The sequence below is a fragment of the Canis lupus genome, chromosome 8 (assembly GCF_011100685.1).
Source record: "Canis lupus familiaris isolate Mischka breed German Shepherd chromosome 8, alternate assembly UU_Cfam_GSD_1.0, whole genome shotgun sequence".
NCBI lineage: Eukaryota > Metazoa > Chordata > Mammalia > Carnivora > Canidae > Canis > Canis lupus.
In genome coordinates, this window is record NC_049229.1 from 38221430 (window position 1) to 38509787 (window position 288358).

Below are 288358 nucleotides of genomic sequence, written 5' to 3' on the forward strand. Positions count from 1 at the left end.
CAGTGTTTCTTCTCAGAAGTTGCCCTATACATTTTAGACATAGATTTATAATTGCTTCTGTATGTCTAAAATTTGGCTTTGTTCTTCTCAGTTTGGAATGATCAACATACAGAATTAATATCCAGGGTATCTGTGCAGTCCTCACCATGACTCAGAGGTTGGGAAAGGTGCAAAACAGGGTCCTCGTCTTTCTCATTTCAAATGACTGCATTTCATTGTAATGGGCAGAGATATTTCATAAACCTGTGCTTTTAATGTCTTCTATCTAAAAAGATGAATTAATGGCAAACAAAGTTTATACAATCAAAAACAAATGTAATAATGCACAGTAAAACTAATGGGCTCAAATCAAAAGGGCTAAAGGAGATGATTTGTTACAAATTTATTTTTTATCTTTAGTGTTTGAACTTGCACCTTTGCTCCAGCACTTTTAATTAAGTTGTTTCGTTTCGGCAGCCTCTGCCAGCTTTACATTGAATCCCCATTAATGTTTTTTTTTTTTAATCTCTTCATTCCATTAAACCATGTTGTGTTGGGTGTTGCATATGACTCTTTTACTGCTGTTTCTTTTTCAAAATTAACATAGCCAAGTTTTGTTTTTGTTTTACAGAGTTACTGAGATGACAATATCCATAATTAGTTGACTTTTATGCAAAAACTGTGACCTGATAATCCTGAAACACTTATAGGGGAGAAAGGTCAGCCTTTTTTTTTTTTTTCCTTTTTCTTAGAAATAATGAAACTGCATATTCTACTTTATATTTAAGTGGAAGGAAGAGAATATACAAGTCCATATTGATATTATATTTCTATTAAGAGCAACAACAGTTCAATATGTTCATGTTTGCTACTATCACAATTCCATACATGAACACAGAATCAGCTCTATGCCTTGAATACTGCTGGAGATGATGGTTTAGGATTATCAACTCACTGCTGCCACGTCCATAACAAGCAAAAGCATCCTGAAAATAAATTCCAAAACACATATCTTTCAGTACATAATAATGCAACCGCATCAGGTAAGTACATACTGGACACAAATTTCATCAGCATATATCTCCCCGAAATGTAAGATTCCTCTTTTAAATACAAAGCAGAGAGCCAATAAGATATATGTAATACAGCCCTAAATTTTGTTTTTTGTTTTTTTCTTAAACAATTTGGTCACAATGCACCTTTGATATAAAAGCATTTTTAAACTTTATTATTAATACTCAGGACATTAGGGATTTTCAGATTTTTTTCAGTAGCATTTGTAGAACCACTTTTGGTAACAAATACAGTAGTTAGGAATACGCATCCAATTCAGAATGCATAGTAATATTTATCCTGAATCCTTTCCGGCTAAAAACAGGGCTGGCGCTGTGATGAGATATAGAACGAGAATCTACAAAAAACACTGTAATATGTTTGTTTGTTTTCCCAGAGGCTACATCCTCTTTTGCTGGAATACTTTATAAATACATATTAAAAAGTAAGGCAACAACTCCAAACAGTCCAAGCTGTTTGCTCAACTCTCTTCCCAATTAGATTCACAATCCTGGCAATCAATTTCATGGTTGTACTGTTTAGTGTTTGTCTTTCTTATTACAAAATGGTCCAAAAGGATGTTTTCTGACATTTCTCAAACATCTCTGGTATGTATGTTCAGTGATGTATGCAACTAATACTGGTCGGGTACTGAAGCCTAGGATATCCCAGTGCCTGTTTTCAAAGGATTCAAGACATTGATTTGGATTCACCATAAACTGATGCATGAATCCAAAATTCCCTTCCCTACTATGTTTATCACCTCTTCTCTTTTACTCCTAATTTTAAAACTAAAGGAGTACCAGGACTACCTGGTTACTGGAAAGATGTTCACTCCAGTAAAACAAGACTTTTATCAGGGACCTTTACAATTCCTGGCCCCATTCCACATGGACATTCAATTCATGAAGATGTGCAAAAGGAAAAGATGTTAAATTACAGTCAAGTTATCCAGAGGAGGATGTTATACAAACTTATAAGGAAATGACAGTCTTTTTTTTTCTTCCATTACTATAAATACATTTAACAGCTTAGCAGAAAGACAAGCTAAATTTAAGATTGTTCACATTTGAAAATTGTTTCATACTCTCTGCTAAGGATAAATAAGGAACTCCTGATAATAGAATTTTAACATAGCAATTTCATCAACATATCTTTGAAGACTGCTTTTTGTTTTTTAAAGAGGGTTAGAACAATGATTATGTTTGCAAAGTTCTGAGAAGTCTATCTACTGTCCAAACTTTGGATTGAAGTCCTTATTTTTTTTCCTTTACTTAGAGACAGGTATATACAGTGCTGTTGTAATAATGAAACAAATGTGAAATCTACTGCAAAGTTGCACAATACAGAAAACTGTTGCTCCATCTTCTACTACATAAATGTGTGACTCCACAGGTTAGTGATGTTGCTGTCATTATTTCTGTTAGGTTGGAATTATGCCATCACGTCTAAGACCTCTCTTTAATTCCAGATCCTCCAGTTTTTTCCACAGTTCTTCACGCTCTTTTTCTTTCTTTTTCTCACTGGGGAGAAAACAGAATATAAGGTAAACAACCAGGAAAGTTTGAAGAGATTATCTAATAATAACTGCCCCTTTGATATATTTTTTCCTCATGTAGGTTTTACAAGTAGTCTTCAAAAAGTTTGGCATTAAGCTTATGGGTGTTTTCTCTTTTTGGTTCTTCTTATCTTTGATCAAGAGTTTTATGGCATTCATCAATACAATTTATCCTGTGGGGCTTTTCTTCCAGATGAACTTTATGCTGAATTATTGCACATCTTTTATACTGACAACTTTATCTTCAAAAATTCTAAATATTTCTGAAATAGTTACTGTCATCCCATTCTTTCCTACTTTTCTCTCTCCCTGTAGGTAGGAATTTCAAAGTTTAACCACACTGTCATGCAACAGATACTGTCAAATTCTCCCCCAATTTCATTTTCACACAGCACTAATGCTGGCATATGTATCTAACAGTGCTAGTTATTTATTCCACCCACCATTTTCAGATTTGTATTAAAATTTGATCTGAACTGAACCTTAAATTTGGTGCTATCCAGAAGTGAACCCCTTCATGCAGCTCTTCTCTAATAGCACCAAATAAATCGTTTTTCTCTTTGCCTAGTCCCACATCCAAGGAGAAGCCAATGTTTCCATCTAGTCAGTACAATCTTCTATCACTCATTTGACAAAATACTATCCTTCCTTTAAAAAAAATCCTGGTCTCATTAAGAAAGTCTGTTCATGGTAAGTCATTCTAATGCACCAGAATTAACTTTGCTGTGTCCATTCCTGGACCCCTTGGTCAATAGGTATCTTTTCCAAGAATTCGGTCTGTTTAGTTTATTTATTTATTTTTTTAAAAGATTTTATTTATTTATCCATGAAAGACACAGAGAGATGCAGAGGAAGAGAGGCAGAGACACAGGCAGAGGGAGAAGCAGGCTCCATGCAGGGAGCCCAATGTGGGACTCGATCCCGGGTCTTCAGGATCACGCCCTGGGCTGAGGGCGGCGCCAAACCGCTGAGCCACCCGGGATGCCCGGTCTGTTTAGTTTAAATGATAAATGATCAGAAAACAGTTTTACTACTAAAATTCATTAAATATGAATTAATTTAATTCAATTTGATAATTTTAGGAATAAGGTCTTTATTTCTCTTAATGGAATTCTACAGAGTTTTATTTAATCCTTATTGAACTGGGATAATAATTATGGGTTTTCAGTCGCTATTAACAAAAAGACATTATGTACAACACACTCTTTAATGGTATGCCACAATATGAGAATGTGCCCTTTATTTCCTCTACTTAGATAAAATTCTTAAAGACTTGAAGTTTGAGACAAGGAGGGTTATAAATGTAGTGATTTACAACAAATGTAAACAGTTAAAAGTTCTTTAAATTACAAGTATGGCACAACATACCCCATAACTGATTTTATTCTAGTATTATATAGAAATCACTGTGATAGTCCTTTGCCCCACCACCATACCTTTCCCCACACTGCTCTTTTTATCAGTAAAATGCAGGTAACACATGCAAAATCAGGGAAAGCAAAGCAGCGAAGGAACCACACATAGCTTTGTTCAGGAGGTTCGGCAAGGTCTTGGGCATGAACACTTGTACGCATTGCTGGGATCTTCTAAAGTCCATGGTTTTATAATAAATAAAGCTGACATTTGCTTCTGGATCAAAGCCAAATTAGAAGCCCACTACTAACAAGCTCTCTAGATTTTCCTCAAGTTCTCCAAGTATACCAATGCCACAGTCTAAGTATCTGTGTCCTGTCCTACCCCCAATTCCTCAGTTGAGATCCTCACCCTCAAAGGTGATGGGCTCAGTAGCTGGGCCTTTGGGAGATAATTAGGTCATAAGGTTGGAGCCCTCATGAATGGCATCAATGACCTTATAAGAGAGATCCCACAGAGATTCCTTGTCCTTTCTATCATGTGAGGACTTGGAAAGAAAGTGCTGGCCATGAATCAGAAAGAGGGCCCTTATCCAACCATGCTGGCACCACAATCTTAGCTTCCTGCCTCCAGAACTCGGAGAGATATAAATTTCTGCTGTTTAAAAGCTATGCGTTATTTGGTGTCACAGCATAAATGTCTGTTTGTTGTAGCAGCACAAATGGACCAAGACAATATCTTCTGGAATACAGTTGGACATGTTGAACGAGAAATAATAAAGTTGAAAACTAATGTATATGAAACCAAAAAAGGCTTTTCTAAGCCATAAGCATTTATGTAAAGAGGTCAACTGGTTTTTCTTCCTTTTTGGTCTCAAACATTTTAATATTTGTATAATACCAGACTCTTGACCTTCATGTTCTTTCCACTGTCCTTTAAATCCCAATAAATTTGTTGTGTGCAAGAGTAGTAAGTTAGTTCTGGGCTAAGGAGCTAAATAATTTTTTTTTCTTTTTTTTTTTTTTAGGAGCTAAATAAATTTGATGCCTCATCCTTCTTGGTGCTGGACTGAAGTACACAAGATCTGCCCAATTCTAGTTCAAGTAAGTTCAGGATGGGTGTGAACTCAGATGACAAACCACCTGATGGTCCCCTCAATGCGCTTGAAGTATCAGTTACATGCCAGGCCTTTAACCCTAAGGCAGAAGAGAAACATTACAGAAGGAAAGGAGGAAAAAAGCCTTTCTTAAAATGATACTTTGTTACTGAGTGGCACACTAATAAAGACACAGCTAATGAGCATGCAAAAATGAACATGTAAATAAATATAACTGTGCTAATGATTTAGGGTGCAATGAGGCAACTGCAGCAAAGAGCAAGGAAAGAACCCAACAGTTTTATGCACAGCTGACAAAAAAGCTTTAAAAAGTTACCGCTGACGATCTGACTTGTATGTGGCTGTCAGCTCATCAAACATGGTGCTGTTCATTTCCATAAATGCCTTCAACACATTGTACACTAGTGCCACAATAGCCCTGGGAAGCAAAGAGAAAAGAGAACATGTTGGTTAGTCTTATATAATGGGAGCTGCACAGAGAAAGTGAGAGCGCAATCTGTGTCTGAGTGAATTCCTTGTATTGTAGAATCTCTTCTTAGTTGAAACAACTAGAAAGGACCTATAGTTCATTTCCACATTGAGAGTTCCATTTGTTACTATTCCAGGCAAGATATCTGAGGGGTTGGCAGGATTAGAAGAAGAAAAATCTAATTTTGCCTTTCTAATTATTGGTACCCAGAATAGACTTGCCTGTGGGCACTTGTTAACTTCATTTAATAAAAAGACAAGTATAAAAATAAAGCCACTTCACCCTAAAAAGGAGCACCTGTGGTGGAACTAACCTTAGAGCCTTGAATTTGCACAGACTGTTCTATTTTATTTATTTTTTAAAAGAGAGGGAGAGGGGAAAGAGAGGGAGGGAGTTGGGGAAGGGCAAAGGGAGAGAATCTTAAGCAAGCTCTACAGCATGGAAGTTGACATGGGGCTCAATCTCACGACCCTGTGATGATGACCTGAGCCGAAATCAAGAGTTGGATGCTTAACTGACTGAGCCATCCAGGCACCCCCAGAATTTTATTTTTAAAATGATAATTATACATAATTCATCAAAATTGAAAGCTGTTCTCATGGAAACAAATAATATATATGTTATTCATATTCAAAGATATGATACCAAACCCCTCTAAGTTGGGTATTTTAATATGTTTTTTTAAAAAGATTTTATTTATTCATTCATGAGAGACAGAGGGAAAGAGAGGCAGAGGCAGAGGGAGAAGCCAGCTAGCTCTCTGCAGAGTACGGAGCCCAATGTGGAACTCGATCCCAAGACCACAGGACTACAGGATTACAACCTGAGCAGAAGGCAGATGCTTAGCCGCTTGGATACCAGCTGCCCGTTAGTTAAGTTTCTAGTTGTAACTTGTTTCAGTCCATTCACATCGGCTAAGTCTCTTTGCTGACCCAGGACATACTCTGGTCAGGTGACTGGCAAACTGGTGATGTGGAACAGCTAAATGGAAACAGCTAAATGGAAAAAATGGCAGTACACCTTTATCAAGAAGAAGAATAAGCTCTTGACAGCATGAGGACTATGCCCACGACAGACTTGATATCTTCAGACTCTAAATAGCATCATCCTTTGCAAAAAATGTACTTTACTACTATTTGGCAGCAAACCTGCTACCAATACTGCTGAAAAAAGCACTGGTATAAGTGAGACTATAGGTTAAATAAACCATGGATTTGACGTTTCCAAAACCTAAGTGTACTTGCTGTGTTGCCCCTGCTCTGAAACCATTAAAGGAAAACTTAAGCTCTCTTCTACTGAGGTAAAGGACCCTCTCATGTACAATGAGCAGTGATGGAGAAGGCCAACTACAGCACACTCGCCAGAGCCACTCTCTAGGTCCTCAAGGGACTGCCTATATAATGAGACTTCACTGTTTACCAGGTTCTTTATTTTTACAAGTTTTAGTAACAAAATTTGGCAAATTTGAAAAATGAGAAATGTGATTTTATACTTGTGTGCAAAACTTCAAAACACATACTATGAATATACTTAATTACATCTACTATTATCTAATACCACTCTGAATTTTCTTTCATTCCACAGAGAAACATGTAAAGTCATTCAAATATAGAATGCTTTGACTTTTATAGGACTAGATGTTAAACACTTCTTTCAAAATTATTATTTTTTTTTTAAGATTTATTTGACAGAGAAAGAGAGAATGAGCAGGAGGTGGGGGAGAGGAAGAGGGAGAAACAGACTCCTCACTGAGCAGGGAGCCCGACACCCTAAAAGGGGCTTGATCCCAGGACCCTGGGATCATGACCCAAGCTGAAGGCAGATGCTTAACCAACTAAACCACGCAGGCGGGGAATCCCTGGGTGGCTCATGGGGATCCCTGGGTGGCTCAGTGGTTTAGTGCCTGCCTTCAGCTCAGGGCGTGGTCCTGGAGTCCCGGGATAGAGTCCTGCATCGGGCTCCCTGCATGCAGCCTGTTTCTCCCTCTGCCTGTCTCTCTCTCCTCTCTCTCTCTCTCTCTCTCTCTCTCTCTCTCTCTCTCTCTCCTCTCTTAGTCTCTCATGAATAAATAAATAAATCCACCTGCTGCATTCCTGTAATACTCAGTTTGAGCATCACTGCCTCATTGATATCTGCAAACCCTTCCTCTCATCCCAGAACATCCCTCAAATAGCTCTGTTACATTCACAGACAAATCAGGAACTCAAGTAAGTAGATATTTTAACATAACAGTATTTTAAAAATATTGTTTTATAAAATATCTATTTACTAGTGAATCTCCCCTAACCCAGTCAGTGAATTTCTAAAATCAGGAATTTTCACACTATCTGTCTTCATCAACAGGCACAGCATCTGGCACATAGCAAGCATTCAAGACATTTTATTAAGCAAAAGAGAAGGAGGGAGGAAGAGAAGGAGGGAGGAAGATAAGGGGGGATTGAGGGAGAAAAAGAAGGGGGAGGTAGGGAAAGAGAGAAGAAGGGAGAGGGGAAAAACTGAAAACCTACGGATTCCAATGTTCTTTTGAAATCCTATAAAGACTGGAAAACATGATGGGAAGGATGACATTAGAGTTTTCTTCTATCAAACTCATGATGTATTCATTATTCCAATAATACAGTGCCCTTTCTGCCACCTTTGGAAAAAAAAGAAAAAGAAAATATTAAAAGAGAAAAAAAGACATAAAACTAAAATTTCTCCAAACAAAAATACTTTAAGACTATTTTTATATCTTTCAATCAAATGTGAAATTAAATATTAATCACACTTTACATTTTTGTGGACTTAAATTTCAGAAAGTTCCAAAGTGGTTCATCAATTTAGGAAAGGAAACAAAGGTTTTTTGCCTACTTCTTTTCTGCCTACTGCCTGTTTCATCTGATTCCACATTTTCCCCACCTGTCCCCCAAACTCCAAATACATTTCCTCTACTTCTAGATGCACACTGTTTTTCCCAGGTCATTAGCCCCCTTCTGGCTCGCTTCTTTCATCCCACACACTTCAAATCAATCTCAGGGCCCAGCACACAGCGGTATTCAGGCAACAGTTACTCAGAAAAACCTAGCTGCTCATCTCTACAAAGCAGTCACGTTTGCTGAGCAACTCCTCTGGCCAGCCACTGGGGCTGCAGTGCGGAAAAGGTCCCATCCTTCCCGCCACCCAGGACTAGGCACTGTTGTGTCCACTGGAGAGATGGACACTGATGCTCAGAGAGACTGAGGCCCTGGTAAGGTCACATTACTAGTAAATGGTGAAAGCTAAGACTCAAGTCTAGTGACCAGACTCTTTCCACAGTTTATCTCTGGTCCCTTCCTTTCAGGTGAGTAAGCAGGGAAGAAGTCATTCAGTTTCTGGGCATAGGGACACCTGCTTGCTATCTCTGATCACCAAGCTATCCAACGGACTATGAATTCAAAAGAAAGCCTCAAAAAAAAAAAAAGAAAAAAAAAACTAAACAATTTTAAAAGTAATCAAAAATAATAAACCAAAAATCTCAAAAAGGCTAGAATTTCTAAAAAGGGTACATTTTAGGAGAAAAAGAAGAGTGGCTTTCATTCATCCAGATTAAGAAATTACATTATAATTTAATAAATTAAATTTAAATTAGACTTAAACTTAACAATTTAATGAAATGGTACAAGATGTACCCACCAATAGACTCTGAGAAATTAAGCCTTTCCATTTACATTATTCAACTTGCTTCCAAAAAAATAAAAAATAAAAAATAAAAAAATCCTGGGATTCAGGAAGCACTAGACCCTGAGATCATTATTGAATGTTTACTCTAAGCCAGGCACTGTGCTATGTGTTCCACATACATATTATCTCATTTAATCCTCACAACCAACACACAGCGGAAGTGCCATGATTTCCATCTTGCAAATGAGGAAATAAGCCCAGAGTATATAAGCCATTGCCTTGAGGCCACATGGCTGGCAAGTGGCAGACTCCAAAGCCACTGCTTTTAACTTTACTCTGTTATCCCTTTGGAGCTCCTGTGCCAGTGGGGGGAAAGGGGTAAGGGGGCCTCTGTGAGCCTATCCAATATAAATTGTGATGCTATGACCAAGGCAAGATTCTGTGACCAAGATAGAAGAAACAAAGTGTCAGTAGAAAGAGTGGAATGAACAACCTGGATGACCTGGGGCAGAGGGCAGAGCTGCAAGAATGTAACATGGGAAGTAGCATCTAAGCTGGGCTTGGAAGGATGAAGTGAAGAAGGAGAAGGCATTCCAGGTGGAGGGAATTTCAGGAAAGGAGGGCAGAGGTGCCCACAGGGGCAATGTGTCTAGAAACCATGAAGCACATGGTGTGGCTCAGCCAAGAGCACAAGGAAAAAGAGGAACAAAAGGAGGAATGCGCATGAGGCTGAGGCTACTTGGGAACTTACAACCAAAAGGAAGAATTTTTAAAGAGACCACAGGAGGATGCTGGTAAAGAGGTAGAAACCTAGGGTTTTCCTATATCCAATTAGGAGTCTAATGTTTAGTTGCTACTTAATGCTCACAAGTATCTTAATCAATGTTATCTGTCTGTGGCTATGCAAAATCACTTATAAGTCCGTATCCAGCAAAGCCCCTTAAAGAGGAAAGGCATTGCTTATGCAAAGTAAAATTAGCATTTCTAACACTAGGACAGAAATCATTACTTTCCTGAGACCCACTATCCTCCTTGCACCTTGGCGCTGTCTCTGGTTGGAGCCCTCTGACCCCGAGGCCACACTGGGGGCAAAGTAGTAAACGGTGTGTGGCTACACTGAGTGGCACTCGAAAAATGTCTGCTGGATGCACCAATGGAATACTTAACAAATGAATAAAGAAGAATCTCTTTACTCTCCTTTCTTTTGTTCTAAATTTTACTTCTGTCAAATAATTTTAAATTCTGTTTTCTTTCTGTTACAGACTAAATTCATGTGTTGAAGCCCTAACCCTCCAATATGTGTATTTGGAGATAGGACTTTCAAGAGGTAACTAAGGTTAAATGAAGTCATAAGGGTGGGGTCCTAATCCAATAGGCCTGGTGGTCTTAAGAGGAGGAAGGGAGAGATCTCCTCCTTCCTCACACACTCACTTCAAGGAAGGGCCATGTGAGGACACAATGAGAAGGCAGCCAGCCATCTGCAAGCCAGAGAAGGAGCCCTCACCAGAAGCAGACCAGGCTGGCAGTCTGATCTCAGATTTACAACCTCCAGAATTGTGAGGAATAAATTTCTGTGGTTTAAGCCACATGGTCTGTGGTGTTTTGTTATAGAAGACTGTTGTGATCTGAATGCTGTGTGCCCACAAAATTCGTATGTTGAGATCCTAATTCCCAAAGATGATGGTATTAGTAAAGGGGCCTTTAGTCAGGTACTGAAGGTACTGAAGTCATAAGAGTGGAGCCTCATGAATGGGATTAGTGCTTATAAAATAGGCTCCAGGGAGATCATTATACCCCTTCTGCCAAGTGAGGATACACGAAATCCACAACTCAGAAGAGAGGCCTCACCCAACTGTGCTGGCATCCTGATACAACTTCCAGCCTCCAGAGACAAGAGAAATAAATTTCTGCTGTTTTTATAATCCACCCAATCTGGGCTATTTTTTTTTTTATAGCAACCTGAATGGACACAGCCATAGCTGACTAGACATGTTGCCTCCTTTCTAAGCTTCTGAGCATCATTTAAGCCTCCCTGGTGATCTTAAAAGAGATTTCTGAAGTAAAAGAGAGAGAGAGATTTCTGCTCCTTGCTTTCCAGAATGTCAGACCTCCTGATGAAAACTGAAAAACAAGGTAGACAATCCAGACACTCGAGCACTCAGGCCAGGTATAATAAACAAAACACCTACATGGTATCCTGTGATTGTTGTCTGTTTATCTAGACATATGCTGTATCATCTGCAGACAATGTAATGACTCATATAACGGTTTACACATTTTTGCAGGGGGTCGGGGTGGGGGAAGAGGGTTGTGGTACAATCACATGATTGTCTTAAGATCATTGCCTTGACATTCTAACATGTCTTTAAGTCAAAAATTAAAACTACAGCCAATGTCTCTATTCAGGATAATGACATCTCAGGGAAAAAAAGTCCACCGCTAAGTCTACCACATTGGCAGTGTGATTCTGTGCTACACTACAATCTCAACAATCTCTCTGAATCAACAAGCAGTATATAAAGAGTTAATCTTCAAGGTCTGCAATTTGGACCTTTGGTGAGAGACCCAAAGGATATAAAACCTAACATGTTTTCACTCCAGATCACCTTCTTCCCTCCTGTGGGTTCTGCAGCAACAGCCCCAGTTGAAAAAAAGGTTGCCAGGCTCACTTCCCTGTGATCCCCCAGAGCAGCCACAAGGAGGCAGCGTAGTGCCATGGGAAGGTCACCAGCTTTCACTAGAAGCTACACCTGACTCCACTCCTTATTAACTTGGGGCCATAAGCAAAATCATTTCATCTAGGAAACAGCACGGGGGGATGGAAGGGGGTGGAGGCGAGGAGGGAGAGCCTTATACGATAATTTGAGGTTTGCGAATAACGTATGTAAAGCATCTAGCACAGTTATGTATGTGTATTCTCTTTGCCTCTTAAGCTTTCACATTCTCTTTTACACTCTATAGGAACCCTACCAGTCCACCTCTTACTCAGCCACTTTACTTGAAACAAGTCATTTTACCACTTCGAACTTCAGTGTTCATATCTGTAAAAATCATAATGCCTTTCTTGTAGAGTGATCCTGAGAACTGAAGTTACTAGACAGAAAGTACCATCAAAGTAGCTGTCACACCACACATGTTCAAAGGTGGTTATTATGATCATTATTTTTGTATGAGAAAATAACAAATAAAAAAACAACAGGTAGCTAGTGCCCATTACATGTCTTTCAATACAAATAAAATTTAACCCGATAGTTGCATAGGCCACTCCAGCTCCTCCTCTCTTTATTACTAACCTGAAAATGGGGGCTAGATACACACTTGGCAATTTGTTTAAACAAAGGTTCTTGAATTTTAACAAATTGTGAGGGTTCAATCACATCCAATATTTCCTCCAGCTCCCCAAGGAACATGACCTGTAAGTACATACAAAAACACAAAATGCCAGGTACTTCATTTAAAAATCCAAATGAATGATGAGGATTAATGAGAGTTTATAAGAAAAGACTTTTAAGAAAAATTTATACATAAAACCAAACAGAACAAATTAGGCATTATCTTATGTTAGATGTTCATTTCACAAAGAATTCAGCAGAGGGTAATTGTTAAGAGCAAATGCCCTATAGCTTTGAAAGTATGGTTCCATTTACTTTGGAAAAAACTCTCTATGTGCTACATCTATAACACAGAACAAGGGGCACACATTGCAGGAGGCCCTTGGGGAACAGCAGTGTCTCCATGGGGCTCTCCTCTCTCTAGTGCTATCAACCTGGCATCTGCTCCCCCACTCTTATTTTTCAAACAAGGGGAGAGTAGCCCCCCTACATGGATGGACAAAAGTTCACAGTGGCACATGTGGATAATCTGCTAATGTTTACAGTTCCTGCTATGTGCTAAGCACTCCCCCCTAGGATACCCTGGTTAACAGAACACAGAAAGTCAGAGAGATAAAAATGAGCAGGTTCGCCTACACACAGGTACCACTTTAAACCCATTAGCACACACCCAACCCAGTTTGCACACATACGCACACGTGCACAACTGCTCACAATGAATCCTAACCTTAGCACTATGTGTCTCAAGAAACAGAGTTTTTAATTTTTTAAAGATTTATTTATTTTAGAGAGAGGGAGAGTGAGCATGAGCAGGGGAGGGGCAGAGAAAGAGGGAGATAAGCAGACTCCCTGCTGAGCAGGGAGGCCGACACTGCTGATCCCAGGACCCTGAGATCACGATCTGAGCCGAAATCAAGAGTAGGATACCTAACTAACTGAGCGACCCAGGCACCCAGAAACCAAGCTTGTAGATCACAAAAAAGAGCCAAATCAGTAGCACATTTGTTTAAAATATAATGGAAAAACTGACAGAGAAACAAAACCAGTTACCTATTTAGGCATAAAAAAATTTACCTTAAAAAATTAACTGTGCAATTAAAATATGAAAGATGACCATGTTTTCATATATCTGGGTAGCAATATATAGCTTAATTTTGTCAAACACGTATTAAAAAATTAGATGACTTTCTGAAGTTGTGTAAAGTAGGGTTTTGGAGAATTGAAACTGATTTGAGAAGGAGGAGCATACTGCTGTTAAAAATAACATATAGTAGGCAGTAGACTCTTTGCCATTTCTCAAGATACATAGAGAGGTTCTCCCAAAATTCTCCCAAAATGTCAAATTAACAGCTGACCTTTCTTGCTAGGCCACTTTCCACATGGTCTAACATAGAAGAGTTAGTGAAGATCTGGTCACCTCTAAGCTAAGAGACTTACTCCCCCACAACCTCACAGGGCACAGGTTTGATTAGGTCTTGGCAAAAGTACAAATGATTGTAGGTCAGAAATATACAGGACCACTTATGAGCAGCTGAAACAAAAGGTCTGTAATATGTTTTTTAATTGTACACAGTAAAGATCCCATCTATATCCTATTTTAAAGTGGGGTATTTGGGCAGGTAGCTCTAGCTATCAATCTACAATAACACCATAGCCTCCATATTATGAAGGTGGTCACTAGAAAGAAGGTTGTTTTTGATAAAGCTAGATAGTGGGACATGTAACCAAAGTCTGACTCGGGCTTCCCTGGACTGAGCAGAGCATGATAAAAGATCAGGGTTCAGGAATCAGGGTGAGATTCTGGCCTAATCACTTATACTTAGCATACTTGGGGAAGCTACTTAAGCTCTTTATGCTTCAATTTTAAGACCAGTAAAATGTGGGCAGCCCAGGGGGCTCAGTGGCTTAGTGCCACCTTCAGCCTAGGGTGTGATCCTGGGAACCCAGGATCGAGTCCCACGTCGGGCTCCCTGCATGGAGCCTGCTTCTCCCTCTGCCTGTGTCTCTGCTTCTCTCTCTCTGTCTCTCATGAATGAATGAATAAATAAAATCTTTATTTAAAAAAAAAAAAAAGACCAGTAAAATGTGAATATGGCAATCTTCCTTTACAGAGATAAAATGAAGATTGGATGAAGTAATATATTTTTGCACATACTAATTGCCTCAGAGCCTGACACTCTGCAGAGTATTTAGTAAGCTCTTAACACAACCAACATTAAGCACTTACCTCTTTTTGACTACATGTTTTAGGCCAAAATTTCATTAGCCCCCTAATAACCTAAAATGAAAAGGAGAAAAACAATGGCACTTAATTTTCTACATGTACTTCATGAAAAGTAGTCATTTTGAAGCTTTTTGAAATTACAGCAAAAATACTTACTGGTTCTGTGAGTGAAGGATCTTTCTCCAAAAACTGTACTATGCAATATGCCAGCTGGAGAAACAGAAAAATGAAAGACAAAATTGGAAATGCTATATACTCAAAAGGGCTCAAAAGACATATTAAAACTTCCTAAGAAGTTTTTAGACTCTGGTTTTAGTAACTTCATGTTCACTTCATTTTAAAAATAAAATATATATAAAGCGAAATAAAAAGCTACTTTTTCAAACTAAAGATTGACACTAATAACACCCCAGGGGAATTTTTTTTAAAAGAATACTGAGACATGAAGTATCCAGCTAATAAAAAGCAGAAATATCACATTCAATATATTCTGAAAGTGTCTCATCTACATACAGTCTAAGCTACATCTCATAAGCTTCCTTTCTCTCTTTGACAACCTCAACAGTACTGGATTTTACTGTGGTTCCAGAAGAGTCCCATACGAAATGTAGGCACTTAACTAAACACTCTGTTGATTGCCTAAAGTGGCCCATGCAAACTGAAGTGGTTTCATGAAGAGATAAAAGGTTGTGTACCTGCCACAGTGAGAAGAGTGAAACGTTTTACATCTGATGTTACCTCATCTAGGTAAGAATTCTTTTACGCGATCATGAAATGTGATATAGCCTATATTTCAAAAACTGGAGGCAAGATTTGTAAAAGGGCTCGTAAAGATTTTTGGACAAGAAATCCACCCTTGCAAAACATTTTAATGGTGTTCCAAATTAGAAACATATGGACTAATTTTTCCTCGAAACACAAAATTTCACATTTAAAGAGGAACATTGCTCAGAAAAATGTGTGACATTTTTATGCAAACTCAAAACATTCCCATTGGTTTGGAATACTAAAATTAAAATGCCACTATATCATTTATCTGTCCCCTGGTGACATGCTCACCACACAAGGCAGTATTAGCATGGAAACCAGACTTGGGACAAAACAGAGTATGCTTTTTAAAATAAGGGAGGCTAAAAATAAAAAGATGTGAAAATATTGATTGATTTATTTGTGAATATGTTTATTTGTGTGTAGAAAGTGAGAAGGAAATAGGGAATTAACTGGAAGAGGGGGCAAAGAGCAACTGATAGACTAATGCAACTGAGGATGAGATAAAACATTCCAGGATACTCCAAAATGATTACACATGTTCAAAGATCTAAATTTGGAAAACCCACATATATTTGATGCTGCGCAAGATGTTCAATATATTAATTTTGTGAACTAGGCAAGTCCTAAAGTTCTCTATAAAATGAGATGACTGAACAAATGCTCCTCCCACTTGAAAAATATTCCCATGATTCTCCTATACACAGAAAAACAGCACACATTTTAATTTTCCTCAGGGAGCATTTTATAGGATTTTTTTTTAATTAAGGAAATATCAATATCAAAGAAACACTGAGTTTGTAAACTTTTAATTTTGCTTCCAAAGGTAGTTGCATAAAATTCTACCTGGGCATGGAAGAGTGATAAGCTCCTGACAGTGTGTAAAGGAATCAGCACTTTCACCAGAAACTGTTTGTGTTCTGCCTTAAGAGGTAAAGCAAAGCCATTGATAATACTAGGAAAAAGAAGAAGAAACATGAATTAGCAGTGTGATCACAACCAGCTAAACTGAGACAACCTGCCCTTGGAAGACCAGGTTAAATCTGAATCGGTTTATGTTTGGTCCAAAACAACCCAAACCCCATCCAGTGACATTCAAAATTTCTGAGTTACTTAATAGAGTACATTTAAGTAGGAAAGAAATTTAAGAAAATTTGCTTATGATAGCCTAGCACAGGCTCTTATGCTCTTTAATCTAGCTGGATGATTCCCAAAAGCTTTTGTACCAAAAACTTTATTTTTCCCTCCCCCCTAAATCGTTTGCCCTCCTCACTTATGACCCTTTCCATTTGCAGACATCGTTCCTGAAATTTCTTCTCTGACCAAGAATACTATAGACAGAGAGCCCCTTCCTGGGGAAGTCACAGTGAAAACAATGTCACTCCATCTTCATTTTCTTCTCATATTAGGAGGAGAAACTAAGTAATCACATTGTCTGGTTACATTACCATCCCTGTGTATAAAAACCTACACAAACAGCTGTCTCTTTTCCAACTCATTCCACTTCTCCCAGCAGTAGCTGTTCAAGAACTACACCTGGGTACATGGTTCCTTTGAAAATGGCAAAGAAACTAACAAGAATAAGATGTTGCGGAGTGACTGGCTTGGCTGCAATTAGGTGTATTATTGTCTCTGTTGCAACGAACAAACTGTTAGTTCTTTCAGTCCTTCCTGCAGAATTAGCAATGCATAATTGAGGAGCAAGGAGGACAAGAAATCATGTCTTGTAGAGTCAGTTGGGAAACATGCTTAGAGTACCAAATGTATATACAGCAAGAGATCTAGGTCAGCATTTCCCTGTGCCACTTGAATCTCATTTTCAAAATGCTATTCACCTGAGATTATCAATTAGCTAAAAATGTGCTTACCTTCCTAATATTTCCAGCAGTTCAGCTACCCCATTGAAGTGTTCTGTTTCATAAACAAACCTTTTTTAAAAAAGAAAAGAAAGAATAAAGTCAGTACACTATGTTCAAATATTTGAAGTTTAACACTTTACCATAAAGCCACCAATTTTGCTTCTCCTTTTCCCCCCATCCTCCACTTACCTTAGAAAAATATTGTTAATCTGTTTTCGGATAAATGCTCTAAGACCAAGAAATTTGCCATAAATTCTGTGTAAGACTGTTTTTAAGTAGTCCCGTTCCCGAGGGTCTTCGCTGTCAAATAGCTCCAAAAGCTGTTGTAAATGAAAGACAGCATAGCTGTCAAAAGTGGTTTCAGGAAATGATTTAGAAATTCTGCCACTCATCATTTAAAATCCCTCCCTCCTTTACCTCCTCAAAAATTTATTAAAGTATCTATTATGTGCCAGGCACAGTGCTGGTTTTCGGAAATAGAATGATTTATAAGTCAAACAAGGGACTCACACTCTAATGAAGAGATAAGACACAATAACAATAATCATAATGACAACAATAAGAGGTAACACATACAGCACTTAGTATGATCATGCTATTTTCTAAGCAATCTACTTGTATTAATCCTCCCCATGAAGTAGTTTTTTTTGTTGTTGTTGTTTGTTTGTTTATTTAAGTAGGCTCCACTCTAATCCAGGGCTTGAACCTCATGACCCTGAGGCCAAGACCTAAGCTGAGATCAAGAGTTAGATGTTTGGGCAGCCGCGGTGGCTCAGCAGTTTAGCACCACCTTCAGCCCAGGGTGTGATCCTAGAGACCTAGGATCCAGTCCCAAGTCGGGCTCCCTGCATGGAGCCTGCTTCTCCCTCTGCCTGTGTCTCTGCCTCTCTCTCTCTCTCTCTCTCTCTCTCTGCCTCTCTCTCTGTGTTTCTCATGAATAAATGAATAAAATCTAAAAAAAAAGATGAACCTTCAGCTCTACTTGAGCATACGAATAAATGAATCAACCTAAACCAAAGCCAACATCTTAAAGTCCCCAGAGACAGCAGAAATGTTCTTTGTAGAGCTTAGTTGCTGTTACACAGTTGTGCTCACTTTATAAATATTCACGGAGGTGAGCATTTACAATTTCTGTATGTATGCTAACCATGAATAACATTTTTAAAGTTTCTACTCATTTGTAATCTAAAGTCAAAAACTAAATCCTGGTATCAATATGTCAACACAAAAACTTGCACATGAATGTTCACAGCAGCATGATTCATCATAGCCAAAAGTGGAAACAACCCTGATGTCCATCTTTTTCAACCATAAAAAGGAATGAATAATGATATATGCTACCACATGGAAAGAAGCCAGATGCAAAAGGCCAATTATTATATGATTCCATTTTTATGAAATACCTGGAATACACAAATCCATACAGACAGCAGAATGAAGAATGTCTGCTAAGGAATATGGTGTTTCTTTGGGGGATGATAAAAAGTATTCTGCAATTATATAGCAGTGATGATAGCACAAGCTGGTAAGTACATTAAAAAACACTGAATTATAAACTAAAAAACCCTGAATTTTATAATTTATAAAATTCACCATTTAAGGGTGAATTTTATGGTATGTGAATTATATCTCAATAAAGTATTTATTTATTTATTTATTTATTTATTTATTTATTTATTAAAATAACAGTGGGTAGGTTCACTAGCTGAAAACCCAAGTTGGAGACTGGTTTGAATTTTACTGTGTTCCTCATACATTATCATCACAATAAAGCAACACTTATTGTTTACACTAAAGTTGATTTGATAGTAAAACATTTCAAGAACATATAGACAATATACAAATGAACACAGACTACCCTAATTACCAAAAAAGCTATCAAGAAATACATAAGCATAATTCAGGTGATTAAGACATGTGGCTGAGAGCAGAAGAATAACTCAGTGGGCAGTAATCAAATAAATTATCCACTTTTGCTTGGTGTTTTTCTTTGAACAAAAGACAAAATTATAGACAAAGAATAGCCCTTCAAATAATGGCAGGAAGTACAAACTGAAGGGAAATCTTCAACACTGGGCAGTGAGAGAGCTGCAATTTTGGCTCTACAATGCCATCCATCCACTCATCCACCCACCCACCCACCCCAAAAATGAATACCTCAAATAAATATGTATGCCTATTAGAGCCAGCTATGGGGCAAGGAGACAGACACAATCAGCCTTCACAGAGCCTAGTGTAAATGAGGGAGACAGGTAAATAAACAGCATAAATGGTTTAGGATACTATATAAATACATAGCAGAAAAATCTACTTTACTTGGAAGAAATAAAGTGATAGGGAAGGCTTCTGGAGAAAGTGACATCCAGGCTGACCCACGAAGAAATCAGGAAGTTGAAGTGGAAGGAGAGTATTCATGGTAGGTACAACAGCACATACCTTCACCAGCAGCCAATCAGAATAGAAGATGCTGTTAAAACACCTGCCATCTCTGCCCATTTAACCATGCAATCAATTGACCAATCAATCTCCACATGTCAGGAACTGTTCTTGTTGCTGTGCACACACACACATTCATGAACAAACTTGGGAGCCCACAGGGAAAGCAATGAGCAAGTCAACTATATATTTCCACAGGAAACAGTTTAAGAAAGAAAGGTATGTGGTCCTTATAAGTAAAAGAGGCCCCATGGGCTCAGTATCTCTTATCGACTGCACACACACAAAATGACATAAGATCCCTAACCTACTCATCTTATTCCTCGTTAATGGAAATAATTAACCTTTTAAGTTCTATTTTTAAATTTGGTTTCTATTTTTAAGTGCTATAAAAGGATTTAATGAGTAATTTGCAACCAACAAAGTTTGAGGGGGTGTATTAGCAAAATCTGAATCAACTATGCTTATGTATGTACTGTTAATCTTAAGAGTTTAATGAAAATATAATAATTAAGCAAAAATCATTTAACTAATGTTTTCATTAGGCCCTCAAAAAACATGCATTACCCAGCATCTAACTAAAGTCATTTACACAAAGCCACAAATACATATAACATATATATATATATATATCATGTCCTATGAGAAAGAAAAATTACAGTATATAAATGACATTTCTGCTGTTCTATAGAACGTGTTTTTGATGATTTTATGGCATAAAAGACAAAATTAAAAGTATTAATAATGCACAGGCCCAAAAAATGGGGAGTAGGATGAGCTCTGATTTTCAAAATAAAATGTTTGTGCTTAGTCATATATACACTCCCCACAAAAAAGCAATGAGAAATATAATCCAGCATCTGTAAATGCCTAGTGGACTGTGCTCCCTACAATATAGCAGGCAACTTGTCAGAGAAAAGAAGCTGGATAGTTTCCAAGGTGATTACAGAGCAAAGATAGATCTGTCAACTTGCTGACTCCTAGTTTACAAAACCAGACTTTCCGAAGCTAACAAACAGGGATGAACCATGAAGTGATTTAGCCAAAGAGCTCTCCTTTGAACCTCATAATAATCTACATGAAATGAGAAGGGCAAAATGAAAAGAGGCAATCAGGGTCTCCAAATCAGACACGAAGACTAAAACTTTGTCTTCCTGAGCCCTCCCTGACATGAGAATAAAGGAAGAAAAAGGGAAGAAACCCACGGGGCAGATTAGAGTAGAGAGCCGATGAAACAAATCTGCACATTTTTCAAAGATGGAAAGTGGATGGCAGGGGCTATCTTAGGTTTCCTCTTTCTCCACTCTGCTAAGTGTTTTTCCATTCTGCCAGCAGGGAAGGAAGCCAACAAGAAGCAAGCCAGTTCACACCAGAGAACCCTTAAAAGGCTTAAGAATTGAACACGCCAGATATATTTGATGGCAAGGGTGTACGGAGCTAAAAACAGGAGGGCTGGTTGAAAGTTTGTCGAAAGAGTAACAAGTCCTCCCAGATCCATGTCCCAAGCAGTGGACTGAAGATTTATAATCAAAGTCTACAGAGCATAAACATGCAAGTCTCTAGTCTTCAAGACATTGTACACAGGAAAGTAAAAACTCTATTGCAAATAAAAGGATTAAATAAAACTCTGTATGCTGATGAATGAGATCTTTGCTGGCACCATTCTCTGACTAAGCCCTCAAAATTCTGGATTAGGTAGGTGATAGGAAGGTCCCTTTTGAGAGACCTCAGCTTCAGCCTCTTGACAGCTTCAAGAGGAAACATCTATTGACACACTGATATTTGAGGGTTTCTCAATGAAAGCTCAAGGTCTCTGCTCAATATTCTAAGTGTCTCCCACTTGTGTGCATGCATGTGCACACAAACACACACAGTTCTAAGAAGGCTTTTAGATGGCTCTAAGAAGCTTCTCTGATGACTAATACGTAATTATGAAGCCAAGGATCACCAGACATTCTAACATAAAAGACAGACCAAAACAAACAATCATAAAGAACTCAGAGGAAATAGCCACAATGCAAGTAAAAAACAAACAAACAAAACAAAACAAAACCTGCAGAAAAGAACTTATCCTCAGAAATAAATCTATTGGATCCCTGAAATAAAAGCAGTGCTACAGCAGATGAATATTCAGAGAATTAAAAAAAAAAGTTTGGAAATTCAAGATGTAAAAGAAATAAAAATTTCAGAAGAACTGGAACATTATGGGACACCTGGGTGGCTCAGCGGTTGAGCATCTGCTTTCAGCTCAGGATGTGATCCCAGGGTCTGGGATCAAGTCCCACATCGGGCTCCTTGCAGGGAGCCTGCTTCTCCCTCTGCCTAGGTCTCTGCCTCTCTCTTTCTCTCTCTCTCATATGAAACAGTAAGATCTTTAAAAAAAAAAAAAGGGGGAACTGGAACATTAAAATGAGCAAATCTATCCTGAAAGCAGAACCAAAAGAAGTGTATAGAAGAAAATAGATAACTAGAGGATCAATCCAGAAAGTCCAACACATTCCAAAAAGGCACAGAGAATAGGTACAGAAACATAAAAACAAAGAAAATGACATTACCTGAGAAAGAATTCAATGCAATTTTCAGGAAAAAAGGGCATGAATTTCAATATATATATGTGCCATCATGGACCATTATGTTCTCTGCACAATTAATTAACAAAGACCTGCACCAAAGCACTTCACTTTGAATGATCTGGACACTGAGGACAAAGAGTAGATCTCAAAAGCTGAGAGAAAATAGGTCACTATGAAAGATAAGGAGTTCAGCAGCCACAAGCCTCCTTAATACCACTAGAAGTAGCAGACAATTTAGAATTCTCTAAAACTTCTGAGGGAATATGGGTTCTAACCCATAAATCTAGCCAATATATCAGTCAAGTCTGTGGGCTGAATAAAAGACATGTTCAGAGAAGCAGGTTTTGAAAAATGTATATCCCATTCATACTTTCTTAGGAAGCATCTAGTGGATATATTCTGCCAAAATGAAAGAAAGGGGGAGATACAAGACACAGTGCAGAAGAGTGGCAAAAGAAAGTCCCAGGATGACCACTATGGGTACAGCCTAGAGGAAGCCATAGGTGCCAACCAGAGCAGGATGATGGGGCTTCAGCTTCAGGAAGGAGGCCTCCAAGGAAAACAATAGAAGACAGACTGGCTCATGTGTACACCAGACTGAGAAGAGCCACAGTGCTCTCAGAGAAGAACTAAGTGATGAACCAGTAACTCATTCATGGGAAAGCAAGCATGTGAAAAAATAAGGCAATTATTCATTCCAGGGGTTTAAAATAGAGCTCTATAAGAGAAGTAATGCAATTATAGCCTAATATATGCCTCAGCTGTGAACAACATGTACATAGTCCTAATGCAAACACAGAATTTCATTTCATTAAATTTTTTGACATAACTAATTATATATTGTTAAGATATAGAGGAGGGAGATGGAGAGGGAGACATAATGATTTATAGTAGGGAAAAGAATTTTGAATCAAGAAATAGTATAAGAATGCTATCTAGAGACATGGAGATACATACAGGAAACATCTAGAAGAATTGAATGTGATTACCCTCTAGGGAGTGAGACTCTGGGCTGGGGAAGGGTGAGGCAGGAGATTGCTATTTTTCTTTATAAACCATATAAATATATTTGAATTTTTTAATAGACATTACTTTATCAATTAAAACCATTTTTTCAAGATTTATTTGAGACAGAGAGAGAAAGCACGAGCAGGAGGGACGGGGTGGGGAGAGAATCTCAAGCAGAGTCCAATGAACGCAGAACCCAATGTGGTGCTCAATCTCATAACCTTGAGATCACAACTTGAGCCAAAACCAAGAGTCAGACGCCTAAACAACTGCACCACCCAGGCGCCCCAATTAAAACTATTTTTAACAATTAGGAGCGAAAGATTTGAAACAAAAGGCCCAACTGCCCTCTGCTACAATAAAGGCACAACTACCATGCCCTATTCCATGTAAAGAAAGATTTTTTTTTTCTTGAGATTTCTAAAATGTATTCATTTCAGAGACAGAGAGACAAAGACAGAGACAGAGAAAGTACAAACAGGAAGAGAGGCAGAGGGAGAAATAGACTCCCAAATGAGCTGGGAGTCCAACATGGGGCTTGATTCCAGGCCCTAGAGATCACAACCTGAGCTGAGCTGAAGGCTGACACTTAACCATCAGAGCCACCCAGGGTGTCTCATAAAGCAAGATTTTAAAGAACATCAGAAATGCTTAAGTAAACAATCAATGAAATTGGTATTCGACATGTTTTCATGTAAATATTGTTTTCATTTAAACATTTCTGGCTTTTTTAACTTCAGCTATTCTACTATCTGAAAAATGGTATCTTCCAAACACTTTTACCTCGAACAAGTAATGTACATGGAGAAAACAGCCTAGAACCAAGTAGCAAGAGCCTATTAATAGCATCCTGACTCCAATGAATCAGAGCAACTCAAGAAGACCAACACGTCAAATGAGTTGATCTATGGGCACCACTGAGAAGCACAGAGGAGACAAAGAATCAAAAAATGCTGTACATTATAACCTTTTAGCAATTCTGACTTCAAGACTCCTATGGAAACTCAGTATAAACATTTCAAAGGTGTAAGTCACCCAAATATGAACAAATCTGCTAAGTCACATGCTTTTATTTTCTTCCTAACTTCAGGCATTCTTCCCACAAACTAGAGAAATCCATTCTTTCCTCTCTCAAGCAATAATTTGGACTGACTGAACAAAAACTGGTGGTTTAAAATTTTAAGACAATCAATTTGATCAGCATTTCAAGAAAGAGCTTTTACTCTACATAATGGTGCACTTAGTGGGCTGCACGCAGGGACTATCTACATAATTTGTGGGGCCCAAGCAAAATGAAAATGCAGTGCCCCTTGTTAAAAAACTGAAGACTTTCAAGGCAGCAACAGCAAAGCATTAACCAAGAGCAGGGCCCTTCTCAGCAAGGGGCCCCGTGTCACAGCACAAGCCGTGTACCTGCTAAGCTGGCTCTGGATACGGGAACCAGAGCAGTAAAACCCTTTTCCAAGGTTTTTAAGTGATAGGTTGACTGAATGGGATGAGGTGAAGAGAGTGCTTGATTAATTAGTAAGGATTATCTGATAAAATTCCTGATCAAATAAATTCTCTTAAGTTTTATTTGCTATAGGCACAGAGAGAGAAATGTAATAAACATTTTGACACATTCAAGGAACTTGTTTGGACAACAGCTCTTTGTATTAGAGCTGAGATTCAAGGCCTCAAGAAATTGATTTCACTGTAGAACTTAAAATTTATTAACAAGTAGGTTTGTGTCGAGTCCAATTTGTCTTGAATTTTTAAAACACAATAACAAAAGGTCACTTTTAAGGACAGGGTAACCAATTTGCATAAGTTGCATGATAATCACAGCACCTTTCAGCTAAATATAACTGCAAATGTGAAATACAAATTGCTAAATCGCAATCTCCAGCAGTACATATGTTTATGGGGACACTTGAATAGTATGTCTCTTAGCAACCACTGACTGCTTCTCAGATTTGCAGAGTCGTTGAAAGCAGTCTTTAGAAATATGCTACTAAAAACTCTTGCCACAATAATACACACCCAATGAAATAATCCAAGGTTTGGCAACCCAGTGTGCTGAGGGGAGGGGATCATTAAAAAAAAAAAAAAAAAAAAAAAAAACATTTTCCCAACTGTCCTAACACAGATAAAAATTATCTTTATTGGGAAGAGACATGTTGTTCCATAAACCTAAGCAAGTCTGCACACTTAGAGCTATAGAAAGCAGTTACTATGACTAAAATCAACATTACCATAGACACGAGTGCACTATGTAATCAACTGACTATCCTTGATAAATCTGACAGCTTTCTTGTGTAAAGACTTAGATGTACATAAGAAATGCTAAAGGTTATATAAATCTAGATTTAATAAAAATTACAATGAAATTTAAGCAAGCCAATCAATCATACCATTCTTAAATAAAAACACCATAAACTCTTCAAAGGCAGAAGCCACAAAGAGTTTTGTCTGGCCCATACAAAAATCAGGATTTCCAGGTTCCCTTGACCAGCACTCCTTCCTGTCACACCTACACAACTTTGTTCGTACCACCTATCTGGCTTCTGTAAAGATTTGAACATATTATCCCTGCTTCTCACCTATTAAAAGGATATGCACCTGGCACTAATAAACATTTACTTGTAACACTGGAAGAAGTCAGTTGGTGATATGAATCCAAGGACAGGAGAGACCGCATTTAACATCTGAAAAAATCTCAAGAGCCAGAGAGGAGCCATATAAGTAGAGTCCAAAGAGTTTCTTTGATTTTTGAGAATGGTAAAAGTCGGATTTCAAAAAATTCATCACATGCTGGTTATGATGCCGACAGATCACCATATGACTTCACGGACTGAGGCTATTCTAGAAAATATGAAAAGAAGATTCTCAAAACAAGAACTGATCCTAAAAAAAAATTAGTAGTGACAGCAGCAGCATAACATTTACTGGCCACTGACTCTTGTCAGGAATTGTTCTAAGTGCTTACATACGTATTCACTTATTAAATCTCCGTAGCAACCTTTCACAACAAAATTATGATTATATTGTGGATATTCTGCAACTACCTGCCCAAGGTCATGCACTAAAAAATGCCAGCATCTGAATTCAAATCAGTGTATACACTTAAGTACCGATCTACACCACTTCCTGATGAGGACGAAAATGAGTAGTATTGAAAGGGCTTCTCAAGGTAACACTGAAAGCTTTCCACTGAACATCAGATTTTTGAAGGACATATACAAGGAACCAAAGGAAGGAAAACACAACAAATGTGAAGTATAAATGAATGGTGTAGTCTTATGGAAACAGTCTTAGGAAGGCTAATGAACAGAATCAGCTGAAGTTCATGAAAAATGCCAGGCAATAAAATGAGAACGTAGTCATAATCTATATTTACTATTCTTACTGATTATAACATACATGGTCATTATTTTTTAATGTAAAAAAATAGAAATATAAAAATTAGAAAGTGATGACCATCACACTTAATCACATTCTACCAGACAGCTGATGCCAATTTGGTGTATTGCCTTCTGAAATTTTTAGTGCATATACAAACATTCCTTTTCCCTAAAATAAGACTCAGATTCAAAAAAATCATACTGTTCCAGAAGATACATGTTTCACTTAAAAATAGATTATGCGTACCTCTCATTCTCTTTACAATCTGAACATTCCATAATGTGCATGTCCAGGATTTATTCAATTAACCCCCTACTAAGGAAGTTTTAAATTGTTTCCAGTTTTCTAATAATTATTAACAATGGTGCATTCAATATCACTGTATACATATCTTTGTGTACATATCTGACTACCTCTCACGGAATTGCTGAGTGGATAAAATTTAGGTTGACAAAAAAAAATTGTTTTTAAAGATTTTATTTATTCATGAGAGACAGAGAGAGAGAGGAAGAGAGAGAGGCAGAGACACAGGCAGAGGGAGAAGCAGGCTCCACGCAGGAAGTCCAATGTGGGACTCGATCCCGGGTCTCCAGGATCACGCCCTAGGCCGAAGGTGGCGCTAAACTGCTGAGCCACCTGGGCTGCCCTAGGTTGACAAAATTTAAGTTGATAGAATACTATCAGTTTTCCTCTTCAGAGGATTATACCAATTTAACATATATGTATGCACACGTACACATCTGTATGTATAGGTACAATTTTTTATGGGTTTTTGGCAGACTAAGAAAGACGTTTTCCACTCAAGCCTCTGCTACATTCTAGTCTCTTTCCTATACATATGCTACATTGGTTGTTTTTGAAGATTTTATTTATTTGCTTATTTATTTATAAAGCACAAATGAGGGAAGGTACAGAGGGAGGAGAGAGAGAATCTCAAGGAGACTCTGCTGAGTGCAGAGCCCAACACGGGCTCAATCTCACAACCCTAAGATCATGACTTGAGCCTAAATCTAGAGCTGGATGCTTAACCAAATGAGCCACCCAGGCGCCCCATGCCACACTGTTTTCATTCATGTACCTTTATAGTTTTAATATATTTATATGTTTTAATATCTAATAGGCAAGGTGTAGTATCAGTTTTCTTTTTCAAAATTTTCTTTTATGTCATGAACTTTGAAATTTTCAAATAAAGAAACTAATGAAATTTCATTTAGAATTACACTAAATGTATAAATTAACTTGGGAGATTCTTGGATATCCTTATAATAGCAAATTTTCCATCTAGGAATACACTGTTCAAGGCTTCTTTGCAAAATTTTCTTATTAAGTTTCATATAAACTTTTACATTTCATTTCAAAAGGCAGAGATTTTAAAATTAATATTGGAATCAAGAAAAATAAAATATCCTACTGTGGGTAGATAATACCAGCAGATGTTTTTACAAATCATTATCATTTTATCATAACAAGTTTACTTGTTCTAACTTGTAAGAGAGGTCACCAGCACAGTCATTTTACAGAAACACTGAGGCTCAGAATAGTCTAAAATCTTGTCTACAATTAAAGGCAGGGAGCCTGTCTTTGTATCCATAGTGTCAACTCAATGAAGCAGACTTAACAACTGTCCGTTTGGGGGTATGTCTTATTTTCCTGTTACCTCATGTTGCAAAATGAGGAGACTCAAGCTTGGACAGCCAACTGTATTAATTGGCTAAAAGCCACATTGCCAAGTAGGTGAAAAACCAGGATTTTAATGCAGTTCCTTCTTACCCACAGCACATATTCTTAGCTCCTATCAAACCCACAGTTTGCTAACTTTCTTTCTACTACATTATGTTAAAATAGCTCAATTCTTATTTTGCTTTTGTCTTTACTGATGTGAGAAGTGAGAATCAGAACTGTAAAGAATACCAGCTAACGCTATAGAAAATAAGGTTTAAATCTCGTGACTAGAATAAATTATGTCTAACTAAATAAAAAAGGTTTAAGGTGAGACCACCAAAATTCTTTTTGAGATCTTTTGAGAAACCACAGAGAATAAAAAATCTGCTCAAAGAAAAAGAATGCAATAAACGTCATCCCAATCTGCAAAAGCGGAAGGTATGACAGTTCCCATGTCATAAGAAAACCAGGCTTAGGTATGAAACACACCAGGACTAGGTGGCACCATGGGAAGCTGTGGGGAGAGAAACGGGGTGTGTAAATAATGAATGAGTTGACTACAGGGGACGCACACAAAGGAGCTGCCAACTCAAGGACAAGAAAGGCCTGGTGGCAGGAAAAGGAGGGTGGGGAGAGGGGGGACAGAATCTTGGCAATAATGCCTCAAGCTCCAAAAGGCCAAGCAGGTCCCAAGTTGGAAATAAATCTCCCAGGAAGGGAGCTCAGGCAAATTACATAGGGTACTGAAAACCCACTTCTAGAAGGGACTGGGATCCCACGTAAGTCATCAGTAGACTAACGGGTAGGAAAAGGGGCAGGAGGCCAACTTTGTAGGTTACCAACGTCAATGAATAGAGTATTCTGGAAAATGGCAGCTAATTGGCACCACCCTGAGCTTATCTCCAACATGATAGTTAATGCTCTCGTTAGTCATATGATTACATTCAAATACCACTAAGTGGTGTTATTGATTTTGCCAATACCCTGCCTGTCCCTTTCCTGACTGATGCAGGAACTGCTGTGCTGTGAGCCCTGATGTGAAGGTTGAGTTTATCAACAGATCCAGAAGAGAGAAGGTAAAGGAGGCAAAGGTTGTAAAAATGAGGAAAGGGCTGAAAACATAAAAGTAGATGGACTCACTATGTATACTTGATTTCTTATCTCCAGCAGAACTCAGAGACAGATAATCACATAGTTTGTAAGTACCTGGGGCAACATTAATAAATACCAATAAATAACAGTAAATAATAACCAATACCAATAAATACCAGTAGCCCCCAGAAGTTCACTAATGAAAGGCATTCCTTTTTATGGTAAAATCTCAAGGCCCCTAAATAGGGAGTGCTGTAAACACAAAGTCCTGGCTTCTCCCATAGCATCTGACAAAGTCTTTACACTCTCCTTATGAAGAAAAAAATATTTTAAGCATTTTTTTAAAGATTTATTTATTGGGGGGGGTGGGGAGCAGAGGGAGAAGAAGCGAGAGTTCTAAAGAGACTCTACGCTGAACACAGAGCCTGACATGAGGCTCAATCTCACAACCCTGAGATCACGACCTGAGCCGAAACCAGGAGTCAGATGCTCAACCAACTGTACCACTCAGGCACCTCAAACAAAGCTTTAAAAATATAAGGATGATACCATTCTAGAGTAAATTTCTAACAGGTTCAGGGATGAAATTCAAAGACTGCTGATCAATGAACATGTGCTAAAATAAAGAAAAGATGCTAAAGGCATGCCAAAGACCTCTTGTCACCAGTGCTGGTTATTCTAATAATGACCCGAGATGAAGCCAACAGCTACTAGCATAGTTAAGAAAGTCACAGATGTGATAAAGATGGAAGGTACAATGAATGGAGTGGAATGACAGACTCAAGATCCAAAAAGAGCTCAAAAGGCTGCGGAGAAATGATATTCTGCAGGAATATATGTCAGATTCTACATTTAGATTAAAAGGCAAACTGGACAATGAACAAGAACAAGGGAAAACATCGCTTTATAACATTATGCATAAAGCTAAATTAGAATTCAGAGACCACAAGCTTAACCTAAGTTAGCAGTGCCAGGGAACAGTAAGGGTAGCTAATGAGACCGCCCCTTTAGGAAATCTACACAAGGGAATGGAGAACCCAATTCTTAGCTGTGCTGGACTGACCAGGCTCAGGACACTATGTTCAGATATACATCGCATTTTTAAAGACAAAGAGGTACATATTGAAGATTTCCAAAACGGACAAATGAGAGCTGACAGAAGTAAGAATGAGTCTAGAACAGAGAATGCACACTGACAGCTGCTAGGCTAGATCCAGAAGGCAGATGGGTTTAGTTTATCAGAACATTTCACGTAAAAATCTGGATTTGTTTCTCTTGAGGGGGGAGAAAAAGTCCCACAATAATTGAAAGAAGGGGAACAGCCAACGCTCCCTTTAGTAGAAACCTGTCTACCTCCTATTATCTGACACCTGGTCACCACCTTGTTAGAAGCGAGCCTCTAGGCATTTCAGCTGCAACTCCTGTTCGCAGGAAAAAGAGCCAAGAGGTAAACACATGCACTGTATCCTAAGACCTGAAATGTTGCGTCCGAGCTAGTGAATACTGAAGAACTAGTCTGGGGAAATAAGGCCGAAGGGTACAAGGTATACAGAAGTTCAACCAAAAAAAGAACTTTCTAACAAAAACACAACAATCTGCCCAGGTATACGCTCCTTCTTCACTAAAATAGAGTAAATGGGAGTCACCCCTTCACAGCATCTCAAAAAGACTAACTCACTGGGTAAAGAACTACAACAGACAACCCAAAACATCCCTTTCAAGTCTGTTTTTTTCTGATGTTTTAATCTTATGAGCTTTATTATCTTCAGTACCCATCTACCACAAAGAACACACTGAGCTGGGCCCTGCATGCTTTTCTTGTAAGAAAAGCACTGGCTTCATCATAAGATCCTAGTTCTTACTGTTTCCATGTCAACTAAACACAGGCTTCACTATCTGATCCTCTCGGGTAATTTAATTTACCATAAATATCAGGGAACCTTAATATTTCATTAGTGTTGAGAAGTGAGGGCTACTCCTGCCTTGAAGTCATTCCAAGTTATGGTGAGGGGAATCACAAGGAGGCATCATGACATAATGGACAGAAAAACAGAATAGGAAATGTGCTTGGGAAACCTTGAGAAACTTTCTATGCCTCAGTTTATTCATCTATAAAATAGGCCTAAAATTTAGCTGTGTCTATTTTAGGTTACAGCACAAATTAAATAATGCACATAAAGATGCTCTGACAGTTATACAGTGCTATATAAATGTAAAGACTTTCCAATACAAAACATAGACCTATTACATGTTGCTTTTTTGTCTGAAATGCATTTTGCCTCCTTGGTATAAGAATCTGGATCAATCAACCTATTTACCCAATGCTCCATGCATCCACCTATTTACCTACCTCTCTTTTTCCAAAGCCTCTTTTCCAAAACCTCACTTTTCCAAAGCCTCTCAACCTAATATATCCAAAATTCTAAATTTATTAATTGACTTACGGAGGGGAAATGAGGTCATCATAAGGGTTATCAACATTTATCCAGGAAGGCCTAGAAGATCAACTTCCTGCCAAAATAATGTTTTAAATTTGAAGTCCTTTTTTTTTAAAAAAAAAGATTTTATTTATTTACTCATGAGAGACACAGTGAGAGAGAGGCAGAGACATAGACAGAGGGAGAAACAGGCTCCATGCGGGGAGCCCGATGTGGGACTCGATCCCAGGACTCATGGATCACACTCTGGGCCGAAGGCAGGTGCTCCACCACTGAGCCACCCAGGCATCCCTAAATTTGAAGTTCTGCTTTACTGGCTCACTAGGAGATAGATATTTATTCTTTTTGACATGAGATGCCCATTAATCACTTAGGAAGGAGCTACAAATAGTCCACACACCAGTTGGCTCAAGCACTCATTTTTATACTCAAGCACTCATTTTTATAGATGAATGTCAACAGGAGGAGCAAGATGCTACCTAAAAATTCAATGTCATGAACATTCCCAAGTCTGAGGTACAAAGGAAGATATGGCCTATAGTTATAAAATGCAAAATGGCAAATCAAAAATAACACACCCTGAGAATTTTCAAACAGGTGAAAGTTAATCCCTTTAGAGGAATTTTAAGGTGTTAAACGGTGCTATTTCCTAGCTGTGGAAGCTCACCAGTATTTGACTTTGATTGTTTGTTGAAGGTTATTTATGTTCTGGGCCATGCTTATTCACTTTTAACAGATCTATGCAATAGCTCCTTAAGAATCCTTATGCAAAGAGGAGTTTTCAAGATACACAAAGATTCATACAAACTAGAGGTCCTATAAATGAAATTCCTTTATAATTAAATTTTAAGAAAGAAAACTGCAGGGAGTTAGGCATTAGCACTCCTTATTGCTTAAAATGAAATTAATTTCTAGCGATAAATTAAACAATAAATTAAAGAGGTACCTATTACTTTTAACAGGCAATAAGGAAACTAACTTATACAGTATTTGTTTAAAAGGTGATATAACTATCATTGAAATATTTTTAAATAATCAAGAGAAAATTAAGATAAAGTGTTATCAACTGAAAAACAAATATACGCAACAATAAAACTTGGCTTACCTGTAATACAAATTTCTGATCTATGTATTTTTTGGCAATGCTGGGTTGGAATTCTTGGCTTTCCAAAAATCGTATGAAAAATTCATATACAAGCTGCAATAAACAGATTATAGTTAATTTCAAATTATACCTCACTGAGCATAGTAGTATCAAAAACCATAGAAAGCCAGTAACACTAAAATTGCTTAGAAAATTGAGTTTTAATATCAATTACAAGCTATGCTAGCCTTTCTTGTAGCTCACAGTTGCTATTATGTTTTTTAACTTTTTAAACTAAAAATCTGAAAATACAGCCAAACAGAGCAAGTAAAACTCACCCATAGCCTCACTATTTAGAGATAACCACTGTTAACAATTTAATGTATAAACCTCCTGATTTTTCTCTATACTTCTACAACATTATCAATGAACTAGAAACATATTTTTTTTCATAAACATATTTTTATATAGTTTTCAAACTACTTTTACCATCTAAACAATATATTGTATACAATTTATGTCAATAATATCTAAGTCGCCATTCTTAGTAGCTACAAGTAGTCCATTATACATAATTTATATAATGAATAATTCCATTATTTATAATTCATTTAACCAATCTCCTATGCTTGGACATTTAAATAGTTTCTGAATTACTTATCTATCAAATCATGCCACAATGTATATCATGTAATATATATCAGAGTACATTTGCTCACTTATTTCATGAGGAAATATTTCTAGAAGTGGAATTGTTAGAGCAAAAGATATCCAAACATTTGAGGATTTTCAACACTCATTTCTAAATTTCCCTTCAGAAAATTAGCAATTTACACTCCTCTAAGCAATATATGACACTTTAGCAGAATACTCTCAAGGAGTAAATGTTCTGCAAGGAATAAAAATATTCTCATCTGTGGAGTCGATCTCAAATAAACAGTACAGTCTACTGTTCTGATAACCAGTAGAAGGTCAATGTTTATGCTCTTTGCAAAATAAATCAATGTTAAAGTATACATTAGATCCTGGTATAATAAGCAACAGTATATAAAGAATAGAACTCTTAAGAAACAGACATTGGTTTAGAAGTCTAGCTCTGTCACTAACTGTGTAACCCTAGGCCAAGTTCATTTCTCTAAAAGTCTTGTTTCTTCAACTGAATAATGGGGATGAAAATCTCTAAGATTAAATGTGATAATATATATAAACCACTACACATAGTGTCTAACACATACCACCTAAAACAGCATTCTCAAACTTTTCAGTCTTGCTCCTTTACGTTTAAAAATGCTTGAAGACATCCGTTTATATGCTATATATGGAAATACATATATTTACATATATGTAAAATCAGAAATACAAACTGAGAGAATTTAAAATACATATTTGTTATTTCATTTTAAAGCAATAAAATACATTACACACTAACATAAGTAATTTATTTTTTTAAGTAATTTATTTCTGTGGGAAATTACTTTCCAAAAAGAATTACTGAGAAGCATTATTTTTTATTTTTGAAAAATCTTTTATTGAATATTAGAAAACAGATTATTATCTGCTTCTATATTCAATCCGTTATGATACACTGTTTTGGCTGGAGTATATAAAGAAATCAAGCTTCACACAGATATAATAGTATGAAAGAGGATGAGTATTTTCAGAGTTTTTTTCACATAATTGTGGAAATTCTTCTTTGATACTACACCAAAACTTGAGAATTTCTTAAATAGGAGTTGCAATGCAGAATCTGAAGCCAAAATCAATGAATTTTTCATACTGTCACACTAAATTCCAGTCTGTCTTGGACTTTGAATTGATTTTTTAGCAATGCATGGTTTCCTAACGTCATTCATTGGCCAACTGGAAAATACTGGTTCACCAAGTTATGTAGATTTTTCAAATGCTGACAAATTTTATTGTACAAATCAAAAAAGTCACATTCCTTAATATCTCCAATTTTATCAAAAAGTCTGTTTTGATAAGCTATAAAGTTCAAGGTGACAGGAGAAAGATTAAAGTTTTCCAAAGTTCTAAATTTTTCTTGAATGCTTTTTTAAAAAAATGTTTATTTATTTATTCATGAGAGACAGAGAGAGTGAGAGAGAGAGAGAGAGAGAGAGAGGCAGAGACACAGGCAGAGGGAGAAGCAGACTCCATGCAGGGAGCCCGACGTGGGACTCGAACCTCAGTCTCCAGGATCATGCCCCGGGCTGAAGGCAGGCGCTAAACCGCTGAGCCACCTGGGCTGCCCTGAGTGCTCTAATTTTATCAGTGGTAACAACTGTTTCACTTTGTCTATTTTCGAGAAAACATCCACCAAATACCCAAGATGAAACAACTAGAGTTTGCCAGACATTCCTTCAAGTAAAAATGGTATTTCATGAAAAAACAGCTAGGTTAAGCTTGTAGCTCAATCACATAAATGCCTTAACACAAGACAATTAGTATATATCATTATGCAGTCACTAAGCTTTGTGCATATTTCCCTTTTTGTCAGAAGAATTTTTTTAATGTGTACTCAAAGGTTAAGACTTAATATTTAATTTCATATTTTTTGCTGCTTTTCCAAGAATATTCTTAATTGAAACTGGCTTTTTTTTTTTTTTACTTGTCAGTGCGTGGCAGTGAAGAATATGATCACAAAGCCAATTTGTCACAACCATCTTGATTGTGCTAAGGCAGCAGCAATTTCAACCACCAATGCTTTTACAACTCTCCGTTCCAATGTCAACACAGTGAACATAGCAAATAGCATAGTATTATCATAAAACTAATTTTGCCTTTGTAGGCCTGAAAATCCAGTCTCCGCGTCCCCCAAGGGTCTGCTGATATCACTAACCTAAATGCATCATACCCTTTCAACTTCAGACTCTAACTTAGCACTTGAATTAGGTATTCACATTAGGATTTTACTTTAAAGTGAGAAACTCTTTTTCTCTTTGAAACTCTGAATTCGGAATAACTTCTCGCCCAATGATCTGAAACTTTCAAGCTGTACTTGTAGGCATACTAATATGACTGATCCCCCAACACCTTCTAGAAAAATTGTTTTTTTTCAATACACTAATTTTTCAAATCTTTCTTTTACAAATAGAATGTCAGCCTTATTCAAACAACATAAAAGGGGGTTTAATTCCCACAAAGTAGAAAGATTCTCATCTTGCAGGCCTGACTTGTAGGCTGGCAGGGCTTTCTAGCAGGATTGGCAAAGTGCTCTCTCCTCTCTGGTGTTCCTTGAAAGCAGTTATGGTTTAAAACTTTGTTGGAAACACTTTAGATACACTTATTAATAAGCATAAATATTCTCTATGCTTACAAGACAGATTTTTACCACAGAATCAAAAATCTCCCTTGAATTTCTAAAGGGAAAAGAAAGACTGATGACAAAGACTGAGGACTAAATTCACTTTTCAAGATCACATAAGTGAATTCTCTATAGAACATGAATTAAAAAACTTTAGCATCTCTATTCTTCAGTCTCGAGTGTAAAGCACTAAAAACAACCCCCCAATTGTATATGAAAGTCCTGTAAAATAAAAATATCCTGGAAATACAGACCCAAATACAGAAAATACACAAGGAATAACCATGGTAACTGTGGTATACCAGTTTAAAAGATATCAATACAAATAATAGGCAAGATCAAATAACACACATACAGTAGAATTTTTGATATATTTACACTAAAAATTTGTGGATTTAATTTTTTTTTCTATTTTTAAAAAAAGATTTATTTATCTGAGAGGGTAAGAGCAGGGGAGCGGCAGAGGGAGAAGGAGAGAATCTTTAGCCAATTCCCGCTGAGCACAGAGCTCAAGACACGGGCTCAATTTCAGGACCCCAAGACTATAACCTGAGCCGAAATCAAGAGTCAGATGTTTAACCAACTGAGCCACTTGGGTGCCCCCAACTTTTTTCTATTTTTAAGTATCTCCAAAGATCCATGATTTGTTAGTAGTTCTATATGGGCCACAAATTTAAGTCAGACAGAAGTGTGAAGAAACATTCAACTGGCTAGATTCACTACCTAGCCTGCCACCCAATAACCACATCTCAATGCAATTTTGTTGTTCTGTACTTTATCAGATATTTGATAATAAACACTGTGCTTCCTTATAAAAATATATTCCAGAAGAAGCAGTAAGCATACTGCTAATGCTGGAGTTAATAAAAAGTGAGAAGGTCTAAGAAAATGCTGTTTTGGTCAGAAAAATAGATTGTTGGGTCAATTAAAAAGTAAAATGTTAAATTTAGTGATAACTCACTATAATATGAATGATCTGCCATGAACAGAAAAGGAGATCTCTTGAATGTTCACTGAGTGCTCTTATCAGTACTAAAACCACCTATCGGTGGAAAATGGAAAGGTAACCAATTTATAGAGTCAGAATCCTAAGAGAAACAAAAGAATCTTGAGTACAAAGACTTTCATAAAGGAGTAGCTGGTGAAGGAAACGGTGCGCCTACTGACTTGACCTTTATTACAAATGAAGGTTAATTTGTGAATTTTGAGAGTAGGTTTCCTTTACCTGATCTTGTCTAAATCATATTTCCTTTCTAAATCATATTTCCCCCTAAGTTAAAGCAGGCTTGAGAGTATTAACACAGATGAAGGCAGCTCATTCTGAAATACAGTCTGTGGATTTACATCCATAAGGGTATAGGTCTCATCATCATTCCTCACAGTGGCTTTGGTTTTAGAGTTTCAAGTGAACTAATAGCTAATGCTCCTGTAGTAATGACACAGTGTAAGCTAAAGATTTCTGGTGGCAGAATTTAGTTTCATAGCTTTAGAAACTGATTTGGTCATTATACTTAGGAAGGATTAATTGAAATACTTAGTTAAACTTTACTGCGCTTTAGGGGAAATTTAGATCTCTGGTGATCATGACTTAGAGCATTAAAAAAGCTCTTGCAAATGGCAAGAGTAGTCTACTGTCTCTGAGATATAGAAAAGACAAGTTGAAGCTTTGAAGACAGTTTTCTTCCTGTCTTTTCCACCATGAGATGTGGGATTTTCCTGAGGAGATTATCTTGTTTGTTTTGTTTTTAAAATTTCTTCCAGACTACACCACGTTTTATGAACTGGTGCCAAACATTAGGCATAAGACACAACAAGAAGTCCACCTATTCAAAAGAATTATGTTTTTTATTTTGTCACAATCTGAGATGTAACATGAAAAGCACAAATAATTTCCCAAATTTCTTAGATTACAGATAGCATGTCTGACACCTTTAAAAAAAAAAAAAATCAAGTAGCTAAAATAGGAAATCAGCCATAGTGTTTTAACTAATTTACTCAATCTTGGCATTGGCAGCAGGAATACATATGTATAACATGCCTGGGTAAGAGCTGAGGAGACAGAGGCCCAGAAAGCTCTCTCTATAACTAGGAGAAACAGCATACATGTATATCTGTAGAAACCTTGAGTTGCCAAAGCAGGACAGGGAAAGTTGCAAATTGATGTCAAAAATTCTGACGTGGGGAAAATAACTTTTAGGCTATCTCTGGGCTTCATCTTACTGCAGCACAGTTTTCTGCTCTTTAGAAAGTCAACTAGTAGCCATAAACACACTTCAAAGATGCCTCAGGATGAAAATGTTCAAGGTTCTTGTCCCTTTCTACCACCTCTTCCCTCCTGGCTGGTTGTTATCCAGTCTCTGAGGACATTCTAACTCAATGGAAAGAGAGCTCTGAGGAGCATTACATACACATTTCCTTGTTCTGTTCCTTTGAGAAATGCTGGCCTGCAGCGCAAGCAGCCAGGAAGAAAAAATGGAAAATGACCAGTATGGATAAGTAAATACAGTACAGATGGGCCTAGTGCTGGCAAGGAGATGGCAGGGATGGCCCCGATTTGTTGGCACACGCATATGACCAGAAAACATGGCCTTCTCAGTGCAAGAGAGCAAAACTGGCCTTCACACAAGCTTTCTAACAGCTGTTGCTCTTCTTACAACACTCTGAAATAACTATTTCAATTTGTTTTTGCCTTTGCAGGCTACAGAAACACATTTGTGGTTGTCACCTTCGTGACATTCATGTCACCTTCATGACAGGCATTCAAGGTCCCCAGGGTACCTGCTGATGAAAATGAGATATAGACTCTGTGACCTAATCATATCTAACTAATATGAATGTGAAAATAGTTCAGTTCCTGCTGGAGGCTCCAGCAGACAGGATCACGTAGAAGCTCTAATAGAAGAGCAAAGAACTGCTGGCTGGACCCACAACCTGGGATGATTCATACTAAAGCATTACACTGTATTTATTCTTTTGGCATCCTAATTATCAAGAAAGAGAAACACAGAAAGCATTCTCTAGCTTTCCATTAATGTATTTTAATTTGATTTCTGGGTGAATAAAGGCCTTCAAGAAATTCCCATACTAATCAGCCAATGAGTCAATGGATCTTTCTTTTATAACAAATGGTAGATTAAATGGTACCTGTAAATGTGGCCACGATGCCTCAAGGGTTGGTTCATCTTCTTCTGGATCAAATTCATTGCTGTCACTAGGAGGGAGAGTTCTGAATATATTGCAAGATACCTAAAAATAAACAAGCAGCACAGTTAGCTGGAAGCACCTCTTGGGCAGCCTTACACAAGATTTGCAGCCAGCTGAAGGTAACCCAGATGACAAACAACAAGAACACCACCAAACTAGAATGGGCACCTCTTTCTACAGGCTCTGAGGCCAGGGCCACCTCTAGGCAAAGATAGAAAGCACCAGAGCTGTTCCTCCTGTCTTCTTGAACAGCAGTTCTCATCTTTATATGGCCATCCCCACCCTAGGTCCCTTTAATTTTAGACCTCCCATCAAAGCCTGTTCTTGGTTACTCACCCATCAAGCATGCTTCTAATTAACCAATTTACACTAAGATATAAATAACTGCTAATGAGTTTTACGCATTTCCCTTCTCAGGTTTATTCACAATTTGCAAATTTACAGTTGAACTGATGGTAAAATTTTAGGCATTGAGAGAAAGCAAATCAGAAAAGATATTTCTGAACCTAAAACGCTTGAAATTATACTTAATCTGTTCTTAGTTGGTTGACAAAATACTGGGGTGCCTGGCTGACTCAGCTGGAAGACCATGCAATTCTTGATCTGGGGGTCGTGAATTCAAGCCCCAGATTGGATGTAGAGATTACTTAAAAATAAATAAATAAAACTTAAAAAAAAAAGTAATGATGCCCAGGATAAGATGTATTGCGATACAAATCTCTATCAACTAATTAGGTATATTCCTTTACCATAGGCAATTTCCAGATTAAGTACTGGTTGCTCATAGAATGGCCAGGAGTTGATAACTGCTAAAATTGGGCAATGAAGAGATGAGGACTCATTATTCTATTCTACTATTTCTGCATATATTCCAAGATTTCTGCAGAAAATGTTCATTTTTAAAATGAGGTTGCTACTATTCTCAGGGTTCCCTTTCAATTTCTGTTTCTTGTCCTACTTAGTCATCTATCCTCTTCCAAGGACCCAAATATATCCTCAGATATGAAGAATAAAATGGGGGAGGAGTGAGTGGGGGCAGGAAACAGGGGGTAAATGTGTAGAAAGGACAAGGAAACTGAAACAGGACGCCTGGGTGGCTCAGCAGTTGAGCATCTGCCTTTGGCTCAGGGCAGGAACCTGGAGTCCCAGGATCGAGTCCCACATCGGGCTCCTGCATAGAGCCTGCTTCTCCCTCTGCCTATGTCTCTGCCTCTCTCTCTCTCTATATATATATGTATGTGTGTGTGTGTGTGTGTGTGTGTGTGTGTATCATGAATATATAAATAAAATCTTAAAAAAAAAAGAAAGAGATTGAACCAGAAACCTTGGCTGGACTTTCTACACAATGCAGAAAATACAAAGTATAATATATGCTGTTCTGAAAGAGGAAAAACTTTTGGGGTCCTATATACCCTGTGTTTATTCATTTAACAAATATTTATCAAATGTCCATTATATTCACATACTATTCCAGGCACTGGGAAACTAACAATGAACAGAGCAAAGAAAAGCCTGTGCCCTCCAGGAGCCAATATTTTAGTTAAATTCACAAGTATCTCATTTTTCTCACTATGGAAACTGAGCCCAGATATATAAACTATGGAAAGCAGATTTGATTTTATTTTAAGTGTAATGGGAAGCCATTAGTTGATCTTAAACAGAAATGTGACAGGATTTGATTTTTGCTTTATTTTTTTAAAAGATTTTATTTATTCATTCATGAGAGACACAGAGAGAGGCAGAGACATATGCAGAGGGAGAAGCAGACTCCCTGTGGGGAGCCCGATGCGGGACTCAATCCCAGGGCCCCAGGATCACGACCTGAGCTAAAGGCAGATGCTCAACCACTGAGCCATGTAGGTGCCCCTTGATTTTTGCTTTAAAAAAAAAAATCGTAAAAAAAAAAAAAAAATGTTAAAAAAAGTCCTTCTGGCAGCTCTCTGTATTGAACAGACAGAGAAGGGGCAGTTAGAAGCCTTTGAAGGTGGCAAGCAATGATGATGGCTTGGACTGGGATGGTGGCAGAAGAGACAGAAGTCGATTGATTCAAAATCCACTTTAGAGGTAGTATCTGCTGCTGGCCTGAATATATGGGGTGAAGACAAGTAAAAATCAAGGATGAGTCATAGATGTAAGGCCACTTACCCAAGATGGAGATGGCTGGGAAAGGGAAAGCACTGTTTACTTGTTTGGATGGGGAGGTCAAGATCCAGTCAGGAATGTGTTAGAGATACAGTATCTAGGAGGTAATCAGACATATGAATCGAGCCCTCAAGCTAGACAGGTCAGGACTAGAGACATATAAGGACTCCTTGGCATAGAGATGATTTTAAAGCCATGAGACTAATGGATCACCTTGGAAAGGAGTAAATAGACAGGAAAGGACCTACAGGCATCCAACATTCAGAAACCAGACACAAAAAGAACCATCAAGCAACACAAATGAAAAGGAGTAGGAGGTAGGAAAAGAAAAGAACTAGTTTGGGAACTCAGGAGCTAAGAGGGAAGAGTATGTGAAGAAAGACAAACAGGTCAAACTGCAGCAAATCCTACTCTGAGATTGACTAAGATACGCAAAGACCGGTATCTAACTGTTGGGATTCTACAGTCCTATGAAGTGGATATTATCATCATCTCCAATTTATCATTGAGGAAATGGAAATACAGGTGTTGTTAAGATCTAAGGTAACAGGGCACCTGGGTGGCTCAGTGGTTGAGTGTCTGCCTACGGGTCAGGTCATGATCCCAGGATCAAGTCCCACATCCGGCTCCCCACGGGGAGCCTGTTTCTCCCTCTATCTTTCTCTCTGACTCTGTGTGTCTCTCATGGATGGATGGATGGATGGATGGATGGATGGATGGATAAATAAATGAATAAATGAATGAATGAATGAATGAAATCTTAAAAAAAAAAAATCTAAGGTTATACTTGGTAACCAGCAGTTACAACTGAACCCAGGCTGTCAGGCTCTACCAAGTGTTCTAGAAAAGCAGGTAGACCACTTTTTTTTTTTTTAAAGATTTTATTTATTTATGAGAGAGAGAGAGAGAGGCAGAGACATAGGCAGAGGGAGAAGCAGGCTCCATGCAGGGAGCCTGATGTGGGACTCGATCCCGGGTCTCCAGGATCATGCCCTGGGCTGAAGGCGGTGCTAAACCACTGAGCCACCCGGGCTGCCCGGTAGACCACTTCTTTTGCTCTACTTTAACTTAGATGACTGGGAAAAAAAAAATCATTATATGAGAATGTTTTTGCCATGGCTAATGACATGTATGTTACTTTGTCCTTTCCCATGATTATTAGAAATTCCGTTTACAAAGAAACTAGTGACTTTTCAGAAAACCATCAACTAATGACTTCTCGTCAACCAGCCAGCCACACTGTAAGCAAAAGAACAAGTCTTTTAATTACTTGCTTTCGTTCATTCCAACTAAATTATCTGTATATACTGTTCTCTAACAATTTGTTTTCCTCTCCCAAGACATAAAAGTAAACCATTTAATAAAAAAGGAGAGGATACTCCTGTATAGTAATAAAAAAAAAAAAAATCTGCATACAAAAGACATGGAAACTTCTGCTCCCTTATCCTCTTGGTTGTATAAACTCTCTTTCAGTGCCAACAAGTGCTGCAGCAATTATTTGTTCACATATTTGTCTGTCTTTCCCCACTAATCAAGAATATGCAACATCACATTCACATTTGCTCCCCTAGTACCATATGAGACATCCAATAAACGTTCACAAAATTTAAATTTGGACACATTTACAAAACAGTATATTTTGGTTTTGCTTTTTAAAAATTTCAAGTTACAGTTTTCTGACTGATTTAAATAAATGTAGGTTATTTAACTAAGATGTTTAACTCTGTACAATATTCTAAACCTCTGATTTGGTCAAGGTTTCCTCTCAATTGCCACATCAAAAGAATGTCAAGCTGTGTAAATAATCCAAACAGCAAGTAGTTCTAAAGGCATGCACTTCTCACTTAGCCACATATTGCCATTTCTTCAGATATGCCTTCCTTATAATGCTTTACTTAGCTTACTTCTAAATATTCACCAGATGAGCAATGAGGAAGCACAAATCTATTGGGCTAGACAATGAAGAGCTGACTCAACTGGTTAAGTAGTTTTCTAGCAAATATGGAAAGACTGTCAAAGCATATCAAGTGTCATGGAAATGGCCAAGCTTTTTGATCCAGCCAGGTACATATTAGGTGCTTAATAAAAATGTCATGAGTGAATGAATCATTGCTCCATCCTTGAGAATCTATTCTAAAACACTAATCCAACACAAGTCTGAAAAACTACTTAAAGTAGTCATTTGCAACATTCTCCAAAAAGTGTAAAATTGGAAATAACCTTTAAATCCAACATTCAAGAAGTTCATCAACTTAGTATTGTGCAGCATTAAAGATGATGGCTATACAAAAGCACAAAGAAATGTTTATGAATAAAGACTTAGGGGGAAAGACAGCTGAAAATGATGTGACTGTAACTATAAGGGATGGAAATGGGTAACTAAAGAGAAATTTTTAAGAGCTGTAGTAAAGTAAAAGGAATATGGATGATAAACTAGTAGTTGCTGTTATTTCTCTTGAGGCTCACAAAGTTAAGTCCTAAATTTATAAAAAAGTGTAAGTTGTAAGTTAGAGACATACAGTATATAAGTTATGCATTTAATTTCAATATGAAAATGGGCTCTTGAATTTGTTTGAATAAGATTATTACTGTCAGGAGAGTCAAAAATCAGAGCTTCCTACAATGCCTAGAGCCTACCTCATGAATGGATAGATGAAAGAATGAATGGGTCAGTTTAACTACACAATTGAGCTCCAAAATCATGAATTTAAAATTCCGTTATCCATGGATTTGGGGGGTAGGGGGGTGGGAGCAGTCCTCCAAACCCTCTGACTTTGCTACAACATTTTTTATGTGTGTGTCCAATTTGGTAAAAGATTCAGTTGCGTTGAGATTTTCAAAAGATTCCCAAGATCTTAAAATGGCTAAAAATCACTATCCAAACTGGTAGATTTGCTTCCATTAAATCTTTATCACTGGCTACCACTTCTGATTTATAGTCCAGGTTTTTTTTTTTTTTTTTAAGCTTTTATTTATTTATTTGTGTGTGTGAGAGAGAGAGAGCACAAGAATGAGCAGGGGAGAGGGCAAGGGGCATAGGAGAAGCAGCCTCCCTGCTGGGCAGGGAACCTGACATGCAGGGCTCAATCCAGGACCCTGGGATCATGACCTGAACCAAAGGCAGATGCTCAACAAACTGAGGCACACAGGAACCCCTACAGCCCAGGTTTTAAAGGGATTATTAAATAGGTAGTATTACTAAATAGGTTAATAGCAGCTGTATGCTAATGCAAATATATCATAACTATAAGTAGCCACCAACATCAATCCCCACCACAAAGCATTTTGCAGTCTATGTGGCTAGATTAAAATGCACCAATGACTTTATTTCTAAAGTCACAAAAACTGTCTCTATATTTAAATAAATGAGGCTCTAGTCCTAAACAGATTATCCAAAATGAACAAAAGAATTTTTTTAAGTAGACTGCAGAGATTTATTTTTATATTTTTATTTTATTTATTTTTCAACTGTTTTATTTTAATCTACACTAGTGTCAATGCAAAGGCAAAGAAGTTTAATAAGTGTCTTTGAGGTAGTCTGATTCATTTTCATCCCAAAGGCATTACAACAAACACTGAATATTGGAATCAAACTAAAGGTTTGAAAGCACTGGGCTGGCCTCCAGAAAGTGGCTATAAGGACAGAAAGCAAGGCTGAGGGAACAGGAGGAACAGATGTTAAAATCTAAATAACCCCTCCTCAAAGATAGAAAATTTAGGATTAAGGATTCTACTGGGTGGCTTCTACAATCAGATCATATTAGAGAGACTCTCTTATCCAACTCTCTCTTCTTACAAATAAGGAAAGTCCAAAGAGTTCCTCAGTTTTTCAAGGTAATGAAGGACCATGATATGTATGCATGGAAGGTTCGTTCTCAGGATCCTTTCTCTGGCACACCACCGCCATGCCATCCATGAAGGCTATGCACGGACCTGACATTTTTGTCTTTCTCCTCTGATTCCCCTACCACATTTTTTTTATCAGTTTTTTAACTCTCTCTTTGTCTCATGTCTCCTTTCCCATCACCTTCCTTCTACATTACTGGCCAGTGGCCTTCAATGACACCCATGGACATTGTTTTCCTACCTGAGAGAATTCAGAACTATGATGAACCTGCTCAGCATCAGCAGAAAAAAAGAACAGTCTCTTCATCCCCACTCCATCCCCAGACCTCCACTTTCAAAACATCTTGATTACTGTCTAGGTTCCCCTCTGGTTCCTATTCCCCACATCCCTTCTGCTCCATCCCCCCCAATTAGATTTTGAGCCCCTCAACTACTCTTTACTAATTTCTGAATGCCTCACACCTTCATATTAAAAAAAAAAAAAAAAAAAAAAAAAAAACAAATAGCAAGAGTTGCCAGATTGCCAGATAAAATACAGGACACCGATTAAATCTGAATTGCACATCAACAAATAATTTTTAGTTCAAGTATGTCCCACATCTTGCATGGGATAGTTAGACTTTAAAAATTATTTATCTAAAATTCAAATTTAACTATGTACCCTGTATTTTTATTTGCTAAAACTGACAGCTCTACAATAACACTAATATTAAGAACCTCTTCTGGTTACAAGTCAGTTGTTACATGGAACCACAGCACCATCTCAGGCAAGGCCAGGAACCTAAGGGACCAGCTGCTCTCTTATTTTTTCACCTCTTTGGTTTACTGCTGATTACTGTGAATTATGGTGCAAAAAAAGAATAAATTTCAAGGCCTTGGCCAAGTGAGAAAGACAACTTAACCAGATCCCAAGTATAAGGCCCCATAAGTAAAGGGGAAGAAGTGTTTAGGCATATTTTAGTCAGGTTTTGATTAAACAAACAACTTACTATTATCCGACTTACAATATCAAAATACAACTATTAATGCATTTTTAAAAGATTTTGTTTATTTACTTGAGAGACCATGCCAGGGCACACACAGGCATAAGCAGGGGGAGGGGGAAGGGGAGAGGGAAAGGCAGACTCCCCACTGAGCAGGGAGCCCAACCTGGGGCTTGATCCAAGGACCCTGGGATCATGACCTGAGCCGAAGTGATACATTTAACTGACTGAGCCACCCAGGCACTCCACAACTATTAATATATTTTTAGGGCAGCCCAGGTGGCTCAGCGGTTTTGCGGCACCTTCAGTCCAGGGCCTGATCCCTGCAGACCCAGGATGGAGTCCCACATCAGGTTCCCTGCATGGAGCCTGCTTCTCTCTCTCTCTCTCTGTCTGTATCTCATGAATAAATAAATAAATAAATAATCTATAGAGTTATTTAAGTTACTCTTATTTAATCTAAGAGTTATTTAAGTGACTAAAACAAAAAAGCCCCTCCCTTTCCCCAATCTCTTTATCTCCATAGAAACTACTAATTTTACACTATGATTTTGGTTGGCATTTTGCTGCTGTTGTTTAAGGAAAATGACTAGCACATTACAAAGGAACAGAAGGTGGCTAGTGCCTAGTAGCTACTCACCAAATATCTGTAAAGATTAACAAAAAAACAAAACAAAGGTAAGAACAATATAATGAGTTATTAAAAACAACTAATGAATACTTTCAATTCCTCTTAGTTATATATGTTAGCACTGTTAGTATTTAAGGCGTGTGTAGTTCTCAGGGAACCACTTTTAACTATAGCATAACAAAGCATACTGTAAATAATAATCTTTTCAGTGATTTATAATACTATTTTCTAGATGAGTAAGTATCACTTTTCTTGGATAAAGTGTGCACTAGTTGACCTCAAGAACATTTCTCCCTCTGTTATCTGTGACACTATAATTTCATACATTAAGCAATACTGCAAGTATATTGTTTGTAAATATAAAATGCTGACATCATAGATATAAAATGAATTTCCTTGAGGTTACATCTACAAAGTAAATTTTCTAACAAAAAAGGGACAATATAAATGATGTTAAACAGAGAACATTCAAGCAAATTAAAAAGTACCATTATTCCTCTAGCACTATTTGTATTAAGATCTCAAGTAGCAATTTCAATGATATCCATCAGTTTTTCATCCAGTTCATTCATTCAGTCTCTCATTCTATAATCCATCATGTATTGAAAAGAAACAAAATTATTTAATCAAGCATTTAGAACCAAGAGTAGCCAGTAAATGCAATGTTGAAGCTGTCATCATGCGTTATTCTCATAGTGTTTTGTGTTAGCTCCCAAAAATGCATTTAAATATTATAAAACATATTAAAGTAAGCAAAAGTTACTTTAAATCTCTAAATCAGACATTTGAACAGAGAAGACTATTTCCAAACATATCAGAATTTGTATTAAATATTCAAATCTAAGAATCAGAACTAAAATTCTAACAGAATTTGCCTAAATATCTTGCTATACTATTTATGTTTAGAACATAAAAGTAATATACGATAAACATACACATAATGTCAAGTTACCTTTGGTAACACCAAATATAAGAATTCTTAATAATCCCAGTGATAATCTTTCAAACCTGACTCTCAATCCCTTTTAAAATAATTATAAATAATTATTGATATATAAAATCAAGGAGAAAAATCTCAAAGCATTTGTAATTATGTTCAAGAAACTTAGAATCAGAACAGATATGTATCTTCTAAGCTGGGACTTTGATTAGGAAACAAATGGCAAAATTTTCAAACTTTCAATTAGCACTTAATTTAATTAACTGGCAATTTGTTCAATCAGTTATTTGTTTCTAAAGCAAAACCGTATCTTTTAATTACCATAATTTACTGTAGTTTCAACTCCAGACTAGATACAAAGTCTCTTTTTAAACCTCCATCAATGTGAACGAACACAGCTGTTTAAAAGTTATCTGAACTTGTGAAACCATTAAAATAGCTTATTCTAACATAAAGACATGTCCTCAGCACTAAATCTAAAGAGAAAAAATTTAAACCAGTATGACAACTTCTTATGAGTCCCCCACTGCATGTCTACCTTTATTCTCTAACATATCAAATACATGACTGTCACTACTCTGTAATATCATCAATGTAATTAAAAATTCCATGCAAGGATTTCCATAAGTTATTATTACAAACACATTCACTTGAGATAAATACAATTCCTTGAGCCAAAATAATCTCTGCAGTGCTCTTGTTTGCCACAAGAAGAGAGGTCTCAGCAACACACGAGGGACAAACACTCCATGATACGTAGGTGTGGTCAAGCCACTCCACCAAGAGTGTGCACATTTTTATCATAAACCACCTTTGTGGACAAAGCTCTACACTTAAGAGAAAGTAGTCAGTGAACCAGAACCAAAGACAGCATACTCTGTTTACATGTGACTAAGAAACATGCCCTTGTGATGGCTGTTAGATTTGTTTTACAACACCCAGAAATCTAGAAGAGGATTTAAAAGATTTCTAAAGTCAATGATTTCAACCTTACTATTACACATTCATAGTCATACCTTTAATCTGTATTACCAGGGCTTTCTAGGACACAGTAACTATTCTATGTAACCTGATTTCTGAAATGAAGCAGAGGGAACATCTTAAAAATGATAAAAGAAGCTTAACAGTCAGTTGGAGAAAGGCACTATCAAACAAAAAGGAAGTTTAAAAACTTATATTGTCCAACTAGAATCTTCAAATATGAAGCCAAATTCAAAAGACAAGATTAAAGTAATAGAAATGGGGGGGGGGGGGGCATGTACTATTTTCCTAACTCACAAAGATGTCATTGTTACTTATGTTTCCGTTAGCAAGTATTTCTTTCAAAATCTACTAGGTATACACATCATTAGATTTATATAGACTAAAAAAATCTGTTTTCATTATTACTGCTGCTGCTGTTGGTTTAGCTGATAACTGTTATCATCAGTTGGTATAAATGTATTTAACAGACACTGTTTCTGAAAATAATTTGATCCCTTTAGACTTTCAGTTTCTTTTTTTTTTTTTTTTTAAGATTTTATTTATTTATTCATGAGAGATCAGAGAGAGAGAAAGAGGCAGAGATACAGGCAGAGGGAGAAGCAGGCTCCATACAGGGAGCCCAAGGTGGGACTTGATCCTGGGTCTCCAGGATCACAGCCTGGGCTGAAGGCAGCGCTAAACCTCTGAGCCACTCAGGCTGCCCCAGACTTTCAGTTTCTAGAAAGATTAGAACACACTGACAACTGTATGGAAGAAAGGAATCTGTCCATAAGAGATCAAGAACAAGAAGCAACAGAATTTGAATACAGATCAAAGTAAATACAAGTAGTTTTGTGGAATTCGTCAATTTAGTTATAAGGAGACAAAGGGGGTAAAAATTAAAGTACTCTGTCTTTTGTTGTACTGTTTTTTACCTACTGCATGCCCATCAGATGAGAGAGATGCCACAAGGGCAGGAAAAGAGATGGGAAGGGTTTAAAGATGCACAGGAAATAGGAAGACATCTGAGTTGAGTCCCCTCCATGTACATTTCATATAAAGTTCAAAATCATAAAAAACTAATTAACAGTATTAATGTTAGGATAGTGTCGGGAGATAGACTTCAAAGCAAGAAAATCTGTGCCATTATCACAGTCCCATATCGAGGCATATTTTAAATAGGAGCTCTGGATGAGAAGGTGGCACTGGAGTTACTGAGTAGTGGGGCTTGTCTGAGGTGAGCCTGGTTGGCCTATTTCCTTCCCACCAACCCTGAACCATTCTCCTTTAATTGGTGCCTTTAGGTCTTTCTTTCGGGCTTGTCTAATTCTCCAAAGAAGAATCAACTATCTCTCAAACCAAGGCATAAGGGATCTGAGCGCTGAGTGGCAGGCAAGAGGGTCGAGGATCTTCCCATTCAATGGGCTCCACTACATTTAGAAAAAGTACCCGCTGCTCTCAGCAGTACCTAATGTCCCCAATCCTGATTCCCTCCAGCGTAGCCTCTGCTGAGAGTAAACCTTCAGTCTTTTGTTGCCTGGTTTTGGGGGAGTGAGGTGAGATTGGAAGTTCTAGCTATTTCTTACACAGACTTTCCACCAAGTCTCCTCTTTTTGCCTCCATGCAGCTTTACTGTGAAAGGCATCTTTGAACCTTCCTGCAGTTAATGTGGTGTGAATTGGCTACTTCCGGATATTCCCTGCTGCTGCTTCCAGCTTTTTCTCATCTGCCAACATAATGACCACCAGTTCATTTGCTTTCTAGTTTCCAAAATGTTGATTCTGAGATCTCCTCTCCATTTTGCTTTGTTCTTCTGGGTTTTATTTATTTTCAGTAGTTTTTGTCTGATTTCAGGAGGCAAAGGAAGCAAATATATAAATGCATGTATTCCATTCCCCTTACTCACTCAAAAGTTAGCAATTATTTCCTATTAAATTATATTTTCCATTCTCCAGTTAATTTCTACTAACTCAAGTAATTTAATTTTCTTATGTGAACATGTCAATCCCTTTTAATGGGAAAGAATCCAGTAGAACTGCAAGAAAACCAAATGGCAGCTGCTCTAACCATAGGCAAGGTAAAGTGATACCACCACCAGTTTTCTTTCTCAGAATTAACACCAACCACATTAATAGGTCTTAGTGTGAAACAAAATAGAAAAGAAAGCATATTCTGGATCTTGAAATCATGAATATACAAGTCACACAAATGCCTGAAAGTCATCATTTCACCTAATGAACAACACAAATCCCCACCCAAAAAAAAGTCAGATTAGAATTCAAGGTAGCATAAAACTGAATCCATGGCACAATGTTCTTCTCTATAATCACTTTTCTGTCCTCACTTCTACTAGGACTTCTGTTTCCAGGGCACTAGGATGTCCTTAATTTCACTTTTTCCAGTTATAAACAGAGCAGTTCTGACATCTCCCTAGATCTCAAATTCAATCTAGTCAAAACCAATCTCATCCTCATTGACCTCCACTTCCCTTTAGAATTCTCTTCTCACCTTCATCATTCTAAAGCCTTTAGAACTTTAACTCTTCCTCTCCTGAATCTGCTTTAAGTCCTTTTATTTATGCCTTCACAATGTCTCTTTGGTGCTACTGGTGGTGCTATTTTTAATAGTGGAAATTTGGATACAGCTTAAATGTCCCAAAATAGTTAAGTAGACAATCATATATCCTCATAATGGAATATTAGATAGCCACTAGAATGTTTTTTAACTTCATTTAATTACATTGAAAGCACGTTTACATCACAATGCTAAAGAAAAAAATTTTAATTAAAATCATATAATTATATATACTATGTAATAAAGTAATATAGTAAGATAATACAATTTATATATATATGAGATATTTATCCCATATATAGTAAGATTTGAGAAAAAATATTTAACAAGAAGAAAAAGGAAAAGAGTACAAAGATTTTCCTGAATGATGGCAATGTTCTAAGTCTGGGGTTATGGCTATATGAGTACACAGAATTATTAAACTCACTGAATAGTCACTGCCTAAGACCTGCTCTTAAAAATCTATGTTGTGAGTTAAGTATATCTGAATTCTTGTTTAATTTAAGAGAAAGCCTCATTTAAAAAAAAAAACGGACTAGAAGAAAATTGGCTAAAATGTGAACAGTGACTGCATTTAAATAACGAAACTATAGATAATTTTTTGTCCTCTGGTTTCAAATTTTCTTTGAAAAGCACAGGGGAAAAATATAAGAATGGGGCATTCCTTTTTTTTTTTTTTTGTATTCCTTTATATATTCTCCATTTCCTCTTTCTTTGCCATCATCTGACTAGATTGGGACAAGAGCCCTCTGCCATCAGCCATCCTGGGTTAAATCTGCCAGCCTTAAACCTCCTTAAAGCTGCTGGCAGAAAGGTACAGACTTTCTAGGTGGGGGCTACAGAAAGAAAAATAAGTATCATTTACATTTCATCTCCTGTTCAAAAACCTTAAGTCTCCTCTGCTTCACTTGCCAAGACCTCAGTAATCTAGACCCATCACTGCCTCTCGCCTTATTGCTCACAAGTCTTAAACATGAACCTTCCACTATCATTAGGCTTCTATTGCAAGACTAAACTTTGGTCAAAAATAATAATAATAATAAAATAAAAAATAAAAATAAATAAAAAATAAACTTTGGTCAAAATAAGAAGAACTTAAAAAAAAATAAGAACTTTTTTACCTGCTGTAGTGGTGGCAATAACTGTTAAATTAATTCTCTCTAGAGTCTGATAGCCTCACACAAAATCATCACAGGGAAATGGTATTTCACACAGAGACAACTATATTACACTGTCTCCAAAATTGGAAATGTAACAGTGAATCCAAAAGTGAAGATTGTTGATATTAAAATCTTAGAATCCAAAAATAGAGGTGTAAACACTGCAGTAGTCATAGTGCTTACTGTGTAGAAATACAGAGTGGGCCCTCGAACTGGCTGGTGTTTGCAGTCAAGCCCGCATGCCCCAAAGAGAGGCTAGCCACGCAATACCAGGTTTTTTGCCACATTTCATTGTGCAGGGACTTTGGCTCCTCAATTCTAAAAAGGTACTATAACTGCTAAATTAAGTACTTTCTATAAGAACCAAAGTGCCCAAGTTGATAAAACAGTAACAACATGGGGCTTTTTTGAGGACTCATATATTTTAACATTTGCTAAATCAACTAACGTTAAAGAAAAATTAAACCTCTTAAATATTGAATTAAAAAACACACAAAGTACTCGAGGCTTCTGATGTACATTTCCGGCAATTGTGTTCTTATTTGAAATCACTATAAACAAACAGGAAAATGCCCAAACTGTCACTGTCCCTTATTCTCGATGTGTCTCTCTCTGTCTCTGTGACCCTTGATTAGTAAGACAGACCTTGGGCTAGCTGGTGAGTTATGAAAACAAAAACACACCTGAATTAAATATGACCACAGATTAACATCACTTTTTACCCATGCATCTTCATAACAATCTGTAAGATACACCACTCAAAGGGAGGGCAAGACAGACAACTCTCCCTCAGGGGCCTCACAGAGGCACAATGGCCTCATCTTGGAGGGGAGGCTGGAGTACAGGTCTAAGTGCCTCAGAAAGAAGCCAAGAAAGGCTCTGGGGACAGAAATGGCCCATTCTCCCTGTTAGCTGCCATTTTAAATATGGATTTAAAGATTGCTGCCTTCTGATTACTTACCCCTCAAATAACTACTCCTACTTTCCAGAACAGGGCACAACGTATTCCCCAGTTTGTACCTACTGGCAGCACACATAACAAACTCAACTTTCCAGCACCTTCTCTATTGTTGAAACTCAACGAATTTTTCTAACATCTCTAGAGAAAAGGTCAAAAGTCCCTCAAAAGGAAGAGGCTTGCATTATTCCAGAGTATTCTATCCTATTCTCATAAAGGCCTTAACTTCTTCAGGTAGGGAAAATCCACAGTATTTCAAAGCAGCTCATTTAGTAGCTAACACTATCTGCCCAGCCCCTCGCTCCCTGTTTGTTACCTACATTTCTGAAGAGCCAAAGAAACATTATATTCTCTAATGTAGCTTGCTTACCCACATTATGAAAAGATAAACTTGCTCTCCAACTTACCAAATAGTTATAAACAGTCCTATTTTTGTTCCAGAACGTCCTCCCCACTATGTGTCACCCCTTGCCCTCCTGGCAATGTTTCTCCTTGCCCAGGACCTGCAGCTGCCTTAGGCTCCGGTCTTTCTAGTTTTCCCTTCACTGCTCAGCCAACCCCCACTTTCCTCTATTCATCATTGTTAACTGCATTTTAATTCTAGAAGTCTCTTATCTTATCCTCACTTTCCAAAAGCAGCTTCCTCCGCAGAAGTCACTGGATAGCATATTCCTTCTGGTTTTCATCTACAGATCAAGTTTGGCTTTTTGGCTTTTAATATTGGTGAGAAGCCAACTACCTCCTGGAAATGACCTGCTTGTTGTCTTCTTGCCAAATTCCTGCCTCAGGCATTACTGTCTCTGAGAATTCTACATTGAGGACGCTCATTTTCTCGGTCTTTTCCTGCTCACATGCATCATAGTAGTATAACCAGCTTTCTCCTTAGAGAATCAAGTAAGAAATCCCTCCCTCCCTTACTTCTGTCCTTGGCAGAGAGACGGTTGAACTACATAAACGAACAGCAAGTGCTAGAATTATCCGAGACCCACTTCTATGTATAAACCATAGGCTGTATTATCCAATCACATACATTTTTCTTAGATTTTTCCAGAAGTATTCCTTACACCTCTAACCATATTTTCAGTTTCAAGGTCAAATAAAAAGGTAGGAGGAAAGAGAAACCAAAACTTGAATGCAGTACTGTAATTCATCTTGCAGAATTTTGCTGCCAGCTTCAGGGCAGAGGGAAAGAAAGAGGGGGAGCATTCTTAGAGTGAGATGATAGTACTGGATACATCAGTGCTAGACAAGTCACAGCTGTCAAACAATTTTAAGTATATTGAAAACTCTGAACAATCTGTAAGGCAGTTAAGCCAGAAGGACTACAGCTTGTAAATGAAGCAAATAGCAATCATGAGTAGCTCAGTTGCTTCCTGAGTAAAAACCCACTCCTTAGCACATTTAAATTAAACCTAAACACATTAAAATCCCTGTCAGATTCCTTAAGAGAGAATGTTTGCGGGAGAGAAATGGTAAATTATTAATATAGACATGAATATGCAAGTACATCAGGAAAATGTTTATTTAGGTAAACTAAGAGTGGTATATATACACATGTATATATAATTATACACACACAGCCCCATGTAGATTTACAGGGTCCTCCAAAAAAATTTTTTTAAAGGCTCGAAAATGAAATTTCCCACAGAGAATTAAAATTTTAAGTCAACAGAGAAAAGATATGGGAAGTTACTTTTAAGAGACCAAAACAACGACAACAACAACAAAAACTTTCAGGCTATCAAGACTTTCCTGTAACCAGAAAACCTGATTAATCCATCTAAAGAAAGAAAACAAGTCTAGCAAGGGTGGTAGAGGTAAGTACCATGACTAATGATAGCAATAACAACATCACAACCTTATAAAGTCACAGTGGGTTAACAAACTTAAAAAAGTGAAAACTCATCTAAGATCCCTGCTAAGAAAGTAGTAGGAGTGGGCCCAGGTCTGTCCATCTATACCACTTTCCCAGGAAGGACAACAAAAAGTACATACTTAGGTGCTTCCAAGGATTAGGGGCCATCACAGAGATGGAGGGATGTTCAAATCATCTAACTCCCTTGTTCCAAATTCAAGCTAAGCAAGCAACGTAAGAATGCCTTGGCTGCTGGTTGAGCTTGCCTGCTTCTAATGGTGAGACAGAGAAGTATATGGGGAGCACATGAACTTAGGAGATAGCATCATCTCAAGAACTGTAATTAGGGTGGAAGAGAGGAGAGTTTTGAACTACATGGCCTCCCCTTCTTCACTCTCCAAATACCATTCACTCTCACATACCAGGAGGGAGTGGTAGAGAAGGAAAAACGGGGTTAAGAAGCACTCTTAATTCAAGAATAACACAAAGGCAGGGTAGTGAGGTGGTGAGAGGAGAGAGTGAAAGGGAAGCTGTTTCTTCTTAAGTTCTTAAGTAAAATGAACATTTAATCCTGAAGCCTACTATTCTGGCCTTGTCAGAAGCAGCAAGAAATCCAGGGAAAAGCTAATCAAAAGCCTTATCACCTATTTATTTAGAAGTACTCCATGAAAAGATTACAGTACAGAGAAAGTAGTCCAATCTTTGGGTTTTAGTCCTCATTCCTATTGTAAAGAATGATTCTAGGAAAGTATTAGGCATAGCAGTTAAGAGTTTTGGCTCTGGAGCCAGACAGCTCAGATCAAATCAGCTCTGCCAATTACCCAGGTGAATAGCTCTGGGCAAGTTTCTTAACCTCCCTCTACTTCCTTTAAATCATCTGTAAAATAATCTATAATGCTACTATCTACCTCACAGGGTTGTTGTTGTGAAGACTGAATTAACGCATATGTTATAGTGGCTGCAGATAATTATGCTGCTAACCACGGAAATTGTACAGGTGCTGGTGATCTTCTGTTAGTACACACCTTTGTGAAGAAATTCTAAGGATTAAGTATTTGTCTACTAACTCTAAATTGTGAAACTATTATAACAACCTACTAAAACTGACACAAGATAAAACAGAAAATCTAGAGTCACACATGTTTTTAAAAAATCGAACTCATTACCAGAAGAAACCTTCCAACAGAGAAAACCACAGGCCCAGATTGGTGAAATCATTCTAACAACTTCATTTTTTATCTTTAGTTACTGCCATAAATGGGAAGACCCTGCTCCTTTCCAATCTTATATATTCCAAGAGAGCAGCATCTAGCAGAGCACTGCAATGTGGTAAAATCAAGTTTAAACCATTCTAGAGATAGATATATCTTTGAATATTGACTCAAAAGCTATGGATCTTCTACCACAAAAATACACACAAGACATTCAAAATTCTGCAGTCAACATCAGAAGATCCATGCACTCTATGAGTCTCTATAGACACCCTAAGATGCTAAACGAATATTAGTAAGTGAGCATTAACCAAAGAAGGAAAATACTATTGTTTAAGATTTATGGTCATTAAGGAAAGGGACAAAATGCCTGCTAGTTTCTCTACCCTCTGATAAATTACAAATGGTAACAATCTGCTCCTAACCTTGAGCAGAGAACACTTTCTGATCTCATTCTAAAAATGTCTTTTGATAAGCTTCATTATCATAACTTTAAACTCTTTTCTAAGTACTAAGGAATTCTTTACTTTCTAATTTAATTCTCAAGTCCTATCTCTTAGACTTATCCTATTTTCAAATTTTGCCAATAATTTAGTTCCAATAATTTAATAATTTAGGCATTTAGTTCCCAGATGCCTTTTCCAGATATCACTCAATTCTCTCCCATTATTTATATTTTCAATAGAGCAAAACAGCCCATCTCCACCACCATCACCCCCACATGGGTCAGATCTTATCTCCTTTGAGTCTGAAGAGTCACCTCCAAGGCAAATTCTGGACAGGACGTATGGTTACATTCTTTATCAGATACCAGAAGATAAAAAATGGAAATTTCATATTCCCCCCTGGTAGTTATCATTCCCAAGGCTACTTTAGATAGTTATTTTATAAAAAAAACTCTCCGTCCTTCAGCCAATAAAGTATGTATGTAGTGAAGTTAACAAAGCACTCCTAAAAGTCTGTACAGGCAGACTCTGAGACCTTTAATTGTAACTTTATAATTTTCTACAAAACCAGATTTTTCTATTAAGTGGCAAACCAGAGCTGTGACTTCCAGTTCAATCAAAAGATATATCAAAGATAAAACACTTACTTAAATAACCAAATGATAGGGTATAATTTGAGAGTAGGAAAAGCAAAGCTAATGGTGGCCAAGAAACAATAATTAGGGCTCAAGGAAAGACTTCAAGAGAAAAGAAGAAAAAACTGTCCAAAATATTTTATCTTAAAACTATATTACCTCTGGGGAAAAAATCACATATTCTACATACTGAGGTATACAGAAATTTAACCACAGATTAGGAGTGGGGGCAGACTTTGAAACCAATAAAGCCAAGTCATAAGGACTAGCAAAATATGTTGCACAGTCAGTGCAACAAGGTACACTTTCTGCAGGAAAGAAACGATAGGATTGTATTCTAACGAAGATTCCACCACTGTATATGCAATCACTACCTTCAGTTATCATCTCAACTTCCTTCTACCTCATCTACCTCATGTGCTCCTCAACCCACTAGCTCCCACCTCCACCACCGCACAAAAGCACAATGATTTCCCAGTACCACCTAGAATTCCATCATTGTTCTTTTTCTCTCTTGCCCTCCTCCCATACTGATAATTACCAATCTTTCCACATCTAGGTCTCCCTTAACCTCCAAGTTAACACATCAAAAGTCAATTCCTCAGCTTCCATCCAAACCCTGCTCGTCCTCCTGCAGTACCTTTCTCAAACAACAGCACAACAAACCACCTAAATCGCCAAGCTATCCTACACCCCTTCCTCTCTCTCACACTCCAAACACTCACAAATGCCAAGTGACTTCAATTTTACCTGCTAAGTGAGGCTCAAATGCCATCCTTCATCTCCTTCTCTACTTCCACACCTATGCTTGCTATAGGCTCTCCACAACTTCTCTACAAGAACAGTTTCCGAATGATTCCTCTCTACCTTCAGTATCAGCCCCCACCAATCTCTCTGGCCCCCCTGCCATTGCAATACAAACCTCACCATGTCACTCAACTGCTTCAAACTTTTCAATGGTTATCCACTGTCTGTGAGGTTCTTTCAGGATCTGGCCCACATAAACAGCTTCCACTGTCACCATTCACCTCCTCCCACTCCCAACACACACACACATACACACACACACACACACACACACACACGTGTGCATGCACACAATGCTGTGACAACACAGCACTACTGTGTTTCTTGGAATATAGCACAGGATTTGGCAACTCCTTTGCACCACGTAATTCTCTTTTTCATTTCAACACTATTTCAGCCACTTGGAAAACACGCATTCACCTTTAACATTCTACTGAGGCTTTACTCACTTTGTAAATAGCTTTCCTTGACCATCTCTACTTACCTCTGAGTAACTGTCCCTCTCTCTAATCCTTCCTTACCTTGTACTTCCTCTATAAATGCACATATGACATTTTCTTATTATTTATTCACAAATATCCATTCTACCTGATTTTGAGTTTGTTGATAGAGCAGGGCCCTGCCTTTTGTTATCATCAAAATGTAAAAGAGCGGCTCTAAATCTTTCGGTAAACTTTATCTGGAATTAACTAAAATAATGTCTTCACCAATGAGATTTCATCTCACTCTCAAACTATAACCAGAAGAGCCATTTTTGAAAAGGAAAATGTATAGATATAAAGAATATAAAATACACAGAATTCAAGTTTGGGGGGGGGGGATGGATTAAGCACAATATTACTTGGAAAGCCAGAAATTCTAAGTCTCCAATGGATGCATGGCAACAAAACCAAAAAGAAAACATTAGCATAATGTGGTAAAAATACTCCCTCAAGGACAGAAGCCTGACACTTGAGATGATACAAAGCAGAATGTGCCAAAGCCTGAAGGAACTACAGGCCCTGATTCTCATTTTTCCATCAGATATGCTCTCATGAGAAATACATACCTAAGCAACTATTTTGGAAGCAGAATCCATTCTAACTTTCTTTGGCTGTGTTGACCAAAAGAGCTAAGTCTTCAGAGCTGGGACGCGAGGGCCACCATCATCAACCCGCTCCATTTACAACAGGAGAAAGTGGGGCTTGAGAGAAATTACTTGCCCAAAATCTCACCACCAGTCAAGTGAAAGATGAGAAATGAGGGTGACTTCCACAAATTCTGCCTGGGGTGCTCTCCACTACCCAGCACTATTCTTCTGCAGGTAAGCTGGGTGCTACATTGTTTTATTTTATTTACAACTTTAGAGCTGTACTACTTTCTTAATTCTAACAGCCTGGAGGCGGTATCCAGACTTCATTTAAATGCTAAAAATGGCTTCCACAACTCATAGATTACTTTTATCTGTCACTCTTTCCTTGCCAGAACGGGATTAGAACACTCCAAAGATAAGTCTCTTCAGGTTAAATCAAAGGCTTCTGGTAACAGTGCTGACACCAGAACATGTCATCATAAATTATGACTCATCCAAGTTTATAAAACCTAGCTATAATTTCATTGCTATTTCACTAAAGCACCCCCATTTCCTTCACTAGTCCTAGTGAAGCAGTTGCATTTTACAGTAACAAGATAGACTAGGTGGGGACAGTGACGTTTGTTCGACAGATCATCTTGGAATTACAGAATGTGAGAACCACTGAGGCAACGGACTACATACAAGACATCCAGTTGACAGCATCTTAAGTTCACAAGCAGGAACTCTGGGTCCCACCAATGATTGTAAAATCGAGTACCTCATAACAGAATAGTCAAAACATAATAATAATATTTCTGACTGAATGCTTGCCATGTTTTAAAGCTTTATACACATCATTACTGCCAATCCTCATGAAAAGCACCAAAAGGCAGGTATGATACAAAGTGAGCAGTGGCAGCACCAGGATTTCTATATACAAGGGGCCTAAGAGGTAGCAATATGGAAGGGAATAGAAGACACCAAGTGGGGACTTGGTTCCAACCCTTTTTACACAGAGCCATGAGCACCTTGCTTGCTAGACTGTATGTAAAGCTGAGGTGGTAAGAACCTTGATGTACAAACAAAGCACAATAATTTTGCTTAGGCAGAGTATTTACAGAGCAGTGTAGGAAGGACCGTGGCTACCCTTCCCCCGATCCCATGTATGTCTCAGTACCACACAAAAACCCAGGGTTCCAAAGATGGAGGGCACCATCCACAGTGATGGAGCAAGTTAAGTGTGGCCACAGCTGGCACGTGAACCCAGGTCTGTGTGGTTGCAAAGTCTTTTCTCTTTCTACTCTCCCACACTGGCTCTTGCTCTGTAAATGCCCCCACGTTGTCTAAGAACCCTGTAAAATTAACAGCTACAATTTCACAAATCTTGAGATATGAAAAATAAACTATACCTCTGAAAACCTTAAACTACCATCTAGAAAGTAAATTTTCTAATGTCCTAGAACAGCATGTGTGCCATAGATTTAACACCTCCTAAGGCAGGGCTCAAGTATATTTTTAAAATACATTCACACACAACTGATAGGAGACTTTAAAAAAAAAAATTGGGGGGTAGCGAGTTGGGGGAGGGTAGCAGAGAAGGGAAAAGAGTCTCCTTTAAAAAACCAAAGCTAGCGGTGCCTGGGTGGCTCAGTGGTTGAGCATCTGCCTTTGGCTAAAGTCGTGATCCCAGGGTCCTAGGATGGAGCCTACTTCTCCCTCTGCCTATATCTCTCATGAATAATAAATAAATAAAATCTTAAAAAGAAAAAAAAAAAGACCAAAGTTTGGTTTAAAACCAAGCTGGTTTCATAAGAATAAAAGAATTTTTGATTATGACAAATACTGGGTTTATTTATTTATTTTTTTAAAAGATTTTATTTACTTATTCATGAGAGACACAGAGAGAGAGGGGCAGAGACACAGGCAGAGAGAGGAAGAGACACAGGCAGAGAGAGAGAGGCAGAGACACAGGCAGAGAGACATGAAGCCTGCAGGAAGCCTGACATGGGACTCGATCCCCAGTCTCCAGGATTACGACCTGGACTGAAGGCAGTGCTAAACCGCTGAGCCACCCAGGCTGCCCCAAATACCGGGTTTATAAACTGAATATAATCCAATGACATTCAATAGCTTAATCATAATTCAAGAGCCTGAAATGCCTACATTTAGGAAAGAATTCATTCACTCACTCAACAAACTCCAGGTAGGCCTGTGCTAGGAGGTATTACAGAGGCCATGAGATGTGCAGGACACAGTTCCTGCCTAGAAGCATTATAGTCCAATTAGAAAATTTGGATAAACACATATGAAAAAATTAAAAAGCCGCAAATGAACAAATTCCCAAAGGCTGGATTGTCAAGAAGTGGAGGAACTGAAGGAAGGAGACAACTTGGGGCTTTTCGGTATCAGTAGTGGCACTTTAAGCCAAGTCTGGAAAGGAAGGGGAGAATCAGAACTAGAGGCAGGGTCAGGAAACACTTGAAGGTCCAGAAACAGGGGGTAAGAAAGGCTACTAAAAAAGACAACAAATCAGTAAATATACAGATGTTCTCACACAAGGGCAAACTGCCATATATATATGAATATTCGTAGGATAGTGGTTAAATAAATTATGGTGCATCCAACGGTGAAGTATTACACAGCTTTAAACCTAAATAAAACACTGATGTGCTTATTTGTACTGATATGTATTATATATTGATAAGTAAAAAAAGCAAGTACAGGTAAGTGTGTTTTGTATGCCACCACTTGTGTATTTATACCTATCTGCTCATATACGCTTATGTATTCATGGACTATCCATGGAATGATACAGAAGTAAGTTATAAAACAGTGGATACCTCTGTCGGCTGAGGACACAGGTAAGTTAAAACCAATAGGCCATGCTCTGTAGAAACTAGATAAACTAGAGAAAACCCTTAATATCAGGTTAAGAAGTTTAGAGAGCATGCAAACTCTAGAGCAGGGCTTCTCAACAATGGTACTACTGACATTTAAGGCCAGATAATTCGTTGTTGGGGGAACCATCCTGTGCAGCATAAGAGGTTTAGCTGCATTCCAGCCTCTCTCAACTGGATACTGGTAGCATGCCCCTGCAACCCCTGGTTGTGACTGCCAAAAATGTCTCTAGACATTACCAAAGTACCTTGGGAAGCAAAATCAGCCCTGGTTGAGAACCACTGCTCAAGAGCTACAATGTTAATAGTTAATCTACAAAATATTCTGCTACTATATTCTTGTAAATTAACAACAAATGCAATATACACTCAGATATAGACCTGAGAAATACATTGGACATTGTTTTGAAATGATCTTCATACATCAGTCATTGTTTCTCAAGTTATGATATTCACATCCCTTCCCAAATTTGAACTATTCATTTTTAAGCACATCTATTCCATCACAGACGTCTCTCTTCTGTATTTGTTGAATACAAAGGATAAAAGTTGAATTGAAAAGCTAGACAGATTTTCAGCAGTAGAGAGAGTGGGCCAGATTCTCCAAAAGGCTTCCCAGGGGTGCCCTGACCCTTTTGGATCTCTGTGGCATAATTTCACCAGTTGGAAGAAGAGCTCCACTTCCCCCAAAGAGCACATACTCTCTAGATGCAAGATCTTCTGGGATGCCAAGGAAGGCAATTTTCTCACAGAAATCTATCAGAAAACCATATTTTGGCTCAGCTTTTTAAAAACTAATATAATTACTGACCCAGTAAGAACATAATTACTTCCATTATGCTAATAATGTTTTTCCTCATAACTCCTAATGACCAAAGTGCAAGAAGATACTGTTCAAAAATAATGAAAGATATCACCCTTGATTTCAAGATTATAAAGACAATGATTAGTTTATAAAGCCAGGACAGGCTTTAACTAGATTCTACAAATCACAATTTTATTAAGGTTAAAGCTATTTCTAATTTACCACAATGAACAGAGAGAAAAAAAAAATCAAGACATCCAACGGGCTTGAATATCTTTCAAACACAGATCTAAAACTCGTGTTGATTTTCCTGTGTCTTGTTTTTTCTCATTGCCAGAAATCCAAGAATACCCTGGCAATCCTGGCTTCATATTTTGAAGTCATTGATTCCTCCGTACTGTTGTAGGTGAAAAATTCTGGATTTCATTCTCTAGAAATCATACTCTTCAAATTCTAGTATTATTCCAACTACTTTAGCTTAGCTCTCAGAAGGCTGGCTCTCATTTGTGGAGGTGACCTCCAGTGACCTGACTGTAATAAATACACCTGTGAGTCGCTATGGAAGGTGCTTAAAAGTGTCCGCGGCGAAAAAAAAGAAACTCACCATTCTAACTACTTCAGGGTAAGTCTGCTCTGTCAAACAGCCTCTGCTTATTGTAATGTAGTCCACCAGTTCATTAAGAGTGGAGCGCTTGTATTCTTTCATTTTAAGATCAGATAGCGTGTCCATGAAGTCAAAAATGACACAGCACTGCTGAAGTTTCTTTAGGAACAGTTCAGGCTGCTCTGAGGATGGAACGTCTAAGAAAAAAAAAGGAAATGGTGTAAGTCTGTCATCAATTTCTAGGTAACAGGAATTCTCTGTGAAAGTTACTTCAAAAGCAAGCTCAAAAAAATAAGAATTCACATGACAACAGTGTTCTTTTTAACAATTACACATGGGCAGGAGGGGATACCACAGCCACTACTTCAGAGATCTTGTCTTTGAAAACTACATGGTACCAATACCATGCACAGCATTTGCTATTCCACAACCAAAGATTGACCAAAATCCCAAGAGCCATTAGAAAGTTGAAGCAAATTTTAACCAAAAACACCCCCATGTCAAAACCCCTGAGCCAAAAACACTGAAAAAGGTCAAACTTCCCATTATAAGGTAAAGCCATAAGTTTTCACTGTTGGTTTAAATTAGTTTTACTAAAAAAATTTCAAAGCAGAAATGTCAGTAACTTCATTTTAATTTCACGCTGACATCCTTGGTATTTAAAGCAACTGTTGTATGTGTGTGTTTATATTTTTTGTTTTGTTTTGGCTTGACGTCTATGAAGTTTCTTTGTCAAGGAAACTTGAAAAAAACAACAAAATGAAGTAATATCAATTCTCTCAAAAAGAACACACCAGTAATGGGACAATAAGAGCAAACTCTACTTTTAAATCAATACTCTCTCTTTTGACCCATCTTATTCCCTTACAGTGGGAGAAAACCACTAGCATCTTCATTAATATGTTCTCAGAATAAACATCTGTTCTTTTTCCACAAACGGCACATCAGATATTTGGTTTGGTGTCATTTCTAGAAACTAGATAAAAATTTTACATTCAAATTCCCCAGTTAGAATGAAAACATGATCTACAGCTGGACTTGAAACACACCAAGTTGTAGATAATCCATTCCATTCCTGTTTTACTTTCACTACTTTATTCCCCAAACTGGAACTTCTCCTGCAAGGGCAATGAAATTATGACCAGAGCAGGCTCCTGCCTTCATCCAAGGTGATTAACTCATTAATCCTCAAGACACTCTTAGAAGTAAGCAGGTGGCATTATTATTCTCTATTTTTCCAAAAAGAAAATTAGACACAGTCACTGAGGTCCCACAATGAATGAATTATGAAGCTGGGCATAGTGCCCAGGTCTCTAGCCACATTTCCACATTCCCTCTGTACTACTCAAGGACTTTAAACAATGTTTGGCCAGTCACTTGCGGCTACTCTCAGTTACCAGCCTCCCGGTAAATGCTTTATAGCAGCCCTAAAGCATGGGTCACCTATGCTCTGGAGGTAAGTGCAACAATTAACAGGACTCACCTTACAACCACCAGTAGCCCCAGCAGAAGGAGTGAGACTTAGGCTCCTATTCAAAAGGTCCACATGACTCCTCTCCACAACTCCCTTCCCTTGTTCACATCCTACAACCCAAGTGCTAGCCCAAGTAACAAGGGCTTCATAGATAATTCTCCCAAAACACTGCCTACTAACATCAACATTAAGGTAAGCCTAGATGAGAGTGGACAGGACACCTGAAAACATAGGATTTCTCTACCAGATACGAGGGAACAAGAAGTAGTCAATATTTTCAAAGGTATTTAGGACATCACTGCTAGTCTTAGCAAAAACCAGATGTAAATTTAGAAATTATTCTTAAGCAGTACATTTCCCCTCCTACCACCACCCCCACAGGTCTCTAAAAGCTAATGTATCTTATAGTCAAAAAGACTCTGGGATTTGAGTTAAGCCGTAAGATGTCTTATTCCATGCCCCTACAACTGAACCACTTTCAAAAAAGAAAAAAAAAAAAATCTAGCTTTGGACTCTAAGAACTAAATTTAGTCAGATCAAGCTTTCTCTGTAATTGCTACCTGCTTCAAATGTTCAAAGTTTAACTAATTTTTTTAAAAATACTAAACAAGGCTGCTTACGAACATGGCTAAATATCCTTAAACAATGACTGGTTATATGCAAAAGACCATTATGGTTAACTACTGAAATCAGACCCCATACCTCAAAGTTGAATGGAAGTTTTGATGCTGCATAGGGAACAAAACGATCTTATTAATGTAACATTAAGGCAAAAATCTTTAGAAGAAAATTTAATTAATCCTATTTTTGCTACAGTAACTTTGATAAAGCTTTAAAAACAGACCATCTACATGGAGAACTGCATAACTCAACACACAGGAATTATGAAAGCATCTATAAATGATAGCCTTTCCTCCAAAAAGCAAACCATCATTAAAGTAGGGACAACAATGATTAATCTTTGTGGTCACTGCAATAATATTCAAGAGACTCATATATTAGGCTATTTTAAAAATTCAGGCAATTAACATTTAGTCTTTTTTTTTTCATGTTAGGCAGTTGAAATTTATGCTTTATCCAAATTGATGTAATGTCATAGGCAAATGTGAAGCAGGCTATCCATCTGCCTAATGCAATAATGACAATAGCTTACATTTACTAAGCACTACAGGCTACATTTATTATGTACTATGTACTATTCTAAGCATTTTCACATACTGTATCTCATTTAATCCCACCAACAATCCTATGCAGTAGGTACTATTTCCAATTTAGCAGATGAAGAAATCAAGATACAAAAAAAGTCAATGACTTGCCCAGAATCATATAGCTAACAAGCAGTGGAAACAGGATTCAAACCCAGACAGACTGACTCCAGAACCAGGACTCTTCACTACTATGCAACAAACTCAATATAAGGCATATCACATTTCATAAAACTGGGTATACAGAGATAAGAAGAGGAAGAACACAGAAAGAAATCAACAAATTAATCTCCAACATGTCCCATTTATAAAGAATCTATCTCCCCTCTAGCTCATTCCCAAGATTAACACATACAGCAATAGGCATTCTTTATCCTTTATCATAGACTAAATTATTCTAAGATGATCTCCTCTCCCTAAAGAACTGAAGTAATCAAGATTCACTGAAAGAAAAAGAGTGAGGAATGTTCCTCAAAGAGCCAATTCCATTATAACAATTAAATTTTTTTTTTTCATTCTCACTGAAGGAAGACCTAAATCATAAATCAGTCTGAGCAAAGGGCTCCTCTTATAATGTCTGGCCCCTGGATTGCCTCAAATAGCTATGTTGCTCCCAAACTCTTTGTCTCATCTCTTAATCCCAGTGAACTATATAAAGGTATGAAAATGTAGACCAGGCCAGGATCAGAGAAGAAACACTTAGAGTAATCCAAAAGATTTCAATGATATAAGTTTGATATAAGTTCTGTCTAGGGAACCAGTCCCAGAAGCAGAATAAATAACTTTATGAAGAAACATGTATAAAAAGTATTAGGTACTAGGGACATAAAGAAAACACCAAAAAAAAAAAAAAAAAAAAACTCCACCATAAATGATAAAAAGAAGACATTAGATAGGCAATACATTTTGACCATAATGCACTAACATTAGATTTTAACAATTCAAAATGACCCACCTCCCAAATCCAAGCTACCTGAAAATCTAAACACCTCTAAAGCAACTCAGATAGAAAGAGGGGGAAAAATTACAGACATTTAAAAATAAATGTAAATTAGAAAAATTAAAGGTCATCTTAAAATCCCAAAGGAGACCAGGCAGTATGCTTATGCCATCTCTTCCAATGGAAGCCTCTGGTCTACACAGGCCATCCCTCCCCCCAGGAGAAGAATTCTACAGGATCATAACCATAAATAATGAGGAATCAATAAGTGGTTATGTAATACCATGAAGGTCATTAGCACAACCACCCATCCATTAATGTCAGTATTTGTTTAAATGAGAAATAACTGCTCCAACTATCATAGCTTGATAAGATTTCTAAGGTCAGATTCTACTGCTCTGGAACAACTCTGAAAATTACATTGATTTGTAGAATATGTTTCTCACCCAAGAATATAAAAGTAACCAGCTAAGTGGTCAATCTACTTGGCAGTTACATTTCTCACCACACTGTCCCTCTTTTTCCTTTTTAGCATTACGTATTTTCTCCCATATGCCTTCCTCTCTCTCTCTCTCTCTCTCTCGTCCTCTCTCTCTCTCTCTCGTCCTCTCTCTCTCTCTCTCTCTCTCTTTTTGGAAAGACTTATTTACTTGAGAGAGAGAGAGAGAGAGCATAAAAGCAGGAGAAGGACAGAGGGAGAAGCAGACGACTCAGCCCGATGTGGGGCTGGATGCCTGGATCCTTGAGATCATAATCTGAGTTGAAGGCTGTCATTTAACTGACTGAGCCACCCAGGCGCCTCTCCCATATGCCTTTTCTATTACCATCCCCCAACATTCTCCTATCAATTTTCATCAATAAGCTGGGGGAAACGACTACTCCTAAGGTGTTCATACCCAAATAATTTTAAAATTTACAAGTACAAAAAGGGATGGGAACATGGACACAGAATTCAACAGGAGAGGGAAGATGCAAGTTCAAAGAGACAAGGGCAGCCCCGGTGGCGCGTGGTTTAGCGCCGCCTGCAGCCCGCCTATGTGGTCCTGGAGACCTGGGATCAAGTCTCACGTCAGGCTTCCTGCATGGAGCCTGCATCTCCCTCTGCCTGTGTCTCTGCCTCTCTCTCTCTCTCTCTCTGAATAGATAAATAAATCTTAAAAAAAAAAAAAAATTAAGAGACAAAGATTCTCAGGGCACCTGGGAGGCTCAGTTGGTCAAGTATCAGACTCTTGATTTCAGTTCAGGTCATGATCTCAGGATTGTGAGATCAAGCCCCGTGTCAGGCTTTGTGCTAGGTTAAGATTCTCTCTCTCTATCAACCACTCACTCCCTCTCAAGAGAGAGAGAGAGAGAGAGAGGGAGAGGGAGAGAGAGAGATGCTCCTTGTGTCCAAAGAACTATATACATTTTAGTCACAGCCCAACCCCCCGTAGGGGATTGCACACATTATATGCACACACATACACTTCCCCTCCCCCTCACTATGATTTCAAGGACTGGTTGTTTATTAGATGTTTGTCTGGAACTGGAAAAAGCAGCTCATTCCTCCTTAGCTTCCATCATTCCATCCCATCTGATGTTTGGGGCACAGGATCATGGATCCAGTATTAGCCCATCTTCCCTCAAAGCCTAACTCAGTCAGGATTTGCAAAGCAAAAAGTCGCAAAGGTAGAAGAATTAAAACAAAAGTAGGTATTCTTGGTTCTGGTGCCGTAAGACTGAAGCTGCTGAAAATCAGAACATTAAATTCACACTTGCAAATAGGCCAACCAAATAAATAAAGAAGGCCCACATCATTATAACACTTATTAGCTATGTCTTCATAGGAAAAAATGCAAACTGATTAAAAAAAAAAAAAAAGATGTGGGTTGGTAACCTGTTCACACATAGGCTATTAAAATAAATGTGGAAATATAGTGAATAAATATTTCTAAAAAATTATGCTTGCCCTGGAAGCTAAGCAGTAACATTATTTGACCTCCTAAAGAACAATATTTATAACGAATTATTTCAATTCAAAAGATCTGAAATAAAATCCTCTTAAATTAACAATGCTTTTCATCTGAAAATGTCCTAAGCTATTACTGGGCCCTTTTAAATGCAACTCTCACAAAAAAATAAAGGTACCAGCACATATGAGAATATAAACATGGTCTTTGATTCCCCACTCCCAACTCATCTCTTAGAACTTTCCCTAAGGTGTATAAATCCCCATCCATGTATGCTATCAGTCCCTCACACACAACCCTCTAAAACTTCAACAAAGTCAATGAGAAAAGCATATGAACCTATATTTACAGAAAACTAGTTTCACAGTAGTAATGAGAGCTTAGCACTAAAATACAACCTTGAAGACCTGAGGCATGGTCTGTTAGTACAAGTGATAAAATGCCTAACTAACTGCCTGACCTTATGCTCTGTCCAAATCCTTGCCACCAAGTTTACTTCTAAACACAGATACAAGAAGCATTCTCTTTAAATTAGAGAGGGTGACAAAACATGAGAGACTCCTAACTCTGGGAAACGAACAAGGGGAGGAAGGGGAGGAAGGGGAGGCGGGCGGGGGGATGGGGAGACTGGGTGACAGACACTGAGGAGGGCACCTGATGGGATGAGCACTGGGTGTCATACTATATGTTGGCAAACCGAACTTCAATTAAAAAAAAAAAAGCATTCTTTTTGTAGTGCATTATTTTGGGAAAACTGAATGGAATCCTATTTTTATTAGTGAACTATGCTTAAATTAGGAATTGTTTTTGACACTCAACAAATTACAAATACAACCAGCAATATATCATCAAAACAGGGAGACAAAACTATAAATCCTTCTAATGAATTAAGTAATATTAGGCTTCATGTCCTATGAACTAGATCTAAGTATAATATGTTGATTTCACAAGCTACTTCAATATAAATAAAGAAGAAACTACCCCAAAACTAACATGTTGGCTAAAATAAGACTTGACCATTCTAATGGTAATTCATATAAAGACTTGACCATTCTAATTACTTTATTATTGTATTTAAAGCAGTGAGTTAAAAAACATGTGTTGCTGTTGAGGACAGTGGTGGTGGTGCACTACTACATATTTTTTAAAAGCATCAAAGTGATTTCAATGTGAGGCCACGCTTGAAAAACCACTGTTTCTCAAGTAATAACTAATAACTATAAAATTCTTCTTCTTCGAAATTCTTTTTCTTTTAAATTTATTTAAAACTAACCATGAAAATGTTCCATTTCCATGCAAAGGAAGGTCCCTGGGAACACCTACAACAGTGAAACCATCCTTCTTCGCCTGGGCTGTACAGAAGCGAATGTACAGTTGGCTGCCTTTAGAACTCTTTCCAATCTATTAGGAAGATCAGAAACCACTTTGCTAATTATTAGTGTGCACTTTTTCCACATTTTCACAGGTTCAAAACGTGTCTTACAGAATGGCTACACAGATAAAATAGTATCCAGAAATACGAGACCAAGGTGTGAGTTGGAAACAAGTTTAAACAATAAACTGAAAGGCAGAAAAGGCTGATGCTGATACGTGAAAGTAAAAGAATGAAGACAATGATAATGAACACTGACTATTGCAAAGCACTGCACTAAGCTCCTTACGTCCATCAGCCCCCTTTAATCCTCAGAACACCTTATGAGTGGCCACTATTAATATCCCAGTTCTTTCAGAAGAAAGGACTGGGGCCCAGAACAGCTAAGTCACTTGCCCAACATCACTCCACTACTAAGGGCTGCAGCCCTTAGTAGTGGGTATTTGAACAGCTGGTATTTGCAGCTGGTATTTGAACCCAAGTAATCTTATCCCAGAGCCCACACCAGTACCGACAATGATAATGATGGTGACAGTGACAGTGATAAATCACAGCAACAACTAGTGCCACCATCACTGGATCTATGGATAGATAAATTGTCATGGTTAGTTATTTGGTTAAGAAAAGTTGTAATCTAAAAGCAAAGGAAAATCTGATTGACTTTTCTACAGACATTTACATATTTAAAAACTTAAACAGCATAAAATCAGCCCCAAACTAGTGAACAATGGTAGAGAGGTAACTTAAAGTTTTGGGGGGTTTTTTGTTTTTTAAGATTTTATTTATTTATTCATGAGAGACAGAGAGAGAGAGAGGCAAAGACACAGGCAAAGGGAGAAGCAGGCTCCATACAGGGAGCCTGACGTGGGACTGATCCCAAGTCTCCAGGACCATGCCCTGGGCTGAAGGCGGTGCTAAACCTCTGAGCCACCTAGGCTGCCCTCAAGTTTTCTTAAATAACAATATATTAATTATTCCACCCACCTTGAACAATTAACACCTATTTGTTATTATTCTTTCGTGAATTTCTCTAGTTTTCCTTTCCAAAAAGCTACAAATACATGCTTTCCACTTTGTAAGCAAAACCCAAAAAGTCACCACTATTGCAAACTAGTGACTGCAGCAGCAAAATTACAGGATTCAAGGCTTTCACATTATTTTGACACTATGTTTCAATCAGAATAGAGAAAAACATACACACAAGCATACATGTGCACACTGCACATACACACAACTTTTAATAAATACTTCTGTATTTCCAGCCCTTCATATTAGCTATCCCCCATGCTTTATCTTCTAATGCCAAGGCAGTCAATGAAACTTGTCAGGACAAACTTGTCAGGACAAGAAATAAAACATTTTAAAATTGATCAATTCCTAATTATAGGTGTAGATTACTTTTCCTGCCACCAAACTCAACCACAGGACATAAGCCACCAAAGCCTCAGCTGACAGAGTCAATCTCTCTATTATTTATTCATCACCCAAGGGCTTATTTCTAGAGATGGAATCAGGCCTTTGAACACAAGAAATTTCTGAAGCATGCTGGGCTATATCCTCCCAACAGAAGACTGCAAGAATTACATAGTATTCTAAAATATCTCTGTCAGTGATTCCCCTTTTTGAGGATTTTACATATCAATGAAATTACAAAAAAGACCAGGTTGACTTTTTTTCCCAGATACAATCATTAAGATAGTAGGTAGCCACATTTATTTTCACTATAACTTCATAAAAAGAAAGGCTTTTTGAATAACAAAAGAAGAGAAAGGGCAGGGGGTACTGGTGTGGGCAATGGTGTGGGGTACTGGTGTGGGCTCTGGGATCCAGGTGGCTCAGTCGATTAAGGGTCTGCCTTCAGCTCTGATCATGATCTCAGGGTCCTGGAATCCAGACCCAGGTTGGGATCCCTGCTCAGCAGGGAATAAGCTTCCCCCTCTGCCTCTGCTCCTCCCCTCTCCTGCTCTGTCTCAAATAAATGAATAATATCTTTAAAAGAGAGAGAGAGAGAGAGAGAGAGAGAAGAGAAAGGGCAATTTCAGAATAAAAAACAATCTTCCTAAGAAGGAGGATGGCACATGTGCCTGCAGTGCACACACAAGCGTATACACATACTCCATCATGTGTTCTCCACACTCCCCCCATGACTTTCCTTCCCTTCTACTTAGTGTTCACTTTGCTCAGCACCAGGAACAACTTCTCCAAAGGCCTGTATCTGGGAATTTGGGGTCATATCACTCCTTTGTTCCACCATTTGTCTAGTAGCATGGATAACTGAATTCTAGCTGTAGTGACATACCAATTCCATTTGTGTTTAGATGACCATAAAAGCGAAGAAGATAATCATATACCCTACAACAGTATAGGAGCTTCTCACTTTACAGCAGCCACTTAGTCCTTAGAAACTGTGTAACAAAAAATTTGCACAAAACTTTACACATACCTCCATTGAAGCACTTGCCTCATTATATTGGCTTTTTTCCCCTATTATTTGAGAGAGAGAGAGAGAGAGAGAAAGAGAGAGAGAGAAAGCACAAGCAGGGGGAGGAGCAGAAGGAGAAGGAGAAGCAGACCCCCCGCTGATCAGGCAGCCTGCCATGTGGTTGGATCTCAAGACCCTGAAATCATGACCAGGCTGAAGGCAGACACTTAACTCACTGAGCCACCCAGATACCTATATTGAGATTTTTTTTTTTTTTTTACATTGAGATTTTTTTTAACCAGTGAATCAAACACATGTTTTGTTCATCTTTTAATACCCAGCCCCCAGGAGAAGTTTCTAGAATGTGTAAGTACGCAGTAGATACAGGTTCAGTCAGTAAATTCTACATATTGAATATTCTTTCTCCATGTTTCCAATTCTAAATTAGAACTTTATTCTTCTGGAAATAAAATTATACTGAAAAATAGAGGGAAAGGTTTAATATTAGTATTAAATTAAATTAATATTAGTATTAGATTAAATTAATTATTTCCTAATATTTTAATAATACTAAGCCACAAAATGCAAATTAAAAAATAAGAATGGGGGCAGCCTGGGTGACTCAGCAGTTTAGCACCGCCTTCAGTCCAGGGCGTGATCCTGGAGACCCAGGATGAGCCCCAAGTTGGGCTCCCTGCATGGAGCCTGCTTCTCCTTCTCCCTCTGCCTCTCTCTCTGTCTCTGTGCCTCTCATGAATAGATAAATAAATTTAAAAAGAAAAAAAAAAAGAATGGCTAAGCAAAATAAGTCAGACATAAAAAGACAGATACTATATGCTTTCACTTATATGTGAAATCTAAAAAAGCCAAACTCACAGAAACAGAGATTAGAATAAAATGATGGCTACCAATGGAGAGATGTTGGTCAGAAAGTACAAACTTCCAAATATAAAATAAGATATAAAACGAGTAAGTTTCAGGAATCTAATGTACAGCATGGTGATTACAGTTAATAATACAGACTTGAAAGCTACTTAGAAAGTAGATCTTAAATGTTCTCACCACAAAAAAGAAATGGTAATTACGTGACCAGATGGGAGTTGTTAGCAACATGCTGTATATCTTGTACAGTGTTATATGTCAGTTATATTTCAAAAAAGGTGGAAGGGAGAGAGGAAGGAAAGAAGGAATGAAGGAAATAAGGGAGGGAGGAAGGAAGGGAGGGAAGAGGGGAGGGAGAGAAGGAGAGGAGGAGGAAGGGAGAGAGGGAGCGAAAGAGGGAGAGAGGGAAGGGAGGAAAGAAAGGAAAGGAAAAATAGACAAGGATGGTTTTTAATGAGAACAATACTGATGAATGTAAAAAGGCCAGCTTACATGACAAAAACCTAACTAAAAAATGCAATTCCTTAGTTTCTTGAAGTATCACCTCCCCTTACTAATATCTAATAAAATGTCTTATTTTCTAACACTTCATTGAAAAAAAATCTAGTTGATTTTTCAAATAAACAAAATAGTTTATATTCAAGGATGACAGAAACCTAGTCCAAATGAAAATGAATGTACAACATGAAGTAGTATAATTTGAAATGCCCTCCATAGCTAAAATAACCTGGCAATTTTACCAAGTATACCATTAATATGTAAGTGAAAAGTTGGAAGGTTTGGTGCAAACAGCATAGGCTTCACACTCAATTATTCAGTCAGCCATTCATTAGCCAAATATTCACTGAACTTCCATGGAGGGCCAAGCACTGCTGGGATACCACAACAAGGAAGAGATGAAATACTTTCCCTCACAGAGCTTTACATTCTATCACAAGGAGACAAATCATTGCAACTAAAATAATAAATACATTATATGGTATATGCTGTAGGAGAAAATAGTATGCTGGAGTTGGAGGGTATGATTTTATATACAGTGCATTCACCTGGAAGACAGTATTTGAGCAAACACTTGAAGGAAGTGAGATGGCATCTGGAGGGAAGGTGGCCCAAGCACAGGGATAGTAAGTGCAAAGGTACCTGCAGCAGGGAGTGTGCTGGTGAGGCAAAGGTGGCCAGAGCCTGAGTGGAAAGTGGGGGAGATGGATCAGAGGAGTAAGGTAGGAAGAGCTGTTGGAGATCATCCTGGGCCTTATGAAACACTTTTACACTCGATCTTAGCCAAAAGGCCAAGAAGTGATGTGAAACACTTATAGACTTTGGCCTTGACTCCAGTTCTGAACTGGAATCACACCTGACTGTTTACTACAAGACACTAGACAAGCCACTTACTTCTCTGAGCATTAGTCTCCTCATCTATAAAACTGAGAAAATGTACTTCACAGGACTAGGTAAGGATTCAGTGAAAAAGCCGTCTGTAAGATGGAAAATGCTTCTCACAGAGTTATCATTCATTTTACAAACATCTATCAGATATCTGTAGCATCCAACATGGATTCAATTCTATATTTTATAGCACTCATTAAAACTATTTTCTGTTTAGAAATATATTTACTATTTTTAGCATAACTTCAAAATTATTTTTAAACTATTTATTTTGAGAAGGGGGACAGGGTAGAGGACAAGGGATGGGGAGTCCCAAGAAGTCTCCACACCCAGCATGGAGCAAGAGGCAGGGCTCAATCCCACAACCCTTGGTATCACAATCCAGGCTGAAATCGAGAGTCCGACACTCAATTGACCAAGCCACTCAGGCGCCCCTTTAAAACCATTTAAAAAATAAATTCTGAAGCATTCCTAGAAATACTAAATTTTTGTTGAAATTTATTCTAATAATATCAAAGTCTATCTATAGTACTTAAAACCCTCAAAAACCATAATTTCTCTTCTCTTCTGCATTGCCTTTTAAGACAAGGAGCAAGTCACAAAATCATAATCTGATAAAAAGGAATTAATAGAACAAACTTCCAAGACGTGTCTGAGAGTCAACATTGTTGAAGCCCAATTTTTAGCCGGTTTCAAAAGTATGAGCAACAAAAATCTTCAAAAAAGACTTTTCACTTATGTCGTGGTTAGAAGGTAAAGAAATAAATTAATGGTATTACAAATTTTCTGCAAGTACTTACCTTTCATTTGACCCTCCAGCCAAAAACAAACAAAAAAATCCGCCAAAAAAGATCACATTACTTTCAAGTATTTCAGTTAATTGAGAGTTTCCCCTCCCCCAGAGATTACTTCTACAAAGGATAAAAAATAGCCTATCTACTTTCCATTTGTTTTGAGGATTAACATCGATGTGAATCAGTTCAGGATGGGATGAAGCTGCAGCTATTTTAACAGTACACTATAAGGTTTAAAAACAAATTAGACAGCTACATACATACATAGATATCACATTAGTATCAATTAAGCCCATTGTTATTTCACAACTTACAGTTGATACCAAAGAGATCTTTTAAACTTCTTTTTAAAAAAATTTAAAGCATAAAAAAAGACGCAATCCAATGTTGCAATGCCAGCTTAGAGATGCTATTTCTGAACCTAAGTTGGGAATTTTAAATATGAGACCTTAAGCTTCTAAGAGTGACAGGACTGAGTGAATACAGTGGTAGAATGGCCTCTAATCCCAAGAGTAATTAAAGAGTGTACATTTATAATTAAAGTCATCATCTGGGTAGCAAAATCCAGTGATAGCATATAGTACATCCCATTTATTGCAGTACTCACATATGCTTCATACAAGGCATATTATTTAATATAAACATAAATGTAAGCCCATATATAATTGTTTAAGAAATCCAAAATCATATTTGAAATATCATACTAAGAAAAATTAAATCCATTTTAAACCCTTATTTTCTAGGCCATATGAAAACAGTGCTGTCAAGCATAGAACAATAGAAATGTACAAGTATATATTTATGGATGTATATATACAGGTATGCATAACTGCGAGTGCATGACTCCAAAATTAAAATTTCAAGAACAGTAATACAAAGATTTTATAAAACACAAAGAATATGTCTGGAAAGCTGAACACTTTCAGAGCAAAGCAGCATTTTAAAACACTGAATGAGGGGTGGCCTGGGTGGCTCAGTCAGTTGAGCATCTGCCTTCAGCTCAGGTCATGATCCCAGGGTTCTGGGATCGAGCCCCGCATCTGGCTCCCAGTTCAGCAAAGAGCCTGCTTCTCCCTCTCCCTCTGCCCAAGGCTCCCCCTGCTTGTGCTTGCACTCTGTCAAATAAATAAATAAATAAATAAATAAATAAATAAATAAATAAATAAATAAAATCTTTTAGAAAAATAAAAAATAGAAAACAAAACACTGAGTTGTAAGATAGGATATCGGTTTAAGCCAGGATATTTAACTTAATCCCTTCTTTGCTACTGACTTCCTGGCCACAAACAGCTTTCAGTAAGGGTAGAAAAAGTCAATGAAAGTATTATGCTGAGTGAAATAAGACAATTGGAGAAGGACAATCATCATATGATTTCACTCCTATGTGGAATATAAGAAATAGTGAAAGGGATTGTAAGGGAAAGGAGGGGAACTGAGTGGGGAAAAATTAGAGAGGGAGACAAACCACAAGAGACTCCTAACTCTGGGAAACAAAGGGTTGCTGAAGGGGAGGTGGGTGGGGAGATGGGATAACTGGGTGACAGGCACTAAGGAGGGCACTTGATGGGATGAGCACTGGTGTTGCAACTATATGTTGGCAAACTGAATTTAAATTAAAAAATTAAAAAAAAAGAAAAAGTCACTGAAACCTAAAGATATGCATGCTGATGACACAATTCTAAGCATAGGCCTTTTTTCTGAATCATGATATACTTCAGCATTCTATGCCCAATATGGCTCCCTAGGGCTTAGCTAAACATGCCATCAGGTAGTATAAACATTTTTCTCTTCAGTTATACTATAATGACTTTCCCTTTCAGAAAACATATTCTATAACTATATCTTCCATTTAAGAAGCAAGGCAAAATATAAGAAATAGGATCTGGCATTATTAAGAGTAATAAAATTAAAACTAAGCTGGGGAACTAAGTCCACTATCTCAAAAGTCTGTCAGTTGTTATTCTGGAGAAAGATCTTGGAAATATTTACAAATTAAGTCAATTTCTTTTGGCACGGTTGGAAACCTGAAAAAAAAAAAAAAAGAGTAAACCCATTCTTCATTTTTCCAGATGGCTGAGGCTGTTCTCTGGGCCACACACAACCACACTTTGAAGTCAGGGAGCCTATGCTCTAATCACTCTCTACTGCATAACAGCTAGGGAATTTGGGGTGTGTGTGTGGCGGTTAAGACAATGGGTGACAGGGATCCCTGGGTGGCGCAGTGGTTTGGCGCCTGCCTTTGGCCCAGGGCGTGATCCTGGAGACCCGGGATCGAGTCCCACGTCGGGCTCCCGGTGCATGGAGCCTGCTTCTCCCCCTGCCTGTGTCTCTGCCTCTCTCTCTCTGTGACTATCATAAATAAATAAAAACTAAAAAAAATTTAAAAAAAAAAAAAAAAAGACAATGGGTGACAAAATCAGACTGCCTAGATTCTAAGTCTGGCTTTGCCACTTCCTAGCTGGGAAACCATAGGTAAGTGTCTGTGCCTCAGTTTCCTCATATATTAAATGAGAGCATAATAATAATACCTGCATCATATGGCTGACTTAAGGGTTACGTGAGTGAATAAAAATAAAAACACACAGAATATCCAGAACACATTGAGTGCTCAATAAACTTCAGCTGCTAATTACTGTTAAAAAGCACGGCTGGGCCTTTTTGTCCTTTGCAAAATGAGTCTAAGAATAGTAGCTCTGTCTCAGTGATAGCTTAAGAACGTCATAAGAGAATACATAAAATGTTTCACACAGAGCCTGGTAAGTGAAAAACATTCAATAAATGTCAGCTTAAAAAAAGCACTTATCAAATGAACAACATAAATTGCTGACACATATAGGGTGGCTTCTTCCTTTCTTTTGTTGTGCAACAGTATGGAGCTCTATCTACTAATACCCAGTGAGATTACTTCCAAGTAAAATTGTAATCTGATTAGAGAAAAGGTGAAGAAGCTGAGTCAATTTATGTGTGAAATGATTCAGCAAGGTGCCCAAATCCTGGAGAAGGAAGGGAGCTGGCATTTGAATGAATGAATGAATGAATGACACATTAACAGAGCCTTTGAGATAGAAAAGCCAAGAATTTATGAAGAATTCAACAATCTGGAGAAGCACTGCCAAGACCAGGACACACCCCGTTCTCAGACACCCGCAAAGCTCCCTTCAGATATAATCAGGCTTATGCAAAGTTTGCAAAGGAAAGAAAACAGTGTTTGACAGCTTTGTCTTTCCAATCTAAATTTTAATATTAGTATTCACAGATGGTAATACTTATAAATATTAGCTAAAAGTAATAATAGTAATTTACACTAAAAGAGTTCTTCATAATAACATATTCCTAACAAACATTACTGACCTCCCACTAAAATAACATTAAGTACTCAACCACTTCAAGTATTTTGTAAACCTTTTCTCTTTTCCACACACCCTGTTATTTAAAGATCTAAGGCACTAGCTAAAATTCTGCAAACTTTTTATAGCCCCCTACAAGGCTTCAGGCTATGTCTGTAAGGAATATGATAGGTAGTTTCCACCTTCCCAGAACAAGTATTTGCTTAGAATCTAAAATGTTTTAACTTAATAATCATTCATCCATTCATGGATTTCACAAATATTTACAAAACACTTCTTGCATGCCAGGCACTAGTCTAGGCCTTAAATTTACATTTCTCAGCAAAATCAAATAAAGTCCTAACCTTCATGAAGCTTACAGACCAAAAGGGAAGAAAACCTAATTAAATGATCATATAAATGAATGTAAAACAGGTTGCATTATGAAGAAATAAGATACTGCAATGCAGAGAATGAATAAAAAATGGTACTTATCCACAAAAAAAAATTTACAGTATGTTGGAAAGTAGGAGTAACATATATAAATAAGAGCAAGCAAACGCTAGTAAGTAAATTTCATGGGCAAAGTTAAGAGGAAAGAAAAAAGCACTTGGCAAAGACCTACAATATTCTAGGTAGGGTCTTTCCCTGTGTTCTCCCACTGAAGCCTTATAAAAATCCTACAAAGTAGACGTTCACAGATGGTTTTCTTATCCATTTCACAGATAAGAAAATCAAGGCTGTACGACATTCAGTTTTACTAGCAATGGTGTAGAAACAGCTTCATTACCTAGAACCAGTAAGTATGATCAATTTAATATCAATAAAATAATTCTTTGACATTAATTTGGACAGATAATAGATGGCAACAGGAATGTGGACATCAGAGCAATGAATTTGTCCTCCTCATCTTCTACCTCCCTTTTTACAGCCCACTTCCAACATCCCACTCCTACCCACCACGGCACACAGTATTTTCACCACAATCACACCCTGTGCTCACGACCTTTCCACAACTACAAAAATCTGCCCTTTGTCCTCTGAAAATATGGTGGTTGACTATCCTGGCTGCTAAATAACCCTGCAAAGAAACAATAACAAACTATCTTCATCCAATGGCCAAATTTGAACAACGGGAATTTCAGACAAAAAATAGGCAAATTATTTAGAGCTCAAGTCACAATTATTCTATGTTTACAGAATCATAAGGCAACTTTTATCAACAGATATTGGGCAGAGGGGTGGGGGGAAACACACATCTTGACAAAAAGAAAAAAAATCTTATTCTGAAGTTTTAACAATTTGCACTGCTCACCTGACCATTAGTGTACCCTGATATCACAAAGTTGACCGACCAGTAGCTTCTGAGTCACTTCTCACCATTCCCTTAAGTCAGAAGACTTGAGAGTTCCTGAATATCGCACAGGAATGACAATGTCTCTTTGAAAAGGGCCAAGTGCAGCAAGCTCAGCAGAAACTGTTTTGAATGACATTCATCTAGATATTGGAAATGCTCATATTACATAAATCTGGGAAAATATGCACCAGGTTCTCTGTGGAAATGGAGGACACATACAAAAATGTGTATGTTTCAAATTTCTGATGAAATCAGATGCTTCATCTACACATTGTTCGGCAATTCAGATGGATCACGAGACATTCATTCATGCAATCCTCACTGGAATCTTTCACAGAACCTATTGAAAATATCATGATCTCCTACAATCTGCCCTTTTAAGGATCTGCAAGATTATAAACAATGTTAAGAGATATTTGTTAATGAATGAACCAAAATAATCAAGGGTCACCAAGGACATATCAGGCATAAAAAAACGATACACATTCTGCAGAGCCATTTCCTGTTTCACAATAAATCGTTCTTTCTGAAAATCTGGAATGAGTCATCTTTTCCCAGTCATATCATGTATACATAATAATAGTAAAAACTTAGTAAAGCACATACTCTGAGACAGTCCTTGTTCTAAGCAGTTTATGTATATTAACTCATTTATTCCTCTCCACAATGCCATGAAGTGGATATTATCATCCTTATTTTACATATAAATTGAGTCCCAGGAGTATTTAGTGATTTTCACATAGCTAGAGAGGGGCCCTGAACTTCAGACCCAGGCAGTCTGGAACCTGTACAATATACCACTTCTGCTAAAGAGTAACATGGGTTTGCTTATCACTAACCACTGCTATTTTTTCATTTAATGCCTACAACATACACTAGGAGGGACCACCTGGAAGGGCTAATCTTCCTAATGGATTATTTAAACAAACAGATATGAGTCCAGTCATCTCCCCACGTTGTACCAAGTAAAATGCAAGTATCAGGAGTTATACAGGTTGTCTGGCTGGCTTGCTATTTCTGCTAATATTTAAAGGGATCCTTTTTCATGGTGATAAGTCTCTCAAAAGATGATTTCAAATCTTCTATGACCTTCTAACATTTTCCTTTGCACCTACACTGCCTTACCTTAAAGACTTCAACATGCTTTCTGCTTGGATTCAATTTAAGGAAATGTAATGACACAAAGGTTTAGCTGCTTAATTGTTTTTGGAACACTTGACACTTGTTGATCCTTGCTACATTTTGATAACATGAATCAAATTGAGTATTCAACCCAATATTACCACTGACACAGCTTACAGTCAAGAAGACATACCATTTGTAGATTGAACTGCTCCCAGATGGCAATGGGAATGAACTGAACCATGAAGAGGACACCAGAAAAACACAGGATAGGTAAGAAGACATCTTAGGAAGAGCTTGGAGGTTAAGAATGAGCACGTTATATGAAGATATGTACAACTAGGCAGAGGAGACAGTGGACTGGGAGGAAAAGAAGACAAGAGCAAACAATAGGAACAAACCTGGTCATAAGGACCTGAAAAAAATGCAGGACAATCTGGGTGTCACATATTACCACAGATATATGCTGGGCTAGAGTAAACGTAATAAGTGCTTTAGAGAGGTTCAGAGGGAGGCAGTCAAAATAGCCCAAATACTGCCACCAAAACTAAGCAGGAAGAGTTAAAAGGGCCTATCCTAAGCTGATGGCACTGGAAGAACAGAAGAAAAGGCAGTTTAAGATACATTCAAAAGATGAAAACAAAAGGGTTTTTTGTCTTATCAGATGCAATGAAAAGGAAAGACAGTAAAAAATTACTAATGTTTCCAGGTTTGGAGAATGATGATACTGCTGGTAAAAATGGAATCATGAAATAGGAAACTTAGGTTATCCAGGAAGTTCATGCAGGTTAGTGTTGGGGATAATGGAGCGTGAGGTATAACTCCCAGGCATCCAAGGGAGGAGAGATTCAAGACGGTTTTGGAAACATGGGGTTACCCCAGAGTGGAGATTTCAGAGTTCTCCCATAAGGATGAAAATCAGAGTAGGAGATGAGTTCAATAACAGAGCAAACGTAGAACAATGAACATAGGCTAAAAATGGAACCATAGGGCAGCTAGAAACAGGATAAAGAAAACTTGACAATGAGGCAGAAAGCTCAGTGTGGGATGGAACAGAGAACCGAGAAGATGAAGTGTCACCAAAAACAAGAAGTAAAGTTCCAAGCCTCTTCCAATGACAACAGTGTATGACAGAGTAGCAGAAAAACTTCTCCTTCTCAAGTAGCCTCATCAAATCAAAGACCGGGAGGACTGACACAGGGTTAGCTGGGATTTAAACCTGGTGAGATTTTTATTAAATCAGGAGAAACAATAAGAGGAAAGGAAGATGGGGCACCTGGGTGGCTCAGTGGTTGAGTGTCTGCCTTCGGTTCAGGGCATGATCCTGGAGTCCTAGGATCAAGTCCTGCATTGCGTCTCACATAGGGTTTCCTACAGGGGGCCTGCTTCTCCTCCTGCCTATATGTCTCTGCCTCGCTCTGTGGTCTCTCATGAATAAATAAATAAAATCTTAAAAAAAAACTAATAAAAATAAAAAATAATGAGAAAAAAGGAGATAAGTGGGACAAGATAAAAGGGGGGTGGCGGGCAGCCCGGGTGGCTCAGCAGTTTAGTGCCACCTTCAGCCCAGGGCATGATCCTGGAGACCTGGGATCGAGTCCCATGTTGGGCTCCCTACATGGAGCCTGTTTCTCCCTCTGCCTGTGTCTCTGCCTCTCTCTGTCTCTCATGAATAAATAAATAAAATCTTTAAAAAAAAAAAAAAAGGTGGAGATGGGAATCAAGTCCATTCAAGTTTTGAGAAACTCAGAAGTTTTAATCCACATGCATTTGATTTTAATATTAAATTTTAATTAGCAATGTCAGGAAAATTGTGTGAAAAAAGTCAAAAGTTAAAGGGTATCAAAAGGTAAAGGTAAGGGTGCCTGGGTGGCTCAGTCGGTGAAGTGTCTGCCTTCGGTCAGGTCATGATCCTGGGGGCATGGGATTGAGTCCCAAGTCAGGCTCCCTGCTCAGGGGAGTATCTGCTTCTCCTTCCTCTTCCTCTGCTTGTGCTCTCTCTCACTCGCTCTCTCAAATGAATAAATAAAATCTTAAAAAAAAAAAAAAAGGCAATGGTAAGGAGTTTCACTTTAATTCCAGATGCAGTGAAAAATCATTGCAATGCTAAAGCCTGAAGGAGAGACACAGCATATGATTTGGTTTTTAAAAAGATCACTCTGCTCAGTATGAATTAAACAAATGGAAAAGAGGCAAGAGTAGAAGTAGGGACATCAGATAGGGGACTATTGCTAGAGTCACGATATTGACAAAGTAGACAAATTAGAGATAAATACTGGAGGCAGAAGCAACAGTACTTGCTGATAGGAACTATTCTGAGGAGAGAATATGAAGGTGAATAGAAGACGAGAAACTGAGAGGAATCAAAGACGTCTATAAGTTGTCTGTTTTGAACAGCTGGGTGAATAGATAAGTTATTAAGTAAAAGAAAGAATAAATAGTTTTGTGCGGAAATCAAGTGTTCCACTGAGAATGTGTTAAGTTGGAAATGTTTAGGAAATGTACCTGGAGATATCCAGTCAGCAACTGCATATACAAGACCAAAGTTGGAAGTAAGGTCAAAGCCAGAGACAAAAACATAAGAACCAACAGGATATAAACGGTCTTCAAGCCAATGGGATAAATGAGATCACCTACGGTGTGAGTGCAGAAAGTGAAGCTCAAGGAGCCCCCAAAAAATCCAACACATACAAGTTGAGTAGAAGAGGAAGACCCAGCAAACAGAATGAGAAGGAACAGCCAGACATAAAAAGAAAACCTGAATAATGTCACAGAAGCCAGAGTATGTTTCCACAAAGAGAATGTAGACAAATATCAAATGCTGCTGACAGACTTGAGTCCATCAGATCTGAAGGTGACCCTGATTAGAGCAACTTCAGTAAAGCAGTGATAAAGGCAAAAACACATCAAGGGTTCTGGAATCCTATGTTATGGCCCCACCATTAACACACTTCTTTTTCTGGTGTCTTCAGTTTCTATTCCTGCATTCAACTGCTCCATGCCAAGTTCAAACTTAAAGGTTCTGATTGGTATACTAAGTCAACCTCATCTCTGCTGAGTAGAACCTCTGAGCCAGGTAACTGCCTAGACCAAAGGCCTGCCTACTGATTGGATGGTCTTGGGTCAAGTGGCCACTCCATCCAGTCATTTGAGACCAGAGCACAAAAGACCAGTCATCCATTAGATGGGGGTAAACATAAGGGGGTAATCTAAATCTCGGCCTGTCTTTAAAAATTTAAAACAAAGACCAATGAATATATTTACTAATGAAGGTCTAAAGATTAAGCTTATAAATTATAAGCAATTAATTTTTTCTTAACTTGGAATAGGTATCCAGATGTTCAGTCAAGATATTATTGTTCTTTGTATCTTCTAATAGCTTATAAAATAATTTACATTCCTTGAACTTGGATAAATACATTGAAGACTAATCATTTTCAGAGAAAAAAAAACTATAACAGCAAAGAAAAACTTTATGAGTATGGAGTCACATCTAACACATTTTTTTAATCATTAAGGAAAGAAAAATACATGTAAGTTTTTAAAACTTCTATGATAAAATTTTATAAAACCCAAGAAAACACACACTGTTTTTAACAGCATGCATTCATTCCCTATTAAAAAAAGAAAAAGACGTTTCCATCCAAAACCATCCAGGCCCTATAATTTTATCCCACAGGAAAGCCAAGCTAAAACAAAAAAACATCCAAAAGGAAGTTTACAATGGAAACTCTAACAAATGCTTGACCATAGCGTCACGAACAGCACTGCTATCATATGCATATGTCTATACAGCTAGACATAAATCCATACATTATTCATTTCAGTTAGTGGTCAAAAACACTGAGGGATAAAAAAAACAAAACACTGAGGATTATGATTCTTAAAGCTGTACTTACCACTGATGAACCTAAACAAAAAAACTAAACCCATAACACAAGCTGGAGCCAGAACAATCTGCAAACAATGCCCCTTATGTTTGAAAGTAGAATTGATGATAATTTACATTCATAGAGTACTCAAAAGTTTTTCAAGGCATTCTCAAAGGTATTATCTCACTCAATAATCCTAACAAACCTATAAGCGAGGATAGCTAGGTTTGATATTCATTTTGCAACTGATGCATGATTTCCTCAAAATCATACATTTAGTAACAGAAATTACATTCAAATCTATGTCTTGTAAACTATAAGAAGCCTGCTGCTCTCCTTCCACTAACATTTTGTATTAACCCAGCCTTTAATAAGAGGGCTTCAAATCTCTGCTGGAGTTGGTTCAAATATCACAAACCATATTTAGACTTCTGAAACAGCCTCAACTATTCACTCAATAGATCATACTATGGTTATCAGTTCTAAGGCATTTGATGCCCTACTATACAGACGTATTACTAGAAAACCATTTTGACTGTCCATTCATTATGTCACTGTATTACACATCTTCCTTAATGAGTACACAGAACTTGTTATAAGGCTGCTCGGGTCACTGTGTTTCCATCCTTTCTCAGAAATTCCACTGATGTCAAACCTAGCAACAATTAATTAGTAGCCATAAAGCAATCCATAAGTTACTTATTCATGACATACATAAATAAGATCATGTATTTAACATTTACCTGAGTAAAAAGGAACTTTATTATACCTGACCATTTTCCACTAAAAAGTAAAGAACAAGGTAAATGGATTTAGACTACAAAGTATTAAAGTCCGTTTACACCAAAAATGACTCCAATACAGCTCCCTTTTAAAATGCTTATTTAGGGGTGCTTGGCTGGCTCAGATGGTAAAACATGTGACTCTTGATCTCAGGGTTGTAAGTTCAAGCCCCACATTTGGTGTAGAGATTACTTAAAAATAAATATTTTAAAAATAAAGAAATAAAATCCTTACTTACAAGCACCAAATCTCCCCATTCCCCACGTAATTCGATAGGCTATTCTCAGAGTATCCTTTATAAGTCCACAATATCTACTAAATATTTGAATCACATCTATGAAATATCAGCACCATATCACTTCATAAAAAAGAAAAGCATCATCATTAGAAATTAAGACAGCCTATGAGATTATTACCACTTCACATCTGCCTCAGACAAACTCAAGGTACCACCTAAAAGCAAATATGCAACGCAGTATTATTAAGTAACATGAATAGTGGCCACTTACTGAGCACTTAATACAGTCCAGGAACTGCCAATCCACTTCAATAGTAACAACAAAAAACACAGTGTCCTCTAACATTTATGGAGCCTGTATGGTGGAGCCAGGCAATGTTTTATGTGGTTTACAAAAGTTATCTCTTCACACCACACTTTAAAGTGAAGGAACCAAGATACACAGAGACTAAGTATTCTGCCCAAAGTCAAGGTGGCAGTTAGGAAGAAAGCCAGTACCATGCTTTCTTCAAGGTCTGCAGATGGAATGGGCTAATTTAAGTAAAGCGCTCAGGACAATGGCTGGCACATGATAAACACTCCATTAATACTAGAAATGATTACCAGTATTATTCAATCTTTACAACAATCCAGTAAAAGGAAAACAGTGTAAAACAGAATGAGGAAAGCAAAAGTAAACTGGGAAGAGAGCAGGAAACAGATTAATGGACAATACTTCACAAAGAAAAAGCCGAAGCTTTCAGAAAGAATGAGCAACTTAAATGAGGTCTGCCCAAAGGTGTGTTTTAGTCTTTGCGTTGTCTTTTTCTATCATTTTACTGATTTGTTTATGTTTAAAATTAAAAAATGGAATGACAGGAAAAGGAGATGGGAAAGGTAAAGAATAAGGGAAGAAAAGGAAAGAGAAGTTAACACATTCTCTGTAAAAAAAAAAAAAAAAAATCAACTGCCATATAAACGCAAATCCTCACTTCCAACGGCAGGCCCTTCCAAAGAAAAATATAAATGCAAGACAGCCCTAGGTTAGGAGTCTAACCTATCCACTACTGGATCCTTCTTAAAAAGTGCTTCATAAACACATACATTACAGTTATAAACCTAAATATCTGTATAAGAGAAACAGTGAATTCCAATTAATACTGCTTTTGAGCAAAACAAGGGCAAACAAATCAATATGATTTAGCTGTAGGATCCTTCAAATATTCGTTTTAGGCTGTTTTCCTCCCTCAAATGAGGAAATAGTGACTAAAAAAAGACAAAACTCAGTTTCATTTAATACTTGGTTCATTTAATACTATTTGGTCATCTGTTGAAATTACCAATAAGGAAACCAAAGAAGGGCAAACTGAATTTTTTTTATAATGTAGATACCTACCCTGTAGTGCTGAACACTGAGACTACTATTTTCAAACAACTTGTTAAACATCAAATGACAACTTCTGGTCCTTGGCAACCTAATATCTAACACCCAATCTTTCTTTTTTTAAGCTTGAGAAAAGTGAAACCCAGAGAGGTTAAGTTCAACAGGGAAGCAGAACAGCCCAGTGGCCCAGTGAAAAGTGAATGCATACTGGAATCAGGCATACTTGGAGCAGAATCTTGGTTCCCTCACTGACTAAATGTTGCCTCCGTTTCCCCGCCAATGAGAGAATTACACCAATCTCCCAGCAAGCTGCGGTAAGAAATAAAACAATGTACAGGGGTAGCCCAGTCAGTTAAGCATCTGACTCTTGATCTCAGGATTGAGATGGTGGCTTATTAAAGAAACAAAAAAACAACAACCAAACCCAGAATGAACAACACTTACAAAGTAACAGGCACTTAGGAAGTGGTAGCTATTGGTGTTAATGTTACTATAATTTCCTTGTGGTTGGCTCAGTAGATGGCAGTTACCATTGTTATTATGAATACAACCTTATAGGGGGCAGGGACTGTATCTGCCTTCTGCAGTGAGTAGAGAGCATGGCACAGAGTAGCCTTGGCATAAGGGAGGTAGGGAAGAACAAAATAAAGATTGCACAAGAAATCAGCAAAAGAACTGATATTCAACAAAGTTCTCCAAAATTCCTTTTAGAAGGCACTTATGCCATATGTACAGTAACAATGTGTTCTATTTCATTGTTTTTTCAAACTCAATTTAGGGAGCTGTAACACCCTATTGTTTTTTTTTAATGAAGTAGGATAGAATACAACATAATAGAAACAAGTGAGTTTAGCGCCGCCTTCAGCCCAAGGTGTGATCCTGGAGACCTGGGATGGAGTCGGGCTCCCTGCAAGGAGCCTGCTTCTTCTCCCTCTGCCTGTGTCTCTGCCCCTCTCTCTCTGTGTCTCTCATGAATAAATAAACAAAATCTTAAAAAAAAAAAAAAAAAGAAAGAAACAAGTGATTCTATCCTAAGTGTAAGTTCTACTTCATTTAACTTTAATACTGGTTACATGTACACTCTTCTTTTTTAAAAGATTGACTGACTGATTTGAAAGAGCGAACATATGCGTGGGGGGAACAGAGAGAGAGAGAAAAAACTGTTTTGTTTTTTTTTTTAAGATTTATTTATTGGGGGGAAGGGCAGAGGAAGAAGGAGAATCCTGAAGCAGACTCCCTGCTAAGCATGGAGCCCAACTTGGGCCTGGATCCCAGGGCCCCAAGATCATGACCTGGGCCAAAATCAAGAGTGGGATGCTTAACCAATTGTGTTATCCAAGTGTCCCACATGTACACACTCTTGAATTAATGTGTGTGTGTGTGCTCCTGTGTGCACGTGTGTACTGGGGTCAGGATGTAAACTGAATTCTTTACTGCAGGTAGCACCAAAATCAGAAAAATACCATCCTAGATTATCCAGGACAACTCTACTTTTATGCGATCTTGCATTTTTTTGGCAAATGTGAAATAAAGTATATTAACTAAATAGGATATGAGATTTACATATATATATGTCACCTGAATATATAATATATATATTTATAAATATATATAAAATATATTTTATATATATAAGTGTGTGTGTGTGTGTGTGTATATATATATATATATATATACACACACACATATAAAAACCATGGGAAAAAAATCTTTGCTCAACCCTAAACTGCATCTATTGGTATGGTACCTATATGAAACCCATAGCTTGAGACATACATCCAGAACTTCACCAAGAAAGGCATCCTACCAAACTCAGGTGAAACTAATACCACATAGCTTAGTAGTTATAAACCACAGCAGCTTTTTTTCCACATTCAAAACATAAAAATTACTATGAATTCAAGGTCATTTCCAAGGATCATAATTCTGCGAGTTACCACAAAATAATCATATGACATATATGAGACTCTCTATAGTGAAGCTGAAGTAGCAGAGCAAATTGTACCCTGGGCAAAGCTCTTTACTGACCTCTCCAAAAAGAAAATGCAGAGGTTAGATTTAACACAAACTCAGAGTTTTGTTGTAATTTATGGCATGTGAAGCCTAACTCGGCAAAAGGTACATTAAAGGCTTAATATCCTCTGCTAAATTAAAAAATATAAAAGTAACACATGTAACTAGCAGGACAGGAAACTCTGGGTGACAACAGCCAAGCTAGCCAGGGCAGCACATTTTGAGACCAGATAGTCTAGGGTATGTGGCATGCAATGAGAATCCATGAGAACTTGACCCTACACTGACTTACCACAATAGCAGATTAAATCACTTAACTTCTCTAGATCCCAATCTCCTGCTAAAGAAAACATTAAGAACAGTATCTGTCTCCAGTCTGTTATTCCCATACTTCACAACAAAGACAAAACACACAAAGATGCACACTGAACTCTTCAGAAGATTTCTCTCTAAAGTCAACTTGTCAGGTACTATTCAGGTGACAGCTTCATCTGTCTGGCCCAAACATTCTCCTCTATTCATTCAACACCTCACTAAATTAACTGACCAGTCTGTTTGCCCACACTTAAGAATAAAGAACCGAACAAACCAAAACTTAAGTCTTTGGTACCATAAAGGAAAAAGTGGCTGCATATTGAATTCAGTCTAAATAGCACCTGACACTGTACTGACAGCAAATGAAAATTCTTTTTGACAAATCTTAACTAAAAAAAGATAGTGTTGGAAGATTAAAGAGCCTGAAAAAAATTCTCCTTGAGCCATCAAGCTCTGTTCCACTTAATGAAATGAAACTGATGTGGAGGGGAAACCAATATATCCAATCAAATATTGTTAGGTTGAATCATATAAAAATGTCATTGTTACAGGTCAAAGATGGTCAAATATTGGCAATATTGTACCAAAAATTGGTACAACATAAGAGATTGCCTTATTTTGCTAATAGCACTAAGACTAATGGTATTAGTAGCATCAAAGGACAGTGGTCTCAAACCAGAATACACACATGGGAACACTTTACACAAAGAATTTTTGCTTTGTCTTGTGTTACTTTGTTATGTAAATATTAAAATACACTCAAAAGTAGAAAGAACAGGATAATGAGCCCCCACGTACCCATCACCCAGCTTCTGACATTCTCTAAATGTCAATATCTACACTACCCTGGAAGTTACATGCTGTGTAATTAATTATCTAAACATACAAGAAAATCTTCCTTCAATCAGTGCAAAAATTCATGGTCTTACAAAGTTCTTCCAAGCTCAGATGACCAAAAATGTTTGAAAACTGCTGTCTTGGGGCATGAATAATTTTAAACACTATATGGATGGTATTCTGAAAGCTTGAACTTTGGCAAAATATTTTCTTAGTTATTCAGTTGTTGAGCGTTGGCTTATCTAAGAAAGGGGAGTGATATAAGTGGACACAAAACACATCTAGTTGACAAGGACATCTGAAACTAATAAATAGAGTAAATCAACCTTTTACAAAAGGATGAATTTATGTGAACACATGAAAATCCTAAAAAGTATTTAATTAAATTTACTTCTAAGTACCAAAGGCACAGGCACACACCACCTAGAAAGCCTAAGAGAATAAACTGCTCAATAGTTTAATTTATCCAATGCCTACCATGAGCTGGACCCTGACATACAAGCACACATTCCTTCAACAAACATTTCTCAGTATTTTCAATGTATCTGACACTGTTCTAGGCAGTGATAGTACAGAGGTGAACAAGAGAGACAACACCCCTGCTCTGGTGGAGTTTACATTGCAGCATGGGGGCACAGTTAATATTATAAATAAGAACATATATAGCAGGTTAAAAGGGGATAAGTAGCAATAGGAAAAAGAAAAAGTATGGGAAGAGAAACAGGGAGGGAGCAGAAGGTAGCCATATACCTGACTATAACATCAAGGTGATAAGTACTACATGAGATTTGATCAAGGCTAGTGAGAATGTGGAAAAGGAGCCACTTAGTTCTGCTTCCTGAAGTTAGTGATATCTGAGCCAACAGCTAAGAGCAAAAGAAGCTGTCCAGAAGCGTAAGAGAACTAAGGGCTCTCCATGTCTAGAGAACAGCCCGTGTGAGGGCAGAGAGAGGAACAAGAGCCCAGAGCATTGAAAACAGGGAGCCCCACAGGGCTGGAAGGTAGATATGTGAGGGGGAGGTGGTGGCCAGGAGAAAGGCAGGCAGGGGTCAGATCTGAAGGTTTCCATTTTCTATGAGGGGTGAGGGGAGCTAATGGAGCTTTCTACAACAGAGCTGTGAAACAGAAAGCTCATCCAGGCAGCTTTGAAATCAACATATTTTATTTCTTACACAGGCAAAAAATAAAAGAGCAGAGCAGTCAGTGATGGGGAAAAGAGAAGGTGGGACAGACTCAAAAAGCCATCGTGAAGCTGGAGGTAGAAAGACTAGGAGCTCCAACAGGCAGGGCCCCAAACGAGATGATGGTGCCACTCACTCAAATGGGGAAACTCAAAAAGAAGAGATCCTAGAGATTTGAAGCATGCTGAATTTGAAGTGCCTGTGAGAGCCATCAAGGAGTAGCAAGAAATGCAGGTGTGGATTGGAGAAACTTCTACCCTGGAAATACAGACTGAAAGGAATGGCAGAAGGCATCAGAATGGATAAGATCTCTGTCTCTCTCAGACACACATATACACACACAGGAGAGTATCAAATATAAAGAAGAGCACCAAGGATGTCTAATCATTCCCCTTTTCAGAAAGAACTAGCCTGGGGATCCCTGGGTGGCTCGGCGGTTTAGCGCCTGCCTTTGGCCCCGGGCGCGATCCTGGAGTCCTGGGATCGGGTTCCGCGTCGGGCTCCCGGCGTGGAGCCTGCTTCTCCCTCTGCCTGTGCTCTGCCTCTCTCTCTGTGTCTATCATGAATAAATAAATAAAATCTTAAAAAAAAAAAAAAAAAAAAAAAGAAAGAAAAAAAGAACGAACTAGCCTGAATCAACACTAACACTAATATTTTTCGTATGTCCCAAGCACACACTACACCAAATACCCACAATTACCCAAAAGCAAAAAGCAGCTTCTTAAGAGCGAGGCAAGGACAAGAATGAGACTATTACAAATAGTTTTCAGAGCCATGAGAAACAATGTTATAATTCAAACCTAAGAGAAGTATTCAGAACCTACTCAAAAGATCAGGAAGGCCAGACACAACAAGGTTCTAAACCCAGGCCAAGTATACTTGCTAAGTCCCTCACAGTTTTCTCAGGGTAGTAAAAGATACAAGAAGTTTCAAAACACCACCAGGCCACCACAAAGTTCCATTTTTACAGCCTCATATTTCAATAATTCACAATGAAAACACAGAGCCAATAACTCCTTTTAAATTTGCAGAAGACCAAGGCAGCAAAGAAAAGCTGTTCATGGCCAACTAAGCAAGTCTGCTCATCTCTCCTTGCAGGGTGCACTTGACAATATTCGCAACATGAAGGAACAATGCTTCTTATTTATTTTTAAATAAATAACTTTTTAGCACTTTAAGGAAAGGAAAAAGAAAAACTTTCTCCTGAAGCAATTATTGTATCTTAACAGTTCATTTCTTTAAATAGCCTTCTCACTTGCTTTGTTTTTACAAAAGTAAATGTTCTATCCAAATGAAGCATCAATTCCTTTTGTAGATTTCTGGCCTGATACTGCTCTGATTCACAGGAGAGCTGGTACTGCTCTGGTATTCAAATAAAAACATACTGGCAACAAGATGAACTATGAAATATGTATGTACTCTTCCATGTTTTTCTTCCTTTTTTTAATGTAGGGAAAAGAGATGTAAAAATCTACAGGCATTTTCATTTTTAGTAAAATATAACTTGGAATTAATCTTTGCAGTCTGAGTGGTTGTATGTTTGCTGATAAACATTTGTGATGGAGAATCCCCCCAAAGGTATTTTCTCTTAACCATGAGCCCTACCTATTTAATACAGTTGTAGCTCTCTGTTCTCCCCACTTCTCCCCACTGCTTCTCACTTTTCTCCTCTCCTCCCATCTATTTCCGTTTCATACACACGTACACGCACATACACACATACACAGATCCTTCCACCAGGAAGCAATTTTTTTCCAAGATGCTCATAAGTAGAAACATTTGCTCAAATGATAGGTTCCCTACAAATCCAAAAAGAAACATTCTTTTCCAGAGTAAGTTACACACACACACGCACTCATATCATAAAGATGTATTATGCACATATGCCAATATTCTTATGTTGAGATGTATACTAAATTGTACACTGCAGGTTCTCATCACTGAGTCTTTACCAACACCACTGCCTGGGTTATATCAGAATATAAAACTGCAAAAACCATGAGACCCACAGAACTCCACCATTTCCCTCCCTGCCCATTTTCTTTCCTAGACTATTCCTGCTTTCCTGCCTCGTCCTTCCCCACCATCTCATGAAGACTTGAAGCCCCACCCAAACTGGTACCATGGTTCAGCTAAAAGATCTATGCAAAGGGGTGCCTTGATAGCTCAGTCAGTTAAGCCTCCAACTCTTGATTTCAGCTCAGGTCATGATCTTGGGGTTGTGAGATGGAGCACCACATCCGGCTCCATGCTGGGTGTGGAGCCAGCTTGAGATTCTCACTCCCTCTCCTTCTGACCCTCCTCCTCCCCTGTGTGCACATGCACTCACACGCTCTTTCTCTCTCAAAACAAACCAAAGATCTATGTAAGCCTTCACTCTCCCCATTCTGACAACCTCAAATGCCCCTTCTCCCTTCAGCCTCTATCTCTATCCATCCTTAGAGTTCCCTCTCAAATGGCAATTCTTCCATGAAGCCTTTCCCAGTGATTCTCTCAGCCTGATGTGATCTCTATCTCTGGGCTGCAAGGGTCCCTTGCTTATACCTCTCTTACTGCTCTTAACTAAATTACATTACCCAATAACATCTGCCCTCTTGGAATTATATTTAATTATATTTATGCCCCTGCAGCACCTAAGAGACCAGCACGTAACATCAATAGAGCTGAGCTGTCTCAAGCCCACATTTCTCTAACAAATAATTTAATAAGAATAGATACAGCTGCCCATAAAGCCCCACCTGTATGCAGGCCTTTTAACAAGCAACAGTTTTTACTTTAGAAAGAATCAGAGTAAGTTATTCGTCCAGAAAGGGAATACAAAACCAGTCTCCTAGTATTCTAACACATTGCCTGGGTTTCCATAATGCCACCAACTAAACAAATTACTTGAAAGTGAAATCAAATATTAGCTCAAGTTGTTAAGATATTTTAAAACAACAGAAAAGTGGTATATAGTCCACTAGGAAATCAGATTTAAAAATTAAAAGAATTAAACAATTACAATAATTTGTCCTGTCTCTTAAATTCTTCTGTTTGGTCTTTCTCCAGAGCCAACAGATGTTTTTCTTCTTCAGCTTAGTCACTTGGAGAAGAAAAGGAGCTTGAAAATTGTTCAAAAGCAGGAGGGAAGGACGGGAGTAAGTATGGAGAAAGAGAGGGTCCAGGCCAATGATGTGAGCATTTGGAAGTCAATCTGATGGTTTCTGAAAAACATTTCAGAGACTATTATATAAACCTACAAGGAATAGCTATGTTTTGGGATCCCTGGGTGGCGCAGCGGTTTAGCGCCTGCCTTTGGCCCAGGGCGCGATCTTGGAGACCCGGGATCGAATCCCACGTCAGGCTCCCGGTGCATGGAGCCTGCTTCTCCCTCTGCCTGTGTCTCTGCCTCTCTCTCTCTCTCTCTGTATGACTATCATAAATAAATAAAAATTAAAAAAAAAAAAAAAAGGAATAGCTATGTTTTGAGGGTCTTCACAAAGTTATCTTTTCTACATCACAGACTGGTCACTCTGCTTTCAAAATGGCTTTAAACCCAGCAATAAATTCAATTGTATACCCTCTATATATTTACTATGTCAAAGAATCCTTCCTGTTGTTTCTATCTAACATTCAAGTTTAATTTCAGGGTTCCATACTCACACAGACATCTCAACACAATCACATTTTCCTAATTATGCTCTCAGACGTAGTCCAAACATCCTTTTCTCAGATTATTCTAAACACTGCTTTATCATAGTACTCTCAAGGTTTTGTTAACTCCCTCTTCTTTATTTATCTTTCACATTATCCCAATTACTTCCTTCTATAGTCCCCCATATCTCCAAAATATTAAATGATGTTAAATGAGACACTAAACAGAAAAGCACCTTTTAAATTGTATAGTACTATGTATAGACTCACTTTAATGTATTATACATTCTCATCTTTTTGCCTCATTACTTTCCTCTATCAACATTTCAAACTCCATACCTTTTTGGGAAAATTTCTTCCAAATTCTTTAGAGCTAGTGACCGACCATTGCTTGACACTCAGCAGGCATCTAATAAATATTCATTCAGTGTGTGATTTCAGGAGAAGCTCCTAGACTCTCTGCAAACTATATATTCCTTCTAAAAACTTTTCCAAAAGTCTTATGTGAAAACTGTCATGGGACTGTATTACCACACGATGAAAGGACCTAAAGAGCCTAATCTTTGGTACTACAGATAAAGAAATGGGTACCCAGACTTGCCCAAAATCATGTTAACTGACATGCCCAATATCATATAGATAGTTAATGACAGACCAGGATTAGAGTCCAGGTCTTTGTGTACTACTGGTGAGTTTGCTTGTTGGCTTTGTGCTTTTTCCTTTTAGTTTTTTTCCTTTAATTTTTTTTTTTTGGGAGGGGGGGATTTCTGATTACAAAAATAGTATACAGGCTCATTGCAGAATTTTTGGAAAGTAAAAAGCAGGCAAAAAATATTGCTGATTCATTTCGTTTTTTTGTTTTTGTTTTTTTTTTAAAGAAATAGCAGTGTCTTTCTGGCTTTTTTAAGATTTTATTTTTAAGTGATCTCTATACCCAACGCAGTACTCAAATTCACAACCCCAAGAGCAAGAGTCACAAGCTCTATTAACAGAGCCAGCCACCTGCTGATTACTTTTAAAGTGTCACGTCTCTTGCATACCCTCAACCCAATACAAATATTTGTCTCAAAACTCAGGAGTTTTGCAGTCTGGGTGGCTCAGTGGCTTAGCACCACCTTTAGCCCAGGATGTGATCCTGGAGACCAGGGATCAAGTCCCACGTTGGGTTCCCTGGATGGAGCCTGCTTCTCCCTCTGCCTGTGTCTCTGCCCCTCTCTCTCTGTGTCTCTCATGAATAAATATGTAAAATAAATAAATAAATAAAATAAAACAAAACAAAACAAAACAAAACAAAACAAAACTGTATTTGGGCAGCCCCAGTGGCCCAGCGGTTTAGCACCACCTTCTGCCCAGGGTGTGATCCTGGAGACCCGGGATTGAGTTGCACATTGGGCTCCCTGCATAGATCTGCTTCTCCCTCTGCCTGTGTCTCTGCCTCCCTCTGTGTCTCTCATGAATAAATAAATAAAATCTTAAAAAAAAAAAAAAAAACTCAGGAGTTTCATTTACTGAAGTTTAAGTTAAATCCCATTTAGTCCTCCTCAATTTGTAAAGTTTAATGAAGATAGAGCCCATTTTCTTCTTCATGGATTTATATACAGCACCACACTCCATGTTGGTCACCAAATACCAAAATTCTTAACTTCAATTATCAGTAAGCTTCCTGATGCCACACAGGTTTAGAATATTTCTATCAGAATATATTACAATTTAATTGTAATTTTTCTTTTTCCTTGGATGATGCTTCGCTCAGCTATATGCCTGTTTTTAAAGAATACATGTCACTGGAAAACTGACATATGCACAGCCCCAAACACAATGAAGTTAGGGCCAACCTATGCTGTCAATTGCAACGCTGAAATATGACACATTTTTATTCTAAGCAAGAGTGGTTTAAGTTATCAACTACAAAAGTTTTCTTAAATTATGTATGTTAGTATATGAACATCTTTACCTGACTATTCTGTAATAAACAATAAAAAAATATTGCAGAATTGAAACAAACCAACTAAGATTGTACTATCCAGAGGCATGGGGTAAAAGGGAGTAAATTTTCAGCTATAAAATGAGTAAGCTCTGAAGACCTGATCTGGAGTACTGTGACTATAGTGAAAAAATAATGTACTACAGGGGCACCTGGGTGGTACAGCTGGTTGAGCACCCAACTCTCGGTTTTTGGCTCAGGTCTCAGGATCATGAGAGTGAGTCCCATGTTGGACTCCCTTGCTCAGCGTGGAGTCTGCTTGAGTTTCTCTTTCCCTCTGCCTCCGCCTCTCCTTCCCTTACCACACACCCTCCCACACACACTCTCTAATAAACAAATCTTTAAAAAAGATTTATTTAAAAAAAAAAAAAGATTTCATATTTGAAATTTGCCAAGAAAGTCTCAAGTGTTCTCATCTCACACACACACACACACACACACACACACGCAAAATAGTAACAATGTGATATGATGGATACATTAATTAGCTTGATTGGTAATTTCACAATGTAGACATAATTAGCTTGATTGGTAATTTCACAATGCAGATATCATGTTGTAAACTTCAAATATACACAATTTTTACTTATCAATAGTACTTCAATAAAGCTGGGGGAAAAAAGACTGTGCTGTCCAATAGGGCAGCCACTAGCACACGTAACTATTGAGCACTTGAAATATAACTAGTCTTAACTGAGATTTGCTATAAATATAAAATACACATAAGATTTCAAGACTTAGTACAAAAAACAGAATATAAAATAATTCATTTTTATATTGGCTACATACTGAAATTATAATATTTTAGATATACTGAGTTAAGGAAAACATTAAAGTTATTTCATCTGTTTCTTCTTACTTTTGTAAAAATCTGGCTACTGGAAAACTTTATTTAGAAAACTTTCAATTACATATGTGGCTTACACTGTGGTTTGCATCATATTTTGGGGGATGAGAACTAAACTAAGACAAAAATAGAAGCAAAGGAGACAACATAAAAGAAGGAAGACAACAAAAACGAAGGGGAAACATCCTGATCCCTCAGACCTGGAATAGCTCAGAACCATTCCACTCTGCAGTCACAAAAGAAACCTAATCATTCTCTACTTGTCAATAATCTGACTTATAACTTACTACCTCTGAACAACAATTACAGGTGTATCTTAAGTAAACAGCACACTGAATTTTTACACCTTAATATACAATTCATATGCTTAGCCAAAACCTAAATTGTCAAGAAAAAAGGAAGACAAATATTCCAATAGGTGAGATTCCTTCTAATTCAAAAGGAAACTTACTACATGAAACCCTCTGCCCCAAGCAGCTTTCTTTCCTGTTAAGGACCCAAAAATGTCTGTTTTTTTCTTACATGATAGTTGATGATAAGAACTATGGCCAAATATAAAGGTGCCCTTTAGAAAGACTTCCACTAAACAAGCAGTATTTCATGTCATTATGGCTCTCCAGGCCTCTTGTGAAGATTTTTAAAGGGTTACAACAGGTTTAAATTAACCCCATGGAAAGAATCTGGCATTTTTAAAGGATTTGATGACTCAAAACATTCTTTTGGACTCTCCCAGCCTCTTCACTGGAAATGCACTCAGGACAGTCATACCAGTAAGTTCTCTTTTATGCTAGCCCAGGTCAAGTACAAACTTGAAACGTGGAATAAGGCAAATTACTTTAGGTTCTTTCTGTTCACCAGGTGTTCTGTTTTTGTTTGTTGGGAGTTTTTTTGTTTGGGTGGGTGGGTGAGTGGGTGTCTGTTTTAGAGGAAAGAAGGTTAAGTGTCTGTTTTACTTCTCCATTTGAGTGGAAAGGTACTTACTAGCAAAATAATGATAGCTACTTCTTTTGGTCTGAAATTACCAGAAACCTTACCAGATCTCAGAAGTTGAGTCTTTGTAACAGGCTTTCCTTGCCAGACTCTGCCTGTCTCTACCTCTGAGCAAAATGTGAGGAAAGCTAAAAATACTAACAACAAAGTCCCCTAAAGGTAACCAAGGGTGGCCATAGTCACCTGCCAATCACTCTAGGTAAGGAATCCTGATATACTAAAGATAAGCTGGACATGTAGCTCCAAGAAATGGGGAAAACTAAGTTTAAGTAAACGAATCAGAGAGTTGTAGGCTGAATACCCTAATTTTCTTTATATAGAACTGGGTTTCTCTGGGCAGCCCGGGTGGCTCAGCGGTTTAGCGCCGCCTTTGGCCCAGGGCCTAATCCTGGACACCCGGGATCGAGTCCCACATCGGGCTCCCTGCGAGGAGCCTGCTTCTCCCTCTGCCTGTGTCTCTGCCTCTCTCTCTCTCTCTATGTCTCTCATGAATGAATAGATAAAATCTTAAAAAAAAAAAAAAAAAAGAACTGGGCTTCTCATCCTCAGCAATACTGATATTTTAGCACAGATAATTCTTTATTGCAGGTGGACATTCTGTGAACTATAGGATACTTAGCAGCATCCTCAGCCTCTCTACCAACTAGATGCTAGTAGTAACACCTTCCCTTCCTGCCCCCCCACTCCCACCCCCAGAGTTCTCACAACCGGAGAAGTCTCTAGACATTGCCAAATGCTGCTTGGAGGGGGCAAAAGTGCTCCAGATTGAGAATCAGAACAAAAGCACCTGAAAAAAGTTGCAGCAACAGCCAAGTCAAAGACACTCTGTATCCAGGGTAGTAAGTTGTGTTCAAGCAGTTGGCCTCACACACCTAGTAAGAAATACTTCTCACAAAGTTTCTGATATTATCAAACAACAGAGGTAAAAAATAATAAAGTACTCTAGGGGTACTGAACCAGCTAAACTTCTTAGGACCCAAGGTTCTTCAACTATAGTTGAAGCAAGGCTTCCTGGCTTGGTACTAATTCAATTTAGCTTTTTTGTTTTGTTTTGTTTTGTTTTGTTTTTCAGCAGATTAACCAATAATGATGGCCAACTGCTCAGAAGACAGGAGGTTACAACTCCTAAACTCAGATTGTTATTTTTAAGAAATAGAGTTTTAAAGTAAAAATAAGACACTACTTTCTGACCTATATCATTAGCAAAACTTAACAGGACTGAGAACTTTCAGGGACTGGAAGAAAACATGTATTCTCAGATACCCTTGCTAGGAATGTAAACTGTTAATTGGAAAGCAATTTGGTAGCATCTACCAAACTTTTAATTTTTTTACTCAGAATTCCACTTGTAGGAATCTATTCTACAGATATACTCACCTATGTACAAGGAATGATATGTATTAAAAAGTTCCCACAGCACATTTATAACAGGAACAAACTGGAAATACCTCAAATGTTATTAATAAGGAAATGGTTTTAAATAATTACTGTACATTCACACTGTACATTAAGTGTGAATGACTTAATGTACAGTGTGTACATTAAGTCAGTGTGTACATTAAGACTATACAGTCATTAAAAAAGCAACAGTACACCAAAAAAAAGTAAGAAATAAATGTTCAAAAGATATATAGTGAGAAAGAGTATGGTCCCATTTTGTAAAAAAAAAATATATATATATGTTTAACATGAAAAAAATCTAAGGGAACATACATTGATTTCTTTTCATTCTTTTGACAAGTATGTGGCTTTTTTTTTTTTTTTTTTTTTTTTTTTTTAAGCAATTAACAGTATTTTTCTGGGGCACCTGGGTAGCTCAGTCAGCTAGCCATCTGCTTCGGCTCAGGTCATGATCCCTGGGTCCTGGGATTGAGCCCGACATGAGGTTCCCTTGCTCCCCAAGGAGCTGCTTCTCCCTCTCCCTCCGTCTGCCACTCCCTCTGCTTGTGTTCTCTCTGTGTATCAAATATATAAAAACAATCTTTAAAAAAAAATTTCAAGACAGGGATTTAAAATTAGACTTAGGCTATCTTCATTTCTCAAATTTAAGGCTTAAAAGCTTTCTTTTGTAAATGTCACTTCTATAAACCCAGGTTTGTGGATATTTCTATACCACACAATGGGATGTACTGATGTTTACCACTTGTCCACCAACATTACACTGACATTGGTGAGCCTTCAAATGAGTTACATAAAAAGGCTTAATTAAATTTGTCAAAAAACTTTAAAGAGGTAGGAAACCTTACTCAGCTGGCCTCTGGAGCCATAACCAATCAACTTCAAAGAACATATCCATAGAGAAGTAGTTTAAGTTCGTAGAATGTTTATTTTCAATAAATATTTAATATGTGATTATTTAATTAAGCAGACTCTGATCATATGTAGTCAATTTTAAACAATTCTAACTTTCCTTTTCAATTTAATGATCTAAATGATCAAAACTTATTGATGTGGCTCTTCCTCTTCTACTTAAATCTTGCAGGAGTAACAAAAGAAGTCAAACATTGGAAGACTGACAGACCTGACAAATAAAAATTAAAATCTCAATTCTAGATTTGGAATAACGATTTTATCTGGGTGCACAATGAAAAAGGCAATTTTCCAAGAAATTTTTCTGGTTCTAAAATAAATGAGCACACATACTTCAAAACAAAATGTCAGACACCATAATAGCTATGGCCTTTAAACCACCCTACCACCCCTTCCCCTCCCCACAGCTCTAGCTTGTTGAACTGCTTTTAAACAAAACACTCTAAATTAATAAAAATAAACCATATCTACCTCCTCCTGCTTCAGTTTCCCCATTTTTCCATGACATTTTAACCTTTATACAGGCAGTTATCACAAATACACAATATCCATATGATACCATTTCTGAACATTTTATATAGGGATGCATACATGTGAATGTGATAGTATTTCCTTTCCTTTGAAGAAAACAATACAACAAAAGAACCTTGAAGGTCTTTATTCAATTAGAACCCTGGATCTGAAGTCTGGTTCCATAGGATTTCACAAAAAAAAAATTTTTTTAAGATTTATTTATTTATTTATAATAGACAGGAGAGAGAGAGAGAGAGAGAGAGAGAGAGGCAGAGACACAGGAGGGAGAAGCAGGCTCCATGCCAGGAGCCCAACGTGGGACTCAATCCCGGGACTCCAGGATCGCGCCCTGGGCCAAAGGCAGGCACCAAACCGCTGAGCCACCCAGGGATCCCCGAATTTCACAAAATTTGACTCCACATCAAAAGGCCACAATCCGGGATCCCTGGGTGGCTCAGCGGTTTAGCGCCTGCCTTTGGCCCAGGGCGCGATCCTGGAGTCCCGGGATCGAGTCCCACGTTGGGCTCCTGGCATGGGGCCTGCTTCTCCCTCCTCCTGTGTCTCTGCCTCTCTCTCTCTCTCTCTCTCTCTCTGTCTATCATAAATAAATAAATCTTTAAAAAAAAAAAAAAAGGCCACAATCCCTCACTTGACAAGCACCATCTTTGAATAAACCACGCCCCTTGCCTTTCCAAACTGCCCAACAGTATACAGAGGAAGGAACTGGGTATAAACACATGTATAAACACATGAGTGTGGCCAGGAAACTAAGTTTACCTGGAAACCTCAAAGGTGAATCAATGGCAGCTGCAAGCTGTCACAGAATCTACTCCTTTCCTGGCCACAAGAACACTCATGCTAGTGACACCACTTGGTATCACACTTCTATTGTTCAGTATTTCGTTTGTCACAAATATCAATAAGGTCATTTTTTTTATTCACAGGAGAAGATAATATATTAGGTGAACTTTTGGCAATAACTGAATTCAGTTTCTGTAGCTTAGGTCTTATTTTAAGCATGATGACAAAAAAAAAAGCATGATGACAAGTTAGTCAACAAAATTAATTATCAGAAATAAAGTTAATATCATTTCCTTCTAAGTTCAATTGCTTAAGTTAGGATCAACCAAATCTTGAGAGTCTGATTCTTCTTTTTTTGATTGTTTACCATTTTGCTTTGAGACCCAATATCCTAAATTCATTAAAAAGGCAAATAATGTGGTTTTTATTAAGTGAAAAGGCAAAGATTGCTTAAATGCCTTACATTTTACTCAAAACAAAGTACTTAATGCATACACACTTCTAAACAAAAGTATAATCTCAGGTAGCCCCTATGATCTTCACTACCTTCTTGACATGGTTGTAGAAAAGAATGTTTCTAAGTTTCATATATATGAACCTTTGGAAGGTTTTTAAGTTTTCTTGGATTACATGTTAGTAACTGTTATCACTAATATCATCAAAGAAAACACAATGACAAAAGATTTTTATGAATTTAGTAAATGCATTTAAATGAATCTATGCTTTATTAACCACAAGAATCTATGTATATTTGAAAATACTAGTATATTTATGTCCAAGGTCTATGATTTATCTAGTCTGCAGCTCAGCAGTTCACACAGATGACTAAACACCTTACGATAACTTAATATACCTCCAAATTTCAGAGCCCACAGTTGTAAACCACTGGCAAGGAATATGATACATAAAACTGCCCAGTTAACAAACAGAATGGCTCTTTAAAGTATATATTTGGAACCTTAAGTGAAAATTTACTGTGTCAGGTGCCAATATGTTTTCCCCTATAAACTACAATACCAAATTTAAAATCAAAATAAGTCATCAAAATCATTTATATATAAACACTTCTGAGGCAATTTTTAAGAGATGCCAATTCCTCATAAAAAGGTCTCAAGACACAGAACACAGGACATGCCAGCTCCCATCTCCACCACCACAGAGGGAAGGCTGATTTTAGTCTTGAGTTCAGCCAGAGCATCTGTAACTAAAATCTTAGTTAGATTTTGAAGGTCTCCCAGGTCAGAACAGCCTGCAAGAGATGAATACACATGGCAGAAATGCAAAAATACAAATAATAAAATGGCCACCTCACTGTGAAACTAGAAGGGCCATGGTAGTAAAGAAAGAATAGGAAAAAGAGCAGCAAAAAGACAAATTTTGATTTTTCTCTTCCATATCCTTCCCTTACTAACGCACAGAGAATCGACTGATGTGGGCATCTTGTTTGTTGTTACGAGAAATAAAGCAAACAATTTTTACTATGGAAAAGACCCAGTGTTTAGTCACCTGTGTGTCCATTCTAGTTCCACTGTCTCATTTTACAGGTGAGGAGACTGTAGCCCAAAGAATTTGAGTGGCGTGCTGCTGGTCATTCAGGAGAAAGTCCAGGGTCTGAATTCTCAGTTCCCAGCCCAGCATCTCCACCATGTTACCTGGTATTTCACAATGCCTCTCATTTGTTCTCATCTGGATATAATTTGCATTTCTGTTGAAAATTACTTTGATAGTGATAACTATTTTAAACATTTCTCCCGCTTCATTTTACTATCCTGCAGATCACTTAAATAGATCCTCAGAATTTTCCCATCTACGGAGGCGGCGGTGTGGTGGTGGATATATTTTGGGTACTATGAATTTTTCTTTAAGGATGTATCTCCTCTTTGATCTTAGAAGTCTGTGAGAAATAAATGTGTTTTAAAAAATCAGTTTCAGGGGCACCTGGGTGGCTCAGTGGTTGAGCTTTTCCCTCTGCCTATGTCTCTGCCTTTCCCTGTTTATCTCATGAATGAATAAATAAAATGTTTTAAAAAATCAGTTTCAAATGCAACTTTTCAAGAAACAAACTTACTTTAATGAAAGTACAACTCGATTTCCAAAGCCAATGCCCTAGATTCACTTTTACTTTAAATCAGATGGGTGCATCATCTCTCATTCAAATATACATAGCTAGGTGCCAAATGAGATGCACAAATACACTGCCAAATGCTGCAGTTTTTTTCACCAACTAAGTCTTTATGGCAGGAAAAAGTTTATAATGACTAAATTCTAAACTCAGGATTTAGAACACAATACTAAAATTGATCTAAATAATTTTCATATACGTATAACGTTAGCTGTTAACAATGCAGAAACAATAAATACCAATATGGAAAACTACAAAATGAATTAATTTGAAAAATGATCCTGGCATAATAACAGCTAAAATTTATAGAGTACTTATTGGGGGAAGATACAGCTTTAAATGCTTTCCACATGAAAATTTATTTAATTCTTACAACCCCCTATACACAGATACTATTATTATCCCTCATTTTACAAACTAGGAAATCAAGAAAGAGACAAATTAAATGACAAAGGCACCGTCAGAGAGTCAGGATTTAAACCCAGACAGTGGAGTCCAGTGTCCACATAGAAAATGCAAACAAGATACAGATATGGTGGAAATTTTACATGAATGTCCAGAATAAAACATTCAAACCCAGAGAGTCAGGAAGTAGATAAGTGGTTGCCTGAGGCGGGGATGGGGGCAGAGAGAGAAATGGGCAGCGACTATTAATAAAATGGGGTTTCTTTTTGAGATGATAAAAATGTTCTAAAATTAGACTATAGTGATGGTTACAGAAATGTGTGAATATGTACTAAAAACTAATGAATTGTATACTTTAAATGGGTAAACTGCATGATATATGAATTCTATCTCAAGCTATTTAAAAAAAAGACGGTGGTGAGATATATTCAAAACTGAATCACACTCAACAAAAAAATGGAGATGACAGTTATGTAACTTGCTAGTATTAGTATTAGTTTAGTATTTAAACCACTATTAGGGGAAGTGGTTTAAATTTCCTATTTTTGCAACTTTAAATCTAAAATTAATTTTTTTTTTAACTTTCAGGGTTTTTTTAAAACCATCAACACAGCAAGAAGTAGAGGGCACCAACTGTATTTAGAGGCAGGAAGTACTGGCCCTACTGCCCATAACTTCCCTTCTATAATTATGTAAATAATGAGGTTGATAATACTCATCCTCCTCACTCCCTCACTTGCCAAGAGGACCAAATGAAACATGATGTAATGAAAATGCTTCTCAAATAAATTATATACCATCTCTAAGAAGGATACATGTTACCATGTTGAGATTTTATAAAAATCAAAATTACAGAAGATTATCAGAAAATTGTCCAAACACATGAAAGCTCAAGAAATGCAGTAATAGTAGTTAGTAATAATAAATAGTTAATTCTTAGCGAGCACTCATGACACAATGTTAAAGCACTACTCATCTGTTAGGTCACTTAATTTTCATAACAAGCCTATAAGATAAACACTATCATTATTAAGCCCAATTGAGAGAAGCAGTTACTGAGGCACTTGCCAAAGGGCACACATTTATCAAGTGGCTAAGCCGCAGTATGAACTTAAGCACATTGGCCCAGAGTCCATGATCTAATCCCGTATGGACACTGTTCCCAAAACGAAAATGATTAACACTTTTTGAGAGCTATTCATTCACCACCTACACATTCATTTGACCCCTACACCATATAAATAAGATCTAGTTGGGACCTTCAAGGCACTTAACCCTGCAGTGAGGAAACCAAACACACCCCAAATGCCAAGTGCTCTAAGAATGTTGGGGACACTGTGAAAGTACAGAGTGGGAGCACCTCCCTGAGGGCAGGAAGTCACAGGCTTCAGGAGATATCTGAGCTACAGCTTGTCGGATCCAGAAGAATCCAAGAAAAAAAGGAGCAGGAAGAAGAGAGCCAAGATAACAAGAAGGAATGGCCAATGGAGCAAGGCCTAGAAGAGGGGAGAAAAAATCCAAGGCACAGATGGAAAAATGAATTTATGGAATAGCAGGAAGAACACCTTCTCCACTGAAATAAGATAGAAAACATGTGGATGCATACAAGATGAAAGGGCAGAAAGTTCAGGAAGTTCAGCTAAATTCACATCTGTTGGTCTTCGCAAGTGAAGTTCATGGTGGGGTATGGAGAAGAAGAGGGTAATGGAACAGGATAATACTAGAGACTTAAGAAGAAAGTGGTTATCTCATTTATCCACCAAATTAATCTTTTGAGTTTCGGTTTATTCTCATTTTACAGATGAGCTAACTGTGACTCAAAGTGGTTAATAATTGCTAAAGATCACACACAGGTAGAAAATAGCAAATCTCAAAAGCTTTTTCTCTTCCACTACACCATACTTCTATGAACACAAGAAATCTTTTTATTGGCACGAACCAGCAGTAATTTGGATTCCTTCTGCTTGGAAGCTGGAAAGGGTAAGAAAGGAACTGGAGAAACACACACATGTGTCATAAATCATCATTCTTCAAAATACAGAGAAGCTGAACATGAACTCTCCCTCCTCAAACTATAAGCAAATATGTTCTGGCTCAGTTTTTACCACCAAAAGAAAATTTTTTTTAATTTAAAAATCAGTGGTTCCCCAAATCAATAGGTACACAGTATATGCAGATGCATATACTACCTAATAATACTCTTGTAGCACTGTTCTGTATTTTTTATATTTCAGTCTTGTGGTTCAACAAGTGCTGATCTGAGCAGGAAATGTACTACCAATTGGATAAGCAATTATTCAATCTGACTTGATAAAAACGCAAATTAATATAAATTATTCATAGTGATGACTTATTAAACTTTTACCAGGTTAGTTATAATATTCAGGTAGGAAAGAACTAAGCCCTTCCAAAAAAAAATTCTTTGGACTATTTACAAATAAACTTAGAATTATTTTCAAAACTAAGAGCCCATACAAATACAGCCACTGCCATGACAACCCCTACTCCCCTAAAAAAAAAAAAAAAAAAGCTTAAGTAATACACATCAAAATGTTTGAAATGGTAATCATCCCTGAAGCTGAGAGTAGGTATGATTTTTATATATTTTTAATAACGTTCATTCATAATTTCTACGATAATACATGTGTGACTTTTGTTAACTCTGAAAAAGTTTCCTTTTCTCTTTTATAGAAAAAGACCAAAAAGCAACTCTAACTATTCATATATGAATAGTTGTGCTCTTTGTGTTTTTTGTTTTTTGCAAGATTCAGAAAAAAATAGGTCAAGGCTTCTAGCTAGAATCTTTTTTTTTCTAGCTAGAATCTTTATATCAAAACCTCCTTTAGCAACTGTATATTCCATAAGACAATAATCTATCAATAGCACTTTAATTTTACCGGTTATATTTAAACATTACTTATGGGATGCCTGGGTGGCTCAGTTAATTAAGTGTTTACCTCTGGCTCAGGTCATGAACTGGGATGGAGCCCCAAGTTAGGCTTCCCACTCAGCAGGGAGTCTAATTCTTCTTCTCACTCTGCCCCTCCCCTCTGGCTCATGCGTGCTCTCTTTATCTCTCTCAAATAAATAAATAATATTTTTTTAAAAAAGCATTACTGGGACACCTGGGTGGCTCAGCGGTTGAGCGCCTGTCTTCGGCTCAGGGCGTGATCCCAGTGATCCCGGAGGCCTGGGATCAAGTCCCACAACCTGTATAGAGCCTGTATAGAGCCTGCTTCTCCCCCTGCCTATGTCTCTGCCTGCCTCTCTCTCTCTCTCTCTCTCTCATGAATAAATAAAACCTTTAAAAACAAAAAAAGCATTACTTATCACAAACTTAATAAATTATAAAGTAAAGCACTGGTGGAAAAAGAATTCTAAAAATTAAAAAAGAATATTCATTAAATTTAAGACTGTAGCTAATCTTAAATCATTTGTTAGTACAGTTCCTTTCTAAATAAAAGACAAACTAGTACCACCATATTTTTCTATTATATGAAACTGATACAAAAATTTTAGAAGAAATAAGTTAAATATATTTACTGTGTGCTATGGAGAATATGAAAACCTAAGATTATTCCTATTTTGAGGCATTTAAAATTTTATTGAGAGAAATGACGATTATACATTAAAAGACAGAAGTCCAGCACATAATATTATGCAATACACAACCTGTGAAGCTGTAGATGGGAGCCCTGAAAGATATACGTTAGACAGGCAAATATCCAAGAATGGTACAATGAGCAATACAGACCATAAATCAAGAATTACACTCAGTGTTCACAAAAGCCAAATAAGGAAGGATTATGAGTAAAATCAGCTTGATGAAAATAAGGTAGCAGCACAAATTTGAAGATAAATAACAAATGACCCTTGTCCAGAATTAAGGAGGAAACAGTAATAAGTGAGACTTGCAAATTGTAAAGTAACAAATACTGCAGATCAGCTCCAACTAGTAGTTATGATGGGAGTTAAAAATCCAGATTTCCGGGCAGCCTGGGGGGTTTAGCGGTTTAATGCCGCCTTCGGCTCGGGGTGTGATCCTGGAAACCCGGGATCGGGTCCCATATCGGGCTCCCTGCATGGAGCCTGCCTCTCCCTCTGCCTGTGTCTCTGACTCTGTGTGTGTGTGTGTGTGTGTGTGTGTGTGTGTGTGTGTGATGAATAAATAAAATCTTAAAAAAAAAAATCCAGATTTCCATAAGTAGCGCCTGATGCCTAAATGTTGACAATTTAAATTTTATTTATTGTATGTATGTAGTATTTTTTAGAGAGGGAGAATGGCAGGGAAGGGGCAGAGGGAGAATCTTTTTTTTTTTTTTTTTTTTTTAAGATCTTACTCATTTATTTGAAAACGACAGAGAAAGAGAATGCAAGTAGAGGGAGGGCAGGGGGAGAAGGAAAAGCAGACTCTCCAGTAAACACAGAGTCCAATAGGACTTGATCCCAGGACCCTGAGATCATGACCAGAGCCGAAGTCAGATGCTTAACTGACTGGGCCACCTAGGCACCCAGAGAGATGGAATCTTAAGCAGACTCCACACCCAACATGGAGCCCACCCCCAGAACTCAATCTCACGACCTCAAGATCAGGACCTGAGCTGAAATTGTAAGTTGGATGCTTAACCAACTAAGCCACTCAGGTGCCCCTAAATGTTGGCAATTTTTTTTAAAGCTACCATATTTATGGAGGAGTTTGAAGGAAGGCACCATCAGGGTGGGCTAGAGTAGAAAAGACAGCTTTTCGGGAAGCCCATCTCTTGAGTTGAACTCTAAAAGATAGGAAGGGGCATACAACTCTTGATCTCAAGGTTGTAAGTAAGTTGAGCCCCATCTTGGGTAGAGATTACTTGAAATAAAATCTTTAAAAAAAAAAAAAAAAAAAGAGGAGCACCTGGGGGGCTCAGTCAGTTAAGCAGCCCACTCTGGATTTCAGCTCAGGTCATGATCTCTGAGCCAGATGGCGTCTGAGCCATCTGGCCTGCAGGTAGCAGACAAAATCACTGGAGAGACATGGGGAGAAATGACAACACCAACCAGAACCAACTCCTCAGGTGATTTTTATGCACACTGAAGTTTGAAAACAACTGTTCCCCGGCAAGGAAGTGACATAATAAAAACAGCAAGTGCAAAAATCCATACATGTAAGTCACATATAAATGTTGCAAGGAAGACAGTTGTCTCAAAAGATGTTGTTTTAATATTCCCTACTACTCTCCTTCCTCCAAATCATGCTAATGTATTATGTATTTTAATGAGCTTCACATCTAAACATCATAGTCTGACTCCTTTTAGGTAATATGAAACTATGAGAATTATATGAGGGCTCTGAATGCCTTTATTAAAAAGGTTCAGAGGCAGAATGTGAAGAAAACCACTTGGAAAAAACTCCTATCAACTCAAACAAAATTCTGCTTTACTAGGAAGGGCATAGCCCTGGTTTCAAAAGCAAAGCAAAACAAAATAGAAAAACTCTTTGAAGCTCTGATTAAGCATGTAGTACCACAATCACATGCTAGTGTCCTGTGTCCAAAATTGGAAAACGTTAAGTTCGTTATTCAGAAATGAAATATGTAGTATCAGAAGTTCTAAATAATTCTCCCAGCTATTTCCAAATAAAATATCAGCCACACTACCGCTTTCCTTGAGTAACCACTTGTGAGACCTATACACACTCTAAAGATTATAAACTTCAGGGGATCCCTGGGTGGCTCAGCGGTTTACAGCCGGCTTTGGCCCAGGGCCTGATCCTCAAGTCCCGGGATGGAGTCCCACATCGGGTTCCCTGCATGGAGCCTGCCTCTCCCTCTGCCTGTGTCTCTGCCTCTCTCTCTCCCTCTCTCTCTGTCTCTCATGAATAAATATTTTTTTAAAAAAAGATTATAAACTTCAAAGTTCTGATTTCACCAAATAGGCCTCATGTTTTCTTGACAACAGAGGTTTTTCTTGGCAATCAAAAAAACCACATCCAAGAAGTCAATCAAGTATTATTAAGAACTCATTAGGTAGCATTTTAAGATGATCAGAGGAATGAGACATAAAAACATAGCTTATGTCTAACTGGGAACAGAAAACCAACACCTACGATTAGCAACAACCTTTAAAATGGAAGAGCCTTGCCTAAAGTCTTCCTCACACTTTAACCCCCAAGGCAGAACATAACGTATGTGTTCGTTAAACTTACATAAATACTGTTATAATCACCTTTGTCACTCCAGTATTCACAGGTTACCAGTACAATGTTTGTCGAATGAATGAATGAAATGGTGTAGTACACAATATGTCTTGCATGACTTCAATTAAGAAAACAGAAATCATTGAGGACTAAAGTAATCAAAGAAGTATTTCATGGGGAAGACAAAGTCTTGAACCATGAAATCTTAGAGCTGAAAGAAATCAGATAGCATCAATAGGATCAAGTAATCGGTAACTCCAAAGGACGTTTCCAAAGATGCCAAAAGCAGCTTTGCACCTCTAAGGTTAAGAAGATAATTAAACTTGGTAGTAACCACTTTAAAACTGAGGAAATCCACATGGACAGTGGGCGTTATGAAACAGTAATAACAAACTTGCTCATGCACTCAACCCTTTACCACGCATTTCTGTCCCCTCAGTCAAAAAACATCAGGAAGGGAGGCAGTGTTCATGGAACCAGCCTATCTCTAGTTTCTGTCAGAGTTTGAACTGCAAGCTGTAAAATATATTTTTCTGAGGATTTAACTCCCCACATTCTTCTGCATATACTCTACAATCTTATCTAAACTGGCTCATGAAAGCTGAGAACCCACCATCTAGGCCACATGCATCCCCTCTTTCACTTTAAAGAGCTCTCCAAAGAAACTTATCCATTTACAGGCAACTTTTTCTGACTTCCTTACATTATCCTTATACTATCCCAGGACACTTGCCAGGAGCTCAACTTGGAACATAATGGATATAGATATAGCACCTGCCTCCCAAGGTATCATTGGATGGGGGAAAAGATATTACAAATAAATTACACAACAGGGCAGGAGTATTCTAACAGGTATGAGAAAGCATACACTGTAGAAATTCAAGAGAGGAAATGACAACTTTACATAAAAAGCCCAGCAAGGCTATCAAGAAAAGGTAGGGTTTCTTTCAATCACTTAGCAAATATTTACTAAGCATGTACTATCTGCCAAACACTGTATGGACACAACAATGCATATTTGCCCTAGATTCTGAAAGACTAAGTGAGGAGCTTACTAAGTAAAGAAGACTAAGGGGTGGGGAAGGCATTCTTAGTCAAGAAAAGCACATGCAGAGCTATGAACTAAGAAAGGAGTAGAGAGATTTATATGTATGTGAGATTTCATCATGTCTTGAGTAGAACACAGAGAGGATATGCTATAGAAACAGAGCAGGCCAGCTTGTGGGAGAGCTTTAAATGCCAAACATAAGTGTTTAGATTTTATCAGTTATGGACGACAGGAAACCAAAGAACATTTAGGAAGAGGGAAGAGATATAATCAGCTTGGATTTTTTAGGAAAAGGTCGCTTTTGTGGAGGACAGACTGGTGTAAGGAGGGTAGTTACTTGCTCACTGTCGGCCAGCTCATTTTAGTAGCAAAATGGACTAAAACCTAGGTGTCCTGGTTCCTAGCCCAACATTCTGCAGAATAGGAAGGGATTAAAAAGCAGTAATAAAAGCACAAGCAATAAAAGAAAAAATAAACAGGACTTCATCAAGCTCAAAAACATTTCTGCTTCTAAGGACATCATCTAGAAAGTGAAAAGAGAAAGCACTGAATGAATGGAAGAAAATATTTATAAATCACACATCTGATAAGGGACTTATATGTAGGATATAAAACAGAATTCTTACAACTTGATAACAAAAAAAAAAAAAAAACAAAGTGGGCAAATGATTTGAACATACTTTTCTCCAAAGAATATACACAAATGGCCAATAAACACAAGAAAAGATGCTCAGCACCATGAGCTGCAGGGGAAATGCAAATCACACCCAACAGGATGGCTATAATCAAAAAGATAAAAAACAACAAGTGTTGGCAATGATGTAGAGAAACTGGATCCCTTATATTGCTAGTAGGAATGCAAAATGCTGTAGCCACTTGGGAAAAAAAGTTAGGCAGTTCCTCAAAAAGTTAAACATATAGTTACCATATGACCTAGCAAAGCATTACCCAAAATACCTGAGAACACATCCACACAAAAACAAAGTAGCATTATTCATAATAGCCAAAAAGTAGAAATAACCTGAATGTTCATCAACTGATGAATGAATAAACAAAATATGGTATGACGCAATAATATTCAACCATGAAAAGGAATGAAATACTGACATATGCTACACCACTGATGAACCTGGAAAACAATATGCTAAGTGAAAGAAGTCAGTCGCAAAGGGTCACTGATTATATGATTCCACTTATATGAAATGTTCAGCCCAAATCTATACACAGAAAGTAGATTACGGCTGCCTAAGGCTATGAGGGACAGGGGTGGAGGTAGAGAATGAAAAATCACCAATAATGGGTAGAGTTTCTTTTAGGAGGAACAAAAATGTTCTAGAATTAGACAGCAGTAATGGTTGCAAAGCCCTGTGAATGTACTGAACAGATTAAATGGGAGAATGGTACGGTATGTAAATTTTATCTCAAGCAGTAAGAAAGAAGTTGGGCATTTCAGGCCATGGGAAGAGAAAACATAAAATGGGGAAGCTGTGAGTACTAAAGGACTTATTGGGGCTCTCACAAACTCCCAAGATGCCTTGTGAAAAGAAAGGATCTGGGATTAACAAGACCTGGGAGAAGAGGAATGAGGGGCACCTTCTGCCCATCTGCCGGCTGTGAGTAGGAAGCACCTTCTAAAGCCCTTTAGTTCTGGCAGTCCAAATACCCCTCTTACTAATAACCTTGCTCCTGGATTAATCAGAGGACAGCAGTGCAAGTACCTTCCAGAAGCCAGAGGATAAAATGGAGCTATTAAGAAGTTACTAAAAACACTCAATTTTTAGAATGAAAAGAAGCTAATAAATTATGAAATGCAAAAATCTCTGAATTTTAAAGTAAAAAAAAAAAAACAAGCCTCAAAGAAATTGCAGGATTTGGGCAATTCTCTTATTCCTAGGGACACCTGAGTGGATAAATTTGAGCCTCATCTTAAGGATCTGTCAAGCACCAATAGGAAGAACCCTACCCTTCCAGAGCCTTGGTTGTTATCATTTGCCTTTGCAGAGGCTTGGCTTAAATGGCTACTAACTGCTTTTGGAATCAAATATAATTGCCAGATTGAAGCCTGCAAGCCTTCACTCTACCCTCTCACCCCTGTCCCTGTTCCCAACACACTCCTATACACACCAGTGTCCTCTTCCTGCTCCGGTGGCTCTCTGCCCTTACTACCAGGTGTGTGCTTTTCCCTCCTCACACACCTCACACTTCTCTCTCTGGAGCCACTGTGCACATGTGAAAGGCCCTGCCCATTCCTCACCAAACCACCCCACTCATTACCCACCCCAGCTACAGTCCTTATGAATGCTATGGCAATCCCTTCCCTCTCTGCCTGTCATCCTTCATCCTGTGCCTCTCACAAACTGCGTGTATTCAAGATTTTCATAGGGGCCAAAACATACAAGACTATGCCTTGGCACCAATTTAAGCCCTTCTGGAATCCACATTTTTCCAGATTCTTGAAAAGGTATATGCTTTCTCCTACATATTAGCTAACATTCCCTGAGTGTATACTATGTGCCTTTACTAGTACTAAGTCTCTGATATTCATAACTTTATTTCTTACAACAAATCTAAGATACAGGCTCTATCAGCAACCCCTTACTTTTTTTTTTTTAAGTAAGCTCCACACCCAACATGGGACTTGAACTCACAACCCTGAGATCAAGAGTTCCATGCTCCACCAACTGAGCCAGCCAAGCACCCCCGCCCCCAGCATTCCCTTATTTATCACAAAGGAAGCTGAGATGCTATATAACTTATTTAAGATCACTCATTTAGTCAATGGCAAAAACTAGACTAAAACCCTACCCTGATTACATCCGAAGTACATGTTCTTAACCCTGGCCCTTCGTGTCATATGAAGCCAGAATCCAAAATGGTCCCACAGTCCCTGCTGTCACTTATTAGCATTCTCTTTCCACTAAATTATTTGAAACTCCATCATTTTGTCTCCCAGCTTTCTAACGCAACCAGCATTAGGGCAACAAAAATGGATACATACCCACCCATTTTCTAGGATGGGAGAAGATGTTTAAAATGATATGAATGTCTAAAATGAAATGTCTAAAATGATAACCTGGACAGCCAGAGAATGAAAGCAGAGGCAATGAAACCTCAGGTCTCAGCTCCTCTTCCATATTTCTATTTTAAACTTGAAGAATTTAATTCTAATCAAGCACAAGTCAGTCTGCACCTGTACATTTTTAGGTCCTTACCAAGTGGGAAAATGTAATATAAAAATCAGTAACTTTTTCAAATCAAAGGTCTCAAGAAATTAAGGATTCCTTGTATTCTGTGGATTAGCCCTCAAATTCTGAATCAAATAACCCTTACCTAACCTAGACGTTGCTGCTTAAAATTCTTAGCTTATTCTGTAGGCCTGTTGTGAATTGCAAATATTTCCATTACTCCTGTTTCCATGGCTCATTATGTCCCAGTTATATATTAGTCTATCATGGGCACTATAATTTAAAAATCATATAATTGTCTTTATTTTTAAATATTCTGTGATTCAAAGGTTTCACTAAGCTAGACTGCCCTTCCTCCTACTCATTTCCGTCCCATCTCATTATTTCAAATTAGAGGTCTATCTGTTACAAACACATATCTGCAAACGATAAACTCCTGTGGATGAACTGAACTCAGAGTCAAAGCCTGAGAAGCAGCTACAGAAAAGCCATCTCTGAGACAAATGACACTTGAAGGATAGCAACTCTCGGCCTGGGTTAGCTAAAGCTCAGAGGAAGTCTGGCCCAGCAGGGCCTGAGATTTTGATATACAGGTCTGAGTAAAAGAGGTTTGGGGGGGATCCCTGGGTAGCTCAGCAGTTTGGCGCCTGCCTTCGGCCCAGGGCGCGATCCTGGAGTCGCGGGATGGAGTCCCACGTCAGGCTCCCTGCATGGAGCCTGCTTCTCCCTCTGCCTGTGTCTCCACTTCACTCTGTGTCTATCATGAATAAATAAATAAATCTTTAAAAAAAAAAAAAAAGAGGTTTGGGGGACTGAAGGAATTTCCAGAGTACTCGAAGATGGTATTAAAACCACAACTACTTGAGTCTCCATGCCTCGCCTGAAGGGTTTGCTGCATGCCACCCCCTGCAAAAACATGCATATGTTTTTTTTGTTTTTTTTTTTTAAAAACATGCATATGTTTATCTGTGCATTTACATAAACCATCAGCACATAATAGATTGACTATATTTCTAAACCCATGAAGATAGGTATTTATAAAGGAAAATGATCCCAATATCATCAAATTAAAATTGCCTGAAATTTTTTGAAGGGGAATAGGATGAGCACTTCATTAATTATCATCACACCAGTCCAGCAGAGTATCAGGCAAGGGGAAAACAAGTTGCTTCTGGCCCTGCAACACAGGCCACACCAGCTCTAGAGAAGAGCCACCACTAAGACCAGGTGATAAATTTTACTTTACAACCACTCTACCAAGACTCAGAAAGCATAAACCTTGCACCAGGTCCTTTTGTAGACACCAGGGATAACACTCAAAGTCCATGAGACCATGGAAGAAACAGAAAACAAACAAATGTCAGATGGTGGTTAAGTGTCACAGAGCACAATAAAGTAAGCCAGAAATTAGCAGGAAACAATGTTATTTTATGTAAGGATACCAATGAAGGCCTTTCTGAGAAAGCGACTTATAAAGAGACCCAAAGAAGTAAAGTAAGCAGCCACTAAACATCTGGCAGAGGAAACCACAAATGCAAAGCCCTGAGGCAGGAGCAAGTTCAGTGTGTGGGACTTACAGCATGGAAGGCCACATAGCTGGGATAAGATGAGTGAGGAGGATGAGTGAAAGGAGGTCAGAGAAAGGGCCACATCAGGCAAGGTCTTGCAGTCCCAGTAGGGAATTTAAATTTTAATTCTGAATGAAATGGGAAACCAATGGAAGGTTTTGAACATGCTCTGACTTCTATTTTGAAAAGTTTGCTCTGACTGCTGTGTAGAGCACAGGGAAGAGTGTGGAAGCAGGAAACCTCTTAGGAGGCAAACACTGAGTGGTTTGGACTTAGAGGCAGCATAGGAGGTAGTGAGTAGTTAGAAATCTAGATGTATTTCAAAATAGAGACAATCTCCACTGAACCAAGGTTCAAAGTCCTCAGAATATCTGCAGAAGGTTGCAAAACAGGCCACAATTTCTTCCTTCTTTTTTTTTTTTTTTTAAGATTTTATTTATTTATTCATGAGAGTCACAGAGACAGAGAGAGCCAAAGACACAGGCAGAGGGAGAAGCAGGCTCCATGCAAGGAGCCCCAACACAGGACTCGATCCCAGGTCCCCAGGATCACGCCCTGGGCTGAAGGCAGCGCTAAACTGCTGAGCCACCCGGGCCACTCTCTTCCCCTTCTTATCTTCACAATATGGCAGTATAATTTTGGAGCTCCACCTACAAAGAGATGGAGTCTTTCTCCATCCTTAGGATTTCAGTGGGCTTGTTACTTGCTTTGGCCAATAGAATAACTGCAAACACAATCCAAGGAGAGAACTGAAAAGTACTTAAGCATTTGTGCTCGTCCTTTCTTACTGCTCTAGAGAATCCCACAACCCACTATGTAAAGAAGTGCAGGCTAAGAGGCTGGATGATGAGATACACAAGCCAAACACCCCTGTAGCCACAACCAACCAACAGTCAGCCAACCATTAGATATGTGAATGAGACCATCAGCTGCCAGCTGACTGCAGGTGCATGAGTGAATCCAGCAGAGACCAGGACAATCACAGAGCTGAACCCAATCCAAACTGCAAAACCACAGGATGATGAGCTAAATAAATGGCTGTTGTTTTAAGCCACCAAGTTTTGGAGTGGTTAAGCAACAAATGCCAATTCAATATCTTTTTATCCCCCAAATCAAACGCAAGCCACTAAGCTCTCTTGGTTTCTTTTATGGCATTAGCAGAAAAAAAAAAATCTAAAGTAAATTGATGCAGATGGTAATGATGATGAGTTGATTAGAATAGGAGAGGGCATAAGTCACAAATTACTGTGTAGTGCTACCTCATTAAAGTGTGGTGTATGACAAGCCAAGAAGCTGAGTTCTTTGTGCAGTAAAATCACCAAGATAAGTATTTCAGTAAACAGTGAGGATAAAAGATTTCACCCCCCCAAAAAAAAAAAGATTTTCACCCCAACAGTATTTATCTTTTCAATGCCCCACACACCATTTCTGAAAATTACAAAGTACTTTTACCCTCCTGCTAAACATAAAAAATAATGCTTTTCAAGTTTATCCAAATAGATGAGCAATTAGTTTTTTCCTTATAAAAAGAAACCAATAATATTAAAGAAATGACAAGCTGAACTTCTCTTGACTATTACAAACAAATGGGTAAATGGATGATGGGTGGATGGAAGAAGAATAGAAGAACACACACATACATCAAATAATACTCTGATTAATTACTTTGAGTATAAGCATTTATGCTATATGAAAAGAATTCTGTATATATTTCTTCATGTTACAAATGATTACATAAAGGCTTAATCTAATGATCACCAATGGTCTATGGTCATTTTATTTCCAGTAGTTTGCTTTACTTTCATTAGCTTGGGAAAAAGACACATGACTACCCTTCTGTTTTTTAATTAAATTTCTTTAATGTCAAGGTAGAAAGTGAAACCCTCTATTTCTGTTCCCCAAAGATAACCACTGTTAACAATTTCTTTGCAACTCTCTCTGGAGTCTTTTAAAGTCATATGTCTGGCACTGCAACTTTTAAAACCAAAACATTTATAATTCTTTCAAGCCACCCCTATAAACCAAGGAGACTCCTACCCAGATGTGTTTTCTATCAGAGCTTTTCAAACCCCATAAAAATCTAACATTGGTATTTATTATATATGCTGAATGGACTGATTTCTGAAACACTCCATCTATTAACACCAAAGAGAACTCAGCAGCAGTGAATAACTCCTCTCTTCCTCAAAAAAAAAAAAAAAAGTACCAAAAGTACCTAAGTATTTAATAGGCAGAGGGGAGGTGGATTATCTTTTTTGGAATTGAAACAGAAACTAATTGGATGGTTAATGAAAGCACTCACCAGAGTCTATGAGCCTATGTGATATGTGACATGCAGGAATGAGGTAAGAAAGAAAATTCCTGGAGACAGATCTTGATTGCCTTGATTGGTGAGATATGCTCACCAAAAAAAGGCCTCCCAGGGTCATGACTGGCCTATGCATTATATACACTGCATATCCTTCAAGTACCAAGGACAAGGGCAGATAGATAGATGGAGTCTTACTGAATTATGCAGCAAAAGGAAGAGCCCAGAAAATGAGGTTTCTAGAAAATCTTCCCCAAATACTGTACAAAGATTTTCAAAAATATGATCCACTACGTGTGCTAGTGTTCCCTAAAACTTTAGCAAACCACATCAAATCCTTTCACCTCTTAATTATACTACTACCTAATGAAGGGATAGAAATGTGGATAACCTAAAATTCACTTCTTCCTGAGTATTAAAAAAATGTACCAATCGTGGGGGGGCGGAAGGGAACAGACTTCCTGCAACAGCAAACAGAAACTTTTCCTTTTTAATTACGTTTGCTGAAGGCTAGAATTAAAATAAGCTTTTTAAATTTCCTGAATACACATCAAACAAAAAAGTAAAGACAGGGTGAAAAGTCCATCTAAGAAGAAAGAGAAACTACACAGAGGACCAGCGTAGTAACCTTTATAGCACTTATCTTTCACTAATCATGATGAGCCAAAACCAGTGCCTCAGAGCTGACCTAAAATCTCTACAAGGCAAGGGGGGGGAGGTCCACAGTGAAAGGACTAGACTAGTAACTCGCTCTTCTGCAGCTTACTCTTCTACTTCTACATCGCTCCTCCCCCCCACGCACAGACATACCCCTCAGAGGAGACTTAAACAAAGTTAATGCTGATTTTCAAGTCCTGGGTTCCAGCTCAGTGAAAAGTTTTCTAGAATGTATTTCAAGGAGAGCAGCAAAGTGCCTGGTTAATGGCAGCAGCAATTCTTGTGAACGGTCAAGTCTCTGGTCTAAACCCAAGATGTGACAGGAAACCAACTTGCTTTTATTGTCAAGTCTGCACTAAAATTCACTTAATGTTTCTGTTCTCTGAAGCTGATCAAATAAATACTACCCAATGGGGCTCCTGGGGCTCAGGTGGCTAAGCATCTGCCTTCGGCTCAGGTCATGATCTTGAGGTCCTGGAATCGAGCCCCACATCAGGCTCTCTGCTCAATGGGGAGCCTGCTTCTCCCCCACCTTGTGTAAGCACTCCCTCACTCTCTGACACACTCTCTCTCCCTCAAATCAATAAATAAAATCTTACTTAAAAAAAAATAAATACTACACAATAAAGACCTCACTAAATTTTGGTATCTGAATAATCACAATATTAATTAATTCATTCAATAAACATTCATTCTGAGGCTAAAATTGGAAACAAGGGATGCCTGAGTGGCTCAGCAGGTTGGGCATTTGCCTTTTTTGCTCAAGGCAAGATCCTGGTCCCAAGATTGAGTCCCATAATGGGCTCCTTGCAAGGAGCCTGCTTCTCCCTCTGCCTGTGCCTCTGTGTGTCCCTCATGAATAAATAAAATCTATAAATAAATAAATAAATAAATAGGAAACAAAAACACGCTCAGAGCCTTTCAGAGTACTTGGCAACCTTTGCTAATCATGGGCCTTTCAGAGACTGTGCTCTGTCCAAAGCAGCACCTTTTCAGCCATGCACTGCAGCCCATAATCATAAACCTTTGTCTTTAAAGCTATGTTCAATTTATTACACAAAACTCTCTTCACTTAAAAAAATATATTCTCTAAAAGAATATTTAAGACCCAAATGAGAAAAGAGAATGGAATGAGGAAGAAGTGATACTATGAGTCAGGTTGGCTTTATAGACATGAAGAATTTCCTTCCTACCTGAAAGGATGGTTGCACTCAGCAGGTACCCACTGAGCAGCAAAGATGTGAATACAGCTATGAATGGACATGGTCTCTGACTTCAAAGACAGAAATATTAATGATAATCAATTTCCCAGTGTCTCCCATGTCAGTACTGGTCTAGGCACTTCACACAGATTGCCCCTAAACAAATCCTGCAAGCCAGATGATATTATCACCACTTTACTGATGAGCAAACTGAGGCTCTAAGAAGATCATCTGTCCAAAGTCACCCAGCTTGCAAGGAAAACTGACTGGATTCTAAGACTGGCTGGTTGGCTGACAAACCCATCTTCTTTCCGTTACTTTACCCTGCAGGACAGGCAAAATCTTTAAGTCATAATCATCAGTCTCCCTAGCTTCCCATACTACCTCTGTATTTCTGACCTTCCCACAGCTCTACTTGGCCCTAAAGCAAACCCACCCTGCAAAACAACTAAGGGAGGGGAAAATATAGTGGTCTCCACTTATCCATGGTCTCCCTTTCCACAGTTACCCATAGTCAACCATGGTCCAGAAGCAGATGATGATCCTCCTTCTGACTTATCAGGATATCAACAGTAGCCTAACTCTAGGTCACAAGGCCTATGTCATTCACCTCACTTCATCTCATTACCCAGGCATTTTATCATCTTACATCATCACAGGAAGGGAGAGTACAGAATAAAGATATTTTGAGGGATGCCTGAGTGGCTCAGTGGTTGAGCATCTATCTGCCTCTGGCTCAGGGCTTAAACTTAGAGTCCTGGGATCAAGGTCCACATCGGGCTTCCCTCGTGGAGCCTGCTTTTCCCTCTACCTATGTCTCTGCCTCTCTCATCTCTGTGTCTCTCATAAATAAATAAATAAAATCTTTAAAAAGAAAAAAGATACTTTGAGAGACTACAGTCACCGAACTTTCATTATAATATATTGTAACTGCCATTGTTGTTAATCTCTCACTGTGCCTAATTTATGAATTCAAACTTTTACCACAGGTTTGTAGTTAAAGGAAAAAATCACAGTATATGCAGAGTTAGGTACTAACTGCATTTCAGGCACCCATTGAGGGTCTTGGAACATAACCCCCACAGATAAGGGAGCTACTATGCAGACAGAAGAAAAAACAAATGTCAAAAATTTATTTTTTAAAAAATGTTAAATGGATGGGAGGGGAGGAGCACTCAGGTGGCTCAGTTGGTTGAGCATCTGACTCTTGGTTTCACCTCAGGTTATGATTTCAGAGTCCTGAGATCAAGCCCTACATCCAGCTCCATACTCAGCGGGGAGTCTTGCTGGAGATTCTCTCCCTCTACCTCTCTTCACGCATGTGCACTGAAGTGTCCTGCCTTGACTGAAGCTTTCACTGTTCAGTCTTTGAGCCTTTACTTAAAATCTTTAGGATAAAAAAAAAAAAAAAAATCTTTAGGATAAAAAGTAAGAACTCAAGGTAGAGCAGAAACATGAGCAGTTACCAGCTCAAAAAAATATCTTGGAAGAAAGAATTCTGATTGACATTCCAATTCAACTACACTTACCAATTACAACTTACACTTACCTCATTATGTATTTACTTCAAATACACGTATACCTTGCTTTTGTGAACATAATCACTCACAGTCAGTTACTTTATTTGAATTCATCATGAAAGACAAAAATGCACAAGGGCTGAATAAATTTTCTTGTCTTGATAAAAACTGAAGACATGTCAAAGACAACACTTATTATCTTGAGATAAGTATGAGAAATGAGTGGCTTGGACACTTTGAGAACCATAACTTCCCATGAGAGAGAAAAACCTTTCTAGGTCTGAATAAAGACTAAATACAGGTTTCACTGCTCGTCAAAATAACATGTATACAACAAATCCATAATTTCAGTTCATAAAAAAGTTTTAGGTAAAAAACTCACAAATGAAGAAAAAATTTCTAACACACATGAAATTCATATTGTAAGCCACCTGCACCAAAGATGCTTTTGCAAACTTCTAACAACCTCTTTTAAAAAAATTTTTTCTAAAGATTTTTCAATGCTCCCACTTAATCAAAGATGCTAAGTTAATGACTATGCCCTATCTGTCCAGGTAGAATCTACCAACCTCTTAATTACATTTAGCAACCACCAACAGTCCTCTCCCCAATGTTTCACAGTGCCAATGTTCACTGTCATCACACACAACCAACTCAATTCCCCAACGCACCACACACCCCAGCTGGGAAAGACAGGTGAATGCAATGCTTTACCATCTGTCATAAAGCAACGCAGCTCACACTTGCCTAGACGCATCCTTGGGTTCAATAATGTACTGACTAAAAAAAATAAAATAAATAATGTACTGACTTTGACATTTTCCAAACGGTACTTCACTAAAAAATTCTTTCTAAATGCTTTTTAAAGTTCATTAGCAAATGTGATAGATAGTGATAAATTCTTCTACTTAAAAGATTTAGTTTATGGATAAGCTTAATGGATTTTAAAAAACAAATACCCACTCTCCTAAACACAGTACACAAAAATAGATCATCTTTACAGGATCCACTTGAAATCCAAGTCATAAAATACAGATTAATATTTATAAATAATAATAATAGCAATAAGAATGACAAATTGACTAACATTTATATAATATTTACCATAAACTAGGTCCCACTCTAAGCATTAAATATATCAACTCACTCAGTCCTCAAAACCACTCTATGGAGAGGTTCTTAGTCTTTCATCTCCTTGGAGTCAAGCAAAAACTTCATGACTATCTCGCCAACAAAGAGGCAAATAACTGCTCAATTATTCTGGTATTTGTGGAGAGAAAAGAATATCAATCATGAACTAGGACATCCTAATGTGAAGAAATTATTCTCTTAACAGACAGTACAATATTATAAGCAGCCTTGCTCCAAAAAAGGAAAAGAGAATGTCTTTCTAGCCAAGAAATGTAGGTATAGTGCCCTATCTACATTAACACACAAAAGAAAATATTCCATTAAATAAAACTGTAAAGGAAAAAAAACTGTAAAGAAACATAATTTCACCAAGATTTTGTTAATATTAAATACAGATTTGCACTTACAGGAATGTACATTGTTGACTAACCATGAAATGATTCTATAATCATTTTGAAATTCATTAACCATTGAGGTATAAGAGTGATCTTTTAAGTACTATCAAAAACTCCACGGGATGCCTGGGTGTCCATAGGATGGCGGTTGAGCATCTGCCTTCAGTTCCAGGCGTGATCCCGGGTCTGGGGATGGAGTTCTACATCTGGCTCCCTGCATGGAGCCTGCCTCTCCCTCTACCTATGTGTCTGCCTCTCTCTCTGTGTCTCTCATGAACAAATAAAAAAGAAAGAAAGAAAGAAAGAAAGAAAGAAAGAAAGAAAGAAAGAAAGAAAGAAAGAAAGAAAGAAAGAAAGAAAGAAAGAAAAGAAAGAAAAGAAAGAAAGAAAGAAAAAAAGAAAGACACTCCAAACTCTATAGTTCTTTTATTTATTTTGTTAGACTCTCCCACAGGTAAGAGTCTGAGATAATCCTAGATGATGCTTTCCACCTTATGTAAACCATCACAAATCCAGTTCTGCTTCCAGCACTGGTTCTAAAGCACATACTCTACCCAATTTTTACCACCCAGAGAATGCAGCACAGATAACAATCAATAATTTAAATCATAATAGCTTGGGAAAACTTAAAATTAGCTAGTGATAAGGAGGTAGATTCACTTTTTTAACTTCATTCATTTTGCCAAATTTAAAATACTTGCAATTATTTATTTTTCCAATCTTCACAGAAACCATAGCACCACCAATGTTAACTGCTTTGCCTAACTGTGGTTTTACTGTTGCCTGCATTCTCCTTTAATGAACATCAATTGGTGTTGACAGTAATTCCAGCTCTAATCTTCTAAACTTTTATTTTCTTAATGAATTAAATCTATTGTATTATGTCCCCCACTATTCCAGGCAGCAGTTCATGAAACAGTGAATTAAAACACATGAGAACTTAAGATCATGTACTTTAATAATACAGTGCCATCTATAGAGCATATGGGTAGACCCACAGATGGATTTTACTTAGTTTTAAAGGGACTTGGTATGTTTTTAACATTTTGTACATTTCAGGTCTATAGCCAGGAAGTAACCTGGTATTGCTTTTTTAAGCAAGCAATGATTAAGTTGTTTTCAAAGAAACCTCAGTATTATAAAATAACAAGCCCAATGATATCATAAGAGAACTTTTTAAAATTCCAACTCCAAAAATAAGACTATCTCAAAGTAATTATAACACTATTAAGTATCCTACAGAACAAAAACAATTTTAAGATTAACACGACATATAAACATGAGGGGAAAATATATTATTCCCCCTGACTGGGTAGGGGATTTAATGGGTGATTTATATATTCAACGATCATATATTTATAGATACATACAAATGCTCCTAGAATCAGGACAAACTAACCCAGCCAGAATGATTTGGCTCCAACAACCTAAGTAGCTTCATCAATCTCTGACCTCCAGCTACAATGGCCTTTTTAGAGGAAACACATCAACCTTCTTTTGCTCACCACTGTGTTGCCAGCACAGTGCCTGGTGCCTCACACTGCTCAGTAGAAATCTGATGAGTGAATGAAGTGAGTCATACCTTCCACTGAACAATTACAAAAATGAGACTATAAGGCCCTTGGAGGAGACTATTTAGCCAGACCACATACAGACTCTTTCTAAAGCTATTTGCTTCATACGCACTTTGAAAAACATTTGCACACAATTCATTTCATTTAAACCTCACCATAATTCGAGAGTATGAGTACAGGGTCCACCACTCCTAAGCCCAAAGGTATCTAAAGTATATGCCATTTCTAGAACAGCCCACTGAACCAGAAAAGCCTAAATAAGTTCCACCATTAGTTGAAATGCCTTTTACAATGTTAAGATATAAATCTAAATACAACAAAATATAGCCCTATCCAACATCTCTGAGGAATAACTAAATCTAGGTAGTAAAGCACAAAGTTTCCTCAGTAGCCAAAGGTTATGTCAAAGTTACTTTTACCTGAAATCTTACAGACAGATCTCCCCCTAGATCCAGCCACATGCCAGATAAATTTTAGAACTACTGAATTTCAGAACTTCAACTCAACTGGGTTTTTTTTGTTTTAAAGATTTTATTTATTTATTTATTTATGAGAGAGACAGACAGAGGCAGAGACACGGGCAGAGGGAGAAGCAGGCGCCCCATGGGGAGCCTGATGTGGGACTCGATCCCAGGACCCCAGGATCCCGTCCTAGCTGAAGGCAGACACTCAACCACGGAGCCACCCAGGCGTCCCAGCTCAACTGTTTTTTATTAAAATGATGTGTTCAAGTTTTCTTAAAGTGAAATGAATATTATTTCTAAATTATTTCTAGATGACTGGTTACCATCAAGGATTCTTGTTAGTTATAGTAGTTGTAAATGAAGAAGTAAAGATAGAAGGATGCATGGAAGACAGCGCAGTACAGAGTACTGAAACTTCCTTTTATTTTTAAAAAGCTCTTTGTAAGGGCAGCCCCGGTGGCTCAGTGGTTTAGTGCCGCCTTCAGCCCGGGGCCTGATCCTGGAGACCCAAGATCAAGTCCCACGTCAGGCTCCCTGCATGGAGCCTGCTTCTCCCTCTGCCTGTGTCTCTGCCTCTCCCTCTCTCTCTGTGTCTCAAATAAATAAAATCTTTTTTAAAAAAAAGAAAGAAAAAAAAGTTCTTTGTATAAATCTGCTTTCGTTTTGACTTTTGCTCACAAATTGGGTAAAAACACCAGTCCTTTGGATACATCACTATCTTTCAGAAAAATTAACTTGATGCGACAAAGTAGGCTTCTGACTCTCAAAAGGAACTTCCTTTTTGCTACAAATGTCCTTGATTTAAAAATATTCATTCAAAAAGAAAAATGTTTGCTATGATTTCCAAACTGCTAGTAGAAGATAGCTAGCTCCTCAGAAGCCTGAACCCATTCTGAATTCCTTATAACATATGGAAAGGAGGTACCTCCTTCCATTTCCAGATATTGTCTTCTGGAGGCACTCCGGTAAAAGGCTAATTCCAAAGCCTGTATCCTCCTTAGCAGAAGATAGTACTTTTCCTGAAATGCTGCCAAGTCCCAATTTTATCCATGTTTTTTAATGTTTTAACATTTTACTTTGAACAGTGTTCCAGCACCAGCAACCATGAACTAATTCAATTAAAATGTTATATCACCATAAGGTCAAAGTCTTTCATGATGCCTACATGAATGGATGAACTTTTACCAGACCTCTTCCCGCTCAAGATCTGAAACAAGATCTAGTCCTTAGGAGTGACTCAAAGAAAGATCAATGACAAACAGAAAGATAAGGGAAGCAATATGCCAACCATACATTAGGCAACCTACTCACATTATCTCACTCCTCAGAACCACCTTGGGAACTGTGAGTCCCATTTTACAAAAATAGAGGTTAAAGCTCCAAAAACATTAAATACCTGATTTCAAGTCACAAAGCCAGGATTATCACCTTGACTTGAACTCACACCCTTTCCTAGTTAAGCTAGTTCCCAAAGATGCAAAGATAAACGATGAATGGTAAAGAACACCACTGCCACACTGCTACCGGTTTGCCAACCCAAACCACTCAACAATTGACATGACTTTATCACGACAGCACATGAGTTCCACAGGATCCAGAGTGGCATCTTCCTCCTCTCCTCCACACCTCCCCCACCCTCGCCATCATGATGCCTGGCTACCCTTCCTTCTTGCCTCTTGGCAGCACTGCCCGGCCTTTCTAAAGAGCCGACTTTGAGGCCTGCTGCTCTTCCATGACTCTTTCCACCACCACCCACCACTCACAGGGTTGCCACTGGCCTGGGGATGCCAACCCCTTCTCTTCACTTCTCATCACTTCAGTCTCCTCACAATTTTCAAGGTTCTTGCAAGAGGTAGTAAAATGGTTCCCTTGGTAAATCTTCCTAGTACAGCATGAGCAAGATGGTGGTTATCTCTAGTGCTCACCTATGTTCATGCATATAAATAGAGAAGGTACTGGCTCTGCAACTAGACAGGCCAGGCTCTCTCTGAAAGGGTGGGCAAATTACACAGCCCTCAGTTAACAACAAACGTGCCTTGTTCTTGGTTTTGTTGTGAAGCTTCAATGCGACACCATGTAGTACATCACCTGCTACACAGTGGAACCTATAGATACTGCTTTCCTTCTCCCACTCCTTCCCAACCTCCTTTGCTGGTTGCTAAACTACTTCTTCACCAGCAAAGGTAACCTGAGTTTCTTCTCCTGGCTTCTTCCAGATCCACAGCTCTAGTATAAATGCTTTTTTACAGGTACATTCTGGTTTACCATTGGTAGTATTTATTCAGCTTAATTTTCAAATGATACTGATCAAAAAGTTCCAAACAACCAAGCTAGAGTCATGTGACCACCTTTCAAATACCTTTAAAAATTCTAATTGGTATCAAAAGAACTTAAAGTCAAGAGAGACGTGCAGAAGTTTTTTCTCAAGAGATCTCCCTTCTACAGAGAGGGACTATACAACAAATTCTCTCCTCAAGTGAAGAAACTAGATACCCACCACAAAGCAGTAGCTCCTAGCTTTCAGGGAAGCTCCTTTGAGAATCTGATGAGAGCTGTGAACCCTTTGTCCAGAAAAATGACCCTCTGCCCAGGGACACTAAATACTGCCTGAATTTCAAAAGAGTTGAGGGCCTCTAAAACCCACCCGTCAACAGCAAGACAAGCGCCCTCAAGAAAGAACCATCTATGATAATTCTCAAACTGGCAAAATCTTCAATTCAGATTTTGTTTCTTTAAGGTGCAATAAATTCATAACCTGGACAAAAACCTCAAGAACATAAAAAAAGAAGTTTTCTCATTCCACTCTTCACATCTCTCAGGCTTAAAACAAAATGCTAAAAAACAAGGCTCTAAACTGAAGAGTTCCTCTCTTCCAAACAAAATCTGAATATAAAGATGTGCTCAGAGCCAGTACCTGTGCTGGAGGGAATGGGTAAAGGAAAAGGAAGCACCAAAATTAAATATTAGATCGTCTATACACTTTATATTGCAGTATCATCTTTTTTTAACTTTCTATATTTGTGTATTTTCTTAACGTGCATTGTATATATGTAAAATAGCACCTGTATACAATGTATAAACACATATATACATTATTGTTACTGATATGAATAAGCAATGAGAAAAAAAGATTAGAGATCCTGTCCTAGTGGATTACTTCCAAAATAAATTTATCAAACAATAATTTTACCTGGTAATCCTCCATGAGAGGAATTTCCCTTGGAAATAATTACATTAGCCACTTTATGTTCTTATTCCTGAAATGAGAAGCCAGTCTGAAACTGACGTTAACTAAATAGTAATGCTGAGACTATTCATTCCATAAAAGCTAGTTCTCCTTTTCACTTTAAAAGTCTGATTCCCACAGCTCTACATACTCCATATTTTTCTTCCTTAAATGGAAACAATCCATGTAAAGTATTAAGAGAATCAAAAATCAACTGACAAAGAGAAGCGTTTTCCTATTCCACAGTTTTTTCCTGCAATTATAACAATTAATATTCTTCAACCCCTACTATGTATCCAACACTGAAATAAGTGCTTTATCTACTTTATGGCACTTAGTCTGACTATATGATGTGGGTTCTAATACTCTCCCAATTGCGAGATAGAAGAAAACACTCAGCTGGGCAGCCCGGGTGGCTCAGCGGTATAGCGCCGCCTTCAGCCCAGGGCCTAATCCTGGAAATCCGGGATCCAGTCCCACATCGGGCTCCCTGCATGCAGCCTGCTTCTTCTCTCTGCCTGTGTCTCTGCCTGTCTCTCTCTCTCTCTGTGTCTCTCGTGAATGAATAAATAAAATCAAAAGAAAAGAAAAGAAAAGAAAAGAAAAGAAAAGAAAAGAAAAGAAAAGAAAAGAAAAGAAAAGAGAAAAGAAAGAAAGAAAGAAAGAAAGAAAGAAAGAAAGAAAGAAAGAAAGAAAAGAAAGAAAGAAAGAAAAAGAAAGAAAGAAAGAAAGAAAGAAAGAAAGAAAGAAAGAAAGAAAGAAAGAAAGAAAGAAAGAAGGAAGGAAAGAAAGAAAAAGGAGAAGCGAAGCGAAGCAAAGAGAAAAAGAGAAAGAAAGAAAATCACGCAGCTGTGAACAGACTCAAAATTCAAACCTAGGGGTGTGTGGCCCTGGGGCCTCCTTTCTTACCTTAGGGAGGCCACCTGCCTTACTTAGATAACATGCTTATATATAGGGGCACTTGGAGGCTCCATTGGTTAAACCTTTGCTTTTGGCTCAGGGCATGATCCAGGGTTCTGGGACCAAGCCTCACATTGGGCTATCTGCTCAGCAGAGAGTCTGCTTCTCCCTCTACCCCTCCCTCCTGCTTATGATCTCTCTCACATGCTTTCTGCTCTCTCACGCAAATAAATAAAATCTTTTTAAAAAAAGTTTTAAAACATGTTGTATATATTACATATATATTGTTCTAGGTTAAGCAAAAATATAACATAATATCATATCATCCAATCAATATATTCATCATATGCTTAATTCTACTGCAACGTAAAAATAAGATCCCATATTTGTTTTCAGAAAATTTTCAAAAAAGAGTAGAAAAGTACTTTTAAGTAGTAAAAAAGGATGTCATGTCATCATTTGCAAACAAACCAAAGAACTATCTTACCCAGCATTTTAGAAATATCTAGAAACGTTACTGTTCTTTTGCAAGCACTACAAAATCTAATTAATATTAAGAGCTAACATCATTATAAAGTAAGCTTTAAAGATGAGAAAATTTAACCATAAAACCTTGCTCTGAAAGCCCATTATAATTAATATTCAGCTATGGTATTCCCTCTTAAACTATGTAAAGAAAGTCTGGTGATTTGATTAGCCCACAGTTCAGTCCTCAAACATCAGCAGAAAAACAGTGTTCCACTATATTTAACATCTGCTGCAAAACACCAAGTGATGAATCCCCTAAGTAAAAGGAATCACTTAGTATGTCACACAAAATCCATTCCATCCTCTCTCCACAAGATACTTCTGTTCTTAACCTAAAACAAGCAGAATTACCAAAGCATAAAGCCTCACTCAGGATTTTAAGTGAGCACTCAAGAATTTGATCCTCTAAAAATAAAGTCTTCATTAAACAAATCTGTAACTTTGTGTAAATTATAAGTTAAAATAAAACTTGCATGACCTGGATTTTGGGGAAAAAAACTTTAATACTAAGGAAAATAAATGTCTACACTATTACTAATAATTTAGATGTCAACTAACAATAGTAATTAATTGGCTAACAAATATTTACTGAACACCAATGATGTTCTAAGCCGATCTAAGCCCTGGACGTAAAAGAAACAAGGTTTCTACACTGAAGATTATATTCTAATGGGGGAGGAGAACAGATAACACATAAGTGAACCAACAAAGAAAAATAATTTTAGATTATAAATATAAGGGCAGCCCTGGTGGCGCAGCGGTTTGGTGCCCGCCACCTGCAGCCTGGGGTGTGATCCTGGAGACCCGGGATCAAGTCCCACATCGGGCTCCCTGCATGGAGCCTGCTTCTCCCTCTTCCTGTGTCTCTGCCTCTCTCTCTGTGTCTAAATAAAATCTTAAAAAAAAAAAAAGATTATAATGTAAGATACAATAGACTGTTAGGAACTTCAAAGACTATTTTTAAAAGTCAAGAGGGACACTTACTAAGTCCCATGGTGAGATAAAACTTGAAGAATGATATGAAGTCAGGGAAAGAAAGTTCTAGGTAGAAAAGGACACCTTACCTTATGAGAAGACTCATTTGGCACCTCAATATTTTATGCCTGGGCTGAGTCATATCCTGGAGAGACCCACATTACGATGAATTCTGTTTATAGTTTAACATGTTTACTGTTAAGTGTCAAATGCATCTGTGTCTAAATACAGTTAACATGATACTCAGAAAATAAGAATACAATTCCCAATCTTTTGGTCTAACTCAAAGCTCTTAACTATGGGGAAAGAACAAGAAGGGAAGAGCTAAATCTTCCAGAATCTGAGGAAAGCAGTGAACTCTGCTCAGCAAAAAGAATGCACATCGACAGATACTTTATATATAATTTTAGGAGGGTCTTAGAACCTGAAAGCCCACCCACAAAGCCCATATCCTATCCTCAACCAGACACCCACGAACCCAAGGTTAAGAACTAAGTAGTAATTATCATACTCAGATGGAATGGGATATGAATGCAAGTTGCTATCCTACTTTTAAATGATTAATCAGGTATGCTTACTCTCAGTATCTTCTGGCCCACAAACAACTCTGTATGGAAATTTTCTCTATGCTATAAACTATTAGGATATATCAAGAAATAATATTTCTCCCTAAAAGTAAATGAAATACCTCCTCACTACAACTAAGTATAATCTTTCACACATGAAAACAGTGCAATTGATACTTCTTCGTTTTGTGAAAAATCTTATAATTTCTTCCAAAAAGAAAAATATTGCTACATTGTCTCAAAGGCTGCAAAGTTGAAAGTTAACACCTCTGACCTCATAGATATTCTTCTAGTTCAGAAGGAAAACTTACAATTATTTTTTAAAACCAGACACAAATATTCACATGCCAATTTCATTGTCAAAAGAACATGCATCATTAATTTAAGGTACAAACTAGATCAGTGGTTCTTAACCCTTTTTGAACACCGCTTTAAGAATCCGAAAAATAGCTGAGTGAAGTAAGTCAGTCGGAGAAGGACAAACATTATATGTTCTCATTCATTTGGGGAATATAAATAATAGTGAAAGGGAATATAAGGGAAGGGAGAAGAAATGTGTGGGAAATATCAGAAAGGGAGACAGAACGTAAAGACTGCTAACTCTGGGAAACGAACTAGGGGTGGTAGAAGGGGAGGAGGGCGGGGGGTGGGAGTGAATGGGTGACGGGCACTGGAGGTTATTCTGTATGTTGGTAAATTGAACACCAATAAAAATAAATCAAATAGAAAAAAAAAAAGAATCCGAAAAATACTATGTAATGCTCCCATTTAAAAACGGGACATACATATACAAAATATGCACATAATTTCGGGCTGCAAAACACATTTCAAAATCAATGAAGGGTTTAAGAATGTCTTTATCTTCTATAGAAGAATATCATGACTGGTTGCTTCTGCAAAGGGCAAGCAGGAGAACCATGTCAGGAAGAAGATTTTTCAGGACGCCTGGGTGGCTCAGTGGTTGAGCATCTGCTTTGGCTCAGGGCCTGATCCCGGATTCCCAGGATCGAGTCCCACATCAAGGTCCTTGCATGGAGCCTGCTTCTCCTCCCTCTGCCTGTGTCTCTGCCTCTCTTTCTGTGTCTCTCATGAATAAGTAAAATCTTTAAAAAAAAAAAAAAAGGAGTACTTTGTACTTTTTGAGATCTGAACCATATAACTACATTATCTATTCAAAAAATGAATAAATTAAAAAAAAACGAATACACTAAAAAATGTAGCAGGATACCAATGTATTCAGTGAAAATCTCCAAAAAAGGTGTTTAAAATAACTAGTCTACAAAGTGCAATACATTTGTAAACTGTTTCTTCAAATATTTTGGTTGAAAAAGATTCACCCCTACAAAACTATGGTCGTGTTTCATAGTTTTCTGAGAGATTTCCAATTTCAACTTTTTGCTGAAAAAATATAAAAAGTGAAATAATTCCACATTATTCATATTTTAACTTCTAAGAGCCCAGTTAAATAACAGTAGCTAGGATTTATTGAACGTGGCACTGTCACATCTATTGACTGTTATAACCATCCCCATTTGGTAGACAAGAAAACCAAGGCTCTCAGGAGTTAACATACTTGTCCCAGAAAACACAACTAGTGAGTGAATGAGGACTCTTGCAAGCAACAAGGCCCATGTACTTTCCCTCATGTGACACTGCACAGTACAAGGAAGATGGTAAACACTAAAACAAAGGACATTATTCCTTAAGAAACTATTCTTATTATAAATACACTTCAGAGCACTAACCAATTAAAAAAACTGGGAATTACTTCTGCATATTCCTTGTTTACACTATATGAAACAGATATGGATGAAAAAAAAATTATCCCACCCAAAAGCTAGAAAAGCTTAAACACTAGTTTGTTTGTTTTTTTAAGATTTTATTTATTCATGAGGAACACAGAGAGAGAGGCAGAGACACAGGCAGAGGGAGAAACAGGCTCCATGCAGGGAGCCTGATGCAGAACTTGATCCCAGAGCCCCGGGGCCATGACCTGAGCCAAAGGCAGATGCTCAACCACTGAGCCATTCACAGGTGCCCCTAAACACTAGTTTTAAATTGGGATTTTTAAAATCATCACAAACTGTCACCCTAAAAAACATGTAAGCTGAATCACAAGCCTAGAGATTAAAAAAAAAAAAGTTTTCATTAAAGAAATTTATAGGAACACAGTATTACGTATCTAAAAGTTTTAACACCCAGAGGCAGAGTTTCTGAAGAGTACCTCCAGTTATCACAGTTTTTGGAAAGTTTAATACTGAATGTCCAAACTATTAGCAAAATGTCTCAAAAACATAAGGGGAGTTATGAGGCTAAAAATAATGACACCACTCTCACATAATCCCATCTTCAAAGAGGTGGTACTTTTCAAAAACATTTCAAACCTAAACCTGTATAAGCTTTTAAAGTCAAAGTAAGAAGGAAACGGCATGGAAGGATGGAGTGGGGAGAGAACAAATCACCTAATCTGGCAGTACTACTACTGCTCCTACTACTTACTATTACTATTATTATTATTATAAATGTATATGTCTATTCCCTAAGTGTTTAGTGTACTTGTCCTTATTAAAATAAATAACTATCAGAGCTTGCTTCATGTCATGCTATGTAGGAACAAGGAAAGTACCCAAGTCTCTACATAAAGCACTCAAACCTTCACTAAATTTCTCTTGAGTAAAAGTCCTTCAAGCTCAAAACCTTTAGGACTCTCTGAAAATATTTTCAAAAGTACATAAAGGTGGAGAAAGTTCAAAAGTCTCTACCTCATTATAAGTAGCTGAGGAAAAGCCAGCTATGTACACAAAACAACCTGCTGGCATTGCTCTCTATAGAGAAAACATTGTTGATAGAAATTTCAAAACCCTCCCCATTAGAAAAGACACAAAAAAGACAAATCTTTCCTTTTACTTGGTTAAGTTCTGCAAGTGAAGAGACTTTTAAAATGCTAATGGTTGGGGATCCCTGGGTGGCTCAGCGGTTTAGCGCCTGCCTTAGGCCCAGGGTGTGATCCTGGGGTTCCAGAATCCAGTCCCATGTCGGGCTCCTTGCATGGAGCCTGCTTCTCCCTCTGCCTATGTCTCTGTCTCTCTCTGTCTCTCTCATGAATAAATAAATAAAATCTTAAAATAAATAAATAAATAAAATACTAATGGTCGTATTACTTATAAGTCAGTCAAATATTATGATGCATATGATAAACATTCTGATAATGGATACACACAAAACAAGTGATCATTAATGAACCTAATGTTTGAGTTTTCAAAAATTATGTATTAAAAAGACGAGTTATAAAACAACACAATTTCCATTTTCAAACTCCTCTAAAATTAAAGATCTTGAGGCCATGAATTTTACTTTCTTCTTTAATGCAACCCACAAAATTCAACTGCCATTTATATTATACTGCAAAATAAAATTAACTCAAATCTTCCAATTTGGTCAAAGTAGTACTACAGAAAATTAAATCAATAACTATCCTTTGGCATGCGCACATAATTTATTCTGATCTCTTCTAAGGAAATGGTAGAAAAATAAAGAAATTCCTCCTATATTTTCTTTATATGCCATAAATTACTTCCTAAAGTTATTGAGAAGATAACACACAAATAAAACTCAATCCATTCTAAGAAAAACAAATGTCATTTAACAAACTTTTATATTCTCTAAAAAGAGCAAATAAACATTTCTGAAACCTACATCAGACTTTGTTATTCTATAGACAGAGAAATCTAATTTGTGGAGTGCTTTCCAGAATATTTTCCCAGAATATGCTTGCTATACAAGCATCACTTTCAGTCTGTCTGGAATTAAGCTGTGCATATATCTAGTACGATATGGTCCTGTTACTCTCCAATTCTCCCATGCTGGCAAAATACATAAGGTCACAAAAATCATATTCCTGGAAAGCAAAGTTCTTGGAAATTTTTCAATATTATCAGACTTCACTTAAAAATGAGAAAAGGAAAAAAATAAAAAATAAAAAAAATGAGAAAAGGATATACAAATGGCCAATAAGCACATGAAAAGATGCTCAACATCATTCATTAGCCAGAAATGAAGTGCAAATCAAAACCACAATGAAATACCACTTCACACACATTATGGTGGCTATTATCAAAAACACAGAAAATAACAAGTATTGGTGAGGATGTGGAGAAATTGGAACCTTTGTGCACTGATGGTAAGAAGGTAAAATGGTACAGCTGCTATGGAAAACAGTCTGGCAATTCCTCAAAAAACTAAATATATGATCCAGCAATTGCACTTCTGGGCATGTCCCCAAAAGAAATGAAAGCAGGGGCTCAGACACACTTGTACACCCATGTCCATAGCAGCATTCACAATAACCAAAAGGTGAAAATGACCCAAGTGTCCACTGACAGATGGATAAATAATATATGGTGTATACACTCAGGGGACTATTAGTTAGGCTTCAATGGAAGGAAATTCTAACATATACTGCAACATGGATGAACCCTGAAGACATGTTGCTGAGTGAAATAATCCAGCCACCAAAAGACTTAGGGTAATCAAATTCATAAAGGTAGAAAACTGAATGGTGGTTACTTACCAAGGGGCTAAGGCTAAGCGAGGGTGGAGTGGGAGGTTAGTGTTTAATGGATACAGTTGCAGTTGCAGGGAAATAGAGAAGTTCTGGAGATAGTTGGTGGAGATGGATTCACAGCAGTGTAAATGTACCTAATGTCACACTTAGTGCATGCTTAAAAATAGTTAAACTGGTCAATTTGTTGTTAGGTATATTTTACCATGATAAAAAAATGAGACAAGGAACAACAAAATCTTAAAATATGCCAAATTCTTCCCAGGCATGCCTTTTCACTACCCGCAAAACCAATGAGTAGTCAGTTCAAATTTAAATGTTTACCATGAGCCCCAAGAAATGAATGTAACAATAAAGTTTAAAATTCTTTCTAAACCTCAAAAAGCTTAATCTGCTTTCTCAAAATAAAGTCCTTGGCCAGATAACCATGCTAATAGCTATTATATGTCTAGTTCCGATTAAATAAGTTACTAAAGAATCCATATGCCTCTCAACTTTGTATTTCAAACATGATTAGTTTTATCTCTAGAGTTTTTCCCTCATTTTTCTTCTAAAGCCTCACAAAGACTTTTTCATTTTTACCAGCAAAACCTTTACCTAAATTTTCCTCCCCTACAAACTCATAAGAGCTCATCTTTTTGCTGACTAGTAGATATATCTTTATTATAATCAGAATTCATTTAGTTTCCACTAATACCAAGTATAAACCTCAGAATCTCATTTATGACTCTTCCTCCCTTAAAAAAAAAAAAAAAAAAAGTCCATATGTGGAAAAATAGAAGCCTGAAATACCCTTCTCTAAATTTTGAGGATCTTTTCTGCTCAAACTTCAGTATTTCTCATAATGCCTTCTAATTTCACAAACTGTTACAGAAGTAAATGTTCACTAACGAACCAGCAAACCAGGTTTTCTGATTTCCTCTGAGCTATGGAAGTACACTGGTTTTGTTCATGTTCCCTTTCTCCTCACTTTTCTAAGTGTTCAGGAGATAAAAATCTACTTTCAAAGGCAGATTCTGATAGTTCCCAAGCTGTAAATACATGCTATATTCTGATGTATTTCAAACATGCCTGTTCATAAACATAAAACAAACAGATGAAAATTAAAAAGAACAGGAAACATCCACATATAAACAAACAAAAATTTAAAGGTCTAATTTAAAAAAGGCAATTTTCGGGATCCCTGGGTGGCGCAGCGGTTTGGCGCCTGCCTTTGGCCCAGGGCGCGATCCTGGAGACCCGGGATCGAATCCCACGTCGGGCTCCCGGTGCATGGAGCCTGCTTCTCCCTCTGCCTTTGTCTCTGCTCGCCTCTCTCTCTCTCTCTCTCTCTCTCTGTGACTATCATAAATTAAAAAAAAATAAAAAAATAAAAAAATAAAACTACAAAAGTCATCTAAGCTCTTTAATATTTAAAAAAAAAAAAGGCAATTTTCATATTAAAAACTTGTCCTTTTAATTTATCCCAAAGGAAAGAGAAAAGTAGTTTTTATGTTTATGTTTATCAGGTTTTCTAAATGTATTATCTGGAGATGCAATTACTACCTGACCACTTTTTCTTGATTTTTAAAAATGAATTCTTTCAAACATGATTTTCTATGTTACAATACCATCTCCTAAGTTAATGGTACCATCTCCTCTAGTAGGTCTACTTCCTGTGACTAAAACTGTACAATTTGTAGCTGTTATCACATACTATACATATATATACATATAAATGTCAACAGAAAAAAAATGTAAAACACAGACCTAGGCATCTTACAGTTTCTCTGGCATTCAGTTTCCCTCTTTATCAATGTGAGAGATCTTCCTGAAAATAGATTTCATTTGTCCACAGCTATTTATATTAAATTGAGCCCTTTAAACTGGAAAGTGGGTGTATCTGCCCATATAGCAGTAACTTCAACATGTCTGAAATCTCCCATCCCTTCAATTTGCAACACAGACCTTTAACAAATATGAAATTCTACAAAAAGGAAATTATATGTAGATACAAAATGATCAACTAGAAAGGAATCCATCACCTGGCCATGAGCCTTACCTTTTAGCAGCGGCAGAGGTGTTAACTCAATAGGTTTGCCTTGAGACCTAAACTGTGAGGAACTTTGCGACCTCTTCTGTCTGGCTTTTCTGACGGACTTCCGAGAAAATCCGTCTACTTTATCCACTGATGGAGGAGTAGTTGGTGCTGAGGACATATCCCTACTGAAGAGAAAGAGGTATCATAAACATATTCCCAAGGCGGAAGCATACATGTGAATTACAAATTCTAAAATTTCCATATACAATATGCATGAAAATTGGAATATGTGATGAAGAAAGCAAATAAAATCAATTAAGAAAAGTTGCATGTTCAATGGGGAAACATGAAAATTTGATGAAAAACAAAGTATTTTAAGTACCATATAAGCAGTACTGTAGTTCTAATGCATGTGCCGCTCCCACTCTGATAAGCATTAAAGATGCTCATTGACACTAAAGAACTCTTCTACGTCATCTACTCATTTTCTAACTGCATGGCTCTTCTCATCTTGAGATTCCTGAACTAATTTTGGAACTATTCTACCACTGGAAAACTTCCATCAATACATTTTCCCAAGATATTTAATATTACAAATGGGCTCTGGAGTTAAAACTCTTATTGTACTTTTAGAATCTACACCAATCTACCACAGCAAGGTGAAATTTACAACTACTAAAACTACCCAGGCATGACTTTTAATGCAATGTGCTGTGTTAGCTATGATAAACTATACCACACCACCAATGAGGACAGGTTAGATTACTTTAAACAGAACACATAAAAGGCATAATTAAGAGCATTTCAAAGAAGTCTTCTTTTTGAATGAAGCCATCTTAAGTCATTAATTATGATGAAATCTTGCACCAAAGTTGAAATGAAAACACAAATTCACAAACTAGTTAGACAGCCAAGTTGAGTTCAAGTTCATAGTCAAATATTAATTTTCATTCCCTCAAACTGATAGAACAGTTCTTTCAGATTTTGTTATCCCTCTCAAATTATTAAAATGAAGGCTAGTTCCTAAAAAGTAACAAGTCTTGAGCTCAATTTCAATTTAAACAGATGCCATCATTTCCATGGCACGGAGGCTCCAAGCAAGATTAATGGCAGACCTGAATAAAAATAATGCATATGGGGGAAATACTGAAATGCAATTACTCACCTGTCATTCCAATACATAAGGGCTGTTTAACCTCTAAATTAAAAGGTAAGTGAGTTTCTTCTTGAACATGCAAGAATAAAACATTATCTGGATTATCCAGATTCCGACACAGTAAAAAACAGAAAAAGATAAACTAAAAAAATCAAAACCCAGAATCTTGACATTTGGAATTTTGAAGTTTTGTTTGGTTCTCCTTAAAAAAAAAAAAAAAAAAAAAAAAAAAAAAAAAAAATTTAGGTTTTTAAAAATCTACCTAATTTAGCCTTAAAAAAAATATGACAGACTCAAAATGGAATTGCAAACTATGAATGACTATAGAAGAAGTAAGATCAGTTAAAATTTTTCACAATGACTGCATCAGCAAGAAGCTCCACATCACATTTGTATGTTGTAAATTTAGAGGCAGCTTTTCCAATGTGGTATGTGAATTATTTCGATTTCATTTAACCCTAACAACGCAAGATTTCGGTAAATCCTGTTCTTCCATCACTCTTTTTGTCTCTTCTTTATTCCTCATCTCCCATTTCTAAAGATGATTTATTGCTAGCATTTTTCTTTTTTTTTTTTTTTTTAACATCATTTGCCCCTTCTGCCCGCGGCCCAGAATAAACGTCAAGCATCTCAACCCTAAAGCGCTGCAGAACTGAACTTGCAGTAGCAGTGGGTCCGTGCAAAGCCCGGGGAAACAGGTTTCGCCCTGGACCGGGACGCCCGAAGCTTTATCATCGTCTAAGCAGCGGGCACGGGGTATTTCCAAGGTTCGGGGTAATCCAAGGGGGTTACTGGGGTGGAGGAGAGAGACAGGGAATGGGTTGGTCTGTAGGGATGCTGACATACTCCCTTTGCTCCCACCCCACCCCACCCCACCCCCCAAAGCCCTGGAGAAGATAAGCTGTTACAGAATCCTGCTCACTACACCAACCCCCCCCCACCGGCTTCCTCCCCCCCCCACCCCCCACCCCCGTCCCCGTCAGTGGATAAAGGGGGACAAGAATCTGCCTCCGATGCCGGAAGATGGGGGGGGGGGGGAGGAGACGGGCAGAGTGAAAGAGAGGCATCGTCAGAAGCATTTGCAGGTAAATCAGACAAGTGGGACGGGCTCTTCCTCTCCCACACCCACCCCACCGCACCCCTCGCGTGCCCCGGCCAGGCCTTCCCGAGGCCGGTGTCCTGCAGCCTCCTCGGGAGGACGGGGAAGAGCAAGGGGAGCGGGCAAGCCGAGATGCTGGAGGGACGAAGTTACCTTGAAGCTTCTGGGGAAGAATCCGAAGATGATCTGTGGTTTCGAGGGGCGGGAGAACGGCGTGAGGGCCGCGGCGGGGACAGGTGGCGGGGCCGCGACGTGCGGGGGGCGGTCCGGACAGCGGCAGGGAGCCCGGGGCGACGGCTGTCCGGCGCGGCGTCCCTCCGGTTCCGCGGCGGCGGCGGCGGCGGCGGCGCCTCTAGGCCTCACGGCCGGACCTGAAGCTCAGCGCTCCGGCGGCGGCGACGGCGGCGGCGGCGGCCTCACGACCCTCCCCCGCGGGCCCGTCCCATCAAATCGGCACCGACCCCGTTGCGGCTCCGCCGGTGGCTCCTCGCTCACATTCCCGGCGGGCGGCGCCTCTGCTCGTTGCCCCGGACCCGGCGGCGGCGGCGGCGGCGGCGGCGGCGACGTGGGGCGGGGGGGAAGGGAGGGAGGAAGACCGGATCCGCAGCGGCAGCGGGAGAAGGAAGGAGAAGGAGGAGGAGCCGCTGGAGCTGGAGCCGCCGCTGCCAGAGCCGCCCTTTGGTACCCGCGGTGGGTCCCCGTCAATGCCCCTTTCTCTCTCCTATTGTCAATATCACCGGGCGGCTGAGTCCATGGCACACGCGCAACCGAACCTTCTGGCCAGCAGCGCCCGCCTCCGGCGCCCACTCATTGGAGGCTTCAAACGGGAAGCGAGGCCTCATTGGCCCCCGTCCGCCTTCACTCCCCTGCCAGCAGGTTCGACTGAGAGCCGATCAGGGATTGGCGGCGGGGGGGCGGAGAAACCGGAGGGTGGGAAGAGACGAGGCCGAGGATTGGGCTGAGGCGAGAAGGACCCGGATGCAGCCGCGCTCGCCGGCCGCGCCGCCGCAGCTTCCGCCCGGCGGCTGGGTCGGCTGAAGAGGGGCGCGCCGCGGCCGCTAGGCCTCTGAGGAGCTCCTGCGAGAGCCGCGGGGCGTGCGAGCGACGCATCCACGGGATGGCCGGGCTTCCGCGCAGTGCGGCTCCGCTGGGCAGCGGCCGTCTTCCGCCCGAGGATTCCGGGGGCGAGGGTCGGCTAGAGGTGGGGGAGCCCCCGGGGCCTTGGGTTCGCCCCCTTCCGGGGCGAGGCTGCCCTCCTGGGCTTGAGGAGTCCGCCTCAGGACGTACCGGCGCTGAAAGGAGCGCCGCGAGGGAGACGACCTCCCGCCCGCGCGCCCCTGTTTGTGTACAGCGGCCCCTTGCAGCTCGCTGTGGAACCCCCGGCAGCCCCGCTGGGCCGCTGGGCCGCTGGGCCGCTGGGCCTCTGGGCCCGGGCCGAGGGCTGCGTATCGCCCGGGATGCTGTCTCGCCTCGTCTCCTGTTACCTAAACCTCTGCTTTGAGTATCAGCTCCCTGAACCTCCTTGCAAGCCTTGCTAGGGGCCAGACCAGCGTAGCTCACGCAGGTGGGAACCCTGTCCCCCGCGCTCTGCGATCATGTCTCCGGATCACACGCGCGGGCCCTCGGCTGCACAAGAGCTCAGGCTGCAGGACCGTGTGAGGTTTTAGTGGGCAGGTTGGGTCCGAAGCAGTTTTTGGAGAAGACTGGACTCAACTCTAGCTAGATCAAGTAATGAACTATCTGAGATGTGTTTAACGTCCTTGGTGAGCCCAAATCCATATGATGCAATTTCCAGAGGATGTTATTGGGACTGTCATTCTATCTGAATGTACGCTAGGCACGTCTCTTTGGGGGACCGGGGTTGGGGGGTGGGGTGGGGAGGGGGCTCGGGAGAGGGAGAAAGAAATTCTTAATGTTAACCACAAACGTCAGGTCTCCAGTTGTTAAAAACTTGGAAGACGAAAAAAAAAAATTAGAATCCATCAATTCAGAGATAACCGCTATTAGTTAGCATTTTGGTGTACTTCCGTCCAGTATTCTTTTCCCTTTAATATCGTGTGTGTTCTGTAGCCTAGTTTACCTCCCTCACCATTATATCATGTTTTCTATACCGTTAGGAAATAAAACTATGTACCATACATAGAGGTAACCCCCAAAAATGCATTTCTTCTTTGTGTTAACACTCAGGTGTTGCATATTTTTATCCACACTCCCATAAGTGGATCTTGAGAGGGGGAAAAAAAAAATTCTGTGCCATGAAAGATTTTTTTAAAAATCCATTTGGAACTAATGAAAGGGGTGGGTACCTGGGTGGCTCAGTGATGAAGTGGCTGCCTTTGGCTCAGGTCATGATCCCAGGATCCAGGGATGGAGTCCCACATCAGGACCCCACAGGGAGCCTGCTTCTCCCTCTGCCTATGTCCCTGCCTCTCTCTGTGTCTCTCATGAATAAATAAATAAAATCTTTTTTAAAAAGGGGGGGGGTGGGGGACAAGAAAAGATGGCTTTCTTAGGTGGAAGCAGTCTCCCCCAGCATTGACTCCAAATGATTGGCCATTGTATAGATAGCGCCCATTTTTGCTTTGCAAAGTTCATCACTAGGCTTTATTAAAAGAATGGCTAGGATACCATCCTTCCTACCTTCAAGAAACTACATTTTTTTAATCTCGATTTCATATGCCAGTCTTCATGAAAAGTTCAGTGTCCCAGCCATGCAGAACTTTTTTGCTCAATCTCTGATTGAGGGAAATGCAGAATTAAAACCAAGGAAAATTTTAAAGCCAGCTCCATTTCCCTTGGCAACAGTTGGACCGTCAAAGAGTACTGCACGTTTGAAATGCTCACAGCTGTTGCTTAGAACATTTCACATTTTGCAGAGTGGGGATTTTGCTTGAAAATTATGGATCTCTATAAAGAATTCATTTCAAGACTTTCATTTTCTATAAAATGGCTGAGTAACTGAAATGAGCAGATCTTTTAAAATGGGAACATCCTTGCCTATGTGAGAAATTGTTCCTTGGACAATATTTTCTAAAGGAAGTCCACACACGCCAGGGTTGTATACGTTCCAGGAATAGTACAGGGCAATCCATTTGGAATGCAGAAGAATAAAATATGAGGACATCTGCTTATGCTTCATTCTAATTGAAAAATAGTCATTAAGATCAATTAATATTTTAGATGCAGAATAGGTGACCCACACTCAGTTCATGGACTCCTCTCTTGGCCTACAACAGCATAGGAGATGTCCTCAAGGAGAAGTGGAAGTTACCCATTTCCAGGGGGTGGGCAGTGGCAGTCCTACTCAGTCAGTCCCTGTCAACAGTGAATCTGATGGGTTCAACTAAGTAGATTTACTGATGGTATTATCTAGGTTTAATTAAACTAACCTGTAGAAAATAGACAACTTTACCAAGGTCCTTTGCAAAAAAAAACCACAGGAAAACAAACACCAAAACAAAGCAGAATTGACACTTCTAGTACTAGATCTTTGACAGTTTTAGTACTAGATCTTCGACAGCCACATTTCAAAGTTTAAATAACAATCCAAGAAGTCTAACCAAATTTCGGCTTAAAGAAGGTCAAATTAGGGGCACCTGGGTGGCTTAGTGGTTGAGCATCCCCGGGTCCTAGGATCTGGTCCCCCATCGGGCTCCCTGCAGGGAGCCTGTTTCTCCCTCTGCCTGTGTGTCTCTGCCTCTCTCTATCTCTCATGAATAAATAAATTAAATCTTTGAAAAAAAAGTCAAATTCATCAAGATTATTTGAATGAGGATTTATATCCACTGTCATTAATAATGAATTTCACCCTAAGCATACATTGTGACTGAGTCATAAATGCAGGCACATGTTTGTGCTTTATAATATTTGGTTAAGAATTGCTTCCAAAAAACAGACTAATAGGAATGAATGATCAAAAAAGTTTGGAGACTTGATACTCTAATACAAAAGTAAATACATTATAATCACCTAGGAAGCCATTATCAAGTGACAAAACCCTGGTCGTTGCTATCAGATGAAAGCATTCACTTCCCAGATATCAAGGCTGAGCTTCTCATGAATCTACTGGCGAGCTAGTCACATGATGAGACCAGAAGGCAGAGACTGTCAAATGGTGGCTGACTGGTGAACTAGAAAAGGGTCAGATGGTAATAAACAGAAACATCACCGGGATCCCTGGGTGGCGCAGCGGTTTGGCGTCTGCCTTTGGCCCAGGGCGCGGTCCTGGAGACCCGGGATCGAGTCCCACGTCGGGCTCCCGGTGCATGGAGCCTGCTTCTCCCTCTGCCTGTATCTCTGCCTCTCTCTCTCTCTCTCTCTCTCTCTCTGTGATTATCATAAACAAATAAAAATTAAAAAGATAAAAAACAGAAACATCACCAAACCAATTATCAACCAATAGAGGAGGAAAAGACCTATAGTGATACAACATCATCATAGAGGTTAACTAGCCCAACGTGTGTGTGGTTGAGGAAGTGGGGTTTGGGCTGGGAGGGAAGAAAGGTGAAAAGGACTGAGGCAAGAGCTACTCTCCAGAAAAACAAGAATATTACACAGCTAGTGTCAACAGGCGACTCTGCTGTTATATTTCTTTGAGCTACATTTATCTACACTGGCAACACCCTCAGCAGTGACATTTTCTTGGGTCATGATTTAGAGACTTTTTTTTTTTTTTAGAGAGCAGGAGAGGGAGAGGGAGAAATTTTCAAGCAGACTCCGAGATGAGCATAGAACCTGATGCAGGACTCGATCCCACAAGCCCAAGATCATGACCTAAGCTGAAACCAAGTGTGACACTTAACCAACTGTGCCACCCAGACATCCCACTCAGGTCACAATGTAAATAGTACAGTTGCATTTTCAGATGTGCTGGGTTATAGGTTATTCATGACTTTCCATGTGATTAACGTATATAATTATTGCTTAAGATTTAAAATGTTTAAAAAAAAAAAAAAAGATTTAAAATGTTTAGGTATTCTCGTTTCCTACCTAGCAATGAGACATCCTAGGTCACTGATGGATCAAGATAGGAAAAGGGGCCCTGTGTCACATGGGAAAAGAGGAAGCAAGTTTCAAGTGCCCTGTGTTTCACACAGGTTAAAATAATGTACCACAAGTAACAATTTGGCTTTTAAAATAGTTAAATTACACAAATAAACTAAAGCTATAACTAAATATAAGCACAATGCTGTTAACACAGACTCTGGAATCACATGTACCTGACATGGAATCCCAGCTCAGATAGTCAGGAGCTAGGGCAAATTATTCACTTGTCATAGCCTTGGTTTCCGGGTCTGTGACAGACTAACTCTTCCTAAGTCATGGGGTAGTCGTCAGATTTACATGAGGTTATGTCATCAGATTTACATGAGGTTATGCATTTACTACATTACATGTGTCTGGCACATGTTCACTGCTCAAGAAACATTAGTCATGACCATAATCATCCACTTTCTTTGTATTTTAAGAGTTTTTATCCATCTAGAAACTTCAGGAAAGACTTTTTCCCTCAAAATTTTATTCCGGTATGCCCCATTGTGACAGGAAGAAAATGAGAAGCAAGGAAACAAGGCATGCCTTTCAATCCACTTCCATGCTAAATTATAGACTGCATGTGAGAACATTCATTAGCAATAAAAAGAATTTGCATCTTAAAACATCCATATACTTCTAAACATGAAAAAATGATCATTTGACTTAACATCATTTCAGACCTTAATCTTCATTTCTGATGACATTACTTTAAAAGAGGCCCAAACTATTTTTGCTCTAAACTTACCTATATCTCTTCCTCTCTGTAACCTCCAGAATTGCACTAGGGGCAAGGTCCTGTTTTCTGTCCTAGGCCTGCCCTTAGTAATGGCCTAGACCTCATCTGGTAGATATCTGCTTCCTGCTCTCCCCCACTTTTCCTTGGAGGACCCCGCCCCTCACTTCAGGTGATTCTGGTGGACTGGTAAGCATGCTGCTTCTCTTTCCTCCCTTCAGAGAGATAGGTACATGTCCTTAGGAGATCAGTTGGATCTTCCCCAAGATTTGCTCTGTGAAGGCTGGGAAAGAAATGCCAAGTTTTAACCACACAATTGTAGCTGCTGGATTTAGCTCTTTTTGAAGGTAGTTTCAATTACATGAGCCAATAAATTCTCTTTTTGTTTTAGCTACTTTGGAGTTGAATTTCTATAACTTACACCTAAAAGAATCCTGACTTATAACGCACAGCAAGTCACATAACCTCATTAAGCCTCAATTTACTCTTAGACTCTGGATCTGGGGTTTTCTAGGACTTGCACTAAATGAAATCTTCAGACAAAATCGAATCTTAAGCATGAAAGGCAATCATTTAAAGTGACCTTGCCAGGAATTCTTCCCTAATGTAATTCATCAAGTTGAATTTATTTGTTGGCTTTTATTTTTAAGACTCAAAGCAGATATTCTTAAGAACTATACTTTTAGAATTAAGTGCCTCTAGAATACATCTACATGAGGAAAGAATGTGCAGTGATCTACCAAAGATGAAGATAAGCTTTATTCTTAGCAAACTGCTGCTTTTCAATAGGCTGTTTTTATTGTGTCTCTTAAAGCACCATGGCCAGATTTCAGGAAATGCAGCCAATGGTTGGATGTTGCATCCAGGGTTCTCATCTCTCCATCACAGAGAGAGAGAGAGACATGGTTCTTAAGGTACCAATAGAGTAAAATCTATGAACACAAGGGTAAATTACTGCTAAAATGTTCTAAAAGACAAGACAACCAAAAGAGGGTGAAACTTAATCTGAGCACACTATTATAAAAATAAAATAAACCAATAACGGCAACATATAGAATCTTGTGCAGTCCTGGCAATACTGTCTACAAACATGAATAGCAATTTAGTTCACTTTCATATGCACTATATAATTTGAATCTTAATTCAGTAGATACATAGAATTTTTTTAAGATTTATTTATTTATTTGAGAGAGAGAACATGACAGCAAGCAGGGGGAGGGGCAGAGGGAAGAGAAAAAATTCTCCACACTGATCAGGGAGCCTAGCTTGGAGCTCAGTCTCATGACTCAGAGCTCGAGATCGTGACCTGAGCTGAAATCAAACAAAAAAACAAACAAGTAGGACACTTAGCCAACTGAGCCACCCAGGTGCCCCCATAGATACATAGTATTTCAAATTTATAAATAAAAAACACAAGGATCAGAGAAGTTATCCAGGGTCACACAGCTAATAACTAGTAGAACCACAATTTAAACCCAGTTCTTCCAAGGGCCAGACCTCTTAATACTGTACCAAGTTGCCTCTGTCTTTAAATCCTTGTTTGCTAACAATATGTCCAAGTAATAAAATACAAAGCTACTATTTTCTCCATCTCATAGAAGAAGAGACTAATAAGATACAAAAGTTAAATGTCTTATACAAAGTCATAAAGAAAAGAAAGAAAAAATGGGCCAAGTCTTCCATCATCATCGATATGGTCTCCCATTCATTGAATAGTATGAGCCAGAAATTATGGCAGACATCCTATACCTATTATCCTCATAATAACCCATAGGTGTAGGAGCTTTTATCCCATTTTACAGATGCAAGCACTAAGACACAGAAAGTTTAGTTTCTTTTCCAACATTATACATCTAGCAAGTGGCAGAACCAGAGCAGGAGTTAAGACTAGAAGGCACTGAAATCCTAAGGCTATTTTACTGCCTGTCCCACTGGAAATCTTCTATACAGTCAGTTTTGTATATAGTGCTGTGTAGAATACATGAAGTCTTTTCACTCATTTCCCTTGATATTTATCTCTCTCCAAAATAACAAAGAGCCCCCATTCTGTCTTAGTGACAAATCCCTCAGTGTCTTACTGGTACAGTTAGGTTGTAGTATGGATCCAAATCAGCCTTCTTTTTCATAAGAGAATTGTTTTGTTTTGTTTTTTTTTTTTTGAGAAGTTAGGTTTAAAGAGCTTTGAAAACAAGGATAATGGCCATAGTCACCTCAAGCGTTTGAAACTATTTTGTCTGATGGTTCTTCTAAGTCAAGAAAGCTTCTAGTCTCAGATTTGGAAGGCTAGTGACCCAGTTAACAAACCAGTTGGCAACTGGAACAAAGTACTTATGAAAAAGCATTTTTGAAAAACAAGCATTGAAAGAGACTCATTCAAAGTATAGAATTCTAGCTGTCTTGACCTTTTGAGGGAAAAAAATTTTTTTTAAGATTTCATTTATTTATTCATGAGAAACACAGAGACATATGCAGAGAGAGAAGCAGGCCCCATGCAGGGAGCCCGATGTGGAACTCAATGCTGGGACTCCAGGATCCTGCCCTGGGCCGAAGGCAGATGCTCAACTGCTGAGCCACCCAGGAATCCCTTGAGGAAAACATTTTATAATTAACTGAAAGTCACTGTTTTCATAGCCTGACTGTGGCAAGTGCTCCACATCAAGAGAAAGTCTCATCATGATGGTCAGTACATTTCAATAAGCCTTTCAAACACTTAATATAGGAGAACTTTCTTAACCAAATTTTCATTATTTTATTTAATTTTTCCCTCGTGCATTCATTTCAAACATTTGAGTACCTCCCCTGTGCCCTGGGGAAATTCAAATCTGAGTAAGACAGTAAGTTCTATCTCTCTGGTGTATTTATATAAGAAAGTATGATCTAGGGCTAGTTATTATGAAAGCCCAGAGCCTAGTGTAAAATCTTGTGACCAGGAGGGGAAAATGGAGCAAAATAAGGGAAAAAGAGGATATGATATATTTTTTAAAGATTTTTATTTATTTATTTATTCATTCATTCATTCATAGAGACAGAGAGAGAGAGAGAGAGAGAGAGAGAGAGAGAGGCAGAGACACAAGCAGGCTCCATGCAGAGAGCACGACGTGGGACTCAATCCCGAGTCTCCAGGATCATGCCCCGGGCTGCAGGGGGTGCTAAACTGCTGCGCCACAGGGGCTGCCCGAGGATATGATATTTAAGCTGAACCCGGTGACACTCAGAACTCTCATCCACTCCTGGCTTGGCACCCTATTTATTTTTGTTTATCTGTTTGTTTGTTTAAGGTATTCTTTACCATGGCCCAGGAACTATCCAAAGTGATTCACATAGATTATTTTTTTTTAATATTTTTTTCTTTATTTATTTATGATAGTCACACAGAGAGAGAGAGAGAGGCAGAGAGAGAGGCAGAGACACAGGCAGAGGGAAAAGCAGGCTCCATGCAGGGAGCCCAACGTGGGATTCGATCCCGGGTCTCCAGGATCGCGCCCTGGGCCAAAGGCAGGCGCCAAACCACTGCGCCACCCAGGGATCCCCGATTCACATAGATTATTTTCATTTAATTAATAAGTGCTCAACCAGTGTTAAATTCTTCCTTCCATCCCTTCTTGTCTTCCCTGGTATACCTTCAGAGTCAGAGTCAGAAATTAGGATATTCCTCTCCTTCTCTGTGTGCTGAGATATTGAGAAAACGGAGCTGAATCCATGGTCCTCTCTCTTGATTCAGAGCAGCAGAAGTCTTACCAGGGACTTATGGGAACTGGTGTAAGCAAAGTGGGGGAATTGTGAGGATTCTGGGCAGGGATGCACTTAGCCTTAGTAAGCAAGAACTTGCAACAGGCCAGGAAAACTCTGTGATCTTTTTTTGTTTCTGTCCCTTGCTGTGATTGTGCTCCATTTTTTTTTTTTTTTTGTTACATGAATGAGGGGCTTTCTCTGAGGGCCAGACCAAATGGTACAAAATGGCAGATAAAGCCCTCACATGTACATTGTCTTCATTCCAGAGAGCAGCCAGGAGTTCAAATGCAATCCCTGGAAGGGAGCCCTGGCTCAGCTTAGGTCAAGTACTTATGCCTAGTCCAGTCAGCTGTGGTCAAGATATCAGTCATGTTGCACAAAATGAATGTTGGGGAATCTCTGCTGTTTCCATGTATGTAGGGGAAGACAAAGAAGAGAAGAAGCCATTGCCCCAAAATAACACACAATGATTGTCTACTTACAACACCTTAATTTTTCAAATTAAATTTATAATAGTAGAATTAATGAATTAAGAATATTAACATTTTAAGTTATTTTTTAATATTTTGAGAGGAGAGAGAGCACATGCACACATGTGTGCAGGGAGGGGCAGAGAGAGAAAATCTCAAGCAGACTCCACATGGGGCTCGATCCCACAACCCCGAGTTCATGACCTGAGCTGAAACTGAGAGTGGGACACTTGACTGACTGAATCACCCAGATGTCCCAAACATTTTTAAGTTCTTGATTAAGTTCAGCCATTTTTCCAACACTATTGCTTCCATTCTCATCCCATCTAAATTTTCAGGCCAAAAATTTGAAACTGATTATCACTTTCATCTTTTCAATCATAGAGCTAGAATACTTAAAATATTTTCCACATATTTGGTAGTCATTACCTATTGGTGCTCTTTGCTTCTATTGTATTGCTCAGCAGGGAGCTTGCTTCTTCCTCTCCTTCTGCCTGCTGTTCCGCCTGCTTGTGCTCTCTCTCTCTGTGTCAAATAAATAAATAAAATCTTTTTTAAAAAAATAATTAAATAAATTATTTATTTAGATATTGTTTTAATTTTTAAGAAGATTTTGCTTATTAATTTGAGAGAGAAGGAGAGAGCATGAGTGGGAGGAGGGGCAGAGGGAGAAGCTGACTCCCCACTGAGCAGATAGCCCACCACGAGGCTCAACCGCAGGATCATGACCAGAGCAGAAGGCAGATGCTTAACTGACCGAGCCACCCATATGCCCCTATTTAAATTTTTTTTTAAGATTTATTTATTTATTTTTAGGGCAAGAGAGCACAAGTGGGAAGGGCACAAGAAGGAGAATCTCAAGCAGGTGCCACACTCAGCGTGGAACCTGAAGGGGGCGCTCAACCTCACAACCCTGAGATATCATGACCTAAGCTGAATGAAACCAAGAGTCAGGCACTTAATTCACTCAGGTACACCTTGTTTTTTTGTTTTGTTTTTTAAACATTTAATTTATTTATTCATGAGAGAGAGAGAGGCAGAGACATAGGCAGAGCGAAAAGTAGGCTCCATGCAAGGAGCCCGATGTGGGACTTGATCCCTGGACTCTGGGATCACACCCTGAGCCAAAGGCAGATGCTCAACCGCTGAGCCACCCTGGCATCCCAGGAATACCTTTTTAAAAATTTTTTTATAAGGAATATGTATTACTGGGCATCTGGGTGGCTCAGTCCATTAAGCCTTCTGTGATCAAGCCCCACATTGGGCTCTCTGCTCAGTGGAAATCTGCTTCTCCCTCTCTATCTTTGTCCCTCCCTACCACTTGTGCACTCTCTCTCTCAAATAAATAAATAAATAAATAAATAAATAAATAAATAAATAAATATTTAAAAGGAATATACATTACATTTAAACTTTCTTTCACAGGGCACCTGAGTGGCTCAGTCAGTTAAGCATCTGACTTCAGCTCAGTTGATGTCCTGAGATCAAGCCCTGTGTTGGGCTCCCTGCTCAGCAGGAAGTCTGCTTGCCTCTCCCTCTCCCCTTTCCCCGCCTCCTCAAGTAAATTAATTAATTAATTTTTTTAAAAAAACTTAATTTCAAAAAACATCTTTGACTTACAAATCACCAGAATGAATAATATAGCATAACCATGTACCTACCACACAGCTCTAGAAATAAATACCAGCACGGTGGAAGCTTCTTGTGTAACCTTTTCCATCATATCCCTCTTTCTCAGAAGTTTCCATGCCCGTAAGTCTGGTTTTTCTTTTTTTTTTCCTATAATGTCATACTTCTACTAAATGTGTACATATTCCTAAACAGCATGCAGTACTTTTCTCCTATTTTAGGATTATAGATAATTGGTATTCTGTAAATAATTGGTATTAACGTATATAATTGGTATGTTATCTTGTATAACTTATTTTTTCACCCAAATGATGTGCTTTTAATTTAACCATGTTAATACAGATACTTTAGATCATTCCCTTTCACTGCTACATAGTATTCCACTTACAAATGTTCAGCAGTTTGTTCATGTTCCTTTGTGGAGGTTGGTTTCCAGCATTTTACTATTTTGAACAGTAGTGCTATGAACATTCCTAGGCCCATTTCCATGTGTATGGTTTCTCAAGTTCGTGTGTATATCTAGCAGTAGAATCAGGACATAGGGTGTGTGTTTCTTCAACTTCCCAAAGTAGGGATAAATTGCTTTCCTAAATGATTGTACCAATTTATAGTCAGAGATTCTGTTGTTCTAAAACTCCTTACCCACTCAGAGAGCAGACATTTATCTGTATATATTTTTTCCTTTATTTGTCTTACACTACACTCCTTAATTGAGCTGGAATTAATTTTTCTATAAGGTGTGAAATGGGAACCTAAATTGACTTTTTAAAATTTAATTGATTAATTAACTAATTAATTTTATTTATTCATGAGAAACACAAAGAGATAGGCAGAGACATAGGCAGAGGGAGAAGCAGGCTTCCTGTGGGAAACCCAATGCGGGATTTGATCCTGGGATCCTGGGATCATGAGCAGAAGGCAGACACTCAACCACTGAGCCACCCAGACATCCCTGACTTTTTTTTAAAAAAACAAATAACCAATTGTCCCACCATCATTCATTGACCAAACAAGTCCTTTTTCATTATACTTCAATCTTTTTCTTACTCTCATCTTTTTTTTTAAATTTATTTTTTATTGGTGTTCAATTTACTAACATACAGAATAACCCCCAGTGCCCGTCACCCATTCACTCCCACCCCCCGCCCTCCTCCCCTTCTACCACCCCTAGTTCGTTTCCCAGAGTTAGCAGTCTTTACGTTCTGTCTCCCTTTCTGATATTTCCCACACATTTCTTCTCCCTTCCCTTATATTCCCTTTCACTATTATTTATATTCCCCAAATGAATGAGAACATATAATGTTTGTCCTTCTCCGACTGACTTACTTCACTCAGCATAATACCCTCCAGTCTTACTCTCATCTGATGGCTTGTCTGGTTGAATTTCAGTATCATTTTGTAGAGTATCCTAAATAACCTATTGAGATTTTTTTTTAAAGATTTTATTTATTTATTCATGAGAGACACACAGAGAGAGGCAGAGACACAGGCAGAGGGAGAAAAGCAGGCTCCATGCGTGGGACTCGATCCTGTGTCTCCAGGATCAGGCCCTGGGCTTAAGGCGGCGCTAAACCACTGAGCCATCCAGGCGTCCCAGCTATTGAGATTTTATTGTAATTGTCTTAGGCCCATGAATTATTTGGGTCTAAAACTCACATTCAACAGCTCATTCTCCTACTCTCAAACTGAAATAACTAAACTCCTCACTGCATAAAATCAAGTGCCTTCAGCCTGCTACTGAAGTGTTCTATTATTTGTACTTGTTCTCATCTTTCAAGCTCATCTCTTCCAACAGTCCAGTGTCTCCTTATCCACTAAGCTTTCCTTATTTATTTTTTTCCTACAAACTTTGCTCGTGAAATTCCCTCCAACCAAGAATGCCAACCCTTTCCTCCATTCCCTTTGTTTATTTAAACCTTTTCCTTCCTTCAAGGGCCATTTGGGGTCCTAGCTACTCTAAGGGTCCTAGTCAGGAGTTAGCCCACTATCTTGCATTGCTATTCAATCTTCTGATATATCTGTGTTTAATCTCTCCAATTCTATGATTGAGTTAACTAAAATAAGACAATGGGAGACAATTGGAACTTACCTGGAGTGAGGTCAAGAAGAACAGTTGCTGGTAAGAGAATCAGCAACCACGTTAGGCATTTCACTTCTAACATTTGTAACCTTGAAGAGAAGAAAATAGCAGGATAGATGAAAGACAGAAGCTGGAGCTGGTGCCTCCACATCTCATCCCGCCCTCATATGGCCAGAAAACAGTGAAGACAGATAATAGAGAAATTCAACATCTGCACCATCAAAATGCCTTACATTTGAATAGTGCTTTAGGGTTTGCTAATTTGCACACACCATCTCATTTAACCCATGCAAATCTTTGAAGTAGGTGAGATATCTCCATTTTTACCAGTGAGGACACAGGATTAGAGGTTAAAGGTCACACACCTAGGAATTGGTGGTGCCAGCTCTGCAACCCCAACCTTCTAAATGACCTTAGTTCATCACTCACATTCATAGTTGCTTCCATGTTAACTTCAAAATTTTTTAAATTTTATTTTTAGTTGTGGCTCCCAAATCTCACATAATATGAAATTTCCTTCAACCATTTTTAAGGTACAGTCAATAATGTTAACTATATTGACATCATTCTATAATGAGATCTCTAGAATTTTTTCATTTTTGTAAAACTGCAACTCTATGGTCATTGAACAACAGTTCCCCATTTCTCATTCCCCCAGTCCCTGGCAACCACCCCATGCTACTTTCTGTTTCCATGATTTTGGTTACTCTAGATATCTCATACAAGTGGAATCATACAGTATTTGTCCTTCTGTGATTGGCTTATTTCACTTAGGTTCATCCATGTTGCAGCATGTGTCAGAATTTCTTCTGTTAAAGGCAGAATAATATTCCCATATATATACAGTTTCCTTATCTGCTCATTTGCTAGTGGACAGTTAGGCTGCTGCTACCTCTTGGCAGTTGTGTATTGTTGCAATGGATATAGATGTATGGATGTGCAAATATCTCTTTGAGATCCTGTTTTCAATTCTTTTGGATATATACCCAGAATGGGATTGATAGATCATAAGATAATTCTGCATTTAATTTTTTGAGGAACCATGTTTACTTTTAAGCAAATAGCCTTATTCACATAGTCTCTACTGCATTATGTTAAGAGGCAGCATATCGCCTTTCCTCTAATTAGATTGAATATAGCAATCATGCTCTTATATGACCATTAAAATATGTTTAAAGTTCTTACTTAAAAGGGGCATCAATCACAACTTTGGCAACTGTAGATGTTTCCATTTCCTCCGTCTCAGTTAACAAGTTCTTCTTCACTTTTACCACCACCACACCCCCCACCCCCATACAGGGGCACTAGATGAGAAGATTCATGATGGAAGGACCTATCTGTTTTGTTCTGATTCTGTGCTTCAAGTAACTAGCACAGTGGCTGGCATATAATAAGCATCAAAGAATATGGTTAAATGAATTAGTGAGTGCATGAATGCAAGGCTACATTGATGGGTATAGTCAAAAAAATTGAATTATCCCCAGAAGTGGATGTTATCATTGATAAGAGAGAATAGTTTAGCACTTCTTGTTCTAGCAAGCAGGAAGTAGAACACACATGGCAAAGAGACATTCGATGACATGAATTTTACCAGAATGATGATACCACGTATAGGATAAATTCAGACTAAAGCTCTGATGGTGATACAGGATTGTACCAACTGTGAGGATTTGGAGAGCTTGGGAAACCTTTGGAATTCTGAGAAGGTGGGACGCCTGGGTTGCTCAGCAGTTAAGCATCTGCCTTTAGCCCAGGGGGTGATCCTGGAGTCTCAGGATCAAGTCCCACATCGGGCTTCCTGCATGGAGCCTGCTTCTCTCTCTGCCTATGTCTCTGCCTCTTTCTCTCTCTCTCTGTCTCTCATGAATAAATAAATAAAGTCTTAAAAAAAAAAAAAAGGAATTCTGAGAAGGTCCTGCTGGATTAGTGGGACAGAGCTCTAGGTAGAAAAAGCCAAGAGATGGTGCTAATGGCACAGGACTGTATTTCTCTTCCCTCCTGTCAGACATCATGGATCCTGGTTAGAGAGCATTGGCAGCAAAAGCATTGTCACACCAAGTGGAAGATGTCCTGCTGGCCAGCTTGCTGTATGTTAGGCTGACTGATGCCCTCTAATGAGGACAGGGGTGTGGGAGCAAAGAGAGGATTAAACAAATGGAGGGCAGTTATTATCTCATGAAGAAAGCAAGCGCTCCTGCTTAAAGGCTGCTATCCATAAATATATTTTTTATTTTTTATATGTTTTTAAAATATTTTATTTATTTATTCATGAGAGACACAGAGAGAAAGGCAGAGACATAGGCTGAGCGAGAAGCAGGATCCCTCCAGGGAGCCAGATGATGCATGATCCCAGGCCTCTGGGATCACAACCTGAACCATAAGCAGACACTCAACCACTGAGCCACCGAGGCGCCTCTGTCCATACATCTTTAGACTTGATATACAACCTTATGAAAGAAACTGGAGGAAATGGGATTACAGTATATCAGCAAAACTGAAATCTAGATTTAACGAAAATTGCATGAATTTTTAAAGGATAGACGCCCTAGAACAAATTGTTCAGTGGAAATTATGCTCTGCACATATCTGAAGATGAATGAATTGTAGCTCTCTTCCATTCAAATGAGGAGATGGATTTCAAGCAAAAAGTATCTTCTAACAGGCATGTCCTACCAAAGAGATAAAAGACAAGGTTAGGTTGCTTGGTGATTATGTGAAATCTTTTCCCATTCTCTTAGTCATGAATTTTTTTTTAAGATTGTATTTATTTATTTAAGAGAGAGAAAAAAGACAGAGAGAGCACAAGCAGGGGAAGGGGCAGAGGGAAAGGGAGAAGCAGGCTCCCAACTGAGCAGGGAGCCCAATGTGGGGCTTGATCCCAGGACCTCAGGATCATCACCTAAGCCAAAGGCAGAGGTTTAACCAACTGAGCCATCCAGGCACCTCCCTCCATCATGGATTTAAATTCATATTAGTAGAACAATAGTAAATAGTGGGGCCTTTTTAAATATATTGCTTTTTAGAGGAGTCAGCATGGTTTAACGGAAAATGCTAAATACAGTTCAAAAGACTTGAGTTCTGACACTAGTATTGCGTGGACCACAGTGGCTTTCAGAAAATTATCAGTTTTCATTGCCTACACTACCAAGAGAATGAAACAAAGCTTATCATGTTACTCCACAACATAAAATTCTTCATGGGCACCCACCACCTGCAGGCAAATTCTGAACACCTCTGCCCAATAAATTCATTATCTGACTCCAACTTACCAAATAACTTCTATCATTTGCCCCTCAACCCAGGGTCAAGCAGTACCGAATGATATGTAAGTTCCTCAAATAAACCACACTCATTTGTGCTTTCTCTGCTTAAATACCCTTCTCCCTTCTTTTATTTGGCTTCTACTCAACATGCCTTAAGCACCACTACTCTGAATTTCCTCTTGGAACTCCTATGTGTCCACTGACCCTTGTCTATACTGCCATAATGACAACTGTATTATAATTGGTGATTGGCATGCCTGCCTTCTCATTAGACTCTTCCCCTTACCACCATAAAGGTAATATCTTTTTATCATATAAATTCAAACAAAGTATAAAAGTAAAATGTCCCCCGGAAAACCCACTCCTAAAGACAGTTCTTGTTAACACAGAGCAGGAATTACAAGTTTCATTTGAATTTTCAGAACATAGCAGTGCCGGGGTGCCTGGCTCAGTCAATTAAGTGTCTGTCTTCTGCCTGGGATCAAGCCCTGTATCGGCTCTGTGGGGAACCTGCTTCCCCCTCTACTTCTGCCTGCTGCTCCCTGTGCTTGTGCTCTCTCTGTTACACAAATAAATAAAATCTTAAAAAAAAAAAATAAGAACATAGCACTGCTTGGTATATAAGGGTCCTCAACAAACAGAGCTAAACTGGGGCACCTGGTTGGCTCAGTCAGTTAACCGTCCAACTCTTGGGCTCATTCAGTTCAGGTCATGGTCTCAGGGTTGTGGGATGGAACCCTGTGTTGGAGCTTCATGCTCTATGGGGAATCTTCTTAAGATTCTCTCTCCCTCTTCTTCTCTCCCTCCTCCCCTTGCCCTCTTTCCAGAATAGATAAATAAATCTTTAAAAAATAAAATAAATCTTTTAAAATTTTATTTATTTATTTATTTATTTATTTATTTATTTATTTATTTATTTACAAGACAGGCAGAGACATAGGTAGAGGGAGAAGCAGGCTCCCAGCAGGGAGCTTGATGTGGGACTGGATTCCAGGACCCCGGGTTGAGGCAGACACTCAACCACTGAGCCACCCAGGCATCCCAGAATAAAATAACTCTTTTAAAAACTAAATAAACAGAGCTAAAGAAATGAATCTATAAAATGAGGATGGCATAACTGGCTGTACCAGCCAACAGTATGTTGTGGTGATGGAATCATGCAGGATAATGACTATGAAAGTTCTTTGAACACTGGTAAGCATAATGCAAGCACAAAATTGTGTGACAAGTGACTAATGACCCTGGACTTTATTTTATCTTGCTTCTTGGTTTCAATGATGCAGATGCTGATGATAAAAAATAATAATAGCTAACACTTACCGAGCACTTTTCATGTCAGAAGCACTTTCCTAAGTGCTTTACCTGTATTAACTCACTTAATTACTATAAGAACCTAAAAGGTAAAAACTATTAATTTCCCCATTTTTTTCAGATGAGGAAGCCAAGGTACAGAAGGCCATGTAACTTGCCCTCTAAAACCCAGAGGTGATGAGTAACACAGTCAGGGTTTAACCCAGAGAAGCTTGTGTCTGGATCCATACTCAACCCTTTCACTTGGCTGCCTCCTGATACAACCTTGAGGTCATAACAGGAGCCAGTTACTTCCCATTGCTTCTTGAATGAGTTTTAGTTCCATTCTTAGATTGCTTCTTCAATGAGTTTTAGAGTCAGAAGTACCTTTGCCTCTCTTATCCTTTGCTTCCTCATATATAAAATGGGTATATCAATGGCCCCTATCTCACAAGGTTGTTTGTGAAGATTTTCTCACCTCTGCCTCAGTAGCTAAGCCAGGAAGGGATCAGACCTAAATTGCACATCTAAAGTCTGGAGCCAGTGACGGATCACGTTGCAACAGAGCAGCAGTGAAGGAAAACAAAAAGACCACACTGTGCAGCTAACGGTATTCGTAATGTAGGAGGAGCTCGGCGTCTATTGACAAGTGTATTTACTGGCAGTTTAATGCTGAGAACTAGCACTCTAACTCAGGCCTTTTCATTCAAAGATTCGGTGGCCAAGTAAGCAGGCTCCCATGAAGAGAAAGCATTCCCAAGACGGGACCCTCACTTCTTATTAATTTGGTTCTGTGGCTTTGGTTAATACTAATGCCAATAATAGTTGATGGCGACCTATACCTGATAGAAAAGGCAGAAATGGAAACGAAACTTTGCAGCATGTCATGCAGAAAACGGCAGAAGTACGTTTATTAAGTACTGTGGAAGCAGAGAGCAAACTACACTGGCAGGTGCTTGGATCTGGAACAGCGTTCAAAGCTTGTAGAAAATTCAATCCAACTTTCCAAGGAATTGCCAGGCAGATGCTATAGCTCTATCCAGCCAAGCGATGGTACAGTCACACCAGGTTCAGGACCCCGTGGGAGTCATAGCTACTGAGGATCTCCAGGGAGAGAGTACTTGGTTAAACCCCCTGTTGGGATCTCATTCAACTCCTGGGCTACATTATTTGTAAAGCTCCTAAGGAAATACGGAGCCTTTATCTGTGCTAGAGAAGAGAAATGAAGGCACAGATGGCAACTTCATACATACAGTCTAGTTTAATCAACGAGGAAGTTACTGGAACCAAAAAAAAAAAAAAAAAAAGACTCAAATTAATGCAGCATTGCCCCTAGGCTAGGTACTAAAGACAGAAGGTAGAAAACTGACAAATCTGCTGTTAACTGGAAATGAATAGCTAAAAACTAACCAGGAAGTTTTTCCAAGGCAGTCTTGCAAATGCTCTGAATGTCAGAGAAAAGAATGAGCCTTTAGAAGGAAGAGCTCCTGAGCATACACACAGGGTGAGTCAATGGTGAGACCTTCAGGTTGCATTGGGGAACATTTGTTTAGAGCAGTAATATTAACAAATTTGGCCATACCTAGTGATATCGAGTCTAGAAAACAGCTCAGGGAAACATTGTCCTCAGAATTAAAACAGTGAGAAATCAAGGCATAATAGATGCAGTGAGCCATCTGCAGAGGTAAATCACCCTAAGAAATGTTTCATGAATGTGTTTGCAGAGAAACTTGGGAAGACCTGAGTCCAATGCTCATGACTAAAATTAACCACATATTTTATGCCTCTGCGCCTTTGCACATGTTGTTCCTTCTGTCCATTTTATCTTCTGTTGCTCTTTTCTCCCCTTTCTACAGCCTATTGGGTAAACTATTTTTCTTTTAAAATACATTCCAGGAAAAAATAAAATAAAATAAATAAAATAAAATAAAATAAAATAAAATAAAATAAAATAAAATAAATAAAAAAATAAAATAAAATAAAATAAAATAAAATAAATAAAATACATTCCAGGGCAGCCCAGGTGGCTCAGCGGTTTAGCGCTGCCTTCAGCCCAGGGCCTGATCCTGGAGACCTGGGATCGAGTCCCACGTCAGGCTCCCTGCATGGAGCCTGCTTCTCCCTCTGCCTGTGTCTCCGCCTCTCTCTCTCTGTGTCTCTCATGAATAAATAAATAAATAAATAAATAAATAAATAAATAAATAAATAAAATCTAAAAAAATTTTTTAAAAGTACATTCCAAAAAAAAAAAAAAGTACATTTCAGGCATGATCTTCTCTTCACCTATGCCTGATAACAGAATGAATTGTTTCCTCCTTCCTCCTACTTTTGTACTCTGTACATCTTCTCCTTATTGTTATTTGAGACCTTGTCACAAATAACCCTAGCACACTGCAGGCTTTCTGAGGGCAGAGACCAAACCTCTTCCTCCAGCATCTTCCACTACAGTGCCCAGCCTAACAGATATTTATCTGGGCCAGAAGAGGGGAGGAAGGCTATGTCTCCTCTAGAAATGGTGTAGCGGGATCTTTGGGGTGGGGTTGAGAGGTGTGGTGCTTTGCCAGATTGGCATATTGAATATTGTCATAGGTTTAGGAGCAGTGTCAGAATCTATATGAACCATGAAATTTTTATGTTTATTGAAGGAGAACTCTAGAGGCACTGGCTGGCTCAGTCAGTGGAGCCCTTGGCCTTGATCTTAATCTCAGAATTCTAAGTTTGAGCCCCACATTGGTTGTAGGAATTACTTAAAAGTAAAATCTTAGGAAAAAAAAGAGGGAACTCTAGCTTTTTTCTTTTTAATGAGAAAGAGTGGTTTAGTAGGGAGACACATGTATAAACAAAAATATCCAAGTTGTTATAAAAGTACACACAAGATTAAGACCTAGTATAAAGCAAAGGGAAAATTAACTCCCTAGATGAAGATCAAAAAAAAGTTGTTTTTTTTTTTTTAAAGATTTTATTTATTCATGAGAGACACTGAGAGAGAGAGAGAGAGGCAGAGACACAGGCAGAGGGAGAAACAGGCTCCATGCAGGGAGCCCGACCTGGGACCCAATCCCGGGTCTCCAGGATCACACCCTAGGCTGAAGGCGGCGCTAAACCGCTGAGCCACCCAGGCTGCCCCAGAAAAAATTTTGCAGTGGAGGAAACGATTGTGCTAATAGGAGTTTGTTGAGCAAACCACCTCAACAAAGGCAGAGGGAACAACCTTACCAAAGCATGAAAATAGTGTAACGTTATAAATATTACTTTGTGCTTACTCTACTCCAGACACTGTTCTTTTTTCCCCTAAGATTTTATTTATTTATTTATTTATTTATTTATTTATTTATTTATTTATTTATTTATGAAAGAGAGAGAACGAGTGAGGGGAGAAGCCCAGGGAAAAGCAGACCACCCCACTGAGCAGGGAGCCTGATACAGAGTTCAATCTGAAAATATCGAGATCGTGACCTAAGCTGACGGCAGATGCCCAACCAACTGAGCCATCCAGGCACGCCAACTCCCAGACATTCTTCTAAGAGCTTTTACATGGATCAGTTCCTGTAATATTGCCAACAATCTTAAACAGTTTATACAATGTTATCAATTAGATTCCACTGCTTGTAACAGAGGCTGTAACAACAGTAGTGAAACAATAGAGCAGTGTCTTTCTTTCTCCACAAAACATCAGGTTCCTAGACTCCTTTTGGCCAACTAGTCTAGAAGCTAGTCGTGGCCTTTATCCTCACAGTCCAGGATGTTGGCTAGAACTCCAGCCATCACATCCACATTCCAGACAGCAGGACAGGAGGCACAGGGAACTCAACAGCTGGCATTTTATGCAGATTCTTAGAACTTTCCACAGATACCCCATTGCCCCAACACAGTCTTATAACTACAAACAGTTGTGAAATATTCTGGGAAATAGGCTTTATTTTGTATATTACATCCCCACCTATGATTTGGAGTTTGATGACTATGGAAAGGGAGAACAGATAATGGGTGACAGGAGTTTCTGCACCTCTTATTTCCATTTTTCAGATAGTAACTCCAGTGCAAAGTGCGGCTGCATTATTTCCATGTTGAATTAAAAGATTTCAAGTAGGTTTATTTTGTTTTGGTGTGTGTGTGTGTATGTGTGTGTGTGTGTGTGTTGGTTAAGCATACAGTGAAAAATGGGAAGAATGAAGGATGGTTGGGCTGCAAAGTTAGATGGTTTTAATTCTGACACTTTACATGATCAAAAAGATAATGGGCAGTGTAGTGTACAAAACTCAGGCGCACTAAAGTGCAAAAGACATAATGTATGAGTAATCTCAAAGCTAGGTAATCGAGTTGGTTTGTAGATCTGAGAGATGGATTAGTAAAATGGGTCAGTAATTAAATAGTAAATTGATCCAATATGACATTGCTGACTGCAGTGGCAGATGATTATGTAAAATTTGCCAAAAGCACGACAAATATCATCTGACACATTTTTCAATTTCTCTTTTTAATCTTTTTAAAATGTCTACCTCTCCTCTAAATAATTGTCCAATAAAGGTAGAATAGTTTGCATGTAATGCATATCGATAAAAGAAAAGTAAAGCAGTACAGGCTAATTATTGCCTCACAAATATCTTACATTTATTTGATTCCATGTTCAAATGAAAAATATTTTGAAGAAATATATTCACATGACTAAAGTCAAGTAATACCTATAAGAGACACTGTTGGTCACCTTCTCAACAACTATTCATTAGCCTCAACCTACTTTTTGTAACCTTCCCTGGATTCATGTGCTTCAAAGGAGCATATGTTATCCCCAGCCCCATAGGCAGTGAATCATGATTGGGCCAATTGGTGATGATAACATTTCTTCTGCTAACAACTATTTTAGGCATGGGCACATAATGAAATTCCGGCCAATGACACTTGCTGTGAGGCTTCTCAGAAAGTGTGTGTGTGTGTGTGTGTCTCTGTGTGTGTGTGTGTGTGTGTGATCATTAATAAAAAGGATCATAGACAAACAATCTCTTTTCCATTGGACATAGTTGAGTGTGGATGTGATCATTTACTGATTTATAGTTATCTTGTGAACTTGAGGCTGACAAGATGAAGATTGGCAGAGCAGAAAAATGGAAAGAATTTGCATTCTTGCTACCAACCAACCTTGGAAATGTTCCACTTCTGAACTTATGTGAGGTATTATGTTCCTAATATGGCTCATTTGAATTGAGCTGTTATTTGCAGACAGAAGTATCCTGATACTCTACCACAAGGTATGTTTATAACGAATATCAAAGAACAAAAACAGCAGTCCCCAATCCAATCTCCGCAGCCTAGCTCTTCTCTCTAGAGGGAATCCCTTACAACTTGTTTAGCTTTTTTGGCAGGCAATTTACTTACATGCTTCTAAATAATGTGCTTATAGGGCTATTTTCTTGATTCATCCCTACAAAGAATGTTGCTTTTGTATTATGGGAGACGAACACCAACATGTGTACACCTTTCACTTCTTTTCCATGGTCCCAATAGTTTTACAACTTTTGAGTAAATCAATATTGTGCTTACATCATTATGATTACATAAATATTATTCACCCGTGAAGGATTAAGTAGTATACTGATTGCATTTCTTTTCTGATGCATTTTTTTACCCTTTGGAGTTAAAGATTCTCTCCCACCAACTTGTATACATGGCTTGTATACATGGCTTGCTTTTCTTTCTTTGTCATTGCGGGCTGTCTTTCTTGCTTCTTCTTTTCTTTCTTTCTTGTGGCTGTCTCTTTCTCTTCGTTCTTTCTTTCTCTTGGTCGTTCTTTTCTTTCTTCTTTCTTCTTTCTTTTTTCGTTTCTTGTCTGCTCTTTCTTTTTTCTTTCTTCTTCTTTCTTTCTGTTTCTTTATTCTTCTTTTTTTCGTTCTTTCTTCTTTCTTTCTTTCTCTTCTTTCTCCTTCCTCCTTCCTTCCTTCCTTCTTCCTCCTTCCTTCCTTCCTTCCCTTTCTTTCTTTCTTAAAAAGATTTTATTTAAAGATTTATTTATTCGTTAGACACAGAGAAAGAGGCAGAGACATAGGCAGAGGGAGAAACAGGACTCCAGGGATTACACCCTGAGCTGAAGGCAGATGCTCAACTGCTGAGTCCCCCAGGTGTCCCAGTATAGGTGGCTTTCTGAGTGCCTGTTATTAGTTCTTTTTTTTTTTTTTTTTTTTTTTTAAGATTTTATTCACAAGAGACCAGAGAAAGAGGCAGAGACATAGGTGGAGGGAGGAAAAGAAGGCTCCATGCAGGGAACCTATTGTGGGACTCTATCCCAGGACTCCAGGATCATGCCCTGAGCCGAAGGCAGGTGCTCAACCGTTGAGCCACCCAGGCATCCCCTTTTATTGGTTCTTAGGCTAAACAGATTTCTAATATCCTTTGAAAGTGATTTTTTTTCTTTCCCATTAAAATTTCTTTTCTACTCTTTCTCTCCTTCCTCCTTCTCTCATTCTGCCTTTGCTATTTTATTTCCAAATTTACTTCCTTTCCTGATTCCCCTACACCACGCTAGGCAACCACTCTACGGTCACTAATATGTATTAGTATGTTCTTGCAAAGTGCGAAGTTCTTTATGTATTTTAAATTTATATAAATGGCTTTCCTTACACATGCATTGCTTCCTACGGTTTTCACTGGGTACTAGATTTTTATGATCAAGCCATATGGCCAAGTGTACATCTAGTCTATGGCTTATAAATACCACAGAATACATCATTGTGTTAATCCAACACATTTTTACCTATCCTGTCTCTCAGGGATGGATGTCCAGGTTGTCTCCAACTCCATGACATCACAAATAATGCCCAATTGGACTTGCTGAAAATATCTTTGAGATGTTACACCAAGCAATACAATAACTAGGGCACAGTATGTCAACATAGATGTGTCTGCTCTCCAGAATAGCTGCACCAATGCCTACACTCCTATCACCATTGCACAATGGTTCCTATATGCCCACATGCCTCCAACACTTTAATTTTCTAATTCTCGTAATTCTGAAAGGTATAAAGGGATTAAGTCTTCATTTCTCTAGTTACTAAGGATTTTGGCCATCTTTTTAAGTTCTTCTGAAATTTGCCTTTTCATAGTCTTTGCTCATTTTCCCATTGGCAGTTTTCCATGATGGATTTGCAGTTCCTTCTATAATCTAATTTAACTACTTATTGATTTCAAATATATTTCCCTTTTTTTTTCTTAAAGATTTTATCTATTCATGAGAGACACACACAGAGAGAAGCAGAGACATAGGCAGAGGGAGAAGCAGGCTCCCTGTGAGGAGCCTGATGCAGGACTTGATCCCAGGATCAGGCCCTGAGCCAAAGGCAGATGCTCAACCACTGAGCCACCCAAGTGTCCCTCAAATATATTTTCTTGCATTCTGTTGTTTATGTATAGATTCTTGGAGACCAGATATGCTTAATTTTTATATAAAATTTTTTTATACTTCATTCTTTTGAAGTTTAAGAAGTCATTTGCCACTTGTAGGTAACAGAGGGATTTTCCCATATTTCCTTGTAATAAATTTATAGTTTTCATCTTTTATCATTTAAGTCTACCATTTAAGAAATCTAGTTTCATTTTTCTCCCTCTAGTGAGCCAGTATTCTCAATGCCATCTAATTAAAACCTCTCCCTCGGGCAGCCCAGGTGGCTCAGCGGTTTGGCACCGCCTTCAGCCCGGGGCGTGATCCTGGAGACCCCGGATGGAGTCCCATGTCGGGCTCCCTGCATGGAGCCTGCTTCTCCCTCTGCCTGTGTCTCTGCCTCTCTCTCTGTCTGTGTCTCTCATTAATAAATAAATAAAACCTTAAGAAAAATAATGTAAAACCTCTCCCTCTTACATTTGTCACCTTTGTAAGATATTAAGTTGCTATATACGCATGCTCTCTGACCTTCATTCATTGACATTGTTCTAAGGCCACAATACAGTTTTTATTATGATTTTGTGTAATCCGATAGTCTTAATGTCTGGTAGAGAAAATTCCTCTTTTCTAAGTTTATTGTTATTTGTGGACCTTATTCTTTCATACATTTTTTTTTTTTTTTTTAAAGTAGGCTCTACACCCAGCATGGAGCCCAACTCAGGTCCGGAACTCCCAACACGGAGATTAAGCCCTGAACTAAGACCAAGAGTCTGATGCTGAATCGGCTGAGCCACATAGGTGCCCCATCCATACAAATTTTAAAGTAAGTTTGGGTTCTTCAAAAAGTCCAACTGGAATTTAGTTGGGATTACATTGATTTTTCAGATTAAGTTCAGAATGGTCACTTTTATAATACTGCCATCTCACTGGAAGCAAGATTTCTTTGAACATCTTCTATGTCTTTTCTTTTAAGATTGTATGTATTTACTTTAGGGATATATAGAGCAGGGGAGGAGCAGAGGGAGAGGGACAAACTGACTCCGTGCTGAGTGCTAAGCCCAATGTGCAGCTCAATCCTACAACCATGAGTCATGACCTAAGCTGAAATCAAGAGTTGGACACATAACCAACTGAGCCACCCAGGCGCCCCTCATCTTCCATGTCTTTATCAGAATTCTAATGTTTCTCCAAATAGATCTTGAGTATTCTTGTTAATTCCTTGATACTTTTCTAAACTTCCTGCTATTGTTAAGATATTTTTTAGATTTTCGTAGGCTGACCTTGTTCTGGCAGCTTTGCTGAATCTCTTAATAGTTCAAAGAGAATTGAAAACGTAAGTCTAGGTATATAGGTATATATCATTTTCATATTGGATTTTCTATATATATATCATTTGCAAAAGTTTTTTTCCTCCTCTCTTCCAATCTTTACACATTATCATACTTTTTATTTTTTTTATGTATTAGCCAGAATTCAAACTATTGTGATAAGCTTCCTCATTGAATCTTGGTCTTAAAGGCAATGTATTTAACCTAACATTTCTCCAAAAAGAGTATCTCTACTCTAGATTTTATTAACTTTAACCAAGTTGAAAAATTATTCTATCGATAGCATGTTTATATTTTTCATAAATAAAAACCATAAAATAAAAACCATAGTTTTTCTTTAACAATTAAGGAAATCACAATTTTCCCCCTTTGTCCATTACTATGATGGATTTTTTAAAATAAAGATTTTATTTATTTATTCATGAGAGACACAGAAAGAGAGAGGCAGAGACACAGGCAGAGGGAGAAGCAGGTTTCATGCAGGGCGCCTGACGTGGGACTTAATCCTGGGTCTCCAGGATCACGCCCCGGGCCGAAGGCGGCGCTAAACCGCTGAGCCAAGTGGGCTGCCCACTATGATGAATCTTTTAAAAATATTTTACTTATTTATTTGAGAGAGAGAGAGAGAGAGAGAGAGAGACAGGGAGGAAGGGAGAGAGCACAAGATCACTACCAGGGGAAAGGAGCAGAGGTAGAGGGAAAAGCCTGAGCCCTTCCTAGGACCCCAAAATCATGACCTGAGTTGAAGGCAGACAAGTTAAATGACTGAGCCACCCTGGTGCCCCTGTGATAGATTTTCTGATGCTGAGTCATCCTGAGAAAAAACTTAGTTATAGTCATATTAAAAAAAATACACTATTGGATTTGGTTAGCTAATATTTTTAACAGTGAATATATATTCATAAACAAAATGGACTTCATTTTTTTCTCCATTTTCATCTGGTTTTGGAATTAAGGTTCTATTAGCCTTAAATTCTATTTTATCAACTATTAAGATAACCACCCTGGTTTTTTGGTTCAAATTTGTTACATATATTTTTTGGTAATAACTTCATTTAGGTAAAATTCACAAGCAATTCATTTATTTAAAGCATACAAGTCACTAGCTTTTATTATATTTAGGGTTGTGGAACTATAATCATCATCAATTTGCATCACCTCAGTCATCCACCAACCCTCTCATTTCCCCCCTCCACCTTCCAGCCCTAGGTAACCACTAATATGTGCTCTTTGCTATTTTTTTAAAGATTTTATTTATTTATTCATGAGAGACAGAGAGAGAGAGAGAGAGACAGAGAGAGAGAGACAGAGGCAGAGACACAGGCAGAGGGAGAAGCAGGCTCCATGCAGGGAGCCTGACATGGAACTTGATCCCGGAACTCCAGGATCATGCCCTGGGCTGAAAGCAGGCACTTAACCGCTGAGCCACCCAGGCATCCCGTTGTTCTTTCTTTATAGACTTGTCTATTCTGGACTTTTGCTGTACATGGGATCATACAATGTGATCCTTTGTGTCTAATTTTACTTAGCATGTTTTCAAGATTCATCTTAATTGTAATATGTATTAGCCCTTCCTTTCTTTTTATAGCTGAATGATATTCTATTATATGGATATACCATAATTTATCCATCAGTTGATGGTTATTTGGATTGTTTCCACCTTTTGGCTATTATGCATAATGCTATTATGAACATTCATGTACAAGTTTTTACGTGGACTTCTATTTTCAATTTTCTTCAACATATTCTTTTAGTTCTCAGCAGTTCTCTTAGTTTGGAACTGCTGCTGGGTCAAATAGCAACACTTGAGGAATTGCCAGACTGTAGCTGTATCTTCCATTCCTAACAGCAGTGTATGAAGCTTTCAATTTCTCCATAACCTCACCAACATTGTTTTGATTATAGCCATCCCAGTGGGTGTGAAGTGGTATCTCATTGTGGTTTTGGTTTGCATTTTCCTGATGACTCATAGCTTTAGGCATCTTTTTGTGTGTTTACTAAACCATTTCTGTATCTTCTTTGGAGAAACGTCTATTTAGATCTTTGACCATTTCAAAAATTGTTTTCTCTTATTATTGAGTGGTAACATTTAAAAAATATGGTTGGAAAACAAGTTCTTATCTATTATTTGAGAATATTTTCTAACATTCTGTGGTTCATATACCTTTCCTCATCCTTTAATTTTTTTAACCTATGTCTTTAAGTGAATTTATTTCTTAATCTTTTAAAAACTTTTATTTTTAAATGATTTTCAACGTGAGTCTCTTTTAATTGGTGAATTTAAAAATTGGTGAATTTAAGGCACTTATTCCATTTTCCACATGGTCAAATAAATTGGGAAACCTCCCTGGACATCTCTCTCCTGAGAACTCATGTCCTCTTGTTCCAACCTGGACTTAATACTGTGGGCTTGGTGCAAAGCGGTTATCTTGTCACTATGTTGGGTTGGTGCCCTGGTTCCTAGTATCTCGTCTTCCTTGATTTACTCCTTTAATTTTTGTGGAGTACATCCTCCACAAAACTGCACAGAAAGTAAAGTTTGAAATCTTTATGTTTGGAAGTGTCTTAAACCTCACGTGAGGGCATTCTGACCTATAGAATTATAGGTTGAAAAAGCAAGTATCTCCTAAAATCCAAATTTTTAAATTCCTTAGTGGCCAATCAGTTTGGTTAGCGATGGATACTCTGTTAGCTAAATACATTTGGTTCCTAAGTTTCAGAGAGCAAGTAAAAAATGTTCACTTAGCAAGGGATGTCCCAAAATAATTTATTACCATCTTTTGCCTCATGAGTTGGGAAAGCATAAGTTCAGAGAGCAGGAAACTGTCCTCAGAACTTTGAACTTTGATTCACCATTTTGTGTCATCTGGGTTTGCTAATGAAGAGTCTAATTCACATGTTTTCCTTGTACCTGATTGCTTTTTTCCTCCTATCTTTGGAAACTTTTAAAATTTTCTCTTTATTCTTGGAGTTCTGAAACTTCACAGTGCTATGCTTTGGTGTGGGTCTTTTTCATTCATTATACTTGACACTCTGTTGGGCCTTTCAATCTGAAGACTGAAGTTTTGGGGATAGCCTCTAAATGTTATTTCATTTTAATAATCCCTCCAACCTCCTTTACCTTTTTTTCACATTGTAAAAACTGATAGTCTGATATTAGACCCCTATATTTATCTTTGTGGCTTTAATCTTTTCTCTCACTTTCTCTCTTTGAGGTCTACTTTCAAAGATATTTTCTCACCTGTATCTTCCAAATCTATTAATTACTTTTTTTTTTTTTTTTTTTTTTTGAGAGGGAGGGAAGGGGAGAGAGTTGAGGGGAAAGGGTAGAGGGCAAGAGAGAGGGAGAATGCTCAGCACAGAGCCCAACTCAGGGCTTAATCTCACAACCCTGAGTTCAATGACCTTAGCTGAAATCAAGAGTCTGACACCCAACTTACTGAGCCACCCAGGCACCCTCTATTAATTGCTTTTAAATTTTATTTATTTAAAATATTTTGCTTTTATTTATTTGACAGAGAAAACAAGCATAAGCAGGGGGACCAGCAGGTAGAAAGAGGGAGAAACAGACTCATTAAGTAGAGAGCCCGACACATGGCTCCCAGGACCCTAGGATTATGACCTGAGCTGAAGGCAGAGGCTTAACCAACTGAACCACTCAGGTGCCCCATTCAGTTTTAAATATTTTTTAAAGTTTTAGTGTTTTGGTAACTGTTTCATTTCCTGTTGTTTTATAAATGTAATGTCGCCAAGCATTCTTATACAACTTTTCTACTTACATAGTCAGCATTGTCTCATATCTTAAGTATCTTAAAAACATGATTTTTCATTTTTACATAGTGCTCCATCAAAAGATAAAAATGTACCAAAGACTATAAGCACCATGAGGCATTATCAAATCTGTGTTTTCTATGTTCAGCCTAGAAATAGTAGGAAGAATGAACTGGAGCAGATTAGAGACAGAGTCTGTAATCTAGGAGAGGATGAAACTTGTATCTAAGGCAGTAGCGTGGGGTCAGGGCAAAAGAACAGCAGACAGATTTTAGGAGGTGGAGTGGCACAGGACTTGGTGACTGACTGGATAGGAAAAAAAGAACAAAGTCCAGAATTAACCTCAGGCTTATGTTTTTTTTTTTTTTTTTTTTTTTTTTTTTAAGATTTTATCTATTTATTCATGAGAGACAGAGAAAGAGAGAGAGAGAGAGAGAGAGAGAGAGGCAGAGACACAGGCAGAGGGAGAAGCAGGCTCCATGCGGGGAGCCCAGCGTGGGACTCAATCCCGGGTCTCCAGGATCAGGCCCTGGGCTGAAGGCGGCGCTAAACCGCTGAGCCACCCGGGCTGCCCTCAGGCTTATGATTTGAACAGCAAGAACACGTGAATTTTTTCAAATAAGGATTATGTACTTTGACGGGTGCCTTGGTACTCAGTTGGTTAAGCCTCTAACTCTAAATTTGGGCTCAGGTCAGGATCTCAGAGGTATGAGATCTCAGTTATAAGCCCTGCCTTGGGCTCACAGTGCAGCATTGAGTCTGCTCAAGATTCTCTCTCTCAAATATATAAATAAATCTTCATAAAAAAGAATCATGTATTTTGAAGGTGTTTAACAGTGACTTCACTACTGTTCTGTCTGAACTTAGCAAAGCTAGATCATACCTCCATGTAAGTTGCATTGTGCTATGGAATACAATTTTCCCCCAGTGCTATGGTCTCAGAGATAAGTCATTAAAATTTAAAGAGAAATGTAAAAGCTTCATAAAAGGTCCCTACTGAGCAGGGAGCCTTACTCAGGTTCAATCCCAGGACCCTGGGATCATTACCTGAGCCGAAGGCAGACACAACTGACTGAGCGACCCAGACACCCTGAGAAATGTAAAAGGTTCTAAAGTATTATTTGTATTTTTCATGACAATATTTTTAGTTCAAAAGATAAAAATGTTTTAAAATATCTTTATAAATATTCTTATCTATAAAGATATTTTTACTTGTAATTAAAAACAAAAAACATGCCAAATCTTTAGAGTGACCAACTTTTAAAAAAAGATTTTTATTTACTTACAGAGAGAGACTGCTTGAGTGGGGGGAGGAACAGAGGAAGAGGGACAAGCAGCCTCCACTCTGAGCACAGAGCAACATGGGGCTTGATCTCACAGCTCTGAGAGCACAACTTGAGACAAAATCAGGAGTCAGATGCCTAACTGACCGGGCCACCAGGTACCCCAAGAGTGACCAAGTTTTTAATTAAGATTCTTTGGGAAAATATTTAAAAGTAAGGATGAGGGGTGCCTGGATGTCTCAGTCGGTTGGGTGTCTGCCTTTGGCTTGGGTCATGATCCCAGGGTCCTGGGATCCAGCCCTGACTCAAACAAGGATTATGTACCTTGAGCCAAGCAGGAAGCCTGCTTCTCCTTCTCTCTCTGCCTCTCTCCCCCTACTCAGGTTCTCACTTGCTCTGCTCTCTCTCTCTTTCTCAAATAAATAAGTAAATAATCTAAATTTTTAAAAAAGATGAAAAAATAGCAGTAAACAAAAATTCAAGCTTAAAATTATGGTGTTCTCCTTTCCCCAGCAGCACCTCCTGCATTGCCTCCACTCCCCATGGGCACTTAAGTTTAAGATTATGGATGAAACACTATGAAAGAAAATTTTATCACAAAATAGTAGAATATTTTGAAATAAAAAGTCATTCTATTATAAATAATTCCATTTTTGTATATTCCCTTTGAGTCTCAAAATGAATTTTGTAAGATAATTTCTTTTTCATCAATGAAACACCTGCTTGCTATGTAACTGTTTAAAAATACTGATGCAAATAGGGATGCCTGGGTGGCTTTATTTGTTAAGCATCTGACTCTTGATCTCAGCTTAGGTCATGATCTCAGGGTTGTGACTTCAAGCCCCACCATGGGCTCCATGCTGAGCTTAGCATGGAGCCTACCTAAAAGAAAAAAAAAATCTAACCATTGATAGATAGATGCAAATATATACTAAATATATCCTTCTTAAATAGATGCAAATCACTTTATTTCTAAAAAATTTTAATTCTATTTAGAATCATTAGCATATTTACATTTAAATACTCCAACATAATCTATGTGTATTAAGCAAGTGGGAGCTCCTACAGAAAACAGTCTGATTTGGTTTTATAAATAATGAAGATGATTTAAAATGTAAAAAAAAAACTAAACTTAAAAAACATAGCTCAAACCACCTGATTTTTTAAAGTCATACCAGCCATCTACTTTTAAAAAGTCCTTATCAAAGCTATTTCTTTAAACCCAACATTTACTAACTCAACAGATGGGTTTTAAAAATGAGGAATGTAATTTTACTTTCAACTCACTGATTATATACTCAACTGGCAGCTTTAAAAAAATAATTTTAGAATACATGAAGACCTGAATTAAACCATTTTCAACATTTTTCCAGGACTGTTTGCTAATTGGCTTGTTTTTACATATGAGCTTTAAACATATCTATCACAGGTAGTACACAAAAATAATGACTCGCAACTCTACATAAAAACCTCTCAAACTCCCAACAACATATCACTGCTTTTTCCTTCTCTTATAAGAATCATTACTGTGAACTCGAACTCGCTGGGACACAGAGGATGCTATTTTCATGCTATCTTTCTTCGTAAATGTCTTCTCTATTGCTCCAGGTTTCCAAAGTAACAACTGTGCATCTTCTCCTCCAGTTAGCAAAGAATCATCCTGCGTATTCCAAGAGAAAGAACGGACTGTAGCAGCATGCCCTCCGTGAAGGCTGGTCACATGGATCAATCCTGATGTAGTGCAGCTCATCAAGTGAATAGTTCCTGTGTTTGTTCCTCCAACAACAAACAATTTGTCCATTTTTTCATGATATAGGCCACCAATTAAATATTCTAAAGTACCTTCTTTCACATTAATTACTTCTCTGACATCCTGGATGTTCAAACATGTAATTGGTTCATCAGTATCCAGATGATTAAGATCCCACCAACAAAATCCTTCATCATGTGTCATGCAGTAAATCTGTTTATAATCCTTTCCAGACCAACCAATACAGCTTACCGATGAAACTGAGTTACAGGTAGTAACCAGTGCATCTTCTTCATTGTCAACACTAATATCAAATACATTTACTAGGCCATCAGTTGAACCTGAGACAACCATGTTGGGATTGTTGGGATGGAAGCATACTTGGGTGACATCATCACTATGTGTCTCTGAATATGTTCCAAGTGGGTCTTTAGTAGTAGACAAATCCTGAGAATTAATTCTTGCATCCCAAAATACCAACAATGCATCGTCATCAACTTTTTCTGTACCAGCACAAATAACATGATCATTACAGTTGATATCAAAACTAATAAAAATATTGGAAGGGTAACCCTTGAACAGCTGGATAGGTTTTTCACTGGCTAATCGAGCATCCCAACATTTTACGGTGCCATCAGTACATGATGAATATATACTGTCACAAGAATTTGCAAATTTGACTCCATTAAGAAGTCCAGGATATACACTAAATTCTCGTAGTATGTATAACCTTTCTTTGTCATATATTCTGATAGATCCATTAGAACATAAAACAGCAACCAAATTTTCTTTTTCTGCTTTTACAGTTTTTGATGTGTCTATGCCAAGCAGATAAGTAGGCTCTTTACTTCCTGTGGAACGTTTAACAATGTTCAGGTTAGCAAAACGTTCCTCAATCTTCTCCATGTCAGGAGGAGCATCCAAGCGTAGTAAAAATCTGTAATAAAAATACAAAAATTAAAATTAAATGCAGAGCTTCTCTAACATTACAATTAAGTCAAGTACATTCTCTGAGGACTGGCACAAAACAATAGAGATAAAATCTATTCTAATATTTTAATTTTTCCCTGCCATGATAAAACTAAAACTTAGTTGCCTCCTTCAAATTCAATCACTCTTGAATCCTGAATCTACTGTATATAACTTATGCCAGTAAGAGAATTTTATTTTTATTATTTTTATTTTTTAAAGGTTTTATTTATTCATGATAGACATAGAGGGAGAGAGGCAGAGACACAGGCAGAGGGAGAAGCAGGCTCCACGCCAGGAGCCCGACGCGGGACTCAATCCCGGGGTCTCTAGGATCACACCTCAGCCCACTGAGCCACCCAGGTGCCCCAAGAGAATTATAAAACACATATATAGACTGCTTAGTAGTTCCTTTTAGCTTAAACCCAATTATTGGTCCTATTCATAATTCTCAGCATTAGCCAGGATCTCCATGCAGTAAATATTTGGTGAGCTCATATGATAAAGCCAATCGTCTTCTGGCCCTAGCTGCCTGATGCAACTTTTAGAATTTAAACATAGATGTGAATGCAGAAAAAATGGTCTTCCAAAGATGTTTATGTCTTAATCTTTGGAACCTGTGAATGTTATGTTACATGACAAAGAGGAATTGAGGTAGCTAATCAGTTGATCTTTAAAAAATATTTTTTATTATTAAAATATAGTTGACACACAATGTTACATTAGTCTCAGGTATACGGCATAAGCGATTTGAGAAGTCTATGTGTATACTATCCACAAGTGTATCTACTGTCCCCATACAATACTATTACAATACCACTGACTATATGTTGTACTTTTTACTTCCATCACTTACTAATTCCGTAAGTGGAAGCTCTATCTCCTACTCCTTTCCATCCATTTTGCCCACTCCCCTATATCCCTCCCCTCTGACAACCAGAGGTTGTTCTGTGAATATACAGGTCTGTTTCTGCTTTTTGTTTTGTTTTTAAAATTCCACACATAAAGGAAATCATATGGTATTTACTTTCTGTCTGACCTATTTCACTTAGTATAATACCCTCTAGGTCCATGCATGTTGTCATTACTTACAAGATCTCCTTCTTGCTTTGTGGCTGAATAATATCCCATTGTGTGTATGTGTGTCACTTCTCTATCCATTTATTTATCAATGGACGCTTGGGTTGCGTTTACATCTTGGTTATTATAAATAATGCTGTAACAAACATAAGGGTGCATATATCTTTTTGAATTACTGTTTTGACTTTCTTTGGGTAAATACCCAGTAGTAGAATTATTGGATCACATGGTATTTCTATTCTACATTTTTTTTTTAAAGGAACCTCCATACTGTTTTCTATAGTATCTGTACCAATTTACATTCCCACTGATAGTGAATAAGGGTTCTTTTTTCTCCATATCCTCACCAACACTTGTTATTTCCTGTCTTTTTAACTCTAGCCATTCTGACAGGTATAAGGTGATACCTTATTGTGGTTTTGATTTGCATTTCCTTGATGATTAGGGATGCTGAGCATCTTTTCATGTGTCTGTTGGCCATCAGTATGTCTTCTTTGCAAAAATGCCTATTCAGGTCCTCTGCCCATTTTAATTGGATTATTTGGGTTTTGTGTTGTGTTTATCAGTTGATCTTAAAATAGGGATATTATTCTGGATTATCTACATGAGTGGGTCCAATGTAATTACCAGCGTTCTTAAAAGTAGGAGTAGGAGGCAGGACATGATGCGAGTCAGAAGGAGATTTTATTATGGAAGAAAGGTACAGAAAAATACATTGTTGGTTTGGGGGAAGAAGGTCAATAAGTGGGTGGCCTCTAGAAACTGGAAAAGGCAAAAAATCATGCCCATTTAGAGCCTCTACATGGAAATGCAGCCCTGCTAACACCTTGATTTTCACTCAGTGAGGCCTATTTTGGGCTTCTGACCCCCCAGAATTGCAATATAATAAATTTGTGTTGTTTCAAGCCATCAAGTTTGTAGTAATGTGTTACAGCAATAATAGGAAACAATAGGATTCCCAGTATGAAATTCTGGAGAGGTGCTTCTCAGGCAGCAGTAGTTTGTAAATGAAATGGAGCTGGAATGTGAACCTAGGCATTCTGGCTTCAAGGACTGTGCTCTTCACCACATTAGATTTCCTCTTTTTTTTCTTTTTAAAATATTTAATTTTTAAGGGGTACCTGGGAGGCTCAGTTGGTTGTGTCTGGCTTTGGCTCAGGTCATGGTTTTTTTGTTGTTGCTTTAGTGATAGCTTTTTAAGCATCTGTCTTTTCATCTTTAAAAGAAGAAATGAAGGGTGCCTGAGTGGTTAAGTCAGTTAAGCATCTGCTTTTGGCTCAGGTCATGATCCTGGGGTCCTGGAATCGAGCCTCTTGTCAGGTTCCCTGCTTAGCAGGGCATCTGCTTCTCCTTCCCCCTCTCCTCCCCATTTGTCCACTCTCTCTTGCTCTTTCTCTTTCTCAAAATAAATAAAATCTTAAAAAAAAAAAGCTTTGTCTCTTTCTCAAAATAAATAAAATCTTAAAAAAATAAGTAAGAGTACCAACTCAAGAGTTGTTAGAAGAATCAATTGAAATAATGTATTCAGCACAATGCCTGCCATATAAAATACACATTCAACAGATGTTATATAAAAATTATCAGTATCATCACTATCAATACCACTAACACCACAAGGGTGGGGGTGGATTTGGATCTAACAAAATGGCTTTAAACAGCACAATTAAATCAATGAGCAAAAATATTAAAGAGTTGGATTTGGGTTCAAAACAGAATAAGTAACCTCTTCAACTTATAATTCTGAATACTTAAAAGCCTGTAAGTTGAAAGAATAGTACAAACACACACACACGTAACCTTTTTTTTCTTTAAAGATTTATTCATTTATTCATGAGAGACATACAGAGGCAGAAATATAGGCAGAGGGAGAAGCACGCTCCCCGCAGAGCTCAAAGTGGGATTCGATCCCAGGAACCTGGGATCACATCCTGAGCAGAAGGCAGACACTCAACCACTGAGCCACCCAGCCATCCTCACACATAACCTTTTACCTGCTAGATTCCCCAACTATGATTTGCTTTCTATCTATATAAACATATATATATATGTAATTTTTATGAACTATTTGAAAGTTAATTGCAAACAAAAATATCACTTTATTTCTAAATACTTTGGCATAGGGCACCTTCCAATCTTTTGTTTTCATGACACTGAATCTTTGAAAAGTCCAGTCTAGTTGTCTCATAAACTGTCCACATTCTGGATTTTATTAATTGTTTCCTCATGATTAGATTCCAGTTTAAAAATTCTGGCCAGGGATACTGTGTAGATGATGCTGGGAACTTACTGCCTGGCATCAAGGAAACACATAATAACAAGTCTGTTCACTTGGTTAAGGCAATAACTGACATATCTCTCCATTTTAAAGGTATATTCCTTCTTGAGGCACCTGGGTGGCTCAGTGGTGAGAGGATCTACCTTTGGCTCAGGTCATGATCCTGGAGTCTGGGATGAAGTCCCACATCCGACTCCCTGCAGGGAGCCTGCTTCTCCCTATTGCCTATATCTCTTGTCTCTCTTTCTGTGTCTCTTATGAATAAATAATTAAAATCTTAAAAAAATAATAAAGGTATATTCCTCCTTTATAGTTAGTAAGTAATCATGAAACTGTATGAATATATCTTATCCTCTAACAATCTTTCATCCAAAAATTTTAGCATCCATGGATTATCTCTGCTTGAATCAATAATTACATTGGGATTTGCTAAACAGTCATTTTCTAATTCTATCATTCTTTCTACCTTATCTGGCATTCTTCTATAAAGAAGAACTTCTTCCTTTTTCTCTGAGTTTCACTAAGACATTATGATTTTTAAAGCCTGTATATTATATCCCCATCACTTCATAGTTCTTATTGGTGCTCAAACTGTCCCCAACCTGGCCACTGAGAAACCCTCCAAGCCAGCTTCTATGCCCTTTTAATATGACCCCATTAGTCTGTAAGCCATGCATCAAAAAAATAAAAACAAACAAACAAACAAAAACCTCTGTGTAAGAATATGATTAAGCCTGAAAGTGATGAGCCTCCTTCAACATAAGTATTCAGGGAGAAAATGACCATTTACCGTTTATGTTATGGTAGCATAATTCAACAGCACAGGCTAAAATGTCCTTTTTCCTTGAACATGTCATGCTTGCTTCTGCCTCAGGACTGTAGCAATAGCTGTTTCTCTGCCTAAATTACTTTCTCTTCATTTTTTTGTGAGTTAAAATTGCCTTTACCAATGAATAATCTAGCCTGCCTCAGAAATTCACATTTCCATTCTCAAGATAAAATGTTTTTTACCCCTGCTACTTTAGTGTTAGCTTTTTAAGTGTCTATCTTTTCATCTTTAAAAAAAGACATGGGGGGATCCCTGGGTGGTGCAGCGGTTTAGCGCCTGCCTTTGGCCCAGAGCATGATCCTGGAGACCCGGGATCGAATCCCACATCGGGCTCCCGGTGCATGGAGCCTGCTTCTCCCTCTGCCTATGTCTCTGCCTCTCTCTCTCTATCATAAATAAATTTTTAAAAAAGATAAAAAAAAAAAAAAAAAACATGGGGGCACCTGGGTGGCTGAGTTGGTTAAGCATCTGCTTTGGGCTCAGGTCATGATCATACCAAGGTCCTAAGATGGAGCAGGAAGCTTGCTCCTCCCTCTGCCCCTTCCTTTGTTCATGTGAGCACATGCTCTCTTTCTCTCCCATGCTCTCTCTCTCAAATAAATAAATAAATAAATAAATAAATAAATAAAATCTTTTTAAAAAATAAAAGAAGAAATGAGTACAACTCAAGAGCTGTTAGAAGGATGAACTGTGGGGGACCTGCGTGGCTCAGGCGGTTAAGCATCTGCCTTTGGCTCAGGTCATGATTTCAGGGTCCTGGGATCCATTCCTGCATCAGGCTCCCTGGGGTCAGCGGGCAGTCTACTTCTCCCTCTCACCCTGGGCTCCTTCTCTCTTGCAAACTCTCCCTCTCTCAAATAAATAAATAAAATCTTTAAAAAAAAAATCCTAAAAAAAAAAAAAAAGGATCAACTGAAATAATGTGTTCACCACAATACCTGTCATATAAAATACATATTCAACAGATATTATGTAAAAATTATCAGTATTACCACTGCTAATACTACTAATACCACGTGGGGAGGTGGGGTTTGGTTCTAGGTACTGTTATTCAGACCTCAGTGTCACCTACCTGGAAAGATCCTCTCTAGTCAACCAATCTAAAGTATCCCTGTCACTTCCTACCATATTGCTTGTTTTATCAATTTAAAAATTTTAAAAATGCTTAATTATAAAATATTTCAAATATACAAAGTTTAGAAAAAAGTATGACACCCAAATATAGACACTCAGATACTTAGATTTAACAGATGTTAACATTCTACCATAGTTGCTTGTTTTTTTATTTTAGAAACATTACAGACACAACTATGATTTTATAAAATGACATTGCATTTGTATGTATCTTCTTGGCATTTGCTCTTTTCACTCAATATTCTTGAAAAACTCTATTTTATTGTTAAACTTCTTCTTCTTGTTTATCTGTTATCAACAAATAGTTGTTGAATAAATGAATGAATAATTGATTCAAGTTTCTTGGATTAAGAGTTCAAGAATTCTAGGAGAAACAGAATAAACCTAAAAAGATATTGCATGTGTCATGTGTTTACATGGAGAGCTCTCCTCATGGAAATTAGTAAAATGATGGCATTCTTTAGCAATACTTTAAGGCATAAAAAGGAAATATAGAGGAAGATTTTATATTTGTAAAGAAAAATATTTAACATAATTTTTAACAACAAGGTATTCAAATATTCCTCAAATGTGTATTTACTTTTTTTTTTTCAAATGTGTATTTACTTAAGAGTATACTTCTTATACACTCCAAGGAAGAAATTGTTTTAAAGTCTCAGATAAAAACAATTATCCATTCTTGAAATATTCAAAGAGTTAACATGAGGTCATAAATAATTTTTCCTACTTCTTCATTTTGATTTTTGCATATGAAAGATCAGGTTGATGTGGCTTTCAAGCTAATAGTAATTTGTAGGACTATGTTCATATATTCAAGCAGGATAGTAGTACTCCTTCCCTCTACTATATTGCCCGGAGAGTCCGTTTCACATTGGAACAGTCCCCTGCATGCCTTTAATTCAAAGGATTTTAGAGATTGATGGGCCAGGCAGAGTGGGCCCCAGACTGAATGCTACTGCAAACTTAACACTTCAAGACCAATCACAGTGGTTATCCATTTGATATACTGTCCAAATGCAATACAGTTCTTCAAGAAAGAACTAAAGAATGGATAGATGGATGGATGGATGGAAGGAAAGAAAGAGAAAGAAAGAAAGAAAAAGAAAGAAAGAAGAAAGAAAGAAAAAAAGAAAGAAGAAAGAAAGAAAGAAAAGAAAAGAGAGAAAGAAAGAAAGAGAGAAAGAAGAAAGAAAAAAAATATTAGAGATAAGGTAGGTATATCTCACAATAATCTCAAATTAGAGTGTATATTCATCCAGAGATACAGTAAAATAATTTAATCTCTTATGGGGAAACATGAAAACCTCTAGTTTATGTTTGAACACATTAATATGCAAGTGAGTCATATTTGAAATATAAACTTCTGAGGCTATGTAGTTAAATCTTAATTTTACATACTAATGAATCATTCCAAGATGATAAATACTTTTTCTTCTATGTATAGTCCTTATCTCAGTTTTCTTTGCATGATCCACTTCCAATCCTGAAATGAAGCCACAGGTTCTCTTTTCTTCCCACACTATATACACTCTCAAAGGGTAACTTCACATTCATGTTTTTGAATACCACCTATATGGCAATGATCTCATCTATTTACAAATCTGTATTTCCAACTGTCTACTGGCCATTTCTCCTTGAATGTATCCCACTACACCCCAAAACAAAAGTGATTGTTTATGCTTCCCTCCTCTCCCACCAAGCAGTCCCCTTAAAAACAAAAACAATTGTGTATTTCACAATTTTTTCCATTTGGGTTAATCGTATTAGCACCATGACAGCACTGATCTACCTGGTGAAGCAAGAACCTCTGGGATATCTAATTCTCCTGCTCAGGGCTCTCATCCAATCAGTTTCCCAAATCTTACTTTTGGGTTGCAGGATGCTTAGGGAAGTATTAAATTAAATTTATTTCTGTTGACCAAAACAATATTGATGACTTCATATGATTCAACCTAACAAAAACATATGAAGAGAACAAATAAAGATTAACCATAATTTCCATCTTTTCTCTATTTGTTTCTGTTAGATGCATAGAAGGAAGCTTAGTTAGCATTCTAGATCTCAATAGGCTATGAGAGTTGAGGATTGTGGAGTGAACCTTCCTTATGTCAACATACATTCATACAAATACACAAATGAAAAAGAGGCTAACAGAAAAGAGGACTGAAGTAAAGAATATGGAGAGAAAAGAAATGAAAATAAGCCAAAAGAGAACAGCAGAGAAAAGAGAAGGGAATGTACAAAAAGAGGAGGGGGGAGTTATTGCCATTCCCTCTGGAGTCATACACAATTATGTTTCACATAATTCTTACTTTGCCCACACTGAGATGAGATAAAAAAAAAAAAAAAAAAAAAAAGAAGAAGAAAAAAACAGATAATGGAAGTTTAGTAAAGTCCAAGGCTTACGATAATTTGTGTGGCTAAAAAGAAATTTTCTTCATTTAAAAAAGATTGCTTGGGTGCCTGGGTGGCTCAGTCACTTAAGCACCTGCCTTCAGCTCAGGTTATGATTTCAGGGTACTGGGATCAAGTCTCACGCCTGGCTCCCTGCTCAATGAGGTAGTCTGCTTCTCCTTCTCCTTCTGCCCCTCCCCACCCCCTGCTCGTGCTTTTTCTCTCAAGTAAATAAATAAAATCTTAAAAAAAAAAAAAAAAAGATTGCTTGTTAGAGTTAGCTATCCATCATAAATTGCAATATGAGCCTAAGTGTTCTGAGAACAGCAGTAGAACAATTACTAATATCTCACCTTGATCCTGTTAGTACAGATCAGGAAACAGCAGAACCCCAGAGCTGCTGCTGTGGCTCTTACCACAGGATACAGGATTCTTATGTCTGAATATAATGCAGAGGATGGAAGATATTTAGAAAGACAACTCAAAACAAAGGGGTGGGAATATTAAATTTCTGATGAACCGGCATCTTGGAATACATTAGATGGGAAGTGATGACTAATCTCTTTTCTGAATAATTGTCCTTAGATAATTAGTTGTTTAGTTAATAACAAAATCTCTAAATGTAAGTATGAATTCCTTTGTGCATTTGCCTTCATAAGATTTAAGTTCTTTTATCAATTGAAATGCTATTTCTTTTTATTGCCTATTAAAATAAACCTGATAAAATGTTCTTTCTGTATATAAAGTACATCCCAAACATATCCGACTGCAACTAGGTATTGCTTTGATTATGAGGTGGCTAAGTTTAAATATGAAATTTGAAGGACAGACTAGCTTAAATATTTCCATAATGGAAGACAAAGTAGCTCCCCCCCCACCCCATTCAAACAAGAAACAAAGAAAACAACATACATTTCACACTAATTTAGACACTATTGATTACAAAAGGCACTATAGGGCAGCCCTGGTGGCGCAGCGGTTTAGCGCCACCTGCAGCCCAGGGCGTGATCCTGGAGACCCTGGATCAAGTCCCATGTAGGGCTCTCTGCATTGATGCCTGCTTCTCCCTCTGCCTGTGTCTCTGCCTTTCTCTCTCTGTGTCTCTATGAATAAATAAAAAAAAAAAAAACCTTTAAAAAATTATTTTAAAAAAAACAAAACAAAAAACAAAAGGTACTATACTGGGATGCCTGGGTGGCTCAGTGGTTGAGCATCTGCCTTCAGTTCAGGGGGTGGTCCTGGGGTCCTGGGGTGGAGTCCCACATCAGGCTCCCTGCAGGGAGCCTGCTTCTCCCTCTGCCTATGTCTCTGCCTCTCTCTGTGTCTCTCATGAATAAATAAGTAAATAAAATCTTTTTTTAAAAGGTATTATAATAAAAGGCTTCTGCATATTATTTTACATGAAATCAGAACTAGCAGTATCCTTAGAAAAAGATGTATTTCTATCTTTCAGGTATGAATGTTCATCACACATGAAAGATATGATAACAATCATTTCTACTATTGCATTTTTATTGAAGAGTAGCAATATTATGTGAAGTATATGTTGGGTATAGGATGAATTTTCTTTTGACACTATTTATCAGACTTAAGCCAGAAAAACCTAATTCCCCACAGCTAAAACTTAGTGCTGCCCATTTACTATAAGGAGTTAGCTCTGATGACTGTGGAATGCAGAGTTCGAGCAAATGTCCCAAATGTAGAGAAAAGTTTAATGAAAGAAGGCATTCAGGAATGGCCGTTAATAACTTTACAATCTACACTTGTAATTTAACTACAACAATACTGTACCCACATTTATCAGATTGGGCTAGGATAACTGAGCCTCACAGAGAAGAAAATAATCTTTCTTTAGGAGAAAATCATCTTAATTGGAGTTCAACAGATGCTAGCCTATGGGCAACTTATATCTATTTTTTTTAAATCATAATCATTTAATCCTGTAAGATAGATATTATTATCCCCATTTTATGGCAAAATTGAAGAACCTCAGAGGGACTAACTTGTCAATGCTCTCACAGTGACTAAGGGGAGGAAAAGGAGGGAGTGTGGTTTGAAACCCAAGCTGAAGCTTCAATATCAGTCACCTGTGTTTACTCTAATACTGTGCTATTACTCTAATACTGTGCTATTACTCTTATTAAGTACTGAAGCATTAATGTCAACTATAATTAAGGAATATGCTTATTAACCTTTGAGAGGGAGAATTACATGTTAATCCTACATATAAGCAGAGGAGAAAGAAAGAGCAGGATGATAGGAAAAAAACATAGACTGGCTTAGAAAAATGTTACTGTACGCAACAATCACTCTATTTTTTTTTCTGTTCCACTTCTCTCTTTCTTTTTAAACTTTTTATTATAGAATTTATAAGTAGTAGAGAATAGTAAAAGAAACCCCCATGTACCCAGCAGCCAGCATAAACAATTACATTCCTGGAAAGTTAATATTAAGGTGAGGGTGATCAATTATACATCATATATTATTTGAAGAGCAAATAAGATCTAGTGGACAATATGATGGAACCCCTCCAACTCATCCTCCTCCCTCTCCCTCCTCCATCTGGCATCAACATGGTTTCAAGATTTGACCCTCGCTCCAGGAGCAGATCCTGATTAGCCTAAACCAATCACAGCAATTCTATTCTTTTAAACCAGTAATTGGTTCAGAAACCTTATATTCTTGTGCCAATCCATGCATTCTCCTCCTAACTACAATTTGTCCAGATGTGGAACACTAATTCTAAAGTGGACCCAAACCAACTGATGGAAAGAACTTTTATTCCATGTTAACGAGATTCCACATTTTCTACTTAAGTCAGTTTGCAGCACAGTTTTTGTTAATGCATCCAGAACCACTCTAATTAAAGAAAATCAAATAAAGTTTTGGATATATCATCAAGTACTCATTTTATGTAAGAGGCTCATGCAAAGAAAGATTTAGGGAACATACTTTAAAAAGTCAAACTTCATTCATACTGAATAGAAGGATTTGATCTTTTATTCCCTTTAGAACATCTATCCTCTTCCCCCTCCCCACCTTTTATATTTTTTGTTCAAAAATAAAAGGGAAAAAATAAGGTTCACAAAGGAATTCCCCGAAGACTCTATAAAAATCTATTCTCAATAATAATGGTAGGATCCCTGATGCTAAGGACAGCAACAAAATAAAAAACCACTGAAACGATACAATATTTAAAAACCTAATGTTAAACTCCATCTTGTAAGTTTCTGCGTACTTCATATTGTAGGCTCCATGCCCAGTGACGAGCCTAATGAAATCAAGACCTGAGCTGAAATCAAGAGTCAGCTGCTTAGCTGACTGATCATGACCATGATCAGGTCATGATCTCAGGGTTGTGAGATCAAGCCTGGAGTGAGATCAAGCCTACAGTCGTGCTCTGTGCTCAGTGGTGAGTCTGCTTTCACTCTTCCCTTGCCCCTCCTCCTACTCTCTCAAAGAAATAAATAGTTAAAAAAGAAAAGAATGCAGTGAAGTATTTTCAGCTTATTAAAGAAATTGTCAGTGTGGCACAAAAGAAAAAGCAATAGGTTTAAGAATCAAACATCCTAATTTCAAGCTCTTTTTCTACCACAAACTAGCGAAGTCATCACTGTACAAATTACTGAAACTCTGTAAGCCTCAGTATCCCCATCTTTAAAGTGGGGATAAAGGGGTGCCTGGCTGGCTCTGTTGGAAAAGCATGCGGCTCTTGATCTCAGGGTCCTGAGCTCATGCCCCACATCGGGTATACAGATTACTTACAATATAGGATGATAAGTACAAGGACAGAGGTAATCATAGGATACAGGACACAGAGAAGTATACAGAGGGCACAATTCTTGGCATTAAGAAAATAAGCAACAAATATTGTTTCCTTTCTTCTAATTTTCTCATTTCACATTCACATTTAAAATTCTTATAACTTTTAGAACAGGTAAGCAGTCTCAGTTACTTTCATATTAGAACTTTTAATTTTAATTTTTTTAAAAAGGATTTTATTTTTTCATGAAAGACACACAGAGAGAGAGGCAGAGACATAGACAGAGGGAGAAGCAGGATCCCTGTGGGGAGGCCGATATGGGACTTGATCCCAGGATCCTGGGATCATGACCTGAGCCAAGGGCAGATGCTCAACTACTGAGCCACCCAGGTGCCCCATATTAAAACTTAAAAAAAAAAAAAAATTGAGTCAACACACAAAATTTCATGAACACAGCATCAAACAATTCTCAAATCTGAATAAACTATTAACATATCAAATTGAATCAGTGCTTTTTAAGATCTTTTCATCTTATAATGAAAAATACACTTCTAAAGAACAAATAAACTTCAACATATTTTAGAAGATGGTAAGGTTTCACTGCTCTAAGTTTCAGTGAACTTCTCTAACATTCTTATCTTTTAGTTAGGTACTAATCAGAAAAGCTTAAGACCTAACCTATTTAAAATACCCTTTGAGCTCCTTGGACAAATAGCTGATCCTAGGTCTGGGACAGGGAAAGTAGAGATGAGCCAAGAGCATCAGATAGTGCCAGAAAGTAAAGTAATGCTAAAAAAAAAGAAAGAAAGGAAAGAAAGGAAAGAAAGGAAAGAAAAGGAAAGGAAAGGAAAGGAAAGGAAAGAAAAGAAAAGAAAAGAAAAGAAAAGAAAAGAAAAGAAAAGAAAAGAAAAGAAAAGAAAAGAAAAGAAAAGACAAGACAAGACACAAGTAGGAGGCAGCCCTGGTGGCGCAGCGGTTTAGCGCCGCCTGCAGCCCAGGGTGTGATCCTGGAGATCCAGAATCGAGTCCCACATCGGGCTCCTTGCATGAAGCCTGCTTCTCCCTCTGCCTGTGTCTCTGCCTCTCTGTGTGTCTCTCATGAATAAATAAATAAAATCTTAAAAAAAAAAAGACACAAGTACCAAAGAATAAAATAAATAGCCATGAATCCATACTGATAAAAATAAATGTTTATATAATTAAATAAATGAGTAAAGAATTCCAAATAATTTAAGTAGATATACCTCCTCCAGGAGGTGGAGCTTAATTCTCTTCCCCTCCAGTACAGACTGAACTTAATTACCTGCCTCAAAGAATAGAGTATGGAAAGAGTAAAACATAATAATAACTTCATCAGCCATAAGTTATGTTGATGTCACTTGCCCCATGGTGTGACATGATGAGGAAAATATTTCACTTCTCTGCTACTCTTTCCCCAAATTCATCAGCCTCGTGTAAGAGAAAATATCAGATAAACCCACATTCAGGAACATCCTTAAATATCTGGTTAGTACTCTTCAAATGTTCCAAGGTCATGAAAAATAAAGTCTGAGAGACTATACCATGTTGGAGGAGATGAAGGAGGTTTGATGACTAAATGCAGCATGGTATCCTAGACTGGACTGACCAGAAAAAGGATATTAGTGGAAAGCTGGTGAAATCCAAATAAACTTTATAGTTAACAGTATTGTACCAGTGTTAATTTCTTAGTTTTGGTAAATGTAATATTGCTACACTAATATTAGAGAAACTGAGTAAAGGGTATAAAACCGTAGTATCTTTTCAACTTTTCTATAAACTAGTATTATTCAAAACGGCACTTTTTAAAAATACCCTTGATAAATATTGTGGGTGTTTGGCGGTTCTAGATAGGAAAGGATTTCAGGTACATACACATGAGGAATGTTCCTATGCTGAAAGGCTCCTACGTCAATTTCAATTCTAGATCTGCGATGACTCAGGCTAATCATGAATGCCACCACCAACCTCTGCCCAATCACCTATTTCATTATAAAAACATAAAAAAAAATAGTATGTATGAATACACCCAAATTTGGAAAGAAGCCAACTGAGGAAGAAGGTAGGCAACCTCAGAGAAACTCAGAAATAAACACTTTACTTACTAATGCAGGAGCTCAGCAAAGAGGGCTTCTAGGGCTTATTACATTTCTAAGGTCTCCAGGCTAATCTGGGGGATGAGAAGCAGCTGAAAGGAGTGTAATACACCTAGGATTTGGTATAGAACATTTCATGGGGCCTCGAAGAGAAAACAGAGACGAGGTCCCCCATCAAGATTTGCCTCAGTCTCAGTGAGTGATTTTTGCAAGTAGAAGTGAATCATGTCATGCTTGGGGCAGGTGATCAAGAGGTGGTGTGTCTTCACGTTCTCTTCACCCATCTGCTGGCTGGATGCAGCGCATTTCAAAGCCCTACAGGATGGTTGAGCCATAAAATGAAAGAAGTCTGAGTCCCCCAGTCATCACATGAAAGGCTATTTGGTCACCAGAAAAACCTACATCCTACATCCTACTTTACTAAGGAGTTGTGTAGACACCTGCAACATGTAGTTTTAAAAAGTGCAAAACAAAATGACCTGAACCTCTTAGTATCATTCACCTTTTCTTTAGGTTATATTCAAAGAGAATTAATACGTTACATGAAAAAAATAAAAAAAGAAGAAGAAGAAAGAAAGAAAGAAAGAAACAAACAAACAAACAAACACCGGAATTTCAGCAATTACTTTCATTTTATTTATTTTTTGTTTGTTAAATCCAAGTTAAACTAAATATAATATTTAGAGAAAATGTATAATATATCATCCTGCTTTCATAAAATTATTCCTATTCACGTTTTTGCTCACTCTATCTGTATATATGCACAGAAAAGTCTCTAGAATAATGTTCATTAGATGTATTTCAAATATCTGGAGTAAGTGTGTGTGTGTGTTGCCTTCCTGGTATTTTTCTATGTTGCTAAAATTTTTACCAATGATGATATAACCTTATAATAACCCCATAAGTACTGCTATGTTCACTGAACTGATGAGAAAAGCACAGCTAGGGGATCCCTGAGTGGCTCAGCAGTTTAGCGCCTGCTTTTGGCCCAGGGCATGATCCTGGAGGCCCGGGATGGAGTCTCATGTCGGGCTCCCTGCATGGAGCCTGCTTCTCCCTCTGCCTGTGTCTCTGCCTCTCTCTCTCCTTGTGTCTCTCATAAATAAAATCTTAAAAAATAAAAATAAAAAATAGGGATAGCCTATGTTACCTGTATAATAAGCATATATCATACTTATTTTTTAAAAGGGTGTAGGCTGGGACACCTGGTGGCTCAGCGATAGAGCATCTACCTTTGGCTCAGGGCGTGATCCTGGGGTCCCGGGATGGAGTCCCATATCAGGCTCCCTGCAGGGAGCCTGCTTCTCCCTCTGCCTCTCTCTGCCTCTCTCTCTCTCTCTCTCATGAATAAATAAATTCTTTTAAAAAAATAAAAAATAAATAAAAGGGGGGTAGGCTATATCAGGAGAGCACCTGGAAGAAGTAGCTACTAATGTCTAATGACATGTGCCAGTGGCGAACATGAAAAATCTCATGGTAGCCACAAAATCTCTATGCTGGGCATTTAAAGAGGCTTATTATTTATCAAGCATATCTAATGTCAGCCTATCTGAAGCAAAATTGCACAAGCAAATCTTAGGAATTTGGTTATTAATGTTCATTTCAGAAAACCTGGAAGATTGAAATAGTCATAGTCACTCCATTATCAGTATGTCTCAGAAGAGACAATACCTTGGGATAAAATGCATGCACTGGCTTAACTTCAGCAGAACGTCTCTCAGAAAGCATTTATATCAGAAATTTAGAGAAATTTGTGTGTATATTTTAAACTAACACAGAATTGGCTTTGAAACAATTTGCCAAAGAGCCATTTGTTTTAAACTGGGAAGAAGTGCTGAATATTTAGTGGAAAGTATGCTAAACTGACATCTGCTACAACTTCATGTCATTTTAAATATCATATTCATTAATGACTAAGACTTAATGTCTTTGTAAATTAATCCTGCTTAGTGAGTCGGAATATGCTATTCTTATTCCCATGAATGTTCAAGATATTGGTTGCAGCAACATATGGCATCTCATACACTAAAATTCTTCGGGAAAGCACAGTTTTTAAAGTGCAGGAATCTGTTACCAAGGAAAAGGGGGAGGGGGAGGAGGGAATGACACACATACTTTCTCAAGCTGTAGAAGATATAACATTGAAGTATCTTTTTAAAAACAAAGGCATTTTCCTCAATAACATCCTGAGATGTCAAATTTCTCAAGTAAATCTTCCACCCAAAGTCATCCTTTGAAGGAAATCAATGAATGCTCTTCTTCTTTCAACAAGAACAATCAACTGTTTTTGCCTTTCCAGAACAACCAGCTGGTTAACCAAATACAGAGAAAAATCAAACTTCCCCAGTCACCAGATGTCTTAATTTGGAACAGTTAGTAGCAATGTGGAATAATCCAAAATTTTGAGTTGGTACTATATGTTTACTATTTCTTTTTCTAATTCTGAATAGACGCTTTTAAAAATTAAGCAAATGTGTTCCCTTAATAGCTGCAAAAAAAAAAAAAAAAAAGGTAGGGGGATAAAAAGAACCATTGTCTATAGCCTATAACAAATTGATGTTAACATCAAAGAATCAGCCACTTGAATATTCTGTGTTATAGTTAGAAATTGATACATCATTAACTCAAAAGTCCTAAAGAATTACCCTATTCAATAATTCAAAAACAATTCCTGAAGGACTGACATGTCAGGCCTAGAAAAACACACTGGATACAGTAAAGAACATAAGTAAAGTCCCTGCCTTCATAGAAGGCAGTGGGGTAACAGATAGCCATACAGACAAATAACTAAATGTAATAATGAAAACAGTTGAAGTGTTATGAAAAATAATATTGCTTAAGGCAAGAAAAATGAGGCAGGAAATGCCTTTTGGATATAGCCATTAAAGGAAAGCCTCTCCCATGAGGTGACATTTCAGCTAAGACAAGAAAGAAATGAGGAAGCAAGGTGTTGGACTGTGTAGGCTTAAGAGCCTCCTGGGCGGAGAGTCGGGAGTGATAAGTGCAAGTGGTCCACAGCAGCTGAAGCTGAGTAAAAAAAGTGGTATAGGAAATAAAGTCAAAGAAATAGCTGGAAATAGATAAATAAATGTATCTTAAAAAAAAACAAAACCCAAAAACCAAAAAAACATGATCTCAGATCATGGGATCAAGCCCCAGTATCTGGCTTTATGCTCAGTGGGGAGTCTGCTTGGGATTCTCTCTCTCCCTCTGCCCCTCCCCCAACTCATAAGTGTGCTCTCTTTCTCAATATAAATAAATAAATCTAAAACAAACAAACGGTAGCTGGAACCAGATAAGAGCTTTGCAAGGTCAAAACTTTAGATTTTATTTTCAAGTGAAAAAGAAGGCTGGTTGAGAGCAAATGAGAGACGTTTGTGGAGGGATTCCTCTGGTTGCTGCCTGGAGAACGAACGGACCTTAGGGCAGGAATGGAAGTAGTGAAAAGGCTTGTGCAAAATTCTGGGCAAGGGATATAAAAGTGGAGAGAAGTGGCTGGATACAGGCCATAATTATGAAAGAAGAATAAACAGAATTTCCTGAGACTACAAATGGGGTATGAAAAGAGATGACAAAGACGAATGAGGCTTCAATTTCTGGCCTGAGCAACAAAGCCAATGTTGGCATGTTGCTTTTAAGAAAATTAGAAGATGATTAATTAGACAATTAGACAAGTATCCAATTGTTTAAACAGTCTTTACTGATCAACTGCGCTATATTATTAGTACACTGGAATTCTAAATGGCAATAAAAAACCATATTCTACCAGTCAATGCAACAATATAGAAGAATCTCAGAATTGTTTAGTGACAGAAGTCTGACACAGAGGAATACTATTGTGATTTCATTTACACAAAATATAAGAACAGACAAAATAAGTCTATAATGGTAGAAATCAGAATACTGGTTATCTTTTGAGGGGGATATGGACTGGGAATGAGAAAGAGAGAATTCTGTGGGTGGTGATTACGCACAGGTATATTCATTTGAAAAACAAATGAACAAACCATTATGGAGGAAAATGACCCCCTACCTCCACCATGATACTCATATTGACTGAAAAGCATCAACAGTTGGTGAAGGAAGAAGACAGTGTTGAGAAATCCTTTATTTGGCATAGGAAGCAGGGTCTGCTAAAAGTTAAGAAGGAACAATAAGGAAAACTCTTCAGCATATCAAGCTGAACACTAAACACAAGATAATTAACAGCCCATAGCTGAAGAATTTCAAATCTGTGGTGGACTGAAGGTAACCATAGCAACAACAAAACCTAAACCAGGGCAGCCCTGGTGGCTCAGTGCTTTAGCGCCTGCTTTCAGCCCAGGGTGTGATCCTGGAGACCCGGGATCGAGTTCCACATCAGGCTTCCTGCATGGAGCCTGCTTCTCCCTCTGCCTGTGTCTCTGCCTCTCTCTCGCTCTCTCTGAATGAATAAATAAAATCTTAAAGAAAAAAAAAAAAAAGGAACACTATACTGCCATAAAAAGGTATGAAGTACTATTAAATGCTACAACATGGATAAGCCTTGAAAACACTATGCTAAGTGAAAGAAGTCACACACAAAAGACCACATATTGTATGAATCCATTTATACAAAATGTCTAGAAGAGGCAAACCTATAGATCAAAAAGATTAATGGTTGCCAGGGGTTGTGGGAGGGGCAAATTAGAAGTGACTGCTAATAGATACAGAAAAACTATGTAAGTCAGTGAACCAAGAATGACATTTTTAAAGTACTCAAAGGAAAGGAAAACTTGTCAATACAAAACTTTGTACCCAGCAAAAATATCTTTCAAAAAAGAGGATAAAAGAAAAACCATGAGACAAAAGCTAAGAAGAATCACTGCCAGCAGAGTGCAAAACAAGAAATGCTAAAGAAAGTTACTCAGCCACAGTAGTACTGGAAATCTAGATTGACATGAAGAAATAAAGAGAAGTGAAAATGGTAAACATGAGGATAAATTTAAGACTTTTTTCTTTTAAAGATTTTATGTATTTATTCATGAGAGACACGCAGAGAGAGAGGCAGAGACATAGGCAGAGGGAGAAGCAGACTCCATGCAGGGAGCCTGATATGGGACTCAATCCCAGGACTCTGGGATCACGCCCTGAGCTGAAGGTAGACACTCAACCACTAAGCCATTCAGGCGTCCTTTTTGTTTCTTTTAAAAAAAATTTTGGGTTGCTCAGTTGGTTAAGCATCTGACTCTTGAATTCCATTCAGATCAGGACCTCAGGATTGTGAGATTGAGCCCTGCATTGGGCTCAACATTTAGCATAGAGAGTCAGCTTGTGATTCTCTCTCCTCTCCTTCTGCCCCCCCCCACCCCCCACCCCTGACCCTGGTTGGGCACAAACTCGCTCTCTAAAATAAATTTTAGGGATCCCTGGGTGGCGCAGCGGTTTGGCGCCTGCCTTTGGCCCAGGGCACGATCCTGGAGACCCGGGATCGAATCCCACATCAGGCTCCCAGTGCATGGAGCCTGCTTCTCCCTCTGCCTATGTCTCTGCTTCTCTCTCTCTCTCTCTCTCTGTGTGACTATCATAAATAAATAAAAAATTAAAAAAAAAAATAAAATAAATAAAATAAAATAAATTTTAAAATGTTAAAAATTTTCTAAAAAGCAATTGACTTTTTTAAAAAAAGATTTTATTTATTTATTCATGAGAAACACACAGAGAGAGAGGCAGAGACAGAGGCAGAGGGAGAAGCAAGCTCCCTACGGGGAGCCTAATGTGGCAATCGCTCCCTACGGGGAGCCTAATGTGGCAATCGATCCTAGAACCCTGGGATCACAACCTGAACCATAGGCAGATGTTCAACCACTGAGCCCCAATTCCTAAAGCAAAAAATAGTAACAATATATTACAGTGTTATTAAAAGTCAAATATTTGACAGCACTAGTAAGAGGATGGGAGGGAAGAAATTGAAACATATAAAAGGTTGTTACAATATAATTAAGTATGATATTATTTTAAGGTAGACTTTATTACACAAGTTAAAGAAGTATATTGTAAACCCTAGAGCAACAACTAAGGGACAAAAGTGGCAAAATTAACAAACCAATAGCAGAGGTGCACATGGGTGGCTCAGTGGCTTAAGTGTCTGCCTTTGGCTTGGGTCATGATCCCAGGGTCCTGGGATCAAGCCCCACTTCAGGATACTTGTTCAGTGGGGAGTCTGCTTCTCCCTCTCCCTCTGGCCCTTGTTCATATTTGCTTGCTCACTATCTCTCAAATAAATGAACTAATAGCAGAAACAAAATGTAATGATAAAAATAAAATAAAAGGCAAAAGAAAAAAGGAACAAATAATTGAAGAGAAAAATAGAAAATCCAAAAATACTTAGCAAGATAGATGTATATCCAATCATATCAATGATTACATTAAATATAAATGATCTGAAAACCTCTTGAAAGGCAGAGATTCTCAGGTTTGTGAAGGGGAGAGGAGAGGCAAGACCCAACTATATGTTGCCTAAAATAAACCCATTTTAGATATAAAGTAGGTTAAAAGTAAATGGATAGAAAAAAATATGCCATGCAAACACTAATAAAAGAAAGCTGCCGTGGCATATTAATACTAGACAAAGTCAGAACAAAAAATTCACTCAAAATTGATCATAGACCTAGGTGCCTGGGTGGCTCAGTCAGTTGAATGTCGGCCTTTCGCTCAGGTCATGATGCCAGGGTCCTGGGATTGAGCCCCACATCAGGCTCCCTGCTCAGCAGGAAGCCTGTTTCTCTCTCTGCCCTTCCCTACCGTTTGTGATCTCTCTCTCTCACTCTCTCAAATAAATAATAAAACCTTAAAAAAAAAAAAATTGACCATAGACCAACATGTGAGAGCATGAAGTACAAAATTTCTGGGAAAAAATAGGGAACCTATGACTCTAAGTTAGGTGGATATTTCTTAGAATACAAAAAGTATGTACCAGGGCTGCCTGGCTGGCTCAGTCAGAAGAGCATGCAACTCTTGATCTCAGGGTCATGAGTTCAAGTCTCAAATGTGGTGTACAGATTACTAAAATAAATAACTTAAAAACAAAAACTACATACCAGAAAACAAAATTTTAAGTAATTAAAATTTAAAACTCCTGTTTTTTCAATAAGAGTGATATAAAAGATAGTTCATATGAGAATTTCATAGTTTAGACAGCTTGCTGAAAGGTGTTATGTGTGGTGTGAATGTGGGAGTGTCTTAACAGAAGTAAGCTCTTTCATAGCCATACTGAAGCGGCAGTAGCAGATACAGCTGTAAGGTATGGAGGGATATTTTCAGGCTCCTGGATCTAATTTTTGGTTGTAGTAACTTAGAAGTCAGTGATAGCCCTTATGTTTTTACTAAGTACCGTGAGGGCGTTCCCTTCCCTTTCCTACAAAAAGGAAAAGGGTAGCTGATAATTTAGGTGTTTCAGGTCAGGTTGATTTAGCTTTCCTTCAAGGTCTTAAAGACCAAACTATCTTGATTATCCCAAGGGTATATGTGGAATACAGGGGGCTGAACCATTAAGGAGAAATTTGGGATCCAATTACAAAACCAGCTAGCCCAAGAAAACTCTGGAAGTGACATTTGGTTTTAGGGTTTGGAAAGTTTAAAATGCCTCAAAGCTTAACAGGATCTAGTTATAGTCTTAAAAAACGAGATTAAATGCCCTAATGGGGGTGTCTGGGTAGCTCAGTTGGTTAAGCATTGGCCTTTGACTCAGGTCATGATCCCAGGGTCCTGGGATTGAGCCCCGAGTTGGGTTCTCTACTAAAGGGGAGCCTGCTTGTCCCTCTCCTCCCTGCTCATGCTTGGTCTCGCTACCTCTCTCTCATATAAATGAATTGACATATCCTAAGATAAGTAAATAAATAAATGTTCTAAATATTGAACCTCAGTTTGGGTAAATTGCCTTTTGAGACCTTATGTCCTTTAATGGCTTAGAGTTTCAAGAGGTAAACTCTCTTTCTGTGAGAAGTCTTGGGAGAGGAAGCAAATAAGAAAATCAGCCATATATTACAGTAATAGAGCCTCCAAAGAATTTGTCATTTAAGCCAGCCTTTAAAACTTTTGAGAAGACTCTCAATAAAGCCCTTGAGGTATGATTGTCCAGGTATGTTCTTGTCCTTCCCAGGTAAAGGCAAAAAAAACACTATCCCTATTAACAAGGACCTTAAAAAAATCCACTCCATAAGTCAACTAGAGTAAAAAAAATATGCTTCCAATAGGGACAGATACCAATAGCATGTGGGGATTAAGGATGACTGGATAATAGCAGGGATTTATGTTGTTATTTATTGCCCTAGATCTTAGACAAATCTCTATCCTCAGCCATTGGATTTTTTATGGGCAAAATAGGATATTACAAGAAACAGTTGCAAGGGATGATGAGTCTTTGAGCCTTATAGAGTCCTCTATTAATAAGTCTTATGCCCTGTAAGGTTTATTTACAGGGTATTGTTTTTTTCTTGGGAGAGTTTTCTGAGAGGTCAATCTGGGTCTTAGTGGGAGGGGCACTACCAATTCTATGTCTGTTGAGGATTCTTCTCAAAGTTCAGGTTATCAGGATTAATAGTGGGGATGAATCCAAATATACAAAGTTCAGACTTACTTGGTTTGCAGAATGTGAGTAAAGACAATGGGGGTTGAATTTTCCTGAGTGGTGGATTCAAACTCAAGGGTTATTTGCCTTTTTGAGAAAAAAAAAAAAAAAAAAAAAAAAAAAAGGCAGTATTAGTTTTCTCCAGGAAATCTCTTCCTAAATGTATGGGAATTAAATCACTGAGGAGAAATGGGTAATTCACTTGCAAAGGTTTGGTAAAAATACAGGGGCTGAGAAATAGGCACATATTGTGGTTTAAGACTCTGTACTCCCACTATTTGAATATATGTATTATTTAAAGGAAAAGACTCTTTAATTGTAGGGGAGTTGTGTACTGATAGTGTAGCTCCTATATCAATTTCTAGCAATCCATTTTCTAATGGCCAGGTGTTTTTGCAATAATGATATAGTCTGGTAAGATGGATTTGGAATTTCTATTTGTTAAAGGTAAAAACTCAAAATCTTAGTTGTCTTTTTTCTGCTGTCACGTTCTATGGTGCAAGCTAATTGATTATCCAGATTGACAGCCAGGAGTACACACTATCTCCCATTCTATGTGGGTTCTTTCGACCAACAGAGACAAGTCCCTGTTTACACCATTTATGAACATGGAATTAAAAGCCACCCAAGTGGGGGCACCTGGATGGCTGAGTCAGTTAAGCACCCAGCTTGGTTTCAGCTCAGGTCATGATCTCAGAGTCAGGAGATTGAGCCCCGAGTTAGGCCCCCCAGTCTGTGCTGAGTCTGCTTCAAATTCTGTCTCTCTCTCTGCCTCTCCTCCGTCTCACACATGTGAGGTGTACTCTTGGTCTCCTTCAAATAAATAAATCTTTAATAAATAAATAAAGCCACCTGAGTAGATTCAACACTATGGAAAGTCTAGGATTTTTAAAATTGATTTTTGGAGTCTGCTTTATTAGTCACAGATTTGGTAATAATTCTTTAAATTTCCACTGTTAACCAGTGTTATCCTGACACTGGGTATCTTGCAATCATGTCAACATATCTCACACAATCAGGCAATATTTTATAAATATTTATAATTGGATAAAGATACTTTCCTTTACATTCTGAAGTAGATTCACTATTTAATACTCTAAATTGGGTGAATGTCCAAAAGGGATCTGCTGAAATAGAAATCAAAATAATGGCAAAACCCCTAAGCATAAATATTTATAGCTTTATACTTGTGTAAACATACAGTAGGACAGATGAATTCTCTTTAACTACTTTGTGCCACATTGTAAGATCAGAATCTAGTTAAATTCTAAACTCATTTCCTCTCTTCTGAACAGAGTGAGATCCTGATATCAGAGAAATAACCAACAAAAGGCATAATTCTTGAACCGTCCTGCAAAAAGCCGGATATGAAGAGAAAAAAAATTTCACACTTACTTTATAGATCTGATGTGAAGGACAGAAAGGATTGGAAATAATATACTGTCAATTATAAGTTTATTAAACATATGAAAATGTTGAGCTTAGACTTAAGCTATCAAACTCTTTCAATACTTGCCTTCCTTGCCCTTGTAATTAACTACTACTGCCATCTAGCAAGAGATCCAAAAATTAAGAGAATGGGGGAAAAAAATCATTCAGGACTTAACTAGAAAGTCTGAACAAAAAGATGCTTTAACTTACTAGTAATTATTGAAATTTCTGTTAACCATGATGACAGAGATTGAATTTTTCCTAGTTGTTCTTTCTTCTCTTCCCCAGGCAAAATAAATTATCACCTCTTTGTGAAATTCTAGGTTTTTACCCTCAATTGTGATCGCTCTTCAAAATTTCAACCCCATATTCCTAATGTCTGCCTAGACCTCTACCCCTGAACATGCTGTCAAAACTTCAAATTAAATATACGCAAAATATAACTCAAATACCTGTATTCTTCATCTCTGTTAACTATACAATCTTCTCAGTCATCTAGGCTCAACATCTCAGAATAATCTTTGATTAAAGAAAGTCAATAGACAAGATGCAACTAGCCAATAAAGGCTACCTTGAAAATCACCCACATATCTATCTCATCACTGTCCACCCTGCTATTATCCTCCTCCAGTTGTTCATTACATCTCATCTCCACTGCAATGGTCTCTTGTATAGCCTTGACTTAAAACAGGACAGGAAATACTTGATATAACATCTAATTCCTGGAAAAAGATGGCAAGAACAGGACAAATTCTTACTTCCCACAAGAGAAAAATCATATAAAAAAGTTTTGTTCTTAGGAATTAATTTCACATTGTAAAAAGTACTGATATTCAGCATGACATGAAGTGGAAAATAAAAGCAAATGTGTGATTTCACGAACATTTCTTAAGGACATAAAACTAAATACTTTCATAAAGCATATACATTCTTTTGTTGTTTCTACATGGGCTGCAGTTGTTCGAGGATGTGAATCACACACTATATTTTATAGCAACCCTAGACATAGCAATATTTTAATGGGTAAAATATTTTCCCCACAATAAAACAGCAAAAAAGACTGCTACTCTCTCCAAGAATTCTACATTATCTTCTTGAGTTTCTAGATCCTACCCATGCTTCAAGATCTAGCTCAAATTCTACTAGTACTATAAAAATTTTCTTAACCCATCCTAAAGCAATTTCTACTTATTCTGAATGCCAAAATATTGTTATTTATATAGCAGTAATCACATACTAAATACATTGAAATATTTTTCTCTAGTTATATTTTACATATATTTCTTTCTACTATAGAGTATAAATTAAATTTCTTAAGGAAAACACCATGTTTTCCAATTCTCTAGTATCAATCTTCTACCAGCTTGAGGCTAACTTTATAGCCTATCTCACAAATCCTACTTCCTGGAGAGGTGTATAAAAAAAAAACACATAAAACACACTCCATAAAGGGGTCACCTGGGTGGCTCAGCAGTTGAGTGGGTGAGCATCTGCCTTGGGCTCAGGACATGATCCTGGAATTCCAGGATCAAGTCCCACATCGGGCTCCCTACATGGAGCCTGCTTCTCTCCCTCTGCCTATGCCTCTGCCTCTCTGTGTCTCTCATGAATAAACAAATTAAAACACACACACACTCCATAGAGGAAGACAAAGTGTCAAAGATAGAAACTACACAAATACATAAAGCAATGACAAAGACAGAAAACATACACACACACATACAAATCAAGCCAGAAAGACAGCCATCCACTTTTCTGGAGAAAGTAAAGAAATAAAGAAAAATAAATAAATAAATAAATCAAGCATTATCAATATTGATATCCATGACATCCATGTTTTGGGGTGATTCATATCAGTTTTGGGGTGATTCATATCAACCTCCATAGTCATAGAAAACACCATGAAGGCAGAACTGAGGAATCTAAGAGAAAGGTTTGGATTTGGGAGTATCAGTTTACCATCTTACACAGGACCCTCTAGGCAGAAAGCATTCAATAAAGACCTGCTGGTGTGAATGTGATTTAATAAGAGTTCTACACACCCAAATTCTGGAATTAAACAATTTGTTCAAATGCTGTTCTTTCATAAAATATGATCAAATTGGGATCCCTGGGTGGCACAGCGGTTTAGCGCCTGCCTTTGGCCCAGGGCGCGATCCTGGAGACCCAGGATCGAGTCCCACGTCAGGCTCCCGGTGCATGGAGCCTGCTTCTCCCTCTGCCTGTGTCTCTGCCTCTCTCTCTCTCTGTGTGTGTGACTATCATAAATAAATAAAAAAATTAAAAAATAAAAAATATGATCAAATTACCTCAAATTTCCAGAATAATGCAGTAAATATTATGTGCTCTGCTTATACAATATAAACATGGTTTTGATGCCAAAAAAGGATACATCCACATTGTAATCATTCAATAATTTCTAAAAACCTGATGATTCATAAATTGTATTCCTATTTTTTGAATGGCTCAGGGGACTTGTGTGATTCTCAAACTCCTTTCTCAATTCCTAAGAAAAAGTCCAATTTGATTTTACAATCTCAGGGAAAAGAGGGGAGAGTTTGGAGGAAATAAAGTAGCTTCATAAAAATAATTTGGTGCTACATTAAATACTAATTAATAATAGGCTAATGCTACATTAAATACAAATCAGTAATAGGCTAATCACTAGTTTAAAACAACTAGCCTTAAAAAAAAAATAAAAAAAATAAAAAATAAAAAATAAAACAACTAGCCTTTATGAAAATTTTAGCTTCAATATCTATTCTTTATTCCGTTATTGAAAAACAGATGCCTGTTACTCATGCTAACAAATTAAAAGCCCAAGTAATACAAGGCTGTAGAATTCATGAAGAAAGAGAAAGACTCTTATAGAGTAAGAACCAAGTTGAAAATACTCTGACAAGCAGCCAAGAACTAGAAACACAATGGGAAATAAAGGAACATGTCTTTGGGCTGGATTTGGTCAATATGAGTAAGCTAAAGGATTATGGGGAAAGATCTGCACTGAAAGTGAGAGGGATATTTTTGTTTTCCACATGACTTTCAGTAAATCACTGAATCTGATCTGAATCTTGGTTTCCTCATGTTTCCATTTGTTCTACTTACTGGCTCTCATGTATCCATCAACGATATTAATAGTAACTAAGATATATTGAACCCTAGCTGTATGCAAGGTAGTGTTCTAAATGCTTTATATGCATTTATCTCGTTTAATTCTCTGGATGGCCTTTACGGTACCTTATATATTGTTTTATGATTAGGAAAGTGAGGCTTAGAAAAGGCAGGTCATTTGCCAAAGATCACTTGGCTCACAGTGCATAGCAGGGACCAGAACAGAAATCTGATTTTAGAGCCCACACTCTTTAATTTTTTCTTATACTGACCCTCAAATGATATAAAAGACATATTTTACAAAGCATTTTTAAGTGGCCATTCAAATGTAAAGTTGTTATTAAAATTCTCATCTGCATTAAATGAATCAATGTCATTCACACAACCAAGCAACATACAGTTAAAATATTTAAAGCATATACACGTGGAAAGTCTTAATACCAGCAGAGATTTAAGATAAAAAGCAATATCAAATGATGTGAAGTCCAGCATAACTTTTAGTTGCCTGAACATGCAAACTTCTAAGCATTTACAAGGTTAAAAAAATGCAAAATATTATCCCCTATAAGACACTAAATTTAAAATAGAAGCCATAACCTAGGCTTTTCTGGTTCTATTATTTCACAGTCATACTCAATGGATGATATTGAATAAAATCAGAGACAGGAATTTTTTTTAAGATTTATTTATTTTAGGGAGAGAGAGAGCAGGAGCAAGCATGAGCAGGAGTGGGGGAGGGACAGAGAATCTCAAGCTGACTCCACAGTTAGTGAGGAGCCCAATGCAGGGCTCAATTTCCTGGGGCTCAAACTCAGGACTCTGAGATCGCCACCTGGGCTGAAACCAAGTAACCTATACTTGACTGTGCCACCCAGGTGCCCTAGAGAAAGGAATTTACTTAATAGGGTTTGTCAGGCACTGTTTGAAGCATTTCACGAATATGTACCCATTTAATTCTCATAATAGCCTATGAAGTACTTATAATTATCCCATTTCATAGAGGAGACAAGGGAAGCACAGAATGGTTACCTGTAAATAGCTCATGATTACAGAGCTAGTAATTGCAGCCAGTACTCCAGGCAGTTTGGTTTAAAAACTATTTCTGCTACAGTTCAAGGAATAGTGAAATTCTTAGTGGAAAAACTGGTGAATCCAAATAAAGTGTAGTTAATAGTATCATATCAATGTTAATTTTTCAGTGTTGACAAATGCACCATAGTTATGGGAGATAGTAATATTAGGGGAAGTTTTTTTTTTTTTTTTTTTTAATTTATTTATGATAGTCACAGAGAGAGAGAGAGGCAGAGACATAGGCAGAGGGAGAAGCAGGCTCCATGCACCGGGAGCCCAACGTGGGACTCGATCCAGGGTCTCCAGGATTGCGCCCTGGGCCAAAGGCAGGTGCTAAACCGCTGCGCCACCCAGGAATCCCAGGGGAAGTTTTGCAAAGTATTTATGGGAACTCCTCACAACTACTTTGTAGATATAAGATTATTTCAAAATAAAAGGTTTTAAGAAAAAAAAAAAAAAAAAACAAGGAATGGTGAAACTCCTTTTCAAAAAGCCAAAAAGTAATAATGATCATAATGAAGCCCACAAAGAGAACAGAGGCATCACTTATCAGTATACATACTAACACTAAAGAACATGTAAAAGGAATATTTTAACGGACATGATAAACAAGTAATCTACATTATCAGGAAAATAGTTTTAATTATAATGGCACACTAAGCTTATTAGTCTTTGGAAGAAGTTTCCTTTAATTTTCCTACAAAACTGTATTGTTATCAAAGCAATGACATTTGGAGATTAATATTAACATTAAATTAAAAGACTTGCTAGAAAGGATTATCATTTTTTTGGTCTAGTCAATTTATGAAGAGCCAAAAACTGGGTAGAGCTTTTAAAAAAAAAAAATCACATGAACTAACGGAGTTCACAACAGAATTAATGCTAAATTTGAACCTTTTAAAGGTACAAAGATAGGGGCCCCTAGGTAGCTCAGTCGGTCAAGTGACTGCCTTCAGTTCAAGTCATGATTCCAGAGTACTGCTCAGCAAGAAGCCTGCTTCTTTTCCCCGTCCCTCCCCGCCTCATACTCTCTTCACTCTCTCTCAAATAAATCAGTAAATCTTTAAGAAAAAAAAAAGGTACAATAGATCCTTAATATGACCTTAATAAAAGAATCACATTTTGCAAAGGACTATGGTATTTGTCATTTTATCAGATTTTCACAACTGTGAAAGGAGAAGTAGTAGTATTCTTATCTTACAAATAAGTAAACTAAAGCCCAGAAAGTTAAACATTTTATATGATTTAGATAGAAAAATCTGACTCCAAGTACTTCTTCTATCACATGGTGCTGCCAACAATTTTATGCTTTATACTTTTCAAGTTGTTTCATAACATTTAATGCTTAGCCAAGAAATCTGGAAAATAAAGAATACATAATTAAGGTTACGATCCTTAAAATGTTAAGAGTTTTGTTTAAAATCTTTTTGTAAAAAAATAAATTAAAAAATAAAATCCTTTTGTATGATGTACAATTTATCTAGCTAAAATGATGAATTCAAGAAAAAAAAATCAGTATTTAGAGCTAAGTTAATCCATACACTTATCATGATGAGCACTGAGGATAGAATTCAACAATTCTATATCACTATCACTATATTGTACACTTGAAACTATATGTTAACTATCCTGGAATTAAAATTAAAATCTTTTTTTTTTTAAGATTTTATTTATTTATTCATGAGAGAGAGAGAGAGAGAGAGAGAGAGAGAGGCAGAGACACAGGCAGAGGGAGAAGCAGGCTCCATGCAGGGAGCCCGACGCGGGACTCGATCTGGGACTCCAGGATCACACCCTGAGCCAAAGGCAGGCGCCAAACCGTGGAGTCACCCAGGCATCCCCAAAATTAAAATCTTGAGTAAAAAAAACTAGGTGAATACAATTTTATTTTTTAATACAATTTTAAATGCTTAAATGCGAAATAATGTGACCCTAAAACATATTTATTTTTCAAGAGTTAAAAACAAAAATCAAAGATGAAGATTTAAAAAAAAAATCAGTTACAAAAACCAATAAACAGTACTTTGTAGCCTATAAACTGCATACTATACTTTCATATCCCTTTATCACGTGGCAGATTGTCCACACTGGACTCACAAAGATGACCTAAAACTAGTTTTGCAACCATTAGTTTGACCTCCATTTTGAGGAAATAAAAGCACCAACATAAAGAAATTGAAATAAGATTTTCTTTGGAAGAAGATAATTTGTGAAAAAATATTGTAGAATTTTTCCTCATTCCCATTTTACCAAGCATGAATAGTTCAAACTCAGACCTTGATCTGGTCTCCTGGATACCATGAATATAAGGATCCATCCATGCCTGACAAAAGTCTAAGATGCTGCTGGCTAACTGCTCAAAGAAAACAAAGAAAAATGGCTGCATTACATTGTTATTGGCCTGTACAACCAGAATTGGTCAGGGCCAAGGATGTGAAACTTTTTCCTGTGGACCTGATGATAGCATTGGTTTGGAGCCAGCTAAAAAAAGGACTTTATTCAAGAAGGCTGTCTAGAGGTATTTGCATACCATGGAGAGTTCACAGGGCGAAGGCTGGAAATTAAGGGTAGAGAACAAATCTTAAGCAGCTGGTTAAGTACTGCCCATCGTAGCAGACACTAACTCATCAGCAGATCACCAGTGAGGCACACAACTAGACATTCGTTAGATGTGGCTCTGTGTCAGAGTTCTAGCCCAAGCAGCATGAGAAAAAGTAACGTAGGTCACTTCCAGGCCTGGCCCATATAAATGTCCCATATATACTTCTTCCAACTTCATACAAAAACCAGAGATCTTTACTGAATAGTTCTCACATACTGGATACCTACTCAGAGTTAGGCTCTTTTTCATAATCTTATTCCAACATATCCAAACCAAATGGTTAACAAACTCAATTCTTCAGATCCTGTCTCCTAATTATGATTTCCAGATAGACATAAGCACAACAGTTGGGTTATTTTCTGAAAATATAACAAAAACCTGATCAGAGATACTGTCTTGCTGGGGGAATTGGAGAGTATCAATGATGAGGGATTGTCAATCCAGTACTCCATGAAGCCTAGTGCATATTTTAGCCTTAGGAGCAAGGAGACCCAAAGTCTTTATCTGGTTACTTAAATGGCTTCCTTATAATGAAGCCCCATCATTTGAGGTCACACTTCTTAAACTAGGGCACACACTTATGACTATAGTAAACTGGCTATTATAAGAAGCCACAAACAGTCTAAATCCCTAGAACAGTAACGTTATAATGTGATAATTCAGAAGAGTATCAAATACGGGCATATTGTGAAGTTGAATACAAAAGTCACATGAATTTTTTTTTTTAAAGATTTTATTTATTTATTCATGAGAATACACAGAGAGGAGAGACTGAAGCAGAGACACAGGCAGAGGGAGAAGCAGGCTCCATGCAGGGAGCCTGATGTGGGACTCGATCCCAGGTCTCCAGGATCACACACTGGGCTGAAGGCGCCGCTAAACCGCTGAGCCACCAGGGCTGCCCAGTCACATGAATTTTTAAAGTAGATTAGAACTCAAAGAAATTTTGCTATTCTAAAATGTTAATGCACAGCTGATCACTTAATTTTTTTAAGATTTTATTTATTTATTCATGAGAGACACACAGAGAGAGAGGCAGAGACACAGGCAGAGGGAGAAGCAGGCTCCATGCAGGGAGTCCGACATGGGACTCCATCCCAAGTCTCCAGGATCACGCCCTGGGCTGAAGGCGGCGCTTAAACCGCTGAGCCACTGGGGCTGCCCCCTGATCAGACTTTAAACTGCACTGGAATAGGATCTACTTTACCCTTCTTTATACCCTTTGTAGTAAGCTACAAGATGGCCCCTGAAGATATCTCAATCCTAATTCCTATGAATGTTTCCCTACATGAAAAGGAGTTTTTGTAATTAACATCTTGAGATGGAGAGATTATTTTAGATTATCTAGGTGGAACCTAAATTGAAGCACAACTGCCCGCATAAGAGGAAGGCAGAGGCTGACTACAGAAAAGACAGTGTGATGATGGAAGCAGAGATAGGAGTGATATGCTTGGAAGATGAGGGCACCAGAAACCAAGGAATACATGCAGCCAGCAGAAGCTGAAAAAAGCAAGGAAATGAATCTTCTCTTCAGAGCTTCCAGTAGGAACCAGAACTCAGAAAAGTAGTTATGTGAGCTGGGCTACTTTTGCTTTATGCTATCTACATCAGTCTGTAATACAAATCATATGACTAACATTTCTGTTTACAGGAAACACTGTCCTGAACCCTTTATAAATAGATAAGGGGGCCATCTAGGCTTAAGAGTATTTTGGGAGCTTCCAAACTGGTCAACAAGTGCAGACTGAGGAGACAAGTGTGCCTAAAGAGGGCATGGAAGCTTATACCCTCTTAGCATACCTTGCTCTATGCATCTCTTCCATCTGGCTGTTGGGGCATATACTTTATCATGTCTTATCAATAAGATAATAAATATCTGTAAATCGGTCAAGTCACTGGTGGAAGCTCTTCAGGCAGGGGTTATAAAGTTGTAGAGCTGAAGTGATGCAACCAGAGCCCCTGCTAACATCATCGTTTGTGGATGTTGAAGAACATCACTGACACCTCATATTGGAAGTGTTATTTATCAAGCCAGATGATGGAAAATTTGGTTGAAAGCATCCTGGCTTCTCTCAATGGCCTTCCCATTCCTAATGAAATGCTACGTAAATGATTTATGTAGGCTGAAAACTCAGCAGGATGAAAACATGGCAGATTATATGGAAAAAAAAAACTCTTAAAAAAAAAAAAGGTAGTTCATATATGGTACTAGGCTGCATATTACCAGTTTTGTATAAATAGAATATATAAAACTACATATATAAAATTACCTATCTATGCTACCTATGCTATTTAACACTTGTCTGGCCTCAGGGGAAAGAGTTTGAAGAAGCAAGGACACCCAGGTAGTAAACATCAGTAATTTATACATTCTATCCACTCTCTCGTTTTGATCCTTACAACTCTAGGAAGTATTCATGTAGTCATGTCTGGTATTGATTTCAATTCTGCAGTTGAGGAAGCTGGGGCTCAGAGGCTGACTTGCCCAGGTAAAGGTTAGGAAGGAAATGGCTCCTGGTCCAAGGTCTCCTACTATGATGAATTTACGTCGATAATATCAATTCACTTATAAGTACGTTGTTTTAACCTCTAAAATAACGTCAAGTTAGGAAAGAAAACACGAAAGAAACTTGCAACATCTTGCAATTTAATAGCGTATTCCTTTAAAAGATGTTATTTATTCGAGGGCAGCCCGGGTGGCCCGGCGGTTTAGCGCCGCCTTCAGCCCAGGGCGTGACCCTGGAGACCCGGGGATCGGGATCGAGTCCCGCGTCGGGCTCCCCGCATGGAGCCTGCTCCTCCCTCTATGTCTCTGCCTCTCTCTCTGTCATGAATAAATAAATAATCTTAAAAAAAAAAAAAAGATTTTATTTATTCGAGAGCGAGCGAGCCAGAGAGAGAGAGCCAGGAAGGGGAGCAGCTGGGCCGAAGGCACTCTTAACTGACTGAGCCTCCCAGGCGCCCCTTTAATAGCATATTTTACTTTCAGGTCTTTGGAAACCAAATGCCACGCTCAAGTTTAAGGAGACAAGCTGAAGACAACATGTGGAGGAGTTACCAAGCAGTCTGTTTCTTCACGTGAAAACGAGGACGGTAATAGTCCCTACCCTTTAGGTTGCGGTGTGAGTACACGTCAGGTCCTTGGCACGGCTGATCTCACAGTATGCATCCTATTATTACAGGACGTCGCCTCCCAAATCAAAGTTTGCTTTCTGACCCCGAAAAGGAACAAACTCAAGACCTAAGAAAAATGCGAGCTGCGGGAGAGAAACAAGCCCAGGTCCTGGGTACTATACCCTTCCTCGAACTCTGGGCGGTGGGCGCTTCCCTCCCTTGTACAGAGACGTGACCAGGACGCAGAGTGGGGCCGGCGACAACGACACCACAACCCAGCCCGCGGGAGGGCCGCGGGGCAGAGCCTGCGCGGATGTGGCCCAGGGGCTCGCACCCCGGCCCCAGAAGCCCCAACACGTGGCCGCCTCCGCCCGGCCGCTCCCCACGTCCCTCACAGGTCCTCCCGCCAGAGGATCAGCGACGACGGCCTCCTAGGCTCAAGCCGCACCGTGGCCGTCCGCCCAGGGAACGACCCATCCCGACCACGAGCCCCACCCGACCCTGCGAGTTATACCTCAACCGCAAGCCCGCAACGCGCGCGGGAAGAAACGCGAGCTCAGCCTCGGTGCGCGGCGGACGCCCGGAACTCCACCCCTACCTCTCCGATAGGGCAAACGCGCAAAGGAAGATGCAGAGCATTGGCCGGCCGCAGAGAGGCGGCCCCCTCTGGGTGGAGACCGGTGCGAAAGGGAAGGGGGGGAGGAGCGACGCCCGGCCGGGAGCCAGCCTCGCTCCGGATTGGACGAGAGCAGGGCGTCTGCGCCTGCGTAACCCAGTGTACGTAAAGCGTCGCACAGGACCGACCCTTTCTACGTTTGGTTAACGGAGGTCTCCGCGACTCATTGGTTGTGACGGACGCTTGCGTCCCCTGGCTGCGTGGCCAATAAAGGGCGAGAATAAAGCGGGTTCCGCCTCTTCCTCGGCCGACTGAATCCTTCCGTTGACGTTAGGCAACGTGAGTTCATTTTTGCTCTTAGACGCGGTAAGCTTCCACTGAGAGCCAAATTCAGGTACAGAATTGTGGTGGCTAAGAAGCATCTACCGCGAGTAAGAAATACTTAATAGGATGTTTCAACGTCCACTTACTCTCAGAACTTCCAAATATGACTTCAGTGATGGAACGCTAGGAAAACAGTCCTTAATGCCCTTTTTTGTGTGTGGCTGTATGATTGGCTGAAAAAGCTATCAATTTGAAAGTAGCCCCGCCTGCGCCCCAGGGCACTCTGGGATTTGTAGTCCAGACGCTCAGGTCCTGTCACTTTAAATGAAATTGTCGCTACTGAGTTCTTGGTTATTGCTAACACCCGCTGACGTTTACTGTGGTTTTGAAGCGTTCGTTGCGCTTTTTTATCTTTTCGCTGATCAGCACCGATAAAGCCAAAGGACACTTTAGGGAAACCGAAAAGACTTCATTATGTGTTTATGAAGATAGTGTTTCAAGCATTTTATAACTTGTGTCGGACGCGTTGTGCTAGATATTCCGTAAATACGGTACTCAGCTGTAGTAAGATTCTTGGTTTGTAAAATTTTTGCTATTAACACAAAACGGTCTTTGATTTTCAAATTAGTGTACATTCGAGAATATTTGGAAAGTGCTCTAAATTTAGCAGTTGTGGGATCCCTGGGTGGCGCAGCGGTTTGGCGCCTGCCTTTGGCCCAGGGCGCGATCCTGGAGACCCGGGATCGAATCCCACGTCGGGCTCTCGGTGCATGGAGCCTGCTTCTCCCTCTGCCTGTGTCTCTGCCCCTCTCTCTCTCTCTCTCTCTCTCTCTCTCTCTCTCTGTGACTGTCATAAATAAATAAAAAATAATAATAAAAAAATAAAATAAATAAATTTAGCAGTTGTATATATACTATTTTGGCGTGGGTAGCAGCTGCTTACCTAGATCAGGGGTTGTTAGGACAAGGAGCAAAATTGGCCGCTGTCTTGACAGGAAGATAGTGCTGTAGTTAAAATGTCATGCGTGACCAATCTCAGGTTACACGCGTTGTGTATTATTCAAGATTGTATCATGAACTCCATTTTCAGCCTTTCTGGGAACATGTTTCTTTAAGGCCGGTTTCCCCACCTTCCTTGCATCGTGAACTTTTAGTTCTCTGAGCCCATTTAGTAATATTTTATCACTTATGTGTTTGGCAAAAGTAGAAATCAATTTGTATACACCAGAAGTTTTTCCTGAGTGGTCTTTTCCCTCTCGTCAATTTTTGCCTATTTAATATGTAATGCAAACTGTTTTATTAGTGTAGGAAAAAAATGACTTGTGATATATAATAGTTCTATGTTCTGGATATGAAATTAAGTAAATTTTATAGGATTAAAGCCAAGCAAAAACTGCTATTATGATTGATGCTTGGAATTACTGCATTTTTGATGAAAAAAAATCGAGTTATTTTTATGATTTTTGTGTCTTTCTAAATGACAAGAGAAGGTGTCAGGTTGTAAAGGAAACATAGAAGATACTATTTGTTTTTATTTTCAATAAATGAAGAGCCATACTAGGTGTAATCACCACTATCTCTCCTTTTAATATACTAATTGATGTATTAAGGAAATCTATGAATACAAAAGTCACCCCGAGGCAAAAATTTAGAATTATCAGTTTTAATGTCTCTCTCTGCCTGCTGCTCCCCCTGCTTGTGCTCCCTTCTGTCTCTGTCAAGTAAATAAATAAAATCTTAAAAGAATTTTAAAAAGCATTAAAAACTGCAGATGTCAAGATCACTACTGTGGTTAGCAGTGTTTAGCAGAATCATGAGCACATTTGACTAATCTGTGTTAATTGTCCTAAGTGCTCACTCTTTTGGAAGCTCCTAAAATGTTCCACTTAAAGAGAAAAACCTTAAATAGTTATTTGCTCAGAATTTAAAAATAGAAATTGAAAGGGATACCATGATGCCTTTTAAGATGTGAACCTTGGAATCACTTTTATATCTACTGGGAAATAGGTTAAGGTCTGAAAATTAGTTAACTGCAATGTGAGTCTTGAGATGCAGAAAGAGAATATTACAACTCCTGTTTGTATTTTTTATTTTTATTTTTTAAAGTTAACTTGTTTTAAAAGATTTATTTATTTATTTATTCATGATAGACATAGAGAAAGAGAGAGAGGCAGAGACACAGGCAGAGGGAGAAGCAGGCTCCATGCAGGGAGCCCAACGCGGAACTCGATCCCGGGACCCCAGGATTGCACCCTGGGCCAAAGGCAGGCGCCAAACCGCTGAGCCACCCAGGGATCCCCTGTATTTATTTTTTAATGGCAACATTTTTCTTTCCATTTTTGTGTTTTAAAAGATTGTGCACATGATATAACAGTATAAATTTCTTGAAATCTAGCTATCTAATTTAGAGTGAATGGTAAAACATTTGTGAGCAAAATAGTCTGGAAGTGTTAAAAAATTATTCATGGTACTTATTAAAGACAGACTTTATGCATGGGAGCTACTGTGGCAAATTTGATAATAGGGGAGAGAGATTGAACTCAACTCTGAATACACAAGTAGGAATTTATAGCCAATGAGCAGGGTGTGGGGGTCAGTGGATGGGAAGTTACTAAAAACAGGCTAGAGTAACCAATCACCTGGGGATAGTCAAGGATGAGGAACCCAATTAGATATGGTTAAACTAACTTAGCATTCTTACCAGAACTGCACAGTACAAGGGAGGACATGGGAGCCCAAGGTCAGGCCTACTCAAAAAGATAACAAGTATATATGTATACCTCCAGAGAGACTCTCCTATATACCCGCAAAAGTATTTGTATTTGCAATTAAAACACAAAATCCAAATTGTACATCATTCTTAGAAATACTCATGTTCAATCACTGTATTACGGCTCAATCAGAGAAACAGAACCAGTAGGAAATATATATTAAGAATTTTGGCGGAAAAAAAAAGAATTTTGGGGGGCACCTGGGTGGCTCAGTGGTTGAGCATCTACCTTTGGCTCAGGTCATGATCCCAGGGTCCTGGGATGGAGTCCCACATCGGGCTCCCTGAGGGGAGCCTGCTTCTCCCTCTGCCTATGTCTCTGCCTCTCTCTGTGTGTCTCTCATGAATAAATAAAATCTTAAAAAAAAAAAAAAAAGAATTTTTTGCAGGGCAATTGAGTGGCGCATTTGGTTGTCTGACTCTTGATTTTAGCTCAGGTCATGATCTCAGGGTCCTGGGATTGAGTCCCATGTTGGCTCTGTGCTGGGCATGGAGCCTGCTTAAGATTATCTCTTTCCCACAGCCACCCACCCCCCCCAAGCCTCCTCACTTGAGCTTGCTCTCCCTCGCTCCCTCTTAAAAAAAAAAAGAAATTTTTTTGTAAAGAACTGACTTGCACAATTTTGGGGGATGGCTAGGGGCAAGTCTGAAAATTGTAATGCTGGTTCTCAGGATGGGCAAGCTGGAACTCTCAGGCATAAGCTGAAGTTGTAGTCCACAGGCAGAATTTCTTCTGGAAAACTTCAGTTTAGCTCTTAAGGCCTTTCAACCAATTGAATCAGGCCCACCCAGGTTGAATCAAGCTGGAACTCAGGCATAAGCTGAAGTTGTAGTCCACAGGCAGAATTTCTTCTGGAAAACTTCAGTTTAGCTCTTAAGGCCTTTCAACCAATTGAATCAGGCCCACCCAGGTTAATTTTTTTTTTTTTTGCCAGGATAATTTTTATTTAAAGTTTAGTGATTATGAATGTTAATTACATTTACAAAATGCCTTCACAGCAACACGTAGATGAAGAACTTCAAATCATTCATTTGAGAGTAGAGGGCCGGGGAGGGGGGGAGGTGTCAGGCTTGGAAGTCATTCCAGAGAACCGTATTTGACATCGTGTCTTCTATTTGTGGGGATGGATTAGTATAAGCATATACAATGCACAAACCAATCCCATTTACTACTTCCTGTAAAATACATCTAAAAAGAACAGCCCTACTTTAAAACTTCATTCCAGCCTGCTTCTATAACTCCCTGCCTCATTTGCCTGTCTAGTCCTTGAGACCTTGGCCTAAGAGCTTGCATTTGAAGCCTCTGGCTTCATTCCGAAGTACCATATTCCTTTGTCCAACTCTCGAATCCCAGAGCTTGGGAACTTGAAGGTTTCCCAATAATACATAAGACCTATGCCTAGGCAAGCATGCTTTTCCATGTAAGAAGTACTTCCTGGAAAGCTCTGGAGGTTTTGAAAATGTCAAGACTGCCAATGAAGCCATAGGGTGGGTGGTAGTGAGGGCATTCTGTGACAGGTGCCAGCTACTTTATGCCAGTTTATACCTGACAAACTTTTTTCACTGGTGGTATTTTACTTCAGTTTTAAGATGGACTTTACTATTACTCTTTTTAGTTTAGACTGACAAAAGTTGGAAAAGAGGCAGACCAGTGTCGGAACACATAATTAAGTTCATCAAAAACAGCACCTCCTGCCTGAAAACCTCTTGACAGGGTTGCTTAAAGTGAATTGACTAGTTTAAGCCCTTTCTCTTCCTGCCACTTTAAAGTTAAAAAGAATGAACAGGGATCCCTGGGTGGCGCAGCGGTTTGGCGCCTGCCTTTGGCCCAGGGCGGGATCCTGGAGACCTGGGATTGAATCCCACGTCGGGCTCCCGGTGCATGGAGCCTGCTTCTCTCTCTGCCTCTCTCTCTGTGATGATCATAAATAATAAATAAAAATTAAAAAAAAAAAAAGAATGAACAAATAGTAAAATAGCATACTAAGTGGATGAAGAGGAGAAGAGAAAAATGCCAGAGTATTTGACAAACTAGTCTTTTGGTCTTTTATTTAAGAATTAGGATTATAAAAAAAAAAAAAAAGAATTAGGATTATAGTTTATTTTATCCAGAGAAGTAAAGAAGTAAGGACTGAAACAAACAGCTTGTTGTCTTAATTGCTATAAAACAAATTCACTTTTTTCTTTAATAAGATATGAAAGTGCATATTTGCCCATGCATGCAAAGTGCTTTGGAGCTTATGGCAAGATTAGCTCTAAATGGGCATAGCAAGAGTTCGTTATTAAATTGCTAAGGTGAATGCCACTACATATTTACATCCTCTTTTTCTGCCTCCTTGCATCCAATTTATACTAATTCTGCTTTTCAAGTTACTTACTTTTAAAAACTGTTCAGTTTGGGAAAGTTCCATCATACTAAAAAGTAGAAAAAGTGGTATTACAAACCCTTAGGTATATGACCCTATTGCCCAACTTTAACTGATGGCTAAACTTATTTATATCTATGCTTGGGCCCACATTCCTGTCACATACTCTATCCCCGACATCATTTTGTGTATCTTTTTGTATCTCTAAATGATAAGTGTTTTTTTTTCTCCAAACATAACCTCAATAGGCAGATATTTTATTTTGTTTATTTTTTAAGATTTTTATTTATTTATGAGAGACACGGAGAGAGGAAGAGACATAGGCAGAGGGAGAAGCAGGCTTCCTGCGGGGAGTCCAATGCAGGACTTGATCCAGGGCTCCAGGATCACAACCTGAGCTGAAGGCAGATGCTCAACCACTGAGCTCCCCAGGTGCCCCTTAATCTTAGGATTTTTATGTGATTTCCAACTGATGTATGTGATGGTATAATACAAAATCTAGGGCAGCCTGAGTGGCTCAGTGGTTTAGTGCCACCTTTGGCCCAGGGCCTGATCCTGGAGACCTGGGATCGAGTCCTGTGTGAGGCTCCCTGCATGGAGCCTGCTTCTCCATCTGCCTGTGTCTCTGCCTCTCTCTTGCTTTCTCTCTCTCTGTGTGTCTCTCATGAATAAATAAATAAAATCTTTAAAAAAATACAAAATCTATTTGAGCCGTAAAAGAAATGTGAAAGCCTTCTGTTTTCTTTTGTAGAGTTTCTGGAACTTTTAGCCCCTCATAGTCAAATAGCAATGGTGTTTGTACTTATTGTCTACATCTTTTTGGATTTACTTATTGGATTTGCCTATTTACTCTCTCTCCACTTCTATCTAGAAATTATTTAGGTAAAGGTTGGATTTCATTTTCTAAGCATTATATTAAATTTCCCTGCTAGATAATACAATATCCTAAGTTGTGCCGAACATTATAAAGATAGATCTGTTTGTGATTGCCAGCAGTCTTAATATCTAAGCAATAATAATATCATATTGCAACAAAGTCGTGTTTTCTTCATTTTAAAAAATATGTGGTAATGATGAAGGAGATAAAGTTCACAGTGAGAGTCAGCAGCTTGAATAAGTTTGTAATTAGATGATTACAGATGATTACAGATGATTACTCTCAGGCTGATGAAGTGAAATGTTAGAAGAGAAAAGGAACAGTAAGTAGATTAAGTCTCAGTCATGAATATATTAATGTAGTTAATTAGCATTTTCTCACCTTTGAATTCAAATCTTGAATATAGGTACTTGATAGTTGTTGGTTTTTACTACAAAAGTAATTACTTTTTTTTTAAGTGACTTTCTGATAATCATTTCCCACAGAAACTTGTGGCATATAATAATTTTTCCCATAAATTTTACACGTTAAAAAAACTACATTTCAAAAAACTTATTTGACTACTACTTAGAGCAGCTTGATCAATGAAAAGAAAACTGTCTCTTTCAAAAAGCAAAAATCATAATTATGCTAAGCAAAATAAGTCAGAGAAAGACAAATGCCATATGATTTCACTCATATGTGGAATTTAAGGAACAAAACAAACAAATGAAGGGTTTGGAGAGACAGGCAAACCAAGAAACAGGCTCTTAACTCTGGAGAACAAACTGATGGTTACCAGAAGGGAGGTGTGTGGGGGAGGGAGGAAATAGGGGGTGTTGATTAAGGAATGCACTCGTGATGAGCACCAGGTGTTATATTGGAAGTGTTGAATCACTGAATTCTGCACCTGAAACTACTATTACACTGTATGTTACCTAACTGGAATTTAAATAAAAACTTAAAAAAAAAAAAAAAGGAAAAATATCATAAATACAAATGTAAGTGGGATAAATAATAACCTTTGCTCTCCACCCCTGGGAGAAAGTTCTGGGCAGAAGAAAACAGATCTCTGTCCCTTGCCGTATAGATGCCTTGCCTGCCTATTTGATGAGCTAAGATAAGGAAAAGCAAAGATTTCAAAGTTTTACTATGTTTTCGAGTAGACAGATGGCAGACTTAAAGGTAGATAGATGACTCTAACATGAAATGGTCCCCACTGTGGTCATTTCTTATGAACTAGGAGGCCTCTGGGCATGATTAGGAAACTGGAGGGTAGGGCAGCCTGGGTGGCTCAGCAGTTTAGCACCGCCTTCGGCCCAGGGCCTGATCTTGGAGACCCGGAGTCCAGTTCCACATGGGGCTTCCTGTGTGGAGCCTGCTTCTCCCTCTGCCTGTGTCTCTACCCCTCTCTCTCTCTGTTTCTCATGAATAAATAAATAAAATCTTAAAAAAAAAAAAAAAAAAGGAAACTGGAGGGTATAAAATGAGGAACAGAAACCACTCTGCAAAAATAATATAAAAAGCTACATCTGTTATGGCTAGGAACTTACATAAAATGTGTTTATTTAGAAAATGTTTCTCTCTCTTTTTTTTTTTTTTTTTTAAGATTTTATTTATTTATTCATGAGAGACACAGAGAGGCAGAGACATAGGCAGAGGGAGAAGCAGGCTCCCCTCAGGGAGCCCGATGTGGGACTAGATCCTGGGACTCTGGGATCATGCCCTGAGGCAAAGGCAGACAGACACTCAACCTCTAAGCCACCCAGGTGTCCCAAAAATGTTTCTCCTTAATATGAAATGATTCATTCATTGAACAAATATCATTGCTCACTACTGTATGCCCGGTATATTTTAGGTCCTGAAGATATAATATTAAAAAGAAGTCCTTGCCTTCATACAACTTATTTTCTAGTTAGCAGACAAATATCTATAATTTATATTAAAAAGTATATAATGTAATTTCAGCTAAATATAAGTACTATGCAGGGTAGAATAGTCAAATATTTAATACGGGTATGGTGAATATTCAAATATTTAACTCTGGTATGGTCAGCCTGTGATACTTGGTATGGTTTCACATCCCCTTGTATTTTCTCTCTTCCTTCCCTGCCTTCCCTTTCCTGCTCACTCCAGCTTCTTCGACATTGAACTTCCCAATAAAGTATTAGTGTAGAAGCTTTCCCTCCCTACTCCCACCTACCCTAAGTTTGAACATGGACCAGCCTTAGCCTCATTGGGGCTGGTGTTAGGCCTTTCGTTGCTGAATCATGGGAAGGTCTGGGAGATGCTAGGATAGCAAAAGGAGGGGATGCATCAGGATCTGGGGCAGCAGTTACTTCTTTGCTAACAAAGATGTAGAATATTTCAGTATTATAGCAATTGATGTAGCCATGCTATTGTAAATCCACTGGAAGTCAGCCATGGTCTTTGAAGAAAAATAGGGCAAGCTGAGAGGATAGAGAGTGATAGAATAGCGCTGTATTAACTCTTGTTTAGAGTATATAGAGTATATACTTCTGAGTATAGAGTCCTTGGGAGGTGTCTGTGCACACATACACGTGGTTATTTTATACAACAATTGTCTGGTGGATGACCAGAGAACATGGGAGATACCTCTTTACCCCATACTGATGGAGAGACTTCAATGAGGACAGGAACTAGGAATGCCAAAGCCAACCTTGCACTCTTCTGATGAAGCCTCCTTCGTGTTGTTCTGGACTGAATAATTCATATTTTGGGATATTTGTTACAAAGAGTTATTGTTTCCTGTAGGTCAAACTGGTGGAAAAGGGAAAAAGAAAGAGACAAGTCCCAGTGCAAGACAAAAAAAAAAAAAAAAACTCCTTATGTGGCAGGTTGTTTTCTATGTGTGTTTTAAGGGGAGCAGAGGTTGCTAGAAGGAGATTCTGGGAGGCTCAGGAGTACCCTTCTTTCTGAGGTTGATCTCTGCCCATGCACATGTCCTCTGAAGCCTTGAATCAATTATATCCTTAGTTTATTTTGTGTCTCTTCCATTCTATAAAACACTTTTCCAGTAACTCTGACTACCCATTGATTTACTCCATTTTGTTCATTTCTTTTTTTTAAGTAATCTTTTCACCTAACTTGGGTTTTTTTTTTTTTTTTAAGATTTTATTTATTTATTCATGAGAGACACAGAGAGGCAGAGACATAGGCAGAGGGAGAAGCAGGCTCCACGCAGGGAGCCCAGTGTGGGACTTGATCCCGAGACTTTAGGATTATGCCCTGAGCCAAAGGCAGATGCTTAACCACTGAGCCACCCAGGCATCCCGAAAAGAGATTTTAATAAATTTATAGAAGATGGAAATTGAATGGAAGAGTGATACTTGATTTAGCACAATGAAGGAACTCAGAGTTGAAGGAACAAAAATCAGAAATGTTAATGAAAAACAAAATAGTTAACTCTAAAAAATCCCTCAGAGAGTCAATACTTATAGGTACCAAGTCCACAAGATGGCATTAGACCTAGTACCAAAAGTCTGTCATTGGAATCCCAGCTCTCCTTTCCCATCCCATAGATCCTCAACCCTAAAAATGAACAGACCACCAGATTCCAGACATTGGGGGAAAACTTCCAACAAAAACTAAACAGGGCCTGGAGAAAATAGGGTCAATGTAGGGAAAACTTTAAAATAATTTTTTTTTTTAAGATTGATTGGTTTATTAGAGCACGTGCATGCATGAGCAGGGGGAGGGGCAAAGGGAGAGGGGGAATCTTGAGAGCGGACTCTTGCTGAGCACAGAGCCCACCGTGGTGGAGCTCCATTTCATGACCCTATTATCATGACCTGAGTCAAAATCAAGAGTCGGTCACTCAACTGACAGAACCACTTAGGTGCCCAAAATAATTATAAAGAGTGTATTCATAAAAGAGATAAAAGATACTTGTATATGTCAAGCCTATTAAGTGATAAATGTTATATGTAATTATATATGTAATTGTATATAATATAATATCTAATTACACATAGCAGTTACAAGAAACAGTTTGGTACACATTATATGTAGATATAATATTATGTGTGTGAAACGTATATACAACATATATATTAGATGTATATTTTATACGTACATAAAATGTAATGTTACTAGTTAACAAGAAAGAGTTCTTAAAAATGAAAAGATTCTCAGAATAAAAAGCAAAGAGATGGAAAATAGAAGAAAAAATATTTTTGTTGAGTTTTTTTAACTTTAATTCCAGCATAGTTAACAATGTTACATTAGTTTCAGGTATACCATATAGTGATTCATCACTTCCATACATCACCACAAGTGCTCTCCTTAATCTCCATCACCTGTTTCACCCATCCCTCCACCCACCTCCTGTCTGGTAACCATCAGTTTCTTCTCCGTAGTTGAGTCTGTTTTTTGGTTTCTTTTTTTTCCCCCTTGTTCTTTTGTTTCTTAAATGCCACATATGAATGAAATCATGGTTTTTGTCTTCAGAAGAAAACAAATTTTTCCTTTTTTTTTTTTTAAGATTTTATTTATTCATGAGAGAGAAAAAGAGAGAGAGGCAGAGACCTAGGCAGAAGGAGAAGCAGGCTCCATGGAAGGAGCCCAATGTGGGACTTGATCCGGGATCCTGGAATCACACCCTAAGCCAAAGGCAGACGCTTAATCGCTGAGCCACCCAGGTGTCCCCAGAAGAAAACAATTTTTAAAGAATTCACAAGGTTCAGTTAATATGAGGTACAGAAAAAAGAAGACAGGTATTTATCAAAGAAATAATACAAAACCATGCCCTAGTTCAGAAGGACATGTATCTTTATTATGCCTCCCAAAGAGTGAATGAGAACACATAACTAAAGTATATTATCGTAGGGGTGCCGGGGTGGCTTAGTTGGTTAAGCGTCCAACTTTTTTTTTTTAATATTTCATGTATTTATTTGAGAGAGAGCATGGGGGGTGGAGGCAGAGGCAGAGGGAGAGGGAGAAGCGGACTCTCCACTTAACAGGGAACCCTCATGTGGGGTTCCATCCCAGGACCCAGAGATCATGACTTGAGCTGAAGGCAGATACTTAACCGACTGAGCCACCCAGGCACCCCAAGTATCCAACTCTTCATCTCAGCTCAGTTCTTGATCTCATGGTTGGGAGTTCAAGCCCTGCGTTGGGCTCCATGCTGGGCTTGGAGCCTTCTTAAAAAAAATAAAAGGTAGAAAAAGTTATGTTATTGTGAAATGTCAGTATCCGAGGCCTATGGAGAATATCTAAAGAGTGTCCATGAAAATGAGGGCCTTAGCAGAATGAAGTCCTCCTCCACCATGGTGGGAAGTCAATATCTAAAATTAATTTAAAAATAACCCTTAAGAGCATTGTTTAGAAATATGGCTGCAGGGACGCCTGGGTGTCTCAGTCAGTCAAACGTCTGCCTTCAACTCAGGTCATGATCCCAGAGTCCTGAGATCGAGCCCCACATCGGGCTCTGTGTTCAGTGGAGAGCCTGCTTCTCCCTCTCTTCTGCTTGCTGCTCCCCCTGCTTGTGCTTTCTCGCTCGCTCTTGCTCTCTCTGTCAAATAAATAAAATCTTTTAAAAATATATATAGCTGTAAATTTGGGTAAATAGCTAAGAGTTTAGGATAGTTGCCTGGAAAAAAAAAAAAAAAAAGGATAGTTGCCTGGTAAAAGGGACTGGGAGTAGAACAGGGAACTACTGTTAGAATTGTGAGCCTTTTAGTATTATGTCATTTATTTATTTATTTATATTTTATTTATTTATTCATGAGAGACACAGAGAGAGGCGGAGACACAGGCAGAGGGAGGAGCAGGATCCATGCAGGGAACCTAATGTGGGACTGGATCCTGGGACTCCAGGATCATTCCCTGAGCTAAAGGCTGATGCTCAACCTCTGGGCCACCCAGGCATCCCATATTATGTCTTTTTTAAAACTATAGACTTAATTTTTTTTTGTAAGCTCTATGCCCAATATGGGGCTTTGAACTCATGACCCTGAGATCAAGAGCTGCATGCTCTACTGACTGAGTCAGCCAGGTACCTCTAAAACTGTAGACTTTCATTGCTTTGGAAAATAATAAGTAGTATTAACAAATACCTTTCTAGGTTCCTTGCTCTCTTTGCCTGCAAATAAGCTTTAAATCTGCATAGTCTGCTTTCTAAAATCAGGCCTCCTCCTGCCTTCTGATCTCATTTATCAGCCCTCTCTCCCCAGCCTCACACATCCTGCATGCCAATCACTCACTCCTTTCAAAAATTTTTTTTTAAATTTTATTTATGATAGTCACAGAGAGAGAGAGAGAGAGAGGCAGAGACACAGGCAGAAGGAGAAGCAGGCTCCATGCACCGGGAGCCCGACGTGGGATTCGATCCCGGGTCTCCAGGATCGCACCCTGGGCCAAAGGCAGGTGCCAAACCGCTGCGCCACCCAGGGATCCCACACTCACTCCTTTCAGAACATGGATTGAGCACCTACTATGAGCTAGTGGATGTAAAAAGATGAATAAGACACCTTCCCCATCCTCACTGAATGTTCTAATGGCAGAAACAGATGCATAAAAATATAAGCACTTCCACACATTTGATGATTAAATAAGAGTATGAACAATGGCCTATTGTATGGGAATCCAAAAGAAAGAGCAACACTTTGCTGAAGTTTGTCTCTTACTCAGAGCTCCATGCCCTTGATAATGGTGATTTGTGTGTTTGGATTTTTTTGTGGCCTTGCAAAAGGACAACATGAGACTTTCTCTTACTGGTCCTATCCTCTCCTTACTCCCAGAAACAAAGGCTTTTCTTTGTTGCTCATCAGTCACTTTGTCCATTGTGCTCTGATTCTTTTTTACTCAGCAAGCATTATAAGATAATTAAGAGCTCCAGCTGTGGAATGGAGAAGACTCTGGCCTTTCTAGATATGACAGGGCAGGCTACATATCTGCTTAGTGTCTAGTTACTTCATTTCTTAGATGGAAAGTAAGACCACTGATAAGATTGTATTATTTTTTTGTTGTTTTTAGGATTGTATTATATGAGAGAATTCATTTTAAATGCTTGAAACATAGTGTTTATTATGATCATGTCAGTCTCTCCTATTGGATACATTCTTGAGGAGGACAAGGATTGTGTTTCATTCAACTTTTTATCACTGATGTCTAGTTCAGAACTTGACCACTGCCAGGCATCTACTTGCTATGATGGTATAGGAAGAAAGAAAAGGGCAGTCTAAGAAGATTTAATAGAGACTATGGGAGCTGAACTAGTGTTAAAGTTTTGATAACATCTAGCCATTGGAAGTGGCCAATGCAAAAAGTCTGTAATTGGGAAATAGTATGTGGGAGCCAGTGAGGCAATCAGCTTGCTTACAGAGAGGATGTGTGGGGTTAGTGGGAGATAAGGTTGGTATATGGGATAAAGTTGTGAACATGAGCAGGGACAGAAGTATTTAGACCTGAGATGGTTAACAGGGATTCAGTAGGCACTTAAGCAAGAATAATGCAGCAATACCAATACTTAAGGAAGGTTAGAATGTAAGTCAGGAATGCAAGGCTCCTTCCCACCCTCTCCACACCTGATGAGTCACACAGTTGGTATGGAGCTAAGTGAAAAGCCTGCATCTGAGTTTAAGCAATGAAAACAAAAAACAAAAAAAACAGATGAGTCAGTGGCTACCTATAAGGACCAGCAGAGGCAAGCAAAGATAAATTTGAAAAGAGCAGATTTAGAAGAAAACTGGGAAAGCAACATGCATTTTTTTAATTCAACACTTACTGAAAAATTACTTACTGAGCTTCTGTTATGTGCAGAGCGTTGCTGAGTACTGTGATAAATACAAAGAGGCCTGTCTCTTCCAGTAGAGGCAATACACAGAGGTACACAGATCTCCATGTGCAGGAAGGAACATGCTAATGCCAGGAGAGAAAGAGAAGATGAATAAAGAAGAGAGCATTTTAGACCAGTAGTTCTCAAACTTTTTGTTTTTAAGACCCCTCTACACTCTGAAAAATTATTGAGGACCTCAAAGAACTTCTGTTTATGTGTCTGTAGATAGTTATATATTTGAAATTGAAATAAAAATGTTAAATATTTACTTAGGTAAATAGGTAAATATAAAACCCATTACATGTTAACATAAGTAACATTCTATGCAAAATATATTTAAAAATAGGTAGTAAAGGGACTCCTGACTGGCTCAGCGGTTGAGCATCTGCCTTCGGCTCAGGGCATGATCCTGGAGTTCAGGGATCGGGTCCCACGGTTGGGCTCCTTGCATGGAGCCTGCTTCTCCCTCCGCCTCTCTCGCTCTCTTTGTCTCATGAATGAATAAAATCTTTAAAAAACAATAGGTAGTAAGAAGAGTTGTTCTGTTTTGCATATTTGCAAATCTCCTTAATGTCTGGTGTATAGAAGACACCTGGATTGTAATAGATGCCTTGCTATTCGTTCAATTGTGATATGTTCTTTGGTTTGAGTATTTGAAGAAAATCCAGCCTAAAACAGATATGGAGTAGGAAAAGGGAGGAATTCTCCTTGAATGGGTCTTGAGAGATTCTCAGCAGTCTTCCTCAATCCATATTTCAGAATTCTTTTTGTAGACGGTTATCAGTTATTTAAACTTCCAGCTAGGATCCATTTTTAGGTGACTACCCTTATTTCCAAGATCAGTGGCGGCTAAGAGAAAGGAAGTGGAACCTGTTGGTTATTTTTTAAATGATATTCCTCCCCCCGCCCAAAATACGTATGAAAGGAAAGTTGCCCTTCAACTCCTATCCCTCAACCACTCAGATTACCATGCAGGAGGCAGTCAACATGCCAGTTTTTTGGTCTTTCCCACCAGAAATATTCTGTGTCCATATCAGCATATGGCATACAATAGCCAGTTAAAAATTTGTTCACATATGCATACAAAACATACATTATTTTATAATGCCACTTATTACAGATATGGAATAATTGCTTAATTTTCTTTTATTACAGACCATGCTGTAAATACCCTCGCTCATGCGGCTTTAGGTGCATACACAAGTATGTCTTTTGCATAAATTATTAGAAACAGAATTGTTAGGTTGAAGAGATATGCATTTTACATTTTGACAGCTACTGCCAAACTTGACCACCATAAAATAATTATTTCTCTGATCCTATACATCCCAGTGTATTATGAGATTATTTTAGCTTTATCAGCTAATAAATGAAAAAGTGCAATTGCATTATAGTTTTGTTTTTTTTTTATTCATTAGAGACACACAGAGAGAGAGGCAGAGACACAGGCAGGAGAAGCAGGCTCCATGCAGGGAGCCTGACGTGGGATTCGATCCCGGGTCTCCAGGATCACGCCCTGGGCTGAAGGTGGCACTAAACCGCAGGGCCACCTGGGCTGCCTGGGTTATGGTTTTGACTGGATTGCTACTAGGTATTTTTCATTTACGTGAGTTATCTATTTCTTGCTAATTTTTCTATTGGAACATTGGTGTTACTGATTTGTAGAAACTTTATATAAGAAGACAGTGCTGGAAATGGGGGATTCTGGCAAGTGTGAAGATACAAAGTAGAAGGCAGGGGCAAAGTGTCCATATAAGGAATACACTGAAAGGGGAGGTGAAAGGATGTAGAAGACCAACCTTTTCTATTTCACATATTCCATAGGCCTGTGCTTCATGGGCATTGCTGACTGGTGTGATCTCTAAGCTGGAGTTTGCAGGGTAACTGACTGAGGTTCAGGAATAAAATATTAGAACTTATATTTAAATTTATTTTTTACCTAAAAACAGGAAATTAATTTTTACTAATGTTTAATATATGGAATACCACTTGCATCTTTACTCAGTCCCAAGGTCAGAGGGTTACATAAGGTGGCAGGTATCCAGGAACAAGAGCAAGAATTTAGGTGTCACTCTTCTGTGTTTGCTCCTTTTTAGCACATTGTGACATATTGTACAATGATAAAGAAAAAGATATATCAATTATAATATCTAGTGTTAACTATGCTAACCTCACAAAAGGGGTATTGGTGCCCTGCCAAGACCCTCTTTCCTCATCATTGCACCCATTTCCCATATGCTGTCGATTCTTGGCTGCTAAGGGCTCATAGCTGTACCCTTCTGCCTGGGAGAATTGCCCTGAAATGAAGGGGGGGCTACCAAATCAGAGAGATTAGACACTACTGCCTCCCTCCCATCCACACCCCAGGCAGCCTGTAGCTGATGACTGAATGTAAGACTTGCTTTCTTTCCTCGAGGTGGGATGACTTCCTGGCAACATCCATACTCTTGGAATCAGACTGAGGATAAACTTCAGCTGGAACCCACATCTTTTCCTAGCCCTTTCTCCTGCCCTATTCTCTTTTCCTCACTGCCTTACAGGATTCATCTTAACATCATTTTCTCAAACAAAACAAAACAAAACAAAACAAAAACCACTGGAATCCTCATCTTGGATTCTGCTCTTGAAGGAACTGGCCTAAGACAATAAGCATATAATTTTAAAACAGTCACACAAAAAAGACAAGAATTGAAAAGGTCAATAAAAGAAAAAAAGCAACAACAACAAAAAGCAGAGCTAGATTTTTCTTCCAGTACAGACTCTTTTTAGCCAACATATTTTATAAAAATGGCAGTTTAATGGGATCTAACAAGTCAGCTAAAAGAATTAGCAACTATAAAGAAGACTATTTGAAATAGAGATTTCTATCTTCTCTAGGAAGTGAATCTTGCCGTTAGTAACTAGAATTTTTTGAGATAATTAGTTAATAACTAAAACACTGTTAGCAACGTATTTAAAAGTGCATGCATCCAGAATATGAAACCAAATCTCAGCCATCTTTTCAGTGATGTTTAAAATTATGTGACATACAGGGTGCCTGGGTGGCTCAGTTGATTAGGCATCTGACTCTTGATAATCAGCTCAGGTCCTGATCTCAGGGTCATGAGTTCAAGCCCCAAGCTGGGTTCCATGCTGGGCATGGAGCCTACTTAAAAAATAAAATAAAAAAATAAAATTATGTGACATGCAACACTTTATACAATTTCACATTAAATTAAGTGATAAATGTTTAGAATTCTAAGATTTATTCTGAGTTTTCTTAACAATGAAAGACAAAACAAAAATAGCAACAACTAAAAGAAACCAGTTTACTACAATGCTTTTTTTTTTTTTTTTTAATTTTTATTTATTCATGATAGGCACACAGTGAGAGAGACAGAGGCAGAGACACAGGCAGAGGGAGAAGCAGGCTCCATGCACCGGGAGCCTGACGTGGGATTCGATCCCGGATCTCCAGGATCGCGCCCTGGGCCAAAGGCAGGCACCAAACCGCTGCGCCACCCAGGGATCCCTACTACAATGCTTATATGTAATTCCTTCCTGCCACAGTTAAAATAGCTAAAATTATTTAAAGAATTTCTAAAGAGACAAACATTCTTCTAGGTACCATTTACCATACACTAAAAAGAATATGCCTAGAGAATATGATGGAAAGTTGAAGAAACAAGTGTTAGAAAAAATTACCTAGTGTGGGGAGGTTCCTATTTATTTAGATGAAAGTAAATGTCTAATAGGTCATAGCTTATGCTATTTGTTAAATTCTGAGTCAATAATGAAATATAGAAGAACCATTTTCTTAAGCCATTAAAAGAAAGATATCCTAGAAAGATTGTTTTTAATAATAAATGACTTCTTTTTTTTTAATTTTTATTTATTTATGATAGTCACACACACAGAGAAGCAGAGACATAGGCAGAAGGAGAAGCAGGCTCCATGCACCAGGAGCCCGATGTGGGATTCGATCCCGGGTCTCCAGGATCGCGCCCTGGGCCAAAGGCAGGTGCTAAACCGCTGCGCCACCCAGGGATCCCCCAATAAATGACTTCTTTAATAAAAATTTTTCATGGGAAAACAAAACTGATTTTTTTTTTTTTTTTTTTTTTTAGTGGAGCAACTGACTTCACTAGAATAAATGAATTTTCTGGAATGTGGTTACAGTGCTAATACATGTGAAATTAAATTACTGGATGCATCTTTAGGGAGATATAAAACAAGAAAGTTCGAACCAGACCATATAAACTTCTAGAGGATATCATCAATCTCGTTACTTTAATAAAAATAAGACTTTAAAATTTTAGTGTAAGCCTTCATAATACTTAATTATGTAGAGTGACTATAAAAATTTTCATACAAAATAGAGAGATTCAATGATTTTTCTGTGGCAAAATATTTAATAGAGTTGCCAGAGTAAAGAGAAATTACATGCTTTCTTTGTACCAAAAGGAAAGAGTTTCAAATTTCCTGCTTTTCTTGTGCTGACAAATGGCTTTCTGTGAAATGCAATGTTGGCAAATATTCAGCGGAACAGAGAAAAGGAGCACTTGATCTGATTATTTCAGGTAACAGTGATATTTTACCAATGAATGGAAAAGTAATTTTTTGTCAAAAGCATGTATAATTTGAAAACACATGCTTGGAAATGTTGCTGTTGTATGATTTTATTGCTGAAAATGACTTAAGTTTTTCACCTATAAAAATTTAAGTGCACTGAAGTTTAGACATTATTGTCAAACTTGTTTGAAAATGAAGAGTTACAGTAGATTTTTAATCTATTTGTTAGATATAAATATGCAACATCTTCTGATTGCTCTTATGGAAGATGGATAATTCTATTGGAATTTCACAGAAATCACCATAATTAAGATATAGAATAGGAAAAAGGAGTATCCTTATTTTGTACTAATTCCTTTTGAATCTTACTACCTTTTTGAGTTAAGTTTTTCATGTACAATAACATTAAAACCAAGAAGTGAAATAAATTTAATGTAAAATCACACTCACAAATATCTTCATATTGAAGATTTTAAACCAAGATTTTAAAAACTAATGAAATTATTATTAATATTTTTGTTGAGAGCAAAATATTTGAGAAACATTAATAAGTGAAAATTATTTTAAAGATCTCATTCTTTAAAACTCCTTATTCTGTGTGAATTTTATAATATAAAGAACATTATGGGGGATCCCTGGGTGGCTCAGCGGTTTAGCGCATGCCTTTGGCCCAGGGCGATCCTGGAGCCCCGGGATCGAGTCCTGCATCAGGCTCCCTGCGTGGAGCCTGCTTCTCCCTCTGCCTGTGTCTCTGCCTCTCTCTCTCTCTCTCTCTATGTCTATCATAGCTAGGTAAAATCTTTAAAAAAAATAAAATAAAATAAGGAACATTACTATCATGCATGTAATTTATTAAATACTGGGAATGGACACTTAATCATTTTTTATGACAGATGTACAGTCCACAAAATTTGGTGAATAGTAAGTACTACATTGACAGAATGCTTTTTATTCTTTAATCAAACTCTCCATGCTGATACAATTAAGTATTTTAATTGCATTCTAAAATAGGTGAAAATTAAAGATTTTATTGATTTGAGAGTGTCAGAGCACACAAGTTGGGGGGAGAGAAGCAGAGGGAGAGGGAGAAGCAGACTCTGCTGAGCAGGGAGACTGATGCAGGGCACGTTCCCAGGACCCTGAGATCATGACCAAAGGTAGATGCTTAACCAACTGAGCCACCCAGGTACCCCTAGAAGTGAAAATTAAAGATTTAAGAATAAAAATGTAATTTTCAAATTTTTTCCTGGCCAATCTGAAACTATACATGCAGTAATTAGTGTATGGAACTCAAACATCCTTTCTGTGATGGGAGAGGTTATTTATTTATTTGTTTTGGGGGGGAGCACCTGTGAGCCAGTGAGGGGAGGGGCAGAATGAGGAGAGAGAATCCTCAAGCAGATTCTCTGCTATGCAGGGAGCCTGATGTGGGGCTCCATCTCAGGACCTTGAGATCACAAGTTGAGCCAAAATCAAAGAGTTGGTCTGTTAATTGACTGAGCCACCCAGGCACCCCCGTAATGGGAGAGTTATATTAACAGAGCAAACATGTTGTCTCCTGCATGGTGGATTGGGAATTGTCAAAATCCAAAAGAGAGCCAAAAGAAATAGGCCGCATAGGAGCCATGGCCTTTTACACATTAATTCTACTCAATAGAGAAAGGTGATTCAATAGATGTCATAGTCTTAACAATTCACCAAATAGATAGATCACTCTTGCATTCACATGAATGGAGAGAAGACCGCAGCATTTCCCCTAAAACTTCCCAAAGAATAGAAGCTTTTGCAGACATTCTTTCTTACCTTATTGGCTGGGGCAAAAATGTATAAGAATGAAAGAATGAGTTCCCTGAAAAACAATCAAAATTCTAAAGGCAGCTGTTTACAAATTTAATACTCAGAGATCAGGGATCCCTGGGTGGCACAGCGGTTTAGCGCCTGCCTTTGGCCCAGGGTGCGATCCTGGAGACCCGGGATCGAATCCCACGTCGGGCTCCCGGTACATGGAGCCTGCTTCTCCCTCTGCCTATGTCTCTGCCTCTCTCTCTCTCTCTCTCTCTCTCTGTGACTGTCATAAATAAAAAAAAATTTAAAAAAATACTCAGAGATCAGGAGCTTTCCCAGTTAGAACATAAAATGAATAAAAGTTCTCATATATTTTTTTTTTTTTTTTTTAGTTCTCATATACTTTTTAAAAGATTATATACTCAGGGACAAACCTAAGAAATGTACCAGACCTGTGTGAAGCCAGCTGGAGGATATTGAAGATGATTTGAGTATGTTTTCAAGAGTAAGCTCAGTTGTCCTTCAGGAAGGATACCTAGATCCCCTGGATTATATCAAATCATTTAATGTAAATCCATCCTAGACTCATGTACCTATCCCTTAAAGCTTGGCAATTTTATGTTTATATGTGCAATTGTTCGCTTAATCTCTATTTCACTTTCTGGATTTCATAGTTTCTGTAAAAACAGATATATACTTTAGTTAATTTATATCTCCAGTATCACTCCTGGTATAATAGGCACTCAATAAGTATTTCTTGAATGAGTAATGAATGAATGACCAAGATGGTAAGACATATATTGTGCTTGGTTAGAAAGACTTAATATTATAAAAATATTCTATGTAAATTACATTGACTATAATAACAATCAGAATATTGGCAGCATTACTTTTTGGGAACCTAACAAAATGTTATTAGAGTTCATCTAGATTCTGGAGATGGGTGATGGTGATAGTTGCACAACAATGTGAGTGCCCAATGAAACTGTACACTTAAAAATGTTTAAAATGGTACATTTTATATTTTAGCAGAATAAAAAAAATCTGAGGATAGACAGAAAAAAATTTTTTTATTTATTTTTTAAAGACTTACTTAAAAAAAAAAAAGACTTATTTAGAGAGAGAGAAAAAGCTAATACAAGCAGAGTGAGGAGCAAAAAAAGAAGGGGAGAGAGACTCTCAAGCAGGCTCTATGTCCACCATGGAGCCAGAGGCAGAGCTCTCTCTCACAACCCTGAGTTCATGACCTGAGCCAAAACCAAGAGTCAGATACTCAACCAACTGAGCTACTACCCATGTGCCCTGGAAAAAAAGCTTAAAAAAAAATTAGTAGACGATTAATTAGTCTTCCCAGAAAATAAAATTTATTGTAAAGGTGCAGTACTTGAAGCACTTGCAACCAGATAAATCAATGAAGCTGAGTAAAGACTCTAGAAAAGAGTAATATTTATATGGGAATTTAGTACATAATAAAAATAACATTTCAGAATGAATACAAAGGTTTATTCAACATTAGTTTTGGAAAAATAGGATAACCAAGAAAGAAAAAGACTGAATTTAAATTATCTCACTTTAGAAAAATTATGAAATTTGAATAGGTGATTCACATTCATGTAAAACAAAAAAAAGAAAAAAACCTTGAAACAGTACAAAAATGTATACATGAAAGTGTGAATTACCCTCCCATTATCTCCCCATTTCTCTTTCCAAAGCCAATCCTGACAATTGGTTTCTTGGGTATCTTTCCAGAGATACCATATGCCATATATGTATATGTTACCTGTTTTTGGTAAATATACAGGAGCATACATTTCTTCCCTTCACTTTGCTTTTCTTTTTCTTTTTTTAAACTTAGAAGTAGGTTGTAGTTAATTCCACATTAGTATGTATAGAGTTGCCACCCTTTTTTTGTTTTTAGTTACATAAAATAGTCTTTTGAAATAATGTATATATATTCATTATGTAAAAATGACAGAGTTAATATGCAAAGAGCTCTCACAAATCAATAAGACAAAAGCCTGAATAAAAATTCATAAAGAATGTGAATATATAACAGGGAAAAAATAAACATTTGGAAAAATGCTTGCCCTTATAAATAAATAGGGACACCAGAGTGGCTCAGTGGTTGAGCATCTGCCTTTGGCTCAGGGCGTGATCCCAGAGTCCTGGGATCGAGTCCCACTGCAGGCTTCCTGCATGGAGCCTGCTTCTCCCTCTGGTTATATCTCTGCCTCTCTCTCTGTGTCTCTCATGAAGAAGTAAATAAAATCTTAAAAAAAAAAACCCTTATAAATAAGTAAATACAAAATAAAACAATAAAAATAATCTTAAGAATGAAGCATTTTTCACTCCATAAAATATGGAAAAGTTCAATAATATCCAGCCAGTATTGAGGATATGAATAGGGAAGCAGGTACTCTCATACCATTAGTGGCACTATAAATTAATATAACCTATCTGGAGGGCAGTTTGACATCTATCAACACAAAGAAATCCACAAAGGTTTACTCCTCAATTCCACTTCATATTAATGTATAAAATGTATATATGAGGATGGTCAGTGTATCACTAATTTTTAAAAATTTAGCAATAGGGCCACCTGGGTGGCTCAGTGGTTGAGCGGCTCAGGTTGTGATCCCACCTAGGGTCCTGGGATGGGGTCCTGCATCAGGTTCCTGCAGGGAGCCTGCATCTATTTCTGCCCGTTTCTCTGCCTCTCTCTGTGTTTCTCATGAATAAATAAATAAAACCTTAAAAAAACAACCTAGCAATATCTTAAATGTACAAATAGAATACTAGTTAAATTATGCAGAAAATACAATAATAGCCATTAAAATTAAGTAGATCCTTCATCATATACATTTTTAAATGAAGAAAACTGTACAGAACTCAATATATATAGCTCATTATTATTATTATTCTTTATTTATTTGAGAGAGAGAGCATGTGAGCACCAGAGGGGGAGGGGAAAAGGAGGGAAGGGGTTGGGGAGAAGCAGAACTCCTTGCTGAGCAGGGAGCCCAACTGTGGGCCTCAATCCCAGGACTCTGAGAGCATGACCTGAACCAAAGGCAGATGCTTAATTGACTGAGCCACCCAAGTGCCCCTTGCTCATTTTTATTTAAATTAACTTGTAAAAGGATATATATGCTAGTGTATACATTTTATTTTTTAAAATATTTGCATTTATTTGAGAGAGGGAGGGAGAGTACATGCACACAAGCAGGGAAAGAGGGAGAGGGACAGACTGACTCCCTGCTGAGCGCCGGGCCTGACACAGGGCTTGATGCCAGGACCCTGAGATCAATACCTGAGCTGAAATCAAGAGGGAAATGCTTAACTGACTCAGCCACCCGAGTGCCCCTAGTGGTCACATTTTAAAAAGTCCAGAGGTGCCTGAGTGGCTCAGTCAGTTAAGTGGCCTACTCTTGATTTCAGCTCAGGTCTTGATCACAGGGTTGTGAGATCAAACCCCATTTCGGGAGCTCATACCCTACTTAAGATTTTCTCTCTCTCTCTTATTCTGCCCCCTTCCTTGAGCTCATTTGGACTCTCTCTAAATGAATAAATATATTAATTTTAAAAATAAATAAAAATTAGGGCAGCCCTGGTGGCCCAGTGGTTTAGCACCGCCTTCAGCCCAGGATGTGATCCTGGAGACCCGGGATCGAGTCCCACATTGGGCTCCCTGCATGGAGCCTGCTTCTCCCTCTGCCTGTGTCTCTGCCTCTCTCTCTGTCTCTTATGGATAAATAAATAAAATCTTCAAAAAAAATAAAATAAAATAAAAATGAAAAGTCTACAGAAGGATTGGTCAATAGCAGTGGTTACCTCTGAACAGTGAGATTATTTCAGAGGGGGAGTTGTTTTTCCTTTTACATCTCAGTTATGTTTTGATTTTTTGTGTAACTATGAGCAAGTTTTTTATTCATTAATAAACTTATAACAATGTCAATGCAATGGAGTGACTGCATAAGATAGCTACATTAAAATGTCATGTACCCAAAAATCTTTGCTGTAGTTCCCTTTTAGAAAAGCAAAACCTCTAAGCTCTGAGAATAGTGTTTCTATACAGTGTACAGTAGCACATGAAAACTTGCTATTCCAGATATTGGATGTGAGGGGAGATTAGACCCCATTGTTAAAGGAAAATCAAAGTGTAATTATAAAGTATTGAAATATTTATTTGTAATTTTAAAAAGATTTTTATCAAAAAGTTGTTTTGTTTTGTTTTTTAACACTCAACTGATTTTATTTATTCATGACACAGAGAAGAGGCAGAGACATAGGCAGAGGGAGCCTGATGCAGACTACTATCCTAGAAATAGCATATACAGAAATAGAACAAATCTTTTTAAGAAATGCCAAACTGAAAAAAAAAAAAAAAAAAAGAAATGCCAAACTGTATCAGAATTTGTATTGAACACTTATTTGAAACATTTATATATTAAGAACCTTGAGAAAGCATATGTAAGTTAAGATTTCACCAATATTACTAATGATATATTTGCTAGGTATATAATGTAGGAAATTCCCATCACTGTATTATTCATGCTCTTTTTTTGAATATGGTAGAAAGGAAGATCTGTGTAAATCTGGCAATGGGAAAATTAATTTCCAGTCTGGTAATACATGGTAGCCTTTTATAGTTTGAACTAATAATTATTAACAATTTGGAAGTCTTCATCCTCATTGTTTTGTTTTAGACCTGGAAAAATGTTCCCTACCTCTGCTCAGTCCTTAATCAGATGAGATTTTTTTATTAGAGTCTTAAGCTCCAGTAGCATGAGAGATAATGCATTTCTTTCCAACTGTTTTATAGTTTTATAGTTATTAGGGTACTGATTTATGGGATTTTTTCCCCCCCTGCAATCAAAGTGACCTTAACGTGAAGTATTTTCAAGTTCAGGACTTGAAGGAAACTTGCATAGCAGAAAATAAAATGCTGATTTGAAAAATCTGGATAAATTTAGGTGGAAGTCAGAAATTTCAGTTTGTTCAATTTACTCTAGAAAAAAACTGAAGTTGTTAAGTACATGTTATTAAATGCATTAGAAGTAGGTTTCTATGCACTTTTGTAAACATCCTTTTTTCTTTCAAACCTAACTATGATATATAAGGATTATTATTTTTGAGGCAGGAGAAATTATTGTTTTGTATTTATGTCTTTCAGTAAAATGATGTCAATTTAAATGTTGATAAATGAAGGTTATTTGATACACAGTAGTTTATGCTATTGTACGATTATTAGTAAACATTAGTGATACATGATTTTCATTGTACTAATTGAAATGAAGTAAATTGTTATTGATTTGTCTTCAGTTCAGAAAGTTCAGAAAGAAAAAAAAAAGAAAAAAAAGAAAGTTCAGAAAGAAAGATGTCATTCTTAAGGTTGTTATAAATAGTACTTTGAAATTGATGGTGCTGTTATCTATTAAACCCATAGTATAATTTTTATTATAAATCTTCATCACTAACAATAATTTTTTTTTAAGATTTTAAAATTTTATTTTAGGGAGCATGGGTTGGGGGAGGGACAGAGGAAGGTGCCCCTTTCAGTGTTTTTTTTTTTTTTTAATAGAAAATTGAAAATGCCCATTAGTGGGGCACCTGAGTGTCTCAGTCAGTTGGGCATCTGACTCTTGGTTTCTGCTCAGATCATGATCTCAGGGTTTGAGATTGAGTCCTGAGTCCGGTTCCACCCTGGTCATGCAGTCTGTTTGGGATTCTCTTTCTGCCCTTTCTTTCTCTTTCTCTCTGTCTCCCTCTCCTCTGCTCCATCCCTCTCTGAAACAAAACAAAACACTGAAAAATAAATGTTCTTTACCAGTTTTACAAATATGAATCACACAATTATTGATCTAAATGGTGAGGTTCTGTTTTAGACCTTCCTTCCTGGCATAGGAAGCAGGAGAGGGGAGGAGAGGAGAGGGGAGGGGAGGGGAGTTCTAGCCTGTAGTATCTATAAGTTTCACAAAGCTATAAACCCCGGAAATGTATTCACTGCCTCATTTCCCAATTCTTTTTTTCCCTTTAAAATAATTAAATCATTTAATCATTTATTAAAACTTGACTATTGCCCCTACTACATACACTATTAAAATTTATTTCGTAAAGGTAAACAAGACACCCATGGCTTTTTTTTTTTTCTACCATCATCCTGAATCCTGCTCGTAGCATTAGACACTGTTGATCTCTTTGTTCTTCTAGGAACTCTCTCTTCCTTTTCAGTCTGGATTTTAGTATTTCTTGCTTTGACTTCCTGTCTTTACCTCCCCCTTCCTTTGCCCTTGGCAGGACGACAGTAATTGACTCTAGCATTCTGTTAAAGAAAACTGCCAGCCCAAAGTGGTGTCATTTAGACTAGGTTCTCAAACCTAGGCTTGATACCCAATCTAATTGCAGTTTGTTTGTTTGTTTTTTAATGATTTTATTTATGTATTAGAGACACACAGAGAGAGAGAGAGAGAGAGAGAGAGAGACAGAGACACAGGCAGAGGGAGAAGCAGGCTCCATGCAGGGAGCCCAACATGGGACTCGATCCTAGGTCTCCAGAATCACGCTCTGGGCCGAAGGCGGCGCTAAACCGCTAAGCCACTGGGGCTGCCCTCTAATTGCAGTTTGAATCTCCTCCAGAAATGTGGCTTTCACTGGTCAGTTGGGCAATTTTTCTTTTTATCAGCACCAATGAATCTGTCACGTGGGTCCTCTCTCTTCCCCCCAAAACTATGAGGTAATCTGCATAAGACACCTTGCTTTTGTACCCTAGCAAATAGTCTCAAACAATCCTTTTCTTTTGCTAATCACTTATTGCCCCTCCCCACCTTGGAGTGCCTCTCTACTTGCTAGGTGGGGTGCTGTCCAATTTATTAATTGTTTAATAAAGCCAATTAGATCTTCAAATTTGCTTGGTTGAATCTTGTTATTTATTAGCTCCTATTGAGAGAATTTAAATTCTTCACAACATAGCCCTTCAGCAAAATACTTAGTTGATTGGTGTTTGTCCTTGAGATGAAACATGTTATTAAGGTTGCTCCAAAAGCAATTATACCTCTTTCCATGACTTTAGATTTCATTGGATCAAATTTGGCCTGGAGCCTACCACTTCTAGACATTCAGTTAAATGAGATAATTACTTTTATTTTTAAAAATCACTTTGGGTGTGGTGCCTGAGTGGCTCAGTGAGTTAAGCGTCTGCCTTCTGCTCAGGTCTTTCCATGGTCTTGGGATCAGGGCTAGCATCAGGTTTCCTGCTCAGCAGGGAGCCTGCTTCTTGCTCTCCCTCTGCCTCTCCCCCTGCTTGTGCTCTCTCATTTTCTGTCAAATAAATAAAATCTTAAAATTAGAAGAATACATACATACATACCGTTTGGGGTTGCCTGGGTGGCTCAGTCATTCAGTTCTTGATTTTAGCTCAGATTATGATCTCAGGGTCCTGGGGTTGAGTGCCATATCAGACTCTGCACTCAGCAGGAAGTTTGCTTTTCTTCCTCTCCCTCTGCCCCTCCTGCGCATGCATGCTCAAGTGCCTGCTCTCTCTCTAAGATAAATAAATAAATATTTTTAAAAAACCATTTTGACTAAGGTTTCTGATACTTCTGTTTATTATGTACATCAGGCTCTATATTGTGCTCACACATTCCTTTGAATACATGTTTTATGTAGTGAATTAGTAAAAATCCAAAGATTACTGATATATCTGCCTAAAATATGTTAATTAGTCCTTATGCCTCCTTTACAGTTCGTTTTCAAGATGTTATTTTACAATGTATTATTGGGTTTGAACTGATAACACATTGATAATTGGTTGGAATTCATATTTGAGCATTAATGTTATTCAATTTTATCAATATTGTTATTTGGAATAAAAAGCTTGTAATAGCCCAAGGAACATAGTCTTCAATTGAATTATTGTGGTTAGGTACAGTATATACTCCTGACAAGGTTTATTTATTTATTTTATTTTTATTTTTTTTTTATTTATGATAGTCACAGAGAGAGAGAGAGAGAGAGAGGCAGAGACACAGACAGAGGGAGAAGCAGGCTCCATGCACTGGGAGCCTGATGTGGGATTCGATCCCGGGTCTCCAGGATCGCGCCCTGGGCCAAAGGCAGGCGCCAAACCGCTGCGCCACCCAGGGATCCCTGACAAGGTTTAAAATATTGTCTCATTTTAGCACAAAGCTTAGAGGAACAGTAGTAACAAAAGGAAAGAGGAAGAACTACAAGAAATTACTGACCATGAAGAACAATATTAGCAGATCTGTTGTCTTTCTTTTTAAGATTTTATTTATTTATTCATGAGAGATACAGAGAGGCAGAGACATAGGCAGAAGGAGGAGCAGACTCTCCACAGGGAGCCTGATGCAGGACTCAATCCCAGGACCCCGGGATCGTGACCTAAGCCTAAGGCAAGTGCACAACCACTGAGCCACCCAGTTGCCCCAGATCTATTGTCTCTTAATTCTTGCTATTAATTTTCTTAAAATAGATCATTTTTGTTTATTTCAATACAGCAACAGTTTTTAAATAATTAAATAGCAATAAACTCCATTTAAAATGTCACAAAATGTTCACTATAGAACTTTTTAACATTCTAGTGTAAGTTGCCAAAGATACATACAGGCAGGGAGCCAAAAGAGATAATTAAGACTATGAGATGATGAAAGATCAAACTTAAAATTATTTGTAGAGGTTAATTTTAAAAGTCTTGTTCTATCTTCTTACAATCCTATGGTGATAGGACAGAAAATATGTTCTTGATGTAAACACAACTTTCTCTTTGGATCTGAGCTATTACAAAACAAAACAAAACTTGTCCTGTTTTTAAAAATTATTTTGTGTGAGGGGTGCCTGGATAGCTCAGTTGGTTAAGCATCTAACCTTCTTTTTTTTAAGGTTTGATTTATTTAATTCATGAGAGACACAGAGAGAGAGGCAGAGACATAGGCAGAGGGAGAAGCAGGCTCCAGGCAGGGAACCCAGATGTGGGACTCAATCCCAGGACTCCGGGATCAAGCCCTGAGCCCAAGGCCACCCAGGGCATCCCTTCGAATCTAACTCTTGATCTCAGCTTAGGTCTTGATCTCAGGGTTGTGAGTTCAAGCCCTGTGTTTGGCTCCACGTTAGTCATGGAGCCTACTTAAAAAATAAAGAAATAAAATACATAAAAATTATTTGTATGTGAGAGTTCTTTAAATTTCTGTGAGAAAGGGAAACAAATGGTATTGGGGAAGAGGATAGGATATTGTCTTATTTACTCATTTTTTGTTGGCTGCCTGCCTCTATGTAGTCACATGTAATTACAAAAAGACAAGAAGGGGTGCCTGGGTAGCTCAGTCAGTTAAGCATTTGACTCTTGATTTTGGCTCAGGTCATGATCTCAGGGTCATAAAATCTCATGCCCTACTTTGGGCTCTGCACTGAGCAGAGAGTCTGCTTGAGATTCCTTCTCTCCCTCCTCCCCTTCCCCCTCTTGCACACATGTGTTCATGTGTTCTCTCTTTCAAATAAATAAATACAGTCTTTAAAAAAAGAAAAGACACAATTATCTTCAGAGTGGCATTGTTACAGCAAAAAAATAGCAATCTGAAAGCTCATTAATAGAGGAATGGTGGGGTGCCTGGGTGGCTCAGTCAGTTAAGCTGCCTTCAGCTCTGGTCATAATCTCAGGGTCCTAGGATCAAACCCCATGTCAGGCTCCTTGCTCAGCGGGGAGCCTGCTTCTCCCTCTCTCTCTGCCCCTCTCCCCACCATGCTTGCTCAGTGTCTCTCTCTGCTCTCTTTCTCTCTCAAATAAATAAATAAAATTAAAAAAAAATAGAGGAATGGTTACATAAACTCTGGTAGAATTATGTAATTAGACCATGCAACAATTTAAAATAATAAGGCAAATCCATTCAGTCATCCATAAACAAATTTGTGTTGAGTCCCTTTTAAATTTTAGTGCTGAGAATAAAGCATAGAGTATGATAGATATGGTCCCTTGCCCTCAGAGCTTCCATGCTAGTGGGGAAAGAAAACAGAAAGCAAACAAAACAAGATAATTTCAGTGCTATGAACAAAATACAACAAGGTAAGGTGATAAAAACACACAGGAAATGGGGGCTCCATTAGATAAGATGACCAGGGAGAGCTTCATTGAGAAGATGCTATTTAATTGAATGATGAGGGGAAGCCATCCATATGAAGAGGTACCCTACCTTATATGGGCTTTGAACACATTAGACTACAGTTAGGCAAAATCATCCAACATAAAACCTATTATAATAAAATGTTGAATATATCATGTGATATATTGAATACTGTATTGAAAGTGAAAGAATGGTCATATGTGCATTGAATGGTTGCAAGTGTATGGGTTGATTACCCATGTAATCACTTGGCTGACTGGGAGGTGCCCCTCACTGCTACTGCCCAGTATCACAGGAGTGTTGTACCCTATCACTCGGCCAGAAAAGATCAAAATTCAAAATCCCGTGAATGGTTTCTACTGAATATCACTTTTGCACTATCACAAAGTGGAGAGATCCTAAGTAGAACCATCATAAGAAAATTACTGAATGACATTCAAGAATAACCTCATCTTGGGCAGCCCCGGTGGCTCAGCGGTTTAGCGCCACCTTCAGCCCAGGGCATTATCCAGGAGAACCGGGATTGAGTCCCATGTCGGTTGGGCTCCTTGCATGGAGCCAGCTTCTCCCTCTGCCTGTGTCTCTGCCTGTGTGTGTGTGTGTGTGTGTGTGTGTGTGTGTGTGTGATGAATAAGTGAATAAAATCTTTAAAAAAATCTCGTTTTGTAATAAACTTGTATTTTTTAAAATGCCTTTTTGCAGTAAGCATTATTAAGCTTTAGAAATGTTCAAGTGAACAAAGGTAGGGATTTAATGTTTGGCTTTATTTTAAAAATATTTATAATTTGATACTATGCTCTGTAATTTTCAATCTTTTATATTACAAGGGTCTTATTTTTTAAAAATGCAGCATGAATCTTTAAGGTTCATATCAGGTTTATGCTTGTAGTAGTTTTACATTCCTTATCCAGCATTCTCTTCTGTTTTAGTTATGAATGAGATTCCCAAAAATTTTCCTTTTTTTCTTCTTCATTTGTATATCCATCCCCATAGCCAAACGGTTACTTTTTACTTTTTTATTAAAGATTTTTTTTTTTTATTCATTCATGAGAGAGACACACAGAGAGAGGCAGAGGGAGAAGCAGGCTCCATTCACGGAGCCCAATGTGGGACTCGATCCTTCATCTCCAGGGTCATGCCCTGAGCTGAAGGCGGCGCTAAACCACTGCGCCACCGCCACTGGGGCTGCCCTACTTTGCAGTTACTTTAAGCTTTGTCATTCAAACCAGTGTTATGACCCTTGTAAAACAATGAACTCATTGTTTCTTTTTGGAGATACTTGTAACTTTCTTAAAGGGATGTATGCAAACTTTTTGTGGACAGAACAAGATAGGCTTCCTTAACTTTATTTCCTTGTGGAAATGGATTTAAAAAAAATTTTTAGTAGCCTATTACAAACAATAGAGATATTCCCTTTGTTTTTTCTTGATCTAACATTTTTTATATTAAATTCTAATGTTGAAAGGGATCTTAGAGAACATCAACTTTAACCTCTTTATTTTATATGTGAGGAATTGTGTCTCATAGAAGACAGAGCTAGTGCCTATAGGTATAGCAAATTAGAATCAAAGTCCAAAATAAAGTCAAAACAAAACTTCTGGTCTTCTGACTTGATCTGTAATATCCTTGCCTGAGTATATTTCTTTTATTCAACCTACCTCTTTTGTCACTGTGTTTTGGAGAAAACAGACACAGAATGGGTACACGAAAGTCAATACCAGTTTGGCACTAGCAACTTTATACAGAGTGGAATTCATACACAAACATTTTCACAAGAATGGTTCTGTCAAGTGTTGGGGTCAGGAGTCGAGAAAATCTGCTTGCAAGTCTAAAATCTGGTCAGCCTTATAATAGACATTAATGTATCGTGACATGGTACATTATAGACTTCCCAAAACAGAAGTCTATAATCTTCCCTTTCTACTTATAAAACCGTCTTATGAAACAGTCAGCCAAGTTTCTTTGGAATGAGATTTCAGGTGAATGATGTATATAGAATGCCTATATTCACAGATCTGTAACAGCTAGTAACATGTTTGAGAGCTAACTGTAAGGTAAACATGGTCGTATGTCTTTTTAAAATAAGTCACACATTCCCTTAATGAAGTCAAGAGCCTTCTTGAACAATGTTGAATCAGGAAAATTAGGTGGGCATGGGTATATTGGGGATTACTTCATTTATGGAGAACATATTTGGTGTCTGTGATTCTGCTAGCAAATATCCTAACACTCCCTCACAATCTTTATGTCTCATGCAGTTGAAGTTAGTCATATGTGTGATAAGTTCTGACCTCGATCTCTAGAAGAAATGTTACTCAGTATGGTGGGATAATAAGTTGAAGGACACCAGTGTTATTTTCAAAGCATGGATGGAAGGCTCCTTATAGCTGGTCTGCAGCTTATCCTCATGACCTATTTCTTCATGGTTGGTTAGCAGGATTCTGGGTAAGTTATTAGTTTGTTTTACGTCCCTCTAGTGAGGCTTTGGAAAGCAAGGAGAGTATAGCTTCATATTCAGAGTTTTCTTAATTTCCTTGGGGCCCCTCCTTTCAAAAATTGCAACTACAGCATTCATGATCTCATGTCACCAAAATTCAAGGCCTTGAGCTTCTTTATATAAAATCCAAGATTGCAGGATGCCTGAGTGGCTCAAGTGTTGATCATCTGCCTCCACCTCAGGGCATGACCCCGGGATCTGGGATCAAGTCCCACATTGGGCTCCCTGCATGGAGCCTGCTTCTCTCTCTCTGTGTCTCATGAATAAATAAATAAAATCTTAAAAATAAATAAATAAAATCCAAGATTGATATATGAAATTGCCTTGTTTTTCCTCTTAATAAAAGACAAAGCAAAACACAGAAGTCTCTTTATCACAGATTTTAAAAAATAATAATAATTATCAAACAATAGTTCTGATTACCTTCAAGTTGGGTATAATTTCATCCCTGAGCCAAGTGAGTACTAAGTAGTGTAGCTCTTCTACTGGTAAAGAAAGGCAGCACTTCATTATTTATACTCATTGTTTATTAAACATTTTAACAGACTTTTCAACTGCTCCCTTCCAGGTACTTTCATGCTCCACAGATAGACAGCAATGCATTTGTTTGCTAAACATGTCTAACACTTTCCCATTTCTGTGCTTTGGTTCATCCTATTTCTTCTACCAAAAGTGTATCCTCTGCCCCACACTACACTGCTCTTAGCCCATTAAATTTTTTTTCACTCAGAACCGTTCAACAGTGCATCATAAAGTTATAGTTGCCTAACTGTAACTAATTAAGAAGATTGTGCATAATTACAGGCATACCTCATTCTATTGCTTTTCACAGACATTGTGTTTTTTTTTTTTTTTACAGATTATAGGTTTGTGGCAACCCTGTGTCAAGTGACTGCCATTTTTTCTAGCAGCATTTGTTCATTTTGTGTGTGTCACATTTTGATAATTCTTGAGGTATTTCAAACTTTTTCATCATTGTTATTGATGATGATCAGTGATTACAACTCACTGAAAGCTTAGATGATGGTTAGCATTTTTTTTTTAGCCATAAAGTATTTTTAAATTAAGATATGTACATTGTTTTCTAGAAGTTATGCTATCGAAAACTTACAAGACTACAGTATAGGGTAAACACAACTTTTATATGGCCTGGGAAACCAAAAAATTGATTTGATTCACTCTATTGTGATACTTACTTTATTGCATTGGTCTGTAACCAAACCCGCAATTTGTCTGAAGTGTGACTGTATCTGCCAATATTATAGATTTGAAAATTTGGTAAAAAGTTGCCATATATGATCTCTAAGATCCTATGTAGTCTGAAATATTTTATAATTCTATAATTCCCCTTAACATGTATAACAGTGGGAAATTATAGATTATTTTTAGGAAAGGTAGAAAACTACTTCAGATATAAATGTTGTATTTAGGTTTATAATTGATTAATGATACTTATAAATTAAGTTATATGTTAATTTAAAAATTTACAGCTTGAGTCCATAAATAATATTTTGGAAATATACTGCAAAGAGAAATATGTTTTTTAAAAATTTATTTATTCATAAAAGTAACAGAGGCAGAGACAGAGGCAGATGAAGAAACAGGCTCCCTGCAAAGAGCCCAATGTGGGACTTGATCTTGGAACTCCGGATTCATGCCCTGAGCTGAAGGCAGATGCTCAATGGCTGAGCCACCCAGGTATCCTGAGAAATATCTATTAATATTTTGTAATACTATCTGAAACATTTTGCAGAGTGGAAATGTTGAGGAAGGAGTATTCATTTTTTTTTTTACATTTACTATTTCAAGGTTATCAGTGTTTCAGTAAAAAATGAGCACAAGTAACATTGTCCATTAAAATTATTTGGTGAATTTTATCCCTAAATCAACACAGATGAAAAGGTTGGCAGAGGGGGGAGACCCTTTAAGTATTAGGGGAATTAAGAGTCTATTTTATTTGCCACTAGCCCCCAGCCAAGTCTCCTAAATCTGGATTTGGAGACCTTTGGAATCTAAGGGAACCTTTTCCCTGTGCTTAAGTAAAAGATTGATATTTAAGCCCTGAATATATCTCATCTATATTGAGATCACTAAATATAAGTGATATTTATAATCACTTTAGTTATAAAAATCACAGATTTTGAAGTAGTTGATTATGTGAAAAATTAAAGATCAGGGACGCCTGAGTGGCTCAGTGGTTGAGCGTCTTGCCTTCGGCTCAGGGCATGATCCCGGAGTCCCAGGATCGAGTCCCACATCAGGCTCCCTGCATAGAGCCTGCGTCTCCCTCCGCCTATGTCTCTGCCTCTCTCTCTCTATCTCTCTGTGTATGTGTCTCTTATGAATAAATAAATAAAATCTTAAAAAAAAATTAACGATCAACTGTACAAAGCAATATTCTCGAGGATACATTATATAGCTTATTACTAGAAACTAAAGTTTTATCCTCATATATACAGAATATTTTCTTTCAGATTTGCTTTTAAAGAAAATAATTTGGATACAAATCACATTCTATATAACAAGGTATTATAGTAATTACAGGCAAAACATTTCAAGAATCTAAGTTATCCTTAAATATTTGCATGAAAAAAAAATATTTGCATGAAAAGTGACAGTTCCTACCAGATAAATTGGAAGCATTTACTTACAACCTAAATTTTTATTTTTGTTTCTTTTTAAAGATTTTATGTATTTATTCATGAGAGACACAGAGAGGCAGAGACCTAGACAGAGGGATAAGCAGTTTCCCTGCATGGAGCCTGATGTGGGATTTGATCCCAGGACCCGGGGATCACGATCTAAGCCAAAGGCAGGCGCTCAACCGCTGAGCCATCCAAGTGTCCCTTTATTTTAATTTTTTTTTTAAGATTTTATTTATTTGAGTGAGCAAGAGAGAGCATAAGTGGGGGGGCGGGGAGGAGCAGAGGGAGAGGGAGAAGCAGACTCCCTGCTAAGCAGGGAACCCTACACAGAGCTCTATTGCAGGACCATGAGATCATGACCTGAGCCAAAGGCAGATCTTAACCAACTAAGCCACCCAGGCGCCCCCAACCTAAATTTTTAAAACAGCTAAAAGAAGTAAAAGGTAGGCTATTACATAATTTTAAACTTTTTTAGGTCATTGATCTGAGGATCTGATGGAAGTTGTAGAATTTTTCTCCCAGAAAAATGCATGTGCTGAAGCCTGTCTGTGGACAGGATCATGCTTCTAGCCAAAACCAAGAGTCAGATGCTTAACTGACTGAACCACCCAAGTGCCCCTAAAGTTGAATTTTAAAAATTGGTTCTTACTCATGTCCAGATTAAACAGGCTTTTAAATCTAGAGAAAACATTCTTTAACAAGAATGAAATTACTTTGCCAATGAAAAATCTTTGCTGTATAAAGTTGTATTATCATATACTCAAAAACATTCTAATATTTACTCATCCTTATGAAAAATTTCTTTAAAATTGTACTTGTGTCACTGAATTTTTATTTTTGTCTTTGAAAGAAACATTTAATAAAGATTACTAGAAAGATTCTAAATAAAAATACTAAATACTAAATAGTAGCATTCCTCTGTATTAGGTCTTAAAATGAGTTTTTGCCATACCTAGTTTTTGCAATTCACATAACATAGTTTTTTCTTTTTTTAAAAAATTAGGCTCCATACCCAATGTGGGGCTTGAACTCATGACCCTAAGAGTAAGAGTGCGCTACTTACTGAGACAGCCAGGCACCCCATCACAGCATTTTAAAATTACAAAATGAAATGTCTATATGTTTATTTAGCTTGAAAAGAGTACCTATTCCTAAAAAAAAGAAAAAAAAAGTACCTATTCCTAATATTATGTTTCATTCCTGAAACAGTGAATTAGTAGTCAACTATCTGCAATACTATTGGCCACAGATTTTGCTGAAAAACAGTTTATTCATAAGTTTCTTTTTAAAAAAAGATTTTAGGGGGCATCTTGGTAGCTTAGTCTGTTAAGTGTCTGTCTCCACCTCAGATCATGATCCCAGGGTCCTGGGATCAAGTCCCATATCAGACTCTTTGATCAAGTCCCATATCAGATTCTGCTCAGCAGGGAGTCTGCTTCTCCTTCTTCCTTTGTCCCTCCCATTCTACTCATGTTCTCTCTCATGGCACACTCTCTCTCAAATAAAATCTTAAAAAAAAAAAAAAAAAAAAGATTTTATTTATGGATTTGAGAGAGAGAGCAGCTCTCAGTCTTTACCTTTTTTTTTTTTTTAAGGTTTTATTTATTCATGAGAGACAGAGAGAGGCAGAAACACAGGTAGAGGGGAGATGCAGGCTCCATGCAGGGAGCCCGATGTGGGATTTGAGTGGGATTTGAGTGGGATTTGAGTGGGATTTGATCCGGGGACTCCAGGATCATGCCCTGGGCCAAAGGCAGCACTTAACTGTTGAGCCATCCAGGCATCCCTCAGTCTTTAACTTAAAAGGTTAATTCTTTATAGTTTCTTAATGATTTTACAGCACAGAAGCGGCACGAGCAAGAGGAGAGAGTGGGAGAGGGACAGAATCTCAAGCAGACTCCTTGCTGAGCACAGAGCCCAACAATGGGACTCCATCTCACGACCCTGAGATCAAAACCTGAGCCATTGGGACGCCTGGGTGGCTCGGTGGTTGAGCATCTGCTTTCAGCTCAGGGCGTGATCCCAGTTTGGGGATCGAGTTCTGCATCGGGCTCCCTGCAAGAAGCCTGCTTCTCCCTCTGACTCTGCCTCTGCGTGTCTCATAAATTTTTTTTTTTTAAGAGAGAGAGAGAGAGAGAGGCAGAGGCAGAGACATAGGCAGAGGGAGAAGCAGGCTCCATGCACCAGGAGCCCGACGTGGGATTCGATCCCGGGTCTCCAGGATCGCGCCCTGGGCCAAAGGCAGGCGCCAAACCGCTGCGCCACCCAGGGATCCCGCGTGTCTCATGAATTAAACGACCTGAGCCGAAACCAAGAGTCAGATGCTTAAATGACTGAGAGACTGTAGCACTCCTACTATTAAAGAAATATTATGAAACTTTTCTCTCTAAAAGTACATAATTGGAGCCCAAAGTCAGTTGGAACTCTAAAACAATTCTTTAGTGTCTTCTATACTGAAAACAGTACTCTGATTTTGAATAAAATGCTTCATAGGAAAATCCTACTAGAATGAAAATCCTAGACATATTTTTATAAATCTCTATCAGATAATACAAAGGTTAAATGCATAGAAGGCAAACAAAACAAAACACCCTTCAATTCTGAATTTGGCTTTTATTTTAAAATACACCTAGCATGGAACTATTATAGGACAGAAAATAATAAACCACAAAGAAATGGAATATTTTCAAATACCTTTTAAGTTAGATATAAAAATCAATAAGATAGCATAGACCCAGATTATGGGAAATAGTCCCTAAAATTCAATTCATTAGACACATTTTGAAAGAAAAGTTCTTTGCACATTTTCCAACGTACCGATATGTTCCTAAGTGCCTTGGTTTCCTACTAATAGGTAAAGGTCCCAAATTTAGTTGCTTTATTTAAAATTATCAGATTCAATGTTGGTAAAAATTACCATGTCCCTAAATTCTCAATCAGAATTATAAAAATATGAGCTCAAATAGTTATGCTGTCCAAAATAGAAACATCTTAAGTGATAATTCTGGATAATCAGACAGATATTGCACTAAAGTCAGTAATTCCATACCTGATGCTCATTTATATGGAAAGTTAATTCTCTTCTTTATGAAAAAACTTACTACAAATAAACTTAATGTTAACCTAGCTACAATTACACTTCAAAATATAAAGGCACAGACAGAAGAATAAAGAATAGTTTAATACAATACCCAAATTTTCCACTCTGAAAATAATAAAAATCGAAAAATAATAGGATCTGAAATACTGATACTTTTAGATTTTATAATTTACCTTAAGTAGCTAATAAATGGGTATTAAAAGTTAACACTGCTAAATCCAATCCTTTCCAAATAATTTAGAAAAACGATTTGTTTACAAATGAAGCCTGTGCATTGTCCCATCTATAAATTTCAGTTACATTTCCATTCACTGGAAATATCTACCTGCAGTATAAACAATCAAGACAATGTACAAAAAATATATCTTGTTCCTATAACTTACAATGCACAGAAAAATACCTACAAAAATGGAAATATTTATCCATTCAGCTTCCCAATAAATCAGAAAGTTTAGCCCATTCCACATTTCTTTCCAAATAAAGGCTAAAGAATTACGAGTGGGTTACTTCTAGCCCTGTTAATTTGACATGTATTTTTAAAATATTTGCCTGATTATATGTAACTTAAGATAAAGTTTAGTATCTTATTTTTATATCACAGTATACATGGCATTTCTTAATCCAGCAACAGAAAGGCACAATTAGCAAGCAATAAAATTCAGTACCTGAATTATTAAACTGATGTCCAGAACTGCAAATAAAGTACATTCAACAGTGTACAGAACTTAAAAAAAAAAAAAGAATAAAAAACCGAATTTTTCTGAAAATTTGGTCCATTAAAAATGCCTCCCATGTTCAATATCATGGGTAACATGAAAGATGATGGCAGTGTAAAAAGAGGCAGTAAATCATTATGTGGTGGTATATGAATTCTGGCCTAGTAATTATGCAATTAGGAAATGGCTCCCATAGTAAATAAATGTTAAATATATCTGTTAACAACGTGCCAGTATTAAGTCCAGATATACAGGCACATTGTTTGCATATTATTATTGATTTTATAATTCAGCCCCACAGTTTAAAATAACTTAGGTATATTATTTCATATATAACATATATTAGATACATATTTGCCCATTATGTATCTTAATATATATTATATATAACTCCAATTCATAACAGCATAAAACTCTCCAAACATTACATGAACATTCAAAATGGATACTTATCATTTTCTCCGTGTTTAAAATAGCTCAGGTCACCTAAAACAATATCTGGATGTGCAATGACAAAATGCACCAATTCTTATGAATTTACTTAAATAATTATTTAAGTTAAATTCCTGCAAAAGCCTAACTCTGATTTGGCTTTTAACTAGAATATATTTTTAGATATCAGTAACTGATACCCTCCTTTCTTATAAACACTATTTCTCCATCAAGAGATACCAATGAAGAAAAATATGTAAGGAACAAAAAATGTGATAGAGAAACCAACCATTCCATAGGTAATATACCGATAAGGAAGTTCAACTTCCATGTGTTGTCTTGCTTTTCGAACATCATCACATGGTATATTGAAGATTTTACAGGCTAAAGGAATGGTGATCTTTTTCATTATATCTCTGACTATTAGTACAAATACCATCCCAATTAGGATCCTCAATATGGCTTTTCCACACAGAGTCATAGTAATGGGGGGCCTAGCTAACGGTAGAATATCCAGAGAAGGATCTAATATTAGACCCATGTTATAGGTAACATGAGATCCACATGCAATTCCAGCACCACTTCCTAGAATCTCAGCTGTGTCTCCTCGGGATGTACTCCAGGTGTCAAGAGTGAAAGAAAAGATTCCCAAGGCTAAGTGAAGCCCGATGATGATTAATGGAGCATATTTGTGAGTTTGGTTGAAGTTGTCAATCAGGTCCACAAATGGATAGAAGATAATTAAGATTAAAATCGTATATAGGAATCCAGCAATAATATCCTGGGAAAAGAGAAGAGTTGTTTAGTATACTACGACTTTTGACATTTAAAAATGTATATTTCACATTTTAAATATTAATAAATATAAAATTTTAATGTCACATTTTCAAAGTAAAGCTTACTAACTGAACATATGATCAGTAATAAAACCTTTAGTGATAATAAAAAGATTTAACAATAATAATAAAAGTATTTTTTCATAATTCCCCCTTTTTATAAATTACATTCTATACTACACAAAGATTTATATTTAAGCCCCCAACAATAAACTATGCCTAAATTTTATAGTTTTTATTTCTGGGAAAAAAGACTATACAGCTGACCCTTAATATGAGGATTAGGGGAGCCAACCCCCACACACTGTGAAAATTGACATATAACTTTGACTCCCTCAAAACTTAACTGATAGCATACTGTTGACCCAAAGCCTTACTGATAACAACACATATTTTTAAAGGTTATATGTATTATATACTGTATTCTTACAATAAAGCCAGAGAAAAGAAAATGTTAAAATCATGAGACAATACATTCAGTCCTATAAAAAATTCTGCACATAAGGAGACCTGTAAAATTCAAACCCATGTTGTTAAAGGGTCAACAACAGCTTAATGTTTTTCTGTCTTAAAATTTTTATTATGCAATAATTGGTACACATAAAAAGATAGGTAGAGTGTATATGAAGTTATAAAATTAATATCTAGGAAATCATTGCCCCCAACAAGATCGTAATATTATATTGAATCTTTACAGAAGTTAACATTAAATCTTCAAGATTCATTCATTATATGTAGTTGTAGGTCATTCACTTCCACAACTGTGTAACACTTTGTTATGTGATTATACAGTTTATTTATCCGTTTTCCCACTGATGGTTACTTAACTTTTTTTTTTTAAGTTTTGGATTAGTTTATTGGTTATGGTTGAGCTCGAGTGCTTTCTCAATTGGTATCTATTCTTAAGCCAACCAGGAATATTAGAAACAGTGCTACTATGTTCTTTGTTTCTGTATTGCCTGGTATGGGTCTGCAAGCCTTTCCTAGGAACAGAATGGCAGAATCATAGGATATGTGCATGTTCTATTTTATAAGACAATAAAAAAAATTTCCAAAATGTTTACAAAAATTTACATCTCCTCAACTGTTGGCATTTCTTGATGTTTAACTTGGATTTTCCTGATTAGTAAGTATCTTTTCATAAATTTATGGGTTATTCCTTGTGTAATGTATATTTGTGTCTTTTTGCAACTGTTCTTTTAGATTTTTTTTCTTGCTGACTTACATGATTTTTTTCATATGATCTTTGTATAAATCCTTTTTCAACAAAATCTTTTATCAATAATATGTTCTGTAAACATCTTTTTTGGATTTTATGGCCTGCCTTTTCATTTTCTTTAGTCTTTTGATGAACGGAAGTTCTAAATTTTAAGGTAATCACATTTATTATTTACTGCTTAAGAAAGCCTTCCCTGCCACAAGATCGTAAAGATATGTTCTGAAATGTTTAAGTTTGCCTTTTACACTTAAGACTTCAGTATACTCCCAAATTCTTGGTATTGTCCTCACTTTTTATTGAACTGCTGCACAGTTTTTTATTGAACTGCTCCACCTTATTGTGGATCAGCAAAGTCAACAGTACAATGCATTGTTCTAAACAATATAAAACTCTAAATAAGAATACTATGAAATATAAGAATAGCTAAAGATATAGACAATTGCTAAAGAGAGAAAGAACTGAATGTGCAGCTAAAACTTTTATGGAAATTATCTTCTTTAACCATTGCCTTCCTAGGAAGCTTGGCACATTGTAGACACTCAAATATATATTGGATGAATGAACAAATGAATTCTTTATAGGATTTATCTATTCTAACAAAATCTACTAAATTACTTGGAAGTGAGTATCTTTACTCTGTTATTCAACAATTACAACAATTACAATCATTAGAAAAGCATTTTAAAAATTTATTTCTATATAGAACAATTTTTATGGATATTTTCTGATTCTAAAATATGAAATGAGATTATTTAAAAGTAATTATACTCTTTTTATATAAATGCTGTGATAGTAAGTCAAAGAAAGATATAATCACTTAGCAAAAACTAAAGAACTAAGGCAAAAATTTCACTTGTGTATTCAAACTCCTTAGAAGGACGTTTCACATCTGGCTTCTGCCTATCATAATGCTTCAATGACAGAGGCACCTGGCTGGCTTAGTCCATGAAGCATGTGACTGTTGATCTCAGGGTTTTGAGCTCAAGCCCCACATTGGGTGTAGAGATTACTTTAAAAACAAAATAATAACAACCTTAAAAAATAATGCTTCAATGCCAAATCCCATAATGAATTTAGAGACTTTATTTTCTCTCATCTTCGGATTACCGTTCCTTCCATATTTTAGACAAACTATTACATATCCTTTGAGATTCTGCTCAGGTACCTATCACCTCCATAAACTTTCTCTTCCTACCCCATAATAAGGAATTTTCCTCCTCTTTACTCCATAGCATCTTCTACAAACCTGTCAGAATAGTTACCACATGGCTTTCCTTTCTATTTCTACCAGAAAACCAAAGGTTCACAATCCCTGTGCCCTTTAAAAAAAATCACTCAGGAACTTTACAAATATTGATGCCTGGGCCAATCCTCAGAGATTCTGACTGAATTGAAGTGGGAGTAGGCCATCAATTTTTTTTCTTAAAAAAAGCTCCCCAGTGATTCCATTTTGCAGCCCCAATTGAGAATCATGGCATTACATATTTATATTACATATTACATATGTAGACAATAATTTCTCAAAGGCAAAGACTACCTTATTTATACATATATGCCAATGGCTGGCACACAGTAAGGAGGCAATAAATATTTGTTAAACTAAGAATAATTCTTTGGACTTATCATATAATCTTGCTTGATAAGAACTCTGTAAGAGAAATAGAGGAAACAATTTTTCAACTTGGGCTAAAGACATTTTCAGAGAATAATATTTTCTGTACTGAAAACACTGCTGTAATACTTTAATATTTTATGTAACTGCATTTAGGCTTACAAATACAATCTCATTTTGCTCTTTTGTCCCCAGAATAAATATTAAAAGTGTCTTTTCTCTGCTTTCAAGGAGTGTCCAAATTTTTTTTTTGGAGTGTCCAAATTTGATTAAAATATTTATGGTTACCTTAATTAGCCACTTTTTAAAGAAAATGAGACTACTGTCATACAGCTAGGTATTTAATCTTATGGATTGAAAGTGCTCAATACATTTGTTGAAAAAAATGATTCTCAGCATTGGAGTGAAAAACTAAATTTTTAACATTTTTTTTGAACATGAGGTCTGTGAAAATTCACTGATACATACTAAAAGTTACCCAAGAATTCTTATTAACTAAATTTTACTGCAGTTACTCAAAGATTCCAAAAGTGACCCAAAATCTGATCATACTTTTGGACATGGAGCTCTCAAATTATGTGACTATCACACCTCTATTCTTTGTATTTCATATCACTAATTGCCATTTAATTAACTTTTATGAGATTATGTTCCTTTGGTTGCTATCTTACCCTTTCTTCCCTACCTTGCAATTAAAGGCATGAGTCTTGCAAAATAATTATAAGATTATGGCTACCAGGATAGAAGCTGTTGCTTTATTTTTTATTAAATTTCATGACTGATTCAAAAATTTCAGAATATGCTAATGTAGAAGTGTTCTGAGTCTTGTAATTCTTACATAGAATGTGTACCAAGTCAGAAGTTTTAAATAAAAAGAAGTTTTAATAAATGACAGTTAATGAGTTTTTTACATAAAACTATATATAATAACATTTACTGTTAGATTAAATGAAAGGAAGGCTTGCTAGCTCCAAAGTTAGCTTTTTTTATTTTTTATTTTTTTATATATTTTTTTAATTTTTATTTATTTATGATAGTCACAGAGAGAGAGAGAGAGAGAGAGAGAGAGGCAGAGGGAGAAGCAGGCTCCATGCACCGGGAGCCCGACATGGGATTCGATCCCGGGTCTCCAGGATCGCGCCCTGGGCCAAAGGCAGGCACTAAACCGCTGTGCCACCCAGGGATCCCTCTTTTTTTTTTTTTTAAGATTTTATTTATTTATTCATGAGAGATACACAGAGAAAGGCAGAGACCCAGGCAGAGGGAGAAGCAGGCTCCACACAGGGAGCCCAATGTGGGACTCAATCCTGAGTCTCCAGGATCAGGCCCTGGGCTGAATGTGGTGCTAAACCACTGAGCCACCTGGGCTGCCCTCCTATAAAAGTTTTATACTACCTTAAAAAAAATGATAAAGACTAATCAATTAAATGACTTTTGGGATCCCTGGGTGGCGCAGCGCTTTAGCGCCTGCCTTTGGCCCAGGGCGCGATCTTGGAGACCCAGGATCGAATCCCACATCGGGCTCCCGGTGCTTGGAGCCTGCTTCTCCCTCTGCCTATGTCTCTGCCTCTCTCTCTCTCTCTCTCTGTGACTATCATAAATAAATAAAAAATTTTTTAAAAAATGACTTTTAAAGATTTTTTCTTTACATTTGATCACGTTTTAAAATATAGTTACTTTTATTTTTTTTTTAATATTTTATTTATTTATGACAGATAGAGAGAGAGAGAGGCAGAGACACAGGCAGAGGGAGAAGCAGGCTCCATGCACCGGGAGCCCGATGTGGGATTTGATCCCGGGTCTCCAGGTTCACGCCCTGGGCCAAAGGCAGGCGCCAAACCGCTGCGCCACCCAGGGATCCCTATAGTTACTTTTAAAGTTTTATTTATTCATTTAAGTAATCCCTATACCCAATGTGGGGTTCAAACTCACAACCTCAAGATCAAGAATCACAAGCTCACTCCTCTGACTGAGCTGGCCCAGGTGCCCCTACATTTGATCACTTTAAGAATTCTTTAAAATAACTCATAAAAATTATAATTCTACAAATCTATTTCAGTACAACACAAAATATCCAGTATTTGTTGTCCTCTCTTTTTTTTTTTTTTTTTTTTTAGAGTTGCAGGAATATTAAACTATACAAATCTGGGGTACCTGGCTGGCTTAGTGGTTGAGCATCTGCCTTTGACTCAGGTCGTGATCCTAGGGTCCTAGGGTTGAGTCCCACATCAGGCTCCCTGCAGGGAGCCTGCTTCTCCCTCTGCCTGTGTCTCTTCCTCTCTCTCAGTGTCTCTCATGAATAAGTAAATAAAATCTTAAAAAAAAAAAGACTATACAAATCTACCTCCTTTTCAGATTGAGTTATTATTTATGATATTACCCTGAGTAGTGAAGGGTAAACTGAATTTCCATGCAACAGAACCAGGTGCATGGGTGGTTCAGTGGTAGAATTCTCCATGCAACAGAACCAGAGGAAGGAACAACTGAATTCAGGACATAAACATGATGGCTATCATTGTGGTATCAAATAATTTTAGATACCAGTTAGCTATAGATAACTTATATGCCCTCAAACTAATAGTAATTACACATTAGAATATTCAGGCTTATCAAATTTATGGCAGAAATATCAAATACCATAAACTTAATAAAGTTTATTACATACTAAATCTAAAGTTTTATCCTCTTCATTTCTTCTGATCAGGAAATAGACCTAGAGAGGCCAGTGATTTGCTAAGATTAGAATTCAGGGCTCCTGTCATATCCTAGTGAGTTGTTGAGTTTTTTTTCAATTATAACATATTTTAGGTGTCCTGCTTCTAATTTCAGTATGTCAGTGATGCCAACAGTTCCAAACAACAAAATGTTTTGTTAGAATGCATTTTATTTGATTATTAAGGCACTATTAAAGATAGATTTTGAATTGTTTATCTTTAATTAAAATTCAAATTTAAAATGTGATCATTAAAAAAAAAACTAGAAAATACAGATAAACAATAACAAATACTTATTACCCAGGAATAGTCACTCTTAAGATTCTGAATGTTGACTGTTCCAGACCTTTCTTTATAATGTTTTTGGGTTTTTGAGGGGTTTTTGGTTGGTTGTTTGGATTTCTATTTCTTGTTATAAAAATGGGTTTGACTAGTACATATTGCTTTATAATCTCATTAATATCTTTCTAAAAAGACTTTCCACATATAGACATATAAGTTTTCAGTATAATTTTGGGTAAATGGATTTATAGCCTATTCATAATGTTACTAATGCAGAAGCAAAATAATAGTTTGACAAGTTCCCAGTCTAGTAACTTAAAAATGGCCTGCATTTTTATGAATTTAAATTTTGAGAGCTAGGTTTTATAATAAGTAAAGGAAAAGATATAGTAACTCCTCTATACTTTTCCTGGAATTAAAAAAATCCATTTAGGAAAGTAGGTAGATGTTGGAAATAAACTAAGCTGTTGCTTTTTGTGTTGTAACAATAACAACAATGCTTAGGGCAAATACTGAATGAAGTGTTCATTTTAAATTATTTAGAACACATTATCACAGAACTCTGTTCTTATGTTAATGAAGACACATCTGCTTAGATACTATGGTATCTAAGCACCTATTAACAACTTGTAGGGCACTAGCTGCCTATAGTTCCATACTCTTTCACAATAAATAGTAAAGATACAAATTATGAATAAGAATATAGTTCAAAATGCAGGTAATAGGAAAGCCTGGGTGGCTTAGCAGTTGAGGATCTGACTTCGGCTCTGGGCATGATCCCAGATCTGAGGATGGAGGATCAAGTCCTGTATCCAGCTACCTGTATGGAGCCTGCTTCTCCTTCTGCGTATGTCTCTGATTCTCTCTCTGTGTCTCTCATGAATAAATAAATAAAATCTTTAAAAAAAATGCAGGTAATTACTGAAGCATTACAATATAGGAAAAAAAATTGTGGGAATACATTAGATCCATAATGTAAACAAGGGGGATTCATTATAGTTATAATTTCATATATCAACTATCAAATAATAAGAAGCAATGTATTATTGATTAGGAAAAACTGTGGTCATAATACAGGATCATAATTTACATGTTTACAAGTTACCCATGATTTTACTTTTAAAAGGAAAACGGAAAAACAAAAGGAAAACAGAAATTTGTAATAATAAAATTCAGTAGCTGGTTTGAATAAAACTGATGTAACATTCAATGGGACAAGAAGGTTTTTGAATAAAGGACTAGAGTTATCAGATGCATGATTTGAAAAATAATACATCAATATTGTTTTTATGTCAGCTGATTCAAAAATAGACATCTAGTATGAACTGAACTAAACTCAGCTTGAATATTTGATCAATCCACTAAACATCAGTTTTTTTAAAGAACATATCTTTTAGATTATATATTCAACATAATCAGATTCTTATTATACTTTTTATTATGATAATGAACCGAGGGGTAATATTATATAATATCTTTCACTTCAAGAAATATCAGGGATCCATTTTTTGTCACTGAAAGATGCATAATCATTTGGTAGTTTTTTAGGAGTAATATTACTAACTTTTGGGACTGGAAGGGAATAACTAACAAGACACAGAAATGGATAACATTTTCTCTTGACAAATATTAGATCTGACCTAAAAAATATGATACACGGTCTCATTATAAAATTAGTAGAGATTAGTTAGAATTATGTGTAAATTCACAATTAGCATTAATGCAAATAGTTATAAAAAGTTGAATGCAAATAATTTGCTTATTAAAATAAATAGTATTTGCAATTTCTGGAAATTTACTAGTGAAGGGGCAGCTACTGGAAGTAAGCAATCTAAGTAAGAAATAGAAACCCAGTCTTTCTACAGCTATGAAACAAGCTAAGTAGGTATTTTTATGAGTAGAAAATTCTAAAAGGACAAGAATAATTTGTAACCAGTTGTAAATTTTTTTATTCTATGAGTTAGCTCATACTTTTTTTTTCCTGATCTTTTATCTACAAAATACATAATATGTTCAAAGAGTGTACAAAGATACACCATACTAGACGCAAGGGATAGAGAGAAAACATAGCTGCTTTTCTTATGTTGCTTATTATCTAGTAGGAGTCACAGATTTAAAAAAAAAAAAAACAACAACAATTGCAGTTTAGCATAAGTGCTGTGCCAGAATTATGCTCAAGATGCTCTGGGAGAAAGGTCACCGAATCAGTCTACAGAAACGAAAGATGGGGAATGTTACAAGGCTTTTAGGAGTTGAGAACATTTTTGTGAGTCTTGAGGAATGGATAAGATAGCGAGACAAAGAAAGGGAAAAGGGTATTCAAGCAGAAGTTTCGGCATTCCTTAAAGGTATGGAGATAAGAAACACCATTTGAGGAAACATAGGTCATTCAATATGACATCAGACTGGTGTTTTGGAAGTAAACTACAATAGGAGACTAAACACTGTATGGAGTGATGTCAGACTGGAAGTAGGGCCACTAATGAAGCTGTTACAGTAATCTGGGGAAGAGATAATGCATGCTAGAATTAAAGGAGTATCATTGGGAAGAGGAGGAAAGGAGGGGAGCAGGTGTGGCTAAAGAGTTACAGGCTCCCTTGCTGCTGCTTTTTAAACTGAATAGCATTCTCAAAATAAAATAACTGTTGTAAGCCCTAAAATACTGGTAGGAAAATGAAGAAAACTAGAGCTTAATATGTAAATATAAGTGGTTTAAGTTCATGTAGTTTCTAGTCACTGGGTATTCTTTAATCAGGAGAGCTCTCCTTGATTTCTGTATTCACATTGTTGGTTTTCACTCAGTGGGAGAAGAAGCAGAGAAGAAAATGAGAAGGAAAATCAAACAGACTGGAAGGAGGGAGAAACCTCTAATCTTGAGCATAATATTTGGTTATATGTGATTGCTGGAAACTGTTTCAATAAAATACATAATTACTAAGTTAAATGCTCACAAAACTCATGTTAACATACTCTTTTTGTAAAACAAAGATTTATAATAATATTTTTTCAGGCTTCCCATTAAAAAAAAGGCACTATGAACACAATGTTTTCCTTACCAGAATGGAGTGCATTCCCATGTAAATTCTACTTAGGCAAACTAGAGAACACCAGCAGGGAATAAGAATCAGTCCATATATAAGAGGATACTAAAGGGGAAAAAAAAGTAAAATTAGTTAAATAAATTAGGTTAAATATAAACAAGGAAATAAAAAACAAATTACTCTACCACAAACCCCACAAAAAACAAGAACTGTATTTTTACTCTTCATTGTATTCCTAGCACCTAACCCTGAACATGACACATAGCAGACAATGAAGAAATACTTTTGCAGGGGTGCCTGGGTGGCTCAGTCAGTTAAGCATCCAACTCTTGATTTCAGCTTAGGTCATGATCTCAGGGTCGTGAGATGGAGTCCTGCTTAAGATTCTCTCTCTCCTTCTACCCCTTCCCCCTAGCTTGTGCTTGCTTGCATGTGCATACTCACTCTCTCAAAAACAAACAAACAAAAAAAAACATATTTTTATATGCTTGAGTAAATGAATGAAATCTGGTATAATCCTCATTGTGAGAACTGGCTCATTTTCATTTCTTTAGTAAAGACTTAATCACCATCATGCTGCAGGAGAAAAGCAGGTAGGAGACATATTTTTTCATGTAGCTCCAAAATGAAATACCTCTGGAATAGTGCTAAATCTGATCCATGTAAGTGTCCTAGCTTCCCTGGGGACGAAGACTGAGCACCATCTCCCTCTTAGTTCCATCAATGACTGCTATTTGTAGTTTCTGTTGGTACTTCCCCATCTTGTATTCAACACCTTGTAATTAATTGGTTTTCCACTTCTGCCCCTCCACTAAAATTTCAACCTTTTTGAGAAAAACTGTGTGTGTGTGGGGGGGAATACTGGGATCAGAAAGTCATAAAAATGGAAAAACATAAAATGTAGACAACTCTTGGTATCAAGACTTACCTGAGTCTCCTTGTTTAGTGGGAAAGAGGCATGGTGGCAAGTTTGTAAAGGAAGAAAGAGAGGGACACACTTGAAGCAGTTTATGCCCTTAAGCTTCAAATGTCTCCATGAAATTGAAGCCAAGGTGGTTCAATTCAATAAGAAATCAATTTGGTTCAGTAAGTGGGGTTGAAAAAAAGGGAGTTAGTAAGGTTGTAAAAAAAGTGACAAAGATTTAGTACATAGTTATTTTGATTTGACTTCTCTACTGTATTTGACATGGCTACGACTTTCCTGAAAGTCTAAATACCCTTGATTTCTATAATAGCACATTCTGTTTCCTCTTTCACCATCTATTTTTGTCTGTTTTCCACATAAGAGCATATCTTCCTCTTCTTGTTTCTTAAACATTGGCATAAATAAATAAGGATTCTGCCCTTAGTAGTTATTGGTAGTCTCAGCTTTTCTTATTTTTTAACTACTATTTCGCATGCTGAAGACCTATCCACTTCTTTGCATTAAGAACCACAGCCAATGCCTTCACCTGCACCTGCTACTGCACATATCTTCACTTGCACATATCTCTCTATGGAGTTAATTAAACCCTCTGTTCTTCAAACCAGTGTCATCATCCTACTACCCAATCTTGTTCCTCCTCTCATATTCCCTATTTCATTTGGAACCTCATAATCCACATAATAGCCTAAATAAGAAATATGAATTATCCTTGATTCCTTCCTTATCCCTCATGTTCAACCAATAATCACATCTTGCTGTTTTCACCTAAGTATTTCTGTCATCCCTTTTCCACTCCCCTTAAGCCATCCTTATTCAGATCCTCATAGTTTCTTTTCTAGGCTCTCTTTCTCTAGCCATTCTTCAACATGCATAAGGAACTTGGTTAATGGCACAGACATGTAACTATATAATGTGGTAAGTGCTACGATAGTATACTAAAAATTCTGAGGAATTCTAAGGGAGGGGCACTTAATTTAAAGATGTTAACAAAGTCACCCAGATTACATAAGATCCAAGTTGTCCTGAGACATGAGTAGGATCTAATATTTAGAAAAAAGGACTACAGAGCAAAAAAATAATAAAAGGCATATAAGCAGCAGGAACATGAACAAAGGTGTGTGGGCAAGTAATTGTAAGCCGTATGGTTTTCTAGAAGAATAAGCTTATGCTCTAGCTGAGGAAGGCACTAAATAGTGAACACAAAATATGCAAATTATATATTTAAATATATGTGAATTATATAAGATGTGTTATGTACTATGTGTTCAAGTGTGTTAAATACTGTGGAGAAATAAAAGAACAGTTGTTGAAACAGTAATGTTCATCAAATATTCCTTCTGCTCCTCTACATTTTCAGGTTCCCTTGCAGTTAGATTGGGACCATGTAACCAGTTTAGCCAATGAGTTGGGAAAAAGTGACTTATGCCACTTTCAGTCATTCTATGATCTCTCTCTTCCTGATAGATGCAACCCTGGGAGCCACATGCTGAGATGTATCACAAAATAGGCAAACTTCAACCAGCCAGGGTCCCTGAAGTCTGGATGGTTTCACTGGTCATTTTACCTAACATTTTTAAAAGATTTAATATCAACCTTTCTCAAGCTCTTACAAAAAAACCCCAGAAGTGGGGGGAACAGTTCCTGACTCATTCTGTGAAGCCATTATTACCCTGATATCAAAACCAGACAAAGACATCATAAGAAAACTACAGACCAATATCCCTTGTAAATACAGGTACAGAAATAAAATATTAGCAAACCAAATCTAAGAGCTCATTAAAACTATTATACACCATGATGTATGGTGTGGGATTCATCCCAGAAAAGAGTGGTTCAACAAAGAGAAATCAATGTAATACATCAAAAATTGGGACACCTGGGTGGCTCAGCAGTTGAGCATCTGCCTTTGGCTCAGGGCGTGATCCCAGAGTTCCAGGATTGAGTCCCACATCAAGCTTCCTTCATGGAACCTGCTTCTCCCTCTGCACCCTCCCCCCCCCGCCGTGTGTCTCTCATGAATAAATAAAATCTTAAAAAAAAAAAAAAAGAAAAAATCAACATGATCATCAAATAATAAAAGCACTCAAAAAAACTAGGAAAGAAAGGAATTTCTTCAACGTGTTAAAGGGCACTTATGAACTACTTACAGATAACAAATTTAATGGTGACAGACTGAAAGGTTTCTCTCCAAGATGAGAAACAATACAAGGTATCTACCTCTCACTGCTGCTATTTAAGACTGTATTTAAAGTTCTAGCTAGAACAGATAGGCGAGAAAAAGAAAAGACATCTAAATTTGAAAAGACAAAGGAAAACTATCTCTATTCACAGATAACATGATTGAAAGAAAGAAAGCCCCCCAAAGAATCCACAAAAAACTACCAGAGTTAGTAAATGAATTCAGCAAAGTTGCATGGTATAAGATTAACACACACAAATCAGTTATGTTTCTGTACACCAGCATTGAACAATCTGAAAAGGAAATTAAGAAAATACTTAGAAATAAATTTAAGTAAGTAAAAGACTGGTACACTGAAGGCTACAAAATATTAATGGAAAAAGTTACAGACTCATCTTTGATAGAAGGTATATTTGTGCATTAGGATATAATAAAGCTTATGTATTCTCTATATGTACATATATTACATGTATATACATATATTAAAAATAATAGTATTTAATTATTGTCTCCTCAAGAATGTAAATTCCATGGGGGGAGGAACTTGAATCTCTTGTTCACTGCTGTATTATCGGTGACTACAATTAGTGTTTACATATAGTAGGCAGTCAGTAAGTACTTGTTAAATGAAGTAAACATAAGCCTTCAGCCACTAAGGGTATCAGTCTTACCTTATCACATTCATGATAACCTTGGGGTCAAAGGCCATTCAGTTCTTGGCCTCAAACCTGGGCCGCATGAACCTTTAGTTCTAAGAGCATCTCTGGAATCCATCACAATAAATTGCAGTCTGAAATCCTTTTAAGTAAACTTCAATAATTTCCAATACTTGTTTTAGAATAAACATTGTTAGGTAAGGATTCTGTAGCTTAAACTTTTAAAATTAATACACACTTTCTAAAACAAAGTAACCAAATTGTATAGAAATATAAAAACCATGTCCTACAATAGCACATTGTAAACTATATTTTGTATACTAAAAGCAAAACAAAGCAAAAAACTTAATCATAATAGCATGTCTTCCTTCTTAGTACATTCCATACTGGTAGGTTAGTATAGTGTATAACAATATACGGGTTCCAGGCACCTGGGTGGCTCAATTAAGTTTCTGCCTGTGGCTCAGGTCACGATCTCAGGGTCCTGGGATTGAGTTCTGCATCAGGCTCCCTGTTCAATGGGATGCTTCTCCCTCTCCTTCTGCCCCTCCTCCCACTTGTGTGCGTGCGCATGCTCTCTCTCTCTCTCTCTCTCTCTCTCTCAAATAATTTTTAAAAAATAATATGTGGGTTCAAAAAGGTAAAACAAAAACTGATCTATATGCAATCATTTAATGTACACATTAAGATAAATAAAAGATTTTATTTATTACAGACAGGGAGAAAGAGCACAAGTAGAGGGAGTAGGAGAAGGAGAAGCAAGCTCTCGGCTGAGCAGGGAGTCAATACCAGCGGACTTGATCCCAGGACTCTGTGATCCTGACCTGAGCCAGAGGCAAACACTTAACCAACTGAGCCATCCAGGTACCTCTGGAGCTCTTTTATGTATTAACAAAATGCTTTCCAGAAAGATTGTATCAATTTTTATTCCACTAGCAGTATTAGAACAAGGCAGATAGATCATTAATGTGGTATCCTTGTCATCTGTTGTTTATGCATACACTATCCATTTCTCAAATTCAAAATATAATTTTTTTCTGGAGCCTGCCTTTGTCCCATATTTAAATTACTATGAAAATTTTAAATTCTATTGAAGACAGTTTTTGCCATTGCTTTAATTGCAAGGCATCTTATGACCTTTTTTTTTTTTTTTACTAACCTCAATGAATGTGAATGGCAAATGACAAAATATAAAAACTAATTCTGATTATGTGTGATAAAGAGTTAAGGAAAGCGTATCACTTAGGAATAAAACCATTTGGTAGAACAACTGGAGGGAATGTTTAGATAAATGTTCCTGTAACAGGCTGTGCAATGAAAAGATTAGATAGTGGTATGAAATTAAAAGCGTCTAGGAGGTCATGTGATCTGTTTTCAGTTTGGTAAATTTTTTCTAATTTGAAAATGTGAAGGACTTGTAAATTTTTCTTTCAGCTTTTTTCATAAGACCTAAAGATTTAAGTAAAAACTTCTTATTTGAGGAAATAACAAATTTAGCAGGTAAAGCTCAATGTTCTCATAGAAAAGGAAAATAGAAACTAGGATTGTTTACCAAACTTAAAATTATTACCTTTTGTATAGTGATAAAAGTATAAAGTAACAAGCATGGTAAACTAGAAAAGGCATCAGAATAGGTCACTGGAAGAATATAATGCTAAGTGGTATTTAGCATCCCTGGGTCTGCTTCCTCATTTTTTTTTTTTTTTTTAAGATTTTATTTATTTATTCATGAGAGACACAGAGAGAAAGGCAGAGACACAGTCAGAGAGAGGAGAAGCAGACTCCATGCAGGGAGCCCGATGTGGGACTCGATCCCTGGACTCCAGGATCATGCCCTGGGCCAAAGGCAGACGCTCAACCACCCACCGAGCCACCCAGGCGTCCCTGCTTCCTCATTTGTAAAGGGAGGGGAGTGGAACTAATATCTTTAAGATCTCTTCTACCTCTAATTAAGTTTGTGCCTAGCCTCCATTCTAAGAAAAACCTAAATTAAAAAAATCTGAGTGATAATCTGCTTGACCCTAGGTATACAAGGAATTAAAAAACTCTTTATACATGAAGGACAGCTTAGTTATAGTGGTTAAGAGCTTAGACTTGGGAACTAGACTTCAGTATTTGAAACTCTCAGCTCCCTAACTTAATACCCGTTTAATTGTGGACTTTTCTTTGCCTCAGTTTCATTTAAATTAGAATATCTACCCCATTGGGTTGTTCTGATGATTAAATGAGCTAATATGTATAAAACTTTTAGAACAGTGCCTAGTACATAGTAAGTTGTATATTAGGTAAGATTAATCTATTAATACTTTAGTAAAGAACAAATCCACATTTATTTGTAACATCTGCCTAGAAATGAATTTTGGCTTCAAAAATTCCAGCCAATTTATTTGTCAAGTAAAGGATTGGGATGGGTAGGAATTAGGAATAGAGAGTGACAGTCAAGTGGAGAACAGAAAGACAAATATGTGTGTAGAAAGGTTGGTTAGTTCTTCCAGCTGGTCTTCTGCTGAATGAAGTCAGTTAATCGGAGAAGGACAATCATATGGTTTCACTCATTCTGAGAATATAAAAAATAGTGAAAGGGATTATAGGGGAAAGGAAGGAAGAAAATGAGTGGGAAAAATTAGAGAGGGTGACAAAACAAGAGAGACTCCTAACTCTGGAAAATGAATAAGGGATAGTGGAAGGGGAGGCAGCCAGGGGGATGGGGTGATGGGTGACGGGCACTGAGGAGAGCACTTGACAGAACAAGCACTGGGTGTTATACTATATGTTGGCAAATTGAACTTCAATAAATATATATATATATACACACACATATATATAAAAGAAAGGTTGGTGGGATCCCTGGGTGGCGCAGGTTTAGCGCCTGCCTTTGGCCCAGGGCGTGATCCTGGAGACCTGGGGTCGAATCCCACGTTGGGCTCCCGGTGCATGGAGCCTGCTTCTCCCTCTGCCTGTGTCTCTGCCTCTCTCTCTCTCTCTCTCTCTCTGTGTGTGTGTGACTATCATAAATAAATAAAAAATAAAAATAAATTAAAAAAAAGAAAGGTTGGTTAGATTGTTATTGCAGAGGAAAAGAGGAAGAGGACTTTTTTAAAAATAGAAACTAGGACTCTTATAAAATTGCTGAATTTGCCAATGTGGAGAAGACAATTTGAGTTTTCTATTACAATGCCTTTTACATTTTGAAAATTACTATACTTAATTGCTCCTACTCCACTTAACCTCCCAAGTGCTGAAGCTACTCTATAAGAGCTATTGATACCTCAGGCTAGATTTGCTCCCAATTCTGAAGATTTGAATAGGAATTAAAAAAAAAATCTCCACAGATTCGATATTAGATACTGGAGAAACTCTCTGAGGCTTTGTAGTAAATAGGGCTAGATTATTCAAGAGACAATTAGATAAAAATTTCTTTGATAGATTGGAATTGGAATGAATGAATGAATTGGTAACTGCCTGGAAGACTGAATTTACTTTTTCTCTTGTTTCTACTCTGGTTTCCACTGAAAGAAACAGGAATTTCTTGTTCATCTTAACTATCTGGAAAGCTGTGGTCTGCCTGCACGCAGCTATAAAATGATGTAAGCTAAAACATCTAGTCCTTCTCTTTATCACAAATCCTTTCCCTAGACAGGAATTGGAAAGAGATCCTATTTTATTAACCTAAGTCTACATCAAATAGTATAGTAATAAATAGTACATTCTTTATTGTGGTTTTTAATACAAAATGTACTTAAAATTATAATTAATATTTACTTGATGTGTTCTGTTGCTAAATTTACATGTTGTAATTTAAGAGTTCGCAAGAGAAACAGTAAGATGACATCAGATATGAATACGTCAAAAGGACAGATTGAATTGAAAATGTTGGGTGCCTGGGGAGTCTGCTTCTCCCTCTGCCCCTCCTGCCCACTCGTTCTCTCTCAGTTTCCCTGTCTGAAATAAGTAAAATCTTAAAAAAAAAAAAAAAATAGAGCTCTAATGTTCATATACATTGACACAGTTATCTTTCTCCTAAAATCCTGTACCAAAGACATAGAAACGTGGGGCAAGGAATCCTATATAAAAATGTTTATCATGAAATTAAATATACCACACAATGAACAAATAAATATTTATTGTATATAATGTAATAGTTTAAAATAATGGATTTTTGGAGCTACACAAACCTAGCTCTAGCCATTTACTATATGTATTTATTGGGACTCTAAAAAATGTAAATAACAGGAATCAATTTATGTTGAGAGAAAGAGATGTATTGTAAGGGTACAGAGTATCTCATTGAGCCTTAAGGCAAAAGGAAGCTAAGCTTCAAGAAATTGAACTATAAACTAGACAGTCACAGGACCATTTCTTCTTCTTACATATCTGCCTCATCTTTTTCAGTGTAGTAGCAGCTTTTCTGCTCTTTAGTCTACATGGTAGTGGAGGTTTTTCAATATTTACTTCTTTAGTGAAGAAACCTGCCCAAACTCAGTACCTGTTCTCAATTTCTGATGAAAAAGATGGCACAGACAAAATATGTGCCCTAAAGGTGAGGAACCCTTTGAGGGTTGTGAGCTAGGCTGACTCCCTAAAGGTGCCTACTTCAGGTGTGGGACATCGGGCTAGTTTCAAAATCTCTTTGCATCAGTTTCCTCATCTATAAAAGGAGAGGATAGTATCTGTAGTAAGGACAATTCTATAATAAAAGCTATTCTGCAAGAATATGAGAGTGTTTCATTCATTAAGAAAAAATTAGAGTTCTCCAGAGAAACAAAACCAGTAAGAGGTATGTAATACACAGAGATGGAGAGAGATTCATTGCAAGATTTGGCTCTATTATTGGATTTAAGGATCATGGAGGCTGCAAATACAAAATCTGCAGGGTAGGTCAGCAGACGGGAGATCCAGGAGGGAGTTGATGTAGCTCTAGTACCAAGACAGCAGGTGGGCAGAATCCCCTCTTCCTGGGTCCCTTTTCTCATGAGGCCTTCCATTGATTAGATGAAGCCCTACCAATATTATGGTAGGTGAACTTCTCAAAGTCTACTGATCGAAATGTCAATACCATCTAAAAAATATCTTCATAGAAACCTCTACAATAGTGTTTGACCAAAAATCTGGGTATTGAGGCCTAGCCAAGGGACATACAAAATTAACTATCACACATTATGTTAAATTAAAAAAGAATAAACACCATATACAATATGGTTGCAATTATTTTCAAATTGTAAGGAAATACCCAAAAATGTTAACATTAGATTTTTCCTATTTTTATTTTCTAAGTCTTCAATAAGCTTAGTACTTATCTTGCTTGTCCTTTTAGCAGCATTTAACAATATTAACTAGAGGCACCTGGGTGGCTCAATCAGTTAAATGTCTGCCTTTCGCTCAGGTCATAATCTCAGAGTTCTGGGGTCAAGCCCTGAGTGGGGTTCCTTGCTCAGCAAGGAGTCTACTTCTCCCCCTTTTCCTGCCCCTCCCCCCATTTATGCTATCTCAAATAAATAAAATCTTGCAAACAAACAAAAACCCCAATATTAACTACTGTCCTTTTCTAGAGATGCTCTTTTGCTTGTATCTTCCCTTTATAGTATATTCTTTGTATGATATTGTCCACTTTACAATTCTTTCTTCTGCAAACATCCCTGCTTAGACCCAGCAATGTGGCCTGGAGACATGCTAATACTGTACAATCCCACTCTTTTGACTATGGCTATTGGATCAGGCATGGACACTTGGCCCTAGAGCAGTATATCCACTGGCTGGACTGAGCTGATTAGATTTTTTTCCTAATCATAATTTGAATGAAAGTCAGTCTCTGTTGTGTGCTTGAAATTGGAAATGACATAGAAGTAGGGGTAATGTAAGGCTGACATATGCATGCAAAAGCAGAGAAGCAGCAGAAATGAGAGACTATGCAACCCCAAGAAACAAAGATGGACAGCACTGCCTTTATTCTGATAGCATTCCAGAGGCCTGGCTCAAATCCTTCAGAAAGGCTGTCAGTAATTTCTTGACTTTGACTTCCATAGGATACCCTTTCTAGTCCTCAAATAAATTTTCCTTTTTTTTCTTAAGCTAGTAAAAATGGGTTACTAGAACCCCTACACACACACACACACACACACACACACACACACAGCCTCAGTTAGACAATCCCTAAGGTATCTTTTTACTTCTCGAACTACTACATGTCAGATTTCTGTTTCAGGTTCTTTTTACTCTATCCATTATTTAAATATATATGTCTTTAAAGGTTTTTTCCCCTGACCCTCTGTTCTTCCCACTATCTGCACTCTATCCATTATTTAAATATTAATGTCTTTAGAGGTTTTTTCCCTTGACCCTCTGTTCTTCCCACTATCTGTACTCTACAAGGGCAGTACCATCCACTCTCAGCATTCATTCTGCAAAAGTATGCTGATGATACTAAGCCTGTCCAGGTCTCTGTCATGTTTAGAACTGCCTCCCAGATAACTGACACTATCTGGGTCAGGGGCCAGCAGAGTTTTTTTTGTAAAGACCAAATAGTAACTATCTTGGGCTTTGTGGGTTATATAGCCAGTGTTACAATTACTCAACTCTGCTGTTGTAGCACCACAGACATATATATATTATATACACCCACACACACATATATTTATATAAATGTGTTCAAGAAGTTTTATGATTAGCCACTAAAATTATCAATTTCATACAATTTACATGTGTCACAAAATAATATTCTTGTGGCTTTGTTTAACTACGTAAGATGTAAAAAACCATTCATAGTTCACAAGTCACATAAAATCAGGTGGCAGGCCATTGTTTGTAGTCTCCTTATCTAAGATGTAAAAAACCATTCATAGTTCACAAGTCACATAAAATCAGGCGGCAGGCCATTGTTTGTAGTCTCCTTATCTAGGTCTCCCATCTTCTCTCCCTTGAACTGGTGGAGTAACGTCTTACCAGGTCTGATTTCCCTGAGCATACAGATCATATTTTTGGTTTTTTTGCCCTGTTATCTGTAGGGCTTATGTTTTTGGCTAGTACCTATTAGAAATGAAATAAATTTATATTTGTGGAAAAAAAATATATTTGTGGAATTTAATGTCATTATCTTTATTAAAGCTTTTTAGTCAACAAGACAAAATGTATACTTGCAACAGAAGAAATAAACTTGTCATTATTCTCAGTTGATACGATTTTCTATATAAAGAACAAATGAGATTTTATATATATAAATTATTAAATTACTGAAGAGTTGAAAAAAGTTGTTGTATATATAATCAATACATAAAAATCAAGCATGTTTCTATCTTCCAACCACAAAGTTATAATATTTGAATTTTAACAAGATATCATTCATAACAGTGACAAAAAATATAAAGTAACTACAAATAAATCTAACAGGTAATATACTTGATTTATATGGAGAAAATTCTAAAATTTCATTGAAATACATTTAAGAAAACCTAAGTAAATAAAATTTACCATAATCACAGATATACTCAGTATTGTAAGGTTATCAATTCTCTCCACATTAATTTATAAATTCACTGCAATTTCAATAAAAGTCCAGAGTTTTTAATAGAAATTAAAGAGCTCATTCCAAAATGTATATTGAAAGCAAATACTCAAAAACAGCAAGATAATCTTGAAGAATAGGGTAAAGAACTTTCTTAAAAAATATATTAAGACTTACTCTAAAGCATTTGAAGTATGACAATGTTATTGATAAAGAGACAAAGAGATCAGTGAAACACGATAGAGAACCCCAGAATCACATCCATACACACATGGTAACTTGATATGTAACTTAAGTAGCATTACAGATAAGTGGAGAAAAGATGAACTATTCAAAAAATGGCATTAGGTCAATTAATTATCAGTGTGAAAAAAACTACATCAGAACCATATCGCATAATATATACAAAACCAACTAAAGGAAGTTAAAAGATTTAAACATGAAAGTGCTATTTTATCTTTCCAATAAAAAAATAGCCAGGGCCACCTAGGTCACTCAGTCAGTTAAGTGTCTAACTTCAGGTCAGGTCATGATCTCAGGGTCCTGGGATTGAGTGCCACGTTGGGCACCCTGCTTATGGGAGTCTGCTTCTCCATTTCCCTTTGCCTCCTCCCCCCTGCTCATGCTCTCTGTCTCTGTCTCAAATAAATAAAATCTTTTTAAAAATTACAAAAGGATATTTCCTTTTTTTTCCTTTAGCTAGAAAAACAAAATCTAAAGTACATACAGAAAACTGTATAAAGTAAAAACAGCAAGAGTAAGTAAAAAAATATTATAAAGCTACAATAAATAGAATAGTATGAGACAAATCATAGGACTCTAAATCATAGGAAACAAACTGAGGGTCACTGGAGGGGAGGAGGCTGGGGGAACAGGGTAATTAGGTGATTAACATTAAGGAGGGCATCTGATGTAATAAGCACTGGGTGTTATATAAGACTGATGAATCACTGACCTCTACCTCTGAAACCAACAATACATTATATGTTAATTAATTAAATTTAAATAATTTTTAATTTAAAAATAAATAGAATATGGAGCTTGCAGACCTAAATAAATACCTATATTTAATATATGATAAAAGTGACAGTTCTACGTCAGTAGGGGAAAATGGACTATTCAATAAATGGTGCTATTGGGAAATATCAAGTTAGATTCCTTCCTCAAAGCAAGAGATAGTTCAAAGATTTAAGCATTAAAAAAAAAAAAAAACAACAACAACCCACAGAAGTGCTATAAGAAACCATAGTAGAATGCTATTCAAAATGTTACACAAAACCCAGAAACCATGATACGAAAGATACCTAAAAAGAAAATAATTCTGCTGGGGGACAAAAAAAAAAGAATAGGAAGAGAAGGAACAAGTTAGGAAAACATATTTCTAAATCACACATGGACAAAAGGCTAATTTGATCACAATATAAAAAGCTTCAAAACCAATAAGTAACCCAAGAGAAACCAAAACATGTCCATGCAAAAACTTACACAAAACTATCCGTAACAATGTTATTCAAAATAACCAAAAAGTAAAACCAAATGTCTATCAGCAGATGAAAAGATAAGTAAAATGTGATGGGATATTACTTGGCAATAAAAGGAATGAAGTACTGATACAAGCTATAATATGAATGAATCTTAAAACATGATAATGAAAGAAGCCAGCGGGGACGCCTGGGTGGCTCAGGTCGTGATCCTGGGGTCCTGGGATTGAGTCTTGCATTAGGCTCCCTGCATGAACCTTGCTTCTCCCTCTCCCTATGTCTCTGCCTCTCTCTCTGTGTCTTTCATGAGTAGATAAATAAAATCTTTTTAAAAATCAGCAGCAGTAGCAGCCAGCAACAAACTACATGCTGTATGCTTCTATTTATATGAAATGTCCAGAGTAGGCAAATCTATAGAGACATAAAGTAGATTAGTGGTTGTCTACGGTTGATTAGACAACCTAGGAATGGGGTGGGAGGAATGAGGAGTCACTACTATGGCTTTGGGGTTCCTTTGGGTGGTGATGAAAATGTTCTAAAGTTGACTGTGGTGACGGTTGCACAACTCTATGAATATATCGAAAGCCACTGAACTGCATATTTTAAATGGGTGAACTGTATGGTAAATGAATTACATCTCAATAAATTTTTTTAATACAAAAAACAACAGTAAGTAGAGGTAAGAGGATTTGTTTCTGCCCACAAAGGATTAACTGTTGTAATAACAGCTGTTCCATTGTAAACAGGCAGAAAACTAGACAAATTATATAAAACAACCATTTTCATATACTGGAAAACAAGCACAGAACTATAATTCAGGAGAAAAGGGAAACAAATGAAATGAGCCCTATGATTGCCCTAGCTTGCTGCTAGAGGCAGTTTCCAGGCTGTAGCATGGGAGGAGGAACCAAAACAAAGTCTAGCAGTCTCACTGAGTTAAGGGGAAGAAGAGTGGAATTCTGAGGCCAAAGCAGCCATTTATTTGCAGGACATAACACTAGAGAGAGGAATGCGCACAGAGAATGAGCCCCAGTGATCTGTAGGGGGTTGGGGGGGTGTCTCTGCAAATTGTTTGAGTACCAATGTGTGCACGCATGGAGTTAAAGTCCACCAAGCTGGGTAAAACTACCAGAAAATAGTAGGCCAAACAATATCCAAAGTTCACCGGGGCCTGGAATTGCTTTCCCACCAGGCAGAATACTAAGGGAATTGGGCAGTCTTTATAAGGTTATTGCCTAGAGAGCCTGGCTAGCTCAGTTGGTAGAGCATGAAACTCTTGATCTCAGGGTTCTAAGTTCAAGTCCCATACTGAGTGTAGAGATTACTTAGAAATATAATCTTAAAAAAAAAAAAAAGGTTATAACCTTGGCAGTGAGGCCAAAGTAGCTCTAAACTATGGCTATTCTGAACCCTCTCTAGAAGCTTAAACTGACAAGTAATTTAAATGTAACCACAATAAAGTCCAACACAATTTAAGGGAACACAACAAAATCAAAAACTCTATAAAAATTACTGACACAAAGAAGCCAGAGAATATGATCCATAACCAAGAGAAATGTGAGAATCACACAAAGATAACAAAGATGATGGAATTAGTGAATAAGAACCTTAAAATACTATTAAAATCTATCAAGAGGGCAGCCCGGAGGCGCAGCGGTTTAGCGCCACCTGTAGCCTAGGGCGTGATCCTGGAGACTCTGGATCGAGTCCCACATCAGGCTCTCTGCATGGTGCCTGCTTCTCCCTCTGCCTCTCTCTCTTTCTCTCTGTGCCTCTATGAATTAAAAAATAAAATAAAAATAAAAATAAATAAAAAAATAAAATATTTCAAGAATGTAAAAGAAAATAGGAACATAATGAGTGGAGAAATGGAAGATTAAAAAAAACATCCAATTGGAGCTTCTAGCATATAAAATATATAGTATCTGAAACAATATCCCATCCTAGTTGAGGAGTCTACCAGAAAATAAGACACTGCAGAAGAAAGATCAGTGAACTTGATGTCATAGCAATCGAAAGGATCCCAAATGAAGCACAGAGTGCAAAAATACTGCAGTCATCATCATCACATCAGTGATCTGTGAGTGACCAGTGTTAAGCAATTTAAGATACATGAAACTGTCATTCCAGAACAGGGGAAGAATGGAGAAAAAAATCTAGAAATGTTGGAACGTGACACAAAAATAATAATGTTATTACTGTGAGTTTTATAACATGTAAATGTAAAATGTATGACAACAATAATACAAAGGAGGGGAGAAGGAAAAATGTAAGTATACTGTGGTAAGGTTCTTTTTTTTTTTTTTTAAGATTTATTTATTTATTCAAGAGAGACACAGAGAGAGAGGCAAGGACATAGGCAGAGGGAGAAGCAGGCTCCCCGTAGGAAGCCTGATGCAGGACTTGATCCCAGGACCCCAGGATCACGCCCTGAGCCAAAGGCAGACACTCAACTGCTGAGCCACCCAGGCATCCCTGTGGTAAGGTTCTTATGCTATACTTGAAGTGGTATAACATACTTAAAGGTAGGGCAACAGTTAAGAAATAAAACAAAAAGAATAGTTTAAAAAATCGGTAAGTAAAATGCCAGCAATCTAATAGGAAAAAATATATGAGAAAGGTCTGAATAGGCAGATTTGGAATAGTCAACTTACTAAATAAATTATGCCATGTTAATATAATGGATCAGGAGTGCGTGGGTGCCTCAGTCGGCAGTTAAGTGTCCAACTCTTTTTTTTTTTTTTTTTATGATAGTCACAGAGAGAGAGAGAGAGAGGCAGAGACACAGGCAGAGGGAGAAGCAGGCTCCATGCACCGGGAGCCCGACGTGGGATTCGATCCCGGGTCTCCAGGATCGCGCCCTGGGCCAAAGGCAGGCGCCAAACCGCTGCGCCACCCAGGGATCCCAAGTTCCAACTCTTGAATTCAGCTCAGGTCATGATTCCAGAGTCCTGGGATCCAGCCCTATGTCAGGCTCCTTGCTCAGTGATGAGTCTGCTTGAGATTTTCTCTCCTTCTCCTTCTGCCCTTCCCCCTGCTCTTGCATGTGCACTCTCTCTAAAATAAATAAATCTTAAAATATATATATTGGATTATAATGTAAATGTGAAAAAATTACATAGCTCTATATAATATGGAGAGGTACTAATAATACAGTAGCATAATGTAATTTTGCAGCCAAACTGTCTAGGTTTGAATCTAGGCTCTGTTATGTACTTGCAGAGTCATCTGGAGCAAATTAAAATCCCTCTGCCTCAGTTCCTTCTGTAAACCAGTGATAACACAAGATTTTGTGGGGATCAAAAGAATTGTTACATAAAGCATTTAAAACAACTGTTAAGCACAAAGTTAGTACCCATTAACTGTTGGGTAAAAGAAAAGGAAAATCTTTTCCACAATATATTTCTAAATGAAAAAAGCAGGGTCCAGAACAGTATAGTATGTTAACATTTGTTTTTTTTGTTTTTTGTTTTTTTTTTTTTAAATGTTTATTTATTTATGATAGTCACAGAGAGAGAAAGAGAGAGAGGCAGAGACACAGGCAGAGGGAGAAGCAGGCTCCATGCACCGGAAGCCCGACGTGGGATTCGATCCCAGGTCTCCAGGATCGCGCCCTGGGCCAAAGGCAGGCGCCAAACCCCTGCGCCACCCAGGGATCCCGTATGTTAACATTTGTATGAAAAATAAACTATACAGATACATGTCTACAACAGTTAAGACTCTCTAGAAGGCTAAACAAGAAACTTACAACAATGAATCCTGGAAAAGAGATTCTGGTAGCTGTGGAACAGAAAAAGAAGAGAAATGCCCTCTCCTTTTCATTTTCTCATGTAAGTATTAAATATTTAATATTTTATAAAGTATTCCTTATTCAAAAAATAAATTTAATTAATTTTAAATCAGGGACACTTGGGTGGCTCAGTGGTTGAACGTTTGCTTTTGGCCCAGGTTGTGATCCCAGGGTCTGGGATCGAGTCACACATCAGGCTCCTTGAAGGAGCCTGTTTCTCCCTCTGCCTAGGTCTCTGCTTCTCTGTCTGTGTCTCTCATGAATAAATAAATAAATAAATAAAATATTTTTAAAGATTAATTTTAAATCAAGAATAATAAGCACTTATAAAATCAGAAAATGTGCATTTCAAACACAAGTATGACAGCAGATAAAAAGAAATCAAAGACCAAACCAGTCTGATTTTTTTAATAAACTGTTTTCTCGCAGAATTACCAGGGATCAGTTTCCACTGGTTCTTGCAGCCTTTTCTAGTCTTCATTTGTCATCTGTTACCCACTTTTGTATCTCTTACTTCTTGTCTTCCTTTTATCTTTTTATGATCTCTGATATCTTCATTATCTACAGTAAACTATATTTTCATAAAATATGTGCTTTTCTTTTCCAAAGCTCTCATGTTTATGACATTTTTTATTTATATTAGGAAGATAGAGGAAAAGGGTGAGAAAATTAACACTGATCTCATTCAACAACTTAATATGTTTACAATATTTGTAGATATTGCATACGTATGTATATACACATTATCATCTCAAGGCATATAAAAACTGTTTTTGTAGTTTAAGACACAATCATATATGTTTCAAAAATATTTGTTATTGCAAAGATTCTTTAAAAATCACACAGCATGATTTGAAGAGTTTTCTGCATAAGTCTTGTAAGATTGAAATTTGCCCCTTGAGACTTACTAGCTATGTTACTTTGTCAAGTTACTGAACCTCCCTCTACTGTAGTTTTCTGACCTGTACACTTGTATTAATAGTAGAGCCAAACACTGGGGTGTTTTAAGAGTAGACTAAATCAGGTAACAGACCTTTCAAAAAATGTCCGACCTATGGTAAGACCTTCATAAATGTTAATAATGTTAATAATAGAATTACTATTATTATTATTAAAATTAGTGAAAGGATACTGACTAGTTGGGAATGGGTCTGGCAAAAAGTGATGACAATAATTTTTTCTAAATGAAATTAATTCTAAACTTTCTTAATGTCATTAAATCAAGTATAAAATTAGAACTCGGGATGCCTGGGTGGCTCAGCGGTTGAGCACCTGCCTTTGGCTCAGGGCGAGATCCTGGAGTCCTGGGACCAAGTCCCACATCGAGCTCCTTGAATGGAGCCTGCTTCTCCCTCTGCCTGTATCTCTGCCTCTCTCTCTCTCTCTCTCTCTCTCATGAATAAATAAAATCTTAAAATAAAATAAAATAAAATAAAATAAAATAAGAGCTCATTATATGCCATAGTATTTAAGAATTAAGAATTTTTATTTTTTGAAAGAACATGCAAAAATAAATACAAAAGGAGTGTTTTATTTTTAATGATCAATTATTCTTCAAAGGACTATGTGCTTATTAATACCTGCTGACCCTTCCTATTTTTTTTCCCAATTAAGGCTACAAAAAATTCCAACAAATAATATGAGAGCAAGAATTATCATCCTGGCTAATGGATCTCAAGTTAATCCCTGGAGAAATGCCATACATTTTCTCTCTTGCATCACCATGAAAAAACATTCTTCTAGTATCAACCGCTTGGAGTCACACTGTTCTGATCTCTTTTGATATTATAACACACCTTAAAAAGATTCAAAGACTAGAATTGCAAAAAAGGTGAGACAACAATATTGGAGAAATATAAAATATATTTGAAGGATCAAGAGTTAATTTTACTGGAAGACATTTAAGAAAGTTGAGATTTTTCCTCAAAAATCTTTGGGAACCTTCAGTAAAACACAGTACACCCTCACTTAGCTAGCTAATGGATCAGAATCTCTGAGAGTAAGATTCAAACAAGTCTCCCAGTAATTTTTTTGGTCTATTGTCATTTTAAGAACAAATGAGGACTAATGAAACAGAAGGGGTTAATTAAAAAGGCTCTGCATAGGCAGTGAACCTTGAGCAGATTTCAAGTGGAACATTAAGTGACAGGGAGGAGTTCAGTAGTTAATCCACGCCAGAGGGACGGTATGTGAGTACACTCCGCTTCCAGAGCTGGTTCAGCATCCTAGGCAGAGAAGTGATCACACTAGTCCTGAATAAGCGGTGGGGGCCTAACAAGGTCAGGACTGTCAACCAAAACTACTATTAGAAAAACACCAGGCTTCTATTGTCTAATTCTTACCATCCGAGATTCCAATATATTTTTTCATTACCCACTCTGGAAATAAAACCCTTCAAACTACCACAATACTAACTGACAGAGCATAAGACCAAAACAACTTAAGCAAAAGAAGGTACTTTTATTTTCTTTTTTAAGAAGTAAAAAGGTTAAAAAAGTCATTTTAGTTTTTATACTAGATTATTATAAACATTTATAAACAGAACTTCCATACAAGGGAGCCTTTCTTCTCTACCAGCTAACCGAAAGACAAACAAGTATTCAAATTTAGAAGCTTACTCAAATTTAGAGTAAAAAAATATAAAATAAGAAATTGAACCTAATGTTATAAGATTAATTCTAATAGGTCAGTTTCCACATCTGTAAAATAGCTTGAGACTAAGTGATTTCTAAAGTCTCATCTAGCTCAATGTCTAAAATTGAGATCTACAAATTGCTCAGACTTTGATTTAAATATACTAGATTATTCAAAAACTATGATGTAAGCTTATTCTGACAATTCAAATAACCCTGAATGTCAGAATACTAATATCTACAATCCATAAATGATCAGCAGTAGTTTTCAGACTTCCTGTTAGCATGTGTTCTGACTAAATGATGAGCAAAAAATAACTCTTTTCTCTTACTTGGACTGCTAATATTAACAGCATGCAACATAGCTACTCGTTGAGGAGTTCTAAAAGGCCCTAAAGTAATGGAATCCTGAAAGTCTCATAAAAATAAGAGAAACATCATTAGCTAACTAGTAAATACCATGCCGAAAGTAACTCAATGACAATCTTAAATCTGAACTATTTAGATTATAAAATTTAAGATCTTTATCTATCATGCAAAAATGGCAGTACTACTTTATAATCTGAGTATCATCTCTATCTCCTTTGGCTAAATAGGAAAGAACAAAACTGTCCATGGTACTCTCCCCTAGTAATTCTGTCATTCTTACTCTGCACAGTATGTGTTTTCCATGTTATTGTGAGAGAGAGGTGCTGCACAGAAGTGCCCATAGGGACCAAGACTTTATCTATACTGGAATTGAATCTGGAAAAAGTAAGTTTATCTGAATGGAGTTTTACACAGAATTGAGTATTTCTCAATGTAAGAGGATTTTGTGCTCTAATGAAAAAAAAAATCGAATAAGTCTGATTCTTTAGATTGTCCATAATTACTAACTTAATTCTTAAATTAAGGGACTGGTCTGCAGGAGGAACAAAGCTCCTTACCATTAAAAAAAAAAACAAAACAAGACATCAGTTTAAGCATCAATTTTGCTTCCATAGAAAAGAATTAGTTTTCAGACCCAAGTAAAATTTATAGACCATGAAAAAGTAAAAAAAATGGGAGGCCAAAAAAGTAGGCAAAATACTAAATGTTTAGCATTAGAAACTCATCCCTGATTGTCAGCCTGGCCCTGCTATCTATCACACATGTCATTTTTACAGACCTACTAGTCTGACCAAGAACCCTAATTTTAAGAAAGACTTTAAAAGTATGCATTTTTAGGGCAGCCCGGGTGGCTCATCGGTTTGGCGCCGCCTTCAGCCCAGGGCGTGATCCTCGAGACCCGGGATCGAGGCCCGCGTCGGGCTCCCTGCATGGAGCCTGCTTCTCCCTCTGCCTGTGTCTCTGCCTCTCTCTCTCTCTCCGTGTCTATCATGAATAAATAAATAAAATCTTAAAAAAAAAAAAAGGATGCATTTTTAAAGTGAATGCAACAATAATCCTAGAGTAGCTCAACAACTGACACTACAGATCAGTGATTCAGAAGATAATTAAACTTTGTGTCTATTAGCAAATTAGCAACCACACCCCTTAAAAAGACAACTCGGGCAGTGTTCCATTAACTTTCATAAACAGTGACTTTCGTTTAAAATTCATTACTTCATTGCCTCGGACGACCATATTTGTTTTGGAATTTACACTAAGGTTTTACAAACATTGTTCCCTGAGTAAAGCTAAAGACTTTTCCCGAGGCGGAAAGAGAATTAGTTTGGGGGAAGGCACTGTATATTATGGTGAAACTGGGTCTTCGTTACCGAACGATTAAAATATAAGAACAATTAATTAGTTATATTCGGTGCATCACAGGAATTAAAACCATTCACAAAACCAAAGCCCAATGATAATGCCAGCCCACCAGCAGCGTTTCCTTTGGGTTCTAAGAAAGGCACTGCTATAAAAGAATATAGTTTGACAGCTGAGTCTCTGTGTCCCCCCGACGACTTAATTGTTTGAGACCTAGAGAGGGCCCGTTGGCGGGGAACTGTGAAGACCGGTGGAAGGCGAGGTTTGGGAGGGAAACGGGCAATTTAAAACAACTGCGGGCAGTGAGGAGCGCTCCCCCGGGCCCCGCCCTTACCTGCCAGCGGCCGTAGGTGAGCAGGACCATGGCGATGGGGATGGCGGTGCCGGACATGGCGTGGGTGGAGGGCATGCTGTACTCGGAGTTGTAGAAGACCTCCAACTTGACCACGGGCGGCGAGGCGGGCCGCGGCCAGCGGATGACGTCCTTGGTGCACTGGCCCAGGTACATGACCAGCACCCAGATGACCACCAGCCGCCGGCCCACCAGGGCGTCCAGGTTCCAGATCCAGAAGGGGAAGAACAGGATGTAAAAGAGCTCGTTGCCCAGCTCCGTGCCGAGGCAGAACAGGTAGTAGAGCGGCCAGTTGCTCACGTGGGCCAGCTCGCCCTCCTCGTCCGTCAGCGAGTTGCGGCGCAGGGCGCCCACGCGCCGCGGCGAGGCCGGGCCCAGCTCGCTCGCCAGCCCGTTCCGCACGCCGTTGGGGGCGCCGCGGCCGCCGGGCTTGGCCGGACACTGATTGCGGCCGCCGCCGGGCGGCTGGGGGCCTGCGGACGCCCCCAGCTGCGGCTCCCGGCGCCGGACGCCGCGGGCGAGGGGCGCCTCTGCCTTCTCATCCTCCCCCTGAGCGGCGGCGGGCCCGGCGGATCGGCGCGGAAGCGCTTCCACCCCGCACAGCCGCTGGAAACGGGCCACTTTCTGCGGCTCCTGCAGACGGCCCGCCAGCTGGGTCAGGCGCTGCCTCAGCGACATGATAACGGGACCCGGCGGCCCGCGGACGGGCGGACGGCGGCGGCGGCGGCGGCGGCGTGCACGGCGGGCCGGCCCCGGCGCAGTCCCGAGCCGTCCCCGCGCGCCGGGCGGGCCAGTGGCAGCGGCGCCCAGCGGCACCCGGTCGGCTCTGCCCGGCGACGGCGCCTCAGGCCGCAGCGGCCGCCGCGCGCGCCCCCGCCCCCGCCCCCGCCCCGGACCCCTCCCCCTCCCCCTCCCCGGACGGCCGCGCGCGCCCCCGCGCCCCCTCCTCTCCTCTCCCCTCCCCTCCCCTCCCCTCCCGCGCGCGCTCCGCCCCCGCCCGCGGCCTCCACGCGCCGGCGCGCGCAGAGCCCCGCCCCCGCCCCGCCCCCGCCCGCTGCCGCCGGGAGAGGGGGCCCGGCCGCGAGGGGCCGCCCGGAGCGCATCCGGAGGCGTCTGGGCGCTGAGGCTCGGCGGGGCGGCCGCCGGGAGACGTTCGCCTCGGCCTCCAGCGGGCGTCGCGGCGCCCGGCCCCTCCCCCGCCTCCCTCCGGCTGAGGTGCGGGGCTCCCCTCTGACCGAGCGTCGGCCCCGAGAGGCCGCGAACGAGGTGCGGGCGGTGCGAGCGGCGGAGCACGGGACGGGCTCCCGGCCCGCACGCACACGGTACCGGCGACTGAAGGCGGAATAACCACCGTGGGCTCGGGATCGCCGGCCTCGGGCACCTCGGGGCTGCGCTGGCGGTTCGGGTCCTGACGCCGCGCGCCGGCGGACCCCGTGGCCGGCCCCGTGCAGGTCCCGCGGCGGGAGGCTGCCCAACGTCAGACCCCACGGCACAGCCGCGCGGGACGCCAGCGTGGGATCCCCCTTTCAAGAATTCTACTAGCTAGTGGGGTTGCGCGCGGGAAATGCAATTGGTGGCTGAAAGCAGCGTGTAGGCTTTTTGGGTTTTTTTTTTTTGAGCTTGATGAGGCTGATGTAGAGGCTTGGCTTGCATGCCTCACAAGTTACAGACTTGACTTCTAGAAAATGTAGAGTTCGTATTAGAAGGCCTCGGAGCTCTAATTCCAGGAAGTTGCTTCAGGTAAGGAGGAGGTCTGTAATTAAAGAATTTGAACCTCTTCCAAGGAACACGCTGGAAATTTCCCCTCCGGTGTCATTAGAAATATTTTCCTTCGGAGAGTTAGTCTCCTCCTCCCACTCCACTTGCTAGGCTGTGAGTAAATCATCCTCCTTGTCTTAAAGTTGGCTCACAGTATAAATGAGAGACCCAGGTAGCAGATGGTAAATGCTAAACTGGAGACCTCAGCAAACACGCTCTGGGAAGGAGAAGAGCCAAATTGACTAGGGACACAGGAAAGGTAAAAAAGGGGCCCTCTTGAGTTAAGACCATTGTTAGAGAGCAAGATGAGAATAGGCGGACACACTGAGGAGGAGAGAAGATGAATCAAGACGGAATGGGAACGTACAAAGATGTGTTTGGTTAACCATAGCCCATAGAATCAGAGTAGGAAGAGTCAGTGGTTGGAATGGGGTTAGAAAGAGGGCGTGGGACAAGACTGCAAAGACCTTGAATGTCAAGCTGGAGATTTTGTTCTGTAGGCAGTGGGGAGCCATGGAAGGCTTTGAACCTAGGGAGTGACACCATCAGAACTGTGTGCTTTAGAAAGGTAACTAAGAGTGAAAGTATCAGTGAGGGTGACAGCACATGAGAGACACCTAGCTCTGGGAAACGAACAAAGGCTGGTGGAAGGGGAGGTGGGCAGGGGGATGGGTTGGGTGATGGGCACTGAGGGGGCACTTGGTGGGATGAGCACTGGGTGTTATGCTATATGTTGGCAAATTGAACATCAATAAAAAAGAAAGAAAAAAGAAAGAAAGAAGAAAGAAAGAAAGAAAGAGAAAGAAAGAAAAAAGAAAAGAAGAAAAGAAAACTAAGAAGGAAACCAAAGATCAATTGCCAGAGGGTAACTAAGAAGGAAACCAAAGATCAATTGCCAGAGGTCAGAGACCAAAGGCCAGGTAAATAATTAGAAGATTATTGCGCTAGTCAGATGAGAGAGAATGAGAACCTGAACCAGGACTATGGTTCTGGGAACCGAAAGGAAGAGGGATAGATTTGAAAAGGATTTTGGAAGTAGGAAAAAGTTAAAAGTATTTCATTTGAATTCATAGGTCTGCAGGCAAATAATAATAGTCCATCCTGATTTGGAACACATTGTGTCTAATATTGAGACACTTATAATCTAAGACGGAGACAAAAAACATGAGAAAACATGTAAGTATGTTCAAAGATGTAAAGGCAGGCATACCAAACAGTTCAAGGAAGTGAGACCCAAGCAATCACTACACAGAGTAAGCAGAGAGGAGGCTTTTTGGGTTACCTATGAATGGTTCTGTGAAATGGATCATTAGCTGGCATTTGAAAACAAGGAGCAACTTGTACAGAGAAAGGTGGGAACAGCCCTCAGTGAGGCAGTTTACACATGTTCTTTTGTCAAAATAATTTGTCTATAAAGGAATTATTCAGATTCAAGGAATTTCCAATTCTGGGGATTCATTAGCCTAAAGATAGCAGAGGAAGAGGAAAATATGGAAAAGTAGAAGTGATATGTATATCTTAGGGTTAAATTATGACTTCTTCAACATGACATATTTTGTCAGAATGCAATATTCTCTTTAAAGGTAAAAGAGAGGGCAGCCCTGGTGGCACAGCGGTTTAGCGCCACCTGCAACCCAGGGTGTGATCCTGGAGACCCGGGATCCAGTCCCACATCGAGCTCCCGGCATGAAGCCTGCTTTTCCCTCTGCCTGTCTCTGCCTCTCTCTCTCTCTCTCTCTCTCTCTCTCTGAATAAATAAATTTAAAAAAATAAATAAAGGTAAAAGAGAGATGATGGGGAAATGAGAATGTGGCCTATGACTGCACTGAAGAGAAAAATAATGTGAGTTGACGAAACTTGAAAGGGCTGATGCTGTCCTGCTGGTGCTGTAAATCTGTTAAGTATAAGGACAAGGCCAAAAGCACCAAACCACCGTGATGAAAAGAATAGTTCTGGTGGGTTTTATTTACACTTACTCTAACCTTTTCATCTTGAAACTTAATAGGAATTTAACTCAATGGAAGGTTAAAATATAAACATTCTGTGGCAAGCATTTTTATAACAAAGCATAAACATTATTTTAAAAGAAAAACATTGCAGGGAGGAGATGGGGGAAAAAAAGAAAAACATTGCTACCAAGTAAGGATATGGCTATCTGGGTGTGATAGTCAAATGTCTTAGTTTCTGTTGTATAATTAACATGTTAAATGAATTTTGTCAGATCCTTCTTTGTACTTCAGTTTAACTTTCTGTAATATTAAAACCTTTTTGAGATATGTGAACTATAGATGCAAAGTATTGCTGTCATTTCTAAATGAAGCTTTCATAAAAGTAGTAGAGAAACACAATATATACTCTTAACCTTGGTCATTTTACCTTCCTCAACTAATTTAAATCAAGTTGTTTTTTATCATACTAGGTTGAGGTAAAGCATTGATTCAACAACTTTTACAATGAAGTCTTAAGAACTTTACCTTGGAAACACATCTTCTAAGTAATGTAATATTTAAAACTATGTTATACATATTGTATATTTGAAAGTTACTCAGATAATAGACCTTAAAAGTCCTCATCATAAAAAAAGATGATGGATGTTAACTAAAATTGTGGTAATCATTTTGTGATATATTCATAAATCATTATATACTTTAATACAAACTTTTTTGTCAATTATATCTCAAACTGGGAAGAAAAAACTATGTTACTTAATAAGAAAATTCAGTTTAAACTGAATATCATCAATTTATTTTCTCTTGCCTAGAACACAACTTAATTTTTTGTTCATTAAACTACAAAATGTATATATTGCAAACTATCCTAAATTATTACTGTTAACTATTGGTAAAATATTTTTGGCATGTAGATGGCAACATGTAGTACATTATGGGAATCAATAAATAGTGAATATGAATTTGTTATGTTTGAAATATTAAACCTGTTTATTAAATTCTTTGCATATATACCTAGTGATTTTGTCCTGCATCTTTGATTTCTTTTATAATTCGAAAAAAAGGATTTCTTCTGAATTCTCAAAAAGATGCCTATATAGCACAAAGTAAAATGTGATAAATATACATAAAATTTTATGATTAACAGATAATGAGTTTTCTATGCTTTATATTTTTTTGTGCCCCAACCTTTCAACATTTCTAAGAAAAAAAAAAAAAAAAAAACCTTACAGAAGATGATTGGAAAGTATTCTAGGCAACAAAATTACAGCCTCTCAGTCATGCTGGTAGAGATGACCATGGAATTCTTACCTAGTTTTATTTTACCCCAAATTTGTAGTAGGTTTTTTTTTTTTTTTTTAAACCATTCTTTTGGGCAGCCCGGGTGGCTCAGCGGTTTAGAGCCTGCCTTTGGCCCAGGGCATGATCCTGGAGACTTGGAATCGAGTCCCACGTCAGGCTCCCTGCATGGAGCCTGTTTCTCCCTCTGCCTGTGTCTCCTGTGTCTCTGCCTCTCTCTCCCTGCCCCCCCCCCCCCGCCCTGTCTCTCACGAATAAAGTCTTTAAAAAACAACAACAACATTCTTTCCCCTAAGATTTTCCCCCTTTGTTAACATCTCTTTCTAGTTCCAATTTTCTTATTCTTAACATCTGATACATGGCTTTTCTCCCCCCACCCTCAAGAAATGATTGGAAATACGGGTATATACCCAACTCTGAAGATTTATTTTTAATTCAAGACTTGAAATCTCTAGCCACATCTGCCCATTCACCATTCCAGACATTTTGGTAGGTATTGACCTCCCCTAATATTACTATCTTAGTAATATACTAGATTCTCCACTGATCAGAATGGTTAATTTTCTAAAGAACATAAACTGTTTTTACGAACTTTAGCCCCTGGTGAAAATATTTATAAAATGTGTTTGGTATATTTTCTTTCTCCTTTTTTTCTATCTTTTTATTGAGGTATAATTAACAACATTATGGTAGCTTCAGGTGTACAACTTAGTAATTCAACATTTGGATACATTGCAAAATATCACAGTAAGTCTCATTACCTTTGTACCATCTGTTACAAAGTTAACACAATATTATTGACTATATTCCCCATGCTGTACATTATATCCCCATGACACATATATTTTAGTACTGGAAGTTCGTATT

General features: G+C 38.0%; 3 protein-coding genes and 3 long non-coding RNA genes across 21 annotated transcripts; 2 read left to right on the plus strand and 4 right to left on the minus strand.

Moving 5' to 3' along the window:
• Window positions 1-428: 428 nt before the first annotated feature.
• Window positions 429-143146, minus strand: PPP2R5E (protein phosphatase 2 regulatory subunit B'epsilon). Of its 3 annotated transcripts, none has more exons than XM_038544899.1 (14): window positions 142895-143146; window positions 140508-140671; window positions 64048-64244; window positions 39477-39578; window positions 33050-33142; window positions 17541-17671; window positions 17361-17420; window positions 16339-16447; window positions 14881-14934; window positions 14728-14778; window positions 12462-12581; window positions 8037-8164; window positions 5377-5478; window positions 429-2555 (listed from the first exon to the last, which is right to left on the minus strand). In XM_038544899.1, the coding sequence occupies exons 2-14, from the start codon at window positions 140662-140664 to the stop codon at window positions 2456-2458; spliced, it is 1404 nt and encodes a 467-aa protein (XP_038400827.1). In that variant the 5' UTR covers window positions 140665-140671; window positions 142895-143146; the 3' UTR covers window positions 429-2455. The 3 variants fall into 3 exon arrangements, with proteins under 3 accessions (XP_038400827.1, XP_038400828.1, XP_038400826.1); XM_038544900.1 differs by having other exon boundaries at window positions 140508-140668; window positions 142895-143048; XM_038544898.1 differs by lacking the exon at window positions 142895-143146 and having other exon boundaries at window positions 5392-5478; window positions 140508-140668.
• Window positions 142621-177666, plus strand: LOC119872868. Of its 6 annotated transcripts, none has more exons than XR_005363386.1 (3): window positions 142621-142727; window positions 169030-169164; window positions 176332-177666. It is a non-coding gene; the product is annotated as an uncharacterized LOC119872868 (long non-coding RNA). The 6 variants fall into 6 exon arrangements; XR_005363388.1 differs by having other exon boundaries at window positions 142624-142727; window positions 169033-169164; XR_005363389.1 differs by lacking the exon at window positions 142621-142727 and adding an exon at window positions 143335-143942.
• LOC111097072 lies at window positions 146268-160483 on the minus strand. 2 transcript variants are annotated; one of them, XR_005363392.1, is made up of 3 exons: window positions 156429-160483; window positions 153140-153235; window positions 146268-148791 (listed from the first exon to the last, which is right to left on the minus strand). It is a non-coding gene; the product is annotated as an uncharacterized LOC111097072 (long non-coding RNA). The 2 variants fall into 2 exon arrangements; XR_005363391.1 differs by lacking the exon at window positions 146268-148791 and adding an exon at window positions 152028-152262.
• WDR89 (WD repeat domain 89) lies at window positions 175662-212041 on the minus strand. Of its 7 annotated transcripts, XM_038544905.1 has the most exons (5): window positions 211462-211670; window positions 199628-199705; window positions 185508-185593; window positions 178535-178658; window positions 175662-177410 (listed from the first exon to the last, which is right to left on the minus strand). In XM_038544905.1, the coding sequence occupies exon 5, from the start codon at window positions 177377-177379 to the stop codon at window positions 176216-176218; it is 1164 nt and encodes a 387-aa protein (XP_038400833.1). In that variant the 5' UTR covers window positions 177380-177410; window positions 178535-178658; window positions 185508-185593; window positions 199628-199705; window positions 211462-211670; the 3' UTR covers window positions 175662-176215. The 7 variants fall into 7 exon arrangements, 6 of the variants coding, with proteins under 6 accessions (XP_038400833.1, XP_038400835.1, XP_038400831.1 ...); XM_038544907.1 differs by lacking the exon at window positions 199628-199705; XM_038544903.1 differs by lacking the exon at window positions 178535-178658 and having other exon boundaries at window positions 211462-211669.
• Window positions 212042-249884: 37843 nt separating this feature from the next.
• Window positions 249885-283195, minus strand: SGPP1 (sphingosine-1-phosphate phosphatase 1). The gene is made up of 3 exons (XM_038544901.1): window positions 282468-283195; window positions 261259-261348; window positions 249885-252320 (listed from the first exon to the last, which is right to left on the minus strand). Exons 1-3 carry the CDS (start codon window positions 283161-283163, stop codon window positions 251769-251771), a joined length of 1338 nt encoding a protein of 445 aa, XP_038400829.1. The 5' UTR covers window positions 283164-283195; the 3' UTR covers window positions 249885-251768.
• Window positions 277550-281392, plus strand: LOC111097071. 2 transcript variants are annotated; one of them, XR_005363383.1, is made up of 3 exons: window positions 277550-277812; window positions 279387-279603; window positions 281064-281392. It is a non-coding gene; the product is annotated as an uncharacterized LOC111097071 (long non-coding RNA). The 2 variants fall into 2 exon arrangements; XR_005363382.1 differs by having other exon boundaries at window positions 279387-281392.
• Window positions 283196-288358: the final 5163 nt, after the last annotated feature.

Excerpts from the sequence above, each read along its gene's own strand:
- PPP2R5E (XM_038544899.1), bottom strand. The coding sequence starts at position 140,664 with ATGTCCTCAGCACCAACTACTCCTCCATCAGTGGATAAAGTAGACGGA. Across the intron at positions 17,672-33,049 it reads ATCAGAAATTTGTATTACAG|CTTTTGGAGCTATTTGACAG; the intron begins GTAAGCCAAGTT and ends CATTTACAACAG. Across the intron at positions 14,935-16,338 it reads TATCACTCTTCCATGCCCAG|CTGGCATATTGCATAGTACA; the intron begins GTAGAATTTTAT and ends CTGTTTCTCCAG.
- WDR89 (XM_038544907.1), bottom strand. The coding sequence starts at position 177,379 with ATGGAGAAGATTGAGGAACGTTTTGCTAACCTGAACATTGTTAAACGT.
- SGPP1 (XM_038544901.1), bottom strand. The coding sequence starts at position 283,163 with ATGTCGCTGAGGCAGCGCCTGACCCAGCTGGCGGGCCGTCTGCAGGAG. Across the intron at positions 261,349-282,467 it reads TCACCTACGGCCGCTGGCAG|TATCCTCTTATATATGGACT; the intron begins GTAAGGGCGGGG and ends TTTCCCCTTTAG. Across the intron at positions 252,321-261,258 it reads TGGGAATGCACTCCATTCTG|GATATTATTGCTGGATTCCT; the intron begins GTAAGGAAAACA and ends CTCTTTTCCCAG.